The sequence below is a fragment of the Artibeus jamaicensis genome, unplaced genomic scaffold, assembly GCF_021234435.1.
Source record: "Artibeus jamaicensis isolate MK-2021 breed Jamaican fruit bat unplaced genomic scaffold, CSHL_Jam_final contig_373, whole genome shotgun sequence".
NCBI classification, from domain to species: domain Eukaryota; kingdom Metazoa; phylum Chordata; class Mammalia; order Chiroptera; family Phyllostomidae; genus Artibeus; species Artibeus jamaicensis.
Window position 1 is genome coordinate 5580496 of NW_026521807.1, and position 232290 is coordinate 5812785.

Below are 232290 nucleotides of genomic sequence, written 5' to 3' on the forward strand. Positions count from 1 at the left end.
AAGTCTATATGGAAATAAGATTTACCTCTTCTGTATTACATACACCAAACAGCATAAATATTGAAAAGCATCAGCCCTGACAGGTGTGGCTCAGTTGGTTGAACATCCTCCTGCAAATGTTGCTGGTTCGATCTTCAGTCAGGGCACATGTCTGGGTTGTGGACCAGTCCCTAGTTGGGGCATATGCAAGAGGCAACTGATCAATGTTTCACACACTTTCTCCTTCCACTCCCCTCTAAAAATAAAATCTTAAAAAAAAATTTAAAAGCATCATAATACAAAGCAGTCAAACATTACATTAAAAGCAGTAGCAATACTACTCAACAGTGTCCTGTTTCACTTCACATTTAGCATTTTAACAACATTACAATTACAATGGAACTGGACATTTTTCATGGTGTCCTTTTTTTCCCCCATCACTACTTATGTTACATAATGTACCTTTTAATGTACCTTGAGTATATATGGAATAATGATGTCTCTACATTCTTTTACGATCTATGCCTACAAACTTACATTATCAGCCCTCTAATTTTGTAACTGAAAGCAGGTCAGGCTACCTGTCGCTACAAAAGCCAGTACTCAAGAGGCAGGTGCTGATGTAAAGGAAAGTGGTTTATTTGCAGGTGCTGGCCATCTGGAAGATGGGGGACTCATGTCTCAAAGCCCATCCCCTGGGAAGATGGGGGTCTCATATCTCAAAGCCCATCTCCACCTGTCAGTGGAGGCAGAGATTTTTATAAGGAGGAAGCAGGGAATAGAACAAAGAAATTAAGGGAGGGGGATGAAAAGTTCTCTACGTGCAGACAAGCACAGTCCATTCTGATAAAGCAAATGATGGTCCGGTGTGCGTCATCCCAGTGCAGTCATCCTGGCTTCACGTCATCCTGGCTCCATGGTTGACGGTCAGCAAATCTCCTGGAACTGAGATGCTTGAAGGTCAAAGTCTGTATCTTTGGAAATTATTCCCTAGGATACTTATACAAACATGCTGTTCATCGATAAGCTACACATTAATCAGAGTCAGCACTTACAGAAACACTGTCAAAAAAATGTTAGAGTGGGTTACAATTTCCACCATTACAATTTTCCACTGTTACAATGTGAAGAAGACTGAACCGTATAGGGGCATTCTCCATAGCCATCTCTGGGTTGCAGAAGGTAGGAAATCACACATTTGGAATGTCCTATAATCATCCTTTGATGACCATCACATTTTGGCTTTTCTTTGAAGTTGACCTCTTTACCTCCATTGTTATTCCATTTATAGAGCAACAGGATATAATCTGTATGAAGATAACATTCCTTTCTTTGTGTCAACTACATATTCAGTAATGTTAAGATCATAAATAATTTGCTCTCATTTAAAATCACAGATGGCAATGTTAATTTTTATTTATTTATTTTTCTCAATGTTTATTTGTTTTTAATTTTTATATTTATTTATTTATTTTTTTAAAAGATTTTATTTATTTATCTTTAGAGGGGAAGGGAAGGAGAGAGGGAGAGAAACATCAATGTATGGTTGCCTTTCGTGCGTCCCCTGCTGGGAACTGGCCTGCAGGGAACCTGCCTGCAACCCTGGCATGTGCCCTGACTGGGAATCGAACCGCGATTGTCTGGTTCGCAGGCCCGTGCTCAATCCACTGAGCTACACCAGCCAGGGCTAATTTTTATTTTTCTTAAATTTATTAATTATAGAGAGAGACATAGGAAGAGGGAAGGGAGTGGGGAAAGAGAAAGAGAGAGAAACATCAGTTTGTTGTTCTACTTATTTATGCATTCATTGGTTGCTTCTTGTATGTGTTCTGACAGGAGATTGAACCCACAACCTTGGTGTATCAGGACGATGCCCTAACTAACTACCCAGTCAGGGCCTCAATATTAATTTTTTAAATTGAGGATAGCATTCTTTATTTTTATTATAAAAAGTAATAAAAACAATAAAAGTAAAAAAATTGATACTAATTAAATCTGAAATATAAAAAATAAGTATGAAAAACAAAAGTAATTCATAATCCCTTTACTTAGGGATAACCATTATTAATTTTTGGTTATAAGCTTTACCGTTTTCCTATAGGAACATAAATGAGGTCATACTTTAACATGTTGTTCGTACTTGGCCATTTTTCCAGGTTAGGAAAACAGAGATTACATGATCATAATAATATTTGTATTATGCCATTGCCTCTGTGTATCAATCCAATAAATTTGAAAATATATATCTTTTTGTTCTCCACAGCTCTGCAAAACTGGGATTATTGCTAATTCTATTTTATAGAAATATAGATGCTAAGATTCAGATTAAGTGGCTATATGAAATCTACATACCAAGTAAGTGTCAGAAATAAAGCTTGCTCTATGTCTCCTTGGCTCCAAAGTGGTGCCCTCTTCACAGGGTGACTCCTGTCTCTCTAATGAGATAATGCAGATGAAGGGGCTGTGAGACTGTATGTTGTTATTTATTTTAAGAGAGAAGCTAAAGAGAGTCACTGCCTTAGGAGCAACATCTGATTTGGCCTAAATTTTGGGCAGTTTTCTGAATTAAATATGTACAAAGGCTCTCCAAGCTGCAAACTCAATTTATCTTAATGTAAACATCATTATAACACACCAATATCAATACACAGTGAATCCTACAATGAAAATTAATTCCCGATTCGTAAAGATAGCCATGCCACATTAAAGAACAAAATTTTCTCTACATTAGAATCATTAAATAAGACAAGCTCTAAGCTAAGAAATGTGATATATAATCATAGAACACAATTTTTATTTCCATATTGATCATAAAACATCTAATTTACATCCATAGCTACTGCAACATGTTAGGAAATTCATCTCTACCAGCAGTATATATTTAAAAATTGAATTTAAAACTATTTTACATGCAGTAAAATCTATCCTTTTTATGAGTTTTGGTAAACAAAACAGTGGTATAATGACTAACATAATGAAGATATAAAACAGTTCTACCACCCCGCCCCCACTCCAAATCCCCTCATGCTTCTCTTTGGTAGCCCTTTCCCCTAGTCACCATTGATCAGTGTCCCTTTTTAAGTCCTTTTTATTCTCAGTAACTACAGACTCACAGGAAATTGCAAACATAGTACATTAGAGTCCCACATACCTGTCACCTAATGTACCTTTCTCTAATGGTGACTTTTAACATAACTCTCATACGAGATAAAAACCATGCCCTGTACTTTTGAAGGCAGGTTTTCCTTTCATTCCTTGCCTGTGTTTACTCTTTACTTTTCACACTAGTTTGATTCTGCTGTGTTAAAAGAAGCAGATGCTAGTTTCCCCTCAAATGTCTGCTGTTGCATTTTCCGTATTTCAGTTAGATCGCCTTTAATTCTCCTACATCTTTCGCCAGCTTTTTCTTTATCCCACCGTTTCCCCCTAATTTAATTCTGCTGCTAGATTTTTTTTTCTTTCTGATATATGTGGCGTGGATTATCAATTCGATTTCTAATTTCTACGTCGGTGCTTCAGTTTGGTCCTTTCGTTTTAATAGCGGGGGACAGGAGGTGGGGACTGGTTAGTCCTGCTTGGGCCTTTGCAGTGTTCCTCTGTTAGCTGGCGTGGTTCTCCAAGCTCTTAGATGCTAGTGGCACTGCATAGTTCAGTCCTGTTCTAGCTCTACTCTATCTCCACTGGTCATCCTTTCATTTTTCGGCTATTTTGCTAATGTCGATAGTTTGCAGACGCCCCCCTGGTTTCAGCTTGAATCCCCCACCTCCGTCAGTGGGCCGCCTTTGTGCTTCCCAGAGCGTACAGACTTCCGTTCCGGGGACTGCCGGAGACGTGAGGGGCGGGGACTGGCCAACTTGGAGGTCACACCTCCAGGCCCTCGCTTAGCGCGCGGGGACTAGAGTGTCAGCCTTCAGCTCTAGCCCAGCATCCTGGTGCGCGGGAGGCGCTGCGCGCATGCTCCAACTGGGTTGCGCGCGGCGGCGGCAGCTGGGGGAGGGGCTGACGGAGGGGCTGGGCAGCTCCACTGCTGTACCTCCCTCCACCGTGGCTCTATTCCTACGCCACCACCCTGTGGTTCCCTGGGGTCGTCCCACTCCTCCCTGAGGCCGCAGGCGGGGCGGTAGCCTGTGCAGTTAAGGGTACCTCGCCCTGGCTCCCCTCCCCCAGCCCTGTCGCCCCGCCCTCCCGGGGCTGGGCGGCTGGGCCGGGCCGAGCGGAGCGGGGTGAGTATTCCCAGAGTCTTTACGGGCCGCCTCTTCCCAGACCGGCTCCCCGCACGGCCTTCTACACTCGGAGACTCGGGGAAGGGGCGGGGGTGGGTGGGCGGGGACGAGCCCAGCCCCGAACAAAAGGCCGGGGAAGGGGCGTCCGCTGGAGAAATGCAGGCACTGTACCCGTTGTTGCGGCAGAGCTGCATTTCGGAGTGATCCGTGGTCCGGGGTGGGGAGTGGGGGGAGGAGCCCCCTTTCCCGGGGATTGGGCTGGGCCGGGCCGTGCGCGCTCTGGGGCCGCTGCTTGGGCCTCCCCGTCGACTTTGGTAGTTAATGCCTTGTGGTTAAAGCTTGCTAGGGAATAGTAAGTCTTTATCCTTGTAACCTTGAAACAAAGGGCATTAAATTACTGGAAAGTACAGTGGGCAAGCCCCACTTAGCTTGAAGGGGTTTCAGGTGGATTGTCAGAAGGAATAACCTAACATGTATAAACTACCCCTCCCCCCCCTCCCCCAAGTAACCTGTGTACTCATAGCATCTGAAATCACGAGAGGGTGGGGCGTGCAGGAATAGTTAACTGATTTATAGAAACACTGTGGTTAAAATAAAAAGACATTTCGGAAAGGCAAAAGGATAGCTACATATCTTTTCAAAGTCAAAATGGAGTCTGGTCTCTAACACGCCCACCTGCGGACGAATTCGTTATTTAGGGGACTGTACTTTGCTTGACATAATATTGATTACAGCCCCAGCTGTGTAGTTACTTTTTTGTTTTTCTTGTTTGAGATGCAAATTATTTCTCAGTGGGAGAACAAAATACAGAAGGTTGTGGTTTTATTGCCCTATTTCCAAGATTTTTATAATTTTTACCATTCAGCTTGTTCCTTCACTGTAAGTTCAATAAATCTTTGGTACAGGTTCACTTTGTTTTTATGAATCATGTTTCTAAGTTTTAAAACATTACAATCTGACAGTGGCTTCCACTTAGTGGCAAGGGCTTACATTTGTACTTTTCAGGACTGGAAAACACAGCCCTGTTTCATACTCAGCTACGTCGTGGGACCTTTCCTTCTTGCTTCTGAAGGGTCGAATGTGGACAAGAAGAAACATTTACAAAATGAAAACTTGACACCCAACTCCCCCCCCCCCAATGTTGAGTACTGGGAAATTCGAATGAAAGTCTTGCAGTTACAAGGTTTAAGTTTGTTACTGATACTTTAATGGAGGAAACTAGTGGAAGCAGTTTCCACCAGTTCTCAAATGGCTTCATTTGGAGGTGGAAGTTACCAGATTATTTCCCCACCCACTTTTCTCTCCTCCCCACTTCCTTTCCCCCTTTATTTAGGATAAGGTTAACTGAGATTTTACTATATGATGAAGCCATTGAGTTGGGCAAACATGTTTTGTGACAAATTATAAAGTGGTAGCTGTTCCTAATGCTTACATATCTACGAGACAAGATACCCAACCCCTTAGGAAAAGCAAGAGGGTAAAGTTTATGTACGTAGATTATTTAAGACTGGGCTTGATTTTATTAATATCATTGAACTCCAGAAATGTGTTTTGGGAGTCTAGAAGCATGGTTTGAATCATACACTTAGGGAATCATAACAACAAAGCACCATAGAGATTATTTGGTGATTATCCCTTGAAAACAGATGTCTTCAAGTGTCAAGCAGGCTGAGTATAAAATGATTGGAAAGTAGGGGAATAGAGAATAAACCCTACCTAAAAGCATCCAGATTAGGGAAAGGTTGCTAAAAACTGCAGAATCAGAGTCTCCGCTAATGTACGAGGCACCCCAAACCTTAAGGGCTTGACCTCCTTCCTAGGTTTGTGGGACCCAGGAAGAGACTTCACTAAAGTGAATTTATCACTGTCATATAATAGCTTTCAGAGAAAAACTTTTTAGTCATCTCTTTTGAGCTCAGCCATTGACCTGCAATGGTTTCCTGTTGGTCACTGCTTAAATGGAATATTTTTACAGAGTTTTAAGAGTATTTGTAAACTGCCCCCCTTTTTTCTTGTATTTTATAATCTGTATGCCCCAGTTAGACTCTTTTCCTGTCTACCCTGCCTCATTTCAAACTCATTCTACCACCTCTACCCACGAATAATCCTTGTCATCCAATTATTTATTGTACTTCTTCCTTTCAGTATCTTCTTATAATTCTTAAAATTAATTCAAGAATTATCTGAAGTATAACTTCAGACTGACTTAGGTCAAATCGCCACATTTAACAGCTGTGTTACCTTGGACAAATTACATAACCTCTCTGTCCCAATTTCCTCATCTGTAAAATGGAGAAAATCATAGTAAGTACCTCAGGGTTTCAATGAAGTTTCAACAAGTTGGTACAGTTTTTGACATGTTGTAAGAGCTCAATACATGCTACTAGAATTATTATTTTAATCCATATTCTTTAAACAGTGGTTAAACAATTTATCACTAGATTTTGCTGTCTTTTATTTCTAATGGTCTTTTCAGTTTGAATCTTTTCTTACAAATTCGATTACAAATTGTCGAGGCAAAGACCGTACATTATATTCATCTTGAAAAGTTGCTGAAAGTTCTTCCAGGATGATTTTAAGGACTCAATACATTTTTTCCTATTGTACTATCTAATATTCTTTTCTTCCTGTTCTCCATTTTAGTTTGTTGCTTATATTTTAAAATTTATCACTATTTGTTTCTAAAAGTATTTGAGTTAGCTTATAATCTATATATAACATAATAACATACAAAATAAAGATAAATCAGGGTCTTGAAAATAGAAAGCTTGAATAGAAAGACTGGAGTGTAGTATACTGAAATACATACCATGAAAAGTTGTATAATTGTTAAAGATGGACCACAACTAAGTTCTCAGGTTCATGATGGTCAGAGGAAAGAACACAGCATTCTACTTGTTCAGGAAAAAACACAGCTTCTTTGGAAGTAAATGTTTTGTGAGTGAAATGTAGCTTGTGATAGATTTCAAAACTAGGCTAAGAAACCCTAGAGTTAATTTCTCTGGACTTCGCTAAACCCTAGCCTACTTCCCAATGTTTTTTCAAAGGGGTCTTAAGTGGCATTTTTATGGGACTGTCTCATACCTTGTAGGATGCTTATTGTACCTCATTCCCAAACATTAACCAGCGATAACAAAAATGTAGCCCCTGCTTTCTGTCATAGCCAAGTATGATCCCACTCATTTCCAAACAGCTCCTTTAAAACTGGTCCCTCCTTATGCTGGGAACCATTGAACCTCATCTGCTCATATTTTACCAGCCTATGCTCCATCTACCACCACTTTTAAAATTTTTTAAAATTTAGCACACTCTTTTTAGGCCTTGTCTTACAGGAGCTGTTCCATCTTTTGGGCGTGCCTTTCTTTGTCTCCACTTTTTAGGCCCTTATTCAGATTCAAAATTCACTTCTTCAGAAATGGAACTCAGGCCTTCCAGACTCCCTTTTTTGGGGGGTCTTTTCTGATTTCACCAGGAAAAGTTTGATATTCCTTTCTATAAGGACACACATAGAAAGCACTAGGATATTATAGATGCTGAGTGAATGAATAAAAAGCTTGTGGAGATAAAAAGGCACATTAATCTAGTCTTCAGCGAAAACTTTGCAAAAAGAAAAAACTAAAGGAATTGTCGATTCTGTTACAAAAATATCCAACCACTTATTTTCTTTTCAAAAAATGTAACGGTACTTGGTGGTATATTTGAAAAACAGCTCTATTATCTACATTTAGACTAACACCGAGTCTGTAGCTTATAAAACAGTGTTAATCATCTTCTTTACCTTTTTGCTTGTTGAATATAGCATTATTCTTGGCCATTCTTGGTTCTGACTAAAGTTAAGTCCCTCTATTCAAAGACAGCAAGAGAGTTTGAGCTAGTGGATCAGCTCAAACTAGTGGTGGAACAACTTTTCATGTATTTTCAGAGAAATCTCGTTTTATATTAAGAGATGATAACCTTCTGGTACAAGTAATGACATGGGTATCAGAAAGCTTGGATGTCATAAATGTGTTGGTTAAATGGGAAGAGATACAACTTGTCTATGGGCTTGAAAGTTGATTAGGATAAAGATACTATAAAGAGGTAGGGATATGTACTGATAGAATAAATTCATTAAAATTTTTCAGTTTTTCTTGGACTTATTACAACTTTTATTTAATGTTTACAGTGTGCCTAGCTCTGTTATAAGCATTAAGGTACAGAAGGTTAAGTCAGAAGCCCTCAGATGTTTAGACATTTTATTGCTCTTTGCTGTCGAGCAGATGGGTGAGGCTACCCTTGATTTTGTTTCTTTGTAGGTTAACTGATTTTTCTGCATGCATTTTTGTTTTTACTTTAAATTTTTATTTTTGAGATATTCCACTGGTCTATCTCTGGACTTAGGTTTCTTTCCAACTGTTTTCTCAGAAACATAGTGAATTCTTTCAACTAATGGGAATAAATCTTGTTTGTTTGTTTTTTTATTCCTTTTTGTTGGAAGTAAATCTTTTTAATCCCTTTTTTTTCTAGCTCAGGAGTAATTTTTCAATTTTATGTTTGCTTATACGATTTCAGTTCAGCAAGGCCAGTTGTTTGTAGGTTAGATCTGTGTTCTTTGTACTTCTGTCAATCAATACGTGTTGTTTTCATCTTGGTCCTTTCCCTTCTGTGTGTTTTGAGATCTCACATGTGTGTGCTAAAATACTAATTAGATTTTTTTCCAGCTTTTAGACTGTCATCTGTTGCCTCTAATAATTTATCTGTATTGTGAAGACATGCTTGCGTTCCTTCCAGTTTTCCTTTATCCAGTTTTCTTTTTAATCTCAGCTGTTGTTCCCTCCAACACACGATCCTCTCCTCCACCATCTCTTGCTTTTGGAAGGTGGGTTTTTCTTTTTCCTTTTTATTTGGGTGCATAAAGTAGATATTCGAAGTTTTTCTTCTGATTCCCAGTGTAAGGCTACTTCAGCAGCAGGCTTTCCATCTTCCTCTTTATCATGGTGCTCATCTTTCTTAGGGGGCAAGAGCTTCTTATTGGCCCAGTACTGTTACTGATGTTTTTGGTTTTGTGTTGACAGCACAGGGACTTGTATAGGGATGGTGCTGACCTGGCCAGAGTGTGCGAGCTCCCTTCATCCCTTCCACCACACCTGGATGTTGGAACATTCTTGTGCTCCATGTTGGGTTGGAGAACAGGGTGACAGGTGTAACCAAATATATGAAGGATAGATCTTTTCTGTACTCAGAAAAGTTCCTTCCTTTCTTATTGTTTAATCTTTTGCTCCTGTGTTTATAATGAGGGAAGTGATTTCAAATAATTTATGTTTTTTTGCGGGAAAGGGTGGTGATGCAATTATTCTGAGGCTCATCCTATTCCCACAGCTTCCTGTTGCTGACTTTCTATCACAGTGTGCAGTGCTCCAGTTGACTTCACCTTCCACTTCTGGCCATGAACATTATATTTTTGGGTGACAGCTGCCTTGAAAGAGAATGAATGTGCATTGGAAGCCAGTAGGGGAGGGGGCAGCTCAGGTTCTTTTTTCGGAAGGAAATATAGAATGTGGACAGTGAGATGTTCTCTTATCTTCTTTTTAACTGGAACTCAGACTGCAAAGGTCATAGCAAGTGCAGTTACCACTGAAGATCCCTCAATTCCAGTCCAGGTACAGTGTTGTATCTCATTTAAACTTTGATTTGGGAATGTTTCAGTGGGAACCGAAGGGGGACACTGAGCCTACTGTCCAGGTGCTGTCCTGACTGAACACACATCCTCCCTTTTGCTGCTTTCCTGTTTACTGGGTTACCTGGGCCATGTCCTCTGTGCCCCACCTCAGCTGCCAAATGCTTTGACGTCCAGGCCCTTCACTATCCCCATCAAAATGATCCTTTATTATTTTTTTTTGGTCTCAATTTTCTAGCATTATTCCTCCTCAAAAGTATTTCTGGTGCTAATTATAAATGCTTACTTGGGGCCTTCAAAATCAGGTAATCCTTCTGGTCTGGGCCTAGGATTGCACAATTACATTTGTACTCTGGGTGCTTCTTTGCATTCTAAAATTTGAGGACCATTGTGCGAGAACCCTGCTAGGTAAGTGATTAACTCATTAAATGAATTTAAGCCAAATTCTCATAAAGGTAATGGGTTGAGTTTACCTGTCTAGCAAGTAATTGCATGCTTTGTTAGGAAAGAGTCTAAATCTAAAGTTACAATAATGTAAAACTGTTGCAGGGAGGGACAAGTACAGAGGAAGTTGCTTACTTTTATTAGCTAAAAATAATCTTTAATGTATAACGGTATCCATAGTATGTTCTGTGATAATCACATTTTTATAAATGATCTTAAGTTCTGCAGAAATTTAGTTATATTTCTTAAGGTGTTTTAGTTTCCTTATAACTGATACACGTTGATTTATAGATTCATCAAAAGAAATGTCTCTGACCCCCCCCAAAAGTCTGAGTTCTCCACACATTAGATTGAAAACCACGTAAAAAATGTGGAGCATAGTAGTGAAAAAATGTTTTTAATTAAAAAGGGTCATTTGAACAATGATTATACATGGTGTTAGAATGCACTGGGGCTGCTTTTCTGAAAGGATACATTTCATAACATCAGGATAAGCTTCTTCACACTGTCCGGTCATAGGGCTGACCTGTAGTTTAGAAAGACTGCTTTCAGTTGGTGGGCAAAAAGGTTTCCTGCCTTTCCAATCCGTAGGCTCTGCTGAAGCAGCCAAAGAAAGGTTTTGATTGAGTTAAAAAAAAATCAGACAGCTGTTTGGCGAGAGTGAGACTCTAACAAAATAGATGTATTAACTTATTCTTTATGACACAAAACAGCTCTTTTTTCTAACTTTTCCTTGTAAGAACGGAGAGGCTCATTGTTTAGGATGCGATGAGAATGAGAATTCGCCTTTTTACTGAGAATTCACCTGTGTTCTGTCTAAGATGTCTCAAGACGGGAAACAGGCAGTTCACATCTAAGGTTTTTCATTTGCAAATTAAGGATTATTTTTGCCATTATTACTTAATAAGCTACAGTTGTGGTTGTCATCGTCTCTATCATAATTTAAGCCATTTCATAATAGGAAGTTATAAGATTCTAATTCCTGCCTCTGTTAGTCTGTGAACTTAGAAGAGGACCAGACAGTATTACAACTTGAAAAGTACATATAAAAATGTTGTATTATATTTTTACTTTTAACAAGGTGAAATATTCTTACTTGAGCGAAGACACAATGATTGTTCAGTACAATTTCATTAAGGCACATTACAATGATTTGAATTGAAATGGATATCACTTCAATATAGTACAGTTTTTAATTTTGTAATCAAGGCCTAACTGTTTGTATTACTGTATATAACATCCTTCAGCAAAGTCCAGCCCTTAGATAATTTTAAAAGTATTCAACCAAATATTAATTAGTGCTTTGATGTTCACTCATCTTGCTAGTGGCACAGTGTGTTAATTAGATAAACTGTGGCTACTGAGTGAAATATTATGTTTCAACTAACATTCTGAATAGTTCAGTGAACCTCGAGTAACTGGAGGGCTTAGGGCATGGAGTGTTTTTACTTAGTTCAATTTTGTTATTAAGTGAGGGTTTGTTTGAAATTTATGAACTGTTCCAAGATATATTGGTATTCTTTGTGAATTAAATTCAGGGTTTTTTTATTGAATATCTTTCAATATATATCAGGGTCATCACATAGTTGGCAAACTGTTTCTCTGGCTGTACCATTTCGTTTTTCAGATTCCAGTGCGGCATCCTCTACTGCGTAATTGAATGTGTTCTGTTGTCAGTTGTGTAATGTTGATTTACAATCCGTGTTTCCAGCCCAGATGTCCATATTTCTTTCTTTTTTTTCTGAGTTCCAGATCCATGCCAAAATGCCTGCTAGCTATCATCACTTGGGTATTCCACAGGCATTTATTTATTTATCTTTTTATCTATTTATTTTTGGGATGAAATCTTTTTTTTCAAAAATTTTTTTCAGTTACAGTTGACATTCAGTATTATTTTACATTAGTTTCAGGTGCACAGGATACAATGCACCTGAACAGGTGCACAATTGTACAATTATATAATTTACAAAGTGATTCCCCTGATAACCTGGCATCTACACAGTTATTACAATATCATTGACTATATTCTTTATGCTAAACTTTACATTCTGTGACTATTTTGTAGCCATCAATTTGTACTTCTTAATTCTATCACTTTTTCTTCCCATCTCACTAACTCCCTTCCCCTCCCTCCGGCAATCATCAATTCTCTGTATCTATGAGTTTGTTTCTATTTTGTCTGTTTGTTTATTTGTTCTTTAGATTCCCCTATAAGTGAAATCATATGGTATTTGTCTTTCTCTGTCTGACTTATTTCACTCAGCATAATACCCTCTAGGACCATCCATGTTGTTGCACATGGTAAGATTTTATTTTATTTTTTATGGCCAAGTAACATTCCATTGTATAAATGTACCACAGTTTTTTATCCACTTATCTGTTGATGGGCACTTGGGTTGCTTCCATATCTTGGCTATTGTAAATAATGCTGCAGTGAACATAGGGGTGCATATAGTCTTTCAAATTAGTGTTTTGGGTTTCTTTGGATATACACTCAGAGTGGAATCACTGGGTCATAAGGCAGTTCCATCTTTCCTGTTTTTTGAAGAACCTTCATACTGTTTTCCATAGTGGCTGCACCAGTCTGCATTCCCACCAGGGATGCACCAGGATGCTTTTCTCCACTTCCTAACTAACACTCATTTATTGATTTAGTTATGACAGCCATTCTAACAGGTATGAGGTGATATCTCATTGTGGTTTTAATTTGGACTTCTGTGATGATTAGTGATGTTAAGTAACTTTTCATATGTCTATTGGTCATCAGTATGTCCTCTTTGGAGAAGTGTCTATTCAGGTCCTCTGCCTATTTTTAGATTAGATATCTTTTTGTGTGTGTGTGTTGAATAGTATGAGTGCTTTATAAATATTGGATATTAACCCCTTATTAGCTGTATCATTTGTGAATATTTTCTCCCATAGTTTGTCTTTTCATTTTCCTGAGGATTTCCTTTGCTGTGTGTAAACTTTTTAGTTTGATTTAGTCTCATTTCTTTAATGTTTTTCTCATGTTTCCTTCATCCAAGGAGATATATAAAAAAAAATATTCCTAAGAGAAATGTCAGAGACTTTACTGCCTTTGTTTTCTTCTAGGGTTTTTATGGTTTTGAGTTTTACTTTTGTCTCTAATCCATTTGGTTTCATGCTTGTGTGTAGTGTGAGAAGGTGGTCTAGTTTCATTTTTTTCCCATGTATCCAATTTTCCCAACACCATTTATTGAATAGACTGCTTTTACCCTATTGTATGTTCAACTGGTCATATAGATGTGGGTTTATTTCTGGGCTCTCTATCCTGTTCCATTGATCTATATGTCTGTTTTAATTCCAGTACTGTGCTGTTTTGATTGCTCTGGCTTTGCAGTATAGTTTGATATCAACTAGGATAATACCTCCTAATTTGTTCTTCTTTCTCAAGATTGTTGTGGCTGTTTTGGTCCTTTATGGTTCTATATAAAGTTTGGGATTATTTGTTCTAGTTCTGTGAAAAATAGCATTGGTATTTTGATGGAGATTTTGTTGAATCTATAGATTGGTTTGGGCAGTATGGACATTTTAACAATGCTAATTCTTCTTATCCATGAGCACAGCATATACTGTCAGTTATTTGTATCTTCTTCAAATTCTTTCTTCAGTGTCATACGTTTTTGAGTATAGATCTTTTACAACCTTGTTTAGATTTCTAGGTGTTTTTTTTTTATCCAATTGTAAATGGGATTGTTTTCTTAGTTTCAGTTTCTGATAATTCATTATGGGTGTATAAAATTTAACCAATTTCTGAATATTTAATTTGTAACTTGCTATTGTACTGAATTTATTTACGATTTTAGTAGATTTTTGGTGGAATCTTCAGGATTCTCTATATGTAGTATTATGTCATCTGTAAATAATGACAGTTTTACTTATTTCTTTCCAATTTGGATGCCTTTTATTTCTTCTTCATGTCTGATTGCTGTGGCTAACACTTCCAATACTGTGTTGAATAAGAATAGTGAAAGTGGTCATTTATGCTTTGTTATTGATGTAAGGAAAACACTTTTAGCTTCTATTTATCAAGTATAATGTTAGTCATAGGTTTGTCATACATGGCCTTTATTATGTTGTATGTTCCCTCTATTCCCACTTTGTTATGAGTTTATTTTAAATCATAAATGGGTGTCAGATACTTTTTCTGTATCAATTAATATGATCATATGATTTTTTATCTTTCATTTTGTTCAATCTGACCAGCCATTCATGCGGAAAAGTCTCTGTTAACAGCTTGGGTGAGCCTGTAATTTGGGTTGAATGGAGTCTCAGGAGATCTCCATGGCGGAGTAAACCATGTTAGCCAGGTTAATGAAATTTCAGATGTGGCACCCACCTGCTGGATCTTTGACTCTGTCGGGTGGGGGGTGGTTCGGATAGGATATAATGGCCTCTGCCTACCTCTGTGTCTGTCAGAAAGCTGTCTCCCAGCTCTCACCTTGATGCCAGACACTTTACTTCCTCTCCACTTCCAGCCTTTCAAGCTGCTACCCCAGTTCTAGAACTCAGAGGGAGTGAGTCTGAGTAAGTCCATGTGTGGGTTCTTCAAGTGGAACTGCTTGGGACTCTAGAAGTTTCTCCCAGCACTCATTTCCCGCTGGTTTTTTGCCAGAAGTTATGAAGACTTATCTTCCTGGTACTGGAACCCTGTGCTTGGGGACCTGGTGTGGGGCTCTGACTTCTAGCTCCTGAGATAGCCCTTCCAAATTTTTATCCACCAGGTATGTCCTTTCCTCCCACTAGTCAAGATGGATGTGGTCTCTCCAATTCTGCAGCTGTCAGACTTCCATTCATCTCTATCTCTGGTGGCTCCAGTGATGGTTGTTCTGTAGTTTAGTTGCAATTTTGATGTGGTTGTGAAAGGAATCGAGCCTTGTTTACCTATACCTTCATCTTTCCAATGGTTTTTTTATTCTGATCTTTTCAACTCTAAGTGCCTATTCCCTATTGTCTGTGAAAGAGTCCAAACTTTTGCATTACATACACACCATCCCTCCTTTGTGAGGGATCCGTCTTGTGCCTACTGTAATCTGTGTATAACTTCATTATTGTATAGACTTTAAATAGGAATCCTCCTTTGCAATGCTGTCAGAATTGAGACTTGAGCAGCTAATTGAAGATGTTGATTAAAGGTAAAGTTAAAAGTGATACATGCCAAACAAAGAGTTATGGATAAGCAAGGAGTTTGATATGAAGGAAAATGGTGAAGAATATTTAAGATACTTTCTGCTTAAGGTTTATAAGTTACAGAAAAGTAGAGTCTATAAACCCCTGTAAACACTTATGCCAATAATGTTTGATTTTCTTTATTCTAATGATTCTTTTATTAAATTAAAAAAGAATATGTTAAAAAAAGAATATGTTACTTTTATGTTAAAATGCATACTTGGAACATTTTGTTTCAACTCAAAACACAGAAATACATTTATTTGCCAATTTTTTATGTATAACCAAGGCATTTTTAAAAGTGTGGGTACTTAATTGAAATTTACTTGTTTATTCTTGATTAAACTGAACCTAGAATGTATCCTCTAGATGTTCTGTTTAAACGAAAGAGCTTCCGCCTCATTGCAGCAGTCCGAGTGCAGAATTCCAGGTGTGATGCCCCAGCACCACCAGTTTCCGTTGCTTCATCCACGTCTAGTTCAATAATAGTGTGTTTTTCTAATGGAAACTTACTTTCATAAAGTATTTCCAAGGCCTTAAATCTTAGAAATAAATAGTTGTCTGTGTTTTAAAATGACATCTTATTGGTTTGGTTAGTGTAATATTTCATTAAAGTATACTTATATTATAATGCAAGAGTGTGGTTTGTGAACGTACCCTTAACTGAGGCGGGTAGAGGTTGCTTCCTAATCAGAATGCTGTAGATATGAGTTATTTTATAGTGGGAATGGACAGTGTGTTGATTAATATGGCAAAGTTGGTTGAATGGAGGTTGATTAAGAGAGTTTATACTGTAATTATTATTGTTATTATTTTTGCTTATCTCCTTTATTACAATGTAAATTCTTATAAGGTGAGGGCTATACTTATTTTTCATTTTTATATATCTAACCTTTACCTATGCACAGTGACTACCACTTAGTAGATACTGTATTTGTTGGATGAATGAACAAATTCTTATATGGATCATACTACATTTGAATAACCAGAAAGGACAGTGGACTGGGAATCAGCTAGTATAGACAGACCATTGGCCCAGGAGCCAAACTGAGGTTTGCATCCTTTCTCATTTATATTCTTGAGCAGTTTACATTGACTTTTTCATTTTAAAAGATTTTATTTATTTTTTAGCAGGAGGAAGGGAGGGAGATAGAGAGGGAGAGATACATCAATGTTCAAGAAACGTCAGTCAGTTGCCTTATGTATGCCCCCAACTGGGGACCTGGCCTGCAACCCGGGCATGTACTCTGACTGGGAATTGAACCGCAACCTTTTGGTTTGCAGAAGTGTCCAACCCACTGAGTCACACCAGCCTTTTTCATTTGACAAATGAGGATAACAGCAACTTCTGGACTGTGTGAGGATTAAATGGGAATGTGCAGTATCTAGTATAGTGCTTGACAAAGTAAGCAGTCAACAGTCAACCACATTGCCCTGAAGATGCCTGTTACTAAGGAGAACAAGGGAATTCACTTGGTCAATCTTTTCTCATTGAGAAATTTGAACTACGTATTCTGAGTTTTCTTCCAGCTCTAAAATTCTCTTTTAATAAGCAATGTTTTATGTTTTAGACAGATTTACATAACAAATGTACAGGTACTCCTTGATTTGTTACATTTTTAGACACAATTTATAAAGTAGGACCTTGAACAAATATTTTCAGACTTAAGAGCATCATTTGTTAGTGAGTTAATTCTCTAATAAAATGTAAAGAACAGCTCAGCTCTGCCTGTCACTGTCATACCATCTACATAAGAGCTGAAGTAGGGGCAGAAAAGGAAGTTCTGAGACGCATTAGCTTAGAAGAAGTGAGGTAAAAGGAAGCTCTTGAAACTAAATTCATGGACTTGTATTTTCTGATTAAAAAGTGGAGATAGGATGAGAAAGATGGAAAGAAAAAACAATTTTTGGAATGGCTCTGAGGTCGTTTTCCATTTACATTCCAATTTTGGTTTGTTGACATAAATAAGTGAATTAGCAGCATTCCTTTCAGTATTCATTCTACAGCTGATGCTGATACTTAGTTTTTATGTTGCAGTTATCATTTAGTATGGAAGAAGATGAGTTTTTTGGAGAAAAAACATTCCAGAATTATTGTGCCGAATTTATCAAACATTCACAGCAGATAGGTGATGGCTGGGAATGGAGAACTTCAAAGGTAAGAATAGAAAATTTTATTTTTCTATTTTGGTGAGGTTTTCTTTTTCTTTCTCTTTTTTGGTCATGTAAACCCTTAGTAATTGAAACTAATGTATGAAAGCTAGCTTGATTTAGTAAAAGGCTTAAATTGAGAAATGTTTTAAAACAGATGTTCATTTTATTACTTCAACTATATGTACTCATTATAATTAGGCTAATGAAGTATTATCTAGAAAAGTCTTTAGGTGACCTGCTTTAATTTAATAGATAAGGATGCTTAGCATATTAATTATCTGAATATAAATAGATGCTTCTGTGGTGCCTCCAACCATTTGTTTACGCTATTAATTTTCTTAGGAAACTATCTTCATCCAGAGAGTGAAAAAGATAGTCCTGAAATCAAGCCACAGTCAAACAATCACAAATTCTGAAATACTGAGGACTGTGTTAATTGAGAATTTTTTAGTACTGTAAACACGTTTCAGAACATTCTTTTGGTTTTATTTAGTAACAATAGTTAAAAGGCCTATGCACTCATTTATTTTTCACACATGTATTTAGTAAGGTTCTTTGCCAAAAGCTTTTAAAGAATTCCTTGAAATCCCTTCCTCAGAGAGTAAATTTTCTCTACTTGACATCTTATCTGATTCATGAAAAAGTGATGAATCTTGAGTCTCTGCTGATTGACTCTGTTTCCCATATGTACTCTGAGAAACATGAACAGTTTTGAGCTGATTCCTGTTATTCAGGACTGGGTCAGGGAGGTGTAGGTCTTGATCAGATCTGGAGTGTCACTGGTGAGAGAAGCCATAATTTCTTCTTGGGTCGGATGTCGTCTAGTCTTTGACAGGGTGACTCATGGGATGGTTGGGGGTTGGAGGATTCCAGCCCAGTCACTCCGTGACTGGACAGCCCATAAGCCCGCCCTTAGGGCATTCCTGCTCCAGAGTAACATGACCTTACTGACACCTTTTCTTAATTTTTGTTTCTGAGAATTTTATAATCTTATTTGCTATGGAGTTTGAGGTTTTGTTCATATTATTTCACCTGTGATTATTATGTGCCAACATATAAAAGAAGTGCTAAATTTTGTATATTAATTTGGTAACTATTCAATCACTAATTTATCCTTTTAGTTTTCATAAATTTTCATTGGTTTCCCTGTAATCTTCTAGGTAGAGTGAGGTCATCTGGCAGTGCAGAATTTTTTGTTGCTTTATTTGTAATATTTTTCTCTATTAGTTTATGAACACTTTGAGAAATGAGAAATGGTGATACAAGTTCTCTTTGTCTTCCTCTTTATCTTGATATTAATACTTCTGATATATAATAATTAAATAAAATAATTGGTTGTTGGTTGGTTATTTATTTTATTTTTTAAAAGATTTTATTTATTTATTTTTAGAGAGGGGAAGGGAAGGAAAAAGAGAGGGAGAGAAACATTAATGTGTGGTTGCCTCTCGTGTGCCCCAAACCAGGGACCTGGCCTGCAACCCAGGCATGTGCCCTGACTAGGCATGTGCCCTGTGCCCTTTGGTTCACAGGCCTGCTCTCAATCCACTGAGCTATATCAGCCAGGCTGTTGTTTATTTATTGAATGAGTAAAGGTTCCTGCCCCCTTTTGACCTGCAATAATTTGTGTGGTTATTCCTAAGAAATTTTCCCTTTTCACCAGGTTTTGTTAAAAAAAAAAGAATTTATCTTTTATCTTAAGCTTGAGGCAGAATGATATAGATTCCTGTTACCATTTCTGTGACCTAGCAGAATGGAGGAGGAGAAGGTTAGGGAGGGAACTTGGAGTAGACTATGTGCGTGCACATGTGTGTGTGTGTGTGTGTGTGTGTGTGTGTGTGTTTGTTGTGGGAGTGGTGGGGCACTGGGGAAGATCTCCAGGAGGGAATTATACCTGTTAGAAGTTTCTTCACTAAATTTGTTGAAACTAGTTCCAGGACTTGTTTATATTCTTGTTCTGGCCTGGGCTTCAGGTATGGGTATGGCTAACTCTAACTTCTTGTTTGCTGCCACTGTCTGCTGAGTTAAGAAAGTTTCCTACCTTTTGGAGTGAGAATTGCATCTTTAATTAAGGATAGTTCTTTTTAATGTGGGAGTGAGCCCAAAGATAGTATCAAAACAAAACAAAACACTGTTGAGAGAAAATTTCTACTGCCTGAGGGCAAGGCCTGCAGACTCACAGCTCTGTGGAGACTAGGTCTGGTTGTGTGAATGGGCAGAGCTGCCAGAGACACCGCAGCCTGTGGTCAGTGCTGACCACTGTGGTAGGCCTGCTGCCAGGTTGGAAACATGGGCCCAAGGGTTACCAGATCTTTCAAGGAAAGTCTAAAGGATTTTGGCAGATAAATATCTAAAATTTTAAATGTTGGCAAGTAACAGATGTTTTTTAAACATGGTGAGGAACAAAGACAATATGCCAGCGGTGCATAATAAAGGGGGACGTATGTGGCCAGCTGATGACTTATGGAATAGGGGGAGCAAGTCTGGGGGAGAAACTGGGAAGAGGCCCCACCTCAGCTTTTCTAGGGGAATGAGCACATCAATGGCTGCTTGCAACTCTTTGGCTACCATTTCTACATGGCTCATGGTTTTGCTTCCAAGCTACTTTTTCTACTGTCTTTATTCACGTTCTTAAAAAATACCACAAACTCATTACCTTTTACAAATCATCAAAGAAGATGCCACTCTTTTCTACAATGCTTGCAATGCAAAAATTAAGCCTTCTACCCTCTGTCTCAATAGTCTAGTGTGAAACTTGAAGAAAAGTTTTATTTTCAGTCTCCTTATTTGTATGTCTCAGTTCTTCAGAGGAAAGCCTCTGGGAGTGAGGAGTGGTCAAGAGAAATGGAAAGAAGAAGCCAGATCAAATCCAGATGGGCTGAGTTTCCAGTGGAGAGACACTTTTACTTTGAAAACCTTGGAAGTAATATTCAAGTGTGCGATCTACATGAATTTGTGCAACTATCTTTTTTTCAATATTATTGAAATTATTGAATTAGTGACCTAATTTTTTATCTGGTTGCTCTTGCTAGAGAATAAACTTAACAAAAACTAAATACACACACACACAATTGAGTGCACACGGAACTGATGAAATATGAATAAACTGTGTATTTTGCCAATTTCCTGGTTATATTATCATATGTCAGTTATGCAAGAGGTTGTTGTTGAAGGAAACTGAATGCAGTATAGAATATCTCTGTGTTATTTCTTACCACTGTATATAAATCAACAATTATCTCAAATTTATTTTTAAAACATGAATGTTTCTCATTAAGACCCCATATCCAATGAGTTTGGCCAAAATATCGTTGTGCTTCCTTTCTCTGTATGTATATAATTAGGGCATAGATGCTTGGCTTAATAATGTCCAAAGTAACAGCTATTATTTTTGACTGTTAGAGCACTTTGTTTTTAGGCTCCTTGTATGTAGTAACTCATTGAATCCTCACAACCAACCTAGAAACTAGATATTTTATAAGAAAACCGAGGCACAAAGAAGGTCAGCAGCTTCTCCAAAGTTATTCAGTTGGTACTTCAAGAAGTTGAGATTCAAACCCAGCTCCTGAACCTATACTCAAAGCGATGCTTTGTACTTTCTCTCAATAAATACTGTTATGTTTTCATTGTTTTATCTGTTATCTTAATGTACTGTCCATGTTATATCTAGAGAGGCTTTAGATTTTTATTTATATGATTTGTAATTTCTAGTACTATTTCCAAAGTAAAATGATATAATTGGATAGAATTAGGACTAGGTTATCTTTGTTCAGTGTCATCCTAATATTTTTGAACTTATGTAGGGCTTGTCCAATCTTCAGCTGCAGCTGAGTCTTCCCACAATAATGCTTTAGATAAGAACTTTAGCTTTTGGAGGGCCCTAAACCTTCAGTGAAAACACTTACCTAGGCTTCCTTTGGATATGGAAAAGCAAGCGGATTCTTCACATCTGAAATTCAAACTGGTTGTCAATCATTGGTTGTATTAGAATGATTGGAAAGATGAGGGTAATTATACGAGATAAAAAGAACAATGTGTCTGGAACTCAAATAAATTTGCTAATTGGACTCCTCTGTTATGAACCTCATTCAGGCCTGGTCATTTTAAGGAAAAAAACGTGTTTATGGGTAATTTTCTTATACAGCTCATTTAAAGTTCATTTCTTATACAGCTCTTAAAAGTTCATTTTACTTTTAGATTGTTTTTCTGTGTGAAGTGTAACCATTTACAAAGTCTTAATAGTTAATCAGACAGAAAATATGCTAATTTGGAAGTAACATACTTAATGCTGTTTTACTCACAATTGGATTATCATTAATGGTGACATTAAATATTAAAATAAAGAGACTTCAATCATTAAAAAAAACAAAAACAAATTCCTGCTTTGCTATTTACTAGCTGGATATTGGAAAAATTACTTAATGTCTCCAAACCTCATTTTTTTCAACTATAAAATAGGGGTAACAATACTACCAACCTAATATGGTTATTGTGTAAATTAAATGAGATTTGCACTCAGAATTTGGCATACTTTATGGCACATGTAAAGCCATATTATGGTTATAATTTTTAGTTGGTTGAAATATTCAGTGGAATATTTACAGAAGAGTGCTATAAATGAAAATGTAGTTATGTTTTTAGAAAACTCTAGGAAAGTCTGTTTAGCACCAAATATACTGTACTGGTCTGTAATATATTATTCTTTAAGATAAGAAGGGGGGACAGAAGATGGCAAATAACACTGAATGCAGTTGTTTGAAACACATTAAATATTTTAAAAATCCATGAGTTTATAATGAGAGAGAGAGAGAGGGAGAGGGAGAGAGAGAGAACATGAGAAAGAGTGGAGCAGAACAGTCTCCAAACCTAATTCATTGAATATCATTGGAGTATCTAGGATATCAACTCCTTGCTCTGAAAATTGTTAGAAAGAAAGATGTGTTTATCCTATCTTTCCTTTATGAGCTATATTTCATGATAACCACATAGCCTAATTTGATAAAGGAAAATGTTTTCTTTTAGAATTTTGTCTGGTAAACATGGAAAAGATGACAGAATTAAAAAAAATCACTATTCAGTCCCTAATGAAATGAATTAGGCAATAGTAATCAGTGGATGAACAGTTAGATGAAGGGTTGATGGGGCATTTACAGAGGAAGGACTGAGCTATCATCACCTGAACCTAATGATCAATCTTGGCATTACTAAAAAGAGGACATCCAGGTATTATATATATACTTTCTGAAATTTTATAACATAAATCACAGAGCATAATCTATGAAATATTCTTGTCCCAAAAGTTGAACCTGAATAGAATCAATTAAGGAGCTCAAGTGATGCAGGACCAAATTAATTGACACCACAGGAAGAAGATAGAAAAATCCAGAAATCTAAAGGACAACTGACCCAACTTCCTTTAAAGTTAATGGTATGATAAGGAAGTGTGGAGGACTGTATCTCTAACTGTCTAGGATTGAAGACCAGGCTTTTGTTTTTTTGTTTTTGTTTTTTCAGTATTCTTTGGGACAGTAACCAGTAAGTGGTCCCAGGGCTCAAGACTTGTGTGCAGCTCAGGTTCTGTGCAAGGCACCCCAGAAGGGTGACGACTGTCATCAGTGTGGTTCAGGGAGATGGGTCCGCTGACCATGATGTTGAGTATTTTTACAGTGTCAACTTGCTATGAAAGTTTCTAAGTCCTCACTTTCTTTTTTTGAGTTTATCTATTGACCTGTAACAAGGAGTTTTTGGACTAGTAACAACTAGTTCTCACACCGATACCAGTTTACCTCACACTTTGAATAGCACTACTCTAGATTAAAAAAAATTTAAACACATAACCTAATGTAATGTGTGAAACTTATCTGGATCTTGACTCAAACACATCAACTGTAAAAGGAACTATTTCAGATAACTTGGGATATTTGATTGCCAACTAAAATATAAAATTATACCAAGGAGTATAGCAAAGAAAAAACAAACCAGGGATGGAGGAAGCAATGTGACAAAATCTCGGTATGTGTCGAATATGGGTAATGTGTATACACTGATTTTGGAATTATTTTCTCTACTTTTATCTATGTTATATAATATGCTCCCCATTCTTCTGTCTTGTCACAATTTACTCTCTACTCTAAATTTTATTCATAATTACAAATGTTCTTAGCTTTACCTTATCTTAGATTCAAATGCCTTTTGGGAATTTGTATAAAGCTTAAAACTTCAACTTGTCTAAATTTGTTTTTTGAAAAATGTATTTTTAGATTTTATTGTATTTTTTTCCATTACTATTTCCTTATACCCCTTATATTTCCTTATACCCCTTATGCCCCTTATTTCCTTATACCCCTTTACCTCTTGTGATCATGACATTCTTGTCTATGTCCATCAGTCCTTTTTCCTATTTGCTCAATCCCTCCACCCCCTATCTTCCCTCTCCAGTTTTTTTTCTGTGTGTGTGTGTGTGAGAGAGAGAAAGAGAGAGATTACTTACTAGCCGTGGGTACATTAGTTTAGGACCACACTTATATGATTTGACCAATAGGTGTTCAACTCTCTTCCCTCACTTTCATATAGCAGAAATAGGAAGAGAACACAAAACAAAATATTATACTAACACTGAGATTAGATTTTATGCAATTAATACTAGATCACTTTGCGTGTTATTGTTAAAGGAGAAATAAAGCCCTCACCACTAATCCCTGTCTTTTCAGTTAAGCTGATTTGATTATATTTTGAAACTTATATAGCAACACAGAAATATTTTAATTACTTCCTTGGCAGCTAGGAACTACTGATTGAAAGAGCTTACTTTCTAATTTTTATAGAATACAATTAAAAATTTTTGCTTATTCTTAAATTCAAATTGATTTTTCGAAATTATATTTTATTGATTATAAAGTTGTCCCAATTTTCCCCCTTTGCCACTCTCTACTTACCACCCCCACTCACTCAGGCAATCCCCACACCTTTGTTCATGTCCATGGGTCATTTGTATAAGTTCTCTGGCTACTCCATTTCCTATATTGTACTTTACATCCCCGTAGCTATTCTGTACCTACTTTTGTACTTCTTAATCCCCTCACCTCTTCACCCATTCCCCCATACTCTCCTCCCCTCTGGCAAACATCAAAGTACTCTCCTTATCTATGATTCTGTCTTTCTTCTTGTTTGCTTAGCTGGTTTTTTAGATTCAATTGTTGATAGATGTGTATTTTTTTTCTATTTTATTGTTCATAGTTTTGATTTTCTTATTTTTCTTAAATAAGTCCCTTTAACATTTCATATAATGATGGTTTGGTGATGATGAACTCCTTTAGTTTTTTCTTGTCTGGGAAGCTTTTTAACTGCCCTTTGATTCTAAATGATAGCTTCCCTGGGTAGAACAATCTTGGATGCAGGTCTCTGCTTTTCATGATTTTGAATATTTCTTGCCAGTCCCTTCTAGACTGCAAAGCTTCTTTTGAGAAATCAGCTGACAGTCTTATGGGAAATTCTCTGTAGGTAACTAACTTCTTTTCTCCTGCTGCTTTTAAACTTCTTTCTTTATCTTTAACCTTTGGCATTTTAATTAGGATTATCTTGATGTGGTCCTCTTTGGGTCCATCTTGTTTGAGACTCTCTCTGGTTCCTGGGCTTGTATGTCTTTTTCCTCCACCAAATTATTGAAGTTTTCTTTCAATTTTTTTCAGATAGTTTTCCAATTTCTTGCTCTTTGTCTTCTCCTTCTGGCACCCCTATGATGGCAATGTTGGAACACTTGAAGTTGTCCCAGAGGTTGCTTACACTATTCTTATTTTCTTGGATTCATTTTTCTCCTTGTTCAGATTGGTTGTTTTTGCTTCCTTATATTCCAAATCACTTATTTGATTCTTGGCTTTATTCATTCTACTTTGTATTCCAGTAAATTGTTCTTTATTTCAGTTTGTGTATCGTTTGTTTCTGACTGGATCTTTTTTACACTGTTGAAATCCTTACTTAAGTTCCTTGAGCATCCTTATAACCAGTGCTTTGAACTCTGCATCTGATAAGATTGGTTCTCTCCATTTTGTTGAGCTCCTTTTCTAGAGTTTCGGTCTGTTCTTTCATTTGGGCCATATTTCTTTGTCTCCTCATTTTGGCAGCCTCTGTGTACTTGCTTCTATGTATTAGGTAGAGCTGCCATGACTCCCTGTCTTGGAGCATATCCTAATGTAGAAGGCGTTCTATAGGATTCAATGGCACAGCCTTCCTGGGTGTGTACCCAAGCTGGGTACCCAAGGTGTGCCCTCCATTTGGGCTGAGTTCACCCTCTTCTTGTAGTTGGGCCTTGGTTGCTGTTGGCAGTTCAGTGGGAGGGAATTACCTAGGCCAGTCAGTTGCAAGGATTAGCTGTGACCACTTGTCACCACCAACCTCCACCCTCTGTGGAGAATAAGCTGTGCAGTGCTTCAACATGGTCTATAGCTATCTAGTGGATATGCAGGCCTGGGGTTTCCTGGGTGGTGCAGGCCAAGGTCAACCCCCACCTATGTTTTGCCCAGGGCTACCCTGACTGAGCAGTAGAGCAATTTGAAGTGATTGCTGCTTGTGCTGGGCTTGGAGATTCCCAAGTGAAACAAAGCTGTGAATCTAGGCTGGCTCCTGCTAGTGCCCTTTCTGGGGTTACTTAGAAAGTGGGACCTGGGCTGTCAATTCACTGATGTTAGCAGTTGCTTCTTTGAAAAGATTTGGGAAGTTGTGAAGCTTGAGTCAAGACCAGCCATTCATATGGAAAATCTATTGTTAACAGCTATAAGTTGGGTGGGGCAGAATCAGGGGATTTCCAGGATAGAGTATACTGTATTAGCCAAGGTGATGGGATCTCAGATATGGCAGCTGCCTTCAAGCTCTGTGGCTCTGCCTGCCTTTCTGTCTGGGAGAAAGCTATCTCCCAGCTCTCACCTTGATGCCAGACACTTCAGTTTCTCCCTGTATGCCACTGGTGCCATTTAAACTGCTATCCCAGTGCTGGAACCTTAGGGGGAGTGAGTCTGAGTAAGTTCCTCTGTGGGTTTTTGAAGCAGAACTGCTTGGGATTCCAGTCATTTCTTCCACTGACTCAATGGCTTTTGTAGCTAAAAGTTGTGGAGACTTATCTTCCTGGTACCCTGGGCTGGGGAGCTTCATGTGAGTCTGAGACTCTTTGCTCCTGAGATATCCCTCCCAAATTTTTACCAACCACACGTGTATGTGGGAGCAGCCTGTTCCACATCTCTGTCCCTGCTACCAGTCTGGATGGTTGTGGTTTCTTTAATTCTGTAGTTGTCAGCCTTCTATTCAACTTGCTTCTTGATGTTTCTGAGTGATGATTGTTCTATAATTTAGTTGTAATTTTGATGTTGTTGTGCAAGGAGGCGAGCCATGTTTACCTATGCTGCGACCTTGACCAGAAGTTCAAACTGATTTTTTAAAGCCTTCCTTCCAGTGGTCTTTCTCTTTGTTTAATTCACATTTTTTAAAATGCTTCACCATTATGTTAATTATATCAAATTCATATTTTAAAACTAGGTTCTAAAGTATTTCTATATTTTATTTTATTCCATCTTTTAACACCATCTTGGTAGAAAATTCATCCTACCCTTGCCATCAGTCTTGTTGCCTTGCTGAATTTCATATGCTGTTTATTTGGGGAACTATCTTTTTTTGTAATGTCTTATTATGAAAAATTTCAAGCATACAAAAGTAAAGAGACTGATATAATAAATTTCCATGTACCTATCCCCTATCTCCCACAATTATCAACTCACAACCAGGAGCTCAGTGTTTTATAGAACCTGTGGCAAATATGAAGTAATGTAATATATCTCAATTTAATTAACTTGGCTTTTTTTCCCCTCCATATGTCTTAAAATTATGCATTCTTCAAGTTACTTTAAATTTATTTATCACTATATATTAAAGTTAATGAATAAATTTCAAAAAAGACCTTACCCCTTGCTCATGTGGTTAAGTGGATTGAGCACAGACCTGCAAACCATACAGTCTCTGGTTCGATTCCCAGTCAGGGCACTTGCTTGGGTTGTGGGCCAGGTCTCCAATGGATGGTGTGCCAGAGGCAACTAACTGATGTATCTCTCACATACTGATGTTTCTCTCCCTTTCTTTCTTTCTCCCTTCCCATCTCTCTAAAACTAAATAAATAAAATCTTAAAAAAAAGAAAGGACCCTAGAAGTATAATATATCATTTCCATAATTTTTAATTTATTTTAAAAATTGTGGTAAACTATAAGTAACATAAAATTTACCATCTTAACCATTTTTAAGTGTTACAGTTTAGTGGAGGTGAGTAGTATATTCACACTGTTGTGACACCAAGTTCCTCAACATTTTTTATCTTGCAGAATTGAAACTTTGCACCATTCAACAATAACTCCTCATCGCCCTCCCTGCAGCTCCTGGCAGCCCCCATTCTATTTTCCATCGCTATGAATTCGACTGCTCTAGGAGTCTCGTATAAGTGGACTCATACAGAATTCATCTTTTAGTGACTGACTTATTTCACTCAGCATAATGCCTTCAAAATTCATCCATTATTTTTACTAGTTTTGAATTAGGATTTTATGAAGTAGGGAGCTATACAGAAAATTGGGAATGAATTTCTGTTAGATGACAACATCTTGAATTACATAGCTTCATTCTGTTAAGAGATTTCATTTATTTCTGAAACACAATATTATTAAAGAGGATTGAGTTTTATACATATACATATCTGCACATATATGCGTGTGTGTATATGTGTGTGTGGATACACACACACACACATATCCATATCCATGTACCAACACACAGATCCTTTAAGAGGGGTGGAAATGTTACTGGCTCAGGATGTTTGAGCATAAGTTTGACCAATCATTGACCACAAAATTATGCATAAATGTAATGTTGAGAGAAACAAACCATACTCAAAAGCATACTTCTTTTTTAGTCATGAGCTGTGTATGCTTAGTTAAGGAACCTGAACTATATTCTGAAATAATGGAGATGCACTAAAGGATTTAACCAGGGAGTAATGGATTGGAATTGCATTTTATAAGATCACTTTGGTAAGGTGGAAGGCAGGTTGGTAGACGCCTAGATTAGAGACAGAAAGCAGAAATAATGTCTGGAACCAAGACTGTGGCAGTGGGAAAAGAGGTTAGAGGATGCAGAGGTATGCCAGTCTGAGAGATTATTGAAGGTGAAATAAACTGATATAATAATCCATTAGGTCTGCATATTGAGGAGACAGGAGTAAAAGCCTCCAGGTTTATGACCTGAGCTAGAAGGATGTTGGAACCCTCTACTAAAACAAAGAATTAAATCATTGGGAGGTTGAAAGATGATGAGCTTAGTTTTGACCATGTGGAGTTCGAGGTGAACAGAACTCTAATCTATGAGACTGCTTATATAATTAGACTTTGTGTACAATCTATTGTTTAGGAAAAGATAAGGAGTATAGGGAAATATGGGACTATACTGGTCCCATATGGGACTATACTGGTTAGTGCTCAGTCCTAGCTCAAACTTAGCCAAGTCAATTGTTATCTTGGCGCCTGTGTTTATTCATTTATTCTAATTATCTTGATACAGATGAAGACAAGACTGCCATATATATTTATAAGAGTGTTGTGAGCTTAAAAAGATGCTGTAAAACATGAAAATATTTGATTGCTGCTATAGCACACAATTTGTTCTGGAAATTATAACTAATGAAATATGACCAAAATGAAGCCATGCATTTTTTTTTTAATCTTCACCCATGGATGTGCTGATTGACATTAGATTGAGAGGAAGGAGGGAGAGAAAGGGAGAGAAACATGGGTGTGAGAGAGAAACATTGATCAGTTGCCTCTTGTCATGTGCCCCAACCAGGGACCCAACCTGCAACCCAGGCATGTGCCCTGACTGGGAATTGAACCTGCGATCTTTTGATTTATGAGATGATGCTTCAACCAACTGAGCCAACTGGCCAGGGCAATGAAGCCATAAATATTGAAAAAGAAACCATATTTTCATTATGTAAGGTGACATGGAAAGCACCAAAGAATTATTTTTAAAAAGTAATCAGTTAGAAAATATACCTACAAAATCAAGTTTTAAAATAAACAGCTGTGGTATTGCTAAAAGGAAAGATAATGTTGTAGATAGGTAATTTCCCTCCAAATTTATAAATTTAAAAGAACAACCATTAAAGTCATAATTGGGAAATATAGCAACACTTGTTTTTCTAATTAAGAGTACCTAAAAATAAAAGCCTACATGAAAGCCTACAAAATGACCACATTTGTATTAGGTTTGTGTGATTTTTTTTAAATGATTTTTTTCTAGTTTTACAAACATGCATGATTATAATAATGTCTGTAGTTGGAAGCCATCTTTTAGGCTTTGGAAATAAGCATTTTCTAAGTTCAAGGATTGAACTTAGAAATAATTGATCAGAACAGATAGGCAAATCACCTGAGAGGAAACAGTGCCTTCCCAAGCTACAGATTTGATTCTAACCCAATGGCAACCAAAAGAGAGACTAGGTCAGTCATTAAAACTTAAAAAAAAAAAAAAAAAAAAAAAAAGAGTGAAAGAGACATTGGCAGTGTCCGTTACACTATGTGAAGAGAAAGATTCTTACCCTACAAATTTTAAACAACTTTGCCTCAATGGTAAGACTACCTCTACTGCAGAGCAAGATGTATGATGCCACTATTAGATTGTGCCATTAAATATTTCATTCATCCAACTACTCAGGAGACTTTGTACTCATTCTGTGCTCACACTGTTGCGATTTGCCCATCTACAAAACAAAAATGAATAATCATGATGATGGCCACATTCTAGTTCATTTGAGAATTGTATTTACATATACTCAATGGGCAAAACCTAGAAGCTTTCCCACTATGATCAGGAACAAGACAAGGATGTCCACTTTCACCTCTTCTATTCAACATAGTACTGGAAGTCCTAGCCACAGCAATCAGACAAGAAGAAGAAATAAAAGGCATGCAAATTGGAAAGGAGGAAGTAAAACTGTCATTGTTTGCAGATGACATGATAGTGTACATAGAAAACCCTACAAAATCCACCAAAAACTACTCAACCTAATAAATGAATTTGGCAAAACAGCAGGATAGAAAGTCAATGTTCAGAAATCAAAGGCATGTTTGTACACCAAAAATAAAATATCAAAGACAGAAATCACACACAAAAAAATCCCATTTGCTATAGCAACAAGAAAAATGAAGTACCTAGAAATAAACCTAACCAAAGAGGCAAAAGACCTGTACTCAAGAAACTCTACAACATTGAAGAAAGAAATTAAGGAAGACACAAATAAATGGAAGCATATACCATGTTCATGAATTGAAATAATTAGCATAATCAAAATGTCCAAACTACCCAAAGCAATGTATAGATTCAATGCAATCCTTATGAAAATACCAATGACATATTTCACAGACATATTTGTTCTATAGAACAAACATTTCAAAAAATTATATGGAACTATAAATGATCCCAAATTATTTTGAGCTGCAGCAATTTTGAGAAAGAAGAACAAAGTAGGTGGGATTACCATACCTGACATCAAACTATATTACAAGACCACGATAATCAAAACAGTTTGGTACTGGCATAAGAACAGACACATAGATCAATGGAACATAATAGAGAGCCCAGGAATAAACCCAAGTCTCTATGGTCAATTAATATTCGACAAGGGGGCAGAAGCATAAAATGGAATAAAAATAGTCTCTTCAACAAATGGTGTTGGGAGAACTGGACAGCCAGATGCAAAAATATGCAATTTGACCACCAACTTACACCATACACAAAAATAAACTCGAGATGGATAAAAGTCTTAAATGTAAGTCATGATACCATAAAAGTCCTGGAGGAAAAAATAGGCAGGAAAATTTCAGATATTCCATGCAGCAATATTTTCACTGATATGGCCCTTTAGAGCAAGGGACATAAAGGAAAGAATAAACAAATGGGACTTCATCAAAACAGAAAGCTTCTGGACAGCTAAAGAAAACATTAGTGAAATGAAATGGGAACCAAGTGTATGGGAAAATATATTTGCCAATGATATCTCGGACAAGGGTTTGATCTCCAAAATACATAAAGAACTCACATGACTCCACACCAGGAAGACAAGTAGTCCAATTAAAAAATGGGTAGAGGACCTGAATTCTTTAAGGATGACATACAGAGAGGGTCCAGAGACATATGAAAGGATGCTCAGCATTACTAGCCAGCAGAGAGATGCAAATTAAAACCACAATGAGATACAACTTCACACTGGTCAGAATGGCCATCATAAACAAATCAACAAGCAACAAGTGTTGGAGAGGTTGTGGAGAAAAGGGAACCCTAGTGCACTGGTGGTGGGAATGCAGACTGATGCAGCCACTATGGAAAACGGTATGGAATTTCCTCAAGAAACTAAAAATGGAACTACCTTTTGACCCAGCAATTCTACTGCTGGGATTATTCCCTAAGAATCATAAAACACTAACCCAAAAGGACCTATCACCCCAATGTTCATAGCAGCACAATTTATAATAGCCAAGTATTGGAAGCAGCCTAGTTGCTCATTAGTACATGAGTGGATCAATAAACTGGCACATTTACAGAATGGAATGCTATGCAGCAGAAAGAAAGAAGGAGCTCCAACCCTTTGTGACAGCATGGATGAAACTGGAGAGCATTATGCTAAGTGAAATAAGCCAGGTGGTGAAAGACAAATACCATATTATCTCACCTATAAGTGGAACCTAATTAACAAAACAAACAACAAACCAAATATAACCAGAGACATTGAAATTAAGAACAAACTGACAGGAACCAGAGGGGAGTGGGGAGGGAAATAATGTGGGAAAGAAGGAAAAGGTTTGTAAATAGACATGTATAATAAGGACCCATGGACAAAGCCAAAGGGGGGTAGGATTGAGAGTGGGAGGTGGAGGTGGGTAGGGCAGGGGAAAGTGGTGGTGGGAAAATGGAGATGAGTGTATTCAAACATTAATAAAAAATATATGTATAAAATAAATAAGTGAAAAAAAGAAAATTGTATTTACAGTTATAAATTCATAATTGGATAATTAGATTCTATATAGATATCTAGATATTTATATAGATATATCCTTTGACATTGCTTGATGTGGATCTTTCTTTGAGAGACAGTTCCATTCCAATCTATCCAAACCCGAGGGTCAAATCTTGGGCTTGATACTCTCACCAGTAGAAAGACAACTTCCTACAAGGCTTTTTGAAATATAGCCTACCAGCCTGTCCAGTGAACCCAAATTTCATGGTTAGGCAGGCATGTACTTTTAATTATTAAAAGTACACAGTTGCTATCGTTATTTAAATTTTAATTTATAAATTTATAAAGTATTATAGCTCTCCTTTTTCTGATACTCTTGATAATCTTTAAAAATGACATTAAAAATATTTAATTCACAAGTAACACACCTGTTTTTCTGTACTGATTGCTTAAGTTTGCATATGCTTAAGTGACAAATCATATCATAACATGCACTAAATTATGAATGAAAAATTTAATGTAACTGAATATGGTTCAGTGTTTATTACAAAAACATAGCATGTTACTCGAAGTACATTTTTCTTCTAATCTCTGAGGATAAACTAAAAAAAAAAACTACTTTAGTCTAATCAAGATACTATATGAATGCAATATATTTAATTTTTATCCAGTGGCATTTGGCCCAAGAAATGATATTTCATTAACTCACAGTAGATGGTTTAAACAAATGCAGTATTACACAAAAACTAATAGCAGTAACATGCTCACAGCCTCCATAAAAAGGATGATTAATTCAGGGATATGTAATTTTTTTTACATAAGTTAAAGGAAAAAGAATAAAAGTTTAGGAAAAATTAAGTATTTCCAACCAACAGATGATTTACTTGTTACTCATGTAAAGCAACATTATGCCTAAGAAACTTGTGAGAAATGTCTATGCTGTAAGTAAATCTTAAAATTGTCACTAAATCGTCAGATAGCAAAGAATCTATCTAGCATGTTGTGTATATAGAGATAAAAAATTTAAGAAAATATTTAATATTTTTGCCTTTGAAATAATTTACTTCCAACAACTCAGTGTATAAATACTGCCAAAGACAATATCGAATGGATACAATAATGTAACTGTATTTAACATTAATTCCATATTTTACTTTCAATTCCATTATTTATGTTAAAAGTTCAGGCAGGTTTCTTTTAGCCTGCCCTGCCTTCTCTCTGCCATGTCCTCTGTGCCTGCGTTTAGCTGCACCATCAGCCCGGGACATGAGGACAGCGTTGTTTCCCCTAAGCATTGTGAGTGGAAGGCAGCCAGGGTTGTTTGCGCAGTTCAAACCTCTGTGGATTCCTCGCTTCCAGGATCTCCCTACTACCTTTCTGGTTTTGTTGCTGCCCCGTTGCTTGGCCCAACAGAGATGGCTTCCTCAAACTGCTACTGGTGATGCTGCTGGACAGCATATTTTCCCCTTGGGCTTCAGATCAATTGAGCCTCTCTGGCCAAGAAGCTGTCCCAGCCTGTGGTCCAGGGAGAGTACCCTCCCTGACCACCAAGGTGCAATGGCAGCAGCCCCAGACAGGAGAGCCACAGACTACCACTGTTCTTACCCTGATTTCAACAGCGTTTCATGAATAAGTGTTTCTTAATATGTTATTTGTCTTTGGTAGATTTCCAGATCCCTGAAATGGTGGTTTTTTTGGAGAGGAACATTTATAGTCCTCCCTATTGAGGCCACTTGATGATTTTAATTTGCATTTTCCTGAAAACTAGTTCATTTGTACAACTTTTAGTATATTTATTAGTTAGTTGGAACCTTCTTTGGCGATTTGTATGGTTAAGTCTTTTGTCCATAATCACTACATAATTTTTCAAGATTAAATTTAAGCATCACATCTTTCAGATAGGCAACCCTGACTCCAAGTTTGGCCAAAATGCTCATCCTCTGTGTGTCCGAAAACTTGACTGCACAGTTCTATGTGGTGATTATCTGTGTACTGGCCTGATTTCCCATAGTGGTCTGAAAGCTCCTCGACTGCAGGGATTTTTGCTCCTATGTTCTTGTTTCTATATCTTGGCATTTAGCATAGTAAACCCTTTATATGTGCTAGCTTAATTGAATTAAAATCATATAAACTTCAAGGAGTTTTCCCAGGTTTTTTATTTATGTAAACACATTTTATTATATTTCATTTCATTGTATAATATATTGTTTGAAATAAGTGGGTCATTGAGTAGTACTTAAAATCCTATTTGTTTTAGAAGAATTTTCATTAAATAGGAAAATTTCTTTTTAGTGGATTGAGCCACCGGGTACAATATTATTATGTAATACCATCAGTAACCTCTAAGTTCATTGCTACCAAGTTCATTAGGAACTTCTTTGATCTTTCAGTAGCATTTTATGGGATTAACCATTTTTTTCCTAGTTGATATACTTCTTTCACTTGGTGTCTTCCTTCTCTTGGTTTACCTCCTGTTTTTCTCTTCTTCATTCCTTTTTAGTCTCCTTTGCTTTATTTCTTTTCATAAACTCGTAATATTCATGCCCAGATCTCCTATGTCTTATTCTCTTCTATAGCTGTTCTCAGGGCCATGGATGTAATCCATTTAAATTCCATCAAACGCCAATTACTCCCAATTGTATATCCCCTGCCCAGACTTCTCTCTTGAATTCCACATTCATAAGGTCAAGTTCTCACTTGACATTTCTACTTTGATGTCCCCACTTAGATCCTTAAGTCAACAAATCCAAAATTAAACTAATCTTCCTCCTCCCAAAGTTTCTCACCCAACTTTATACAAATTAACCTTCTCCTCTCAATAGACTGCAACTCCATTTTTCCAGTTGTTGTCCTTAACTTCTCTATTTCCCTTACTTCCCTTTACCCAGTCTTTTCAGATGTCCTGTTTCCTCCACATTATAATATCCAGAATCAGACCATTTCTCATCATTTTCCTTGCTACCACCCTGATGCAAACCACCATCAGCCCTTACTTCACTTTCAATTTTCCTTCCTTTCATTCATAACTGACTGGGCACACTGACTTCCTTACTATTCCTTAAGCATACCAGATAAACACTCCTGCTGGAGGTAGGGGAGAAGTCTGAATTAGCTGGCCTCTCTGCTGTCTAGAACAGTCTTGTTCTAGATATGACTAACTCTTCTTCCTTCCACATCCTTCGTGTGTTTGCCCTTATGTCATCTTCTTATTGCGGTCTTCCTGACCACCCTATGCAGTAGTTCAAACAACCTGGTCCCTCTATGTATTAGTCTTATTCCTGGTACTTCTGATTCCCCTAATCCCACTCTACTTTTTATTTTCCTCATTCTATTAGTCATCTTTAAGATTCTCTGTAATTTACTTATTGTGTTTATTTCTTAATGTCTCTTTTTTCCTGCTCAGTCTATGAAGGCAGGTATTTTTGTTTTGTTTGTTGATATGCCCAAGAATATCAGTGGGTATAAAGTAGGTACATAAATATTTGTTACATGAATAATTGACTATGTGATTCTTTAGAAAAAATTCATAACTTATCTGGAGAATTTTATTGGACAAAAAGTTTTATTTGAAAAATATGAGAAAATACAAACAAAACCAATATTCATTTTCTATCCCTTAATTAATGAGGTAGGATTTTTGAAAACAACATAAATTTACATGAAAGGTTAATAAGTATCATTCAAATAACCTCTTCAGGGCAGTCTTTTAAATAAAACTGGTGTTTCTGTAAAAATGGAATTTTTCTATAATGATATGCAGTATAGTAGAATTTAATGCATACTTTAGATTTTAAAATAACCATGTAACAGGGTGTTGAGTGGGACCTTTTTATCTTGTTCCAGAATTTCAGCTAAAGCCCCAAGCTGGAGACAAAGACTCTAAGGAACCAATTTTCTATATTTGGATTGCTATGAATAATCTAGTAGCCACTAGGGCCAGAAACCTGTCTGCAGAGAGACTGTTCTGAGGAACCATTCTCGAAGAACTGGGATCCTCCATCCCACCCCAAAATGAAAAGAAAATTCAACAGAGAAATGCAGAGTTAGTCATGGTAAATGATTCTCTCCCCTCCAAAAGCCCCCCTTCTTTCTCCAAAGAACCAATTGTAAAGAGTATGGGGTGCTTTCAAGTAAGCAGGTAGGTCATTTCATTGCCTAATCGGACATTTGCTTAGCCATAGACTTGCTGACCTGCCCTTTTCTGCTGGAGCAGGGCTAGACAAAATTGAGAGTGATACTGTGGGGAAGAGGACACCATTTAATCTGTATAATATGATCACTTCTGAGAGTAGCCAGGCTTGACATATTTTTCCACTGTCCTGTTCAAGGAGAGCTGTCAGCCAAGAGGTAATGGGACCTCAGTAGTGGTAGAGGGTGGATGGTGACTGTGTAGACCAGGGAAGTATTCCAGGGGGTGGTCTCACTTGCAGGATCCTCTGAAGAACCCATGAGATCACCCCATGAGGGAGCTAACAGCTGCATGCCTGCCAGATGCAGGGACATTGATGCCTAATCAGTGTCAGCCAGATAAGCAGCAGCAGACGAGAAGACTGTAGCTACATCCTGTTAAGCAAGGGGATGACACTCCTTCCTACTTTGAATTCTCAAGCCGTGGCTCCTGGGAGAAGTAGTGAGGGATAGGAGGTTTCTCTGAGCAGGACTATGCTTCATTTCTCCATTCAAACTTCAGAACCCGTGGGTTGACTTAGGGGAGAAAAGAATTTCAAGTTGATTTTGAGTCTGAAGTCTTCAAAATAACAAAAATAATAATGAGTCTTAATTTTCTGAACGATAAAGTTATAATAACTGGCAGCATCTGAAAGTTATAGCCTGGAATCAAATTGCTGTTTAAGGTGCGGTTCGGTATTGCTGCGTAATAAACCATTACAAACCTTCATGGTTTGAAACAACCATTTATTATTTCTCAGAAGCCAACAAATTGGCTGGACCCATTCTGCTGATCTGTGACAGGTTCAGTTGACGTCTGTGGTACTTGCTTGTGCACCTGCAGTCACCTCAAGAATGCTGGGGGAGCTGGCTGGACTGAGCTTCTTCTCGTGGTGGTAAGGGTCCAAGAGAAGGAAGTAGAAACATTCAAGCACTTTTTTAGACCTCTACTTGAGTTTTTTTGGGGGGGACAAGCTCAGAGTCAGTGTGGGAAGATACTACCAAAGGGTAAAGATACAGAGAAGTGTGAAAAATTGGGGTCGTTAGTGCAATCAGTCTGCCACATTTACTGGGTGGGAAAGGAGATTCCACATAGGAGAGTTAAGTGCAGGTATTGGAGAAAATAAAGTCATTTCCTCTTTATACACTGAGGAGTAGAGACCCCAGAATCAACAGGCCGGCCAGAGTATGGAAAGGGGTAAGAAAGGGACTGCTGATTTTTGGTATATATATCTGTTTTAGGGCTATTTGGCTTTTTAAGCTGTGTGCTATATTACTGTGATTAAAATAAGTAATAACTTTTTCAAAAAGGCAAGACCAAATGAAAGTACTATCACTGTGCTGTTATTTACATATAATATTTCATTTAATCTAGTCTACACAGTAACCCTATGAGTTTGCTGTTTTCACTTCTACTTCAGATGAGGCATATAAGCTTAGAGAAATAAAGCAACTTGTTCAAAGTTATAGTCTTTATGTAAGAGGCAGGGTCAAGACTGAAATCAAGGTGTGTCTGCTTCTAAAAACTATCATCTTAAATCCTAACCTGTAGTTTAATTCTGAATTCATCCACTTAGAAGCTGAAATTTAATCTGCTTCATTCCAGAGACTCACACTATTATGTAGTCAACACAACGGAACTGGAACATATGTATTTCTTCCCCACTAATAAACTTTAGTTGCTTCTTATCAACATCTAGCCTTGAAATGGAAAAATTGCAGTTGAGTAAATTCTTCCAGTGGGTGTATGATGAATATCCAGCATGTCTCAGTTTGCTCTAAGCAAAAAAAACCTTTACCTTTATTTAATACTTTGCGTAGTATGTTCTATGCTTATATTTCAGATATGGGGTTATAATAGTGCACATATTTAGACTTTTCTAAAAATGTATACTTGTAGTGTAAAGAAAACATTTACATTTAGGCGTTTCATTAAGAAGAACTGAGCCGTTTTTATTAGTTTTCCAAGTTGTCAATATCCAGCTGTATTATCTTACTATATTAGGTGTTAAATTTGATACAAACTTCATATACTAATTGCCTTTAACAGCTGCTATAGATATTTATTGCAAAATGCCATTGAAAAGACAGATTTAATGTATTAGTTTAGTATACATGGTGATTTAAAGATTAGAATATGTTAAACAAACTGTGTCAGAAATTATAAATAAACTGAGTAAAATTATCCTTAAATTGCTAGACAAGTCTTCACATTTAATGTTACATTAATGAGTTTTGTACAAAGACTGTTTAGAATAAAATCCTTTTTCATCAGATGTTGCACATATGTTTTCACTGTTTGTTTTTCTTCAAAGCAAAACTTAATGAAACAGCTAATAAAACCCAATTTTACTCCTGATTCTTGAAAGAAACAAGCCCTTGAAGTGCACACACTGTTTATTCTTTTGCACTGGTTTTTGCTACTTTTCAGCATGTAAATTTTCCAGTAATGAAAAACAGTCAAAGCCATAAACCTTTTCTTCCAAGTCTTATAAACCTAGTGTTTATTTCTTATTTGTAAAGCGATTGCACAAGAAAGACGTGCTTTGCACACATACAGAGAAGTTTGTTCTCAGATCTTCGTGTTCACCTCCTGCTGGCTTTAGGAGGGTGTAGTTTGTGTGCATTTAAATGGACCTTTATTATGTAAATAATCAAGAACCAGAATAGGGGTTTTAACTACCTTACAAAAAAAATGAGAGGTTTCAAAGTGAAGGGCATATATGAGACTCCTGGATCCTGTTACTCTCATAAACCTGTATTAGATTGGTGAATAGCTTATGAAAAAGGATCAGACTTAGAAATCTATAGATGGCAGATGTGTATATACTCCAAGTGACTTTTTCACTAACCAGAGCATATGCCATTCTCTGTCTTCCTGCTTCTTTATGGAGAGGTCTGACTCCAGTGACAGGGTGGAGATGGATATTTGTGTTGAAATGAGAGAGGCAGTACTACTCAAAGTGTGGTCTGGTCCTAGATTGGAACCAGTGCAAGGAAATAAGTACAGAAATTGGAAACGAATGCTAAGAAACTTGTTAGTAATTTTACATCTGTCAGAGTAATTAAAAAAATTGATACTGATACGGGAAGAAGTCTGTGCATATTGGAAGGAAGGTGGTATATGGGAAATCTCTGTACCTTCCTTTCAACTTCACCGTGAACCTAAAACTGCTCCAAAAAAAAAAGTTTTCTTAGCTTTTTTAAGTTGGGGACTAGTGTTTTATATGCTTTGAATTTTTTATTTCATTTTTTCTAGTAATTCATTTTTAGTGTTTTTTTTTCCACAAAAGTATGTGTATAACAGATTGGAAATAAAAATCCTGCTCTTTCACCACAGATGGTTGGAAAAGCATTTGGTCTAGGATGAGATTTTCAAATGTTGATTTATGTCCCTTTGCCCCAATATATAACATTAGATATTAAAATTTGAATAGAGAGAAAAGATCATTACATATAATGAACTAAGGATTTGGATCGTAGAGCCTGAAGTGGAGATATTCTGTGTTTCCCATTAAAGGCGGTCCCATATGCTCAAGTGACCACCAAGTGGGAGTTGACATACTCATAAGAAAACCAGAAAGTATGACCAAAATTTGTAGCCAAGTGGAGGTGGGCCATTGCCAAATTGAGATTTTTAAAAATTAGTGCAGGTTTTAGGTGGAGGAAAGGGAGGAAAAGAGAGAGCTAAGTTATGTACACTGTGGCAATTTGGAAGGGTTATTTTAGGAACTTGAACCACAACGGGACATTATATATGGGCCCTGTCAATAAAGCAGAGGTAGAAAGGAGAGTGCAGGGATGACAAGTTCCATTCACTGCTCAGTTGTACCTAGGTGTCTTAGTGCTACTGAAAACTACTGCAAGGCATGCCTCTTTGGTATGCATTTTATTCATTGCTGATACTTAGACCAGCAATCAGAATATGAAGTTGAGATGTATTATATAACCTTGAGCCCTAAAACAGTTCATGAGTCATAGAAATAGAGGTAGAAGTTAGAAGAAATGGAGTTAGAAGGTCATATATTCACCTTGTTCAGGATACTGCTCCTGTTATGGCCACTTATGATGCATTAGCTTTTTTGTAGCCATGCTACAGGTTCTGCTCATGAGGGTAGAGTGTGGTGAAAGGGAGAGACATTGTGGGTAACATTCAAGAAGCAGAGGTCCCAAGCCTGTGTTGAGCTAGGATGAGATTGTCCAAGAACATTCTAATCTTGAGAGAGAGAAAGAAACTTATCAGGGAGAAAGCTGGAAGTTGAATACTGTATCAGAGCTTCCTGATTGCTATGCCATGTCACTTTGCTGTGCCATGCACAGCCTATAGGTGAGTTCAAGACCCTAATGGTCATGCTTCATTACCAGCGTTCTGAACAGCCATTGAGGAATGTGTAGTAATGGACATGCTATGTTAGCAATATTTTAATTGCTCCCTATGTAAACTCCTTAAATTTACTATTTATTTTGGTCCAAAAAGTGTTAGGTGTGGCACCTGTGGCCAGGAAGTTCTCTGTAGTAGCCATATCACTTAGCATCTACACTTGACTTTGGACCTTGAACTATCCCAGCATGTCTGATTACACACTTGTGTTATCTTGTCATCAGTAAGTTTCCTTTTAAATTTTAAAATTGTGTAAAAATATAAATAACATAAAATGTACCATTTAACCATTTGAATTAAAGTTAAAATAATGATGAAAAGCACATGAGAAAGTTTACCATATTAGTTAATTTTTAAGTGGTTCAGTTCAGCAGTACAGTTCAGTAGTATTAAGTATATTCACATTATTATGCAAACATCACTACCATATTTCTCTAGAATATTATCTTAGTAAGCTGAAACTCTTTAACCATGAAACAACTTCTTCACTCCCTTATCCCAAGCCCCAGGCAACCACCAATTCACTTTTTGTTTCTATGAACTTGACTACTCTAGGTATCTCATGTAAGTAGAATCATATAATATTTATCTTTTTCTAACTGGCATATTTCACTCAGCATAATGTCTTCAAGGTTTATCCATGTTGTAGTGTGGGTCATAATTTCCTTTTTAAGGGTAAATAATATTCTAGTATGTGTGTGTGTGTGTGTGTGCATTTTTTATTTATCCATGTGTTGATGGATATTTGCGTTGCTTTTAGCTTTGAAACTTTTGTTTTTTAATGCATGTAAAATATTTGTATTTTAATTTCAATTTTGTTTGCTATTTTTATTATCATCATTTTATCATTTTCCTGACTTAGAACTTATGTGTGATTATTTTTATTACTTTCATTACCATTTTCTGGTATTAAGTTTTGTGAAACAAAAATTGATTTTTGTTACTTCTTGATTTATGTACTTAGTTTTTGCTTTCGTATCAACAATTAGCCAAAGTCATATGATTAATAGAATTCTATAGTTATTTGTTTTTGAAAATTAAAAAATATATATTTCAGACATCAAGTAATAATTGAAAATAATTAATGAAGTTGACTCATTAAAAGGCTTTCTAGCTTCAGAAAATAAATTTGTCAAAATATTTTAATCATATACTAGTTTATACATTATATATATTTTGTGGCTATTTCAAAGTTTTACTTTTTTGAATAAACATGAAAATCAATAATTATTTTAATTTTCATGAAATTTATTTTTAAAATATTTCAGTGACCACAGAAGATTTCCCATTTCTGTAAATAGATTTTATGTAGTTTTAAAAAAATATTTAATTAATTTATTTTTTAGGGAGTGGGGAAGGGAGGGAAAAAGAGAGGGAGAAAAACATCGATGTGTAATTGCCTCTCACATGCCTGCTACTGGGGACCTGGCCCGCAATCCAGAGATATGCCCAGACTGGGAAGTGAACTGGTGACCCTTTGGTTCTCAGGTTGGTGCTCAATCCACTGAGACACACCAGCTGGGGCAGATTTTATGTATTTTTAAATCTTACAGGCTCCACTAGTTATTTCTATTTTTTTTAAATTTAAACTTTATAGTTATCATACTCCATTTTTTATCTTAATGGGTAACTTTTTGTTAAAGCTGGAAAGCCATCAGTTTTACACACTAACACTGATATTTTTACAGTATAACAAAAAATTGACGTGACTAGTTAGGTAATGAAATGAGAATCACTTCAAACTTGGAAGTATGTCCTCAGTAACTGTTTTTCTCTTAGCCTAAAATAGCCTTACTGGCAGGAAGAGTTATCAGATGAAGACAAGGTACTGAGCAAAGTACACTGGCACTTCCCCACAAAAGCTCCTCCTGTGCAGGAAAGGACTGGAGCATTTTCAAAGTTTTGCAAAAGCAACAGGAAAAAAAAAAGCTATTTTTGAGATTGGTTCCAACAATGAGCTTTTTTAGTTTATTTAGATTAAGTTAAATAGACAGTTACAAGGTCACAGCATTAAAAACTGAAGCCAAACTGCCTCACATAAGGACAGAAGCCTTCATTTTACCAGCCAATCTAGGAACTGAGACCAGTAAAGCAAAAGAGATGGAAAAAAGATGGCACTCCCAAATAATCCTAGTAAGTATATTGATATAATAACAATCCAGATTGTTTTGTTATTGTATCAAACAGGAATTTATTTCAGATTGATGAATCTACTCACATCAGAAACTGCCAAATTACAGCGCAGTTAGAATTCCTAAAAAGAAATGCTGGGGAGAATATCAGTTCACTGTAGAGAAGTATCAAAAAAAGTGACTGGGGTGAAATATTGAAGGTGGTGCCTTCAAACTTCGAAGCAAAGAGGTTCATGCTTGGATTTGCGTGCTGATGGAGTGGCTGCAGTGACAAGGGCATGTAACGGCTGCATGTCAGGAGTCACGGAAACACTGAGATTCAGGGAATATGCTGTTTTATTCACAGAGGAATTCTGTTGGGTAAAACTTTGCTTATATGTGAGTTATACATAGTCTAATGTGTCTAAATGGAGAATCTAATATAACCAAGGCTGTTTCTCTCACATCTGTTTTTCAGCTTTGGGTGTAGAATTGGGGTTAGAATACAACTTCATACTCTTTCACCCTGAAGGGCCATAGAGGTCTGTCAAAATTTTATGATCTAGAAAGAGAATTAGAACCTTTTTTGGTAAACAGTTCTTGCCTTGAAGATTTGGTAAAAGGTAGTGGTTGGCTTGAAAACATGGCATAATGAGCTGAATGAATGAACCTAATAGAAAATTACCAGGACCTCATGATAATGTATTCACGTACACTGATAAAATATATGGATTCGAGGCAAAAATTGGAACTTGGAAATGTGGGGTTAAAAAATATTCACTTGAGGTATTTAGTCTATGTCACCATTTGAGTAGCAAAGAATTATTATTAAGACAAGTAGAGCAACGATGTGAATACTTAAGAAAAGCTGCATTGTATTTTGAGATGCATGATTTCGGTTGTATTCACAATTTATTTGTGCTCTCAAAAGAAATTTTCACATGATATTTGTCAATGAAAGTACTAAAGTAATATCTATTTGATTTACTAAATGATGGGACTTTTGAGATACAAATTTAAATTATCCATATTCCGATTAGTGATGAGAAAGGAGTTTCTATCATTTGGATAAAAGTAATAAATATTCTTCTGTATATAAACAGAAACATTAGTCTTGGCCTGGGGGTAGGAATGAGGATTAATTGAAAAGATTATATAATACTAAGAAAATGTACTTAAGATTTTTTTTGAAAGTTACATGGAAATACCACCAAATCCCCTCCACTTTACTCCATTATGCTGTTCAACTATGCATTATTATGTGTGGTGTGATGTGAAAAGAATTAAGAAACAGTGGATTGACAATTTGGAAAGCTGAGGCAAGAATGTTAGCTGTGACAGGCTCCAAATTCACTAAGAAATTTAAGCCAAATAGCTGTTCAGGTGTCATGTAAATGTTATGTAGAGGAATAAAGTCCTGGGAGGAAAAGTAGACTATCATAGTCTTCTCTCACTCACTCATGGGGATTGATCAAAGTAAGTTTACTCATGGAGGAGAAACCTATTTTTGGGGGAAAAAAAAACACTCGTTAACAATTAGTTAGTGTCAGGTTCTATCCTAAGTGTTTTGTATGTTTTACCAACCAGTCTGAGTTTATGTTCACACTGGTTGGTAATTGTCACACTGGTTCTATACTAAGTGTTTTGTATGTTTTACCAACCAGTCTGAGTTTATGTTCACACTGGTTGGTAATTGTTATTATTATCCCTACTTTACAGACGAGGTACCTAAGGTAGACTTATTATTTATGGCAGAGCTGAAATATGAATTTAGGCAGTCTGTACACCTAACTATGCCATACTGCTTTTCAAATCCCTAATAATACCAACCACCCATCTCCTTCTCAACTCCCACCCCTGGTCCCAGGGCCTTCTCCTCTGCAGGGTGTGGCCTCCAAAAAGGCTACACACAGTAGGGCCTACTCCTGGACTGTGACTTGGATGTCGCTGGGCCTCACTTCAGTTGCTGTTTTGGGGGGAAGCTAAAGAATATAGTCTGATCTTAAAATGTTTTAAGAACCTTTTACTCTGTAGCAGCAAACCATTTAGATAACTGTGCTTTTAGAGTATGGTGGCCACTAGCCACATATGGCTTATTCAAATTGAAATTTAAATTAAGTAAAATTAAATAAAATAAAAAAATTTCTCCCTAATTGCACTAGCCCTATTTCAAGCGGCTACAGACCACTTGTTTTGGACACTGCAAAGAACACTCTCATCATTGTAGCTGATTTCATTGTCCAGTAGCATTCTTACCCGTCTTCTCTACGCCCACTACATCAGAAATGAGCACTTATTTCCTCTTGGCTTCTAACTCTTTAGTATCCTTACTTTAGTTGTTGCCCCACTGATTCTGCCTTTCCTCATCTTGTAAGTGACAGCTGTACCAGAACATAACAGATTTTTGTGGTCATTAGTTGTTTTCTTAAACAGTTCTGTAGTACCTTGTTCTTCTTACCTTATCCTGCAAGTACAACAGTTACAAACTGAGTTCTAAGAAATCCCTATTTGGCAACCTGTCACACTTTGGCTCCTATTGAACTTGAAGGCATCTGGTGCTCTTGTGGGTTAAACGTGTGTATTACTGTTAAGCAAGAACTCCAGTACTGGTATGCTTGGATTTTTAAGCCTAATTTTAGGGTTTTATTTTTATTCATGCTGAATATGATCTTATTTTTGACTGTTGTTACTGAGGGTTTTTTTAATTAAATCTTAATTGGATCACCTGATAGATCATCATTATTATTGTACCCAACTTTGATAAGCATATCTTTGTAGGTTGGCTAAAAAGAAGTCCTGTCAAACTGATCTCTTAATTCCTTTGAGAAGGTTATCAGATTGTCATGATGGTGTAGGAGCAGTGAGTTTGATCTCAGCCAAATCATTTTGAATGTTTTCAGGGGCAGGCAATTAGATTAGTAAGGACTACATAAATCGTATCAAATTTGAAAAAGCTGAGAATATTTAATCTAGAGAAAAATAGACTATTTTAGACATTCATAGGACTGTGCTGAGTGAGTAGTGTTGGTCAGAAGGAGAATTTGTTGTTATCAAAGGAAATGATGAAGGTTAGTATGAAAAATACAAAGTGTTTTGAGTGTTCAGGGGAACACACGTAGGTTCTCAAGACCTTGGAGCAGCACCATGTAAGAAGAGGTAACTGCAGGATATTTCCATTCTTATGACCATGCAAGTGAAGTGAGCCAAAAAACGCAGTGGGAAATAAATGAAGTAGGGTTAAGTTTTCATTAAAGGCTATGCCTTGCATTCACCACTCCTGTTGCCCTGGCAACTGGGCTCCCTCGAATACTAATGACATTATAATGAGAACAAAACACATGCAAATACAGTAAATAGTAATTAGAGGCAGAGAGCCATATATGGAGTAGTGAGCTCCACCTTGGGAAGGTCTGGGGAGGAGCTGGTGAAGGATTTGTCCTGAAGACAAAGAAAGAAAGGAAGAAAGAGGTGATGAAAGAAAGACTTGGGGTTAAGCATAAAAGAGTTAAATTGAGTCTGCCTACAGCACACAGTAGCATTGGTCTCCTACAAACGCCTGTTGTTTCTTCAAGCAGAGTTTAGTCAATGTCAGAAGCCACGCAGTTGTACAACCACATTGTGTTAAACATTCTACCTGTTAGCATCTCTGTATATAAAGAATCTTAGCTGTGCTTGCATAAGGTTTGGAGTAGTGGAGCAGCCGGCTCCTCGGAATGCCCTCTCTGCCCACGCGGGCCAGGGCTGGGCCGGGCCTGCTCAGACAAGGCACTAGGGCTAGGATGTGTAGCCCAAAGTCAGTCTTGGTGGAGAGACTTAATTCTGTGTTGCATCAGATGGGACAGGTAGGAACAAAGAAGGACTGTATTTGGTTAATGCAAGATGGAACTGACTACTAATGCATGCTGTCTGTGTCACTGAAAATGTGTCAGGAGATGCTGGGTGACTGCTTCTTCAGAGGTGACAAAAAATTTTAAAAATTTTATTTATTTTTAGAGAGAGAGGAAGGGAGGGAAAAAGAGAGGGAGAGAAAAAACTATGGGTGAGGGAAACATCAGTTCGTTGCCTCCCACATGCACCCCAACTGGGGACCTGGCCTATAACCTAGGCATGTGTCCTGACTGGGAATCGAACCGGTGACCTTCTGCTTTGCTGGCTGATGCTCAACCCACTGGTCAGGGTGGCAGATAGGATTTTTGATTTGCCCAAATGATTAGACTCAAAGTCTATGAATTTGTTCTCAATTTTATTCTTTTCTCTTTATTTCATTTTATTCAGGCCCCTCTGTTTTTTCTATTCTTATTGTCACATGTTTGTGTAACTTTTTTGGAAATGGTTAGGAAATATTATATGGTCTGTTTCACATTTTCCTAATTCTTTGATTAATTCTCTTGGTGTCAGCTAAACCACAGATTATTGATTTGAAATCTCTAGAAATAGCCTTCAAGATTCGTAAACTTGATCTTTGGACTGCTTTTTTTTTTTTTTTTTTTTTTTGCTAATTAGATTCACTCCCTAGGAGATCTTATCCAGCTCCTTGGCTGTAAATACTATACATTCACTGATGATTCTTGACTTAATAATTTCAGCACCTATCACGTCCCTAACTGTAGGCTTTTATATCCAGGAACTTAATTGACATTCCATTTGAATGTCCATGAGGCATATTTAACTCATTTTTACTTAACCCTCAACCTGCCACTTTCATATCTCAGGACAAGAACCTGGAGTTCCCCTTGACTCTTCTCTTCTATTCTTTTTTCCTTTCTCGGTTAAAAAAATGTTTAAAAATTTTACAAAAAATGCATATATACTTTTGTAAAATTCGCACTAGTTTGTAATTAAAAATCCAAGTGTTACAGATGTGTATATACGGTAAAATGTTTATATCCCATTCAGGTGCCTCTCACCCTCTGCCAGCTCTCTGTCCAAAGTTCTCCTCTGAAAAACCAGTGGTAACAGTTTGGGGAATAAACTTCAAAATTTCTTGTTATGCACTTATATGTACAGTTGTCCTATATTATAATCCACACTATTAAGACATTACTAATATCTCACACTTGAGTGATTGCTATCTGCCAGCAAGAAGAAACTGACTTTTTTGTATATTAATTCATTTACTCCTTAGAACCTGCCTTCGAGGGCTTTATGGAAGGGGAAAGAAGGCCAGGAGAAGTTAAGAAACTTGTCCAAGGTGACAAGCCAAATTTATACCCCAGGAAGTCTGATTTGGAGCTCATGCTTTCTCTCACACATGAGCCTGCCTGCTCTGCAGGTAACATATAGTACATACATTTTCTTTTTCTGTATATCTGGAATCGGTCATTCCATATGATTATTCTCCAAGTAGTTTTTTAAACATAATATTCAAAGGTCATTTTTATATCAATAACTTACCTCTTCCAGGTCTTTTGCTTTGTTTTTGTTTAAGATTTTATTTATTTATCTTTAGAGGGAAAGGGAAGGAGAGAGGGAAAGAAACATCAATGTATGGTTGCTTCTTGTGAGTCCCCTGCTGGGAACTGGCCTGCAACCCAGGTATGTGCCCTGACTGGGAATTGTACCTCGATCCTTTGGTTCACAGGTCTGCGCTTAATCCACTGAGCTGCATCAGCCAGGGCCCAGGTTTTTTTTAATCGTTGCATTTTATTCCCTTGTTCAAATGCATAATTTGAAGCATTGCTCTATTGATAGGCATTTAATTTGCTATTACAAATACTTTAATAAATATTCATGCAATATAATTTTTTATGTGTACTTATATATCTCTGCAGAATAGGTAGTTCAAAATAGAATTGCTGAATGAGAGAGCATGTTTACTTTACATTTTGACAGATATTGCAAAATTGGCACATCATCACTCCCTTCTTGAAATATTCTTTGCTTGGTATTCGGAACACTGACTTCTTGGTTTCCTTCTACCTTATTATTACTCCTTCTTGGCTTCCTCTGCTGGTTCCTTCTCATTTCCCAACAGCTCAACACTGGAGTGCCCCAGGCCTTGATCTTTGGACTGCTTTTTTTTTGCTAATTAGATTCACTCCCTAGGAGATCTTATCCAGCTCCTTGGCTGTAAATACTATACATTCACTGATGATTCTTGACTTTATAATTTCAGCACCTATCATGTCCCTAACTGTAGGCTTTTGTATCCAGGAACTTAATTGACATTCCATTTGAATGTCTATGAGGCATATTTAACTCATTTTTACTTAACCCTCAACCTGCCACTTTCATATCTCAGGACAAGAACCTGGAGTTCCCCTTGACTCTTCTTCCTCTTGCATCCTATGTTTAAACCTTTAGTATATCCATTTTCTTTACCTTCAAAATATAGTCATAATTAACCACTCTCACCATCTCTATTCCACCATGTTAGCCCAAGCTGCCATCATTTTTTGTCTGGCTTGTTGCTATAGTTTTCGAATTAATGCTCACTTAGAATCTCGTCTCTGAACTGCAGCTAAAGTTATCTTCTAAAAATGTGAGGGAGCCTTCCAGGCGAGATGGCAGAGTAGACAAACGTGGCTTGCCTTCTTGAACAATCACATCAAAATTACAAAATAGAACAACCGCCACTCAGAGCTGTCAGAAATTAGGCTGACTGGAAATCCTACAAGTATGGAATTAAAGAAGAGACTATATTGAGACTGGTAGGAAGGGTAGAGGCTAGTCCCACACTCACATGTAGTGGATAAAAATTGGGAGGGATATCTCAGGAGCTAGGGGTCCTAGTCCCACCCTGGAACCCCCAGTCCAGAGCTCCAGTGCTAGGAGATAAGTCTTTATAACACCTGGCTGTAAAAACCAGTGGGGATTGAGGCTGTGGAAGACAGAAACTTCTAGTCATAAGCAGTTCCTCTTAAAGAGTCTGTGCATGGATTACTTGGACTCACTCCCTTTGATCTCCAATGTGGAGGCAGCAGATTGAAAGGCCTCAGAGATGTACAAGGAGGAAACTGAATTGTCAGGCCTCAGGGTAAGAGCTGTGGGCATCTTTCGCTCAGACAGAAGTGCTGGCAGAGGCCATTGTTCCTTTTCTGAACCCTCCCCCGACAGAGCCACAGACCTGGCAGGCTGATGCCCTTTCTGAAACTCCACTAAACTGGCTATCATTGTTTGCCCCACTCTGATGATTCCCCGAGGCCCTGCCCTACCCAACTTTTGGACTCACCCAAGATGTTTCCAGTGGCTGATCATGTGATTGGCTTGTATTGGCCTATGCTTCAGATTTCTCTAAATTCTCTCAAATAGGCATCATCTGGCTTCAGCAAGCCCTGTGCCTCTTAATAAGTTGCCCCTTGAATAAAATGCAAAGCTTTGACCAAGGCAGTTAGTGCCCCTGGCCCTGCACTAGCAGCAGCTCACCTTGGTTCAAAGCTTAGCCTTGCCCAGGCACCTCCAAGCCAAGTACAAGTAGCAACAATCTACAGATTGCTTTGTAGATTATGTGACCCTGCACAGAACATAGGAGGTGGCTGACTTTAGATGTGCCAACAGCAATCAAGGCTCAACTACAAGAGGAGGATGTATACAGTGCATGTGGTGGGCACATGTTGAGTAGCCAGGGTAATAGGGAGGTTGTGTCCCTGGACCCTACAAGAGACCTACTACATTAGGCCACTCTACCCAGCCTGGGAGACACAGCAGTTCTGCATAATACATATAAACAAACACAGGGATACTGCCAAGATGAGGAGACAAACGAGCATGGCCCAAATTAAAGAACACATCAAAACTCCAGAAAAAGGGCTAAATGAAATGGAGAGAAGCAATCTGTCAGATGCAGAGTTCAAAACACTGGTTATAAGGATGCTCAAGGAACTTGGTGAGGACCTCAACAGCATAAAAAAGATCCAATCAGAAATGAAGCATACACTAATTGAAATAAAAATTTATAAGGAATCAACAGTAGAGTAGATAAACGCAAGAATGAAATAAGCAATTTGGAATATAAGGAAGCAAAAAACAACCAATGAGAACAGCAAGAAGAAAAAAATTTAAAAAATGAGGATAGTGTAAGTGGTCTCTGGGACAAATTCAGGTATACCAACACTTGTATCATGGGGGTGCCAGAAGGAGAAGAGAGAGCAAGAAATCAAAAACCTATTTGAAAAAAATGATAGAAACCTTCCCTAACTTGGTGAAGGAAATAGACATTCAAGTGCAGGAAGTACAGAAAGTCCCACGCAAGATGAACCTGAAGAGGCCCACACCAAGACATATCATAATTAAAATACCAAAGGTTAAAGACAAAGAAGAATCTTAACAGCAGCAAGAGAAAGGCAGTTAGTTACCTACAGGTTAGTTCCCATAAGACAGTCAGCTGTTTTCTTAAAATCTGTAGGCTAGAAGGGAATGGCAAAAAATAGTCAGTATGATGAAAAGCAAGGACCTACAACCAAGGCTACTTTACCCAGCAAAGCTATCATATAATTTAGAATCAAGGAACAGATAAAGAGCTTCCCAGACAAGAAAAAGCTAAAGGAGTTCATCACCACAAAACCAGTACTATGTGAAATGTTAAAGGGTCTTCTTTAAGAAGAAGATCAAAAATATAAACAACAAAATTGCCATAAATACATATCTATCAAAAATTGAATCTAAAAAAAAATAAATGAACAAGCAGAACAGAAACAGAATCATATATACAGAGAATGTTTTGATGGTTGCCACATAGGATGGGAGTCAAGGGGATGGGCAGAAAAGGTGAGGGGATTAAGAAGTACAAATTGGTAGTTACAGAAGAGTCCTCGGATATAAAGTACAGCATAGGGAATAGTGTAGCCAAAGAACTTGCACACCCATGGGCATGGACAATGGTGTCATGGACTCCCTGAGGGAGTGGGGGAACTAGTTGGAAGGGGACAAAGGGTGAAAAATTAGGACAACTGTAATAGCATAAAGAAAATATAATTTAAAGAATGTGAGTACAGTCATATAATTCTGTGGCTGATAACCCTCCAATGGCTTCCAGTTTTAGCCTGAGTAAAATGCAAAGCTTTAACCCTGACTTCCAGAACTAAACAATTTTGTCCCCTTTTCTCTCTAATCTCATCTTAATATTGTTCTTCAGCTCCTTCAACTCAGCTTCAACTGTACTAATATCCCTGCTGTTTCTGCCATGGGACCTTGGCACTTCCCATTTTTCCCCTAGCTTTCTGACTTGTTCCCTCACTTCTTTCAGATCTTTACTCACCTTATCAGAGAAGCCCTATCTGCCCCTCTACCCATGTAAAATAGCATCTTCCTAACCCTGTCACTTCCAATGCCCCTTACCTTAATTTATTTTTATTTCATTTAAAACTGCCTGCTCTACAGGATCTGGCAGAAGTAAGGCCTGCCTGAGTGTGGTTGGTAGGGTAATAATATGGGTGTAAAAATTGGCCATTTTAATTTGAACATTTCACCTAAAATGCCATAGGACGTGCTTGAATGTGATTATGTTATGTTACAAAATTACATGCTTATGATTTTATAATAAAAGCTTTTGTAATAAAAAAGACATTATTTGTGCTGGACCTGGTAGTTACTTGTTATCTTCTCTGCCCTGCCTGGGTCCTCCAGAAGGCAAGCTCCAGGAGGGTGAGAACTTTTGTATGTTTTGGTCACTGCTGTATTCCTAGGGGATCATATGACACATTGCAGGAAATAGGTGCTAATAATATTTATTGAATGAATGAATGAGAACATGGGCAAAATTTCTCTCCATACTGTAGCAATTTATACTCTTATCAAAAAGTATATGAGTATGCCCATTTTCTCATACTCTCTATAAAACTGGATATTACTGATCTTTAAAACTTTTTTCATTCTAAAAGAAGAAAATGATATATTATTTTGATTTTCCTTATTACACTGATGTTGAGCATATTTTCATGATTATAGGTCACTGGTAATTCTTCTAGGAATTTCCTGTTTATGCCCTTTGTCTGTTTTACTGTAGGGTTGTTTATCTTTGTAGTATTGATTTGTAGGGGTATGTTATATATTGTGACTATCAGTCCTTCATTTCCTTCCTATACATACTGCGAATGTTTTTTCCCAGATGGTCACTTCTCTGTTAACTTTGTTAATAGTATCATTTGTCATACATGAGTTTTAATTTTTAATAAATAGATCTGCCAATATTTTGCTTTATGGCTTTTGGGTTGGTTTTGCTCAGGAAATCCTTCTTAATTTCAAATTATGAAAATGTTTTTATATATTTTTCTCAGTACCTTTATCATTTTATTTTTCATGTTTTAGGGTTTTAGTCCACCTGCAGTTTATTTTGGTGATTGTGTAATGTGGTAATGTAGTTTATTTTATTTAATGTTGAGCTAGTTGACTTTATATTTATTATTGACTCATCTTTTCTTCCATCAATAATCCTGTGTTTTCTTTTTATCATATATTGTTTCAATATATAAGTGAATCTATTTCTAGACTCCATATTCTAATCCCTGATCTATTTTTCCTTTTTGTTACAGTTAATGATTTTAGTTATTACTAGTGCTCTTTAGTTGATTTTGATATCCATTCATTACTCTTTTTTAAAAATTAACTACCTCTCTGCATTTATTTAAGATAAACTTGAGAATCACTTTATACATTTTATTAAAAATATGGATTTTTTTCATGTCCTACAGTAAAGTTGTAGAGTTTTCTTGACATAATGATAGGTATTTTCTTAGATTTTTGACAATCATTGACAAAAATATACCAAGAATGATATATTTTATTTTTATGACTTTAATGGATTACTGCTACATTTGTAAAGTTACTGATTTTTACAACTCAATAACACTCTAAAACACTTAATATTTTTTCTATCAATTCTTACATTAAGCAACAATGAAACCATCTGCCATCTTATTTTTTCTTTTACAAAAAATTGCTCTAAGCAATGAGCTGGGACATTTATAAAACTCACTTTGTTACTTCTCTTAGAGATCATGGTTTTTCACTGCCTGTGACCAATATCTGAAAAACCCTGATTTTATATATTTTTGTTTTGTTTTCTAGCTGTTTAAAATGGGAGGGTAAATCTAGTCTCTGTTATTTCTACATGGCTAGAAAACCAAAGAAACACAAGAATGAAAAAAATATTGGAGGGTGCTAGTATGTCCCCCCATTATGTGAAGTGAAATTAAATAAATACTGATTTTAGGCTAACACATTATTAGATGTATGATCATAAATCTAGGTGGTCTGTTTCCAATCCTAAGGTTGGGTACACAGCAGTGAGAGAATGTGATTTTCTCATAGAAATAAAGGACAAGAGGTGCTAAAGGAAGAGGCCCTAAGATTTGTAGCGTAAGTGTAGGGTGAGATGCTGTGCTTCAGCTTCTGCTTCTGCCTCTGCTATTTCTTTGTGTCTGCCCAGCTTTCATACAGCCCCTACCTGATGCAAAGGCAGCCACTTCTTCTTCTGAGACTTGCTGATGTCGAGCTGTGGAAAGCATGAGTTCTGATGGATGGATGATACAGAAGAAGAGGGCATTTATTACAAGAGCTTCAAACATGCACAGACTTGGAGTGGTGATGACAATGAGGGCAGAGATTGTGACTCATTCTGGGAAATATGTCAGGAAACTTTTGTTACATTAAGAACAAAGGTTGAGTGGATAACACCCTCCCTCTCTCCCTCCTCCTTTTTCCTCTTGTCTGCCAGCAGTGTGGGTTTGCCATGTGTCGGGTATCAAACCAAGCTGTGGATATTGGATGCTCTTTTTTGCAAGTAGAATGACCAGTAAAGTCTTCAGTCTCACATCTAGTTCCCATGATAAAAAGCTGACTGTACTACCATGCGGCCTTCTCTAAAAGCTGTAGTGCCACCATTCCCATTTTTGGTCAAAGTCCTTTTGGTTTCCACCAGCAGCCACGAGAATATGTCAGTGTTTTCAGGCTGGAACAGCTTCTGAAACATTGGCCGTCAACCCAGCCCTACTTCAGCTGTCCCTCTGGGCAAGCTGATTTTGGACTTCTAGCTTCTAGATCCAGAACCGGGAGAGAATGAATTTCTCACTTCCTCTTTCTTTCTTCCCACCCTCATAGCTGAGTCCTTCTCTGAGTAGGACTGCTGAAGCTCAGGAATCCTTTATTTCACAAAAAGTGGTAAAGTTAATAAATTACTTGTACTGCTTTGCAAGAATAGTGCTTTGATATCAAAGTGACAGCTTACTACCCTAATAATTTTCTACTGTCAGACTATCAAATTTCTTTCAATTTACTTTATTAAGTACAAATTACTTTAATACTCTTAAGTCTCTTGAATAATTCTCTTATAACAGATAATATTATAAAAAGAAATAATTTATTTAGGAGAGGAATAAGACTTGGAGTAACTTTCAATCCAGAAATCAAGATGGGAAAGTTCAGAACTTGAATCATTTATATGTTTTCTTCCTTATTTTCACGATGATATTGGAAGGGCAATGATAAACCTTTGAGAACATTTCCACTAGAGCAGAAAAGGATGGTCAAATGTCTACAAACTTAAGTTGGAAGTAGAAAGGAAGGTAGCTGGCTCCCCACACTTCCTCCAATCAGTTATACCATCCATTGGCCATTCCTTGGGCACAAAAAGCAGCAGTGCTCTGGGAAGCAAAGCCGCGTTGTTTAAGATAATGAAAAGTATGAGACGCACACAGAGGCCCAACATCTGTGAACTGAAAACTGGAAAATCAAAATGGGCAAGCTGGAAAACCTGAAAACAAAACTTTATTAAAAATTGAAGGAGGGAAAAGAGAATGAAATCCTACAAATGCTTACCAGTGACACCTGCCATTGTAGAGCTGTCTGTTGAAAGTGTTAACAAAGAAAATGGAACCAGTATGATCTAAATTACCTTTGATGCTTTGGTTCCAAGAAAGAGAAGGAATTTAGCATCATTTAAACTATAACCATTTCTAAAAACATGTGTGAAATAAGCAGACTGTTTAAGTACATGTGTTTACATATGCATGCGTGTTTCTCCTCAAATAAAGTCTCTGCAAGGCCCAGTAACCTTTTCTGGCCTCATATGTAGCTGATTTTCTTCTGCTCCATATTCCTTAGGGCCACTGGCTTTGTTGTGCTTTGACCTGTTCATAGAAGGGGAGAGGGGTGTGTTCTACTGCTCATCTAGGAAGTGGAGAGGGGCTGGAGGTGGTCCTGCCAGGAAAAGAGAACAGGACTGTAGTAAGAAAACTAACTTTTTATACAAAGGAGCACAGTACTGGGATTCTCAGCGTGTCTTTATTGAACAGGATTGAAAATTGAGGCCTTAAATGGCATTAAAAAATGTCCACTTAAAAAAAACAAAGTGAAGGTATGCTATAATTAGGTTGCAACTTAGGAAAGAAGTATTGGCCTTGTTTTGGCTTAACAACTGGATGGTTAGTTTAAAAAGGAGAGGAAATAAAAAACAAAAAGTAACATTGTATGTAAGAATGTTTTATGGTTCCTAGAATAAGTTAGCCTTGGCCAGGATTCACACAAGCACTTAGAAGGTATAATAGTATCAGAAATTGAAACCAGAATTAGTGAGATTGGGTGGGTACTAGGAATGGGCATGAGGTGGAGATACAGTACCATATTCAGAATTGTGTTCTGCGGGATCTCTACATCCTTAATAATTACTTTCCTACACCAGCTAATGTTGGCATTTTAAAAATTGGACAGAGATTAGTTTAATATCTGACCTATTCAGTGTAACCTTTGCTTTTCAGCAGCAGTTTTTCCTTTTTTTTTGTACTCAAGATTAATCAGCTTTGGGCAGCTACTGGTAGTTTTGGTTTGATTGTTCACCAAGGGAAAAAGACAACTACTTGAGATCTGTGGCCTAGGTTTGGCCTGTTCCTCAGGTTCCATTACCCCTGAAGGTCGTGTTGCTCGGTGCCAGCAGTGATTTAGAAACTTCCACTTGTCTTAATTCCTCCCCAGTGGCCTTGCCAAGCCCATCCTGCAGCTGATGATTCTGGGCAGTTAACTTGAGTTTAAGTCCCATATGCAATAATTAATTACAAGGCAGAGCTGAGGCCCTTAGACAATCACCCAATTATTTTAGATAAGAGTGCTTTTCTAGAGAAGATTGTTGAAAACCTAATAAAATCCAACAACGGAAGTCCTACAGTTATTTGGGTAGTTGGGTTCCAACAGGCATAACAGAACTTCCTGGGTGGCATGGCCCATGGCAGCTTGTAAGAAAGCAGACTCCAACATGTTTGTGTGGAAGTCCTTAGGTCTTCATCCATTCCACAGTCACCACTAGCTAGAAAACTTGGTTATCTCTCTGGGGTTCTTTCTATAAAGGCTTCAGGACATTTTCTCCCTGGAAGTTCAAGATTGGAATGTATTACAGCAATGTGATGTCCTGGAGGCCTTTGTTCGGAGAGCAGCAAATGAAGTATTTGTTTAACATAAAACATTACTTATTTTTAGGCACAAAAGGGGTTTGTACACTAAGAAAGTAAGTTTCCTTCCTAACCCTCCCATCCTCTTCACTCAAATCTCAGAGGTAACCACCAGTATCAATGTTTTGAATATCCTTTCAGATATATTCTGTGCACATATAAGCATATGTATTTATGTTTAAATAAATAACATAATATACATACATACATATGGTTCTGCACATCTTTTTCTTTACTTAATGACCTATCTTGATTATTATTTCATATCAGTAGTTATAGAACTTATTTTTATGCCTGCACAGCATTCCATTATTTGATATACCATAATCTATTTAACCAACCCTCACTGATAGGCATTTAGGTTATTTCCAATATTGCGTTATAAAAATAATACTTTAAAACATATCATTGCATGAATTCTATTTCCTGATATTCAACCGTATCTGTAAGATAAATTCTTAGAAGTAGTATTTCTGGGTGGAAGATATGTGGTCTTTTTTTCTGTACCTTAAATTTATATAATCTAACCTTAGGATACGGATAAAAACTGTAAAAGAAATCAACAAAAGCAATGCAAATGGTACATGAAAGTGTCACTACTATAAACTAGCAGTCTGCCCTATATCTGTAATTTATGCAGCTTGGACAACTTTGCAATTTGGAAGGTGGCCTCCTGCAGAATGTCTGATTTCGTGGCACTCGGCTGTTCCGCGGGCGCACGAACTCCAGACCAGTACTCCTGAACGTGTGTGTGGGAGTAGAACTGTCACCAGCTTTGCCTGATTACATCCGCTCTCATGAAGTTCATTCTCAGACCTTGAATGAACATATTTTGGGATGGTGCATTTTTAATTTGGATACTTTTTGCCAACTTGCTCTTCAGGGAGGTGATACTAATTTAAAGTACCCTACCCCTGGCAATGTATGAGAGCACCTGCCTGTTTTTCCCACATCTTCGTCTACACAGTATATTTCATGCTTTTTGAGCTTTGCCAATCTGATAAGTAAAAAAGTTACCTGGTATCAGGTAACTTTAATTTGCATTTTTATGGGTAACATTGAACATATTTTTATGTGATTAATATCCATGCGTACTTCCTCTTTAGTTACCTGTTTACGTTCTTCGCTCATTTTCTTATTGAGCCTTTTTCTTATTGATTTGTTGGTACTGTTAATATATAGAGGAAATTAAAGCTATTTATATATTGATAAAATTAGTCCTTTTCTATAATATGAGCTACACATGATTTTTTCACACTTTGATGTTTGTCTTTTGATTATATGGTATTAAGAATTTTTTCATAAAGTAGAACTTCTCAATATTTTATCATAACTGAGGTTTTTATTAACTTTTAAAATATCTTTCTAATACTATATATGTATATATATATGTTTCCAGTGTTTTAATTCCAGTGTTTTAAATGATACATTTATGGTATATTTTTTCTCATTTAAATCTTTATTTCTTATTTTGGTATAAGGTGAGAGGGGTGTTCTATGTAGATAACAAGGAGTTTTGACTGTGAGGAAGTATTCTTTTTGTTAGTGGTGTTTGGATTATAGCATTTCCTATTAGTTTCTCTTCTAATAGATGCTATTAGAAGCATCATGGTCTGTGGTGGAGGGCAGCAAGAAGTCCTGATGGTTGACATTTAGTTGGACATGGGACAGTGACAGTTTTAAGTTATGAGATTGGGGGAGTTCCAGAAGACTGGGTCAAGGCTGGGCAAGCTGCCAGAAAGTATGGTGTGAGGTGGTAGAGAAGACCACTTACAAAGCGGTCTCAGCACATCACAGCTCCAAGATGGGCATCCACAGAGGTGAGCACATGGAGAATTCCAAGTGAGCTACCTTATTTCTGCAGGTCGGGAGTCGTTTGTGGCCTCTTCTCCTGAGGCAGCTGCAGAGTGCTGGGTTGACTTTGTTCTCAGAGTTCAAAAGGAGAATTCCAGTGAATTTAGTGCATGGTTCTATACTCTGGCTGCTGCACTAGCATCTACTGGGCAGATTCTGACTTCACTGGTCTGAGGGGGAACTTCAGCAACAGCAGTTTGCAAACTCCCCTGGTTCTTCTGATGTGTAGCTAGGGTTGAGAAGCACTGTTTTATGCTTTCAGTTTGCAATCCCTTTGAGTCAGGGACTGCCAAGCAAGCTGCCTTCATGCTTCCAAACGTGTACAGGAATCACCTGGCATCCTGTTAAATACAGGTTCCAATTCAGCAGGTTTGGGGTGGGGCTTGAGATTTTGCCTGCCTAAAGGTCCTACCCAGGTGGCGCTGAGGCTGCTTGTCCCCAGAGCATACTTAAGTGACTTGAGCATTCTACTCTATGTGCAAAGCGCTGGTTTACACCAGCCCATGAGGTCTATAGTAAGGATTTTTCTGCCATGATCCTGGTGTCTGGCAGAATTTGCTTAGTGTAGTCAAAGAACACTGGGGTCAACACGCCTGCTTTCCACTTCCAGCTCTGCCCCAAACTGGTGGTAAGACAAGGCTCTTAAAAGTGCTTCAATCCTTCACCCTCTAATCTCTGAACTGGGAGGGTGGGGCTAGATAAACCGTCAGGGTCTTTTTGTTCCTGCTTCCTCCCTGCAGGTCCAGGGTGTTTTTATGGGAAATGGCAGTCTGGACTCTGTATGAAGGACCCTGACTTGCCTTAGTGGCCTTTCTATCCCAGGGGCTGGGCTGAGACCCTGAATGTAGTATTGAGCAGAGGAAATAAAACTAACCAATGTTAAAAAAAATAAAGAAGATTTTATGTTAAATTGTAAGGTATAGTAAGTATAAAACGAATTCAGGGAAGCAAGAGTGGTACGTTGACTGGAAGAGTCAAAGGAGGTACGAGTTAAGCTTTGTTTACTGTCCTTGGTGGCCTGTAATGCTGATTCAGGGTGGTGGTTCTCCTGTTTTCACGTCTTTTGTCTTTTAAAAACATTCTTCAACGATGAAGAAAAAACTATATTTTTCTGTCTTAAACATATGTAGGGGAAAGACCTACTTTTGTGGAAGTAAATGTTTGAAGAGAAACGAAAATGCTATAAACTCTTCTTTTTCTTTTTTTTTAATAGTCTTCTTCTCTTCTCTTCTCTTCCTTTTTTTCTTTTTTTTTCTTTTCTTTCTTGGAGGGAGAAAGAAAGGGAGAGAAACCTCAATGGGTGAGAGATACATGGATGTGTTGCCTCTTAGCAGGCCCCCAACTGGGAACCCGGCCTGCAACCCAGGCTTGTGCCCTGACCGGGAATTGAACTGGTGACCTTTTTGTGACCTTTCAGTTCATAGGTGACCTGCTCAATCCACTGAGCCACACCAGCTGGGGTTCTTTTTCTATATTTAATTTTTCAAGGCCAATCTTGACTTATAAGAGATTGATACTGAAAAGAAAAATCACTACAACCAAATATAGGTGGAAACGAAAACCTTTGTGCACCTCCTTGTAGAACTAATAAACAGTATCAGAAATTACCTAAAACAAAATTAAATTTTTAAAGATTATAAGTAATGTTAAAAATGACATATCAGTCTACCTTAACTCATTGAAAAGAGACCAGATAACTTGCTTAGATTTTATAGCTTAGGTATACAGGAACTTTTGACTCAACTCTTTTGATTTCAAAGGAGATGTGTTTTGCATTGTAAGTAGAGTTTTACCAAATTATGGCTTCCCTTAAGAAAAGGTTGTATGACCAGTGCTTAGGTATGAAAAAATATGAAATAATACAGTTACCCTCACTTGATGAATTATATTCATTGTACACAATTTAGCTCTAACTAGTGTCTGAATATCTCAAAGAGTTTTGTTTTTTTCCTGTATTATTTATTTTTAACTTGCTGACTGTCAGCCCTTTTTCTCAGAAACACATAGCATTTTAGTTGTATTGTATTTGCTAAATCTTTATATAATCTGCTATTGATTTTCTGTCATAACAAGAGTGATAATGTATTAGAGTAACAAATTGTCTAGTTTTAAACTAACAAACACAATATATGTCATTTTATAGAAAGAATATTTTGGTTGCAAGTGACAGAAAACCCAACCCAAACTGGGTGAAGCAAAGAAGAGAGTTTTGGGGGTCATGTAATTGAAAAATTGAGAGTAGAGCTAGCCTCAGATATGGTTGGTTTAAATGGTCTCTCTGCATCTCATGCCCTTGTTTGCCTTTGTGTTGGCTTCATTCTCAGGCTCCATTTAGTTACATGGTGGCTGCCAGCACTGCCACGGTTTTATATTTCTGGTTCAAATTCCGTAGAAATGAGAACAGCCTTCTCCTTCTCCCCTGCCCCTCAAAGTCTTGAGTCACATCTCATTGGTTCTGATGGGATCCTTTGCCCTCCTCAGTCTCTGAGGCCAGCAGGACTGGTGCCCTGATTGGCCAGATCAGAGTCCTTTGGCCGTTCCTGGAGCTGGGGGCATGTCCACACTGATGGAAGAAGGGAATGATTCCTTAGAGGAAAAGTGGCCACTGTTCCAAGAGAATAGATACTTGATGTAAAAAACATCAACAGCAGAAACTACATATCTCTTTCACTGTTTAAGCCAATAATCAAAGTCATTTATACGTGTAAATACAAGGATCTTAGTGGTAGAAGACAATCAGGAATATGCTTTGTGGTTGGATCATATAGAACTGGAATTTAAAATAACATTTTTTTAAATTTAATGTTTGATGAGTAATTATTAAAAAATATTTATTCAGAATATAATAAGAACCATGTTAAGTTGGACCCTGAGGACACAACAGTAAAGAAGATACAGTCGTTTTCCTTTAAAGAACTTATATACAAATGGAGGATCCAGGCTGGCAAGCATAAAACAATATTTTCATCTATAAAAGGCAGAACCTAATGAAATAATAAAAGATTGTATAGTATTGGATACCTGATTGCTTACCTTACAGGCAGGAAGGATACTCAGAATGTTTAAGAACCTGTGGCAGTGGCATCCACCAGTCAGAACAAGTTGGGTCCAGTCTATCAGAGCTGGTGCTGGTCACCACCAGCCACAGGACCCAGCTATCTGGGAGGCATTGTAAAGGTCTTGCCATATTTTTCAAAACATGCAGTATCTGTATTATTTTCCTGGGGCTACCATAACAAAGTATCATAAACAGGGTGGCCTAAGCCTCAGAAATTAATTTTCTTATAGTTCTGGAGGTCAGAAATCAGGGAGTCTTCAGGGCTGTGCTCTCTCCAAAGGCTCTAGAGAAGAACCCTTTCCTGCCGCTTCTAGCTTCTGTTGGTTGACGGCGATGCGTGTCATTCTCTGGCTTGTAGATGGACAACTCTAGGCTCTGGCTGTCTTCCCGTGGCCTTCTCCCCTGCGTGCCTGTGTCTCTGTAACCAAATTTCTCTATTCTTATAAAGACATCAGTCATAGTGGATTTGAAATCTACCCTATTCCAACATGATCTTAATCTTGTCCTGATTACATCTGCACAGACCCTATTTCCAAATAAGGTCACATTCATAGGTTCTGGGGAAACGTGAATTTTGGTGGGACACTATTCAATATAGTATAGTTACCTAAAATCAAATGCCCTTGCATAGTTGGCATGACACAAATTTTTAGCATAGACGGTAGGTAGAAAATAGACAGAGGGAGGGCAAGAATAGTATAGGCAATGTAGAAGCTAAAGAACTTGTGACACATGGACATGAACTAAAGGGGAGAATGCGGGGGAGGGGGTGTGCAGGGTGGAGGGGAATGAAGGGGGGAAATGGGACAAGTGTAATGGCATAATCAATAAAATGTATTTTTTTAATTTAAAATATTCATTATTAAACTACTCACAAACACTATAATTTTTCTTTCTATTCTATAAATAAAAACTGGATATTTGAATCTTAGTATAAGTATTTAAGTGAATTATGAATTTTTTAGTTGAAATGCTATTCTGTAGTTTTTTACTGGGTCAGATTAAGTAACCACATCTTTCTTAATTAGAGTTATTTTAATCTTTAGTTACTTTAATCTGTGAAAATGTGAATCTTACTACATCAATTTGGTGAAAAATTTATAATTTTCATTAATATGTGAGTATGTTTGTGCAGGAGGAGGTATTACAGTTTTATATATGACTTTATTGAATTCAGACAAGTGTAGCTTTAAAAAAATAGAACTGACAACAATTTGGTGAATATCATCCCATTAGTATATTTGAGAGCAAATATAAGAAAGAGAGCAAATATAGGAAAGAAATGCAACTGATGAAGGGCTTGGGTATTATGTCTTTCAAAGAACATTCTAAAGTGGCGGTAATTGTCTTCAACCCTTTGAACAATGGCTCTGTGGAAAAGAGCTTAGATTTTAGAGGGAGGAACTAGGACCAGCAAGTTAAGGTTAAAGGGAAACAATCCAATGCAATGTAAGACAAAACTTCCCCAATGAACAGTGTGCTGTGTACCAGAATTGAGGTGGCAGTGGTGAAGGGAGTGAAATGTAAGTTTCCAGGAGTGCCCAGGGAGGTGCTATGTGATGACCTCCTTGGGACGTTTTAGTGGTGATTTTGCTTGATCAAGAAATACAATAGCCAAGGGTGGAAGCAACCTAGGTGCCCTTCAGTAAATAAATGGATCAAAAAATTATGGTACATATACACAATGGAATTCTGTGCAGTAGAAAGAAAGAAGGAGCTCCTACCCTTTGCAACAGCTTGGATGGAACTGGAAAGCATTATGCTGAGTGACATAAGCCAGGCATTGAAATTGAAAGACAAATACCATATGATCTCACCTTTAACAGGAGGCTAAACAACAAAACAAACAAGTGAGCAAAATAAAAACAGTGACACTGAAATAGAGAACAGGGGGACAGCCACCAGAGGGGAGAGGGGAGGGAATTTCAGGGGGAAAAGGGGAAGGATTTACAGGAACTAGTATATAGGACACATGGACAACAGCTAAGGGGGTGGAAATGGGAGGGAGGTGGGGAGCGCTGGTGGGGGGGTGTGGGCTGGGATGGGAGTAAAAGACAGAAAACTGTACTTGAAAAATAATTAAATAAAAAAATAATGAAAAAAAAAAAAGAAATTGAAATGGAAGGTCTCTCATTTCAAGATCTGTTGCAAGGTGTCCAAAAATTTTTCTTTTTATATATGCTATGAAAAGCAATATTACTTATGTGACGAGGTATTTCTATAAGTTTATATGCTTTTTAACAGCTGTGAACCTAAAGCATTGTGCTATGACTTCTATGCTAAGTGGTGTTTAGGAAAAAATGGGGGAGGGGCGTGGATTTGATCTAAGTATCAGTAAGTGAGAAAGGTGGAGAATTAAAATTTCTATTTATTGGATGAGTTTATCCATATTGTCTCATTTCATTTAATATACTTGGTTTTTCATTGCTTGGCTTGGAACTTATGAGTAGCGATAAGTCTTAGAATGATGAATTCTTAAAATAACTGGCATTTTCTTATGTATTTTTTGGTGATGGAATACAGGACTGTTCTGATGGATACATGTGCAAAACACATTTTCAAATTAAAAATGGGACAATGGTATCACATCCAGGGGCATCTGCCCATGGACAGACGTGTCTTCCCATGGAGGTGAGTCATTTAACGCGCCATGTTCTCCTTTTCAGTTTGTGAAGTATAAACTTAAAAATTTAAGTCTGTTAAATATAAATATATGCTTAAGTAATTAACTGCCACTGGGTCTCAGGCCTGCTGTTCAGGGAAAGTGAACATCATTTGTCAGGAGGTATTTTCTTCTATAATATTTTTATTTTACTTTGTTTTATTTTGCTTTTTATTGAATTTATTGGAGTGGCATTAATTAATAAAATTATATAGGTTTCAGGTGTACAGTTCTAATTACATCACCTTTATATTGCCTCTCTCCCCTCTGATAGTGGTCAGTCTGTTCTCTGTATCTATGACTCTGTTTCTGTTTTATTTGTTAGTTTATTTTGTTCATTAGATTCCACATATCAGTGGTTCCTATGATACTTGCCTTTCTCTGACTGGCTTATGTCACTTAGCATAATATTCCGCAGGTCTATCCGTGCTGTTGCAAAAGGTAAGAGTTCCTTCTTTTTTACTTCTATAATATTGAAAGCAGGAATTGTGGTAAAGTTGAGATCCACTCAGTCTGTACAGACTGTAGTGATCCTTCACCCTTTTGGTTCCACAGATGCCTTCCCTCCATTGCCTCTTGCTTTTTTTCCCAGGAAATCCCCCAGGATAATGCAGACCCATCCCTCTGCTATTAAATACCCGGCTGCAGACCTCTTTGCCTACTTTGCCTTTAACTCTTTTCCCCTAGGTTCTTTAAAATATGCTAGATCTAGGTCTCATTCTGTAGGGGGCTTTAACCTTGACTTGAAAATCTTGCTAAATTAAATTTTAATATGGCTATAAAGGCTGAGTGGTTTTCTCGAATATGTTCAATTTAATTTTTATCAAAATGTAAATAACCTTATTATACTGGTTGTTATTAATAAAAATTTTATATATCAATTGTAAAGATAAACAATAGAGAAATATATAAAAAGAGTAAAAAAACTCTGATATATCCTTCAACTGGAGGTAACCACCATTAATATTTTAACAAATATCTATCCACACATTTCTGTCATGTACACACATACCTACTTTTGTTTTGCAGTGGCCGTTTATATCATGGACATCTTCCTGTGTCAGTAGATGTCGAATTCCATAGTTCTGTTTTTATGGCTCCATTTCACCCATCCTGTGGATGTGCCATAATTATGTGGAGTCCATACTGAAGTGAGATACTTGAATTTGAAAATGGAATTTTTGAGCTCCAGTTGTTTCAACACAAAGGAAGAAATCACTTAGAATTATTTAGCATTCTGAGTATCCTGGTAAAAATGGGTGAGGGGACTTGTTTTGTGAAGGAAAATCTTCTCAGGATCTATTAAATGAGATCCATTTGGCAATCTGGCACTAACCCGTTCTGCCTGGGTACGACCCTGGCCTGGAGATGACTGTCACCAATATAATTTGGTTCGCACGTTATTCTTGAGGGCGTTGTACTTGGTCATATATTAAGTGCTCCCGGTGGGTGCTCAAATCTTGATTGCTGCTTTGTAGTTTGAATAACCAACGTCAAGTTTGAAGCCAAGCATGTTAGGGAGCTTTTTAGTTCATTATATAATAATTTTAAAAATGCACATGGAAATGATGATTTAAAAGATGAATTATCAGCTTTTGCCTAACAAGTTGGCAGATATTTGCAAAGCACTAAATTAAAAAGTGGTGTTGACAGTGTGAGGGAATCGACACTTTCTGGCTGACGTTTTAATTTCACAGAGTTTAAAGATGTGCACATACTATGAACAATCTACTCCAAGTCTAGGAATTTAGTTCCATAAAATATAAATTTCCCCAACATTTTTCATTTTTGACACTTCCCAATGAATTTCAAATATAGGAAAAAAATTGAAAGAATTTTGCAGTGAAAATTCATGTACTTATCCACCTAAACTCTACCATTAACATTTTGCTCTGCTTGCTTTGTCGTGTATCAGTCCCTCTATTCATTTATCAATATACCTTTTCTGATGCAAAACTTTTACAACAAAGTAAATTGCAGATGACTACTTACAAAATAATCAGAAATGAACACAGAGATTCACCTGCAAGTATGTTCATGTCACGATTACTTATAATAGGATATAATGGAAATAACTGAAATGTACAACAGCAATGGATTAGTTAACTGTGGCACATCTCTATGATGGAGTTCTTTATTCTCTAGCTCTGGACCGGGGCCTGGGAGTTTGCATTTCTAACAAGTCTTCAGGGAATACCGATGCTGCTGACTCAGGGACCACACTTTGGGAACCACTGCACCGCTCTATGCTTAAGTACATATCAGATGCTGAACAGCTGAGATGGTTAGTTAATATGATGTATGATAGAGTCGATATTGTAATAATCTTGATGCAATGAAAGATGTTTTAGGTTGAGCCTGAGATGGAGATTTCTGTTCAAGTGATTTGTTAGAGATGTGCCCTTAGGAGAATGATGGAAGCAACATAGAACAAGGAATAGACACTGAGAAAGAACGTGATCTCAGCTAGAGATTAACTTCAGTCTGATCCCCTGGGAAGCTCTGGAGCACAAAATACAACCAGAATTAGCCCCACTTTGTGCCCCGAGGCCAGCCTTTTGTGTTCTGTGACAATTATTGATTTGTCAGTCAGCCATTGGCTGAAGTGAAGGGGGATATAGCTTCCCAAGAAAGGTGGTTCCAGTTTTACAGAGAAATTCTTCAGAGAAGGGGGCTGCTGTGTGTTGTCAGTCAACAGTCACAACTGCTGAATGGGGACAGGCACACCATCTTTAAGGGAACCTGGGCCTGGCACCAGTGGCATTTACTGCTGAAGAGCAACCTGAAGCCAACAAAATTGGATCTACAGAGAGAAATACATGTTTGAGGTTTGCATTTAGATGAAAAGGAAGAGGCTTGGCAGTCTGACAGCAATTTGTTTGAGAAACAGCTGGTGATTTTAGTTGACTACAAGCTCAACATATGTGAAAAGAATGCCATGGATGTTGGGAAAAGTAATTGGAGCTCAAGCTATGTTAATTAAAGCATAAGTGGATCCCAAATATGGTCTGTGGGGACACTGGTGGGGTATCCCAGAAATACTTTCAGGGAGCCTACAACATCTATTTGTATAGTAGTGATATGTTATTTACATTTTTTACTCTCATTCTCCTTGAATTTTCTAACCTACCTGTTATATTGTAATAGAATGAATGCAAAAATAGTTACCAGAATCCAGCAATCTTCTATGAAACCACACATGAAAAAGATTTACACAATGGAATTCTACTCAGCTGTAAAAAAGGAAAATTTTACCCTTTGTGACAGTATAGATGGACCTGGAGAACATTATGTTAGGTGAAATAAGCCAGTCAGAGAAAGTCAAATACCATGTGATTTCATTCACGTGTGGAATCTAATGAACTAACTGCACTAACAATCAAAACAGAGACAGACTCATAGATGGAGAACAGGCTGACAGCTAGTGGGTCGCGGGAGGGCAGGGGGTAGAGGGACTGAGCAAAAAGGAAAAAGGCCTCAGACACACATGGACAACAGTGTGGTGATTGCTGGGTGGGGGAGGGAGTAAGGGGACTAAACAGTAACAAACAAAATCTAACAAAGGTTAACTAAAAAAAAATGGAAAAAAATAAATCACACACATAAAAATCAAATGTTAGGAGGTTGTACATTTCCACTGGGAAGTAAAAATATTATTTTATAAATAGTTTCTTTTCACATATCAACTTCTACCTGAATAAATGCAATATGTAAATTAGAAGCAGGATCTTTGACAAATCATACAATTATTAAAATAGTTATAAAACTAAAAAAATATTTGCAAAACTGTGAAACAATGTGACTTTTCTTACTAATTTATGTTGTTTTAGAAATGTAAATTGACACATATTTTAAATAAATTAACATATTTAAACATTTTTGATTTTTATTTCTAGTACAGTGACTATCAGTACATATGTCTTAAATAAAAGCCCACTGGAATCCTCAGTGAGTTTAAAAAATGTAAAGGAGTTCTGAGACCAAAAGTTTGAGAACCACTGATCTAGATCAACTAAATATTGCATTATTACATATTAAGAACATTGATAAATAGAATGTATAATAAATAAGTACATAAATAATAGCTTAAAAATGAATTATAAATAGAATTCATCCATACAGAGGAGCGTGCCGGGGGCCATTCTGGGCTTGGAAACATATTATTATGAGGAATATATGAGGGCTCTGGGGATGTTTAACTAGAACAAAAGACCTAGGAAAGTTAGTTGTCTACAGATATGTTTCTTGTGGAAGAGAGAGTAGACTTAATTTGTTTCCAAGGATAGAACTAGTTTGTGTCTGGAAATTATTCTAGCCAAATCTCTCTAATGCTTAGAGTTGCCTACAGTGAAAGTGGTCTATTGCAAAGTTGTGAGCTCACTCTCTTTCATGGGGACATTTAGCTACAGGGTAGATAACCCTCTCTCCAAAACAGTGGTCACCAACTGAAACACTTGGATGTTTGAAAGCCTGAGGCAGATGACGTGTGAGTGAAGTGGGTCAGTGGGAAGGGGTGGGAGCTGTGGAGAAGCGGAGAGGGCACGACTCCTTCAGAGGGGCACCGGGCGTGCAGCTCTGGGTGGATTTTCAAGAAAGGGCAATGATCTAGATTTTTGTGTGTTGGCTTAATTAAAAAAAAAATCTGTACAGACCAAATAGACTATGTTTATGGGCTTTGAGTGGTCCTCAGGCCACCAGTTTATAACCTAGCTTCTAATACTATGGAGAGGAGTCCTATATTATATAGAAGACTGAACTAGGGGACCTCTGAGTTACCTGTAGAATTTAAAGACTGGTAGTTCTATTCTGTTCCCTGTCTGTACATCAGATTTCTTATATAAAGAGAGATATTCAGAGGAATGCCTCTGCTAATAGTAATTTCAAAAAGTTTTTTACTTTGGTCATATATGTTGTGGAAAATCAGCTCACTTCTTTGTTCTAACTAGATGTGGCAGTCTTGACTGTAGAAAGATAGCTGGATTCATGATTTTTATGCCTATAGTATATAATCATAGAATGTAAAATATCAGAGTGAAATAAAATGGAATATATACATGAAATGATTTATGAAAATCATAATCTACACATTCTTTGACATTTTTCAATATAACTTAAAATGATAGTTAAAAGAATGAGATGGTATTTGGAAATCTACTAAATATATTGGGGTATCTTTTAGTGCTAGGGAACAAGGGTTCTTAGAGGTTAATCATGTTAGATAAGGCATTTATTATTGAGAACAATTAAAATGATTTGCTTGTGACATTTCTGAGTTTATGAAGTGACAAGCAGGACTATGGCAATTTTTGAACAAGGTCCTTTCTTTACCGGCAATCAAAAGAAATTCATAGCCTCAATTTAAAATCTAAATACAAATGAGTATTTTTAACAAGAGCCAACATAATCAACACTGGGCCTTAGCATATCTTATTATATGTAAGTCTCATTTCCATAAATTGATGTTGGTGCTAACACGTCACTTTATCAACTGATATTTTTTTTAAAAAAATTTTTAGTGAAATTAAGGTATAATAATTTAACAGTAATGAAAAATATGATCTGACAATTGGTTGGCTTTAACCAATATGAGCTTATTATCCATATTAAAGTTCTATTTATATAAATAAAATTATAACTTGAGGATGGAAGTGGGAACACTAGCTCTCTATGCCAATTAGACAATTTTTGATGAAAATTAGTCAATACTAACCTTTAAAACTCATATTTGCACCTAATTTCAAAACAACTAGAAATTTAAAAAATATTGTTTAAGATTCTAAATTAACTTACCAGCTAATAACGAGTGCAAATGACTGGAGTCGGGAGACGAGGCATGTGTTTCCCGCCATGTTTAGCATTAAACCACTATTAATAAAAGGAAATGGTGAGATGAATAATTAACATGGATATTGATTGTTAATAATCAGTAGCAGAAATTACTAATAAATGCTTAGAAGAGGAAAGTACCTGAAAATGTGTAGAACTAGTTTTCTGTCTGATGTTGCTCTGCTTTTTCTTTTGTTATCTCTAACCTCTTCATTTATGAAATTCTGAATTATTTTCATGGAATAATGATAGCTCAGATTTTGCCCTTTAGGTTAATTCGATTCAGATACCCATACATATTTATTTTAAGTTGGTCAATGGTATTTTTTATGTTATCGAAGTGTAGATTCTCCTGTCCAAAGTTAGATTACTAAACTTCCATTTCTTCCTTTTGAAGAGGTATCACAGACAGGTATTGAGCACATGTTGTTTATTCAGCATGCTATCTTCACTACTTTAGACCCTCAGGTTGCACCTTTAGATTATATTTTTTAAAACTATGAAAATGATAGAGTCATAAAAATAGCAATAGTATGCTACTGGGGAAAAAGGATTTTTGTCCTAGGGCCTTGTAGAACACTAACTGGGACTTTCCTTGGTCCAGGGCAGGTAGAATATTATCGAGAGCCCTCAACAAAAAAGCAACCTGTCATAAATTCCCCGAAGCAGAAGCTGAGACACAGGAACAGGAGATGATCTCAGTTGCCAAAAGAACATATTCAGAGAATGATGAGCTTCTGAGGTAAACACGTCTTCGAATATAGGCATTTGCCCTAAGGACTTTATTAAGTGGCTTCTAGGAGGAGTTCTATTTTGTATGTCCAAAATAGACTCATATGTCAGCATCTGGTGTGTTTTTATAATAATGGAATAAACAGCAAGCCACAGTTCTCAGTTAGTGTTAACGATTTCTTTGTAAAGCAACTATTTTTAGACTGAAGTATAGATGTGTTGATAAATGTAAATGATGAGTAATAAGCATGATTACCCCTAATATTTGAAAATGTACTTATTAAAGCAATGTTAAAGCACAAGAAAACCTGTTGTGTGTAATGTGCATAGGTATAAACAGAAGCATGTATAGTCATCACTCAGTGTTTGTTTATTGATATGATGAATCTCATGCTGACAAATGTATTTTTAAAGACAATAATTATAGCCCTAATTCCACTTTTGTGGTCTTCTTGAGGTATTATGAAAAAGTTCAAAGACAAAGTAAAATTCAATTCTATTTAATTTGGAGTATAAATATGTACCATAGAACGATGTGGGGTTTTAGAGGGGAGAGTATAGGATATTTTAAAAGCAATTCGGGTCTGATTAGAATTTGCAATTCGAGTAAAATTGTGAATTATTGCACTAGATATAGTATTATGCAAATCATGTTTCTTTACTATATGTCAGAAGTATTTGTTTACTTATTCTTAGAATGCATCGGAAACCACATGTGGAAGTGTGGCACTAAAGCTATTTGAACTGTCCAGTAAAGTCTTAGGGGCCTGAAAGCAGCGTAGTGTTCTGCTACGAAGCCAAGAAATCTTATATAGAGGAAGGTCATGTTCCATATTCTCCTGAATCTTCTTTCTTTTCTAGCCCCTTGGTCTCTATCACTTTGCAAAATTCACATAGTGTATTAGGCTTATTGAGAACTTATAACCTACATGGCTTTTTAAGGTTTACTTCTACCTTTGAAATTTTCTGTGCTCTGTTCTCCTTGGCAGAGCAAAAAGAGAATCTTTTTTTTTTTTTTTAAGAGAAATCAAGTTGAATCAACCGAGATAGGTAACTAATTCTCTTTCTATTTATCAAGCTAGTAGAAGAGCCTTTTTGTAAAGGCATTTGCCATAGCTATTATATTTTAATTCAGCCATGAGTTACATCAGAATGTTTCCTTTATGTGCAATTCTAATAGTGAGATGTTTTTAAACATCAAAAGTAAGATAATTTCTAGCAGCAGATATGGACTTGAGAGAATACTGAGCTGATATTTCTATATGAAAATTGGACTTTCAATATGAAATGCTTATGTGCAGTTGTAAATGTCTGACAGGACCCGATTGTTTCTGAGAAAGGACACAGTGCCTTATTTTAATTGTTCTAATTTTATATTTTTTCCTATTTCTTTTAATGAGTTTAAGATGCTTTCCATGATATAGCTTTAAAAAAATTTAGTGGATTGATTGAAGGCTTCAAACTTTATGTGGGAGAATTGCTGAGCCTGCTGGGTTTTATAATCAAATCTACAATAAGTGAAAGTGAAACCACTGTATAGTACTTCTTTCTCTCTTTGAATTATTTTTTAAGCCAGTGGAAACTCCATGTATTGGGAAGGATGCGTTCCTTGGAATATCTTGCAATGAGATTTGGTCTAACAAGTATTTGAGTTTTCAAAATTATTTTATTAATTATATCTAAAATTCTTTTTCTTCCATAGTTAAATGAAAAAGGTTAATTAAAAATATTTTCTGACATGAAAGAAATTTCCATTAGTATAATTTTCGATGCAAGGCTGAAATCAGTCTTTTTCATATAGTCTGAAAAAATTGAATGTTAAATTGGAAACGTGGAGTCTTGTGGTAAACTGAAATCTTCAAATAGTAAAGGATTGTTAAATTTTTGTTGTTGTTGTTACTTGAATGAAATTAGCTCCTTGTCAGGATTTTTTAAACTGTCAGATAAAGACTATTATATAGAATATTATTTTACTATAGAACCATTGCTCAGAACTAGGGACAGCTGTACATGTAGCTTGTTACTTTTATGAGGGGGCCCATACAGCCCCCACCCATATTTACTTCAGTAATACTTGAAATGCTCATAATAAATAGCCTTTAGTAAAAATGCAGATGGGTTATTTTGTGGGGAGAGAAGAAAACATTTTCAAATTGGAATAGTAGTTCAGAACCCAACTAATAGACTCCAAGCACTGATCTGATTAGATCACTTCAGTCACCACTGTGTCCTTAACATTTATCTCAGTGCCTGGCACACAAATGCCAGAAACTAATACAGCCTGTGTCTTGGTTTCTCTGGATTAGAACTACCGAGGACCTACCATCTCTTCAATATACATTAACTAAAAGTCAGCAATGTTAGAATAAATATTTTGTCCTTATTAAGTTATAGTCTATTTAGTAAATGGTGCTCATTAAATGAAATAGCCAAGAATATTTGTTAAATTTCATTTCTTTTTTTAAGCTTTTATTTATTTCTAGAGAGAAGGGGAGGGACAAAGAGAGGAAGAGAAGCATCATTATGTGGTTGCCTCTCACACCCCTGCCCCTCCACTGGGGACCCAGCCTGCAACCCAGACATGTGCCCCGACTGGGAACTGAACCAGTGACCCCTTGGTTTGCAGGTGGGCACACAATCCACTGAACCACGCCAGCCAGGGCTAAATTTGATTTCTAATTTATGTGCCCAGAGGTGAATAATATTTAATTTTATCTTCAGTTAAATGAAAATAACCAAGTGTTAGACTGAGTTAAAGGTTTTCGAAGTGAAAAGCTAAGGGGAAAAACTGTAAGGGGGTGGCATCAAGATGTTTTTAACAGTGTTGTCTTTGATTGCAGAAGCCAACATAATGGGAACTTCAGTAATGCTCTTCCATACAGTACTTGCAAATTTGCTGTGTTAGAGGTGCTCTTCATTCTTAGCAAACTGTTAGTCTTGTGTATTTGTGAGAGAAGATTTAATGTGTATGCACTGAGAAGAGTTCGATCTAGTTCTAGCGGACCTCAAAGGAGCCTTCGGATAGGATCATAGGTTCGTCTCAGCTATCCTTTAGAATGACTTGAAAAGAGTAGAAAGGCTGTCAAGCTGGCAGTATTACTTACATAAAGAACATCTGGATGGATCGCCTGAAAGAATGCCCTGTTGGGCCAGTCAGTGAGACAGTACAGCAGCCTGGTCAGTTAAACTGGTCTCGGTGCTCTGGTTGCTCAACCCTACCTGATTTTGAAGAGAAAGAAAAGTAGTTGTAATCTGAAAGTGACAAGACAGTTTAGATAGGACTATTAAAATGATTATTGACTAATTTGAAGTGATATTATTAAGTGTTGTTTTTCCAATAATGATTTGTGAAATAGTCTAATCTTGGTTTCCCTTTAGGGAAAAAATACCATGATGACCTCAAATTCTAAAATCTTCCTCTTTGTCTATAATCTCATTTTATCCATATTTACATCTCTCTCTGAACATGCTCTGTACACTCTTTTTGTCTCAAGACCCTCAGTGACACCAGTCCTTTTTGTCTTCTTACTTAGTATTGACTTTAGCCTTCGCAGTAATGCCCATAACCCCAAAGTTCCATGGCTCCGGGCCCTATTTGTTCCTGCCAGCCTATACTGACACCTCTCAGTTCTCTTCTACAATTCTCTCTTCTTCCTTTCACTACCTGATTTCTTGAATAAGTAATCTTTATTCTCTTGTCATTCATTGCAACTTCAGCTCTTTGTTTTGACTTTTACAAAAATCCAGCTATGAAAATTGCTTCCAAAAACAATCAGTGAGAACAACGAGAAGAAAAGAGAAATCCCCAAAATGAGGATAGCATAAGCAGCCTGTGGGACAACTTTAAGCAATCCAATATTCACTTCACAGGGTTGCCAAAAGGAGAAGAGAAAGAGCAAGAAATTGGAAATCTATTTGAAAAATTAATGAAAGAAAACTTTCCTAATTTGGTGAAGGAAATAGACATGCAAGTCCAGGAAGCACAGAGAGTTCCAACAAGATGGATGAAAAGAGGCCCACTCCAAGACACATCATAATAATTAAAATGACAAAGGTTAAAGATAAAGAGATTGGAGGGTGGGTGTGGGAGAATGGGTGAAGAGGTGAGGGAATTGAGAAGTTCAAATTGGCAGTCACATCTATGGAGATGTAAAGTACAGTATAGGAAAGGGAGTAGCCAAAGAACTCACACACGTGACACGCGGACATGAACACGGGTGGGGGGATTGCCTGAGGGAGTGGGGGGTGTTGGGTGGAGGAAGGCAAAGGGGGAAAATCAGGGCAACTGTAATAGCAGAATCGATAAAATATAATTTTTAAAAAGAATAAAGGAAATTGCTTCCAACTTACTAGTTACCTTATAATCACCACATTTATTGTCTTTGTCCCTTTTGACCACACTGCAACATTTGGCACTATTGACTAAGGCCTTTCTTATTGAAATTCTTCTTTTTGTCTGTGTAATACTGGTGACAGTGATTCTCCCTTTCTAACAGGTTATTTTCACTACTCTTCAGTGGCAGTAGTTCCAACATCTTCCCTAAGTCAGAGTCTTGGGGAATACTGAAGGTCAACCCATGCAAACCAGGGTGAATCCAGAGGCAGGAGTGGGAGAGTTGGAAATGAGAAACCAAGTCAATAGTCATGAATGTGGTGCTAATCGGAGGACGTTGCATAGTTACCTCAAGTAAAGTTGAAGTGCCCTAGCTTTCCAGTTTGGCAGCTAGCATCTTAAGTTAGACTGATTTAAAACCAGGGATGGAATCTGGCAACAAGAGACTTGAGAGCCAAGGAAGGATTCCATCTGCACATTTGACTGCCTTATGAACCTATCACTCAATCTTAGTCTCTACAGTTGCTCTCAGTACTTAGGAGAGGCTATAACACATTCTGGGCATTCTTTAGGTGGGAAACCAACTTCTAAACATGTTTCTCTAGATCCTACTCATTTGGTGGCATGGGGTGTTGGAATTAACCTGCCAGAAGGAGTCTAGTACCTTTCCCACCATATATTACACTTTGGGTTCTTGGGTATGGCTGTAGGGGATATACATGGTAGTGAGTACAGAAGGTAGGGGAGAGAAGCAAGAAGGGCTCTGCGCTAAAACAAGGAGTTGGTGGTGGAATGTGAGAGTGTTAAGTTATGACTTTAGATTGCTCTGAGAAGTTGGAATTTTTAGCCTGGATTCTCTAAATCTACTGTTCTGGGGGTAATGGGCTGGTTGTGCTGGGGCATTAGCCTGATTGATGTTGTGTTATTAGGTCCCTGATTCTGGGACTTCCATTCAGTTTGGTAGGGAGTACACAGAGTCAGAGAGACAGACCGAGTTGGAGTCCATTAAGGAAAGCTGAGATTTAAACACCAGGAATTCCAGTATAAAACACTAACCCAAAGTGTTAGAGGGAATGATGGTGTCATGGATTTGAAGCTGCACAGAGAAAAGACTACAGAGTTAAGTTAGGTAGGGAAAAAGGGAGGATGATTCTGAGTGATTTATTGAGCCAGTTTGGGGTGTGCTGGATCTTCTTTGCCATTAATGGATGAATGGTGTTCAACTGTGTCAGACAGGTTTAAAGGGTTAGGCAGAGCAGATAGATAGTGTGAGTATGTGCTAGGAGAACCAGATGGAGTCTACAACTTACATGCTTTTTCCTGACCCCTGTCCTTGTCTGTGTATTCCTTGTTTTAGTCTCTTGCCTGTGAGAGGGTATCTCGTGAGTCTTTCTGGATAGTCTGCATCAACTACAGGTACTGGCTTATAGCTTAGGTTATTTGTAGCTTTGCTCAGAGGTGCTGCACAGAACTGAGTGGAAGCCCATAGTGTCTAGTGTAATGTCTCTTCTCATAAACTGCTGATTCCTTGAGTGTAAGATCCATAGTTTACTTACCTTTGTAGCACTTTCTTAGGGAATTATTTTGAATGAATGACATGACAAAAGAAATATTATAAAGAACAATTTAGTTTTATTCTGTAGGAATGCTTTTTTTGTGAAAATAACCAGTGTGGCATTAATGCTCTATGATAGGCATTTCATGAAATAATGAAGAAAAAAAATGAGAACATACTTGTCAGAAATCTGTTGTTTGTAGAAGCTCTGAGGTATGTTAAAATGAAAATGCAATTCCCATTATCCCAAAGGACCAAAAGTGTCATACTTGACAGAAGGTCTTTTTCAAGAAGACTTTACCAGTTTCTACACTGGAACTTTTACATATAAGACGATTGGTAGTTTAGTGTTTTTTAAAAAAGTGATAAACAAATGAATGTTTTACGGAACCTGTGATAGACTGAATCAGGTGGAACTGATTTAATGTTATGGATAATTATATAATTAGTGCTGTAAGAAATAAACCATACTATCTACCCGATGGACTGGAGCTACTGAGAAAGGTGTGTAATTATACAATCAGCATCCCCCTCTTCTGCTGATTCTAGATAATCCTTCTTCTGCTTCGACTAAGAAGGGGCTTCTGCCTTGTGTTTTCTGGTGTCATTTAAGGAACAGAGCTGACTATTGAGCAGTTTCCAGACCTTGATAAGTCTCTCCATGATCCGGGTCTGTGTGAGAACATCCTCTGAGACCAGTGGCTTTAAAGCTTTTTTTGATATAAACCAACCATAAGAAATACATTTTACATCAGGGTCCAAGTACACTTCGCATGTGCATATCTGAAACCAATTCTTATTCTTTCTGATCTACTTACTGTATTCATCTATTCTGCTCTATTTTATTTTTTTTAAATGTTGGTTGAAGCCCACCAATTGATTTCAGAACCTACTAATGGTGATTTGGAAAATATTACTTAGACCTTTGGTGATTGCTAATGTCCATGACAGGGCTCAGAGAGTAATATAATGGGGCTGCTCTGGGCTTTGGGTAGCAGCTGGCCCTGGTTGAAATAGCAAATTCGGTTCCATATCTCTGCTTTTCCTCATTTTAACTGTGTACTTTGAACTTCTTTGAGCCTCAAATCTCTCATCTGTAAAGCTGGGTCCCAAATACTTAAAAGGGGAATTGGGGGGAATTGGGGGGCCGTCAAGAAGGGGGGTGATGTGTGCATTCAATGATCTCGTGGAAGAAAACACCTGGTCAATAGAAAGGTGTGGTAACAATCTTGCCTCACAGGGTGGTTATAGGACCAAAGAGGACAATGGGAGCCAAGGATTAACAAATGTCAGTTTTTATTAGTGCAACCTGAAGGCAGCTTTATCGTTTTAGAATAAATCTTTGCACAAGTGGGATAGAATCCTACAACGGTAGAGTGACAATCCTAGAGAACAAAACTAGTTCTGAAAGTTCTTACAATGACCGTTAGTAGCAAGGATTGTTTTGAGATACAGTGGAGTTGCATGCTGTAGACCTGCTATACAAACTGCCGAAGGATGATTTATAGTGCCTATTATAAATTACAAATTGTTCCATATGTATAGAATTTAAGGAAACTTTAAAATTATTCAGCAACAGCTTTTGCTTCATCAAGACCTGGAAAATGAACATCAGAAGACAATTAATTACCTAGTGTATAATAATTTTGCTGTTTCCTTCACCTTAACTGGAATGTAGTATAATAATTTAATTGTGAGACTTCCAAAAATGTAACCTCTACCTCACAGCTTGAAATCTTTGGAGGGAGAGGAATTTTCATTGTATATTTTTGTAAAACCACTTTCTTTTCTTCGAGTGTGTCATAGTTTTTACTACTTCTGAACCAGTCCATGACTTTGAAATGTTATTTTCTTTCTTGATTCAAAGGAAATTCCTTGGGTTTGATACTGTCCATGGGTCTCCCATTCATCTTTTCTCTGGGATTCTGCTGATATTATGATTATTTAGTGGTAACTTGGGCTTTGTTGGTCATGGGGAAGGGACATAAATCAGCCAAGGCGAGCGTGAAGCATTGACAGCTGCCGAGCATCTTTTCCATATCTCCTAATCTTTGCACTAGCCAGTCTCTGGTTGCTTTAAAATGTTTCAGTCTCCCATTAGGCCTATATTGGTTGATTGCACTTAATTTCTATGCTATTTCTATGTTTCCAGTCCCTCACATAGAGTTTAGGAAATCACCCAACACTTTATGCTAAGTTCAAATCACACTTACATTTGGGGGAAAGGCCTGGCTCCTTTAAGACAGAAACACCTTTTTCTCTGCCAGAAAGCTCATTGTAAAACTGAAGTGCTTAACCAAAAAGGGCTTCAGTGTAAATTGAATATTGATAGAGAAGGGAGGTTAATTGGCCTTAGTAACTTGGTTGCTAAGGAAGCATTTTCCTGATTGGGAGGAAACTCTCCTGGGTGTTCTGCAGCTTCTTGTGGGCCGAAGATGCTTTGTTTTATCTCTTGCTTTCTGTATCTGAGTTGGAAGAGGAAAGAGCAGAAAGCTATCATAGGACTGAAAAGCTGTGGGAAGCAGATGGTTGCTCTCTCTCTTAGCTACAGAAAGAGAGAGCTAAATTCTGACTAGCAACAAGCCATTGCCAGCAAGGACTCTTTGTTTAAGGCAGACGGTTAGAAAATACCATGAGGGCAAGATATAAAGAGCTTGTGTAGGAGCATGTAGAGAGGTTACACACTAGTATTTTTTCAGTGCCTGCAACATGTAGATGAGAGAAATTAAGGATATTTAGAGTGGACATCTAACATCCATGTCAACTAATGGGGTTACATGTTTTCAATATGCTATGGCTTATCAAAAGGAAATATTTAGTTTGTATTTAATTGCTTGCACTTTGAAGGTGTTATACTGTATTGTATATTAAATTTAGTAGATTTAGAATTTGTTAATCTATAGTTATTTTAATAAATAATGTTTAGTTACAAACATTTACTTATGTTATTTATAGCTCATTACTTAGCAGTGATAAAAGTAACTTTGGTGTAAGTAAATTATAAATTTTTCATCAAAATATTTTTTATAAACAAAAATATCTTTGAATATTGACTACCCATATATGCTAAGCTCTCTACTTATGCTTTAAGTAATTTGTGAAGTACTATTTTTGCATACTAAATGATACTGCACTGACCTCAGGGCGTTAATGCCTATATTTTGCTTAATTTCATTTTTTTTAACTCAGCACTTCATTCAGCAAATATCTCTTGGGTTTCTATTGAGCATCTGGCACTGTGTTAAAGCTTACCAATAGGAATGAAAACACCCCCCTGTCACTACAGGAAGTAGTGACATAATTCTTAGAAGAGTTTGGAAAATGAAAATATTTTTGCTGATATTTTGTGGTCTGCTTTAGGTTTCCAAGGTTCTCTTCATAATTAGTATTGAATCTTATCAGTACTTTGTACTGAGTATTATTATTTAGTTTTTTGTAGCACTTTTAGTTATAAAATTCTTTTTTTAAATAATTTTTTTACTTTTTACTCACAGTTGACATACAATATTAATTTCAGGTGTACAACATAGGGATTAGACATTTATATAACTTATGAAATGATCACCCTGATAAGTCCAATATCATCTGACACCATCACAGCTTTTACAGTATTACTGTTTTTATAACTGGTAATTTGAACACTTAATCCTTTCACTTGTCTTACTCATGCCCCCCAAACCCTATCCCATCTACAACTATCAGTTTGTTCTCTGTATCTATGACTTTGTTTCTGCTTCTTGTTTGTTCAGTTATTTTGCTTCTCAGGCTCCACATGTAAGTGAAATTATATGGTATTTATCTTTCTTTGACTATTTCACTTAGCATATAACTCTCTAGGTCCATCCATGTTGTTGCAAATGGCAAAATTTCACTCTGTTTTTATGGCTGAGTAACACTCCATTGAATACTTGTACCACAACTTCTTTACTCATTTGTCTATCATTGGACACTAGGCAGCTTCTATATCTTCACTATTATAAATAATGCTGCAGTGAATATAGGGATATATATATATCTTTTTGAATTAGTGTTTTCAGTTTCTTTGGATAAAATTCCAACTGGAATCACTGGGTCCTTTTTTTGTCTCTTGTTATAGCCTTTTTTTAAAAGTCTAATTTATCTGGTACAAGTATTGCTACCCCAGCTGTTTATTTTTATTTCCATTTCCATGAAATTTCTATTTCCATTCCTTTTCTCTTTTTTCCTAAACTTTCTTAATTTTATCTATTTATTTTTAAAGAGAGGGGAAGGGAGGGAGAAAGAGAGGGAAAGAAATATCAACATGTGGTTGCCTCTTGTCCATCCCCTGCTGGGGACCTGGCTTGCAACCCAGGCACGTGCCCTGACTAGGAATCGAATGGGGACCCCTAGGTTCACACACTGGCACTCAGTCCACTGAGCCACACCAGCCAGGAGTCCATCCCTTTTCTTTAGTCTGTGGGTTTGTGAAATTTTTTTAAATGGTATTATTTGGATCACTTTTATGGATATATATTTAAAAGAGACACCTAGAATTTCTTGGCTCCTACTATAGTGCTAATGTATCATAGGCAGAGGCTCAGGTCTTCCTTGGTAACCTTTTTGGGATTTACCTTTTGTTTTCATAGACACATAGTTCTTGTCTTTGAGTGTGGCTGGAGAATCTTATAGAAAAAGCAAAATCTGATACATTTGAGGATCTCTGATTATAATATTGGGTTTGCCAAAAAGTTTGTTTTCTTCATAAGATGGCTCTAGTAGCGTGTAGTTGTTTGAATTCATTAGAAACAATTTAGTTACATTGTACTGTGACAGCTGTCATATTAGTGTGCATTTAAAAATATCAAAATTGGTGAATTTTTGTGTGGCCATTTTAATATTGAAGATAGAAGAGAATATGCAACATTTTTGGCATATTATTATGCTTTATCATAATAACTGTAAAGGTAAAAACACAACGGAAAGAAAGGTAAAAACACAACTGAAATACAAAAAAAGATTTGTGCAGTGTATGGAGAACATGCTGTGACTGACTGAATGTGTTAAAAGTGGTTTGTGACGTTTTGTGCTGGAGACTTCTCTCTGGACAATGCTCTACAGTCAGGTAGGCTGGTTGAAGTTGATAACGATCAAGTTGAGACATTAATTGAGAATAGTCAGTGTTATATCCTGTAGAAGAGAGACGACATACTCAAAATATCCAAATCAATAAAGCTATTGGTGAAAATGAAAAGTATGTCTTTTGTTTTACAGAAAAAATTATACAGACTTTTTGGCCAATCCAATAATATTCTCAGAGAAGGTAGTTTAACATGGAAGTATTTAAGTATAACCAGAGGGCTTAGTAAACATGTGGGTTATCATCAGTGATGACTCTTATGCTAGAAGGCCAGACAAGATTATCAAGTAAAAAAATTGATAAAATAATGAACTAAATTGAATTTCCACAATAGTATAGTAACATATAAGTATATCAAGTATATGAAAAATACTCAATGGTCTTCTGTCCTTTTTAATGCAAAGGTGCAGGCACATTCTGATCATTAAAAAAAATTGTTTGCTATGTTTACATTTTTCCTAGTTATTTGCTACTTAATTCTAATCTTGCTAGACAATCCATTGGTTTAGGCTTTTTATAGCCTTTGTAACTTGGACTATCTTTCAAAGGTCTGAGGTTTAGTAAATGAAAGGTATCTTCAGGTAGAAAGGAGAGCAACAAATATAAGGTTCAGTGTTAAAAGGTAAATATTTTATAGCTTTTGAGCAGAATGATGAACAAATTTGAAAAACTGGAGTTTGTAATAATAATATTTAGTGACTCTTTGGATGTCACATTTATTTTAACTCAGTATTCATTACTTTAGAATAAGTGTATTGCTTATTTTTTGTAGCTGTGAAAGAGACTGCACTGATTTGAGATTTAAAAAAAAATCTTTTAGAACTCAACTACTTCTATTAAGATGAAGCTCAGCTAGTAAACTCATTAAGTAAGGACCCTAGGCAGTTCTCTAGGGCTGAGACTGAAAGCACAGTATTGCAGACATTTTTGTATCACCATCATGAATGACCTTGAAGGAAGCCAGCACTTCATAAAGCAAAATCCTCTCTGTGCCACTTGGTTCTGATTTGATTGATGCTTTAGAAAAAGCTGTAAGATTTTCTTTTCTTTATAGTGTGGAGCATATACTACTTACACCTCATAGATTTTGCACTTGTCTGGAGTATTTTGTTGGCAGGTTCTTATAGGTTCTGATCTTTCACTGGCTGCAGTACAAGTAAGCAGTGAAATCTCTCTCTTTTGATCAATTATTATTAGGGAAGAAGGTCTTGTGCATTGGGATCATGGTTTTTAAGAATGGAAAAATACTGACTCTAACTTGAGAGTAATACAATAGTTTTTCTTCCTTTGTAATCTTTCTATATCTCAGTGGGTTGAAGGGCCTTTAATACTGAGGTTTTATGAAGGGCCTTTAATACTGAGGTTTTATGATTTATATTATTCAAAGGGTATACCTTCTTGTCTAGCCACTATCCACTGTGCTTCCTTAGATTGATAGTACCCCGCCCCCCTCTTTCTTTCTTTTTTTTTTTTTTTTTAGTTTTCCACTTTAACGTGCAGTGAAGGTTTTTGGTATACATTTTTATATTCAAAGTAGAAGACACCAGAAATCTTAGAAGATAAAATGATTACCATATTTTTTGGACCATAAGATGCACCAGGTTTTAGAGGAGGAAAATAGGAAAAAAAATTTTGAAGCAAAAAATGTGATAATATTTAATAACATAAGTAACATAACACTTCACCAATATAAATGTAAAGCTACATTCAGACTATAAGATGCACCCCCCTTTTCACCCCAAATTTGGTGGGGGAAGTGAGTCTTATAGCCTGAAAAGTATGGTACTTTATCTCTTGGGCCTTACTTGGTCACTTCCTACATAAGAAAGACAAATACCATATGATCTTACCATTAACAGAAGCCTAATCAACAAAAACAAACAAGCAAAATATAACCCAAAACACTGAAATTGAGAACAGGCTGACAGTGTCCAGAGGGGAGAGGGGAGGGAATTTCAGGGGAAAAAAGGAAAGGTTTGCAGGAACAAGTATAAAGGACACTTGGACAAAAAACTAACAGGGGGGGGTGGAAATGGGAGGGAGGTGAGGAGGGCTCAGGGGGGGTGGGCTGGGAGGGGGTAAAAGGCAGAAAACAATTAAAATTAAAAAAGAGAAGTTATAAGTAAGGATCATATAAAGGTGCAACCATTATAAAAATGTTTAAAAGCTATGTCTGTTAATAAAGAATTAAGTGATTCTACAGAGAAAATGTTAATAAGCCTATTATAATTTATCATAAAATAATGGAATTAAAAAAGAGTACCAATAGAATTAACAATATAAAACCATGAAAAACAACAATAGGTAAATAAAATTTTAATAACATCAGGGATATGACCGGAATAAAAAATGTATATTTTAATCCTGTTCTACCTGTGCCTGAGTGATTATGTTTTAAGTATACATTTTAGTTATATATCACCTTAAAAACCACTGCAAAATGTAGTGGCTTTAAACAACAGTATGGGATTAGAGTCTCATGAAGGCTCACCTGGGCTGGACATCCAAGGTGGCTTTTTCATTCAAGTGTTTGGCACTGCAATTGGAATAGTTGGGGCTCACAGGGCATCTCCATTTCTACATGTCTTTTCCACATGGCTACCTAGGGCTTCCCCAAACATGGGCGTTTCGAGCAAGCTGGGCTTCTTAGCTGGTGACCTTCTCCCCTAGAGCACATAGTCCAAGAGACTCGGATGGCAGCTGTAGGACTTCTTATGACACAGCCTTGGAAATTGTGCAGCATCACTTCTTTCACATTTTCTTGGTCAAGGGTGAGTCTCAGGACCAATCCAGATTCAAAGGCAGGAAACCACGCAGGGGCATGTATACACTCAGAGGCATAGCTTATTGTGGGGGTAGGAGAGGCAAGGAGAAGGAGAGATATCTTTAGAAATTATCTACCATACTGTATGATATTTATTCATAATATATAACAATCATTTCACTGTATATTTGATAAACTTTATATCAGCATACTTCCAAAATTAAAATTTGCATTAATTTTATAGGTAGCAATATTTTATAGCACAAAATACTTTTATATGTAGGTTAGTAAGAGTGTTAGTTGCAATGAGACAAACAAAACTAAGTGCTTTCATTTCAATTTCATTTCAGGGTCATTAGGGGAAACTACTGGGAATTATAAGACCCTGCCTTACAAGACCTGGCATTCAATCAAATGTTAGTTTTTGAGACAAGGTTTACACATCAAGAGTAAAATAGAAATTGACAGCAGTAACACAGAATTTCAAGGAAGGGAGAAATAAACATAGTCTGAAATTACTCAGTAAGTTTTCATAATAGAATTGAAACTAAGCTAAGGACTGAAGAATGAGTGAAATTTGGGGTAAGTGAAAGGCCCAAGGATGATGCAACTTGAATATGTGGAAACTCTTAGTATATTGAAAAGTATTCTGTAATAATGAAAATTATTATGAATGGGGCTTAGGATCCATCCCCTGATGAATAAAACAGAACCATGTAAGTAAGGTACGGCTAGAGTGTGTAGAGCTTTTGTGGATGGCATCTGTTCTTTTCCCCTGTTCAAACACACTCCTTTTCTGCTTTTCTGATTAGGAACTTGTATTTTCTCTCAACTCATTCATTAGGTGAGTATTTATTCAGCTGGTACTATGCTTGAGACTGGTCTATATGCCGGAGATGAAGTGGCAAATCTCACTGTCAAAGCCCTGCCCTCAGCAGTCTTCCCCTGTGGGAACTGTGTTGGTGCAACAGTTAATCAAAGTACTTTGGCCTGCTGTGGCCGAGGTGAGCACAGGACTAACCTGACTGGCTCAGGGATGGAAAATGATTAGAGTCCACTCATTCCAATGGTGGTGCTCTGCAGAGTCTACTAGTTTCTTTCATTCACATCCTCAGAGCTAACATGTTTCTGTCTTTCCTCAGGCATGGTTGTTAAGTTTTTCCTTAAGTTTTAGCAACCACCACTAATCCTTTTAATAAATTCCCTTTTGCTTAACTTAGTGCCAGAGTCTCAGAGTTTTATTGCTTGCAGCCAGTGAGCCTTAAGACAGTATTACATGTCTGTCTCTTCCTAGAGATTTGAACTGTGTCATGTAATCAGTAAGATACTCTTGGCAGTTTTTAAACAGAGAGAGGGTTATTTTAAAGCAGATTTGGTGACATCTTGATAGGTTAAAAGAGGGAATGATTGTAACTAAACTGACCAATCAGAAGGCTCTTAAATCCTGATATATAGAAATGAAGGGGTGAATTAGGGTGATTGCAGGTAAAGAATGAAGTGACAGGCAGGCACAGGCTTGGAACTATCCAAAGTGTGTACTTTACATTTTGTGCCTCAGGTACCTCTCTTACATCATCCTAGCTCTGGTCCTGGGCATGACATTTGAAGGCATTAAAAGGCATACATATTAGATAGAAAGGAAAAAAATAAAACTGCTTCTATTTGCAGATGATATGGCATGATTTTTATGAAGAAAATTCTAAGAAATCTACTATAAAAATCCTTGAATTAATAAGTGAGTTTATAGAGGTCAAAGGACACAAGGTAAACATACAGAAATCACTTTTATTTCCTATACTAGCAATGAACACATGGACAACGACATTAAAATTATCACTTACAGTTGCGCAAAAGAAACTGAAAATATTTAGCTGTCAGTCTAATAAAATGTTCATAGGACTTGTATGCTGAGAATTATAAAACCCTGATGACAAAACTTGAAGAAAATCTAAATAAATGGAGAGCTTTATTCCCTTCATTTGTTCATGGATAACAAGATTCAACATAGCAATGATTTCAGTTCTCTCTAAATTGATATATAGATTTACACAATTCTTGACAAAATTCTAGCAAGATTTATTATAGATATAGACAATATTGTCCTAGGGTTTATATGAAAAGGCAAAGCAACCAGAATAGCTAGAACAATTTGTAAAAAAGAAGAATAAAGTGGGAGGAATCAGTCTACCTAGTTTCAAGGCTTGTTATGCCATCATAGTAACCAAGCCTGTGTGGCATTAATGGAAGATAGACATAGAATGGAGAATGTTAATGGAGCAATGACATAGATGGAGAATCCCGAAGTAGACCCACATAAAGAAGACCAACTTATTTTTGACAAAAGCACAAAACAATTCAGTTGAGGAAAGATGACCACTTCAGTAAATGGTGCTGAGCAATTAGACATCCATAGGCAAAAAAATGAACCCTGATCTAAGACTCATACCTCATATAAAAATTAACTCAGAATGGGTCTTGGACTTGAGGGTAAAATATAAAACTATAAAGCTTTTAGGAAGAAAGCAAGAGAGAGTCTTTGGGATGTGGGAATAGGCAAAGAATACTTTGACTTGAGACCAAAAGAATGAGGCATAAAAATTAAAATTTATAACTTGGACTTTCTCAAACTTAAAAAAACTTTTGCTCTGCAGAAGATTTGGTTAAGAGGATGGGGAAAAAAGTCATACAGTGGGAGAAAATATTTATAAACCACACATTGGACAAAGGACTTCTATTGAGAATGTATAAAGAAGTCTCAAATCTTAACAGTTCAGTAAAAATAGGCAAAAGACATATAGTCACCAATGAGGATAAACAGATGACAATCACACGAAAGATGTTCAATATTATTAGTTTTTAGAAACTAAATAAATAAACATACATTAAAATCACAGTGAGATATCACTACATACTTGTCAAAATGGCTAAAATAACAATAATTTAAAAAGGTTTTAATACCAAATGCTGGCAAGGAATTAGAGAAGTGAAGTCACTCATAGGTTTCTGGTTGGGATATAAAATGGTATAACCACTCTGGGAAAAGGTTGGCAGTTTTTAAAAAACTAAACATGCAACTACCATATGACCCAGAAATTATACTCAGGCATTTATCCCAGAGAAATTAAAACTTATGTTCTTACAAAAACATATATGCAAATTTTAGAGAAGTTTTATTTATAATAACCCCAAACTGGAAACACACAGGTACCCTTTAATGGATGAATGGCTAAACAAATGGTGGTATGTTCATGCTATGGAATACTATTCGGCAATAAAAATAAACAAAGTAATGATACAACAACCTGAATGAATTACTAGAGAACTGTGCTGAGTGAGTAAAGCCAATTCCAAAAGGTTGCATAATGTATGATTTCATTTATATAACATTCTTAAAGTGATAAAGTTGTAGACTGGAAAATAGGTTACTTGTTGCCAGGGTTAAGAAGAAGGTGGGGGTAGCTATAAAAGGGATCTTGACTGTATTGATGTCAATATCCTTGTTTTAGTTTTGCACTGTAGTTTTGTAAGATGTAGTCATTAGGGAAAATTAGGTAAAGGTATGCTTGCTATATTAGGCTTCTTCTAACACATATATCTTACATGTGTGTCTATAATTACCTCAAGAGTAAAAGTTTAATTAAACATGATCTTAGATATCAAAGCCAATGACCAAGAGAATGAAGGTGTTTTTTAATATAATTAGGAAAATCCCACATTTTCTATGAAGGTGATTTCCACAATCTATTAGAAAAATCTAGGGAAAGAACTAATTAACGCAAATGTGATCCTCAATAAGCTCTTAAACACCTAGAGATTTTTGTATATTTTAGAAAGAGAAAACCTTGTTTGAAATGAATCTCCAATGGATGCGCTTTCAGACAACATGACCACATCAAGTGGAGCCGTCCTGTCAGTCAGTGGGGGACATGGTTTTGGAAAGGGAGGAACGTGTGGGCGGGCTGTCCTTCCTGGGGATTCCAGTTAGAAGTAAGTTCGTTTTGCTCTTTCTGCCTTTTTAAGTTTTTTTTTCTTCCTCCGATTCAATGGCTTCCATGACACTCATAAGGGAAAAAACTTCACACTGGAGTAGTGCTAAAAGGAGGCAACTCAAGAGTGATCATTTGAATGCGGACTTGTACTTGTCAGGGTTGGATTTCTCCTTTAACATGGCTAGCATGCTTTTTTGGTAGAGATATATGGTTTAATCTTGTTATTACAATAATTTCCATAAAATGTCTTCTTACAGATTTCACTTTACGGGACTGAGAAACTCCTAGGAGACCTGCATGTTGACAGTGTCCTACCTAGAATTTAATGAGATCTATTTTTCACATATTTTTGCAGTGCAGAAAAAATTGATTTGAATTTTATCACATATTTGTTAAATTACAATGAAGCCTTCTCAGCTTCTCAATTTTCAGTTGTATTTGTGCTGACTTAAGGTCATTTGGTTAATACATAGTCAGGGAGCTGTAAAAAACACATTACAAGACCAGGGTTAATTAGTACCAGTAAAATCATATTACAGTGAATATAATACTAAAAAGCTTTCTGAATAAGACTATTTCCATGACAAAATGTTGGAAAACACGTGTTTCTGATTTTCATCTTGAAATGTAAAAATGTTATAATAAAGTATGTAAATATATACATAAATGGAAATATGGATTTTTTATAAAAGCACTGCTAATTTGGTTTAATAGCTTCTGTACTTGAAGGAGGATTTGAATATTTTCTTTTGGATTTATTTCATTAAAATGTTCTCAAAATTTAGTATACAGTAAAAGTAGCATTTAGAACAATGCGGGGAAAGCGTGGATATTTATTAAATGTTATTTGGATAACCAGATAACTATTTGGAAAAACAAGATTAGATGCCATTTTCATATTATATGCTAAAAAAAACTTGAACTGCTAATTGTACAAATTCAAGTATAAAAGCATTAGAAGAAAATATAGGTTTCTATTTTTAAAATGTGAAGTGGCAAGGGCTTCCTACACATGACACAAATTACCAAAAAAGTATGTTTCCGAAATGCATTGCCATGTAAAAAATCATCTCAAATTTTAGTGATTTAAAACAACAGTGATTTATTGTTTTTCAAGACTTTGTAAATTGGTTAAGCAGTTCTCCTTGGGTCTCATCTGGACTCATTTATGAGGCTGTTTTCTTCTGCCAAGGATCTAAGTGCTGAAGGATCTAAGAGCCTGCCACTCCCCCCTCCCTGCTGTGTCTCATTCAGTTGTCTAGCCCAAGCTTCTTTAGTTTTTACATGGTGGCTGGTCCCGAGAGGGTAAAGGCAGAACCTAAGAGGCTGTTGGAGGCCTAGGCTCCAGAACTCATATTCACTTCTGCCACATTTTACCGATGAAAATAAGTTGCAAGGTCAACCGGATATAAGGGGTAAATGGACTCTACTTCTCGAGCAGCAATAGCACATAGTAGGGCATGCAGGCATAGCAAGACATAATTTGTTGGGAAGTATTATTATAATGATCCTCCTCAGTATCTCTTGCTGTCTGGACAGTCTGCTTGAAAACGGGAACCAAGTAGCTTTGGATAAAGTTTTAGATAAATCCCTTATTCTCTGGACCTTTGCTGCTCACTATCTGAAACTGAAGATCTGAGTAGATAGATATGTGCTACCCTTCATCTCCAAACTTGCCAGCTGTATTTGCACTCTCCTAACTCACAAACCAAATAGGTTTCTCACTGGTTTTAAGCAATTTGATCATGATGTGCCTATATGTAGTTTTCTTCATGTTTCTTGTCCTTGGGCTTTATTAAGCTTCTTGTATATATTGGTTTGTAGCTTTCTAAATATTTATTTGTCTACCCCTCCCCTATTCCTCTCATTTGGGGACCCCAATTACACTTACATTAGGTTCCCTGTGGTGGCCCTATGGCTCACTGATGTCTCTTCATGTCTGTTTTTAGTCTTTCTTCTCTCCATGCTGTTTTGTATCATTTGATTGCTACGTGTTCAAGTTTACTCATTTTTTCTTCTGCAATGTCCAATCTTTCTCAGACACTGTAGTTTTCTTCTTTATAAAGTTTGGTTTGGGTCTTTTTTTAATATCATCAGTGTCTCTACTTAACATAGTGAATCTTTCCTGGAGCTCAGGAGATGACACATGATAGCCTATGGGCCAAACCTGGCCCACCAGATTTGTTCTGTAAATAAGTTGTATTGGAACACAGCCAGCCTCATTTGTTTACAGCCATAAACCATTCTTTTTCGTATTACAATGGCTAAATTGAGTACAGTAGTCGTTACAGAGACTGTATGCTAGAAAACCTAAATTATTTACTGTCTGGCCCTTTACAGAAAAAAAATGCTGACCTTGGGCTTCTTGAACATATGAAAACCTTTATAATACTTGTTTTCCTACGTTTATCTGCTAATTTTATCATTGGTGTCATTTCTAGGTGAGTTTTAAATTGATTGATTTTTCGCTGCACTGTGCCATATTTTTCTGCTTCTTTCCATTCCTTCTTATCCTTTACGTTTTATTAGATGCCAGACACTGGTGGATTTTACCTTGTCGGGTATTGGACAGCTTGTATTCCTATAAATATTTTGAACTTTGTTCTGGGAATCTGAGCTAGGTTATCTAGAAACACTTTTATCCTTTCAGTCTTACTGATAAGCTTTGTTCAGTGGTACCAGAGCAGCCTTTTATCTAGGCCTAATTTTGCCCATTAATGAGGTAAATATTCTCTAAAGACTTCATTCATTGCCCCATGAATTATGACTGGTAGGAACTCAAACTATTATGAGCCTTATTCAAGTGTCAGCTATTATTTCCTCAAATTCTTTTGGATGATTTTTTTTGGACATGCATTCTTTTCTCATACAAATTAGCTAATCCATACACAGCTGAAGGTGTGAGGGACTGCTTTTTCTGCCTGGCTTTCTCCTGTCTAATTCATAGCCCAGCAAACTCTTAACTCGTGGCCTCCCTGGATTCCAGGTTTCATCTCCTCAACCTAATAGGCTTTGCCTATGTTATACTTCTGTGTACGGGGGCCTGAAACTCTCCCTGGGCAGTAAGCTGGACAATCTGAGGGCTTACTTTGTTTCTTTCCCATAGTTCAGGGATCACTATCTTTTGTTGCCTGATGTTCACTGTCTAGAAAAATCATTTTTCACACAGTATTTTTTTCATTGCTTTAGTCTTTTCAGGTGGTAGGATAAATCTCTTCACTGTTACTGCCTCTTGGCCCAATGTGCAGTTCTTCAGAAACCTAACTTCAGATGGCAAGTGATATTTGTATTTTACTATATTAAAAATAGATGATAATACTATAAAAATCCTGTAAAGAAAGTTGAAAGACAGATGACAAACTAGGAAAAGTATTTGTAATTAATTGTGCCCTACTACCATGGGTTAGTAGTTCTAGTTTATAAGTAGCTCTTATAAATCAATAAGAAAAAAATCAACAATTCCAATAGAATAGGAAAAAAGGTAATTTTTTTTGTTTTGAGATAATTGGCAGTGGGCAAAAGAAGAAATGGAAATGACAATAAATACATGAAAATATATTCTGTCTCATTGCTAATCAAGAGTTACTAATTGAAATGACTAAGAAACACTACTTTTCACCTATCACATTGTCAAGGAAAAACATGATGCCATGCTTGGGGCAGAACGGTACTAACAGCTTTAGGTGAGAATGTAAATTGTCACAGTCTTTCTGGAATGCAATATGGTAATATGTCTGAAAATTTTAAAAAGCTACCTGTCTTAGCAATTCTAAATCTAGAAACTTATTCTAGCAAATAATTCCATAAGTTTGTAAAAAAAAAAGTAGAATTATTGATAGAAACTGGAAATACTAGAATGTCAATTTTTAGTTAAACAGTTAATCTTTTATATGTAATTTTTATTATTTTTAAACTCTACAATAATTATCTTTTCAATTTTTGCAATTATTTTCTCAATTGTTAAGTATACATATATACATTTAAGATAACACTATTTTATTATAAACAAGGAGGTAGATATATATTTATTGACACAAAAAGAGATCTTCAATACATTAACTAAAAAGGGAAGGTATAATCTAATATATATATATATACATACATATATATGTGTGTGTGTGTGCATGATTCCATAGAAAATGTACACTCATACACACATACACTATTTCTCTGGAAGAGAGAATTACAGGTGAGTTTTGTAGTCCAGGTTTTGTTCCTACATTTAAAATTTTTTCAAACTAATGGGCATAGACAGCTTTTACAGTCAGAAACAATCAAACACAGCCGACAGGACACCCCACAGAGAAGCCTAGGCAGTTCCGAGACACTAGGCTGTAAATTGGAGGTGAGGCCTGTGATTTGCCTGTGGAAAGATATGGGAGGTAGAAAAATCAGGCCCCCAGTTTGAACCCTTTTATGTGTGGGGTGATCTTGGGCAAGTTATTGAACATCTTTGTTTTTAATAGTTTTTTAAAGTCATTATTTCAAATTGCAATATATCATACAATTGTATTAGTCACAGGTAAAATACTCAGCAAAGTATAGTTTACTCTTTAAAATTATAGTTTTAAAAAGTAAAATAAGAGATAAAAATAGTTTTTATCAGGCATAAAATATACTTGGATGATGGGACGAGGTTTATTATTATCATGGTGCAATTAGCAATTATTGATTATCTCTATGAGAGCTGCCATCTTTGATTTCAGTTAAGCTCAATTTTTGTCTAAAATGTGGAGAAAATCAGAGTATTTTGTTTCATTTTTTTTAGCCAGTAGTGGTGCCTCTACTTGCAGTCAGTATTTTCTCGTCTCCTCTTCCCTCGGTGTGCGTCGGCTCCTGCTTGGCTCCTTCTGGCTGGGGAGGGATGGCTTTAGGCAGGAGGTGCGAGGCTTGTATCACCGCTGAAGAAGTCGGCCAGTGCCTTGGTGCCCTTCCTCGTGAGGACCCGCCAGCCTGTCTCTCAGTTTCGAACCACTCCTTCATTCCTAGAGATAGGTTGGCTCTTTGTGTTTTGAAAACAAGGTATATTTCTTTAGCAGGAAAGTTAATAGACAGTAATGATCTTGAACTTTAAAAATAAAATCATTTCTTTGCCCCTGTGTACCCTTATGACAGCCTAACTCTTGAGACTTCACAGAGGCAGTCTCCCAGGTTCTTTCCTTTGCCTTAATATAGTTTCTTGCCGGTAATGTTGTACAATGGGCACCAGGGTTTACCACCAGAGATGTTACTAATCTTTCAAATGAAAACACGGCACACCAGCTATCATGCGGGTATCATTTCACAGTCAAATAAAGACTCATACAGCATCAGTTCTACCGTCTGTCTGGGTTTGGAATATGTTTATGCACTGCTGCGAGAAAGCCAGGTGCACTCACACATCTATTTGTAAGATTTGTCTGTTTTGTCAGATGATTTGGGTTTAGCATTTTTGCAGATGTCAATTTTAGCCTTTTTTTTTGGATATTAGTAGAGCAGCTTAAAAGTTAGCTCTTAGAAGTGTAACTTTATATTTACTTCAGAACAACTTAAACCTCACAACGTATTTTATCTCTCAGATGTGTTTCCTGCAGAATCACACAATGTGGAACCTCTCCCTGTTCGAATATTTCTGCTTCAGTACCTCACAGCCTTTTCCAGTCTGTGGGATCAACACCGCTTTGCAATTTCTCTTGCTGCTCTCCCTCTCCTTGGCTTCCCCATTGTTATGTTTCCCTGATGAGTGTCTGTGCCAGGCTACTGGGAGGAAGGGTCCCCAGGCTGTGAACTAACTAGGCCAGCTGTGTTATTGAAGACTTGAGAGCTTGTAATGGGGCCTGTCTATCCAAAATATTACAAAGTTTGCTGATATTAGCAATCTAGTGGGAAGTGTGAGCTGGCCTGGTAACTTAGCCTTGTATCCTAAAATAAAAGTTCTATAAACTTATTACATAGGCTAATGTTCTTACTTAAAGGCAGTCACTAGTAATTTCATATACTGTCATATAGTGCTCTGCCACATCCCACTGCTATTTTTTTCTGTAAAATCATCTGATCAAATAATATCTTCTGTCTTTTAAGTACTATGTTTCATGTGCATATTTTTATATATATTTTTCTTAAACTACCTTTAAAGAAATACAAAGGTATACCTATGAATTACCCATGAAGAAATATTTCTGAGTTACCTCAAGGTGAATGTAAAGTAGTTCTACTTACTTAGTAGTTGTGTATGCTTTTTGAAGAAATAATGCATTTTATTTTTAAATTTAGCAAAAGTAAATCCTTTGCAAAATTACATCTTCCCTAAATTCACTGCTAGTTTATATCCAAAATATCTTAGACCGAGGACTTCTTAGACCAAGGTCAAGATGGTGTCATAGGCAAACTAGGCTCACCTCCTCACTCAACCACATCAGAATTACAACTAAAATACAGAGCAACCAGTACTCACAACTGTTAGAAATCAAGATGAATAGAAGTCTGACAACTATGGAATTAAAGAAACCATATCCATTCAGACTGGTAGGGGGGTGCAGATGTAGAACTGGCTGGTCCCATACACACATGTGTTGAATAAATTTTGGGGAGGGATACCTTGGGAGTGAGGAGGTCCAGCCCCACACCAGGCCTCCAGCCTGGGGTTCCAGTGCCAGAAGATAAGTCCCCACAACTTCTGGCTGCAAAATCCAGTGAGGATTGAGTCAGTTGAAGAACTTCTGGAGCTTCAAGCAGTTCCTCTTAAAGAACCCACACATGGACTCACGTAACTCAGACTCACTCCCCCTGAGCTCCAGCACCAGGGTAGCAGCTAGAAAGGCACCAGTAGTATATAGGAGTAAATGGAAGTGTCTAGCATCAAGGCAAGCAGAGGCCATTGTCTCTTTTCTAAACCCTCCCCCTACATAGTCACAGAGCCACAGAACCGGCAAGCCGGTGCCATATCTGAGACTCTATTGACCTAGTTAACACTGTTTGACCTGCCTTGGAGATCCCCACAGACTCTGCACCACCCAACTTACGTGCTTAACCAAGCTGCTTTTCTATATGAATGAGTGGTCTTGGCTCATGTTTTCCAACTTCCTAAATCATATCAAACAACCAACAGCTGGCTGACCCAACAGTAGCAGCAGCCAGCCTAGATTCACAGTGTGGCTTCACCTGGGAATCTCTAAGCCCACCATAAGTAGCAGCCATCTCAGATTGCTTTATAGATCAGGGAGGGTGACCCTAGGCAAACACAGGTGGGAGCTGACCTTGGCCTGCACCACCTTGGCCTGCACCACCCAGGAAACCCCAGGGCCAGCATATGCAGTGGACAGCTACAGACAATGTTGGAGCACCACCACCCTGCCCCTGCACAGCTGATCCTCCATGGATGATGGAAATTGTTGGTAAGTGGTCACAGCAAATCCTTACAGCTGACTGGCCTGGGTGAATCTCTTCCATTCATCTGCCAACAGCAACCAAGGCTCTGTACACAGCCCACACAAAGGGCGTACCTCAAGTGCCCAGCTTGGGCGATAGGGGAGGCTGTGCCACTGGACCCTACAGGACACCTACTGCATTAGGCCACATTACCAAGACGTGGAGTCAAAGCAGCTCTATCTAATACATAGAAAGGGACTCAGGGAGTCTGCCAAAACAAGGAGACAAAGAAGCATGACCCAAATGAAAGAACAGATAAAAACTCCAGAAAGAAAGCTAAATGAAATGGAGATAAGCAGTCTATCAGATGCAGAGGTCAAATACTGGTTTTAGGGATGCTCAAGGAACTTAGTGAGGACTTCAACAGCATAAAAAAGATCCAGTCAGAAACAAAGGATACACAGATTGAAATAAAGAACAATTTATAGGAAAGCAACAGCAGAGTGGATAAAGCTGAGAATCAAATCAATGATTTGGAACTTAAGGAAGCAAAAAACAACCAAAAAAGAATTAAAAAAAAATGAGGATAGTGTGAACAGTCTCTGGGACAATTTCAAGCACTCCAACATTCACATCAGAGGGCACAAGAAGGAGAAGAGAAAAAGCAAGAAATTGGAAATCTGTTTGAAAAAAATAATGAAAGACAATTTTCATAATTTAGTGAAGGAAATAGACGTACAAGTCCTGGAAACACAGAGTCTCAAACAAGATGGATGCCAACAGGCCCACTCCAAGACACATCCTAATTAAAATGCCAGAGGTTAAAGACAAAGAGAGAATCTTAAATGCAGCAAGAGAAAAGAAGTTAGTAACCTACAGGGGAGTTCTCCTACAAACCGCTCTCAAAGATATCATTTAGAATCATAAGATAAAGATAAGATAAAGAGCTTCCCAGACAAGAAAAAATAAAGGAGTTCGTCACCACCAAATCATTATTATATGAAACATTAAAGAGGCTTATTTAAGGAAAAAAAGATAAAAACTGTGAACAATAAAATGGCAAAAAATACAAATCTACCAACAATCGAATCTAAAAAATGAACTAAGCAAACAAGAAGAGCAGAGACAGAGTCATGGATACAGAGAGCCCTTTGATGGTTGCCAGATGGGAGGGGGTGTGTGAGAGAATGGGCGAAGAGATGAGGGGATTAAGAAGTAGAAATAGGTAGTTACAGAATAGCTATGAGGATGTATACTATAGGGAATGGAGTAGCCAAAGACCTTATACATATGACCCATGGACATGAACCGTGGTGGGTGGATTGCCAGAGGGAATGGAGGGTGCTAGGTGGAGGGGAGCAAAGGGGGGAAATCAGGACAACTGCAATAACATAATCAATAAAATATAATTAAAAAATAAAGTATCTTAAACTTTGTGTTTTGTTAAACAGAATTTTGACCTTTGGTTAAGAGGGAATTCTTTTTTTTGTTGAGAAAGAATACTATATAAATACAAAGTATTACTATTGTTATTATGGACACTAATGACCTTTATCCTTACAGATATTAGTATTGAAATTTAAAAACACCTTCTTTTTGCTAAGCCCAAATATTCCTGGATAAAGATCAAAGGTCAGAGAGCTATGATGATTCAGTAGTAAAATATCAAAGTATTTGGAAAGTCTTTTTCACAATTGCTTAAAATTTGTGAAAAGGTTTATCAAAAGGTCTCAGACCATGTTAAATTATAGTATAATATTTCTCCAAAGAAGTCGCAAGAGAAATTACAACCAATTCATGTGGTGAAAATTTCAACCTAAGCAACAAAATAGCCATGCTTAAAAACAACCCAAACTAGAAACATGAATCATTTAATTTAAAAATACATTTATAGACATTTCCCATTATATTACCTTTATTTTAATAATAGATGATGCCAGATTACAGTGTGCAAAGTAATGGGCATATTTGTACTTAAAGAAAATTTTGTTTTACTACTATTCCTGTTGCTCACAAAACCAGTGCAATCTTGTAAAACTTGGGTGTTGTTTATCATCTCCTGTTTTCAGTGGTGGAGACCAAGGAGAGAATTGGAAGTTAGAGTACTAGAGAGAAGAGAATGACATCTTAACAACAATAATAGCTACAAAAATAACAATAAAGGTACCTTATAGAAAAGGGGGAATTGTTGCTCTAAGGAAATCTTATTTCCCACTGTGACATTTAGTCTGTATTCTACTGCTGTCTTACTCAACATGGTCTAGAAAGTTATCTTTCTGTCAGACTTTCAAAGGCTAAATCCAGGTAAAGGTATTGAATGAAATTAATTTAGATAAATTAATTAATGTTGAAACACAGAATAAAACATTTAAGTTTTTCCTTAAGTTTAGTATTTTAATACCTAAAGAAATAGACTATATGGTAACAGTGAACTTATTTTTTTTTATGTAGCTCAGTTTGTTCTTTGTAATTATTTGCTAATATTGGTTTTAATTAACACTGCGAAAAAGGCAGATTATTGTTTCTAGACTTTCATACTTGATTTGACCTAAAGACAAAGCTGTTAGCTATTAGGACCAATAAAACCAATGAAACATTTCAGGTCGTTTATTATTGAATAAGATTTACTGACACAGCCCTAGTCAGCTGCGGCAACAAGTCTACGAGTACTGAATAGCTAGTTCCCATTCACATGGTCCCCAGCAAGTCAGCCTGACCAGACTGCACAGAGCTCAGTCCAGCTCAGCCACAACACAGAGACTTGTCGACAGCATTGAAGTGAGATAGAAAAATGAACCTTAGAAGAGCAATAAAACAGCATTGCATCTTAAATTTAATTTAATTTAGATCTAAGTAGGGACTTGAACTGACATGAACCATGAACCAAAAACTAGACAAAATCATGTTAATTGAAGATCTTTTGTCCTTCGCCAAAAAGGAATAGAAAAAGCTATTAAAGTGGTTCAAACCATAACCTCACCTAGATTTTTAAGTCCCCAAAGACAAAAAATGGATTCAGTATGTCCACTACTTCATGGTAGTTTAATAAATTTAAAAAGTACATTGATTGATAAACAATTTAACAATTAATTTTAAAGCAACACTGTTTATATATGGAATAATTTCATTTAAGATGTAACTTATTTAAGGGATTTTAGTATAATTATTAATTGATAAATTATTATTATTTACTTTGTATATTCATCTTTTAACAAAGAATTATAAATGCATATTTAAATATTTCCGTACATTCTTTTTATCAATGGAATAACATTTATAGGTCTAGAGAACCCTTAGTTTACAGTGAGAGAGCCCTACATCAAATTAACAGTGACATTCTAGTCAATACCCAAATGTTTTGCATTGTGTATGATAGACTGTGCTTCTTGTTCAGAAAATAGTGATATAGCTCTTTTAAAATTAATAACTATAAACAAGATAATCCCATCAGCACAAGTCAGTCCTACTCTGCATAAATTAATTTAGCACAGCACTACACTTAATAAGTTATCATTAATCATTAATACATCTTCAGATGTGCATATTTAAGTTCTTTAACATTTGCTGTCTTGGTTTTTCTGTAGAGCTAAGGTATAAGATACTCATTTCAAATCTGAAAAGCAGCATCATCAATCTTTTGAAGCCCAGTTGCAATCAATATCTATGCAAATTGGGTGGTTTTGGAATTTACATGGCTTTGTCAGTCAATCACTGATTGAGTCCCCCTTCCACCCTCCACTCAATGTACCAATAGATTTTTTTCTATTTAAAGAGATAATGAATTCCTTCTATCTAAGTATTTGCTATACAAGTGAGTGCTATTACTCTGATCACCTCTTTCCCCCCACCATGTTTTCTCCGTACACTTACCCACCTGCACAATAGGTGAAGGTTGGCTGGGCCATGCTGCCAGGCTGTCACTAGCTGGTAGTAGTTAGGGATGGGGGCTTCCTTAGCACCACCTGTGGATGTGCTATGGCCCTGCCCTTGGCCCTGAGTTCTTGAAAGAAGGAACTCCTCGGAACTGAAAACTGGTTGGACTAGCCCTAGAGTGTTGGTTGGACTAGCCCTAGAGTGTTGGTTGTGTGCTTCCCACCACTAAGAGAGAGGTCTTGAGTGGATCACTAAAAGGCTCTGTTTCTTGTCTTGATCATGTCAAATTTTTACCGGGGACGTGGTAGGGACTCACACTTGCTTTCCAAATAAGGAGAAAATAGACTCAAGGAAGGATAATTAATTAGGTTGGTTACCAGAATGGGACTTCTAAGTTTCTTTCCATTGTATAGAGTAATAAACTATGACTAAGAATAAATGTAATAGGGAGAAATATGAACTACTACACATAGATTAAAGAGAAAAAACCAAGTGACAATCTATACAAGGCAGGGAAAGCCTGGCTTAAGAGCGCTTCTAGTGGAAAACAAGACAAGGTAAAAAACTAGATGTTTTGACTGCTTATAACCACATACGAATCTTAATCTTGAGGACTGCTGAAGGAGCTAATGCATAAAGCTGTTTTGGAATGGGGAAAAAAGTAAATTAATAATTCTTCTGTTCTCTACTGGTCAGATCACATCTGGTAGATTAACATTGAGTTTCACTTTGAAACTTTTTTTGGAGGAAATTTTCCAAATATTTTACTTTATTTTCTTTTTTTATTGTTGTTCAAGTACAGTTATCTTTGTTTTCTCCCCACCACGTGATCCACCCCAGCCATCTCTACCTCCCACCCTTGATCCTACCTGCCTTTTGCTTTGTCCATGTGTCCTTTATAAAGCTTGACTCTATAGAGAAGAGGCCAAATTAGATGATGAAGAAGCTGAAAATGTTAAGTTTAATGTAGAGAGGATTTAGGTAGAATGTAATGTTCCTCTTCAAATATTGAAAATGTATCTGCAGACTCACTATATGTGGTAGGAATTAAGTTCCTAACTGAGTTATGGAAAACAAGAGTGTGTACCCAGGGTTATTCTCTTGTGAAAATTAAGTCTGGGGATGATTAGTCCAGGTCTAGAGAAGCAGCTTTGTAAAGTCATTGAGGACTCTCTGATATCTTCAATGAGGGATTGTTTACACATTCAAGAGCACCTCATGTTAAGTTGCTGGAGCTCCTGCAATCACATCCTTGTGCCAGACAGAAAGAAGAAAAGTCGTTATGGTGTGGGGGACACCTTCACCCTTTTAAGAAACCTTCCCAAAATTCCCACAAACACTTCCACTTACATTTTGGGGTCACAACTTAGTTTCATGGTCACATCTGGCTACTATAGATGCAGAATGGAACCACTAGGTAGAATATTTTGAAAACAAAATTTTCTAAATACAGAGAAGAATTTCCTGATAGCATTATCTGCCCCAAATTAAATGGGATTTTTAGAGGTACTGATGTCATTGTTATTGAACATTCAAAAACAACTAGGAAATTGCTTATTAGCAAAGTTTTAGGGGGAGACCTGATATATATAGTTTCTCTCATACTGTATTATGTATCACAATACATAGTACAGTATTATATGCTGACTGTTTCGGAACATGTGTGCACAGGCCATGCCAAGTTTTAGTTTGATTGAATTTTCTAACCAGGGGGACTCCCAAAAAACTGAATTATCTTCTGGAGGGCCGGCCTCTTATAGGCTTTCCCCACGAGGTGTGTGTTCTAGGAACCCATCTATATCAGTGTACCATCTGGTCTTGTTATGACAGGTTGTATTTGGCTTCAGTGAATTTTTTTGAAGACTCTCTCAACCTGTTTGCCCATTGCATGATGGATGATTTACAAGTACACCTGCTCACACATCTGAGCGTTCAGTGGTTTTGACCAAAAACAGCATGATCCCCACGCCCACCTACCTTATTTACCTGATCTTGCCCCCCCCAAATTTTTTTGTTTGTTTCTCCAGAAGAAAAAGTCCTCAAAGGGAAATTTTTCCCATGTGCAAGAGGTAAAACAAAAAATGACAGAGGCACTAAAAAGCATCAAAATCAATGAATTCACAAACTGTTTTTAGCAGTGGAAAAAAATGTCTCAATAGGTGTGTTGCATCCAATGGAGAGTGCTTTGAAGGTGACTAAAGTTTAAACACGTAAGAATAAATACACAGTTTTTATAAATAAATTCTCTGTTTTGGGGGTCCGCTCTTGTAAAAGTGATTTTAATAAAATTAGATATCTATCTGCTACATATTAATAATGACAAATGCTCCTTAAAGTGAACACTTAGTACATGAGTCTTATTTTTATGTTGTTCAGAAGCCAGCACATTCTTGTGATGGAAGCCACCAGTGAAATAGTGAAACAGGATTCTGTGGATGTACATTGCCTTCACACACTTAGTCATAGTTCTGACACATGAAGCTCTGGCCTTATGAATTTTGTTATTGATTAATTTGCTACAGGAAGTATTGATCAATTGACCCACATTTCCTTCACTGTAGCTATAAGAGATGTATTTTAATATTTGTGGTATATGAAGTATATAGCTTGTCTTATTTTGTGATAGATTTTTAATTTTACTTTGGTATTTGAATTATGCAAGTTTCTTCAGAAACTAGTTGATGTGTGTATTTTTTTAAAAACCATGATCCTCTGGTTCGCAGGCCCACGCTCAATCCACTGACCTACACCAGCCAGGGTGATGAGTGTATTTTGAATTTGTATTCACAACCTTCTAACTAAGAGATCTAACATATTACAGTTACGGGTTTTGTAATTTTAGACTGCAGTACCCTGCCTGCACTGTAAGTCTATAGAAAGTAACCTGAAAACACTCTGCTACTCCTAGGCCTGTTCTTCTTACTGAAACCGATAACGATAAGTTAGACACAGTTGTTATTGCATACCTACTGCATTAGTAACAGGAGAAAATCTATCACTTGTCAAATTAGAAAAATATCATATAAAAAAGAAAGTTTGTTTTTAAGATTTCAAATAGGAAAATCAAATGTCAGTAAGAATGCATTGGTAAACACTGCTAGATTTTACTTGTTCAGAGACATGAATTTTACATGTAAAAATATAGGTCACAAGCAACTTGACCTACTCATTTTCAAGGATTACGTTTGATTATATATCTTTGTTTTAGTTACTCCCAGAGAACAATTCTGGAAAGTATTTTTGTTTTAACCTGGTACAAAGCATAAAAGAACTGGGTTGTGGGGAGGTCTGGGGAGACCATTCTTCCCACCAGCATGTGGCCAGTGCCCTAACGTGGTACATGTTAGACTGTGGACAGCTCGGCTCTGCTTTGTGGAAGCAACTGTTTGGAACCCAGCTGTTCGGTTCTCCTCTTCCTTGGCATCTAAGCCATATTTCACACTCAATTTGAATACTTTTACTTTGAGGAATTCTAACTTGATCCTCAGAGGAAATCCTCAACTAATGTGACATGCACTGTGTTAAACTAAATTGAGCTTTGCTTTCTAAAGATTACAATTTATTTTGCAGGGAAAGGATTAAACAAAAATGGAGGAATTGATGACCTTGGTCTCTTCTTTCTTCCCAAATCCTCCCCAAGAAAGAAAGGACCAAATGCCTTTCACCACTTGTTATTCCAAAACTTTGTGCAAATAACTCATTTAGGCTTTTAGGTTCTTTTTCTGCAGACAACAATGATAATAATTAATATCTATTATGTAAGAATTATGGCAATTAAGTTAAATTCAATAAAAATCTTCTGAGCTTTTTCTGTACTCTTGTTCTAGTAAAATGTAAAACATATGTCTTTTTAATGTCTTTATCACAGCACTTGGCATACAGAGATCAACAATTTGACCCCTTTGTATTTTAAAAGGTATTCCTAATATAACAGGGACCCCACTGAGCTCATCCTCCCCGGCCTTCCCTTATCCATTTACCTCTCATTTAGCTGCTCCCAGTTGTGCTTGTGGGGTTACAGCTCATTCTTACATAAACCTGCCTATCTTGTCTTATTCTACCCCAGGTCTGCAGCTTGTTAGTGGGTCCATTCCTAAACTTCCCTCCCTCATCCTGCTTCCTGCTTGTCTCCCTCCCCGCAGCAGGTATATCTATGCCCCTGGTGAGCTTCAGTGGTTCTTCCACTGCTTATGCCAGCAGTTTTTTAAAACTCAGTGAGTGTTCAAAAATCAATCACACTCACGTGTCCAATGCCAAGGGGAAGAAACAGAGCATCGCCAGGACCTGGGACCTCCACTTGACTCTTGACACTTTCAGTGGCCACCTGCCCCTCAGGGGTTACCCCTAATCTGATTTCTAACACTTAGGTTCATTTTGCCTCTTTTTTCTTGATTTTGTATAAAAATATCATGCACTATATATCTTTTGTGTCTGTCTTTATGTTTGTAAAATTCATCCATGTTGTGTGTAGTTATTTGTTTATTCTACTTGTTGTATACTGTTCCATTGTGTGAATATGCCACATTTGTTTATATATTCTTCAGAATGATGGGAATTTGGGTTCTTTCCAATTCTGGCTATTAGAAAGACTTCTGCTGTGAATATTCTTATGTATCTCCTTTGGTGAATACCTGGACATATTTCTGCTGGGCTATACCTGGGAATGGAATTAATGGACCATAGAGTATATATATGTTCATCATTAGTGGATTTTAGCAGTCTTCCTAGCTAATTGTGATAATTGACACTCCCAGTACCCGAGTAGTTTTGAATGAGCCTATTCTCTGTCTACAAGGTGATGTAGATTATTTCTGTTTTGATATTTTCTCCTCTCTTCTCCTCTCCTCAGAATTAATTAATTTGTAGATAATGATAATACATTTTCTATCAGTTTTAGATCAAACTGTGCAATTACAAAATATAAAATTTAAATACAAGTAATATTTTTCTGTATAATATTCAAGAAACAACTTAACATATGATTTTGCAGCCAAACTAAGTAATAATGTTAACTAACTAGATTCTACTAGTTTTGGCTGCCATGTTGGAAGTAGCTGAAGACAATAAATAGAATATGGTCATAACAACTTAAAACTATTTTTTTCTTAAGCACCATTATTTTACTAAATTAACTTTTAAGCAAGGGTCTAAGAAAGCATATCTTTAGAGACCTGCTGTTCTAAAGGGGAAATAGAACTTAAGCTTTTGTTATTATTTTCTAAGGGAAAGACCTCTAGAATATAAAGTTATGCTCATTTCAATGCAAAGTGTCTTGTATTTATTTATGTTAGGTGTTTTGAAATAAACGTGACATCGATGAGTGGGTTTGTTCAGTTTAAACTGAGCTGTAGAGTCTGCACAGGACTTCATATGGTGAACACTTAATAATGTCAGTGCCTGATGTCAACTTGCACAGAGTGATACCAGCACCGCTGGAGCCTGGTGAATGGCCTTCCCTGATACTTTGCCTGTGGAAAATGATCAGTAATTTCATTCAAACATGACATTTTCTCTACAGAAATGTTCAAAAATTGTTCAGTAGTTCACTGCAATGATTTTGGCTAATAGGGTCAATGGATTACTATAAGGAATGTGAGAAGCATAACTTTTATTAACTACTTCTGTTTCCATTTTGCAACAAACCACATCATAAGTTTCCTGTATTCATTCAGCGATGGATATATATTAGGTTAAATGGAAATGAATCACATAATTTAAGTATTCTTCCTCCACACTTCAAAATGTCTTTTTTAGATATCGCTTAACTACCAGCTAATTTACAGTTCTGAAATCTTGTATCATTTAAGAATGGAGCATTCAGCCCTGGCTGGTGTAGCTCAGTGGATTGAGAACAGGCCTGTGAAGCAAAGGGTCGCCAGTTTGATTCCCAGTCAGAGCACATGCCTGGGTTGTAGGCCAGGTCCCCAGTAGGGGACACATGAGAGGCAACCACACATTGATGTTTCTCTCCCACTCTTTCTCTTTCCCTTCCCCTCTTTCTAAAAATAAATAAATAAAATATTTTAAAAAGCATAGAACATTCAATAATTTAATGTGAAATGAATTGCTAAATGATGAAGAATTTCTGTTAAATCAGGATGTAAGGATTTCTTTGCTATAGTCATATATGTAATTGTGCATTTCAGTGAATTTGCCCTCTGAACACTAGAGGACACATTCATGAGCTGAGATTCCAAAAGCAAGTCTAATGACTTGACAGCCCTGCTCCAAAGACAGAAGTGCAGCACTTTAGAGATTGCCATGTCCTGGCTCACAGACTCAGGGTGAGCCTGGGACTGTCACTTTGTGCTCTGATCTTCTGCCTCCTCCCCTGTGCCTGGCTGCCATTGTCTCATGGCACTAACAGGGAGTCACCCTCTCACCAACCTGTCTCTCATCCCAATAGTCCCAGTGTGTGGGTTGGGGAGTGGGGAGGGGTGGGGATGGAGAGGGGTAGCCTGTACTCGTCCTGAATCCTGGCACTGGAATGCCAGTAGTAGTGCACTGTAGTGGCCAAAGCCTTGTTCTTGTTCATATATATGGTGATATCTTAAGGAAAAGTAATTTCCAAGCTCTGCAGAATAAATCAAAAATACTATTTTGATATTCCCATAGCTGATTTTAACCAAATTATTAGTACCTCAATGTTAAGAATAGAATACACATTTTCATAAATTCTTTGAAGGTATCCATAAGCAGATCCAAATATATTGACTTTTTCTTTGGTTTCTTCCAACTAGACTACTACTTTTAATATTGTTGAACTTCCTTTTCATGGATAATCAAGAAGGTGCATGAAATCTTAATTTCCAGCACAGAAGGATAATTGCTCAGTGATCATTTACCTTCTTTAAAACATAACTGAATATAAACTAAGACAGGAACTGAAAAAGCTATTTTTAAACATGACATTGAAATGGTATGTGAAATCAAATGGCATATGAAAAACACACTCACCTTGATGGATTTTTTTCCTATCTTGCTTCTGTAACTTAAAGTGGACCTAGAATCCAGTTCACCCATGTAGTTGCAGGATCATAGGTTACATCTTACTGGTCATTAGTAGTCTGAACTCTGACCTGAAGTGTTGAGAAATGGAGCTGACCATCTTAAGTGATTTGCTCAGTAACAGGTAGCTCTACCATCTATACCACGTACTTACATGAATCCATGGCTCACTCCCTTTGTCTGCGGATTACTATTGTTCTTTGTTTTACTGACAAGGGTGGGAGCTCATGTAACATGTTTTAGATTAAAAAGATTTTATAGTGCAGTTAAAAGCATGGAGAAGGTGAATTTATTAGAAAGGACACTGATTTTTTTTAACAGTCTTTGCTGGTCTTGAGTTATTCTTTCTATGGTATCAGTTTTAAACCATTAAAAATTAATTGCCATAAGCCATATCATAGTTCTCGTGCACAATATGCAAAAACAACTGAACTAGTGTGTGAATAAATATTCCCTGACCCCATCCTGATTTTCTTACCATTTTTTTCTATGAGCAATCAGAGGGCCATTTAAAGTAAGAAAAGCAGAGGAAAGTAGAGAAGTGATAAAGGGCAATTTGAGCAGTGAGTGCAGGGCGGTATCCGTGGGACCCTTCTCCGACTCCCTGTGATAGCGTGCAGTATAGAAAAGGTTCTTTCAGTGAGTGTTTAGGAAAATGCGTTCCAAAAGATCTGCATAACATTAGTGTAACCAAGTGTTCCTCTCTGTGGCTTCCTGTTTTGGAATTAAATGCCTTCAGGGTACTCAGAATAACTCTGTTTAAAAACACAAGAATTTAACCTCTTATGTTCCTATCATTTTTAAAAAAAACTATAGGCTATTAGAAAATAAAAATCATATTGTACTTTGTCTCTCAATAGTTTTTAACTAATATATACAGTTGTTTATACATAAAGTATGAGGTTTAGTTAGAAAACAAAGGTATAAACAGAAATTGTGATCAGTTTTGTCTCTTTAGAAACCATTTTTATAGACCAACCTTTTTTGCAAATAGTCTTGTTTCCAAATGAGCTCAATGAAAAGCCTGTACTCTGGTCATTTGCAGGAGGTACATACAAGGGAGCATATAAACTAATTCTGTGTTTACTTCTCTTGGCTGTTATTGTTCAACAGTTTTAAATTGTTGCTATAAAGCTATCAGAGGGAGCACCACACAGTATTTGCTTAGTGCAAAACTTAATAATGTATTTTTAAAATGTCTCCATTTTCATTAGAAAAGATATCTACAACTAATCATTTATTGATTATACATTTTCATTATATAGCTTTAACTTTCTGTGTTTCTAATTCTTCTTTGAAATTAAGTCTTAAAGGGAACTTGTTTATGCAGTTCAGTTCTGTGTACATCCATGAAATGCCTAATGAATACAAGACTTAGTAAGTGATGGAGAGTTGAAGGTGAATACTACGCAGTCTCTGTCTTTCAGGAATTTATAATCTAGTTGAAGAGAGAAAATCTGAAAGGTAGAACACGGACCACTTATCTTGATGATGCATCAACGGAGCTATTATGGATAAGGTGATATTTGAATTGGACCTTGAAGGAGAGGTTTTCTAAAATGGAAATTCTAGGCTGGAGGGAGCAGCATAAATGCAGGGTATATGTGAGCAAAGGAAATTGTGGGGTTGTGGTTTGATGGAACATGGGTGATAGAGGGGAGGTGCTGGGAAGGGAGGTTAGAAAGCTCAAGTGGAGTCAGGTAATGGAGCACATTGAAATCCATGCCAGAGAGCTTGGTTTTATTCTTTGGGCAAAATATAGCAAATTGTCGACCATTAAGATGGTCTAAATAATGTTTTAATAAAATAGTCATTCAGAGTAAATAGTCGTGTGGAGAACTAAGGGATTAAATTTAGACAATTTTGTACCAGGTCAGATGAGGCATAACAGCCTGGATAATGATGATACCTTTATCTAGGTACTTACCATACATATGTGTGTGTGTGCATGTGTATGTATAGACACCTGTAATATGTGTATGTATATATATTTTCACACACATACAGTATATACAATAATAGTAGTCTTATATCATATATACACATACAAGTTCCGGCACAAATAACACCTTTTTTATTATAAAATCTCTTATTACAAAAGCATAAGCATGTAGTTTTGTAACATAACAATATCACACTCAAGCACACCATTTAGGTGAATTGTTCAAAGTAAAACTATAAATGATTGTACCCATATTATTACCCTACCAACCACACTCGAGCAGGTATTACTTCTGCTGGACCCTGTATATTATACAATATATATAGAAAATATATATGTAATATATATAATATACTATATTATATTATATATTTTATATATTATATAATTTACATTATATAAATATAAATATACAATATAAATTATATTATATAAATTATATTATAGTATATGTAGTATACTATATTGTGTATTATATAATATGTAATAATATATAAAATACACATATATTATATATAATACACACATACATATTGTTAACTGTTATTTTGTGATTTAATATTTATACTAAAAATATGTTAGGTACTATTTACAAGGTCTCAAAGCAAAGTCAGAGCAAAGCTGGTACTCAAATCCTACATTTTTGAGTCCAAACCTTTTCATTACACTGTGCTGCTGTGGCATTAGATGCTGTCAGTGCAGACGGCAAGGATGGAATGTGCACGAGAGATATTATGGAGGTACAGAAGATGTGGACACAAGGGAGAGGAAGGAGTCAAAGGCAGTGCCCAGGTTTTCATTCTCTGTGATCAGGAAGCAGGTTGTGTTTTTGCCCCCGATGGAGATGTAAAGGGGATGCAGGTTGGCCAGTGTGATGACAGAGGAGGGAGGTAAGGTAGGGGAGGGAGAAGATAATTTAACTCTGGAATGTCAGACTTGAGATGCTGGAGTGCATCTTTGCGGAGATGTCCAGCATATGCTTCCAATTTTAGATTTGGAGTTCACACAGAAGCCAGAGTTCGAATTTGGGAGTGGATGAGATGATTCAGGGAAATTAGACTGAGAGCAGAGTGAAGTGAGAACCAAACCTCGGGGGATGCCTGCGTGTGGGAGGGTGAGGAAAGGAAGAAGCATGGGAAGGAGGCTGCACAGATACTGAAGGAGATGCGAGTGGTCAGGAGAACGCCCCTTGGATGCTCAGTGATACTCGCTCTGCTGCTGTGTGCCAGGCACCGAAGCCTCGGTCCAGAGTGTGAAGAAGGTGCCTCAGGAGTCCGCTGTACCAGGGGACAGTTAGGATGAGTGCTGAGGGGAGGATATTGGGTTGTTTACTCGGAGATCAGACTTCCTAAACATGCACAGAGCTTAGTTGTGTACTAAAATACAAAGTAGACTTCCACCTCAGAGTCCTGGTTATGAGAAGTTAAAGGGTCCCAGAGGAGCAGCTGTTGGCTCAGAATCTCTGAGCTATAACAGTGATATCCAGGTGAGCTGTTTGTGGGTCAAACTCACTGGTATAGTTTCCAAAAGATGTACAGTGCCCCGTAAACTTGATTGTTTATCTTTATTTTATGGCTACTTTTTATTTGACTTTTATAACAAAAAATCTCTGTTCATAATATGTTTATTATGAAAACCTAAAGTACAAAGAAGAAATTTAAAAGTCACCCTTCAAATAACCATAGGTCACCAGAAGTACAACTTCTTTCCCTTTCTACTTCCTCCTCCCTCCTTTCTTTCCTTTGTATTGATCTGTTGATCACACTGTGCCTATTATTGAAATAAAAAAAAACCTTAATTTTGCTTGAAGTTATAAAAAGGAAAAGAAACCTAAAAGAATTGTACAACTTCTAAATATGTACTTCACTACAAGAAGTAGCATATATTTTGGAAAAATTGCCTAAAGTAGAGAAATGAAGTACATAATGAGGTTAGAGTTATGGTTTTAGTCATGTTTCTATTTCTGCCATCTATGCTGCTCTGCTTTGAAAAATGCACATATATACTCTAGCTTCCTGTCCCTCCCTATTTTTGTTTGTTACATTATTTTTACTTATTTGAGCTTTATAACATTTGCATTCTGTTTTGTAAATAAGGTGTATACTTGTTCACCTAGTTCTAAATATTTCACTGGAATATAACTAACTAGAATTCAGTACTCACTATGATTTTTTTACCTTGACTTTTTCATCCTTGAATTTTAATTTTGATTTATATTTTAGTTGGCTAGTTTTCATTATTAAGGAGAATTCTTCAGGAAGATCTCATGGGGGGCTGTTTTATGTTGAGAAAGCCTTTTGTTCTGTTAATCCTGTGCAGACAGCCTGGTTAGGCGGACTTCTCTCGGGACACGGCCCCTCTCTTCAGAGCGCTGAGGACCAACCGGTCAGCTGTCCTCTGGTGCTGGAAGTTGCTGTGGGTAAATCTCAGGCTGGCTTAATTGTTCTCAGTGTTATGCGTAGTTTACTTTTCTTCTCTTCTCTTTTTAAACATTTTTGGGCTTTGGTATCCTTTATTCAACTTTAATGTCATAAGCATGTGGAAATGAATTAAATTGAAACTTTATTTCACAGCATGCCCTAGAATAAACTCCCAGATGGACTGAATAATAAAATTTTTAAAGTGAACCCATACAACTAGTAGATGAAAACACTAGTAACCCTCTAATTTTTCGAAGAATGCCCTCAAGACAGAATCTGTGAAGAAATGATCTGTAGTTTTTTCTGCATCAACATTTTTTCAAAACCCAGAAAATAACATTCAACAACAAAATATGAATACCGTTAAAGAAAAAATTACAACAGGTAAAATATTCACAACCAAGGGTAGATGATAGAAGTGTGTTGTGTGTGTACGTATTTTATTCACATTAAAATCAACCCTACAGAAGAAAAGTGGGTAATGGGCATACAGAGGCATTTCACAAGTGGACAAATTCAAGAGAAGAGAAAATTCCTAATCATTTCATATAGGCATATAAGTGAACAGTTAAGAAATCAGAAAGAAATCTTTCTCTTTTGAACACAGGATTTCTCGTGAGTAGTTACGCATATTGGATTAAATAAACTTGAACATCCCATTCAACCTGTGGAATTCCATGGTTCTTAAAATGTGTGTCTTATCCTTGCTGTTCTATTGTTTTCCCTGGTTACACCCAAGAAAGATGTCTTATGCATCTTTCTGCCCCACACAGTGCATAGCCAGAACTTTGCATGTACTTGTCCTGAAATAAATATTTATTGAATAAGAGTTGTAACAAATTTTTTAAATGAAATATATTTCAGGGGGCTTAGAATATTTTTATAGATACTGTAATGAAGAGGAATTTATTTTAGATTTTTAAATTTATGATGATTAATTTTGTGCTTAGAATTTTTACTTTATTACATGAATAGAAAGATATATTTTATACAGTAATTATATACCTAAATCTTACTTTGCAGAACTTGATGTTTGTCTATTTTATTAAATGATCATATACTGAATTGTATTCTGAGACCCTGATTCTTGTGAGCCACAAAGAATTTTGTTTACTGTGTACATGGTTTATTGGATATCTATGGTATAATTATTTTTAAAAAACATTTAAAAACAATTTTAATGTTAAAATGACAAAACTGTGGCATCTAAATGCACATTATGTGTATGATTAGAAGTTAGTGATAATTGGCTATTTTTCTTAAGTTGATTTAAATAGGGAACCTGAAGCTTCTCTTAAATGAACGGGTATATTCAAAATGATAGAATGATTTTATAGGCTATTGAACAGCAAACTTTCTTTAGAGACCAATATTGTGTAAGTAGTTAGTGACATTAAAATTGGTATCAACCTTGGGATATTCAATGTATTTATTTTTAACTTTTATATAGATACAGTTATTAAAATGTACATTTCATGTATATTTGTAGCATCTTTCAAAGAATTTTTATATGATTTCTACTTGAAAAGTAAGGAGCTAAGTTTGTTAGTTATTAATTCAAATATAGTACTATAGCTTATTTTATTGATCATTCTATGATTTAAAAAATTAAGATTGAGAAAAGTCACAGACTCAGTTTGTTGACATATTGCAATCCATATGCGTGCTTTTCCGACAAGGAAGGTATAGTATATACCATCCTTCCAGAACATTTAGCACCAGGTTTATGATTTTGCTAATTTGGTTTGTAGCTTGCCAAAGAGCAGCATGTGAGTACATATTTGATCAGAAGCATATTTTGCCTTGAATCAGATGGAGAATACTTAATGAGTCCCTGCCAGCAAGCAATGTAGAGAAGATACAGACTGGCAGGTGTAAAAGGCTTTAAAATGCCTTAATGTGAAATATAATAGAGATAAAGTAATATTACATAAAAAGTCAAGTTTTCATGCCCATCCCTTTAATAAAATTATCTATTATTGTTACTGGAAATGATATTTTATATGTATGTGGTGCATTTTGCATATCCACTGTGATGCTGACCCATTTCAGGTATATTACACTCACTCTTTCTTGGGGGCCCGAGAAGGATATGAGTCGTACCTTAGAGGTGCCAACAGGAATGAATGCTAGAGGTTACAAATTAGTTTTTTTTTTCTTGTTGCTTGTTTGATAGAAAAAAGTGATCTCTTTGTTTCGATTTGTATTTGTTTTACCAGTGAAGGTGCAAAAATGTCTCAGTTTTTGTCCATTTTTTAAATAAAGATACTCTCATTTATAAGATTGTTTATTTGTCAAGGTTGGGCTTTGATGTGTATGTTAAAAATATTTTGCCTAGTTTATTGTGTTTTAAATTTGCAGTGTTTTCTGCTATACATAATTTAAAAAATAATTATAGTCAAATCCAGTGATCTTTTAGTCTATGGTTTCCTTCTTTGTTAAGATTTGAAAGACCTGCACCAACCCTACATTACATAAAATTTTCTTTTTTTTGAGACCGTGACATAGGGGAGAATCATCAGGGAAAGCCTTTCTGTTGCTTAGCTTAAATAAGTTATAAGGGATTATCTTTGTTGGACTGTAATTTTTATTTATAATGGCTCTTTTATAAATAAATATATATATGATCTGACCAGAAGGTGCCCAGCGATGTAATATGAAAAATAGAGACATTTATTAAAGAAGATACAAGATACAAGAAACGTTGTACATAGACAATGATGACTCAGTTCCCTTCAAAGTAGTAGGTACCTTGGAACCTCACACAATTGCAGTTGCCATCAGCTGCCCCATTGTATTTTCCTGAATCTCATCATCAGATCTGACATCTCTTACCTTTCAAAGGTGATTTTAGTTTTGTGGGAAAACCAGAAGTTGCAGAGCACCAAATCTGGGCAATAGGGGGGCTGAGTCACCTGGGCAATTTGATGTTTGGCCAAAATACTCTGCAGGAGACATGATGCATGAGCAGGCATATTATCATGATAAAGCTGCCAATCACCAGTTGCCCAGAGCTATGGACTTCTAAATTGTCCAAGTTGTTTCCATGGAGGAATATTCAAGGTTAATGCAAAATTCAATTCAGATTCGTTGTTCTACTTGCTAAGTGATTTTGAATGCAGTAGCCACACAGTACACATGCTCACTCAACAGCATCTACTGCCCCCACTGACTACTCCAATGAAGTTGTCATTATTCATGCATGTGTGTTCTAGTCCACTCTCTTTGGCTGCCAGGTTACATCAATGTTGCACAAACCATTCTCATTATGTTAACAATGGCTGGAGTTTTTCCAGAGAGACCTGGCTGTTTAACCTCAGGTTGTGGGGAGGGCTCTTCCCAAGTGAAGTGTCCTGAATATTTTGCTTTCGTCGTTGCTATTTCTTCCCCATTGTGAAAGAAGTGGAGAAAGAAGAGTGAGGGATGAGACATGCTTCCATTGACACTCTCTTCTCCACCCTGAAGAACACTTTACATATGAAAATTATACCATGCATAATTATTTGGTTTCTAGGCTAACTCACAATAGCAATGATAGTAACCACCCCCCGCCCCCACTCTGTTCACTGTATAACATTCCAGCCATGTTTTGAATTGATTGGGGTTTTATGGATAGGCTGGAACTTGAACAAAGTGGTTTCAAGTTCAAAACAGCTTACAGATAAGCTTTGGAAACAGCTCATTTGTAGATTGTGGCCTTCTGGTCAGTTTTCTTGAGCAACCATATCTGAGGACCAGGAGTGACCTAGCTGGTTTCAGATGACTGTAATGGGCCTTCAGTGAGTGATGCTGCATGTTAGATTTTCAGTGAGACTTCTTTTCTAAGTCCTCTGAGGTGAGATGCAGTCTGAGTGGGGCATAGGCATATCTTTTCCTTAGGATCTAGAGCAACGTTGCCCAACAGAACTTCCTGCAGAGATGTGAACTGTACACCATATGAGTGTTCACATGCTGATGGGAGAAATACTCTGTACCTTTGCTGTTTAGAATGGCAGTCACTAGCCACATGTGGCTATGGAACACTTGAAATGTGGCCACTCTGAGCAACTGAATTTTTAATATTACTTAATTTTAATTCATTTAAATTTCAGTTTCATGACCACATGAGGCTAGTGGCTATTATATTGAAAGCTGTAGCTCCAGAGGCTTGTGATGAGTGGAATAAAGGCCTCAATTTCATACCAAACTTGAGAATTAAGAAGTCAAGTTAATGCCCATTATAGACTTTCTTCCTTATTATCTGATACAAAATGTCATAGACTATGTAGTTCTTAGTTGAATCCTGTTTAGAAGAAATGAAACTATGAAAATTTGAAAGGGCAACTTTGAGACAGTCTGGAAAATTTGAACATGGATGGGGCATTAGGTGATTTTAAGGAATTAGTGTTATTGGTATCATAATAGCAGTGGGTTTGTATTATTAAAATGCAGCAGCGAAGTTTTCAGATGAAATAATGTGATGGGTGCCTAGGGTTTGCTTTAGGGAAAGATATGTTGGCAGAAGAGTGGATGAGATAACATTGGCCCAAGTTCACAGTTCTGGAGCTGGCTGAAGGGCACATGGGGTTCATCATACTGGTTTTATACTTTTCTATGTGATGGAAAGTTTTCGTCATAAACAGTTTTGCATTGTAAGAGCTTCTTGTACATCATGCAGTTCAGCCATTACTCCAAGATCATTTACTCAGCCATTAAATGTCAGAGTTAGGATTCAAATCTGTCATTCAGCTCTAAGTCTTATTAATTTTTTCTATGACATCACACTGTAATGTATTTTAGATACATGGTTCTCTATTCCACCTCTCAATGACCCTTGACACATGGTCTCACACATTTCCCTCTTGTGTGGGGAAGGCCAAATTTGCTCCAGAGCTGGCTCCATAGGTCAGCAGAGGCTAGAGTCTCCCATAGCAAGCTGGAAGAGGCTGGGATGTTACAGGATCCAGATCTGAGGGCTGAATATAAGCAGTAGTTTGGGAGGGAAACCAGAAGCAATAGTAGAAGTTGCAGATTCAAGAGGAGAGGAAGAAACCAGGTCAAATTCCTAAGAGACCTACAATGCATACAAGATGGGGCCAGGTGAAGCTGAGAGCGTATTTGTACAGAAAGGAAGGGTGTTGACTGCTACCTTTTATTGGGAAGTACTTGCATTTTTCAAGGGCAAGCTAGCTGCCTTGGCATATAGCCAGATTGACATTCCTCACTGTGAAATGCATGTACCACTACATCTGATTGTTTTTATGTACTTAATCTAAAATAATTGTAATAAGATAGAATTTTTATCTAGAAGGAGCTGTTGAGGTCATCTGATTCAACCCATTTATTTCTAAGTGTTATCAAATTCATATTGCATTTCCAAAGGGTAGTTGGTATTGAATTATGTGCCATAAGGTTTATAAACTTTCAGTTATGAAAGGGGGACATGTGTAATAGTGTCAACAACAAAAATGAAGTTAAAAATTTGTTACATTTAAGTAATATTTCTTCTCAAATTTACTCAGATATCCAGATATTTGGTTCAATTGATTATTGGTTAAAGTAGAAGAAGAAGAATTTTATTTATATAATACATTGATTTTATGAAACACTATTTATTAGTTGTATTTGCACTTATGATTCTGGTCTCAGGGCTGTTGTTAAGCAAAGATCCCATCAATAAGTGAACAGCCACATACTGAACATTTTATAGGAATGTTACAGGTGTTCATGTTTTGTATTTCATGCCAGGATTGGGGGGTAGTTTCAGCAGGGAAGCCATTAATGCTGAAAAATAAACTAGTGAGTGGAATGTCTATCATAGCATTGCCCTACTAGGATGTAACTATTTAAAAGCTAAAATAACTTTTAACTTTTAAAAACAAAACATTTTAAAATAGCATAATGTTGGCACTGTGATAATTTTATAATTTTATTTATTTGCTTCCCTCTTGGGGTATTTGAATATTTCTTCTTGAGTCCTACTTCTGAATGTTTTAGTTAAAGCTAAGAAAAAGTATTGTTTCTTCTTCTATACCCTAACTGTTCTATAGTCAATGCAACAAGTTCCCAGAGTCAATTTCTACTACCAGATAATCAGTATTTATTAGGTATCATTAAGTTAGGACTACTATACTTGTGATTACTTGTAATTTTCTTATATTTATTCATTAATTTAAAAAGCTTGCTGTTATAATATTGAGGATAAAAGCATGAATAAAACACACCCCATAGCCTCATACTGCTCAGATTCTAGCTGAGTAAACAGACATGTAAGTGACTGTGACTGAGTGTTCGATTGTTGTAATGGTGGCATATGCAAAGGTCTATGGGAACATCATGAAACAATGAATAGCTAGGAGATGGAATGGGGGTGAGGTAAAGATAGTTTTCAGAGAAGAGCTTTGAAGAGTTAATTTAGGTTGATTAGATTTACTATTATATTAATATTGACATCTGTGAAAAACAGATTTAAACAAAATCTATAGATGCTGTCTGTTCTTGGCTTTGAAGTTACTTCTGGTTCCATTTCCCCAGTCTACTTTATATATATATATGAATATATATATACACACACATATGTGTGTGTGTGAGAGTATATATATATATATATATATATATATATATATATATATTCTGCAACCTTTGATCTTTGTCCTGTCTGCTGTCTGGTTTTATTCTTTGGATCCTGTTGACATCTCATTCATTTTAGGTGATTGACCTGACTTTGAGCTGTTACACTTAGTCTGATGTGGCACTCTCAAAGTACAATGCTTCTGGTAATGGCTTTTCTCCTTGACCTATTGCAGCTTTAAGCAAGAGGAGCTTCTGTCATATGATCTGACCGAGTCTCCAGAATCCTACTTCAGCCAATGTCTTCCATCCAATTTTATTTATTAATTTTTTGAGATGGAGTATGAGAAAAAGAAGGTCTGAGAGAATGTGTGTGTGATATGGCTAGAGGCGGGTGTTCAGGGAATTTGGAGGGATGCAATAAATTTGGAAAGGCAAGTGATGGCTGAATTGTGAATGAGAAATGTGAATATAATGGATTTGAGGCTATATTCTTCAGGCCACATCAGACCCATGATTGGTTTTCTGGGGGATTGTGACGTCATCACATATGTCCTGTAGAAATACAATAGTGTCATGGCTGGACCCTAAAGAAGAGAGATTGCAGTCAGAGAGACCAGTTAAAGAAAAGAGATAATGAAGCCCTGAATTAAACAAGACAGTAATGATGGAGAAGAAGAAATAAATCAGAAAAATTTCAGAACTGGAACTAATAAGAGTTGGGAACCAATTGGAAATGGAATGGGAAGAAAAGAAAAACTTTGAAGATATTTTTAAGTTTTCTGGTTTTGGTGATTTTTAGATTGGTTATTTTTTTCCTTTGTAATTACACTTATAATTAATGTAAAAAATCACACCTGTGAGTATTTATTTAGTGGCTGCCTTCTCCAGTGGACTGAGCTTCACGAAGGCAGGGACTTTGCCTTTCTTGCTTGTGTCTACAGTCCCTAGCACCTGGCAGAGTGTCTGGCTATACTAACATCCTCAATGAACAATTGTTGACCAATGAGTAGTTTCACTCATTCAATAAGTTTTTATTAGTGACCTGGCACTGTTCTAGATTCATTTTAATCCCTTTTACTAAGACATCATACTTTAGAATGAACAGCTTCAGTGAAAAGTAATGGATTATATTTTGGACACATTGAAATGAGATGCCATGGAATCTATCTAAACTTTAAATAGTGATCTTGGTAGAAGATTAAGGTTTGGGATATAAGTGAAACCTAAAGCTGTGGGATATTTGAGATTAATAAGAACGCGTGAGTAAGGTGAGGCATAATAATGGCTCCAGACAGAGTTCTGGGGAATACAAGTATTTAAGAGTTAAGTAGAGAAAGATGGCTTTATAGCAACTGAGAAGGATGTCCAGAATTTTAGGAGGAAAATCATGGTATAGTGTTGTCATCAAGAGAAATGGAGAGTTTCAAGGAGGGTTAAATCTTGGGATATAGTATTTATAAAATTTGAATCCCTGGTAGAGTCCTATGAAGATTGGGGATTCCTGAAGTATTCTTCTTGTTTTGCCTTACAATTTATGCCTGAACTCTTTAATTAATGGTCAAATTACTTCAGACTGTGGTGATTTTTCCACTACCTTATGCCTATAAAATCCAAATAAAATTCCTTCAGTGCTGGTGTTATTCATGTAATAAAGCTTTGTTGCCTGACTATAAACAGCAGGAGGAAAAGACCAAAATTTGGAAAGAAGTGTTTACTTTTGATGAAGTGTATGTCCTAAACTAATTTTCCCTTCAAATGTTCATGGTCTATTGATTTTTTTCCACCTGAAGAAATTTACTTTTCAATTGTGATAACACTTTTAAAGCAATTAAAGGACAAATGAGTTTCTAGCCATTATAGATGATTGTTAACACATGAGGTATTATTATAACATTTGTGCATGTACTAGTATGTGTGGTAGAGCAAGGGTGCTGTAATTCTTTGATTTGTAAGTCTTTTTGAATTGCTGTGAATTTTTTCAAACCACAATGAATATTGCGATCTCACTTTTATTCCCCTGGTTTTCTTTGGAAAAACCAGTTATTTTAGCAGCAGACTAGGTTCTTTAACATTTAATCACTAAGAGAACTAAAAGCGGGGTGGGGGGGGGACTCCTCTGGAAATAGAAACACTTGAAGCACTATTTGGCGGCAGGAATCCATGGCTTATTGTCTATGTGTGGGCGCAGCCATGGAGATCTGTTCTGTAGCTCTGAATTTATAAATTGTATGGGTTGCTACTCATTGAGCATGAGGTATTTTCTTGTAAATAGATACACCCCATCAGTATTGCACTGTGTTCCCACTAGATGACCAATAAATTTGCACTGAAAGATTGATAGTTGACAAGATTTAGAAACTGCCTGATGTTTCAGAATACCTGATTCCTTGCAATTATATACAAAATCTGGAGCCTTGAAGGGTTTCTTGAAATGATATACTTGATTTGAATACAATCATTGCTAATTAAGCTAATTAAGAAAATTGCTTTTGAGGGTTCAACTTCTAAGTGCCCTTTACTTAAAATATCTGTAGACTGCAAAAAAAAAAATGTGTTTACTGCCTAACACCCTCTTTCAGTCTCAGGAATAATTCCAGTTTGGAAAGGGGCATAAAAATGAAGAGGTCATGCTAAATTATTATTTGAAAGTATCAGTCACAATATACGCAGAAAAGACTAAAGGATGAAAAAAAAATTAAGCTAAATGGAGCAAAAAAGAGCCCAGAGAGCCTGACAAATGTAGCTAGTTTTAGACTAAAAAAGGAAAATAATAACGAATATATTAAACTTACCTGTAAGAGTCAAGGATTTCCTTCCTTTGTTTCAAGTAGTCCCTTCTGTCTTAAGGACCATTGTTATATTTTTTAATAATCCAACCTTCTAATTCAGGGGTATAATTACACACACACACACACACACACACACACAAACACACTAAAGCCATTAAAGAACAGTGTGGAAGATCCCAGTTTCCCACAGGAGCTCATGTTATACTGACAGTTTCTCTGTGGCGCAGGTTCTGCCTTCCCTGCCCCATCATGTTAGCATTTCCTCTCTGTATACTGTTGAATTTTCTCCCTTAAAAGACACCAGTGATAATGGAAACATCAGTTCAAATTGCCTTTTCAGACTATCCTTCGTTTCTCTGTCACGTCCAAGGCTGGTGACCATGATGTGCTAGAAGGTTTTCCTTCTGTGACTTCTCTGTCATTTTCATCTCTTTATTTTTCTTCTTTATCTGTGGATTTCTCCTTGCTAGCTTCCCTTCTCCTAGCTCTGAGATATGATATTCCTCAAGATTGTTCCTTGGCCTTGTCTTTTTCTCTTTTAGAAATTTTATCTATTATAGTTGTTCCAGTTAGTTTTTCCTTGCTGATAATTCAAATCTACAATATCTCCAAGCTTTAATGTTATATGTGTGGGCAGAATTCTTTCCCTATCTTTTACTGATTGTGGTTTTAGGCAAGTTTTGTAGCTAAGATCCTCAGGATCCAGTTTGGATAAAGTAATAATGGCTTATCAGGTTGCTTTTGACACTGACATACATAGTTTATAGAAGTCATGTAGCAGATAGTACCGTTATTTGAGCATTAATTCATGTACCATTAATGCTCAAATAGTGGTAACTATTATTACAGCCATTTCTGTGGCCTCATCTCTCATTAGACTTTTGCCCTACAAATTCAGTGCCTGTAAGATCCAGATGTCTTAAATCAGAATCTCCAAAATAGAACCTGCTACTAATGCTCCTTTTACTGTTAAGGACACCATCTTTTTGGTTATCTAGGCTCAAAACCTTGCAGTTGTCTGACAAACAGGGGTTTGTTTGGGGCCCCTTATATTCAACAGTAATTTGCTCAGGCAAATAAATACTCTAGGAGCACCTCTGTCATTTGTCCTTTCTTTCCCAATACCATTAAAAAAAATCTCTCATGACCTCTCTTGAGCATCATTCTATTTAAATAGGCTTCTAATTTATCTCAGCACGTCTTTTCTAATTTTCCATTCATCCTTCAGCTCATTTCCAGATTATTCTTTTTGAAACAAAGCTCTAATCACATTACTCTGCCACATTAATAATCATCATAATCACACTCTAACATTGTTTTCTTACATGCTAAGCAATGTCCTAAATGTCTTACATGGATTATTTTATTTAGTCCTACCAACAGCTTCATAAACCATCTCCTGTACAACTAAGAAACCTGAGCCTTAGAGAGCTTGGTTAGCCTGTGATGCCACCCAGCCAGCATCAAGGAGACCAGGGAGTGGGGCAGTCAAGTTCCACACCCAGGCAGAGTGACTCCGAAGTCCGCCCTCCTCCTTTGTTACACTGTCTCAGAAGTGCTTCCTTATGATCCCCTGCACATGCCAAGCATAGTCTAAGTTCTGTACTTCAGTCCTCTACAGTCTGTTGTCGGATTAACAATTCTATCCCATGTCAAATCTCTTACACGCCACTCCTTTCCAGACAGGGTGAATGCTAAATTGGCCATGAGCTTCATTATCTTACACCTTAGATCATGCCGTTATTTCTGCCTGGAATAAACTATTCTTCGTTTCTAACTGTTGGAATAATTATTTATTTAGGCCAAATGACACCTTCAGTTTTTTTAAATCCTCACTTGAGGATATATTTATTGATATTAGAGAGAGGAGGGAGGGAGAGGGAGAAACAGATGTGAGGGAGAAACATCAATCAATTGCCTCTTGCACATACCCTGACTGGTTATTGAACCCGAAACCTAGGTATGTGCCCAGACCATAGATTGAACCTGCACATCTTTGGTGCACAGGACATGCTCCAACCAAACCACCCAGCCAGGGCTGAATGACACCTTTTAAACTGAGCCTTTTTGCATCACCTCAGCATACAGTTAAAATTGAGGTCTTTATCTGCAGTTCATGAATATCGTACACTGCTCATGCAGTCATTATCACAGTTTGCAGTGGGTTATAGTCCCGGTGGATATAATTTATACAACCTGGCTCCCTTGCCTAATTGCACAACCTCTGTGTAACAAGTCATGGGGTTTATTTGTCATGTTTTTAAAAATCTAGTCAGCACACTGTCTTAGGCATATTAGATGCTCAGTTAATGTTTATTGAATGCAGAAAGGTTTGTGATTGTGGATCTCAATAATTAGGATAATTAGTTTTTCAAGGATATAAGCTTGAGAAACTGATATGGAAATTATGTAAATGATAATTTAACAAGATCACCTTTTTAAAAAGACTGAGACCTTTGCTGATATTCATACTTTAAACTCTCTAATTTTAGTTGGATTTTGACTTTCTTGATGGAGTTTTTGAAGGTGTAGGGTTCTGATATTTTAAATGGGAATCTTAAGACTATTAAACATGATGGACCATGGTAAAGAGAGGGCTCTGAGAATCCTGGTGAATAAAAATACTCATATAGCTAAAAAGTTTTACCAGGAACCATAGCTGCCATTCCATAATAAGCCTAGTGCACAGACACTTGAACATACAAATATAATAATTGCAACATTTTATTGGTAAGGAGATTTGGTCAAACATTAGACCGATATGGTTGATTAGGAAGATGTTCTAGGACAGAGGAACTCTAGGGCAAAATTGAATCAAGAGGAAGGCTTGTGTTCTAATGGCGAAGGAAGACTATTCTTGCACAGGGATGGGTGAGGCAAAGATTTGGAAGTCAGATACAGCTGATGAGTGTGATGGTGGTTATAGAGCAGGGGTGATTGATTCCTACGGGATGTGTGTTGTGATCCCCGTTTGAGTATCCCTTACTGTCTATTATCGGATTCCTCAATCAGTTCTTACATGCTCTATCTGTATGCCTAGCCTTGGTCTTCTTCCTTTCTTCTCTTTACCTTTCTATGGCAAAGTTTGGGGGACTAGATTTTGGCAACAATGCAATTGGAGCATAGCAGTATAAAACCTGTTTGTGTTGTTATTTCGCTCAGTCTTCATTTAGCGCTCACTTTTTACTGACGCTTTTAGCTTTTTATTGTAGTATTGTCGCCTCTCTCTCTCTTCTTTTCCTTTATCCTCATTTCTCCTAGTCTTTATTTGTCTTCTTTTCCCGTTCATCTGCTTTTCTCCTTTCCCCAGATTTCTTAATCTGGTAATTGCTTAGAAATTTATTCAGTGCCTTTTTTTCAGGGAGGTCAATACAATTCTATCTATATTATTATGCTCAAGACAAATCTCACAGAAGGGTGGAAGTCACCAAAAAATGGCATTCTCACAATCCTTGCGCCACATTGTGTTATGGAATTCAGAATAATGGGCATTTTAGATAAGTAATGTAATCTTGTGAAAGAAAATTCTGTATTGCATTACATTCCTAGTGGTGTCTGGGCAGCATCCCTGTTCTCAAAGATATTAATATTTTTAGTGAAACAAAATTCATCAAAAGTAGAATAAATAAAGACTAAAAGGTTTTACATACAGACCTGGCTGGTATAGCTCAGTGGATTGAGTGCGGGCCTGCGAACCAGAGTATCGCGGTTCGATTCCCAATCAGGGCACATGCCTGGGTTGCAGGCCAGTTCCCAGCAGGGGATGCATGAGAGGCAACCATACGTTGATATTTCTCTCCCTCTCTCCTTCCCTTCCCCTCTAAAGATAAATAAATAAAATATTTTTTAAAAAAAGTTTTACATACAAATTGCTACGAAACGAGTTCTGGTGCCAGACATATGAAAAGATAAATTTTCAAAAAAAACTTCAGGGTGTCTTGGATTCCAGAGTCGAGATTGAGACTAAGCTGTTAGGCTTGTCCCAGGTCAGCACCAGTGTTCTCTAGCCCCGCCCACGTCCCCAGGCACCTCCCCTTCCTGTGGGATCTTGGGTTTGGTGCAGTGAGTTTGAAGGCCTGAAGGCACTCTACGGCAGCAAGTGCGCAGTGTGAGGTAGCCCTGCAATTCGGGGAGGTAGCTTCCTGAAGGAAGCAGTCCTCAACCAGTTACAGGTGTGAGTTGGTGGCTACACACTTCAACTTCCCATCTGCTCAGGTGGGACCACTCTGAAGTGGTCCCCCATAGTGTCTTTGATGTTCTCAGTGGGAATCAGCTCTGGCTGCCTACAGTGGTGGTCTGCCCACTGATGTCCCCGGCCTGCTTTCTTTCCCACCCCTACAGCCTCACTTCCCCACACCTAATGGGCGCTCCTGAAATTAGCACGGAGGTGCTGCATTCGCACCCTCCTCAGGAGGTTTTCTCTGGGACGAAGCCACCGGGAGACATGGGCCCTGAATAGACCCTAGATCTTCGTTTAAAAGAACATTATTTTTGCAGACTTTCATGTGGTTGTTAACCACCATAATTCATGTTTTTAAATTGCTTAGAGTTAGGGGATTTTATTAGACTAGGAACGTGCTACCCATTTGTAACTGCTGCGCTTGTGTTGGTTGATAGACATTTCCCGCTTTTTCGATGCGGCTGCCGGTTCCCGTTCCCCTTCCCATACTGTGAGCCCACTGTCAGCTTGAAAATCTTGGCTGAGACTTTAAAAATCTTAGTAGTTTAATTATTTGCCCCTAGTCTCAGAGCAAATGCTTACCCTCCTGGCTCCGAGGCACAAAGAAGTTGAGCTCCGGTGGCTAACCCTCCGGCTGGCCTATGGCGAGGTGGCCGAGGGATTTGGTCTGCAGAGGCCTTTTCTGCACCCTCAGACTTGATCATGCTGGTGTGGGGCTGAGTCTGACCCTTTGTTTTTATTGCTGTACATTATTTTGTGTTCAATTTTTTTGCAAGTGAATTACTTGAGTTAAAAGTTGAAGTTTTTTCAAACATCTGTACTTGCTTTGTTGGCCTTATGACACAATACCATAAATATTTATCCACATTCCCCATTAAACTATGAGCTCCTTAAATTTTTTTTTAATTTAATTTATTGAGATGACATCGGTTAATAAACTTGTATTGGTTTCAAGGATACAATTCTGTAATACATCATCTGTATGTCGTATCGTGTGTCCACCACCCCGAGTCTCCTTCCATAACCACGTGTCCCTCTGACCCCTCTTCGATTTTCCCAGCCCCCTTTCCCTCTGGTCATCACCTTACTGTTGTCTGTGAGGGTTTTTTTAAGTTCCTTCACAAAAGTTGAAGTTCATGACACAACTTTAAATCCATTAGAAAACAAGTGAAATTCATTTATAGAGGAACTGAAGCCATTAGTTATGTTGCAGCTCCTTATCGGTGGGGATAGTGCTCGCAAACATCTGCTCAGTGGTCCCTGATAGCCGGCACAAGAATGCTTTCACAGGCACGCGATAAGGGAGCAGATGCTTCTTAACGACAACTTCCCAATTCATGTAGGAAACAAGTCAGTGCTGGATTGGGTTTTTCCTTCAAGTGTGGCAACTGTGCAGGCAAATGACTCCAAAGAGGTTAGAACTGACAAATCAAGTCATTCTGCATAATTTTTTAGGATGCTGCAAGTTAGTCTAAAAGCCTTATCTAATAGCACTTTAATAAAATTAGCATTTTTCTTACTATGCAAATAATTCTTTACCATTATAAGTAACCAGGAAAATATATTAATTCACTACTACCAGCAGAAGCTCCTTTTATTTTCTTTGGAAACTTATGTTGAATGTTGATTTGTCATTAGCATTACAAATAGAAAAAGTGGTTGAATGCCCAGGCTTAGTAACAGGGAGACATGGGGATACAGCCAGGGGAAGTCAAACATAGTCGCTTCCCTCCAGGAGCAATTTCTGTCACTTCAGAGACAAATCGTGAGGCTCTGGTGCTGTCCACATGCCCTTCGAGCTGGCCTTGGCAGGGCAGGCTTTTCCTCGTACAGCAGGCAGTCACCCGTACTGTGTTCTGACAGTCGGGAGGGTGCCAGAGAAGCCACTGCGGCCCTCCCCGCATACTGGCCCTGTCCCCTTTGCCATTTCAGGGTCTCTGTAACAGAAACCGCATGGTCCTTGGTTCATTAAGATTTGCTGTTGAGGAAAGCTTCTCCTCAGTGCAGAGGCTCTAGGCTCGAGTAACGTGCCCGACCTGTAACATTACCCTTGATCCATGTATCGGGTCCCTTTCCTCTGGAGATCAGATCTGAAGGGTTGAATTTGGGAGCTTTGTGTGAAAGAGGAAAGCAAGATCATGCAAAGTTAGGTGTAGGGGATGCCAGAGATCAATTCTACCTTCTTCATTACTTTGTTCAACGATGGTCGGGGTCACCAGCACCATCTTTAAAGCCAATTGATGCATGTGCCCAGAGGGCTTGCAGATCAATCCACTGAGATATGGGAAATAACATTAGAAAAATTGTATTTATATTTACTTCATTGTAAATGAAGATTTACTAGTATTTAAGCATGAACTCATGCCGGGTTGTCGCGGAGTTCGTTTGTGTAAAGACCAGGTGTCCGAAAGGTTACTCGAGGCACCCAGAAGCAAACAGAGGGAGCCAGACCACAGGAAGGACCTGACAGTGGTACTCTCACCCCTGCCAGTGCTTGTTATGAAATGTAGTTACTGTGCTGCGCTTACCAGGATGACGTGTCCAGTTCGAGCTAGCACGACTCTTTACTGGTCAGATTATAGGCTTTTCAAGATGCCTGATAAAAACTCTAGTGAAGAAAAATGTGGCAGTATGCAAAAGCAACAGTAAAGCAAATCTTTTAAAAAAATGGCTCTCCAGATTTGAAATGAAGATTACATGAGACAGAATTATATTTCCCATTGTTAGTAATGACTCCTGACCTGTGTGTATGCTGTGCCTGATGATAGTATGAAGCTGTGTTGGTTAAGAACTCACTGGAAATCATCCAGAACATGAAGACAAATCTTTTGCACCTGGAGAAGGGAACCGGAATGTGCGTGTCATGATTAGCTAAGCACAGCCCATAACAGACTTCTTCCACATGGGTCTGTGGATCTTTCTTGGCTATGGCAGCCATTAAAATTACCTATCAGAAAAATGGAAAAGGAACTGAAACTAGACCTTTGAACTGCTGTATCACAATTAAGGTTTAAAAGAAAACGAAAAAGGGCAGCGTATGTCATCAAATTGCTCTCATCAAGATATTACTGGCAAAAAACATGTTTTCACAATTAATAAATAAAATAACTGCAACTTTCTGTAACACTTTATTTGCTGTGTTGACTTACACATTAGAATGGGATTCTTCATCAAGAGGAAGGAAGTCACCTCCTGGATCTGAATTAAAGCTGCTGCCCTGAGGGCTAGACAGGGAAGCAGGCTGGCCGGGCAGGCAGGATCTGGGTGTCTGCCTTCCTGGTGTCTGGTCATCCAGGGCCAGGACCAGGCCTGGCTGCTCAGCAGCTGTGGTTCTAAAGCCGGGCGTTCCGTGTAAGGCAGGCGGCAGTGTGCTTGTTTGCATGCTGTTTACATGTGTGACCATTTTTAGGTGTTAACTTTTTCAACACATACCTTAAAATCAACATTTTTGCAACTTTATTCAGCCACAACCACTAGACCAGAAAGCTGAGTACCACATGGGCAAGACATCCACAGGGGACAGGAGGGCGGGCGAAGGCCCTCGGGTGGGTAGAGCAAAGAGCAGGGTGGGATCGGTGCCCCGGTTATCACCCAACTAAAGTAATTCCTTGTGAAATGTTTTCCCTCTTCTTTGTCTTATTCTTTAGGTTTTAAATTTTAATGTGTTTTACACATTACATATTATATTATAGAGAAATACTGTTCATAATTCTAGTGAAGAAAACCTGTGTATTTACCTGTTCATAATTGATGAACAGGTAAATACACATTTTAAGCTGAGTGCTGAAATTTTTTGACTCCTAGAATTACAATCAGCGAAGACTAGAGACCTCTGATTTATAGGATGGAAATGGGAACAGTTTATACTCATTTCATTCATTTATTTTATTTAACAAATGCTGATAGGATGCTTACTGTGTGACAGACACTGTTCAAGATATGTGGGATACCTGAGCGTATAAGATAAGTGTCTGAGGGGGACCCCAAAACCCAGAATTTATTTATAAAAATTGTGTATTTATTTTTACATGTTTAAACTTTAGTCACCTTCATAGTATTCTCTATTTGATGCAATGTACCTAGGAGATGTTTTTTCCACTGCTCAAAACAGTTTTTGAGCTCCTTGATTTTGATGCCTTTTTGTGATTCTGCTGTTTTTTGTTTCACCTCTTCCACATGGGCAAAATGTTTCCCTTTGAGGACTTTTTTCATGGGGAAACAAAAAGTCACTTGGGGTAAGACTGAGTGAATAGGGAGAGAGGGGCATAGGAGTCATGCTGGTTTTGGTCAAAAACTGCTGAACACTCAGAATGGTGTGTTCACTTGTAAATCACCCATCATGAAACAGGAAACACGTTGAAAAGAGTCTTCAAAAAAAAATTCACTGAAGCCGAATTCAGCCTCTCACAACAACACCAGCTGGTACACTGATATAGATGGGTTCCTAGAACACTCACTTATCAGAGGAAGCCATCTATATCAGTGTACCAGCTGGTGTTGTTGTGAGAGGCTGTTTCATGTTTCATGTTTAATGTTTCATGACGTTAACATTATATGAAATTTAAATTTTGTGTCCATAAATAACATTTGATTGAAACAAAGCCACACTCATTAATTTACATGTTGTCTAGGCTGCTTTCATGCTACAATGGCAACGTTAAGTGGTTTTGACAGACACATAACCGAGCTTGAAGCTTAAAATATTTACTGTCTGGCCCTTTAAGAAAATGTTTGCCAACCTCTGGCCTAGAATGCAAAAGATAACCTGTAACATTTAATGAGTTAATGAATAAGTTAATAAGTACACCTATTATGTGACAGTTTTACACTTTATCTTGTTTAATACACTTTAAACAAGGGAAACGTGGGAGGAACCTGTTATCATCATTTAGCAAGTAAGGAAACTGAGGCTCAAAGCGTTTCGGGCTCTGCCCAAGCAGCGAGTGGCAGAGCCAGGAACTGAACTCAGGTCGAGCTCTAAATTGCATGCCCTTTGCCCCTGCTGAGTCTACATTTTCGACTGTTTCTCTAATGTCTGGAGGTTCTTAGCTGAGATTTTGAGTGTGTCCTTGCACCCCAGTAGAAAGATGGGAACCTTCATTATGCTTTTATCACTGCTGGGATGTTCATTTGAAAGCAGCGCGCATCGCTGTCCTGGCACAGGCGCGGTGCCTGCCTGGCGTGTGGTAGGTACTGGTGGAAGTCTCAAGGATTCTCCTGGTTAAAAAAAGAAAAAGCCGACAAGCAAACCAGTAAATCTCCATTCACATCTGCATAGTCCAGAGACAGTTTGGGGGAAGGGGAGGGAGCTGATGGCTGACTGGATCCTTGAGGACGGTTCTGCACTCACTCCTAAGACCCTGAGGTTTCCTAAGCACACGGGGGCGGTCGCAGGGAGCTCAGCTGCCCTCTGAATTAGTGCAGGGCTTGCCTTTCGGCCTATTCATCAAGACCTTATCATTTCAAATGTTGGCAGAGAAATTTATTCATTTGTGGATTTGAGTGCAGAAGTTTATTCATATGCTAAAGGAATTTGCAGTTTATTCATCAAGACATTTAAAAATCTCACTTGTTTAAATTAGGGTAGTGCTATCTCTTACTTTAGAAAATGACTGCAGCCAAACTTCAGCCTATTGGATTCAATTATCATCATTCTATTAAGGCTCAGAATTTATCATCCCTTCAGGAAATCTAATGTGACATCTGAAGACAGAAAAAAAAACAGAAAAGGGGGAAAGTTCACCAAATGGAGATGCAGGTCCATTAATAAGGTTCTGTTTACTACTTATAAAATTACAATGAAATGATGCTCGAGAAAAGCCTGAAGATGGACTTGAAGGGGTGGGCGAAGTAAGGTCAACAGGCCGTAGCTTGTTTGTAAATGAGTTTTCCTGGGAGCATGGCCACAGCCATTTGTTCACAGTGACCAATGGCTGTGCCCAGGCTACAGCGGCAGAGACCCACCGGCCCACACAGCCTCAGATATTTACTCTCTGGTCCTTTAAGAAAACCTTTGCAGACCTCTGGAACTAGGCATGTAAAAAAAATCAGAAGAACTAGAATTTTTTAATATGGAAAAGAGAAATCTGAAGAAAATAAATTGATTCATACTTTTGAGAGGATATTATAATAAAGATGATTCTTGTTTCTGAATTTTCTGCAAAGAAAAATCCAGTGGAAACTGATTTACCCTGCAGCACAAGGAAGTTTTTTGGTTGTGGGGTTCAAAAGTAGAGTGGTGTATAAAGTGTTACACATGCATGGTGCAAAATATACCCCTTTGGGCCACCCAAATTTCCCTTTACAGATTTTTTTGCTTAGGGTTATTACTACAAACCTACGGCTGATTGTCATAATTGATAAAGGAGTAATAACATACTAAGGCATTAAAGGCCACTGATACCTTATCAAGAATTAATCAGCCCTGGCTGGTGTAGCTCAGTGGATTGAGCACAGGCCTGTGAACCAGAGGCTGTTCGTTTCCCAGCCAGGGCACATGCCTGGGTTGCAGGCTGCTTCTCTGCAGGCCAGTTCCCAGCAGGGGACACACGAAAGGCAAACCATACATAGATGTTTCTCTCCCTCTCTCCTTCCCCTCTAAAGATAAATAAATAAATAAAATCTTTTAAAAAGTCTTTAAAAAAGAATTAATAAATTAAAAGGAAAAGGAGAACATGAAGAATTGGTTTTGGATAGAAGGAGGAAGGGCAGGGCCAGCCAAAAAGCCCGCGTCCCCGGGAGTAGGGATGAGGAGCTGATGGCTTAGGTTAGTGGAGGTGCATTAGGCTCTCACCCTGGGGAAACCAGGTGAGACAGCGATACTCCTGAAGCTGTAGCTGAGCAGCCAGTGAGGGCAAAGGAGTTTGGGGCCTAATTTTGAGTCTTGGGAATTGGGCTTCCCTGAGGCTACAATCCTGTAGGTGTTATCTTAGTGAAGAAGGCCGAAGAAATAGACCCCCTGTGTGTGTGAGGCAAGGCTTCCTGGATTGGTCTGCTGACCACCTGCGTCAGCATCATCTGGAAGGTAGTGAACAAGGTGGATTCTTAAGTTCCATCCCAGAACTACTCAGTTCAAAAGCAGAAGTCTGAGGGCGAGTCCTGAGAGGACATAGGTTTTACATTCCCTAACTGCCCCCAAACTGAATGTCTCTGCAGAGTGAAGGCGCTCTAGGCTTGGAGCCTAGAGGCTTGGGTTTACACCACGGCAGTTTCTTACTTGCTGAATGACCTTGGGCCTTCCTCCTAGAGTAAGGGAGCAAATGATATAACATGCATAAATGTGTCTAGAAGAATTGTAAACCCTTGTGCACTGATGCCGGTCTCGTATGTAACACGCAAAAAGAAGCTCTGACTGGAAATACATTTGACTAATTTTGAAGCTCAGACTACCAGGTCTTCCCTTCTTCCTTTAGTTAGTCATGCTTTCCATAAGGAATTTCTGATTTTCAAATTTCTTATCCTGCTAATTCTTTGGCTTTAGCTGCTCAGGAATCTTAAAAGTAGATAAGAAGAATCTAACTTTTTTAAGAAAGTCCTTCTTAGCTCTTCTGATTTCTTTTCTAGAACATATTGCTTTTTAATCTATTGTTCTGATTTATGGACTTATTGGCATTGGCATATGATAGGTGCTCTTAAGCGTTGTTCTGATTTCCTCCTGCCAGGGGACCTGCCTCTCTGGCATGGAATCTAAGAGACAGCCTCCTCTGCAGTCCACTTTGTACTCAGCCTATTTGCCAGCTGCCCAGCTTCGAGCTTGAGCAGTCTTACTGGCTCCTGTGCAGCCCTGAAGGAAGCAGGGCCTGAGAAGCACAATGGAGCCAGACACCGACTTCCAGAAAACTGCCAGATGTGCTTCGGCAGATTTCTGGGTCTCCTCCCTCCTGCCTTCTCCCGGAGCATGCCAGGCTGCAGAGAAGGGCTTGATCCCACAGGAGACAGATTCTCTCTCAGTGGGCACCTGCACTGGCCATGCCGATGCTGATTCACCCCCCTCTGATGGACCTGGGACAGCAAAGAAAGGCACCTCTTTTTTTCCCTTAAAAAGTCGGGAGTAGTACTGATAGTCTGACTGGGAAAGGGGACCCTCACTGAGTTGCCATTCTCGGGACCGTCCTGTTGACCGCTGCTCGTTTCATGGTCACCCCAGATGCTGTCAGTCCCATGGCTGCCTGATGTTGAACCCCCCTTATGATCTAGATACTACGTTTATAGTTGCTCAGAGTACCATCACTTGCAGAGGCTCTTGTGACAGTCACTTGCTCAAAAGCCACAGAGATCATGATAAAAGAGTCATTCTAGGAGTAAAGATGGTGAAAAGACCTCCCTGATGTAAAACGATAAGCACGTGAAACAAAAAGTCTGCTTACCAAAAGTTTCAGGTAGATGATTTTTCTAATTCACCTTAGGTTTTAATAATTAAATTTTTTAAGGAATTGCTGTTTTAGTGGTTTGTCAAAAGACTTTGACAGTCCTTATCCTTTCTGAGAAAAGTGAAAGGGCTGTTGGTTCGGGAAAATCAGAGGAAGTCTGTGACGTAGCCCATTTTCCCTGGTGATCAGATGGCTGTGTGCCCTCGGAGCCTCTGCGTTGCTCCGCTGGCCCTCTGGCTTCTTGGCTATGAGTCCGGCCCATTCAGATCAGGTTGGAATGGAAGACCTCACTGACAGAAGACAAACAAATAGATGCTGTTCCCCTCAAGGAGTGTTGTGAATAAAGCCTCTTACTTAATGTTTTCTCAGTAACAGTAATAGAGATTTTTAGCGATAGAAGAAAAGTTTCTCTTGCGTCAATTACTTTTCCCTGCAGGCTGAATAGAGATACAGATCTCATTTCCTAAGCCCAATATACCATTGGGTTTGCTTTCAATAAAATATCTATCAAGTATCTCTAGCAATGATCCCTATTTAATGGGATTTAGTTGTGAAGCTTAGTTCATATCAGATTTTCTAAATGAGAGATCACTGTCAACCTATTGTTAATTGAATTAAGTAAAATCAAGGTTTCTATAATTAATGTGAGCCATTTAATCTTTTAGCTCCTTGAATGAATGTAATTTTCTCAACACAGGTATTTTCTCATTTAATGAATTAGCAACATTTTGAGGGAAATAAATGTAAACATGACTTCTTTTTCTAATGACTAATAATATCACAAGTCCTTTTAAAAACATAATAACAGAATATAACTTATAGAATGTTATCAGACTTGCCCCCAAAGTTGATATTATGTTGTTGAGAACGTAAGTCTAAATCAGCTACAGTAATGGTTACGCTGTAGTGGAAAGAGAAATGGCTTCAGTGTCTGCGGGCATGGCTCATAGGCCCCCTGTGCCTCTACCTACCTGGGTGACGTTGGGGGAACCGCCAGCCTTTTCGGGCCTTCGGTGTATCTGCAAGGCGAGTGTGTTGCACTAGATGAAATGATTCAAGTTTCTTTCTCTATTAAGAGTTCTGTGATTCTGTATACTGTAAGAAGGTATGAGAAACTTTTGTCTTAAATTGTTTTTTATTTTGGAGAATTTACGATATTCACAAAAGTAGACAGAATGATACAGTAATGGTAAAATACCCAGGGACTCATGGAGCAGCTTCAGCAGCGTCACTCTGTGGCCAGTCACACCTCTCCCGCATCTCCGCCCTCCGACCCTCCTTTTTTGTTGCTGCAAAACAAATCCTATTTGTCAATGGAATCCCTCTGCCATCGGTTTCGTTAGCACCTGAGGTCTTAGAAAATTTATTTTGTTTATAAAAGGCCTCAAATTGATTCACGATTTCTTTCTTTTTCATTTTTAATTGAAAATGTTGAGATAACTGTAGATTTGTTTGCCTTAAGAAGAAATGATCTGAAAGAACCCATGTACTTTTTGTCCAATTTCTTCCAATGGCAACGTCTTGAAAAACTGTAGATAACATCACATTCAGGATCTTGTCACTGATACAATCCACTGATCTGATTTAGATTTCGCCAGTTTTACTCGTGCCCATTTGTGTTCCTGGGCATTGCGTTCTATGTAATTTTGCCACACGTGTAGGCTCACATGTCCACGCCGACAGTCGAGATACACGGCAGCTGCGTAGCCACAGGGATTCTTCATGTCGCCCTGGTGTAGCGATGCCCCGCTCTCCTCCGCCTCACCCACCCAAACATTAGCCCCCCCTGTTCTTCATTTCTAAAATTGTATCATTTCAAAAATGTGACAGAAATGGAACCATACAGTCTGTAACCTTTTGTTCTGTTTTATTTCAAGGGGATTTATTTTAATTTATTTTTCAGTTGCAGTTGACTTACAATATTGTATTAGTTTCAGGTATGCAACATAATGATGAGACATTTATATATTTTAGGAAGTGACCACTATCGGACATTTTTGGAAATTAAAGCAGAAAATAGGTAAAAGTCTATGATTTCCAAATTTCATGATTTCAAGGGGTGATATTTGCACAGGAATCCTAAAACTGAACACAAATGATGGAAAGAGCTCAGGCCGAGGATTCAGATTCGTTTAATGGGAGCTAAGCACGCCGACGCGCCTTTGCGCATCGCTGCTTCGCAGAGCAGGGCGCTGGCTGCCACAGCAGCGCCTCTGCGGGAGGACGGGCGCTCCAGCCTTCAAGTCCCAGCAGAGGACTTGGCTGCCAGTGAGAACGGCGACTGGAGGGGGACTACTCACAGGCTCTTCCAGAAGCTTCCTCTGTCCCTTCTCTCTTCGTCCTTGGGCCTCCTAACTCTTCCAGAGAAGGGAGATCTATGTCTGACTGATCACGTGGTGACCTCCTCAGCACGTGCCTGAGTGCCTGATTTGAGTCCTGGTCATTCTTTCCAGGAGTTTTATCCTCCCTAGTAGAACTGAGTCTCAGGCAGTGTGTTTCTGTAGTTTTCTGCAGAAATTAAGGAGCCAATTCAGTATTTACTTAAGAATTAGACAGTGGTGGTCTAAAAAGATAAATAGCTCAGTAGAAGAGAATTGGGAATAAATATACACAAAGATCTAATTTACAGTGAAGGTACATTAAAAATCAATCAGAAAAAGGGACTATTAGAAATCACCTGGGAAAAACTCCCTCACACTGTACACAAAAACGAAACTTAAATGGATCAATGACCTAAATGCAAATTTAAAAACGTGTGTGTGTATGTGTGTGTAGAATAAAGGAGTTTACAGGTTCAGGATTTTTAGGGAGGAGGTGGGACGTGGCAGGGGGCAGACAGGAAACTGAGAAGCTGCAAACAGGAAACGTGCAGGTTTAATGACATAAAGTATTTCTGCGCATGCACACACATATACATATCACATATTCTTGCACACCTGTTTTTCCTATGATGACAGATATATAGATATATCTAATAATGTTATTATATCTAATATACAAAGAACTTATATAAGACAACAAGAAAAATGCAAACTTAATATCAGAAAATAAGCAAAGGGTAAGAACAGGCAAATCACAGAACAATACAAATTAGCAATAAAGAGATGAATAGATGTTCACTATTAATCAAAAAAATAGAAATTAAAGCAATGACATTTAAAAATTCATCAAATAGGAAAGAACTTAAAACACAAATAATGTTCAGTATTTTGGGGGTATGGGAAAGAGCATTGTCATACATTTTTCCTAGGAATACATTTTGCTGAGGACAGATTGGCACTATCGAAATTTTAAAGTGCGCATGCCCTTTTGTACAGTGATACCTCCTTCAGGAATCTACACCCTAAAAAACAGAGGTATAATAGAGGATACATGTGCTAAGATATCTATCATCACAGCATTAGTTGTAGTAGCAGAAAATTATAATCAACCTGAAATGCCTAGCAATATAGAACTGTTTAAAAAACCTAGCCATGGCATAGTCATAGAGTGGACTACATTGAAACCATTAGGAGAAGGAGCGAGATCTGGAGGACCAACATGGCAGCACATGGTAGGGTGTCCAGAAGCGAAAAATCAAACCAACCATTCCAACCAAAACAGGGTTTTCCTTAAAAAAAAAAATAAAAAAAAAAAAGAAGGCCAAAAAAAAAAAAATTGCTTTAAGAGAAGGTATAGATAACTTTGCCTAATGCAAATTTAAGTAAACAAAGAAAAACCTCTTTCTTGCTACTGTATTAATTTTCTGTGTCTGGAATATTTATTTAAGTGATTTCTCTCTGGGTGTTAATTCTCTGTGTTTAACTGATAGTGTTTATGGGAGTTTAGTGAAAACTATTTTGTAACTATCTTCAGTTGTGATTTATCTCCCCCAGTGAATAGACGGTGAGTGGGGAATTAGTATAGCAGATACAGATCTGGAGAGCCGTCTTTGGCTTTATTTATCTCCACAAGAATCCTCATTTCGTAGTGATAAAGTTTGAAATCTTTTCTATAGCTCTTTCCAATTGTTTATTGTTGTTGTTACTGCTGTAATGAGAGGTAGAAATGAGCCAAGCCAACCTGCTCTTTCTTCCTTCTAAATTAATTTCAAAGGAAATTCTCTAATCCAAATAAATAAATGAATGTGGGTGGAATCAGATTCTGACTCAACATGTCCATTTAATTGCTTCTAAACAGTAAGATACATTCTTAAGAAACCTTCACATATGATTAAAAAAAATCAGCCAGTAAAGAATGATTAGGTGAGATGTGGACTGGCTGTAACCATCTTCACTCACAAATCCCTATTTTAGTTGACATTGATATTTGTCTTCTACTCTATTATTATAAATCAAGATTTGTTATAGAAATATACCAAAGACAGCACAATAATAAAACAGATTCAGTTCAGGTTTTGAAATGTACCTAACAAACTCAACCTCTTGCAAATAACTTTCTTATTCAAAATGGAATTGGGAATTGTTCAGCACACAATGAATCATCTTTTGGCAAGTACAATAGAATCTTTAGGGACATTTCACAGTCTCTTGTTCAATTGTTAGCATGTTTTTTAGCTTTCACAGGTAGGAAAGAAGGAGCTTGTATGGCCATCATCTTGTTGCTAAAATTGAACAGTAAAGATTTTTCAGAGTTGCTGTTGTAATACATATTTTTTCTTTTCTCTCTTTTTTTTGTTTCTTTACATTTCTTTCCTCAGAGCTGCTTTGTCTCTCAAAAACAATCTGGAATTACTTAATGCTAATGTTTTCTGGTTTTACTGTTTATCCAGGACTTGAATGGTAAACATTAATGTGGGAGACTCCCTTTTCCTTACCTCATAGTTCTATATTTATTTAACTGCTGTTCTGTGAGAAGAAAACAGCGTCTTTCTCTCTCCATGTCAGTGAACTTCTTCCTGTATTTTAATTGACAAACATTTTGATTCTGCTTTTTTTTTTTCAGGAGGCTTTCGAGTTACCCCTGGATGATGCTGAAGTCACTGAGACTGCAGCAGCAACTGAAGTGATTAAATATGAGTATCATGTCTTATATTCCTGTAGCTACCAAGTGCCTGTGCTTTACTTTAGGGCAAGCTTTTTAGGTAAGACCATGTTGGAAGCTAAATGTAAATTCATAACATTTACATATTAAGGCAGAAAGCAGATTTGGAAAATTATTCTTGAGAGAAAAAAATAGAGTTAAAAATACGAAAACTGTGGGTGAGGTAAGGTTTTACCAGTAAATTTTCTCATGCTTTAGAGAGAGTATTAAGACTTGGGAGTGAATGATATCATCCCAGCCATAAGTCTGATCTTCAGATTCTTGGCCTCCTGCCCAACGTTGACTAAGCCCCCTGGCCCTTTTTTCTTTACTTTAAACAAGTAGGAACAACTTAAAGCTACAATGTTTATTTATTTCTAACTTTATAGTAAAAATTCCTCTCAATCTCAAGTGATCCCATTAACACAAAGCCCCCATGCCTTTTCCCCTAAATGCTAATAATTGCTTGAAGAACCACTTATCAATCCGTTTAAGCTATACTTAAATATAGCACTAATATTTCCTTTGGCCATCTATACATCTCCAGTGCCTCTGCTCCCTGCAGTGCTGTTACTCAACTCATTTCCCTTGCCAAGAAGGTGGAACACCCTGTCTCCTCTGAGGCCTTTGCTAATAAAACTTATTTAATCAGCAACCACGTCCAGTGCTCACCCTGCAGTGCAGCCATGACTGTCCCCTTCATGCCCTCCAACTAAACCGGGTCAGCGTTTGAGGCCCTGCTGTCCCCAGGCTCAGGGACCAGGGGAGTCACCTCTGCAGCACCCCCCCTACTCCAGTACTTCTCCTTCCCTATCTGGCCTTATCAACAGCATTTTGCATTTTGAATAGACTTCTAACTTTCTCTGGGTAGCTAAGACATCTGAATTTAGCCAGTGATATTTTATTTTTAATTAAAAAGTAGCTTAAGCTGCTTTGAATGTGTATTTGGTAGATTTAATCACTTGCTGCCTTATATTGTTTAACGGTCTCTAATTTTGCAGTGTTGGCGGTTTAACAAAGCATTTAGGATTTAAAACACAAGAACAAATTCTCATAGGCTCCCCGGTGAGAAGATTTTAATCTGAGGTGCAGTCCCTAAGAACTGACAATTTGGGGTAAATTTTCAACATGGGACATGGGGAATTGAAGACACTGAGAGTTCACTAATCATAAATCCTTGCTGCAGATTTATCCCTATGATTATGACAGGACTTTAAAAACACTTGTTTTTCACAATTCTGTTTTGTTTGAGCCCAGAGGTTAAAGTAGGTTTCTTGTGAGCAAGCTGTGTTGTACTACAAAGTAGAAGGAGATCCATTATTTACCAGGGCAAGGAAGAAAATACCTTTCTTGGTTTGGGTTTGCAATGGCTCTTACCTAGTACCTTCCAGATTCTAAGACATGTCAAGGCTGCAGAGAGAGGAAACAGGGCACTACTTCTTCAATACTGTACTTTCATATAATTAGTATTCACCATAAGCAGTTAATCACCAGAGAAGAGCTCCCAGAGACAAAACAAGTTGTTTAGCTTGTCAGCATTAGGGAATTGGAGGTGCTGAAACATGACTGCTTCTCGCTGGAAGTGGGTCTTGCCGCGGCTGCTGGCTGAGCTCACACGTGTGCTCTGCTCCAACGTGCCAACAGCTCCCCTCACAGTGCAGCCCGGTAATTGTTCCTGCAAGTCCAATTACATTTTAATGAAATTTGTATACTTCCTAAGATCTCTTCTTCATGATGGTTTTCTATTTCTTAAAAAAAAAAACCTAGCATCTTTGGATTCTATTTATATACTTTTCAAAGATTCCCTTTATCATGCTTCACAAAGGAAACTAAACGAGTCATTGATTTTGTGTGGAAGCATTCCTCCTCCGCCCCCCTCCCCATTCTGTGTCGTATAGAACGAGTATGAGAAATTTTTTAATTCCAGAGTTCATTTAGTGCTTGTTCAGACACATTAAAATATCAAATTTAATCTTTGTAGAGCACACTGAATGTTTTCTTGGGGAGAAATAGGAACAAAAATTCTTTCCTTTATCATGTTCTAATAATTTTTTTCACCTAACTTAATAGGTGTTCTAAAAATGTATCCCTCTTTACTCTGGAGTCATAATTTTTCATTTTCCCCCCTTAATCCATTCCCTTTTCCTGTGATATCTGATTTCTCTGTTTTTGCATCTGTTCTTTAAACAAACCTCTGCCAGTGTGGCGCACGGATTCCTAACATCTTCCTATTATTCCAGGTCCAGATTTTTCTTTGTCTCATTCTAAGAGTTCGACCTAGAAAGGAGGATGGCTATAAAATGTCTCGCCCAGGGGTCTTTTATTGTTGCTTCAAAAACAGTTCAGTTAGCCTTGTTTTTGACAGATATTTAGAATTTTTTTTGCATTTGATTGCTAGTAAAAATTAGTTTCTCTGACTTGCTCAATACCTTTTTTTTTGAAAAGCAAGTAGTAAATATTCTCCTTTACATTTATATTACTTTAAAAAAATCATCTGGTTTATATTCCAGAAGAAATCTTTATTCTGTTTCTTGAAATGCAAACCCACTGTACTATAATTATTCTTTATTCCTTTATATTGTAATGTCCATTAGGCCAACTATTGCCCAAGACTCAGCCTACATGCCACTTGCTTTTGTCACTCCCATGTCATTTTGCATCCTGTATCAGGTCACATATCATATTATATTACATATCATATCACACATATCATATCATATATCATATCACAAGTTGCACTGTAACAGAATTATTTCTTTACTTGTTCCCTATGAAATGGTAAGCTAGAAGTTAGGGCTTCAAGTTAAAAGAAGAGAAGAAGAAAATTAATATAAGTACCTACAAACCTCCAAAGCTATCAGCCTCACTCATGGCTGTATGTGTGTATTATTTATCTTACCCATTTTGATATCCATAGTATGAATTGTGGTATAGCATCAACAGGTATTCGTTGAATGAACCACCGAGGAGTTGCTAACGCTTTCTGAACACATCCGGCCCCAGTGGAAACGTGATGGCGCCCTCTTCTGAACTGCTCCCGTAGGGTGCATGGAAGGATGGAATGCTGTTGTCTCCAGGAGACGCAGAACCAGAACCCACACCATCTAAATATCTTTACTCTTTAGTGGGGTGCTTCTCGGAGACAGCAGGATTAGCTGTCTAAGGAGAATAGAAAGTCTTGAAGACTCGAAGGTGGGCATCTAAACCAACAGAGCAGCTCCCTCCTCACATAGACACGTTTTCATTTGATGTTTTAAGGCAGGCAGCCTTCTGGGTGCCTCTCATTTCTATTAGTTGAGCTTATCGGAGCTCAGGTTCATAGCAGGTAACATGGATTTAGGGGAAGACATGCATCCTTTCTGTCGTTCCTTTCCCCCCAACCAGTCTTGCCATGGTAGGTGTGGGAGAGGTGATGGAACATGGTTAGCACCAGTTGCTGCCTGGCAGTGGACTGCACTTCTGTCAAGTAATAATAAATAGCCTATATTTAAATAGTGCTTTGTAGTTTATGAAGTTCATTCTCACAAAGCATTGATGTCAAGCACCCACTGTTTTTTTTTTCTCTCCTATTTTTGAAACATACCGTGTCAAAGAATTATTTGTACCATGCCAGAGGCTTCTGTCTACACCCCATCATTCTCTCACCTTTTTAAGTCCCATCTTCCCCTTTGGGGCCTTGGCTTTGGTCAAAAGCTGATGGAAAACAGAAATGTGGTAAATATCTCAGGCATATAACAGTGGCTTTGGCTCACCACAGTCCTAAGCTTATATATTTTCTCCTTTCACTGATATAACTAGGGATTTATATATTTCAGCTTGAATTCTGATTTATTGCTCCTCTGTTCCTCTTCCTTTGTTCTCAGTCTCTATTGAAAAATAGACCAAGTGGTTCTTCTCATTTTCAAAATATTTAATTCTTTGGCTGACATATGGGTTCTTCTTGGGAACCGTTTTGACATATTTCTTTAATTAGTCAGATGGGCCGCTTTTGAATAAGGAAGGAAGCATTTCTTCCATTCAGCAACTGAATGTCTGTTCTTTCTGTAGATCCATTCTATTATTGGCCCAGAGAGTAAGGGGACAGAATTAAAAAATGTAACCCAGATACTTTACGTGGAAGATTTGTCCTCTTGTTATATGCCTGAAGGTTGCTCATGGACAAATAGGGCAAAAGAAATAGCCAAAGAATAATTTCTTCTCAAAGGCAGCATGAACCTAACCAAGAGAAAGGCCAGCACAAAGAACAAATAATGGAAAATTTGGGACTAGAACAGTGTATGAATCATTGAGGAGGAGGAAGAGGTTTTCCGTGCTCCGGAACAAGAGGAAACCTTTGGAGTAGAAAAGAAGAAAGACAGAAACAAGGGAATGATGGGGGTTGGGGGGAATTAGAGAAGAAAAGTAAAATATCTGTAGCCCAGTCCAACAATCTGCAAGGGAAGGCAACACGTTGGCTTTTCGGAAGAGGCTGGGAAAAGTACTGGCAAAGGGGAAGAGGGCAAGTGCCCTTCTGTGGGCGGAAGAGAACACGGCATATCGGGGGAACAGAGAGAGGGCCAGTTTGGAGTAGGGTTTTCTTAAGATGAATTGTGGAAGAAATGGTCGAAAAGAGATTCGAGATTGAATTGTGGAAGAGACATAGATGGGGAGGAATTGGATATAAAGAAAAAGTGAAAGAGATTGAGCAGAGGTGAATGGGACTAGTGAAGGAATTTTCTAGAGCAGAAATTCTGACTGAATAGAACAGAGAAATATATCAAAGATGGTAAGAAATTATGAAGAATGAAATTTAAGTAAAAGGAACTTGGTTCTTTTTGTATTATTGTTAGCATTGTTAAAAAATAACCTCAGGGAAAATGAGCTGGGAAGAACACATTTTCAGGGAGAAATTATTATGGCCAGTAGAGTAAGAGTTAAAGCAGCTGTTGAACAAGGAAAAAAAGTGGATTAGAGAAGCACTTAAAGACTGGGGCAAAAATGATCTAGTTAATTATTACAATGAGCAGAAAATAAAAAATGGCTTGATAGATTATTTAATTTAGAGTCTAATTTGATTGTAGAGTCTCTAAGAAGTTCATATATGTCACTTGTACTTATATAAACAGTTAGTAAATCTAGCCAGTCATAATAATGAAATGGAACATGAGTTTGGGGAGATTAAAAAGAGATTCCAGGGGTTGAAGTGAAATTTAAAGAGCAAACAATGAAAGATATTAAAAAAATAATGAAAAATTATTTAACTAATACAAATATATTCAAACTAAAAAGTCCAAATAATAGAGGAAATTTAATGAGAATTATTTGTTGCATTATGTAAATGTTTGAAACATTATGGGAAATTAGGGTACAAGTAGAATGCTGGATTAGGACATATGATGGGAAAAGAATCTCATTGGAAAAAATCAAGCCCTGATTTAAAAGTGTGCTAGAGAAATATGAAACAAAACTACAGGGACCTGTGTTAGTACAGAACAACACATACATAAAAAGCAACAGGTTTTAAAATGGATCTAGAGGCCAGCAAGTGGACATTAAAGGCACATGATTTATTCTCTTAGTTGCAAGAGACTATACTTTAGCTTTCCTGGACATATGAATGTCTGTTTTGTGGTCCAAAAAAAAAAAAAGAAACATTTCTTTCTTACCCTTGGCAGAATCAGTCCCATTTGAAACATCCATTAAAATATACATAAATGCTTACTGTGTACTTAGCACAAAACCTCATTAGCCCATTTTTAAAGTATGTTAAAAAATTATTGCACAACTTGAAACTAGTTTATTGCTTTTCTCCTCCTTTTCAGTCACAGAATTCTATGCTAGCTGTCATGCTGAGGAAGGTGGAGACTGCATTCTCGATGGGAAGGAGAGCATGTTAGGTGGTGGAATAAGGATAGTCAAGATGCTGCTACAGGCATAAGAGGTCCATGTTATGGGAGTAAAGAAGTTTGAACAGAGCCAGAAATCAGAGGGTGAAGTAGAAGAGGGTGAAGGAGGGATAAATGGTGATGGAAGGAGACTTGACCTGCGATGGTGAACACACAATATAATATACAGAGGGTGTATAATAAAATCGTACACCTGAAACCTGTATAGTTTTATTAACCAATATTATCCCTATAAATTCGATAAATAAAAAACAATACATTGCTATTAAAACAATGGTTTTAAAAAAGACTGAGAAGCAGTTACCAGACACCCTTCCAAACATGTTTGTGTATCTACTTCAATCCAATGGACATGCTATGAATGACTCTCCCTTTTAAAATGACTTTTGAAAAACTTGTTTGAACACATATATGTGTAGTTTTGTATCTGTGTCGCACGAAGAAGATCCATCATTCTCACTTCCTTTGAGTGATCCCAGATATTGTCGGGCACTCCTTCCTCCGTCGGTCATCCCAACCTGTGGGAGGACTGGAGGAATCTGGGGTAGGGGAGACAGTTATTTCCTTACCGAGGAAAACAGACATTAATCAATCTGAACATGGCTCATCTCTTAAAGTATTCATTCATTCATTCATTCATTCATTCATTCATTCATTTATATTGCTGTTTAATTAAGTTGTCCCTATTTTTCCCCTATTACTCTCCTCTGCCCTACTCACCCCCACCTCCTACATTCAGCCTTCCCCCTCTGCCATTGTCATTTCCGATGGGTGCTTTATACCTTCTCCTTTTTTGCTCCATTATCCCCCTCTGGTTACTGTCAGTTTGTTCCTTATTTCCATGTCTGTGGCTATATTTTGTCGCTTGTTTGTTTGGTTGTTTAGGTACCACTTACAGGTGAGATCATGTGGTATTTGTCTTTTACCATCTGGCTTATTTCAGTTAGCATAATCCTCTCCAGTTCCATCCATGCTGTCGTGAGGGATAGAAGTTCTTTCTTTCTGCTGCATAGTATTCCATGTGTAAATGTGCCACAGTTTTTTGATCATTCATTTACTGATGGGCATTTAGGCTGTTTCCAGCACTTGGCTATTGTAAGTTGTGCTGCTATGAGCTTTGGGGTGCATAGGCTCTCGTGAATTGGTGTTTCAGGATTCTTAGGTTATAATCCTAGCTTCATCAAATTAAAAAGCTTTTGCACGGCTAAAGAAAACATAAGCAAATGAAAAGGGAGCCAACTGTATGGGAAAATATATTTGCCAATAATCCTTTGGGCAAGGGTTTGATTTCCAAAATATATAAAGAGCTCACATGACTCCACACTAGAAAGACAAAAATGCAATTAAAAAATGGGCAAAGGACCTGAACAGACACTTCTCCCAGGAGGACATATAGTGGCCCAGAGACATATGGAAGGACGCTCAGCATCACTAGCCATCAGAGAGATGCAGATTAAAACCACAGTGAGCTACCACTTCACACTGGTAAGAATGACCATCCTTAATAAATCAACAGACAAGTGCTGATGAGGCTGTGGAGAAATGGGTACCTAGTGCACTATTGGTGGGAATGCAGACTGGTGCAGCCACTGTGGAAAACAGCATGGAATTTCCTCAGAAAACTAAAAGTGAAATTATCTTTTGATACGGCAGTTCCACTGCTGGCATTATACCCTAAGACTCCTTAACTCTTAGAGTTTTGATTTGAGAAGCCAAGGAAGGTTTCCTTCCACTAACTCCCACCACGTTCCACAGAGGTACAAGGCCTTACCAGAGTGCTGTTTGGGGGAGAACTTATATTCACCAAGCCCCGAAGGTCTTCACTACGAATTTCATACAGCACAGGAGTTAGAGCCACAAAATTTGTTTTGACTGAGAACGAGAAGTGGCAAAGCTGAGTAAAGTGAATGAAGGATGGTGATTGGTTGAGGAACTACATTGCAAATTCAAATGGAACTCACACAAAACAGTGTGTGATAGACTCATGAAAGGACCTTACATGCCGATGAGCACAAGATAAACATACTGTCATAACTGTATGGCCAGGAAAACCCTGTTCCCAGCCCTTCTAAAACTAACCACTTGGCCTTGGGAAAGCCACTTCCTCTCAAGTGCGGTTTCTCCTTGTTCCAGCATTGAAAGCACTCTGGATAAATTTTCCAGTTTCGCCCAGGAGTGAATTCTGCATTTTCCCAGAATGGTGCTGAGGAAAGACAGTGGGTCCGGGACGCCTAGGCACGTGTTTCCAGCCGTGGCTCTGCCTCCCTCTGCTGTGCGCACATCATCTGACCCTGTGGGGCCTCCTGCTTCTCACCTGTGAAGTGCCAAAGTGGACTAGAGGGTCCCAGGATCCCAGTCAGCTCAAAGATTCTGTGGCTGGATCTGTTCTATTCATAGAGGAGCTACATATTTCTCCCCTTCAAACACTTCAGGTATCAACAAGCCATGATTATCAGCCCAAGGAGATAGGAAAGGCAGAAAGTGAACAACAAGGGTGAACCCCATGCCACTGACTAAGTTTTAGAATAAAATCCACCCACAAACAGAAACAGATGAATAAAACAAAATGTGAGTGGTGAGTGTCAGGCCAGCAGGCTGGAATCAAACCTCAGAGTACTTTGCAGAGGACTGAACGTGGAATGTCTTGTGCTTTGGAACCAGCCGACCCAGCACGGCATTGGTCTGGCGGTGTGGTCCTCAGAGTCCTGGTGAATGTGGTATCTCAAAGTTGGTATCTCCGGTATCTGGAGAACCTAATGCTGTTCCCCTGGGGACATTTTCTGATTTCTTGAGAAGTCTTACTCGTCCTTTTGGTTGAGTGTTTAATTTTATTTTAAATGAGAGACTGGAGCATCAAGCATTATTATAAGTTGCTTAACACAGTGTGTGAACCGTTTAAGGTAACTCAAAATTATCGCTGTTTGTGCAGTTTGTTGGGCATTTTTTCTCATAAAAGCAGATTGTAACATTCATAAACTTTGTTGTGTAATTAAGAGACATCTTACATTTATTTTCTACTCAAAATTACTAAGCAGATACATAACATTTAAAAAATTGGGGCTGTTAATTTGGAAAATAGATAATTAATAAACCAGGGGTTTAAACCATTTATTTGTGCTATATTAATTAGGTATGCTTGGTTGCAAGCAATTTACCACGACATGAGAGGCAGGAAAAGGATGTACTGAAGGGTGGATCACAGAGTCAACGAAAGGCATCAGAATGACGAGATGAGGGGATGCCTCTTTTGGACTTTAGGAGTGCAAGATGGCTCTGTCTCCTGCTGATTTTGGAATTTGTCTCCTAAATTGGAAGTGTGTCTGGATACTGAAAAATGAAATATCCATAGTATCTTCATCTACTTAATACTATGGATTTATGTATGAGTTTTTAAAAATATAAAAATGAAACAACCAATGGATTTATCATGATTGTTCAGTCTTTATTCTCAGGAATATTGTGCTAATTGCTCTATATTAATGTTTAATATTCATCTATCCATGAGATGAACATTAAAGTGTCTATGCATGAGACATGAAGATGCTCCTGGACTGCGGAGATGAGTAAAGGAAGTCCGAGGTGGACCATGCCCTCAAGGAGCTTACCGTCTAGTAGGGGAGCCAGGTCTGAAATTCAGCGCAACAAGAAAGGATATGTTAAGGGGCATAAGAGAGGTCAAAATTGCCAGCAGGCAGAGAGTAGATTGGTGTTTGCCAGGGGCTGGGGAGTGGGATCAATGGGCAAATATTGTTCAAAGGGTATAGATTTGGGGGTATGAGATGAGTACGTTCTGGGGATCTAAAGTGTAGCATGGTGACGATTGTTAACAATATTGTATTATGTACTTGAAAGTTATCAAGAGAGTAGATTTTAAAAGTTCTCACCACACACATACCACAAAAGGTAACTAAGTGAAGTGACGTATGCATTAACTAACCGCATCGAGGTAGTAGTTTCTCAGCACATATGTATATCAAATCCTCATGTTGTACACCTTACCTTACACAATGTTATGTGTTCATTATATCCCAGTAAGGCTGGGTAAAAAGAATTGTCACCAGGGCTTGGAGGGCAGAGATTACCTTGAGCTGGAGAAATGAAGAGAGGCCATTGATGTGGACCCTGGCTCGTGGGGTCCTTGGCATTATGGATAAGATGAGACAAATTCACAGGGACTACCAAGTCCTGTGGAGGAAAAGGGATGACATGGCCACTCTCTCAAGGGGAGAGCACCTCGGCCCTTGCCTTGACAAGCTTTTGTTGATTTCCTGGGTGCATCGCATTGAGGATGGTCCTCATTTACTATGCACACGTTCGTTTGCTTTAGGTGGTTACCTTTTACAGAAAACAAAGGAGAAGATGTTGCTAATTACATCAAAAAAGAAGGATGTTTGCAAATGCAAAGGGAAAGTGGTTGAACTGGTTACACTGGCCCTTGGAAGGTTTAGCATAGATTTTAGGAAGTTACTTTAAAGATATGTGCTAAAAATTTGCTGCCTGAATTCAGGGTGAGAGGGATTTAGCAAAAAGCAAGTCTTAAAGCAGCCCAGGTACAACGCAGGCCTGATTCCCCACAGGAGAACCTATTCGTGGGTATTGGTCCTGTGCACCAGACCTTGCTTTCCACTGGCCTCTCTGAGTGGGAGCTGGGCCCACGCCACACAGAACAGTCTCCTATAGGCCATGGCTGCTGGACCTGGGATTTGTCCATGTTGTGATGAGGAAAAGGGTAGACCAAACCTGTTAAGAAAACTAGGGAAGGCAAAAGTCTGGATATTCCTAGTTTAGGCAGTGTTGGTAGAGACTACTAGTGATGACAACAGCAGCAACAACTACTGTGTGTGTGTGTGTGTGTGTGTGTGTGTGTGTGTGTGTGTGTGCATGCACGCGCGCTCATTTACGGTTTATAGAAAGCTCCTGGGTACAGAGATACACAGCATGGTGTTAAGTGCAGGGTCTGGAGCTGGAAAGCCTCGGTTCCGATTCCTAGTCTGCTACTAACTCACTGTATGACCTTGGGAAAGATATTGAACTTTCTTTCCCTTCTTTCATCATCTGAAAAAAATTGAGATAATAATGATAAGACCAACTTCATAGAGTTTTGAAGATTGTGAGCTAATATGTGAAATGGGGCTTGGAGCAGAGTACTTTTCAACAATGCTAGCTGAGTTGTATTTCTTGGTGCTCACAATAGCATTAGGAGGCAGGAACTGTTGTATCCCATGCACAGGCAGGAGAACTGAGTGCTCAGAGGAGCGAAATGATTTACTCAAGGCTACATGGAAAACTAAGGAGTTGAGGCCTTTTCTCCCATATGACTCTGTATTCAAGCCACAACTGAAATTTAAGAAACACGAGTCAATTAATTGATGTCATACATAAGTATAAAGAGTCTGTATTTGGGGGATTTTCATTCAGATTTCCTGAAAGTAAGAGACACACAAAATGCAAAAAAAAAAAAAAAAAGTGTGTGCAGGAATAATAAAAACTGCAGAATTAGTCAGCATAGTAGCTGATATGAATGCACATGAACAATGAGCACTCATTATATATCACAATGTAATTTTCTCACTGAAGCAAAACTGAACTTCCCCCTTTGGTGGAGCACCATCTCTGCCTTACTGTGGAGTATGGCATCGATTTTTATATCCTTCAAGCTCTCATGAAGACAATATATTGAATAATGGCATTTTCATTATGAAAAATCCACTCTTTCCTTTTTATTTCTAGTGACCACCCTGAGAACATCATTCTTAAACTTACTCTAAATAATTTACATTCTCTCTAATTTTCATTTTAGGAGTTATAAAACATTAGTGAAAGCATGTGCAATAAGATAAAGGTGACTTCAGCATGCTTGCACTCGAGTTAGGTACTGCTAGTGAACTACCTCATGCTGTTATTTGGTTCATGAAAACTAATAGCCTTGAGAAATTTAATTTAGAAAGCTGCACATTTTGAGTAATATATAGGTTGCTTGACATGTAGGTTATTATTCAATCGAGAGATTTTATATGAAAATTTTAAATTAAATGCTACTGGCAGTTGCTAAAGATTGTATTTTTAATTATTCTATTTTTCACCCAGTGTCTCTTCTTTTGCCATTGACATTTTAGGTTGCTGACAGAATATTCCTTTAGCTCAAATTTGTATTAGGATTCTAGGTGATAGAGACACACAGTAGGCACTCGGTAAAGGCTTGTTGTTAAGGAAATGACCTTCTGTACCATGCTCACTTTGTGGGTTGCTGCTGAAATTATTTTTTCTCCTAGTTTGCTTTTTCAAGTATACGAGGGATTTCAGTGCGCTTCTCAGCCTCAATGTGATTAATGAGATTTTTAACCATGTTCCAGTTGGTGCTATTGAGTATCTAGGGTCTGAAACTAGAGAGTTGTTGACTGAATATGCTTATGTCCCCTCTGACTGAGGCCAGACAGAGAAAATGGACCCTCTTAACGGGGCTTAAAGTTTCCGATTAAAGATACTTTGTACTGAACATGAAGGCACAGGATGTGTTCCATGGGTTTAAGCAAGTACTTGTTTATGCCTACGTTTTAACTTAAATTAAAGGTTTGTATCGAGATAGAGAGATAGACATAACATCGCAAAATCCTTCAAGTGTCTGCCATATTTTAAGCTCTCTTTGTAATGTGGGTATTTTTTATGTATTTGACTTTCTCAGTACAACTATTTTATTGGGATTTGTGAAGGTTCAATTTTGTTTTGGGAATAATTAGCCACAATCATATTTGAATTTATTTTATGTGTTAGTAGTATATGGCATAGATGAAAATATTGCTGATTAGGTCAAACATTTTGTGTTTTGTGTAAAAAATGTAAAACCAACTTTTAAAAATTATTTATTTTTATTGTTTATGCTATTGCATTTCCCACTTTTTCTCCCTTTCCCCTCATCCACCCCTCCCTAAGTCAGTCCCCAGAAGTCAATGTCCATGGGTTGTGCATACATGTTCTCTTGGTAATCACTTCACTATCTTTCTCCTTTTCAGCAGCTTTCAGTCTGTCTCATGTAGTTAAGCTTCTGTTACTCTTTCATTCATTAGTTTATTGTGTTCCTTAGATTGCACATATAAGTGAGATCATGTGGTATTTGTTTTTCACTGACTGGCCTAATTCACTTAGCATATTATTATTTTCCAGGTCCATCCATACTGTTGCAAAATGTAAGAGTTTCTTCTCTTTTTACTGCTACGCGGGATTCCATTCTGTAAATGTACCACAGGTTTTTTTATCCACTCATCTGATGGCCACTTAGGCTGTTCCCAAATCATGGCTATTGTAAATAGCACTGGGGTTATAAACGGGGGTGCATATATTTTTTTGTATTGGTATGTTGAGATCCTTAGGATATATTCCCAGAAGTGGAATTGCTGGGTTGAAAGGGAGTTCCATTTTTAATTTTTAAAGGATACTTTGTATTTTCCACAGTGGCTGCACCAGTCTGCACTCCCACCCACAGTGCACTAGGGTTCCCTTTTCTCCACATCCTCACCAACACTTGTTTGTTAATTTATTGATGGTAGCCATTCTTCTGGTATAGGGTGATATCTCATGGAAGTTTTAATTTGCATTTCTGTGATGATTGTAGGTTTTGAGCATGAAGGTGTGAACTGTGACTAGGCAAACCAATGATGAAGTCTTAGGAAAAGAATCTACCTTGTACTTTATTGAATCATTTTTGTCATATCTCTGTGTGAGAGAGAAAGCTATATCCCTCAGCTATTCTGTGGTGAAAATGGTCAGCAGAAACTGGAGAGACAGACACACTTACCGAGGTAGCGTGCACAAGCACTCATTTAACTGTCATCAATACATGTGTTTTTAAACGGTGCTCTAAATGCAGTAGAGAATGAAGTCACTTCCACTCACTTAAAACTCACCGTTCTCTTTATAGCAAGTAGTAGCACTCTTGCTAATGTGCATACAGGAGTGTCATGCATATTTTTATGTGTTGAAATTATTTTTAACTCCTTGTGACTGTCTGCTATTCTAAGTTGACCAGATTATTTTTTTCATTTCTATATTTGAAGGTGTTAATTTTTTCCCTTAATTTTGTGTTGTTTGAGAACTTATGGCAGATAACCTTGATTCTAGCATCAAATCTGATGAAACTATTCTGTAACATTTGTTGTAGGTCTCTCCCAATTGTTGCTGTGCTGCTGATTATTGCTTTTGTACATTGTTCCTGGAAGAGTATGCAGGGTGTTGACAAGGGTGTATCCAAACCATTTACTCCACCCTTAGATTGTTGACAGAAATATTTTCAGTAATAACATTAAAATCATTACTGATTACCACATAGTAAACCAGGATTCTTCTCTAGGTCTCCAGTGCCTTTCTCTGTCTTAGAGGAAATAAAATTAGGGAAGGCATTCTTTCACTTATCAGTTATTCAGTGAATATTTATGAATGTGTGAATGCAGCTGAGAACCACAGAGCAGTGGAAGGGCAGATGTGGTCTTTGCCTTCAGAGGCAGTGTGGGGTAGCAGGAAAAGTGCTGAATTGTGAGTCCTGGCACTTGAATTCCAGGTCTAGTGCAGGTCTATTGCATGAACTAGCTTCATAATTTTGGTAGATGTATATTTCCCAAGACTTTGGTTGCTTTATTTATAAAATTAGTAATCACACCAGCTCTAGCATTTTGTTATCTTGCAACTTGGTTTCTTCTGATTTTCACCTCTGAAAATTATTGTAAAAGCATGTAATCATTTTATAATTTGATTATTTCATTTACTATTTGACACTGAAGTACTTAAGATCCCATTGTTCTCTTTCAACACCATACACACTCACGCATGCACACACGTGCACACACATGCACACGTGCCTATTTTGAAGATGTGTGGTGCTTACCTTAAGGGCAAAATTTGGCCCCACTCTGTAAATGTGTTCAGAAAACCATATAACACAGATACTGAAGGCAGCTTGTTTTTAACTTGTAGCTAAACATGACATTCAAATGTTAATTGGATGAATAAATCTTGTTCATTTTACAGACATGGAAATGTCAATGGAATAAAACTATTTATCACAAGATAATGGTCGCCTGCCACCAGATAAATGCCAAGATGAAGATACTTATTGAAAATGTATCAAAATATTCTATTGCTATTTATTGAAAATAAAGGTTGAGGAAAAGTTCAGCTTTTCAGGTCAAACATGAGAAACGCTCTGCCTATGGTATTAGTGTATTACTATATCAGACTCAATATGCGTGGTGTGGAAACACGGGCAACTGTTAAGGAATAATGATCTACAAAGGAACCTTTCAGCTTTGCACTATGAGCATTTCTGGAATGGTGCAGTGGGGGTGGGGGGGGATTCCTGATATTTGTTTAGCTCTCGTTAGGTGTCTGACACAGTCCTGAGTGTGTTTGCTAATGTAAGCCTCATGAGAAGGAAATTTGGAAAGAATTACTGCCCTCATTTTACAGGGACAGTTAAAAGCGAAATAACTTGCACTCACATAGAGAATAAGTGCGCACACTAGGGTGCAAATTCAGCCCAGACTCCAAATCTTCCTCCTGCCCACCACATCTCTAATTATACGCTGTAAGTCTGAATGCAGTGCATTTTAGTTTTAAGGTTTTCTGGTAGATTATTTCCCCAAGTTTTGTTGCATTTGGTAACCAAATATTTCTTTATATGTAATGATTTAATACACTAATGAATTTCCTTTAAATGGTATTGTCCCCTTGCCTGAGAAAAACAGCACACCCCCACACATAAGTCTTGAGAACCTGATGGCTCCGATAGTGTCGGCACAGAAGTCTAGCAGTTAGACTACTGCACACGTCCTTCTGGTGCGCAGTGTGCAGTTACAGGTCTAGGCGAACTTCCTGCTTTCTTTTCTGAACTTAGATATCATGTTTTCTATTTTACTTATCATCTGCCATAGTGACCTTCATAAAATACATTCGAGTGGTTAAGAATATTGACGAATAATTGAAGCTGTTTAAACAAAGAAAAGAGGAACCACTGTTCACTAGAGCTTTTACTAATCTCTTCACGCCAGTCCCTTCTCAGGTCCCTTCACCCCTAACTTCACTCTGTCCACCTGCCACCAACACTGGGTGTTTATGTCCCCCTCCTCTGGACTGTCAGAGAACTGCAGTTTTCCTCCGGCAGCAACCACTTGCAATATTTTAGTTATTGACATAGTATTGATACACTTGTTGTAGTTGCCCTAGTAATAAGGCAGGCTTCTTGCTAGGATAAATTGTGTGTTTTCCTTTTCTCTATTCCCTATGATATCCAACAGAGCGATGAGAACATTACAGATACTCAGCCAATGTGAGTGAAAGAAGCATGCTCATGGTCTCTAATTTTAAGGACTGCAGGAAGTAGTAAGACTTCAGAGGCATCCATAGTGCACTCTTCTGAATTGGGGAGCCTGTCTACCTGGTCTTTTACCTATGCTTGTAGCTATTGGTTCTCTCGAAAACACTTTCGGATTTTACTGGCTTTGTAAAGTTCATAGAGGCACTGAATGAGCTGATAACTATTAGATGGTTACAAAGGAGAGAGACTTGAATGTTTAAATGTCCCTCAGGAACAAAATAGTAATTCATGTAGCATTCTTTTGATATGTAGACAGTATGTGGACAAGTACGGGTTTTTTTAGGTCATAATACTCTTCCGATAGGTTTAGCTAGACCCCAAGCACCACTGCATCACAGATTCCTAACCGACAGTCTTTACCATGCGCTTTTGCAGATGGACGACCTTTATCTCTGAAGGACATATGGGAAGGAGTCGGTGAGTGCTACAGGACGCGGCTGCAGCAGGGGCCCTGGGACACCATTACCCAGCAGGTCGGACAGTATTTTCATTTTACTACATGTGGTCTTTTCCCTCTGCTCATTTTTCCATCTAGTTCTCTTTTGCCTATCTCACTCTTCTACATACTTACAAATTTTGATTCAAAGAGTTTCCTTAAAACAAACAAACAAAAAACACCTTCTCAGACCCAGGCTTGGGTTAGCCTCCCTGCTATCAACTCTCATAACAATCTGTACTTTTTTCATAGTGCTTATCACATTTTGAATTATATTGAAAGATATTGAAAAAATGAATGTCTGTGCTCTACACCGTACTATGTGCTGTCACATGGACAGACCCTGTCTGGTTTACTCTTCATTGTACACCCAGCGTGGGCACCGTTCTTCAAATGTAGTAGATGCTCAATAAAAGTGTATTAAATAAATGAGAATAGAGACTAAGTTGGCATATATACTAAAAGTGGGTGATTTAGCTAGTGTCACCTCTGATGTTTCAAAGTTTTACTTGTAGGAGTATTCACAAAAAATTTAACTTTTGATTAATAATAGCTTTGCATTAGTGATCTAAAAAAGCAGAGAAAATAGATCTTCAAGAGTAAATATAAAAAGTAGATTTGCAAAAGTAGAGGAAATAGATCTGTCAATCATATATATCATTATTACTGCCTTGCTAAAATCAGCAGTTAATTATTTTAGAAATTTAAAAATACTCATCACCTTGCAACCAATTATGGTTTCCTTAAATATAATTTTTACTCATATCAAAATCTTATTTTTCCAAAGCTCTGTTAAGCTTAATCAAAGCTTCCTTTAAAAATGACTTTATCAACCATTAGCATTTTTATGCCTCTTATGTGTTTGATCATAATAGTGACAGTTTATCTCCCAATCAGCCTAAGAATCCTCAGCCTTTTGTAAGTAGTTCTTTGACAGTGATTACAAATGACCATTTTCTAGATTTTAATTGAGGACAAACTAGATTTAAGTGTATGTGTCCTTCACGTTGCCCCTCAAATTGATTTTTTCCTTCTCCATTCCGCCTTGACTCTCCTCGATTAAACCATGCGGCCTCACCTGAAACCGTCAAGCAAGGCCTCCTGCCTCTGGTCCTCTGCTCCTTTCCCCTCTGCCTCTTACCATTTGTCACATCTTTACTATTGCTGCTTTTCTCTTACTCCTGTGCAAACCTGCCTAAGATCCCCCAGGGCCTGTGGCATGTGGTCGAGATTCCTCAGCTGGCTTTCGGTGGCTGTCACTGCCTGGGCGCCAAACGTGGCCATTCATGTCCCCGAGCCTATCTTGTGCATTTTGCTTTTGGAATTCTTTCCAGGTTTAATACCGTCCCTGTTGCCTTTGTTTTGTCTTTATATTTTCTCCTCTTGTTCTCTGCCACGTTTCTTTCTCTGAAATGCACTCAGCTCACAAGAGCGCCCCCCTTTGAAATCCTAATTATGTAGAATAAGCATGGCGTAGTCGCTATGGTAAAGGATAATGAGATATATAAGAAAATCATCTGTAAAAGATTTTTGGCAAGAGCATTTTATTTTATACAAAATGTTTTAGATTGTCCTTTAAGTGTGTCAAAGTGAGTGCTAAGAGTTTCAATTTCCAATGTCTTGTTATTAACCACGAGCCATCCAAAAATGTACACTACAACGTCAGAACCCACCGGACCCAGAAAATGTGTGGTTGTAAGAGCGAAGGAGAATGGCAAAGGACAGAAGGAGACAGCATCCAAAAGTACAAGCTTTTAACTTCAGTGCCTTTCTTCTCAGTTCCTTCTCAGTTATGTTGGCCGTTGAGTGCCTGAGCCTAATTCTTATCCTTTTCCTTTTTTGTCTCTAGCAGATCTATTATTAATCTCCTCACTGCAAGCCTATAGCATAATTGCTGGTGGTCTATGTCATTCCAGTTTTAATTCCACATGTCTCTCTTCATGTCATATGAACAAGAGTTTGAACTCAACTCTGTTTTCTTAGTTTTCTAATATGATGTTATGAGTAGATTTAATTCAATTAATAGGACTCCAGAGTTGCTAAACCAACCAAATGCACCAGTTTGTATCTTACTTGTTCTTAATGGAATTGATTATTATCCTTCAATTTATAGGCATTTAAGTGTCGTATTGATATACTATTAGCATAACATTTTTCCTGCCTATTATAGCATAAGAATAATTATCAAATCTGATCACCATAAACATTACTATTCCGAACACCAATTGTAGACCCACTTAATAGGGGAGATATTTGATATAACCAAATTGCAACACAACTATAACATTTAGATGTTTCTTTGGGAGTTGCCTTACAGGGATTGGTTTGTGAACAGCTCTCTCACTTTGGATAACAAACTTTATTTAAGCGTTAGAATTGCTTGTCACAGTGTGTGTACAGGCACTAAAGACCTAGCAAGAGAAACACACTTGTTGTCCTTGTGCTACTTGGCATTTGAAAGTCATCATGAATATTTCCTTTGAGGTCTTGGCTTTTAATCCCAGAGTGGCTAATGGGTTGGTATTTATGTGCTTTTCTCTGCTTGAGATCTTTGAGACGATGGGTCTCAATTTTTGTACGGCTGCATGTGAGGAGAAAACAGTGGGATGAAGCGGGAGGTAGGGTGCAGCACAAGGGAAGAATGAGCTGATGGAATACAGGGGGGGCAGAAGGAGGTTGACAATTGCAAGTACACAAAACACAGTATATTCTTGTGCTACTATTTATTAACTATTGTATTATTTTTTGTATGAACAACTGTAAACCTACTTTTGCCCCACCCTGGATTGGTGGCACCAAATATTAATAGATAACCGTATTGCAGAATTATACTAAAGAACCATCAGTATACAGACTGAACATGGTAATGATGTCTTGTCCTCGAGAGAGGCTTAAAAACAAAAGCAGCCTTCGCATAATAAAAAATGCATTTCAGTTCATTTTCAAGCTTGATTGTGCTTTTATAGCTTTTTTGCTCTTCGTCTTTAGTAATCACACTTCTGTTCTCTCAGCATTTGTCTTGATGATAAGGACTTGCTCATGTCAGACATGAACCCTCTCCTTTGAAGGCAAGCCACTCATGAATCTCATACATTTGATTATGGTGATTACTTATCTGCTTTTGTCCAACATTACAGACTACCTAATATCTTAACCCTGCAGCCTGATAAAGAACTTCCAAAAGAAAGTTAACTGATACCTAGCGGGATCTGCCTAAATTGGTAGAGTGAACATTTCTATAATGATCACTGGAAGGTGTGGGCTCTAACGCTGAGGTAGAGTTCCTGTGATCCTGGCACCGTCTACAGTCATTAAACTAAAAATGCATACTTGCAATTTTACTTGAAGATATGTGTGGTTATGTATGTGGGTGTGTAGTGGTCAGATAACTATTTTTTCTTACTATTCTCTTTTTATGAACATATACAAGAGTAGAGATGATAGTGTAGTGTACTTACAAACTCATGGCTGGTAGTATTATTATTATTATCAGTGGCAGTAGTAGTAGTAGTACTTTACCTAATGTGGAATTTTTTGGAAGCAGATCCTAGACATAATGTTATCTCACCCACAAATATTTAAGGAGAGACCTTTAAGAGGTAAGTGTCTACACAAATATTTGTAGTGGCTCAGACGACCTCGTGAGGGTGGACGGTTAAACTGTCACAGATCCTTACAATGGAATATTACTTAGCTCTGCAAAGGAACCAACTATGGATACACTCAACGACCTCGATGAATCTCTGGGTTATTATGCTGAGTGTGAAAGGCCAGTCCCAAAAGATTGCCCAGTATATGATTCCACTTATTTAACACTTTTGAAAAGGACAACTATAGATTGGAGAACAGATGTGTGGTTGCTAGTGTATCAGAGAGAGAAGTGGGCATGGAGGACAGTGCTGTGTCTGACTGTAGCACTGTCAGAACCTTGGCTGGAGCACTGAGCTCTAGATTTGCAAGATGTTACCATTGGGGGAATTGGGGGAAGGGCAGGAGGGATCTCTTTGGATTATTATTTTAAAAAAATTAAGTTATTGTTCAAGTACAGTCTTCTGCGTTTTACTCCCATCCCAGCCCACCCACCCAGTCCTCCCCACCTCCCTCCCATTTCCACCCCCCCCCCTACTTTTTGTCCATGTGACCTTTATACTAACTAGTTACTGTAAACCCTTCCTCTTTTCCCTTGAAATTCCCTCCCTTCTCCCCTCTGGTCACTGTCCACCTGTTCTCTATTTCAGTGTCTTTGGTAATATTTTGCTTGCCTGTTTATTTTGTTGTTTACGTTCCTGTTAAAGGTGAGATCATACGGTATTTGTCTTTTACCACCTGGCTTATTTTGCTTAGCATAATGCTTTCCAGTTTCACCCATGCTGTCCCAAAGGGTAGTATTTTTTTTTTACAACTGCATGTGAATTTACTGTTATCTAAACATAAAAAATTTAATTTTTAAAAAATGTAAGGACTCAAAACTATAACTGCAATTCTATTATCACAACTAAAATTTTAAATTTCTTAACACTTTTAAATAGCAATTGATATTTAAATTTTCCCAAGTGTTTCATTTTTTAATACTTTCTTTGTATAAGGACCCAAATAATTTTTATACATTAAAATGATTAACATCTCTTAAGACATTTTGAATCTAAGATTCTCATTTCTCTCTCTCCCTTTTTTTTTTTTTTTGTATGCATTTTCTTGTTGAGAAACAAGGTCGTTTGTTCTGAAGTAACTCATTCTGGATTTTTTTCTAATTATATCTCTGTGGTGTTGTTTAGTGTCTCTCCTGGTATTTTGTATAAACTGTAGTTAGATCTTGAGGCTTGACCAGATTCAGGTTTGGCTTTTTAGGAAAGAATACTCTCTAGGTTCCGGATACTTCCATCAGGAGGCACATGAAGTGTGGTTATTGCTCTTTTTTGGGACGTTAGCAGCCATTAATGATTACTACCCAGATTCATTAGTTCATTAGGGGGTGCAAAATGGCAATTTTCTAATTCTATCATTCATTATTTATCAGCTGGACTACTTCTATAACGACACATTTTCCCTCACAGCTTAGTTACCTGAGGCAATGCTTTACATAGAAAAGGCAGAATAAGTACTTGATTCTTTTTCTTTATAGTCTAGCTTTCAAGACGAGCTGATTTTCAGCATCCTCCAATGGTGACCAAGAACTTTTTTTTAATGTATCTTTATGAAGTCATGGATATATTGTAAATGTTTTATGCAGTTGAAGTCATTGTAGTGATTATCTTCACTGATGTTTGATTTGCCTTGTCTTCAGCCAGTGAAAGTCTCTTGAACTTGGTGCCTGAGCTATTTCGATACTTCTCAAGTAGCTTTGCTGGCTTGTTGCTCTTTGGTGTGACTGTTGCACATTCCTGCCCAGACTTGGGCATCAACCGTTGTCCAAGGAGGCTCGCTTCCTGTCAGAGCCTTTGCCTGGGTGCGGGAGCCAGAGAGAGTGGATTAAACTCTGAGGCCACTTACTAGCTGTGTGACCTTGGACAAGTTATGAAGACTCTCTTATCCGTTCATTAAAGATAATGGTAGAATCTACAGAGCCTCGGTGGAAGACTTAGAAAAGAGGATTTTACATAAAATTCAACCTGCATCACACCTCCTTTCAAATATATTCAAATACCTGAACTGTGCGCTTTAAATTTGGAAACCAAGGCTTTTGAGAACACCGTTTTCTCACTGCACATGCCTAGGGAAGTTTGCCTAAACACAGGTAAACGATCGACATTGGGCGGGTAAAAGTGGAAAGGAAGTCGTTGATTATTTTTTCTCCGATGACCCTAAGTAAGCTCTGTGAGAATTGGGTTAGGTATCTGTAGGGGGTGGACAGAGAGGGGCCCATGCAGCACACAGTGTGCATATTCCAAAGACTACGGATTTCCTTTCGTAGACTTTAGCATGTCTGAAACAGGCAAACAATGATCATTGCTTTCGGTGAGTTTCACTATGTTTCCATGTTTAATCTCTCAAGGCAAAAAAAATCAAAACAACAAAAAAACAAAACTCTTTAGGTGCTGTTTGGCGAGTAGATTGCTTTTGACTCACAGTGATACAGGAAGTTGCTGGTTAAGGATTCTTAAATAATGAAGCTTGATATGTTGCCTGGTGATTTATAATGATGGTTGATAAGCTGATGATTTAATTGAGCTTCCTCTAGTAATAATCTTCGGTGCTCAAGTGAAGTTCCAGTGATTGGCTTTCTTCTGAACTCACTCTCCCTGGAGTCCTTAGGCATCTCTTTTACACAACATCCGATAACTGACTTTTAACTGTTCCTATTTTAAATAATACAAATCAATTAAAACACACAGCTGTTTAACAAAACTTCTTGGTGTTGGTATAGGTCTCAGTGGGTATTTCCTGATGGCTCATAATGACATCAATTTAGTGCACCTGGTAGGATCTGTGTGAACTGGAAGTGGCTTAATTCTTAAATGACAGGAAAATTAAGAAGCCTTTACGGATTGCTGCTGCTGCTTCAGAATCACTGCCAGTTCCATTGCTGGCTCTTTCATGGTCCAGTTTTATTTAAATGGGATTGCGGATCTCACGCAATTGTTTTCTCTGTAATTTGCTGCTAATTTGTTGATTCCGAGTTTCTAGGTACTCATTTTGGACATTAATTAGTCACTTAGTGGATCAGTATATAAATGTCAATGGATCTGTGTAGCTTATGTATAAACATTTGTGTGTCATCTTACAGACTTCTGTAGAAACCTTCCAATGTTTTAGAGATACTCAGGGATTCCACCACACCGGTCTTAAGGGAGTGAAATATGCTTTCATTGTGGTGTCTCACCTTCTTTGGTATCTTAGGGTAACACTGGCAGTGTTATTTTTCTCTGTTTTTCTTTGTAATTATTTCTAGATCGTCATTCTGCACATGCTGTGGGTACCTTGCATTATCAAAGTACTTCACTTTCCACATTCATTTTTATAAAATTGATTCAGAGATACCTACTTTCAGATGCTCCATTGTGCTTTTCTTGTTTGGGGGCAAAAACACATTTTTATAAATTTGTTTGATCCTTGGACTTTCCTTGCATTAAGAAATATATGGAACTTCTTTTTCACTATCTCTAAGTAATTTTTCTCAAAAATTTTTTGGCTTTATACCCTGGAGTGCTTTTGGAAAGTCTTAACTTCACACTAAATGCTGTTTAGAGATTAATATGGTATTACTTTCTTATCCAGCTTTTGCTTTCAAAAGTTTTCTGACCACTAATCACTAATTAAGTTGTTCAAATTAATCTAAATAAAAGAGGGCATGATTTATTATTTAAGACCCATGTCTTACTAAGTTAATTTCTAAGGTGTTTTGTTTTATTCCATTTTAATGAGAATTCAAGTTACCGAGTTAAACAAGAAATTGATATGGAGAGTGTTTTGATGATTGCTCCAAGTGAGGGGGCTGTGGGAGAATGGTTGAAGAGGTGAGGGGATTAAGAGGTACAAATAGGTATTTACAAAATAGCCACGGGGATGGGAAATGGAGTAGCCAGAGAACTTACACGCGTGACCCATGGACACGAACAGTGGTGGGGGGGCTGCCTGAGGGAGTGGGGGATGCTGGATAGAGGAGGGCACAGAGTGAAAAATCAGAACAACTATAATAGCAGAATCAATAAAATGTAACTACAACTAAAAAAATGTATTTCTTATAACTAACCAGATTATAGTAACATATTTTGATTTTACTTCTTTAAATTTAAGTTTATTTCCGGAGATAATATAAACAAGAGACTGGTAATGTTCTGTTATATGTATATCTGGTTGAGCAGAATATTGCTTTTTCTGATAGCTTTTTACTATAAAAAATTATACATGTGCCTTAAATTTATCCAAGGTTTTCCTTTAAAGAATTTCCCAGCATTTCATTGATCCTTGGAATTTCTATTCCGAAAAAAGGAGCAGCTTGTAAATGTGAAAATCAAATACCATTTAAAATATTTAATAATTAATTTTGATATCACTCATCTTAGCACATTTCATTTTGATAATTACCTACCATCAATTTTTAATTTTTAATAAACATCAAGTTTGAAGAATATTTATATTCTCATTTCCAGTTTTTGAGGAAGAGGTTATTGGTGGGCGGTGGCAGCAGTTGGCTGCGGGTAGAGCAGCCGGGGTAGGGGGGGCAGGGAGAGGGACTTTCAGGTTCACTGGCCCGCGTGGGATGTGAGTCCCGTGTATGGGTAAAAGCTTCTGAAGAAAGATGCCATTGTTTCATCCTGCTTTGGCACGGTAGTTGCTGCACATACATATTCTTTTTTTTTTAATAATTTTATTTAGTTATTTTTCAAGTACAGTTTTTTGTGTATAGTGCACTTACTGCATCATGTTTTCATTTCACTTCCAACCCCCTTCTGCTTCTCATTTCACCTGTTGTTCTCCTAATTCATTCTCACGTCAGCTGCTACATGTCCTGTATTGCATTTGCGGTCTATGCTTTATTGTTTAACATTTAGCCAATAGAGATATTACCAAAGTATACAAAGTATTTGTGCAAGTAATTACAATTACTTTATTGCATGCTAATATTATTTTTGAGTATATTAATTTATTTCTATTTCCCTCTGTCCAATCTGAATTTCAAAAATATTTCAAGTGCTGTATATGCATACACTATAACATAATACATATACTGTAGCCACCAAAGCAAGTAAAAAGAACTGAATGATGGAGGGAAAAGACAGTTGTAACAGTAAACCTGGGCTAAGAAAGTTCCTGAGCTTTCTAGAACAAATAAGAGAAAGGGAAAGCTAATTAAAAACAAAGACGCTGAAATAGAGAACAAGGGGACAGTGACCAGAGGGGAGAGGGGAGGGAATTTAAGGGGAAAAAAGGGGAGGGATTTGGAAGAACAAGTATAAAGGACACAAGGACAAGAACTAAGGGGGGTGGAATGGGAGAAAGGTGGGGAGCATGGGGCGGGGTGGGCTGGGATGGGAGAAATAGAAAACTGTACTTGAAAAATAACTAAATTAAAATTTTTTTAAAAATTAAAAAAATTCATTGCTTTCATTTTTTATGGAGGGAGGCAAATAAGTTTATCAGGAGAGATGAACTTTTTTTCTTGTATTATATTTTAGAAAGATAATTTTACAGATACAAAAAAATTGTCTCCTTTTTAGACACCACTTAACTTTAGCAGGTGGTGAGGGAGGGATGTTCAGTTGTCCTTGTGTGAGAGAGTTATAGTAATGTACTGTTTGTGTAGGTTTATACCCAAAAAAGGCCTAACTTGCAAATTAATGCTCAAACTGAGCCTGCAGATGTATTTTGTGTACTTGGAAATTTTTCTGAATTTAAATGCCTTTAGCCTGGGATGTGCTCTGCAGTTCATTGTGGTCCCTTTCCCTCCCTGTTGCCTCGTATCCTGTCTAATTCAGTTACTTTGCCTGCCTGTCTTCTAAAGGCACTAGAGTTTGCCTCCTCCTGTATTGATACAACATAGAAAGAAAGAGCTTAGAGACTCTGTGTGATTCTGAATGTGTGAATCTCAGTATGTATCTTGGACTATCCTCAAATGAAAGTGTTACCTGAGCTTAAATTTTTTTCAAATATTTTATTTATTTGTTTGTTTATTTATTTATTTATTTATTTATAAAGAGGAGGGAAGGGAGGGAGAGCGGGAGTGTAGTTCCCTTTTGCATACCTCTTACTGGGGGCCTGGCCCACACCCCAGGCATGTGCCCTGACTGGGAATTGACCCAGCGACCCTTTGGTTCACAGGCCAGCACTCATCCACTGAACAACATCAGCCAGGGCTAATTTCTTTAATAACTTATTTTTTCTTATGAAAAAAGTAATACATAATAATATTTTTAAATAAGGTACAGAATGGCATAAATAAAAAAAGCTACTCAAACATTAAAATTTATCACTTAACATTTCAGTGCATAGCTATCTATAATTATTAAAAATTCATATAATTATATGTATGCAATACATATGTCCACATATATATATGTTATATATAAATATACACAAATACAAAGGAGATCATACTATGAATCTGGTTTAAAAAATTTACATCTTAGACAACTTTTTGTACCAGTACTTAAATATATCTAAATTTTCCTTTTGATGACTGCATAGAATTCTATTCTGAGGCCATCCCATAACTGCTTTAACCAATTTTATGTTGTGAACATTGAATTCTTTTCCAATTGTTTGTGTTTTAAACAGTTCCTAAATGAACATTCTTTTTGAAATAAAGATTTTATTTATATACTTTTAGAGAGAGGGGAAGGGAGAGAAAAAAAGAGGGAGAGAAACATCACTGTGTGGTTGCCTCTCATGCGCACCCTACTGGGGATCAAACTGGTGACCCTTTGCTTTGTAGTCCAGCACTCAATCCACTGAGCTGCACCAGCCAGGGCTTAAATGAACATTCTTATACACATAATTAATGCAATTGTCAGACTAGTCCTTCGGAATAAATTCTTAGAAGTAGAATTGGTGAGTCAATGAATATTCACTGTCTTTTTTAAAGTGTTTTTATTGCTTATGCTATTAGAGTTGTCCCAAATTTATGCCTCTTTGCCCCCTTCCCCAGCCTCCCCAGTCTACAGGTAATCTCCACATTGATGTACAAGTGATGCATAATCATGGGTGTGTCTAATCCCCTCACCTTCTTTCAACCACTCCCAACCTCTCCCCTGCTCTCTTACAGCTATCAGTTTATTCCTTGTTTCTGTGCCTCTGATTCTATTTTGCCTGTTAGTTTATTTTGTTCCTTAGATTCCAATTATAAGTGTGGTCATACGGTATTTGTCTTTCACCAACTAGCTTATTTTCCCGTAGCATAATCGTCTCTAGTTCTATCCATGCTATCGCAAAAGAGAAGAATTCCTTCTTTTTTTACTGCTGTTTAGTATTCCATTGTGTAAGTGTACCACAACTTATATATCTACTCCTCTACTGATGGGCACTTAGGCTGTTTTTAAATCTCGGCTATTGTAAATAACGCTGCAATGAACATAGAAGTGCATAGAGTCTTTTGAATTGGTGTTTTGTGATTCTTTGGATATATTCTTGGAAGTGGGATCACAGGGTCAAAAGGCAGTTTTATTTTTAATTTTGTGATGAAAGTCCATACTGCTTTCCAATCGTTATACTAGTCTGCCTTCCCACCAACAGTGCTCTAGGGTTCCCTATTCTCCACGTCCTCGCTGGCACTTATTATTTGTTGATTTATTAATGACAGCCATTTGGCCAGGTGTGAGGTGGTATCTCATTGTGGTTTGAATTTGCATTTCTCTGATTGCTAGTGCTGTTGAGCATTTTTCATGTCTGTGGGCTATCTGTGTATCTTCCTTGGAGAAATGTTTATGCAGGTCCTTTGCCCATTTTTTAATTGGATTGTTTATCTTGCTGGTGTTGAGCCATATGAGTTCTTTATATGTTTTGGAGATCAGGCCCTTGTCCAGTGTATCATTGGCAAATATGTTCTCCCATATGACTGGTTCCCTTTTCATTTTGGTGATGGTTTCTTTAGCTTTGTAGGAGCCCTTTAATTTGATGTAGTTTAATTTGTTCATTTTTTCCTTTGTTTCCCTTGCTTTAGGAGACATATCAGCAAAAATATTTCTACTCAAGATATCTGAAATTTTACTGCCTACATTTTCCTTTAATTTTTAACTTACACTTAAATCTTTTCTCCATTTTGACTTTACTCTAGTGTATGGTGTAAATTGGTGGTCTGGTTTCATTTTTGCAAGTATTAGTCTAGTTCTCACAACAGCATTTATTGAAGAGACTGTCTTTTATTTTTAGAGATTTCATTTATTTACTTAGAGAAAGAGGAAGGGAGAGAGAAGGAGAGGATGAGGAGCATTGGTGTGTGAGAGAAACAAGAGAAACATTAATAGGTTGCCTCTCCCACGCCCCCAACCGGGTACCTGGCCCACAACCTAGTATGTGCCCTCACTGGAAATAGAAGTGGTGACCTTTTGGTTCACAGGCCAATGCTTAATCCACTGAACCATACCAACCAGGGCTGAAGAGACTGTCTTTACTCCTTTGTATATTCTTGTCTCCTTTGTCAAATATTAATTGACCATAAAGGTGTGGTTTATTTCCAGGCTCTCTATTCTGTTCTGTTGATCTATGTCTGTTCTTAGGTCAGTACCAGACTGTTTTGATGACAGTGGCCATATAGTATAATTTGATATCAGGTATTGTGAACCTTCCAACTTTGCCCTTCTTTCTCAAGATTGCTGAAGCTATTTGGGGTCTTTTTTGGTTTCACATAAATTTTTGGAATATTTGTTCCAGATCTGTGAAATATGCTGTTGATATTTTAATGGGAATTGCATTGAACCTGTAGATTGCTGTGGGTAGTATGCACATTTTATTATATTAATTCTTCTAATCCATAAACATGGTATATTTTTCTACCTATTTTTATCTTCTTCAGTTTCTTTCTTCAGTATACTGTAATTTTCCAAATGCAAGTTTTTTATCTCCTTGGTTAAACTTATTCCTAGGTACCTCATTTTCTTGTAATAGTACAGTAAATGGGATTGTTTTCTTATTTGCTCTTTCTGATAGTTCATTAATGGTGTATGGAAATGCCATCAGGTATTGATTTTGTATCCTGCTGCATTGCCAAATTCATTTATTAAATCAAGTAATTTTTCCGTGGACACTATAGGGTTTTCTGTTACAATATCATGTCATCTGCAAATAATGACAACTTTACTTCCTCCTTTCCAATCTGGATGCTTTTTATTTATTTTTCTTGTCTGATCACATAGTACCTCCTGGTATATGTTGAGTAGGAGTGGTGAAAGTAGACATGCCCGTCTTGTTCCTGATTTAAAGGAAACAATTTTAATTTTTGCCCATTGAGTATGATGTCTATAGGTTTTTTGTACATGGCCATTATTATGTTGAGGTGTGATCTCTTTATTTCCACTTTGCTGAGTGTTTTTATTATAAATTGGTGCTGGATTTTATCAAATGCTTTTTCAGCATCTATTAATGTGATCATGTGATTTTTATTTTTCATTTTGTTTATGTGATGTGTCACATTTGTTGATTTGCAAATATTGTACCAACCTTGCTTCCCAGGGATAAATCCCACTTGATCATGGTATATAATTTTTTAATGTATTGCTGGATTTGGCATGTTAGTGTTTTGTTGAGGATTTTAGCATCAGTGTTCATCAGTGATATTGGCCTATAGTTTTCATTCTGTACTGTGTTTACCTGGGTTTGAGATTAGGATGACACTGGCCTTGTAAAAATAGCTTGGAAGTTCTTCTTTAAATGATTGATAAAATTTGCCTGTGCTGGGAGTTTTTTGATTACTGCTTTGATTTCATTAGTTGTTATTGGTCTAGTCAGGTGTTTTTCTTCCCGATTTAGTCTTGGAAAATTGTATGATTCTAAAAATTTATCCATTTCACTCAGGTTGTCCAAATTCTTGACATATGATTGTTTATAGTATTTTCTTACAATCCTTTGTATTTCTCTGGTTACCTGTACTATTTCTCCTCTTTCATTTCTGATTTCATTAATTTGGATCCTCTCTTTTTTTTCTTAATGAGTCTGGTTAAAGGTTCATCAATTTTGTTTATATTTTCAAAGAACCACCTCTTGTATTCATTGATATTTTGAATTGTTTGTTTTTTAGTTTCTATGTCATTTATTTCTGCTCTGATCTTGAATATTTCCTTCCTTCTACTCCCTTTGGACTTTGTTTATTGTTGTTTTTATTGTTCTTTTAAGTGTGGGATTAGATTGTTTAAGATCTTTCTATCTTCTTGAGGTATGCCTGTAATGCTATAAACTTCTGTCTCAGGATTATTTTCATTGTGTCTCATAGGTTTTGGGTTGTTGTGTGATCATTTTTACTTGTTTCCAGGTACTTTGTGATTTCTTTCTTGATCTCCTTGGTGGCCCATTCATTATTTCATAACATATTATTTAATTTCCATGTATTTGTATGATTTTGAGGTTTTTTTTTATTGAGGTTAATTTCTAGTTTCATCTGAGAAAATGTTTAATATGATTTCAGTTTTCTTGAATTTCTTAAGGCTTTTTTGTTTCCTACCATGTGGTCTGTCTTTGGCAATTATCCATGGGCTAATGAGAAGAATGTATATTCTGATACTTTGGTATAGTTCTGTAAATATCAATTAAATCCATTTGATCTAGTGTGTTGTTTAAGGTCACTGTTTCCTTGTTGATTTTTTTGTCTGGAAAATCTACCCATTGGTGACAGTGGGGTGTTAAAATCCCCTATAATGACTATATTGTTGTCAATCTCTTTCTTAAAGTCCACCAAGTTTTTAAAAATATATTTAGGTGTTCCTATATTGGGCACAAATATATTTATAAAGGTTATATCCATTTGTTGGGTTGACTGCTTTAGTATTATGTAGTGACCTTGTTTGTCTTTTTTATGGCCTTTGTTTAGAAGTCCATCTTGTCAGATATAAGTATTGCTACCCCAGCTTTTTTCTTTTGTCTCCATTTGCATGGAATGTTTTTTCCATCCCTTCACTTTCAGCATGTGTAAATCTTTTGTTCTTCACTGAATCTCTTGTAGACATTGTATATACAGGTCATTTTTTTTCTTATCCATTTAGCTACTTTATGTCTTTTGAGTCAAGCAATTAATCCATCTACATTTAGGGTTATTATTGATAGGTACTTGTTCATTGCCATTTTATTTTTGTTATACCTATGTCCCTGTCTCTCTTTATTCTTCTTCTTATTAAAGCAGTCTTTTTTAATATCTCTTGCAGTGCTGGTTTGGTGTTAATGAACTCCTGTAGCCATTTTTTCCCCTTGGAAGCTCTTTATTTCACCTTCACATTTAAATTATAGCCTTGCTGGATAGAGTAGTCTTGATTGCAGATTGTAGATTTTCATTACTTTGGTACTTTGTGCCAGTCCCTTCAGATCTGAAGTGTTACTTTTGAGAAATCAGCTGACAATCTTATTGGAGCTCCCTCATAGGTAACTATCTGTTTCTCTCTTGCTGCCTTTAAAGATTCTTTCTTTGTTTTTAATTTTTGCCATTTTAATTATGATGTGGGTTTCCATGGGTTCCTCTTGATTGGGACTCTCTGTGCTTCTTTAACTCATGTGACTTTTTTCTTCACCAGGCTAGGGAAGTTTTCTGTCATTATTTCTTCCATCATTTATTCTGTCATTATTTCTATTCCTTGCTCACTTTCTACTTCTTTTGGTATCCCTATGATATGAATATTGTTATGCTTTATGTTGTCCCTAAGTTTTCTTAAACCATTTTTGTTCTTTTTAAGTCTTTTTTTTGCCTTAATGGGGTGTTTTTCCTACCTTTTCTTCCAAATTGCTGATTTGATCCTCTGCTTCATCTTTTAGTTCCTTCTAGTGTACTCTTCATTTAAGATATTGCATTCTTCATTTCCAACTGGTTGTTATTCAAGTTTCTAAGTCCTTTTTCATGCTGCTGTAGATCTCGCTAAACTCCTTATATTTCTCACTAAGTTCCTGGAGCATCCTTCTAACCATTACTTTGAATTCTATGTCTGATAGTTGCTTGCCTCAATTTCAATTAGCTCTTTTGGGGGGGATTCCTCCTTTTCTTTTGTTTTATGGTTGTTTCTTTGTCTCCCCACTTTAGCTGACTCTTTTTGTTTGTGTCAATATATATTATATAGATCTAGTTTGATTCCCTGTCTTGATGGGGTGGACTTATATGGTAGAAGCCCTGTGGGATTCAGTGGTGCATCCTCCTTCATCTCCTGAGCTGGATGCTCTGGGAATGCCCCTTGTGCAGTTTATATGGGCTCTTCTGTTGCATTTGGGTCTTGATTATTGTTGGCCTGTCCGTTGGTGCCTTCTCCCTCTGGCTGACTGATTAAGAGGCTCAACCCTCACCACATCTTGTACACTGTTGTACCAGTGCTGACAGAACAAGGCAAAACAACACAGAAAATAAAACTTACACAAGCCAAGAAAAAAAAGAAAAGCAAAATCAGTGATAAAGAGCAAAGAATAATAAAAATGGAAAGAGAAATAGTTGTTTATTTTGGGTGGATGTTTCCCTCTTTATTTTCAGCTTGCTTCTGGGAAGCAGTGTGAAATAAATTCTTCTGCTGCTATCTCTGAGTATTCACTTTCAAAGATTTTGTTAGATATATTCATGTCAATCTCAGGAAAAGTATAGTCCCACCAGCAATATAATAGAGAACACATTTGAACCCTAAGTGTTGGCTGACACTGGTCATAATTGTTCTTTTTAATGTGTTACAATATGATGTCAACCAGACTCCTAATTGGAACCATGTATCAAGAAATTTAACATGGAAGTTACTAACAAATAGATGAAATGTAGGTTGTCCTTGCTGTTGATTGGCACATACATTTTAGACACCGGGGAGCTGTTGCATGGCCAGCATTAAAGGGTCTGATTTCTATTCTTGCCAATACTAAGGATCATTTCTGCTGTCCAGTGGAGCCTCTGGAGTACCTGCCACAGGGCCAGGGCTTTTCTTTTAAGCTTCTTTACATTTGTGCAAATGATTGAACAGAATCCATGGAAGCTCCTAAATCCTGCTCCTTTAAGCATGAAGGTAGGATCTGGGGTTGCAAGAGTTTTGTCAGCCGGGGATATCTATCGTCTACCTCCCCCAGAGAACAAGACTTGTGTGGAATATTTGATCGAGTGAAATTTGATCGGAGTGGGCCTGCCAGAATGAGGTGACTATAAATACACTCCCCTCCAAATAATTAAAGAGTTGGAACTTTGAATACTTTCAAATATTATCCATTTCAGCCCTCACCATCTTTAGAACTGACAAATTTGGTTAGGGCACAGTTGTGCTGGAGCTGTTCCTCCTGGCAGTAATTGGCTGCTGGATTCATGTGTTCTTTAAGTAAAACCAGGTCATCACCATAAAGAGGAGGGCTTGTCTTTCTGTTTTCTGTCACAGGAAATCAAGTTCTTACTCTTAAAAGCTCTGTGAAATTGGAAATACACTTAAAAGTGTGGGGCTTGACTGCAACTCTATTATATAACCTTTTAAGATTAGAACTTATCTTCTCTAAAGATTATCCCAGTAACAATATTTCGGCAGCATTTCCCAAGTACCAGGCATTCTTCTAGGTACTTTACACATATTATTTCACTTAATCTTCTGCACACCTTTATTAGGTTGATACTACTTTCCACTTTTTAGACAAGCGGACACTGAAGACCAGAGAAGTTAGGTAACATGCTAAGGGTCAAACACTTGCTAAGTTACAGAAGCAGGATTGCAATTTAGATAGCTATACTTGAAAGCTCACATCCTTGAGCACTGTTTTAGCTTCTCCCATAATGTTAATCTTATTTTCAAGGTGGTATCATATGAATGGTATTACATAAAATTGGGTCTGATCCATTTGGGGTCATGGAGCCCTTGAGACTCTGATGAAAACTCGGGAAACACAAACTTCTGCAGCTCTAATCAAGAAACCACTCCAGAGGACATCCAAATCCTTGGAGCTTGTAGTCACTATAGTGGATTAGAACTCAACATCCAGTTCACCCTCCTTATCTTCTGCTGCTCCTCCACTGCAGATGCTGGAAAGCCAAAACACAATTCTCTCTTTCCCTTGGGGAGAGAGGTCTGAACTTGAGTTAGACTCATCATATCAGGTGCATTTGTGCAGCATTTGGAAAGCAGAGATGTGTAGAGATTGCACGCGGTGGAAGCACTGTGAGTCATGGAGGTTGTCTGCGTGGCTCCAGTGTCCATCACTCACTTTGGGGGTGTCACGTGGCTGAGGATGGGGCAATCATTTTGCTGGTATGAATTGCAGTAGGTGTGGCATGGCCTTGGAGGTGGCTGCAGCAGAGGCCGTCTTCTGGTCATGGAATGGGGGTGTAATTCTAGAGTGGCAGATTACTGAACTGAGAAGACTCAGTAGGTCCGGTAGTGTTCAGTTCTCCAGTGGGACTTTGGGAGTTATCCCTGGGAAGTCATCTAGAATGTGTTTGGTCAGCCATTCCAATGAGAGCTTTAACTGGTCAGAGCAGATTCTATTTTTTTTTTTTTTTTTGCAGCTGAATCTTGACTGGCACAGTAATATATGCTGCATTCAAGGACAGTTTTTTCAACAGGCCGGGAGTTTGGGGATGAAGTCAGAAACACTCAGGTTCTTACTCATGTTGTTTCCCTTATTAGCAGTGTGCCCAAAGATGAGTTATTGGACCTTTCACCATCCTCATTTGCAAAATGGGAAATTATTTCTGTACAGGGACTATGTTAAAGACTACCTCACTGTGTTGTTGAGGGAATTATGGGTTAATGCATGCGATGTGTTTCGTGTAATGCCTGGCACATAGACATAGTTGATGGTAAGAATGTGTGCTATTATTATCATTAATCCATAAATACTATGAAAAGGAGAAGCATAAGATCTAATTTTTTCTGTATGAAATATACAACTGCAGTGGTCAATAAAAGAATGGTTGAACCCCAAGTTTCCTAGAGCAGTATATTCACAGACCAAGACTTCTACTTCCCGTAGAAGGGAGCTGGCATAGAGTACTTGACCAGTTCAGAGTACTATAGCTGCCCTATGTACTCTATGTTTTTACTTACGTAACTACACAAGAGTTTTTGTAGTTCTCATTAAAAAGAAGATTCAGAAATTTCTGGTAGCAATTACCTTTCTGGAGGAGAGATATTCTATTTTAAAAGACTGTTTGGATGTGCTGGGGGGTTTTGTTTTTGTTTGTTTGTTTTGTGGGATGTGGTCTGTAAATCCTGGGAGAAATGTCCCAAGGCTGCACTTGGGCCTCAGTGAGAGTCCAGCTCCACATGCTTCCCCCTAAGCCATGCCACAAGCAGTTAGTTGCATTCTACAATCCATGGTTGTTGTTGGGCTTGTGGCTGAACCTGTAGCCCCCCATGAAGGTATAGATATGTCCTAACCCTACAGCACACCTAAAATTGAATACTATAGATATGATAGTCAGTTTTTCAAACCACTTGTTGGTGAAAGGAGTTAAGTTGAATACATGTCTAAGTAGCTTCCTCTAATCAATGTGCTCCTTTATGCCAGGTTTTCTCCCCACTCGCACCTGATCAATAGTCATAGTCTTGAGAAACCAAGAATGCAATGACCTGTCCCTTTTCCCCTCACTTCACTCCAGGCAGGTTTTTAAAACTCAGACTTGTCAACACACAGCCAGCAGGGGACCCGCACGAGAGGACAGCCGGGGCAGTCCGTACCTCAGACCTGCGCAGGTTCTTCTGTAACCCATTTAAGGCTGTCCTCTCCCACCTTGACTTGCAGGTCACCACGTAATCAAATTAATTGCAAACAGTTGTTAAACGAGACCATACAGTAAGAATCCTATAAAATGATCACTTTTGATCCTCTTAAGTCCATCTCATAGGTAGAAATAATCAGCAAAATGCAATTAGTTTTCACATTTTATTCAAATTCCTCACAGGCGCATTTGACATCAGGGCCTTTTTCAGCACCAGGAAAGGCTAAATGATCAGTAGAACTAGTCTCTTGAAAATGCGCATGATGTTTCCTCTTGGACTTGGATTTGGGAGAATTACATTATAACTTTACACAAGTGTGGCCGTTGTTTCCCCATTCCCGCCCTTCCCAGAGTGCGGACTACAGGGCAACAATCTTCCTCTGAGAGAACAAGTCTTCTGGGAGCTTTTCCGTGTGCACGTTGGGATGTGTGTGAGGGTGTGGGGAAAGAGGGCCATATTTGGAAGAGTCCAAAATAAAGAAGTAGGTGGGTCTTCGGAGCCCTCCAGCTTACTTCAGTCCAAGTTCCTCTACTTCCATCTGTTCGTTGGTTCCTTGTAAGATGCACTTGCAAAGTGTTCTGCTGCTTTTACATGGTTGAAAACATCTGAATTGGAGGTTGTGTTGCTGATATAATTAAAAAGACTGTCAGGTTAAAGCCAGGCAACTAACATTGCCTTCCTCTTTGTTTTAGTATTGAGACATGCCTGGTGTGTCTTTTGAGGGAGTTGAATCAGGAATATATAAGTCTGTCTTGTTTCTAGCAGGTTGCTCAGAAAAACATCCCTTTTGGACCTAACAGAGATCACTGTGCTCAGGCCTCCCTTTGTATCTGCTAAAGTTATTTTGTCAAGAGATTGAATAATGCTCCTTAGAGTCCACAGCCCTGGATATTCTTTCAGACTGAGGCAACTTTAACAACTAATGATATGACCCAGGGGAAGGTGATCAGGTTGTTTGAATTTCCACATAGGGACTATTATACAAACTATTGCATCGGGTTGTTGAGAGAATTAGTTGAGTTAATGCATGTTTAGCATACCATTTGGCCCATAGCTGATGCTAAGAATGTGAGCTATTATAATCATTAATCCATAACCACTGTGAAAAGGAGAAGCAGGGGATGTGATTGGCAGTTCATGGGAGGAATGTCCCAAAGGCTGCATGAGCAGTAGGCCGGCCCTTTGGATATGTTCTGTAAGCTCCCTTAGAATCAGGAAATGTAGCTCGTTAACTTTGGGAACTAAAGATCTTAAGTTTCTACAGCTGCCAATAGTGTCTGCCTTGCTCTTTAAGCCAGCTCAGCTCACTTGTCCCTCAGATAAAGATGGCCAGCCTGCACTTACACCAAGGTAGCTCAGGAAAACCACCCAGGACGCCCCCTCTTCTTCACTTGTGTGCAATCTGCTTTCACTTGTCTCATTCCTGCCTGGCCTGAAGCACTGGGCTGAGTGACACTATGTTGACGCCTTGTGATCCCATAACCTTGTATTTTTTAAAGTATGTTCGGTTGGTTATGCTATTACAGTTGTCCCAATTGTTTCCTCCCCTTTGTCCCTCTCCACCCTGCACTCCCCCTGCATCCCACAGTATGTGCTCCCCCTCCCCCATACACACACACTGGCCCGCTCCTTAGTTCCTGAGAAAGGTCTTACAGATGCACAAACCTCAGCTCTCCCTAGCCAACATTGGCTTTGGTTTTTCCCCTGTGCTACTCAAAGAAAACTTCCTCTCTTGTTCTGGCCTCTAACAATACTCTATTCCCAAACTTGGCAGGATCTACCCTAACATCCCAATCACTGTCCAGCCAGGACTGGACAGAGATTGAAGAAATCTGAAGCACAGAATAACCAACCAGTCACTCTGAGGTGGGTGGGGGGTGGTGGTGAGGGGATTGAAACCAGTCTGTCTAAGGGTTAGCAGTGACTTTTCAGGTAATGGATTGGAAATCTTAAGTGCTCCTTATTTTATGTCCGCTGTTTGTCTCTATAAATAAAATGATCTGTGCATTCATATCAAGGTCACACTCAGGTGTTTCGGTGACTGACCTCAGCTGAGCCCGAGTGCCCTGAGGATACTGCTAAGGGTTGGAGTTTAGCAGGAAATAAAGTCCTTTCCGTAACTTGTGAATGTTCTCCCCGATCCTGGTTAAATCCTGATGTCCCACCCTGTCCATGGGAAAGAGAACCCCCTGCACAGTTCAGAGTGACAACATGAGGAAATTTGGGAGGCGGGGAGAGACTGGACCTGAGGAAGTTTGAATCAGGGGATTCAGCTAGTAATGCAGTACATTTCCCTTGGGGTTTTTATTTAATTCACCTGCCTAATTCTAGATTTTATTCATAGACATTCTAAGTAATATTAGACTGCATATAGGTGAACAGAAGAAACCAAATTTGCACTTAATAAATAAAATAGAGGGCTAGGCTGAAGATGCACATTTTCAATATGTTTTCTGCAGTTTTGGCCTTAACTTTATACTCCATCCTACAAGCAGAGATTTTGCAACCTGAATCCACGGTCCAAGAGGTTATTGCTCTCATTTTGCACCATTCTAAGGATAGGCAGCTATTGCATTTCAACTGAAAAAAAAATTCCTAGAAGGGAGCAGTACTATAATAGTTTCTTGGTATTTGGGGACTTGCTTGAAACTTTAATTGCTATGTTGCCTGACTTTTCACATTGGCTTTTCTGAAGACGTAACATTCTAATTTTGTCAGTAGAAGTATTACATAATGGTTAATGTGATCGTTTACCTTTAACTTCCGTTAAGGAGCAAGATGTGCCTGAAGTATTTCCGGGTACAGTACGTGTGCACATTGAGCTCTTACAGTGATACTTTATGTGGCTCATTTTCCTCTAGGTTTTCCTGAAAACACGTTGGTTAAAAGCAGGCAGGCTCCTCTGCTTATTTATTTTTGCCCCAGGGATTTGTCAATTCTAAATGCTAATATTGATTTCTTTTTACAAGGAGGTCTCAAAAATTTTTGAAAATTTGAGTGGAAGTAATGAATGATATCCATTAATATTAATGGAATTAATAAAAGTAAGAAATCTTTAAGTCAAGCAAAAAGTTTCACCATATTAATTAAAGAAACATGAAAACTGTATTTATGTCATGGTGGAGTTCGTATGCTTGCTGGGGATTTTCTCAAACTTTCTTTTAATCAATAAATTCCATAAGTCTTAATAACTAGAATGTGAGCCACTAAGATATATAATTAAAAAGAGCATAGACTTTTGCAAGAAAGGGGCATCTTGAATCCTGACCTGACCTTATGAGCCATCTCCCACGGGGCAAGTTCCGTAAAAGTCATTCTGCCTGACATGAATACAGACAGCTACACCAGTTTTCTTTGGGATACATTTATCTGACAACTCTTTCTCTACCTCATTATTCATCTCTCTCTACTTTTTTTCCTACTAAGTAGTACATTATCTTTAAAAATTTTTATATAGTAAAATCCACCTTTTTTGGCATACAGTGCTGTGAGTTTTGACAAATTCATAGAGGTGGGCTCTCACCACAATTAAGACATGAACCGATCAATGCCACCCCGATTCCCTGGTGCACCCCCTTATCGACCCTTTTCCCATCCCAACCCTTGTTCTCCACACAGGGAGAGCATATGTGGACTTATGCTCATATGTCATATGTGGACTTATACAATAGAGGGTTTTGATTCTGGTTTCTTTCACTCAGCACACTGCATTTGAAGTTCATTCATGTTGCGGTATATATCAATAGTTTGTAACTTTTGTTGCTAAGCAGTATAGTATTCCATTGTATGAATGTACTACATTTTGCTTATTCATTTACTGGCTGAAAAACCTTTGGGTTATTTCCACATTTTGTTAATTAAGACTAACACTATTATAAACATTTATTAACATTTTTTGTTGATATAAGTTTTCATTTCTCCTGGGTAAATATTTAGGAGTAAGATTACTAGTCCATCTGGTAACTTTTTGTAAGAAAAACTGTTTTCCAAAGTATCTGAACCATTTGCAAACGCACCAGCAACTTCTGAGACTTCAGTTGCTCTACATCCTGTCTTGTACTTGCTCTGATCAGTTTAAAACTTTATTTTAGCCATATCAATTAGGATATAGTAATATTGCAGTGTGGCTTTATTTTGCATTTACTTAATGAATAATCCTTTGGGTCTCTTTTTATGTGCTTGTTTGCCAGTCTATATTTTCTTCAATGAAGTGTCTTTTTAAATATCTTGCCTATTTTTTAATTGGTTGTTCTATATTCTTATTGTTTAGTTTTGAGAGTTTTTAAAAAAATATTCTAGATACAAGTTCTTTACCAGACATGTGATGTGTACCAATACTTTCTTCTAGTATATGACCTGTCTGTTAACAGTGTTTTCACAGAGAAAAAGTTTGAAAAGTATATGAAGTCCAATTTATAATTTTTTTTAATGTACGGTAATTTTAGTATTTTATTTTTGCCTAACTTAAGGTCACAAAAATGTTTCATAGACATTTTATGGTTTCATTTTGTATACTTATGTCTGTCATCCACTTTGAGTTGATTTTTGTGTAAAGCGTGAGGTGTGGGTTCAGGCTTATTTATTTACTTATTTTCCATATGAATGTTGAGTTGGTTCAACAAATTTGTTGCAAAGACTGTCATTTCTTAATGGAGTTGCCTTGCACCTGTGTCAAAAATCAATTGAATATATATATATGTATATGTATATGTATATGTACACATATATATATATATATATGTATATGTATATACATATATATATTTGTGGACTCTCTTTTCTGTTTCCTTGATGTATTTTTCTATACTTTCACCAATAGCACACTGTCATGCTTATTTTAGCATTATAGTAAGTCTTAAAATCAGAGTATAAAACTTTTAACTTTGTTCTTTTTTTTAAAAAGAAAAGCATTTAATTTTTTCTGTGAGATATAATTAATTCTATTTTTTGTGCAGTATAATGTTAGCTGCAGGTGGCCCTTTCTAGATCCTCTTCAGAAAGGACATTCCTTTTTTCCCTAACTTGATGAGAGTTTTTAAAAATCATGAATGGATATTTACTTTTGTCAAATGCTTTTTATGTCACGTGGTCATATGATTATTCTTTTTTAGTCCATTAACATGGAGGGTTACAGTGGTTAATTTTTTGCATATTGGAGCAGGCTTACATTTCATGGATAAATTTCACTTCATCATGATATACTGTCTTTTTAAAAATATATTTTTGGCTCTGATTTGTTGATGTTTTGTTGAGGATTTTTGCATTAATTTTTGAGAGATATTAGTCTATAGTTTGTGAAGTTCTTTTTCTTCATGTTCTTTTGGAGACATGAATAGTCTTAGACCATTTTATGTATTTCCACAAGTTTATTTAAAAATTATTTTCTCTCTCTAGTTTGGTAATTTCTTTTGTTATATATTCAGGGTTTCTACTTTCATCTTCCTTCTACTACAGAGCTTATCCAGTGAGTTTATAATTTCAGATAGTGTACTTTTTAAAGTTTCAATTTGGTTCATTTCTATATTTATCTATGGAGAACCTCTATTGTGTTTTTGTTTATTTCAAGAGAGCTTTGCTTCACCTCATAAGCATGTTTACCGTAACTGCTTCAGTGTTTTGTCTAATAGTTCCAGTGTTTGGGACTTTCTGAGACTGGCATTTGTCTCCTCCCTTAAGAACTGGTCAGATTTTTCTGATTCTTTGTTTATTAAATAATTTGGAATTACATTCTGGTCATTTTACTATTGGGTTGTGAGATTCAGGATCTTGTTAAAAGTCCTGAAAAGAATGTCGATCTTGTTTGTTTGTTTGTTTGTTTGTTTGTTTTAGTAGGCCATCAGCACAGTGAGGGTCAGACTTTGAGTTCTGCCTTATCTTCTGGGAGTGGTGTTTCCAAGGTCAACTTAATATTCCAAGCATTTGCTAGACTCCTTTCCATATCTTCTCATGGTTTGCTCTGAGACTTGGGTAACAGTTTAAGTTGTTGTAGTTCAGTGCTCAAAGCCTCTGCTTGGCTGGTTTGGATCTGTCCTGATAAGCACAGCTTGGGGTGAGCCTGGGACATTTCTCTGGTTGTGTACGGAGACAGTTGGGGTTCCTGTGTCCCTAGCCCTCTACATGCTGGGGTTGCTCCCACACTCCAGATCCCAGAGGCTCCTTTTCCAGGTCTTCGGACTAGAAAGCATGAGGCCACCCTTGGGGTAGGACTGTGAGTAAAGAAAAGGGGAAAGTAAAGAAAAACAAGAGATCTTCCCCACCCTGTCCAACTTGCAAGGACCCCTTGCCCTGGTTGAGTGTCCAGAGAAGGGTTCCTCCCAGTGCTTTTGTTGTCTGCCCTCCTCGCACAATTCCACAGTGGAGCAGCCCTTTGGTCAAAGCTAGGAGGTGAAACAGTTAAAATAAAGGAACTCACTCCCATAGAAGTTGTTTTTAAAGTTTTGGCTATTCTCTCCAATCTACTACTATTTTTAACTTTTCAGAGTCCTAGGGTAATTGCTTTTTAAATTCTGTCTTATTTTTTGGTTTAAATCAATGGGAGAGAAAGGCTGTAGTGAGCTCACTCCATCTTGGCTGGCACGTGAAGTGCGGTGTCCTTATGTTTAAGTGCTATATATAGTTTTTCTCTCGTGTTGCTGTACTTTTAAAAATCCAGTCTATAATTTTTGTTTTTAAACTGGAGCGTTTAATCTGTTTACTTTTATTTCGATGATGGGTATATGCCAGTTTTCTCCTACGTCTTATTCATGCTTCTGTCTGTCTGACCTTTTTGGTTTCCTTCTGTGACATTCCTCTACGTCTTAAGGAGGGATGTAACTTTTACGAGACTACTTTTTAAAAATTTCTAAAATGGAGATAAAGAGGCCTGGCTAGAGTGCTATTTTAAAGATTAAGATAATGTATTTTACATCTTTAGCACAGTCCCAGGTATAGTCAATTTAATTCAATAATATTCAGGGAGTACCTATTTCGTATCAATTACTGCTCTAATGGAGCTTACATTTCTAATGGGGGAAACACCAATACCCAAAATAATAAGTAAATTATAGAGTCCAGTGGAAGATGAAACTGCTGTGGGAGCAATAACCCAGGGCAGGGACTGAGGAGGACGGTGGCTGCAGTTGTCCTCCTGACAGCAGAGGTGGCAGCTGTAACCTGACAAGTTAGTTCTCTCCTGTATGAGAAACGGAGCTGCTTTCGTCTTTGCATGTTCCATTCATAGAACTTTATATGCCATTTTGCGAAGCATGTTAATATCTCGTTTTTTATATTTATTCTCATTTGTTAGTATGACAGATGCAGACCAGACGCAGGGGTACGAAGGAAAGCAGAAAGAGACACGTCATCCATGCAGTCTGTAGGGGCTATTCCAACATTATTTCTGTATTAGATGATGTCAGTGTTGCCAATTTATCTATCTCTTCGAAAAGTATTTCTTTTATTTTACAGTGTACCAGTCCCTATAGTAATTGATAGGTTAGCAAGATAGACATGACACCCATTCTCATGAATCTTGTCATTTAATGAGAAGACAAACATTTCAACAATGTGATCTTCCTCTGGCTATAGGATGGAGGCGATTGGAAGGGAGGACTGGAGGCAAGAGACCAGTTAAGAGCAAGAAAAAGTAGTGCGAGCAGAATACGGTGTGTAGGAATAAGGGATGTTACTAGAGATGAAGAGGAACTGTATTTTAGGAGGCAGAATTGACAGTGTTGCAGAAATTGGGTGATGGAAAATGTCATTCGTAGAGGAAGGAAGGCTAGTTCAAGATCCTGTTTAGATAGCAAGGCCTTCAAGTGTCATGTCTCTGAACTTCATGGTACGAGTCAGGAATGGAAATGTGGATTTGGAAAGTTATCAGCAATAAATAGTAATTGAAACCATGGAAATAGGTGAGGGCACCCAAGCATATGTAAAATGAAAAGAGAAAATGGCCTAACAGAGAACTCGGAAGCATACCATCGCTTAAGAGATCAGCAGACGGCTGCCTGCAGAATGCACTAAGGAAGGGTGGCCAGAGGGTGGGAGGAAACTCCAGGAGCCACCTGGAGCCTAGGGAGGGGTGCACTGTGAACACATCCAGTGTTCAGAACAGCCCTGTAAGGAAAGCCTGGAAAGGCCTTGGGTTCAGCAACAATGAGGTCATTTGCATACCAGTGATGAGTAAATAGATTGTGTGGTTTGATACCTGAGTGGGGACATGACAAGTAGACAGAGTTAATATTTTTTTCATTAATTGGGAAAGACAGGATGTTTCTTGGAAAGGAAAATAGAGGGGGAGTTTTATTTTCATTGTAATTGATTTGTTTGCTTTTAAGATGAAAAGGGCTTTAGTATTTTAAAAACTGATGGGTAAGAGCCAATACAGAAAGAGGATACTGGAGGAAGAGAATTGAAAAAGCAAAGGCCCAGAAAAGGTGGGGCTGATGGAGAGACAAGAGATGTCTCTTCTGTTTTAACAGAAGTTATAGAGACAAGATATGGTTATGGATTCGGATGTATTTTTAGTTTAGCAAGAAAATTATGTTTTATAGTTCTATATTTTCTGTGAAGTTGGAAGCAAACTCATCTGCTGACGGAGAAGGGTTTCAGAGCTTCAGAAAGAATGGAGATTTTTCTTCTGTGGGGGATGGAACAACAGACTAGAGAAATAGGTCAGGAAAGGGGAGTCATGAAGGGTCCACCTGAGGTATGTGAAGCCATGTGATCTTCTCAGGCAGTGCTTGGCAACCTGGCGTAAGTGCAGAATACAGTGAGCAGAACTGAAATTTGGCCAGGTGTCAAAATGGAGAGACAGTAAGCAAGGAAGTTGAGGATATTGATAAGAAAGTGACTGAGATGACAAAGAATAGAAATTAATTTTAATAAAAGAAGAGAGGAGGTGAACTCATAGGAAATGTGGATTAGAAGGTCAAAGAACTGAAATCTTGGAGATCTTCTGAGAGAGCTGAAAAGATGGGATATTTTGGTCTGAGAATAGATTTAGGAGTGACCTTTGGTGTTGACCAATTCCTCAGTGTGACTGTTGTAGTATAGTGTTGTAGTGTACAGGGTCATCCGCATGGATGTAAAGTCACCCTGGGTGATAGTGGCACTTGAGAGGGAAGGAAAGACTATGGACCAAGTGCTAAAATCTTAGAGCGGCTAGATCAATATACCATCAATAAGGAAGAGGTAGAAAATTTTAGAATCCAGCAGTGTATTCATCAAAGGAACTGATTTTAAAAGCATTTTATTATTGAAATAAACCACACATTCACAAAAGTACACAAATCAGATGCATACTAATCAGTAATTACCATGCAGTGATTCTACCTGTGTAGCCCCCATTCAGTTACAGCATTTGTAGAAGCACAGAAGCTCCCGTCTCACACCTGCTCCCTCTTTCTCCCACTTCCCCATCAATGAAACCATTGTTTGACTTCTCGAACCTTATATGATTTTCCCTGTTTTTGAACTTTATGTAAATTCTAGTTACTTAAACACAATGTTTGTGAGATTCATCTGTGTTGTTGCACATGTCAGGAGTTTAACTGTTATTGTTGGATAGTACAGTATTTCATGGTATGAGTACAGCACAATTTATCTTCCTACTGTTGATGGACATATAGGTCCTCCTTCCATCCCAAGTTTTAACTATGATCAGTCTGTGCATATATGTATGCATTTCTCCTGGGTATATACCAAGAACAGAATTGCTGGGTTATGCATATGCTCCACTTACAGTAGTTTAATACCAGTTTTCCAAAACTATCACATCAGTAGATGCTCCCATCAGCAACATAGGCGTTTCAGTTACTCCATATTCTGACTACTGTTTGATATTTTCCATTGTTTTAAATTTAACTGTTCTGGTGGAAGTGTTTTTGGTATTTCATTGTGGTTTAAATTTGATTTCCCTTATGATTAATGGGGTTGTTACATTCTTTTATGAAGTACCTGTTCAGTTTTATTACCACTTATTCTATTGAATTGCCTGTCTTTTTCTTATTGACTTGTATGAATTTTTAATATATTTAAGTATGAGTTCATTGGTGGGTAAATATATAGCAAACAGCTTTTCCTGACTTTTGATTTTCTCTTTTTTTTGAACATTTAATGTTTATTTAATTGAAATTATCAACTTATTTTTGCAACCCCAAATTTTTTAGATGCAGGTATTTGGCAACTTGGAAGGCAAATATTTTAGTTACCCTATGAAGGCCAGCGGATTTTGATTACTAATCTTGATTAGCTCAGAGACAACTAAAAGCCCACAACTATAATTTTACCTGTACCTATCACGTGGAACCCATGCTATATGGCAATGCTTCTCAATCTATACTGTGCATGAAAATCGCAGGTGGATTTTGCTCATATGCAGGTTTTGATTTATTATGTCTGGAACGGGTCAGGGATTCTTTATTTATAACAAGCCTCCTGGAGATGCTGGGTGTGTATCTCTGGGCACACACTTTCAGTAATGGTATAGTAGGAGGTACAAGTTTTAAGCAGATTTTTTTTTTGTTAAGAATTCCATAGCCCTGGCCAGTGTGGCTCAGTTGGTTGGAGCATGCTCCTGTAAAAACTGAAGGTTTGCTGGTTTGATTCCCCGTCAAGACATAGGCGTAGGTTGAGGATTCAGTCCCTGGTTGGGGTGCATAAGAGAGGCAGCTGAATAATGTCTCTCTCTCTCTCTTACATCAGTGTTTCTCTCCCTCTCTCTAAAATTAATAAGAGTGTCCTCAAGTGAGGATAAAAAAATGTCCTGAGGACATACTTGGGGAGACAAGACATGAAAACACACACAAAATATTTTGTTAGAGCTGAATGTCTCAGTAGATTAATCTGTTGACTTTTGATTTTCTTTTGATAACCAGATGTTTTTAGTTCTAATGTAATCCAATTTATTTACCTAATTTGTATTTTTTGTAGTCTGTCTGATATAATTTTCTACCTGAAGCTCATGAAGATAGTCTGTGTTCAGCTCTGTACAATGGAACTCTTTGCAAAGACACAGATATAGCCTACTGTCGAACATAGTCGTCACCAGTCATGGATGGCTGTCAAGCCCTGGAGATGAGGCTAGTGTGACTGAGGAACCGAATTTTAATTTTATTTAATTTTAATAAATTTAAATAGCCATATGTGGCTGTTAATTGTGCTATTGGGCAGCTTTATTTCTAGATACTTTATTATTTTACTTTCAGATTATGTCTGTGAGCCACTGGGAAGTGGGTTTTGTTATGGTATGAGGTATGGTGTAAATTGTATTTTTTATCATGTTGGCACAGCACCACTTATCGAGAAGATCACCCCTTCGACCCTGCTCCGTCGCCTTTGCCACATACTAAGTTCCCACTCACGCAGAGGTCTGCGTCCCGTCCCCTTTTCGTTTCCTTGTCTGTCTTTGTGTCAACACCGCACCGCCCTCCTAACCGAAGGCAGAGGAAGGCTTGGTATCCAGGAGAGGAAGTGGACTCATCTCATGCTTCTTTTTCTTAGTTACTCTTGACCGTTCTAATTTTCATTTAAATTTTATAAGCATCCTGTCACTTTCCACAAAACCATCCTGGGACTTTGGTATTGAATTGTATCTAGAGATCAATGTGGAAAGAGGGGGAGTTTTTACAGTGTTGTCTTCTTCACTCTATTAATATGGTATATCCTTTCATTAGTTTAAACTTTTTTCCTTTAAGCCCTGGCTGGGTCACTGAATGGCTGGAGTGTCATCCCGATACTCCAAGATCTGTAGGTTCAGTGCCCCAGCAGGGCACGTACAAGAATCAACCAATGACTGCATAAACAAGTGGAACAACAAATCAATGTTTCTCTCTCTCCCTCTCTCTCCACTTCCTCTCTCTAAATCAATAAATTAAAAATATTAAAGTTTTTTCTTGAATATTATTTTGTAGTATACTAGTTGTAGATCTGGCATATCTTTTGCAGAATTTTTTAGTTTCTTGCTTTGTTTAGGGCATCTACTACATGGTCACATAGAAGTGGTGATATGGGCATCTCATTCCAATTTCAGAGGGAAAACTTCTAGTATTTAAGTGAGGTTTGCCCTAGGGTTTTTTGTAGGTGTTATTTATCTGATTAAGGAAGTTTTCTCCTATTTCTTCTTTACACATTGTTGTTGAGATGCTGATTTTTAAATCAAATGATCTATCTGCATCTTTTGAGATGATCAAATGATATTTCTCTTTTACTCTTTAATATGGCAATTTGCATTGATTGATTTTCAAATGTTCCATCAACCTTACATTCCTGAGACAGACTCCAACTTGTTTTTTTTTAATGTTTATTTATTGATTTAAGAGAGAGAAAGAAAGGGGGAGAGAAAGAGAGAGGGACAGATAGACATCTATTTATTTTCCCACCGATTTCTCACAAACTGAGCTATTTAGCCCAACTTGGTTTTAATACACTATTCTTTTAATGTATTGCTAGATTTAGTTTGCTGATATTTTGCTTAGGATAGTTTCATCCACATTCATAAAAGAAATTGGCCTGTAATTTTTCTTTCTTATAATATCCTTGCCAATTCAGGTCAAGCGTATGTTACCTTCATAAAATTGGTTGGGAAGGAAACTTTTTTCTATTCTGTGGAGGAGTTTATGTTATGATGGTGTTATTTCTTCTTTATATGTTTGGGAAATTAATTGGCAAAGCTATATGGCCCTGGAGTTTCCTTCATGTAGTTTCTAGATTTGGTTTCTTCCATGCACATGTATGGCACTACTATCCCGCTCCCTATCAGTCCAGTTGTGGCTTCCCTGAAGATACTCTTTCTTTTTTCTCTGGCTGATTTCAGGATTGACTTCTTGGTTTTCTAACTATTATATATCCATGTGTTTTAAGTCTTTATGTGTATCCTCCTTGAGATTTACAGTTCTCTTCAAATCTGTGGCTTGATGTATTTCATTCATTTTTGAAACTTCTTGGTCATTTCATTTTTAAATGCATTGCTTCTGTCCCAGCCTTGCTGTCCTTTCTTTTGGTGACTCCAGTTATGGATATTTAGACCTCCTCACTGTATTTCATGTTTCTGCTAAACTCCCTCCCCCACCCCTACCTCCACTTTTGTTTCTCTGTACTTCATTCTGGATTTTTCTTCATTGTTTTTATTTTTTAACTTTTTATTTTTATTATTGACACTATTACAGATGTCCCCATTTCCCATCCCCCCTTTGCTCGGCCCCCTGGAGCCCCCACCCCACTTCCCTCTGGTCATCACTACAGCGTCACCTACGTCTGTGTGTTATGGATATGTGTTCTTTGGATTTTTTCCTAACCTATCTTCCAGTTTCATCTATGAAAATCTGCTGTGAAAGGCTTTCATTGAGCTCTAAATTTGAGTGATAGTATTTTTGGTTTTAGCATTTTAATTTAGTTCATTTGAAGATTTCCAGTTTTCTACCAAAATGCTTAAGCTTGTGTTGAAAACATTAATAGAAATTTGAAGTTCATGTCTGCTAACTCCTTTATCTGAATCATCTGGGGTTTTTCTATTGTCTGTTTTTCTCCTGGGTTTTCATCGTCTTTTTATATATATATTTAGCTTATTATTAGGAACCAGATGTTGTGCATATAAAATTTACAAAGATAATTTAAGACTCTGAGATGTTTCTTTTCTCCAGAAAGGATTTATTTCTGCTTTAGGTAGGCAGCTCACTTAGGGCCCTAGCAATTTCTGGTCACATCGATCCAGCTAAGGATTGAGATGTTTGGAAGCTGGTCTTCAGTCACTATAAGGGCTGATCTGTTTCTAAGGCCCTTAGTGTTGAAGTGTAGTCCTTCCAAATCGCACCCAAAATCCTCCTGTGGTTATCTGCTCCCCTCTTCTTTGGTAGACCCTGAACTTCCAGAGTCAGCAGTCCCAGAGGAAAGGCAGCTGCAAATGCAGGGCCAATGTTGCTGGGCTCCTTTCTCCTGATTCTTTGTCCCACGATGCCATGTCTTTGTAACTCTCTCATGCCTTCAAACAGAATATTAAATTTTTTCCAGCTAGTGGGAGCCATGCTAGACATGGAACTCACTGGAGCTGGGGCTTTTGAAGAAGGCTGGGGTGGGGGCCGCTGTTCCATCCTGCCAGTGGGGAGGGGTCACACCTGCCCCACCTCCAGGCGCTGAGCTTCCACTTGACAGGCTGGGAGAGAAAGATACTTGGGGGCGCTCAGATTTTAGTCAGGACAGGAGTTAAAGGACATATGCCAAGAAAGTTAGAAAGTTCGGAGAACAGGAGGGTTAATATAAAAGGTGTTTTTTCTTTTCTTTTTTTGATAGGTTGGTCGAACTAGATGACATCTAAGTTTCCAGGTAATTTGAAATTCTAGAATCCTATTAAGTGAGCTGGGCTTCCATTCAGGTTAATTTAGAAGTTTAATTAGAACTTAAAATTTCTCCTATAGAGATAAGGTGGCTTATCATCATGAAGAAAACTTCCGGGTTTTAATTTTAGCACAATAGCTCCCAGTTGTAAAATACTGAGCAGCTTCTTCCCACAGTGCACAATGGAATTCTAAAATCTTAAGTCCAAAGGGAACCAGTTGCAATATTATCTGCTCGGAATTTACTATTCTGTGGATCATTGTGTAGTATATATTTATGGAAACTGCCTCATTTCCTCATATCTTATACTGTATGATTTTATTATTTCTCATATAGATTATCTACAGATTCTGGTTTTCCTCTGCTCGTGATGTAAGTGCCTCTGCTCATCTAACCTTCCTAGGTCTTCACACTCCTTCTTTTCTGCCCTTTCTCTCCCCAACCCTGCTTCCCACTCCTCGCCCCATGCTGCACTTTTCACTGTGCTCTCTAGAATTCCTCTTCTTTGGGGGAAAGAGCTTCCAACATTCTCAACCTTTCCACTGAATGTTTCTTTCAGCTTTTTAAAAAAAAATATTCCTTTCAGTTTTTGTCCTCAACTGAATCTTGGCTCTCTCAAGAGGATCCTGTTTCTCCTGCAGCCTCCCCCCTGCACATCTCCAACCGCTATTTTAGGCTCATGACTCCTTCATCTTTGCATGAAATCTTCGGCTCCTTTAGGCCTGGGCTGTCTCCTGCCAGCTCTGCTGATTGCTGTCAGGTGCTGCCTCCTCGGACTCTGCCTATGCACGGAGTCATGTATTCCTAGCAGCCCCCCCCACTTACACTGAGTCCTCCCGTCCATCCCCTGCCCTCTGTTTACTGTTAGCACCTCTGCACTTCGCTGTTCTCACATCTCTCCATGCTCAGGGCAGGTCCAGTGGGCCAGGTCAATAATCATTCTCTTTCAAACCCTTTAATATCTTGTCTCTCTCTGAGGTTGCACCCATACCCAAGCGATCGAACTTCTCTGGAGAAAGATCACACGGCCACATTGTCAAAGCTCACTTCACATTCCTGACCACAGATCTCCAAAGGACATGTTGAACTGTCAGGTCATTTTATGCAACAGTTCTAGTAAATTCACTTTCCCGCTCCTCAGAGGACTCGTTCACTCTTGTTCCTCTGGTGGCTACGGCTCCTCCCCTCCTCTCACCCCCCAGTCAGAACAGGTACGAGTGGGAGAGAGCCGCCTCATCCTCTCAGCACCAGTGCTCCAGCCTCCTGACGTCTGTGCCCGCACACTCTGCCTCCCCCTCTGTCACCGTGGGAAAGTGCACCTGCCCCCTTCCTAACGCTCACCCCCACCCTGTGCCCTGGATCCTGACCCTCTTTTTCCTCAACGATGTGGCTCCCACAGCAATGCCCTTTCTTGTGTCATCATGTCTCCCTGCGGCCCGGCCACGGGACCTTCCCACTGCTATTCAAGCACCTCTACTTTCTCCTGTCTTGAGAAACCTTCCCTTCAGAGACTATGAACAGCCAGTTCATGGGTGAGTACAAACAAACATCTTGAATATTTGAAAAGATGTTCAAGCTCACTCGTAAAAAGAGTAAAGCACATTAAAACTACACTGAAATACCATTTTTAACTTGTCATGTTAGCAAAGATAGAGAAGTTTGAAGCCCTGACCGGTGTGGCTTGTTGTTTGGGTGTCGTTCCACAAAGCAAAATGTGGCCAGTTCGATTCCTGGTCAGGGCACACGCCTGGGTTACAGGTTTGGTCCCCAGCTGGGGCATGTGCAAGAAGCAACCACTGTTTCTTTCTCACATTGATGTTTCTCTCCCTTCCACTCCCTCTAAAAAGAAACAGATAAAATCTTAAAAAAAGAGAAACGTTTGAAAACATCATGTTGAGACGGGTGTGGGAGAAAGAGTGTTTTCACATGGTGCTATTGGGAACGAATTGGTACAGTCTCCGCAGAGGCCCGTTGGATGGGCTGTGGAAAAATGGGCAGATGCGTGTGCACTTCTTGGGATTCTCCTGTATCGGAACTCTAAGTGCGAGGGTGCCCCCAGCCCTTTGTAGGCCTTCTGTCTATCTTTTCCTCCTAAATGGTCTGTCCAGTTCCACGTCTTCAAGTACCTTTTATATGTCAGTAACTCTAAAGTTAAACCTTCATCTCAGAGACTCCTGTGCACTCCTGACTAGTTTGTCTAAACAATCTATGTGACCGTTCAACCATATCTCAAATTCAGGTGGCCCATATAGGACTGATTTTCCTCCCACCTGAATTGTCTTCTCTTCTCACCATGCCTTCTGCATTTCAGTAAGTGATTCTGCTATCCTCCTGCCCTCTCAGGCCAAAAAAACTAGCAACAATGTCTTTCACTTAGTTCTGAACTTTTTGCCTCTATTTATTCCTTGACTTTATTCCATTTTTAACTTAACTTGAAGATACTGACGTTGCTCCTCACTCTCCAATTTCAATTTTAAACTTCGCCCTTGGACTTAAGACAAGTGACTGTTTTCCAGGCTAGGAGCTGGGCTCCTGCTGGCCATGACCATGGCTGTCATCTCTCCCTGTCCTGGCTGCTTCCAACTACTTCTCCCTCGTCTTGTCTGGTGGTGACTTTCCTCCCTTTGGCCACCACTTTGTCTCAGCTTTTGGGGATAAACTCAGACAGAATCACTAAACTCTTAAGTGATTGATATAGAAAACTTAGAATATCGGTGTATTAGTTGATAATTATGAATTATAACTGTCAAGTGAATAGGAAAGCTTTTGTCAACTGACTAGTACTTATAACAAGAATATTATCTGGTAAGCCTGGAAACAAGCAAGAAGAGTTAGATGATCTTAAAGGTAACATCTAGCCTGGTGTGGCCAATCCACTATGTGTATTCCTGCCACTTAGACTAGTTACTCTGTCATCTGGTCTACCAGAATGTAGGGGTCATGAGAGCATGGTCTGTATCCTTTGTGCACACCACGTAATTCAGTGCTTAACACATGGATGAATATTTCCAGAGTTCTCTGTCCCAGATTGTACTAGCTGAGTAGTGCCAGTGTCTGCTCTCTGACTCCCATTTTGCCATGATCTCTGCTAATTCTCTCCTTTCTGTGGACACATTCTTTCTAAGTTATTCAAATCAGAGTTGTGCTCTCTCCACATTGGGACTTAGTGTTTTTTCAAGTAACTTAACAAATTTGGTCCCCAACATTTGGGGTTGATTCTACCAGTGTAATTACAAAGTTCTTCCTGCCTCACTGTCACCTCTGTGTACCACCTCAGCTACTCCTTGGTCTGATTGTGTGTCCAGAAGGTGGAAGAGTAAGACGTCTACTTCTACCCATGAACTTCCACATAGTAATATTTGATCCCTGCTGCATAATCCACAGATATTTAAATATTAATGACAAGATCTTTTTTAAAATGTAACTGGTCTTCAAGAATAAGATTTACCATCAAAAGAATGTGCCACAAAATCTGAAGAAAATGGACTTTTGTAATAGGTAAATGAACATAAAAATAGGCATGATAATGAACTAAATATATGATGTCTTGCAATACTAGGAATAATTTAGTAGAAGTAGATGAAGACTACTAATTCACAGAAGATTTGCAGTCGCATTGTTGTTGCAACGATTATACTTAGGTTCTAATTATAATTACTATTATGATTAGACTAATGGGATAAGCTTTCCGAATATGAGAAAAAATTGTTTAAGGCTAGTTCTTATCCCTCTTGTGTCCAAGAATCTGGGTAATAGTGTCAGTACCTACATATGCCAGGGCGCTCGTCCCTGAGAAGAGCACCGTCAGCCCCTAGAAGCCGGGGATCAGTGTTCCAGCCAGGCTGTGGCTTCCCAAAGGCCTTCTGTGGAGGACCATATCTCTCAGGTGGAGGGGCTTTCTCGTTAAATGGCAGTGAGCATGCATCAAAGTCCCTTTGGGGAACCGAACAAAAATTGACAGCCAGGGCACAGTGCACAGGGTGATCACCTCCCGGGCCCAGAGGACAAGGGCCACGTGTGTTTCATCCTCCACAGCATTCCCAGGGCCTTGCCACCTGCCAGACATATAAGAAACTCTTGTGAAATACTAACTAAATGGCATGAATGATGACATTGTATATTTTAGAGCTTTTCTTCTTATTTATTGCTGTATAACAAATTATCCCAAAGTTTAGTGGCCTAAAACATTTATTGTATTCCACTTCCTGTGTGGCCAGGACAATAGGCACGACTTCCCTGGGTTGCAGTCACCTCGAGGCTTGACTGGGAGGGGCCCGCTTCCCAGCTCAGGCGCATGGTGTTGGCAGGACTCGGTTCCTCACAGGCTGAAGGATTGAGGCCTCTCCATAGAGCATGCACCGCGTGTCAGCTCGCGCCGTCAGCGAGGAAGTGGGAAGGCAAGACCGTGAAGTCATAGCCTTCTGTTGCCTAATCGTGGAAGTGACGCCCCATCACTCTGGCCACATTCCGCTCATGAGAAGCAAGTCACTAGGTCCAGTCCACACGCAGGGAGAGGGGACTGCACAAGGGAGTGAATACCAGGAGGTGAGGACTGCTGAGATTTTAGAAAGCTGCCTACCAGATCTTGAGGTTTTTAAAAAATTATATTTTCAGAAAAATAATATAAATTTATATGTATATTTAAAAACATTTAAATCAAATGTGCCATATTTGTTAAGAAACATCAGTTCATTTTTTTCTGAAATAAAAAACCAAACGTTAACACTCGTAAGTACAGCACCTATACTGACCACATTTTAAAAATATTTCCAGATTGTTAAATTGTAACAAATAATGACCTTCTGGGAATTCAAAGACCCAACTACAAGAGAATGTATCGCAGCAGGCATAATCAATGTTTAGTGATAATGGAATGTAAAATCGAAAAGCCAAGGATAGAAATCAAATTGCCTTTCTGCAGAAAGATCCTCAACAATTGAAAAACTGCTCTATAAAACTAAAGAACAGCTTGATGATTTAGAAAATAGAAACTGCAGAAATATTCTGTAGATCCAAGATATGTCCCAACTGCTTATTAGCTTGTCTGTTTGAGAGCAAAGAGGAAGGGCAAGGAAAAGAGATTCAAATTAGTGAAGTCTGCTCTGGCCCTGAGCCACACTGCTGTGGGACTATTAACTCCGAGTATGTCCTGGGATAAAAATAAATCTCTGCCCTTTCATTGTCAAGTAACTTTCCTTCTTCATCTGCAAACCGGAACATGGGCACATATTATTAAGTTATATCTGTACTTACTTGATGGATAAAATAAATGTGAGTGGATTTTGATGTTCTGATATGGAAAAATTATTCATTATATCATCAGTGGTAGTATTGTTTTAAAACAACATAATCAAGTTAGTCACCTCAGCAACTTGTGTGACTTCAGGCATGCTGATTGGACGTGCGTAGAACAGGAGATCAGTGACAGACTGGCGATACTTCGGCAGAAGACACTTCTAGATACTTAACCTATGACCAGGAAATGTCTTAGTCTAGCGATAGATTATTCTAATATGCCTAGCCAATAAAACTCACACTATTAGTAGTTTTAATTAGATTTATTTGAGTTTACAACTCTTAAGAATGGAGATGGTAGCAGCAACAATATTCTTTTTACTTAAAACCCATTTCATAGAAGCAAAATGTTTAACCCTTCCATAAGAAAGCTTAGACCTCATGAACTTGGAAAGGTCATAGAGCTTGCAATTAGAAAGACTTCAGTCTCTGCTTACTCCCTTGATGGCTGTGTGACTTTGAGTAAGTTACCTAACCTCCCTGGAAACTCAATGTCTTTGTGTATAAAATGGGAGAAGTGATGGTGTTGATGGTGGTGATGGTGGTGATGGTGATCACAGGTAACATTCATCAAGCACTTGCTATATACCGGGCACTGTGTCATTTTATGTGTATTTCTTCGCTTATTCCTCATAATAACTGCATAACATGTAAATACAATTATATGTCCATGTCCTATTACACAAACATACAGGAATTCTTTCCATCCATTCATGACATGGTGATTTCACCATTTTTGATGTTATCTACCTCTATCCTAGAACCATAATCACCGATTTTGGCCAGATTTCTGCTTCTCTTCTTCTATTGAAAGAGGCATGTGTCTTGGGGAAGCTTATATCCCCACAGATTATTAGGGGTCATGTCTGCTTTCTGCACCATGTGATTCTTCCCTCCTACATGTTCTAAATGCTGTTTTCTCCATTCTTAATGCTCATCAATATGCTGACTGCTTTGGGGTGAATGACCTTGAATTCATGTGTCTTATTTTCATCTTTGAGTTATTTGTGTATGTATGCAAAGTGATCATTACTATGAATGCTTGCTTTTATTAATCAAGTTTAGTTGTTTTGGGTACCACAGCCAGGATGGAGTGATGGAGATAGACCCATCATCACTGGAACATGTCAGTCTCCATCCTTATTTACTCTCCAGATCGGGGGCTATTTTTACATGAATCCAGAGGCTGTGCTTTTTCTAAGATGTAGTTAACAATCTGAATGACACGTTCTTTATAGTGCCACAATAATTCCGTCCATTACATCACTTAATTTATGGGAGTGCTAACACCAAAATCGATAAACATTATTTCTAAAATGTCATGAGTGTTAATGGTGTGATTAAAAAAGAACAGGATCCTAAAATCTGTCCACACAGAACCCTGTGATATACTGTTGTCAGGCGCACCTACCCAAAGCTGTGATATGGAAGACTTAAATCATTAAGACTCCGTCAACTTTTAGAATGTATGTCGGCAGCTATTTTTAGCCACATGAATCTTTTGTGCCATATTGTGGGATTCTGTTAGCAGAGAGAGGGAGAGACTACATGTCTTAGAGTAGATCGTCTCAGGTTGTTTTGAGACTTATCAACAGTTGCTAAGGAACCGTCGCTAATGCTTCTGGGAAATTTTATAACATTTCACTTAGAAATTGGGAGAAATTTTACAGAGCAAAGCTCCTTAGACACGGAAAGCATATGAAGGATGATATTAGGGAACAGTTTCAAACTGGAAAAAGTATTTTAAAGTTTCCTAGAAGATGGAGCTATAAAATGGGGTTTCTTGGTGCCATATAATTGCCTCTTACAGGATCCTGGGAGCTTTCATTTACATATGATTTTAGAACAAGTGGCATTTTAAAATCTGGTCACATTTCAGTTTATTTTCCATGATTGATGCTTTAAAATGGAGATTAGTACTTCTTTTCACACAGAGAGTTAATTAGCATGCTAGGATGGCGATCCCACTGAATGTCTTCTCTTTCAGTGAAAAGGCTATATTAATGGTAAACATTTAATAGGCACTGACTGTTTAGTAGATGCTGCAGAGACATAACCTTAATGTGTAGTGGTTGCATGCTCAAATAGTCCTCGTGATTCGTTGTGTCGTTGTGCATAGTAGAGGGACTTTCACCAGCTCCTTTCTCCGAGGCTTCCCTTGCTGGGGGAGTTGACCAAGCAGCCTACATGGCACCAGCTCAGTTAACCGTCCCAGGGAGCACTGTTGGGCTAATCACTTATACCTCCACATCCTATTAGCCAAAGTCCACCTGGCCATGGAGAGAAGGCTTGCCCCACATGAAAACATTACTTTCAGACAAACTGATTTTAACTGTACCCTCTGATCTATGTGCTTCATTACTTCTGGGCTTTTTATTAGAATCTGGGGAGAGAGTAGCAATTATACATTTTTTTCTCTCTCAATCACCAGCATTAAATGAGCACCTACTATGAGCAAGGAACTGTGGTTAGTGATGGGGCCAGGACACACAGTTAACACACAGTCAGTCATTGCCCTCAAAGAATTTATATTCTAGTGAGGAAACAGCTCTGCAAACAGGTAAATGCAAAACACCAAGATAAGAGCCACTGTGAAAGGGCGAACGAGGTAGGGAAGGATCAAGTACAGTTTTCCTGCCTGGGAGAACAAGCAAAGGCGGATTACACCGCCTTCAGCTGGTGTAATCCTCCAGCTGAGTAGGAGTTGGTTGGTAATACACATGGGAATGGGGTTAAGGCCAAGCAAGCAGTGTGTGCAAGGTCCCAAATGCATGGCCAGGGAACAGGCTCCAGTCAGCCTTGAATGCTGGCACCTGAGAGCACAGGAGAGCATCAGAGATAGAGCAGATGGGTGAACAGGGGTCCTATCGTGGAAGCTTGTTTTTTCCATTTAGAAGCAATGATTCTCCAACTGCTTTTGAAACAGTAGACCCTTTTGTCCTCCTCCTCCTCCTTCCTCCTATTGTTTATGCTGTCACATTTGTTTCTGCTTTCTCTCCCCGTCCCCACCTTCACCCAGCCCCTCCTTCTCCCCTCCCTCAGTCAATCTCCATATCGTTGTTTGTGTTCATTGCAATGGACCTTAATATGGATGGAGAGGCAGGACTAATATTAGGAGGGAAATAATAATGGAGAGAAATGTTAGGAGGGGAAATACATGAGACTTGTATACAGAAGAGCTGGGAGTGGGTGCAAGTTGAGGAATAAATATAATCCAACCCTGCCCCAACACACATGCCTTCTTCCTCTTGTGTTCTCCGTCTCCACAGGGCCCCTCTGTAACCAAACTGCTTCATGACTCTAGGCCTCTGTTTTGGTGGTTCTCCTTGCCTGGAACGCTTTTCCCAGCCAGCATAGTGAACTGAGCTCACGTGGCTCGCCCTTGTGATGTCTCTGCATTTCTCTATATAGGAAACCAACTGAAAGTTCAAGGCTATATCTCTCTTGCTTAAGGGCACCCTTCTCCATGATAGGGGCTATATTTCATTTTGTTTTATGTAACATGCATAAGCAGTTTGTAACTTTTGCATAAGTAAGGGCTAATAAATATTCACTGACATGAACTGACCTGATAGTTTTTGAAAAAACTACATAGGTGCATTTTTAAAGTTTTTTATTGAATGATTTTAGAAAGAGGAGGGGGGAGAGAGAGGAATGAGGGTGAGGGGAGAGAGAGAGAAAGAAATATTGCTCTTTACTGTTCTACTTATTTATGCATTCATTTGTTGATTCTTGTATATGCCATGAACAGGAATCACACCCACAGCTTTGGCATGTTGGGACAATACTCTAACCAACTGAGCTACCTGTCCAGGGACATACATGCATTTTTTGCCTTCAGGTTGCAGATTGGATACCCAGATATCATATAAACACAAGGATAGTGTAACCCAGGCAACATGTCTTGGTTTTGCCACCTTTCTTGGTGTCTGTTCACACTGAGGCTTTTCCAACATCCAGAGAAGCCAATCACCAAAGTAGCATCAGGCTATTTGACAGGATTCAGAATCCACACTGTGGAGATGATTCCAGGACCTGATGCTGGCTATGTAAGATGTGACATGCAAAAATGTAGATACAAATAAATAAAAACTAATGATAGCAGCAAAGGAATGCTAAGAACCAAGTGAATGATTTAGATTGTTATGTATTAGTAGAATACAGAGGAGATAGAGAAGGCCAATAGACCTGGAGTATATAGTTAGCAGACTCAGTATTTATTCCAAGACTGAAGCCCTGACTTTGCATCCAATCAAAAGGAAACAGTTTGCTAGGCTTTTACTGGTATGTTAACAGAGAAGCTTGTATCAGAGTTGTATTGAAGGTCATGCTGGAAGTAGGCCACAGTGTGAAATCGACTAGTGCCTTTCTTCCTAAGCTGGAGAAGCAGGAGCTACTGGGGAAAATGTTTATGGTGGTTTGACTAGTACCCTCTCCTCAGTGTTACTAAAAGAGCAGAAGAATTGCTGGTGATGTTGTTTGTTTTAGCTGAAACCGTCTAGTCAGACAAATTGCTGGTCATCACAAAATCCATAATACAAACAATGGCATAAAGCCTGTTTCATGATATCTGAAGGAAAAATCAGAATGACTAATACTAGACAACTGCCCAGAGGTCATCCCACTGACATCAATATTTGGAGTTACAGTAAGTGCCTGACACCATCTTTGCTGGGATACATCAGGGCAGGGTAGAGCTAGTGATACCCAAACTTCCCGATTTAAGAATGGAACTAAATAGAGTTCTCATCACAAGGGAAACATAACCACGTTTTTTCTTTTTCTTTTTCTTTTTTGCTTTAACTATTTGAGATAATGGATGTTAAGTCAATTTGTTGTGGTAATTATTTCACAACATACGTAAGTCAAATAAATCATCATGCTATACACCTTAAACTTCCACACTGTGGTACGGCAGTAAAACTGGCAAAAGGGGTGGAATTAAATAAATGAGAAGTAATACAGCAGAGTGGTTAAGAAAATCTGACTTAGCGCCAAACCGCTCGGATTCGAGTGCTGGCTTTTCCAAGCCAGTTGTGAAACCTGGAGCAAGGTGCCAAGCTTTTCTGTGCCTCAGTTTCCTCCTGTGTAAAGTGGTCATAACAGAAGTACATATTTCATGGAGCTGGCACATGGATAAAATAAAATAGAACATGTAAAATATTTAGGATAGGCTCTAGTACATAGTCACAGCACACACGGAATATTAGCCATTGCCGTTATTAATGACCTGATCTCAAGTTGATGATGCACATGCCCTTCATTATGTGTTCACCAGACTCAAAATTAACACTAGTATGTGGCTAGTACAGGGCATAAGCTCAAATAACAAACAACATTAAACTTTTTTAGAAATAAATTTATATTTTCCCACCAAACAGTCATTTGGTAGACCATCTGGTAGTGATTATAGCTTTATGGAAGTCTGCCACTGGGGTAAACAGCACCCCGCGCGGTGACTGCCCCAGGCTCTGGGAGGTGGAAGACATTCCTCAGGAGTTCAAAGGCACACGGCTGTGCGGTTGCACAGACATGAGGGGAACTGTGCATGCCAGGGGAACAGTCAGGACATATTGTTCTTTCACGTTTCAAAGAAGACAAGTACCGTGCTTAAGAAGCTTAGTCACCCCGTCTCAGATATAGCCCTAAGAATAACATTGTAATCTGTGTGCTGTATACTTGGTTTTAACGAGGCATTTTATTTGATTTGACTCTGTTAAGCACGTTGGTAAGGTTAGGAAGTCTTGCAAAGGCAGGCTGTGCAGGGAAGTTTATAAGCAGTGTTTGTTTACTCTGCAAGGAAATGCTGGTGAGAGTCGGAGATGCAGACAGAGATAGCGAATGCGCTTACAGTGACTAATAGCACCAAACGAGGCTGCATTCAATACACATTATCATCTCCTATCTGATGTTTGTTTGTTTGTTTGTTTGTTTGTTTTAAAATGCCCTTGTTTGTCTTCGAAGATTGCCGTTCAGGTACTAACACGAAGGTTAGGTCAGATAAGAATGCATCCAATCTCTACTGTGTGTAGATGGCAGAAGCAAATTATTATTTAGAATATAAACAGCCTTATTACATATTGTGCGCATGTCCGTGCCTGCGCACAGGTGGCTTGCAGCCAGGATGATGGATGGCGGTGGTCGGGCTGGTGCGCTCTGTTGTGCATCACTTTAGTCATATTATCAATCCTCAAACAGAGAAAGGTTCTTTAAAATTTCCCTGGATCACCCCTGAAAGCTAGAGATAAGTTTCATCATCTCAGTGGCATCATCTCTCACAATAACAAATCAGCAATAACAAACAGACAGTTTAGGGGTGGCGTGGGTAAAAGGCTCCGTGATGGGCCACGGTGCCCTAGAAACAGAGTTATATAGCATGGTCTCCTTTTCCAAAGACTGGGTGATAATGCACGGGTCACATAACGGAAATAATCAATAACACAAGTTACGTAGTAAGCCAACTCTAAAGAAGTGCCACAGGCAGTATGTGAAAACATGCCAGATCACTGATAGAGATTATAAGAAGAGAGAGTTTATTTATTGTGAGCTTAAATGGTTCTAGAAGGACTTCCTGGAGAGAGACACACACAAGCTTGAGATTGTCTGGCAGGTAGAGAGACATATGAAAGCTTATTCCAGTTAGGGGCCCAGGACAGAGATGAAGAAACATAAGGTATACTAGCAACAGACAGCAAACCCAATTAACAAGAGTATAAAAATGTGAAGAGCAGGTTTCGAAAACTAGGAATTGTACACTTTTGAAGATATGCAGTAGTAGGTTAGGATATAATAAGGCACAGAATAACAATGGGTCTGTAGAATATGAGCAACAGAAGAACCTTTGGTATTTTGTTTGCGGCTATGTATTTAGGCTTGGAATAGTCTCTGGTGTGTGGTGGGTCTCAAATTAGCCTTCACTCCTGTCTGCGATTAAGGGTGCTCTAATAGGAAATAAGACTAGAAATATTGTTTGAGTCAAGCTTGCAGAGAAACTGAATATAGAGAGGGCTATGTGGTTCAGACTTGACTCCCTGTGTATTTAGAGTTTTGTTTTTTTTACCCAAGTGTCACAAATTGCCATGCTTCAGCACATATGTAGGCAAAAACCTGTGTGCAGTATGCACTGTTTGAAGGGCCATAGTTCTTGTTGGATATTGAAAGGGAGCCATGCCCCCATAAGCCTTGCTTGATAAGCAGTGGGAAATAAGGAATGATTCTGAGCAAGAGAGTGGCATACAGTTAGTAATTGGGATGGTGAATCAGGTATCCATGCAGAGTGAGGAGGAGAGTGAGGAGGCTGAAGCGAAGGAGACCAGGCAGGAGGCTGTGCAGGCTGGAAGGAAAGCCACGTCTGCGATAGCCCGTGTGTGGGAACAGCTGTCTTCAGGGAGATAGAGGAAAAGGGGAGTGTTTAAAGGAAAGCTACACTTGGAGGGATACTGACAAATGTTTATGGAGAAATGGGAGGCACCGAAATTAGAATCAGTTTCCAAAGAAATCAGTCAGTCAACATCTATTTATTCAAGCCTCTCCAGTCTTCACTTTGTGGTAAGGCTTTCACGTCAGGACTCTATTCCAGTCACAAGGAGAACTTAGACCTTCCTTACAAGGCCTGATTCGAAGGATTGAGGTGCTCCCCCATGTATTAAAAATAAGGACATCAGTGAATTATAAGCTGCAAAATCACATGAATGCCAAGATTCACATAGTTTCAGAATTATCTGGATTCAAATTTCTGGTTAAATTCATGGAAGTTGTATTATCTTCAAATATTCGGGGTGCCTCTGTTGTTGCGGCTGTTTAGAAGAGCAGCTGAATAATTAAGTCCTTTCCCTTTTGCAATGACACATATTTCCAAGTCAAGAGATTTCAAATTCTGTAGATATTTCAGAAATAGAGTTCCTCACTGTCTCAGTGCAAATTAGTTTGGATTGATCATACGTTCTGAGAAAGTATTAAAATCCTGAAAAATAACATTTCATCGGACTGAACAGTAAAAAAAAAAAAAAATCCTTTACCTTCCCTTCAGGTAATACAAACATTCTGGGACCATCACATAAAAGGAATGTGCCCATTTACCCTTGATCACCTGAGTCAGTAGGGACAATGAACCTTCTGGGGTCTAAGGTAACCCCACCCAACTTGTTTGCAGTTCATCTCATCTGGGAGGCAGAGGTCAAGGATACGCCGACTTCGAAGGTAAAAGTACTTTGCTTTCCAAGCAGATTTCTAGTCATTCTAGCTGCCACAAGTGGTTTCAAAAACTAAATGGCCTTGGCCCCATTCCCTGATGCCAAATAAGGCTGCGCCAGAGCCTCCTGCTGTAGCTTATGCTGAATGCCTTTTCAGCCGGGTGCCTTCCTTGCACCAGCAGGTATATTAAGGAGCATTACGTGCCTATGGGTGTTTGGATGGCTCTCTGGCGGTCTCTGGTGGTCAATATTATATATGCTTCTAGAGAGCACAACGTAATACTTACTATTTGAGCAAATGCAAAAACAAGTATTTGAACACATATGCTAAAATTTTTCTGGTGTGAACCCAAGTTCAATACTAACTTCTAGCTATACCTCTGAAGGATCACCTTATCATTGCCTATGATATAGAGTAGCATCTTCGAGTGGGTTATTCATATAGTATTTAAAGCATTTCCCTTCTCTCTCCCCCCCACACATACATTGCCTCCCCTCCCCCCGCCAAAACCTGGCATTTCTCAGATAGTTCTTCTAACAAGTAATTTCCAACACGTGTCTGTGTGCATGTCTGTGGGTGTACATAATTGTGTTGTTAACTTTCTGATTTCCAGCTCTCCATAGAACTGACTATTAAACCTCTTAATTATCACAGTTGCAATGTCCATTTAAGCAACTTGCTATGTTGTGCCAGCAAATGAATTGGATGTAGTGAGTTATTACATCAAAGAGAGCTAAGATGTATGCCTCAACACACGCATGTCCCCACTGCGTGCTCCTAGGTGCATGAGGGTGCCTTTCACGTCTTTTCTATTTAATTCTTGGTAGAATGTGTATAGTCAGTGACATAAACATCATCCATTAGTCAGTTCGGCCTTCCCTGAAGTGTTAGTATTCTAAACAATCCTATTACCAAAGCATTATTTTGACACTTTATTAAAAATCCTACAGCTCAAGTATTGCTATCCACAAACACAGTTTTATGCAATTAGGATTATAATGGAAGCTTTATTACAATGATATATAACTTGTATCATCCTAATAAAAGTTCCTGTACATAGCGATGCTTTAATAATGTTGCTTCTGTTACAGTGATTCCTTAGTAATGGAGCTTCTCTCATGGCAACTTCATTATTAGGAAATGATTTCAGTAATAGAAATGCAAATAAAGATTTTTAGAGGAGCACTTTATGCACGGCTCTATTACTGACCTGCAAGCTTTTCATGCATTACATCTAATCATTGTAAACCTACCATGCAGATTATAGTTATGCTTATTACTATCCTGTTACAGTTTAGCACTGTCCTTCCAAATTATTGAAATTAACTGCCATTTCAAAATAAAATTCGAGGGTTAAAATAATTTAATTTTTAATTAAATTTTGTTTCTAAAGCATTAAAAATGTTTCAGAAACCTTTTATAAAAACTTCTTTATTGTATCAGTGATTGAATGCACTAATAATAGCATCCAAACTGGAGTATGTGTATGTATGTTTTTGCTCTTGAGTGCATATGAAGACTTCCAAAGGAAATGTGGGTATGGAGAGTTTTAAAACAGTTAGTTCCCTGGTTTTCTACTTCCATGTGTACCCTCTCATAAAATCTATCCACCTGGAAAGGCACTGTGGCCGAGGTTTTCCTTTCCCATCTCCCATTTTTGCCTTTCTCCACTGGACAAAACAAAGGCATACCTTACACCCATCCTACCCTTTACCATGATATCTCATTTGGCCAGGGCATCAGACAAAGGAGCAATTTGACAGCCGGCCCCTTTATTTACCCCACTCCCACCCGACCCATAATTCTAAGAGTCAGGAAGTATAGGATGGTGGTTAAGGGCCTGGACTCTGGAGCCAGAGGGTCTGTGTGTGGATATGCAAACTTGAGGTGCCCTTTAAGCTTTCTTGGCCTCAGTTTCTGCATCTCTAAAATGGGGATAATAATCATAGGGCATTATGAAGAATAAATGGATTCATACACATGTAAGAAAGTATGGTATAGTATATAATGATGCTATTAACTCGTGATTTCCAATTTTATAATATATTTATTGTTTTGATTAACCAAGTACCAGTAACAATTATAATGATAGCTCAAACATCTTAGTTAACACTTAGAGCAAAACGATCACAAGAAATTTTGGAAAATAAATTCCTTTGTATTTTTTGTTGACAAGAGTAAGATCAATGAAAAGCTTTTAAGTATAAAATATACATTAGGATAGAGTTCTTTGAGAAAAGTGGAATGGGGATGAATTCAAGGAAGAAAATATAGACTATCCAATTGCTTGGACTTTTAAAAATGAGTGATGGTGGGTATTACAGCACTGTGATATTTATTTTCAATTGAGTACATTTAAGACAGTGACATGATAGTGTTATTTTAAATTGTAGGTATATATAAAAGAGTATGTGTATTTAAAATTGTCAGTATTTACAATACACTGGAAAATTACATTCTTTACAACTATTTAATAAAAAATTTAGAGGTCAACTTATGTGCTTAGGGATATATATAGGTATGTACAAACAAATATGCTCAAAAACATTGGAATAAGACACTGATTTATAGGAGTAAAGGTGTTAGCAAAATTCTAAAATTACCTTTATAATTTGTTTCCTGAGTACTGTGCGTTAAGACTATTATCTTCTTTACCAAGTTATAAAACTACACAAAATCCTAGAATTCTTCAGCTCCCCTGGCAGAAAGTCAGTCTGACTCTGTGCAGATGACTTGGCTGAATGGAGAAGTGCTTCACAGAGAAGGTCGGTCTGTGACAGCAGATTGTTCCCAAGTTGCTCAGTAACGCCTGGGAGAGAGCCCTTGCCTTTCAGCGGGGAGTTGACTTTGTCCTTTGGTCTGTCTGTGGGGGGGATTGTGCCCTGAGCAAGAAGTGGGGAGGCCGTCCAGCTGGACACATGCCCTGGAGGTTTACTCCCTGCTGGAACAGGCAGCTGTACTGCACTCCTGGGGGAGCAGCAGCTAGGACCAGAAAGAATGAATGGGCCTCTTAGGAGGAACATGCTAGAAATGGACTATTTTCTACATTAAAAAAAATGTAAGAAGTGTTGAAGAAAATGTACATGCCTTTGGGTGTGTTTTACTGCCAATTATATATTTATATCAGTTTGACTGCACAATTTTAGTTTTCATTCTTAATTCATGCAGTGCCTCAAGATGAAAGTTTGGATGCCATTTGCGTGCTGGGCAGTTTTCATGTCAGCATATCCCTACTTGTAACCATAATGAATATATGATTTTATGTGCTAGTTTTTACACTTCACGTTATTTTCCAGACCCTTGCCAAGGAACATAGAGCTTTTTAGAGGAGTGATATGATAACACTGTAGCCATATTTACACCAGCTGGCCCAGAAGCTGGTGAGAGCATGAATGTTAGTTAATGTGATTTGTTGTAGCCTATATTCATGGCACTTTGAGACGTAGGGACCAGCTTGTGGGAGACTTGGGTGGGATAATGCAGGCCTGCTCCGAGAGATCGGCGCCGTGGCACGTCATTTCCTAGAAGTTGTTGACCCTGCCCCAGCCAATCTGGAAGAGCAGCCTCCAGGGACATAATGTGTTTATAAGCATTTGAGAGTCCCCCAGGCCCACCCGAGCCCCAGCCCTTCTCCATCTGTTCTCCCGCATCCAGTCAGGAATTCACAAGGGCTGCATCCTGTGGCCAAGTCACAAGTGCCATAAAAGCCTCAGCTGGTTGTTTAGAGCCTTTATAGAGTCTGTGTGATGTTTTTGTGAAATAGTTCTTAGAAGGGTCTACATCTAACATGAAGACAGTGCTACTTAAAACAGGGAGGGTGGCAGGCAGTTTTTATTGGTGGCCATATAAGTTTCATTAATTGTTGTGGAGGGAAGCACTAATACAGACCAACAGCCATATAAATGTTCCTTCTATTTTACTCATCCCTGAAATTTTATTCTAAGGGAATAATCCATAATCCATAGTACATGTATATGCACACAATTTATAATAGTATAAAACTAGAAAATCACCTAAATGTTTAACAGTGGAAAAATGGTAAAAATCTATTATGATATATGAACCAGGTGGAATATTATGTAGCTAAAAAGAAAGTCATAAGGATTATGCAAAATTAGGGAAGTAAATATAAATTAATGTTAAGAGGTAAGAGGAAAAACTGAATTATATACTCACTATGAAAGATAAGATGGTAGGTGGGAACCAAAAACAATGGGAAGAAATCAGCCTTTAAGAGGAAGGGAGAAAAGAGCTTGAAGATGACCTAGTCTGAAGCAGTCATGAGATACATTGTATTTGCTGGCCTGATGGGCCGTGGGGAGCAAGCAGTGGGGGCCCAGACTCAGCCCTTAATCAGGGTTCATCTCCTGAGTTCTTGTGGAAAGACTATTTCCTGGTACTGACTTTCTTTTTTTGCTTTTAGACTCTTTTGGGGGACCTAGACTTTCTTGTCTAGAAAATACTGAGATAGAGCCAAACTATAAAAAGCAGTTCTTAAAATTCCAACAGAATTTACTATGGAGGGGGAAAAAATGACTTGTTCAGGAAATGGGATTAGAGTATACAGTTTTTAACCTGACATAATAGGTTGCTTACATTTTAAATAAAAAATTTAAAATAAGAAACTGCCATTTTTGCCCATATATATATCAGTTTATTTCTCTTTCTAATACTTGCTTGCAAAATACCAAGATACCATTACTGTCTTTAGAAATCTACAATTACATTTTATATAGAAGAATATGATTTCTTAATACTGTAGCCTGTGAGTAGTATTGTGTTTGTCACCTCATTTTAAATTATTAGTAGTCTAAAAAGTGGGAGAAATATTTCATAATAGCTAAATTTTTATAGGTCAGATCTTTACCTAATATTTTTTATTATTAGATGAATAATAACAGATCTTGTAAAGATTTATCACATCCTTAGGAAATTTCTTCATGGAGTCTCTTTTGAGAACTTGTTTAAAAAAAGAAACTAATGAAATCACTGGGAAATCTGCTTTTAGGAATAAAAAGAACCTTTCTATCATCAAAGTTGGATAGAAAGCACGGAGGAAATATACAACTATTAGCTGTAAACTGGGATGTGTTTATTAGAAATTTACATTGATTATAAATATATCTAAACAGAAGCATTGTGTATTTTAAAAAACCATCTTGAAGATTTATCTGTATGGTTTTTGATTGATTTAAAATTCTATTCAGTGCCATTCTAAAAAGAAAATGCTGTTCTATTTTGTGTTACTCATAATATATGTTTCTGTGTGATAAATGTCAGTCATTAATATCGGATTATCAATAAATTAGGCTGTTTTGTGTGTTTGTTCCTGAAAATCCTTGAACTTTCTGATTGCTGATGTATTACTCTATTGTGCCCCAACATATCTAGCTCTAAAGTGATGTCACTGTTTTAGTAAGTATCTCAGAAATAGACTTGCTAAGCCCAAATTATCACCATTATATAATGTCGTGGAAGGAAAAGATAATTAATGCTTGAAAAGCACAGGCTCCCAATTGTTTTCCCTTAAGACAAAGATGGAGTAAATGTAATGCCTGCGAGTTGTTTTTGCAGAGTCAGGCTGAGGTGCTGCATAATCTGCACACGATCTCGGCTCCATCATTTGGGAGTGGCAGGAGCTTGGATACACCAACTCTCTGAGCCAAAAAGCGGGCGGGGCCTGGCTAAAGGTTCTTCTGTCTGGCCCTCCTAACACCCGGGTTAGACTTGCAGAGAGTGTCCTCTGCTGACGGATCCTCCCATTGGGTATTTTTTTTGTAATGCATATTTCCCCAGAACAGAACATTTTAATAAAAACACTGATATGGAACATAACAAGGCTTTTCAATAGAGACTTAGAGTCCTTTTTCTTAATTTAAATCTATTTTATTTTCCTTTCTGTGACGCTATATAAAAATCTCATCAATATACAAAATCATTCTGAGTCTCAGATTTTCTCATTTTCTCTGGATGAGAGCTTTGATTAGCTTTTTACAAGTTCTTCATTAGTAATTGGCTTGCTTTTTTTTTTTTTTTGGCTGTTGTCTCTAATAGGTTTATGTTCTATCAAAGAATTCTTTGAGGATGGTCTGAAATGTGCTACTCTGTGTTATGTTACAGAATATTACAATTCAGTGTTCTTTATAAAATGCAACCAACAAGTGCTATTAAGGATTAAGTGTTCATTTCTTCTGTTTGAAGCTGGCGGCTGGGGTGGGTGGTTCAGTCTTATCATCATGCCTGACCTAGTTGTGCAGCCATTTCTGTTTAATTAATACACATTTACATAAGCTCTTTTTCCCTCCAGCAAGCTTTATAATGGTCTCATTGGTTATCTCCTTTCACCTTGTGAAGTATCAGCAGTGCTATTTCCATTCTGCATATCAAAATTCAGAGAGATTAAATTATGTACAATAAATTGATAACTGAATAAGTTTGGGAACTCAGAGTGTTGGTATGTTAATGGTGTTGCTTAAAGCAACAACCCATATAGACTCTATAAATATATTCAAACTCTCTTCTCGAATCCAGGAGGTACAGTTGGGATTGTCAGCAGCCCAGGGAGGGAGCCCTTTGCAGGTCTAAGCAGGTGTGGGGGGAACTAGTTTTAGTGACTCCATCTGGATCCATGAAAGGAAAGTTCTGATATCAGAGAAGATGGTGTATGAAAACTATTGCTGTGATGTCTGCAATTTACAATAAAAATTTAGGAAGCCGGGTGGCTTCTGTGTAGCATATGAATTTAAAGAACTGTGCTATTTTTTAATCCACCTTCACCCAAACCTGTAGAATTTTATTTTTAATTAACTGGCCACAAAGTGCCAACAGGTGCCCATAGAGTAGAGCACAGCTTTCCTCGGCTCCCCTGTCCATCCCAGGAACGAGGAGAAACTTCCTGACCTTTCTGGGTATTTGGACGAGATTTTTATGTCCTTCCCAGACTTTTTTTTCTTAAATATTTTCTCACTGTTTCTCCCTCTGTATCCTCACTCACCTCTCAGGGACAGAAATCTGAACTGGGGTACTTCTTCTTTCCACCTTTTCCTCTGCTGTTTTTTAAAACCGGAGAGGATTTCTGGTGCTTCCCAACTTGAATCTTCTAGGGATGGCCTCAGTCATTTAACACTACCAACAACCACACAAACAAAAATAAACATTGGTTTCTTCTCCAAACTTACCAAACTTAAAAGATGAAATTCTTACTTAACATGTGAATCTTTACCATCTTACTTAAAAGACAGAATTCTGTGAGTCTCTCCTGTTAAACTTGGAGTAGCCTCTTCCAGTCTTAAGTTCTACTGCCACACTCTTCTCTTCCCCCGCCCAAGTCCTGCCCATGCTTTAACTGACCAGATTAAACACCACATCCTCAGGAAGTCTTTGCTGCCCTTCCTTCCGCCAGTCACAAGTGACCTTTCCTTTCTCCGAATTCCCATTTTCCTGGATTTGCCCTGTTGAGGGATCTGTCGTGTATTACAGTGATTTCGGTAACCCTTGAATTACAGAGCATGGGCAGAGATGAGGGAGAGGAGATGAGATGTCTTATTTCATCCGATTCAAGGTCCCTGTCAGCTCATGAAAACAGAGCACTCTGTGTACAGTCTGATGTTTCTAACTGCAGGATACTTAGCACAGCACTACAGAAACTGCACAAGTACAACAAGTGTTAGATTTGTAGGATGAAAACAGTAGCTCGGGAACAGTCCCGAGTTCCAGGCCTCAGGACCTTACTATGAGTGTTATTCTAGGAGTAGTCTTCCCACCCATTGGGTCTCAGGCCCAGGCCACAACTCCACTGTGATTTTCCCACAGTTTGCCAGTGAGTTTCTCTCTGGCCTCAGGCACTTGTGGGCTTTCCCCAGGTCACTCTCCACCCAGATCACCCTCCATCACAGGACAGAAAATATCTCATTTTTTCCTCATGCCACCTGATCCTACCCAGTCTTCTTTCCAGGGAAGCCTCCCCTTGCCTCCTCTCCAAATGATGAAAAAACAAATCCCTTCCATGAAGGCATCTCTCTTGCCAGCTTTTCTTGTCCCTGGTCACAAGTTTTCTTCCTAACCCTCCCCTCACCACCCCTCCAACATCAGGCCAAGTAAAACTGCCGTTCTCCCTAGGAACCTGCTTTCCCCTTTTCTTTACAAATCCTAAGGGGAAGAAAGTTACTGGTGGCAAACGTACTTGACCTTTGGAACTCTCTTTCTCAGAGATGCAACCAGGGACTTTCAGTGCTGGGGGTGAAACTGGACTATAAACCCCAGGAGTTGAGGCAATAGGGTGCTGCTTTTATATCTTTTTAGTACCAAACACTAAAATGTAAACTCTATGAGAGTAGTTTTTGCTCATATCGCCAATGCTTAAAACAGAGCCTGGCACACAGAACTTGCTCCATAAATATTTGTTGAACAAATGAATCAATTGGGTGGATGGATGGACAGATGGGTGAGTGCACGAGTAAAAAGCACATGCAGTAATAAGGAGTGAGCTAATTTAAAAAGCACGAACATATGATATATTTTAGTAGCATTTGACTTGCTTCTTAGTCTAAGTAACACACCTCAGAGGGAGGCTGTGCTGTGGCAGAGGGTGGGCTACCTCAGAGCATTAAACTGTGCATCTTGGTGCATCAGCTTCTTTGATGATAATATAGGATGTTATTTTTATGTGAAGACCTATAGATTTTATAATACATTTCATAATTGATGTAAGTTTTTATGTGGAGAGTTATTCCTAATCATGCTTTCAAACCCTGTCCTTTGCTCGTAAATATTTGGAAGAAATATTTGTGAAAACATATTAAAGTTTTTATCTTATCTGGGGACTCCTATAAATATACAGGAACTACATTCCCTTGTTTTTGACAAAGAGAATGTTTCTGTCCCTCTCATGTTCCCATGGTAGCAAAGGGGGACACTAGTACTTTATGCACAAATATTCTCCATGGAACAGGCTGCATGTGCCAATAACAACTTACTTTGGCACAGTAGGGTATCTCTGTTTATGCAGTAATTCTACAAATATTTACTGAGTGCCTACTAAACGAAAGGCGCTGTCCTGGGTGCTGAGACTAAAGCAGTAATCAGAATACTTCCCTTTCCCTCAAGGAATTGTAATATGGTAGAGGAAGACTCTTGTAAACCGTCAGTCACCCATAGAGAGCAGTGTGGAGTTGAGCAGTAGGGTTAAGCCTGGGGAGCATGAGAGCAGAGCAGGAGGGCACCTGATGCAGTGTTGGGGTGAAAGAAGACTGAGATCCAGTACCCTCCTCACGGCATACGTAGTTTTGACAATATTATTGACTGGACCCCCTGTGTTGGACTTTACATCCCTGCGACTGTTTTGTAATTGCCAATTGGATACTAGATTTATTGGGGGACCATTTTGTAAGTCATGTAAACGTCTAACCACTGTTCTGTGCACCTGAATTTAATATTGAATGTCCACTATAATTGAACAATAAACAAATAAAAAAGAAAGCTGAGAGCTGTAGTAGAAAAGTGGGCATTAGGTGAAGAGGGAGGGAGGGATGGCTTCCCAGGCAGAGGGAATCACAGGTACAGAGGCCCGCAGATGGGGAAAAGCAGTGCGTCTGGAGAACAGTGAACAGTGTATGGTGAACTGAACACAAATGTAGGTAAATTCTAGCATTCTAACACTGAATAAGGATATCTTAAACACGAAAGTGATAAAATAAATTATAAAGGAGGAAAGAATAGATTTAACTATAAAATATTATATTCCATATCTAAATCATCACAAATTTAAAGGCAAGTAAGAATCTGGAAATAAAAGCATTTTGAATATTTCAGCAACTTTTATGAGAGCAGGGATTATCTGTTTATGTACCATTATATTAATAATGTTTGACCTAGAGCATGGTTCACAGTGATGGTGGAATGAATGAAAAGAATCAGTACCCTCAAAAGGTACTAAAGAGCTAATATAAATTAATAAGAAAACCCTTGGAAAACCTCAACAGGCAAATAGTCAAGAAAACATGAGCAGGCAGATGTTTCACCTTGGACTCATCCATGGCCCTTTTTGGTTCCCCTCACAGAGCACATCAACCCCTTAGCAAAGCCTGTTGTTTCTACTTTTGTCATAAATCCCAAACCTGACTATTCTCCCCCTAGCCCCTACTATCAGCTAGTACGAGGCGCCATCATATATTGATCTTGTCTGGACTACGTGGGTGCCTCCTAGCTGCTCCGCCTGCCTCTTCTCTCGCCATTTTATAATATCAGGAGTAGTATTTTAAAATGTAGATCAGAATATGTTACTTCATAGTTCAAAATCTTCCAACATCTCTCGATCGCACTATTCTCTTTCATTTCACCGTACCTCACTGGCTGTCTTGCCATTATTTGAATACTTCAAGCAGTTTCCCTTGGTAGGGTCAAAGGGTTGGCCCTTGCCATTCCCAAGCTGAAAAGACTCATTACCCAAAGAGGACCTGTTTCGCTCTTCCCTTGGTCAGCCAGCTCTCGGCTTAAATGTTCCCTATGTAAAGAGGCCCTCCTTCACCAACTTACTTAAAATAGCACTTGCCATCATTCTTTATATATTTAAAATGTTTTTCTCTTTTTCCCATTTGACCCTCAGAGCCTTATTCTGTATAGAACAGAATCCTTTTATGGATAAACAGAATATTAAAAAAGAACATAGAACTTGTAGATGAAACACAAGTCTACTTCCACGTGAGTATGACGTTAGAATCCCTCTTCTCTCCTCTCACTCCTAGGCAGCAGATAAAAGCATATGTAAACTTCTTTGGAGGGATGCATTTTTAATCCTAGGCCTCAAAGAATTATGTTTACAGTCAGTCACAATTTAAAAAGTACACAATTCATAATAAGCTAAGCATGAAGGCCAGCAGGAACAGTAAACTGAGGTATGAGATCCTCAAATTCATATATTGAATTTTTTGTACAAAAGTACAAAATAGATATGTTGACTATATTTTTGAATGGAAGAAAATACTGAAAGTATGATATAAGAAGAAATAACTATAAAAATGAAGTAGAATGTGAAGAATTTATATACATTGTAGCATAAATTGAGAAAAAGATGGTCAATATATCAGGGTAAGATGTACAAGGGAGAGGAGAGGACAAACACATGTGTAACAGGAGTTCCAGAAGAAGGAACTGCAGAACCTGATATTCAGATTCAGAAAGCTCAATGAATCCCAAGTAGGATAAATCAAAAGAAGCCCACACCTAGACATATTATAGTGAAACACCCAAGGGAAAAAGATCTTCAAAGAAATGGCAATTAGCTTGATAGTTGACTTCTACACAGAAAAAATGGAGAACAAGAGAAAATGGGATTATATAATCAATGTACTGAAAGAACATATTTAAAACTTAAAATTTTATACCCACAAAATTTATTTTTCAAAAGTGAGGGCAAGATAAAGCATTCGTAATATGGGGCCATTTTCTATCTACAGATCTTCACTAAAAAGGTGTTCCGAAGTACATATTTCAATGATAAAAAAAAAACAGAATAAATATCTGACATGTAGAAAAAATGGCAAGCAAAAATAATAAAGTATAAGCAAATCTGAACAAACAATGAGTTACAAGACACTGATAATATCTAATTTATGGGGATAAAAAATGAAAGATATAATTGAAGTGCTGGACAATAACAGTACAGAAATCGGGAAGGGTGATCATCAGAGTAAAACACCCTAAAGTGCTTATTTAGGAAAAAGGCAAAGACATTGAGTGACTATGGATTTTAGTGAGTAAAACACTTAAAAATTGTGGGATAACTAGTAAAAGTTTAGAAATATGACATGTACTTTTCAAAATAACTAAAAGTGTATAAGCAATCAGAAAAAAAATTTTTGAGCCTATACTCAATTAATCCAAAAAAAAGCACTGAGCAGGAAAAGAAAGGAAACCAAAAGAAGAAAAAATCTAAAATAAGGTGGAAGAAAATTAAGTCGAATTACATCAGTAATCACAAAGCCTGTACATGAACTAAATACTTCATTTAAGAGACCGATTGTAAAGATGGATTTCTTTTAAAAATCCATCTATGTTCTTTTTTACATGAAATGCCTCAAACATAAGGACACAGAAAGATTAAAAGGCAAATAATTTTTTCACATGCTTAAGGTAAACAGAAGTTGGTGTGGCTATATTCATATCAGATAAAAGTCCTTTTTTGGCAGAAAGTATAATCAGAGTTAAGTGTGACCACTTCATATTACAGCTCTGGGAAGATATACTTCTATGCATTTAAATAACACAGCTTCAGGATATATAAAGCAACCACTGACAAACTACAAGCAGAAATGGACAAATCAACTATCATGGGGGCTATTTGAACTTCTCTTAGCAATTGGCAAGTCAGAAAGCTAAGAGTGTGGAAGATGTGGACAGCGTGGTACCCCACTTGATCCAATGACACATGGACAGCACTGTGGCCGACAACTGGGTGTTACGTATTCTTTTTGCCTGTTCTTTCAATCACCCATGGAATGTTAAAAATTAACAAAATAAATACAAATAAAATACATGGAGGGGAAAATAAAAATAAGTATAGAAATGAGTAAAATAGAAGACGAAGATACTTAGAGAAGATCAACGAAACACACACAGCAGGGAGCGGAACATACTGGGCCCTCGATAACTATCTGTTCAGTGAGTCAAAAGCAACAAAACTACAAATGTGTGTGTGTGTGCATAAAAAAAGTCTGAAAGGAAATGCACCAAGTAGTGATTTCATGCTAGTTGGGCATTTTAAAGTTATCCTGCTTTTATTCTTTTTTTTTCTGTATGTGTTAAATTCTCTGTATGGATTGCTCTTATAATTTCAAGAAAATACATTACTTTTAAATTTAAAACATAGATTTTTGAAGATGTTGGTTAGAGAGGATTGAAGCCAGGGGACGTCCTTGACACCAGCTCTGGGGTGAGGAGGTGCAGGGTGAGAGCTGGGCCCCTGGCCGTGCTCTGCCCCGCACTGCGTGGCCATCGTGAAGCAGAACCTCTTTGACCCTGTTGTCCACGGAGGCAATAATAGAGCCTCCCTCAAAGGATCATTCGAATAGGTGGCCCTGTACAAAGCACTCGATAGCCATTTCTTCCCTGTGGGGGTGGGGGGGCAGGATGTGGAAGAGACCCCTCTCCATTTCTAAGGAAGGTGCCCAGAGTGGATGGCGCATTTGATCCATCTGGAATATGAAACTGGATGAAAACTTTGTATGTGAAATTATATTTGTGCCCTCCTGGAGAGCCAAGAATATTAAGAAACGAATGAAGTAACTCATATTTATTAGATGTAAGGATGAAGGTGCAGTATTATCATTTCCTTGTGATAGTCATAGCTAATAGTTCTGAAACCAATTCCCAGTGTTCACGTCAGACTTATTTTATGAGACATTTAACCATTGCTAAATTAAATTTCATAAAAGAATGTGCCTATATAACTTCTTTGGAGTTATGGAGATAGAAATCTGACCCATCATTTCTATTTTTGTGGAAAACCATTTAGCAGAACTTTGTTCCAGTAGAAGTGTTTATTGAGTTGTAAGCCTAACACAGTTCATTGGCTGCGTGTATTTCCACACTGACATTTTTCTCAGCGCAGATTTGCATCAGTTCATTAGTACTGACAGCAGATGGTAGCACTTTCACACAAATTTACCTTCTGAATTGATCTAAGAAATGTCACCAAAAAGATCCTGACAGCTTTGATGTTCTTCCATTTCTGAAAATGGTATGTTAAACAAATAAGGTGTAGGATTTCAGATTTTTTTGAACACCAGAACATAATTCCTAAACCAACAAAAGACAGCTTTTCATCACTGATTCCGGCTGTCTGAGGCAGAAAGCAGAAAATACGGATAATCTTGCCTGATAGCATAAGCCTTCACAAATCTCCATTGCAGAAAAACAGCTTTTGGAGAATACTATCCAGATTGATTGTCTACACTGATCAAATGCTTCAAGTTATTTTCAAATTCTCTACCCTACTTTGAATACAAACCGTTTGACTTACAAGATCAGGGGATCGAAAATGACCCAAAGGTGGTGGCTCAGGTTGCAAAGCTAATTCTGTCACTGCTGCAGCATTAAGGATGTATCCACGAGGTGAAACACATTTACAATTACAGATCCTTTGCCTTTGGCAAGAGTGAAATCACTGTCGAATTATAGGACAAGAAGGCCTGATATATTTGGTAAGCAGGTGAATGAAGGAATATATGCATTCTAATCACACCAGGAAAACTTCGTATTTTTCCATATTGTATAACCATTGTTATAGCTCAAGGCCCATGTCCAGTGATCTTATACATTTGGAAACAGGATTTGTTTTGAGTATTTAGGCAATAACTTTCCATCGGTATTTGAAGACTAGCTAGTTATGTGGTTAGTTTGCCACAGCTCAGAGAAGCTGACGCACTGAAGAAAAAGCACTGAGTGCTGACTGTACACAGTTTAATGATCGTTAATTACAGATGCAATTGACATGTTGCCAAAAGAGTGGTCTTGATTAACAACCTATTTAAAGGGTTTATTTAATGACAAGGAGAAGCTTTTGGGTTCCTGATCTCTTAAAAACAGCACCCTTACTAATGTTCCAACAACAGGAACACAAGTTAATACTGACTTAAGTTAACTGAAATAGAGCAACTTTATCCATATATTTCTGTTATTCTGTTATGTGACCCTTGTCATGTGTATTACATGTGCGTGGATGTTACAAATCCAACACTACAGTGTTATGATTTTTGCTTATATGATCTTATGTCCATTAAAGTGATTAAGAAGAAACATTTAACTTTTCTTCTGTATTACCAATTAAGATGCGGTTTCATTTTTTTCCTGTGGATTTCAATTACCCTCTGGAATTATTGCCTGAAGGATTTCCTTTACTATACCTTATAAGGAAAGTCTACTAGCAAGGAATTCTCAGTCTGTTGCCCTGAGCATGTGTTTATATTATCTTTATTTTTTTGAGATATAGTTTCGCTGGATAAGCAATTCTTGGTTGACAGGTCCGGGCTCCCCACACACCCGCTGTGAGGACTTTGACCAAGTCCCCCTGCCGCCCTCAGACCCAGGGGAAGCCAGCCATTACTGCATTGTTCTTTCCCTTTATGGGATGAGTCCTCCCCCTCCTGGTGTTTTTCAGATACTTCCAGCCTTTAATAAGCTGTAATGTATCCGCCTGTGGCTTTCTTTGTGTTTCTGCTTGGGGCGTTTTGTGCTTCTTGTATCTGTAGATTAAATTTTTTAAGTCAAAGTTCAGAAGTTTCCAGCTAGTATTTTTTCAAATACTTCGCCTCCCCTTTCTCTCCTCTTCTCCCAGACTCCTATCATGTGTATGCTGGCATGTTCGGTATTGTCCCACAGGTCTCTGGGACTCCTTTATTTTCCTTCATTTTTCTCTCTTCTTCAGATTGAATAATTTATATTAACATATCTTCAAATCCCCTACTTCTTTTTATCGGCATCTCCTATCTACGTCGAACCCATCTGGTGAATTTTCTGTTTGGGTTTTACTTCTCAGGTGTACAATTTCCATTTGGTTCTTTTCATAGTTTGTGCTCACTGACCAAGATGACCTATTTGCAGGGTCATTGTCCTCATTTTCATCTTTTAACTCTTTAAACAGTTTTCTTTAGTTTTTCAAACATTGATAACAGCTGCTTTGTCACTCCAGTATCTGGGCGCACTCAGAGTCAGTTGGTTTGTTTTTGTGCACGGGGCGGCCAGCTGGTGCTTAGACACTCACCTGCTTTACACAGGGGGCCCCTTGGGTATTTCCAGCATCTCAGCTGGCACCACACGTGCTTATCACAGTATTAGTGACCATGTTTCCTGTGCTCGCTTCCTTCCCTGTGAGTATTTTGTATCTACCAATGTTATTCGTGCCTTCTTTCCCATGGTATGTATGCTTCACATATTTCTGTTTCTTTGCATGGCTCAAATTTCTTTGAAAGCTGGACACTTTAGATAATATATTGTAGCAATTCTGGATTGCAACATTTTTTCCTGAGGGTTTTCTTTTAGTTGTTGCTCTTGTTTTTGTTTGCTTGTTTTAGTAACTTCCCTAAGATTTACCTGCGGAAGCGGACTCTTCTGTACGTGTGATCATTGATGTCTTTGCTCTGTTGGTTTTCATTCTTCTCTTCATATTTTATCCCGGCTTCCTTGGGGTCACCCAGCTATGTCTGCATAGCGTGCTGGTGGGCTAGTGATTGGACAGAGATTGTGCTCAGGTACCTAAACTAAAGGAGGTACGTCTTCCATCCTTTGCTGATGGACGTGTGTGGATGTTGGAACACATTCAGAAATCAGTTAATGTTCACATTCGCATCAGCTTCTACTTCCCATCAGGTCTTCTCCTCTCTCCCTGTTCACGGGAGTGGTTCCGTCAGCCGGGGTCGCCTGGAGAACTTCCCTAGCCCTCCTACAACTGTCCGCTCTCCAAAATCTCACCATTCCGTTTCTGGCTGGTCTGCTGCTTGCCTCAGCTAGGACTGCAACATCCGGCTTGCGGAGCTGTGTTTTTTCCCTTTTCATTTAATACTGTTTTGCTATTTTTACTGCCAGCACCACTGGGCAGGAGCTGTTGCTATCCGTTGGAAATCGGGTCAGCCCAGGGGCGGCACAGCCCCTGGTTGTCACGGCCAGCTCCATCTGGAAAAACTCACCTGTTGGTGGAGCTGGTGGAGGCGGGAGGGGATGCGGGGTATTTCTGGGCCAGAAGGCTGCAGGCTCTCTCTGTGTCTAGCTTGAAGTGCTAGCAGCTTTTCATGAATTAAACACATTTCAGATTTTCTTATTTGCCTTTGGTGGATTTTCACAGCCTGGAAATTTTTTTGGCAGTTTTTTCAGTTTTATACTTGTTTTTGAGGCAGAAGCTTTGCTGACCTCTACATTCTGCCGCACTTGGAATTCTACTTCTATTATGTATATATAAAACTATTCTTAAAAGATTATACGAATATGCCTTCTTATAATTCCTATTGTAAGTGGATCAACATATCATAGCTTGGCTTTTTAAAAGCAACAGCATCTTTCCAAAATAATATAACTTAAAATCCAATTTAAACTTTTGATTTTTAAAGGCAGTTGTTTGTGTTAATATTTTCTGTCTAATTACATAGATATAAGTTCTCAATATAGTAAAAGGCTAAAAAATTAAGTTATTTTTCCCAGGTGACCAACTATGCATTAAAGAAATGTCCAGTCTATTCTAAATGCTTTTCTGAAGCATGAAAGTCTCTATTAGTTAAAAAGGTGTTTCATATGAGCATTACTGTGTGCATTTTATTTTGTTAGCACATAACCTGAAATGCTAGTATTACCATTTTATGTTGTTTCAGGAAAAATGAGTATTAAAATATTGTAGATTACTGAAGTGTTTTTGAAGTGCCTGAGCTTTTAGTTAAACCTAAATTCATTTAAATGATTTCCCATTAATTTCTTCCTGAATACCAATATATTGATAGTTCTAGTCACCATAAATGTAAACCTAGATTTTTTGTTTTAACTAAGACCCCTCTTGTCTTTGGTTAGAATCAGTTGTCAAATGTTTCCAAAGGAAACGTTTCCTTCCAAGGACGCCCAGCAGAGAGTGAGCCTGAGGAGCAGGGCAGGCCTCGGGACTGAGCTGGCTCCCCACCGGGGCCACGTCCAGCCGGTGCTGTCCCTGGACGTCTAGGGTTCATTTTGTTAGAGAAGGTAACGTGCCTTCTCATCAATAAGATTTGCTTACAGCTCTTTATTGCCTTAATCCAAAAAGAATTTGGATTGAACTTGCTTTTTAAATCTCTACCCTCCAACAGTAAGTATTTAGTCCAGAGTAACCCTAAAATTCTCTTGCATTTTCTGTGCACGTGTCCTTTGACAGCCTCCTGCCACGGTGCCCTGTCCCCAGGCCTCCGTGTGCTTGTTTCTGCCTTGTCACTCTGATCTCTGTTTAAAGATGACTTCTTCAGTAAGGCCTTGCCTTCCCCCGGATCTAAGCATCACCGAAGTCCCTCCAGAATCATGCTACCCTATTTTCTTTCTCTCATAGCACTTATTACTATCTGGGTTATCTTGGTTTTTATTTGTTCTTTGCATTTATTGTCTGTCTCCTGCAATGGAACGTAAGTTCGTGGGACCGGGACTTTGTTTATCTTTGGGATACAGTAATCTCTGTAACTGTATGCAGGACTGTTCCTGGCAGGCATCTAGGAAATGACTAGTAGATACGTGTTGAATTAATAAATACTCGTTAAGGCAGGTGAGGGAAGCCAGAATCAAGCTGGACGGGAGGGCTTGCTGTCGGCCTGCCACCTCTGGGCTGTGACCCCGGAGTCTCGTTAGGGGTGGGAATAGGATAAAGGCAGAGCTGGGGAGGGGGAGCTTGGGCTCTGCTCTGAGAATCAGGCCACTGTGCAGAGACACCTGGAGGTGACTTTTGAGGAGACATAACAGCAACCCATGCCCCGTGGATCACTTCACCCTCCCCACACATGTATATTCCCAAATCCCCACGCCCTGTGTCTCCAATACTAGAGGAGCTGTCCCTCCCATTTCTTATGAGTGGGTGTGAGCACATACACGCAGGCATGAAAGTTGTGAGGTTGGTGAGCGGAGGCCGTAGGGACGACCACAAACAAGTCTCCCATGGACATCTCTGAGTTCCGCTTCTCCCTGGACTGGCCGAGAAGAAGGGAAGCCGGACGTTGGGCAACCTCTAGTCCAAATCTAGCCTGCAGGCTTGTTTCGTTCGGCCCACACTATGCTTTTTAAAAAATTGTGCCAACATTTAAATTTAGGAGGTTTTACATAAAGATCTGGATCTCTAGGCTATTTTGACGAGCGGGAAGTCCCGCACACTGAACCTGCACTGTCACGCATCATGCTCGGCTGGAGCAGAGGAGCAAGCCCAGCCTGGGCGGGCGCGCTCTCGGTGCCCCGTGGTGCCTGCGGCGGTGCTGCCCTGGCCTCGTCCGTCCCATCACCTGCCTGGTCTGCGTGGGTATCTGTCATAGTCTCTTTGGGCTGCTGTAACAAAAATACCACAGACTGGGTAGTTTGTAAACAACAGAAATTTGTCGCTCCCAGGTCTGGAGGCTGGACATCTGAGTGAGAGGGGGGTGCCTGCCCTTCTCCTGGGGGCCCTCTGCTGGCTCACTGGCTTCTCAGTGTGTCTTCATGCAGTGGGTCGGGGCACATTTGCTCTCTGGGGCCTCTATAGTGACCATGGACTATGAATTAGTTTCAGGTGTGCAACATAGTGATTTGACATTTATATTCCATACAATGCGATCACCCCGGTAAGTCTAGTAACCAACCATCTGTCACCATACAAAGATATTTTACCATTATACTGTATACTTATTTTATAACCGAAAGTTTTTACCTGATATTCCCCTTCACCTTTTTTCATACGGCTCCCCCCTCCCTACCACGTCCCCTGTGGCAACCATCAACTTGCTTTCTGTATTTATGAATCTGTTTCTGGATTTTTTAATTTGTTCATTTATTTTTTAGATTGCACATATAAACGAAATCATACCCCTACGTGTAGTACAGCATTATTTCCAGTAGCCAAGTTATATGAGCAACCTAGGTGCCCATTGAATGGGTAAAGAGGTGGTGCATATAATGGAATATGACGTGTCCATAAAAAAGAATGGAATATTACCATTTGGGACAACACGAGTGGCTCCAGATGGTATTAAGTGAGATAAGTAAGACAAAGACAAGTACTGAGCGGAGCCTCTTCCATAAATTCCTCAACCTCGTTCCAGAGGGCTCCACAACCCTCACCAATCACCTCCCGAAGGCCCTACCTCCTAAGGCCACCACACTGGGTTTGGGGGTTTCAGCTCAGGAATGTGGGGACACAAACATTCACAGCACCGCAGTATTTGAATTTGCAGTCTCTGGCATAGTGTCTAATCCACAATGCAAATGCTCAACTGGTTTTGTGTTGGTAGAATTTGTGCATAGATCATTCACTACCTGGAAGCCTTCCAAGACCCCACATTGCTTGGCAAATGTTGTCTGCATCCCTGACCTGGCAGCAGTCGGAACTGTGTCTTATATACAGTCGGAACTGTGTCTTATATACAGTCATTCTCTTATAAAGGCAGAGGAGCCCCACTCTGTGGACTTCTCACTTGTAGAAACAGCCCTGTGAGCTCGGGAGAGAGAGAAGTGAGAGAAACAGGAAACAGAAACTCAGGAGAGACAGAGAAGTGTGAATGATCCTGAACTTGAATGATCGAGGCACCCTCCCCCCCATGCCCGCCCTGCCCACTTAACATGTGCCCAATGGCACTGAGTGTGTTGAGCCTGAAACAAGTAACGTGTTTACAAAACTTAGTAAAACAAAGTGTACATGATTTTAGTTCCCTTACCACCAACAGTGGATGAAATACATTGTTGAGATGGTCAGGCTAACTGGGCTTCACAGATGTCCTTGAGGAAAGACTAAATAATTAAAGAGCAAAGGGAAGCACTAGGTGACAAGGAGTTGGAGGGAACTGGTAAAACATATGGACGGCGTGTGCAGTGCACACGGACTCTTGGGCCCTGCTGTAATTGACTGTGCTGTAATTGACTGCGTTCCCTCGTCTGGGTATGACCCAGATGCGTCACAGCCGCTTCTTCTTCTGTTTGAATTTGAACTACATGTCAACACTGAAATCTATCTGTATCTTAATCTAATCACTTGGCTTTTAAAACAAACCTTCATTTGGAAGACATGAACCTGAGCGTGTATTTTAGCATTTCCAGAGTAACCCCGCTGACGATCTGGGACCCTCTCTGCCTCCTGCAGGAACACCCCATCCTGGGGCAGCCCTTCTTCGTCCTTCACCCCTGCAGAACCAGTGAACTCATGAGTCCTGTGGTAAAGAAGTCTCAGAAAATCAATAGGTAAGAAACACCATCAAGATACATTGGCTTTAACTCTTAGTTTAAAATTGTAAATCTTTTTTGTGTGACTCTGGAAGCTAAGCTAAAAAAGAAATATTCTTCGTAATAATAATAATGGCTAACATTTATTGATTTTTTACTGTGTGCTAGACGCAGTTCTATTTTAGATGTATTAATGCATTGGGTTTTTATAACGCCCTTATGAGCTGAATTCTATTATTTTACCCAGTTTATGAAGGAGCAAGCTAAAGCAAAGAAGGGTTAAATGATTCAGCCAAGGTCACAAAACTAGTTAAGTGGTGGAACTGGGATTTGCAAACTGGAAAGCCAGGCATTTAGCCTTGGAGCCGGGCCCTTCATCACTGCATTCTAGCACCTTAGCAAATGCTGTAAATTTTAAGTGTAAAATTGGAATCATGAAGCGGAGTCTGGAGTCCCAGTGCCTCCAACCACCTCAGTGAGGGAGCCTCACAGGTTTTTTGGAGCTTGAGTCCTTGTCAATGAACAGGACTGGTGTTTGGAAATGCCGGGATCTCCATTGCTGGGCACACGTCTTTGAAGAAAACCTTGTTTCTTTTGTTGCTGGTAACTGATTTTTTTTTTAATCATTCGCTCAGACTACACTGGAAACATTAGAAGTGCTTGCATTTTCACTTGTTTCCCAGGAAGGTCAACTACATCACGTCTTGGCTGAGCACTGTCGGGCCGGTTGTTGGGCTGACTCTACCTCTGAGCTACGCCGGAGCTTCCTCTCAGGATGAGTGAAACGTCGGTCTTCGAGGTACAAGGGAAAGGCTGGACCCAGTGTGTCCTCATTACAAAGACCCCAGGGCTCTGCTACACTTGGATACGTAGCCCTTGCCGGCCCCACAATATATTCAGTTTGCCTGTATGTTTAATAGGCTGACCACTGACTTGTTAAAATTTTCCAACCAACCAGCACCTGGTCGTTTAGGAGGCTTGTTCCTTTGCTATGAGTGACACTCGTGCAACAAAGAATTGGGTGGTTTCGTTTTAGAACTGATATTCTTGAAATAAGTCTTTACTGCTCAGTAAATCTTCTTTTATTCTCCTGGCTTTTATTTTGTTCCTGTTTTTCAGAGTCTTCTGTTGAGTCAGAGAGCTTAGAAATGGCAGCAGGAAGAACACTGAGAGTTTATGTGCCCGACCCTTGTTTTAATAGCACTGGTGCCGCGAGTTTCCAGCTCACCAAGATTTTGACGTGGATTTTTTCCCTTGGAAGCAAATGTCTGCAGCAACTGATAAACCGTGTATTTAGGAGGAGTCACGGGAAGTCACAAATCAATATAAATAGCAAAAAAAAATGACTCTAACTCAATAAAGGACATACTGACACCATTAGGCCATTTTCAAGTCATTCTTTTATGTTTCTGAGACTTGGTTTCTTCATCTTTAGTGTAGGAATAACAAGCTACATTAATAGGGTTGCTGTGAGAACCACAGGAGATCATTAATACATGAAAAAATACTGTAAAGTTTATCCTTTCTATAAATATTCATTAAATGGTCACCTCTCTTAATATTTGATTGTTATTCACCCAGTCTGTCGATAAGTTTACTAGCCAGTAAGGTATTAAGATGAACCTGATCTTGGAAGAACCTTTGGTTGCGAGTCGCTTCTTTTGTCTTTCATTGTAACTTGCTAGGGGCTGAAACTAAGAGAAAAATGCAACTGGCCCTTTAGAGCATCTAGTTTAGTGTCTCTTAGTGGGGGACACACAGTAGAATCCCCTGAGGCTCTTTTACAAATGATGACCACCACCTTCTGAAACAGCCCCTCTGAGGTGAGTCTGATGCACAGGCTCTGGATGTGCTTTGAGTACGGCATTTATTTTACTGTTTTGATCTCCCAACAGGCCTTTTCAGGTTCTTTGTATAGCTCTGCCAGGTTGGGCTGACTTCCCAATGTGTGTTGGCCCAGAGGTACACATCACTGTGTTCTAGTACCTTAGCAAATGCTGCAAATTTTAAGGGTAAAATTGGAATCATGAAGGGGAGTCTGGAGTCCCAATGCTTCCAACCACTTCAGTGAGGGGTCCTCACAGTGTTTTGGAGCCTGAGTCCAGGAGGCGTTGATTCACCAGGTGGGCCCCTGGGTCAAGCGCTCGGGCTGAGGGCTTGTCTGCTGGTGGATGGAGAGAGCAGAGACGCTTCTCCCATCTGTCGGCTGAGGGCTGAACACTCACCGAGGGAGTGGAAGTAGAGAAAGGGTTAATTTGAATTGCTAGAAAAGCTAAAAGTAAAATTTAAAACGCTGAGCTACACATATTCTTGCTGGGAGGGGAGCCTGCTTACATGCTTGCTGGGCATTTTGGTATTTACCACTTCCCGGCTCTTCAACTTCTGCAGGGGGTTGCCCCGCCCCCACTCTCCTCCATGTGAACACAGATTCTCAGCAAGTTATTTCTCAAGCCATGTCATTTCTGGGGTAAAATGTATGTGTGTGTACATAATATATACATATATAAACACACACACGCAAAAAACACTGTGTCATCTGGATTATGTACTTGTCTGGGAATATTAGTTATCCTTTGCTAACAGATTCTGAGATAATAGCAGTCTGTCAGTTTGGGGCAGTGTGTAGTTTTTTGTTCACGTTAAAAATTGTTCTTCTCTTATCCATGGAGACCTGAAAATTGGTGAGCGGCAGAAGCAAGTTCCGAAGCGCTCCTGTAAGTTGTGGGGACCTCCCATCCCAGACAGATCCCGCTCCTCAGGCAACTGAGGTTTTTTTTTCAGATTATTTTTCACTAAAAAAAATCTTAATTTTTTATTGATAAAAATTTTCATTTTTAATAATGCAGCTATATAACATGGGAAAGAACTTTGTTTTGTCAAAGTAACAGTCCTTTCTCTGTAATATGAGGGTTCTTTTCCTCTGGTTTTCCTCTCCACCTAACATAATGCAAAGCCCCTTCAGTCTGGAATAAGGTGTTAAAGCTGCTACCAGCTAGTCTCCTGAACTCCCTTTGAACATGGCCATGGAAAGACTGCGTCACCTCTTCGGGACTCAGTTTCCTCATTAGCAAAGTGAGGACGTTTATTAGCAGTGTGACTTGTGAGCCAACTCCAGTCCTTGGGTCTGTGAAATGGGAAGAAATCTAGAGATCTACACCGTGAGTCTGGTTAGCTGCTAGCTGTGTGACTTAGGCCAGTTTTCTTAATCTCTTTTGGTCTTTTACCATTTCTATCAAAAAAAATTTTTTTAAAGAGCCCACACTATCTATCCCACCTACCACAAAAAACTGTACTTGAAAAATAACTAAATAAAACTAATTAAAAAAAAAAAACAGCAGGTAAATCTGAAGGAGCTTCCCAACCAACAGAGCGCAACGTGGCGTAGGGGGATAAGGCGGGGCTGGCGCCCTCTCCTTCCCACCTCACTTCCTGCCCGACTGCTGCCCTTCGCGAACTGCTCGGATCAGGCGAGTCTCTGCCCACATGCTTACCCGCCCCCTGCCCATGCTGGTTCCCACCTGGAAAGGCTGCCTTTCCCATCCGTCTCCCCAGTTCCCAGCCTCCCCTCTGTGGTTCCCTCCCTCACACGGCCATTGCGGACCAGCACAGGCCCCCTGGGTGACCTCTCCCTGTGTTACTGTGCTTATTCGCGTTTAATTGTCTCCCTTTCACTCTGATTTCTTTTCCATCTTAATTACGGGTAGTAAGTAACTTAAAGTGATGACCCACTTTGGGGGGCATGTTCTAAGGTGTCACGTATGGAAGAGTTGCTGTTCACAGCCATGAGTGACTGAGAGAAGCCTGGGTCTGCAGACTCCTGAGGGGGCAGTTGGTGAGCAACCAGTGGAAGGGCCAGAGTTGTTATTGGTCATCAGGTCTTAGCCTACAAGGTGGAAGTTAAAAATACAAGACTAACCACCCCTCCAAAGAAAATGTATTAAAATAAAGGAAAAAAGGAAGTCAAAACTTCCAGGACTGGTGTAGTTTTTACTTCTACTCTGGAGACAGTAGGGAGTGGAGATCTATATGGTCCAAGCCAGCCCTTTTCATAATTCAGGGAGCTGATATTCCAGGGAGTAGGAGTTTACATAGAATTTAAAAAATTGGAGCATAAGAATATGCACATATTCACTTCAGCAGAAACTTACTGACTTCTTCTTATGTGCTGAGCCCTAAGCTGGGTTCCATGGATGGCAAACAGAAAGGTGTAACCCTAGCTCGAAAGAATGCCCCAGTCCACTGGAGAAGGAGATGGGCCAGAGGAAGATTCAGGGACAGCGAGACCTGTACCGTGGCACGGGGGTGGAAGGCAGGTACAATTTGCAGCAGAGGAATGTGTTGGGGCCACACCGAGAACAGAGGAACCTTGAAGGTGCACGTGGGGGAGTGGTGAAGGGTGGGGCTGGCTGGCCGGACTGGGGCCAGGTCTGGGGGAGCCTTCATTGCCACACTGAAAATTTATATTTGGCCTAAAAACCACAAAGAGCTGCTGAGGGAGTATTCAAGTAAAGGAGTTAAAGTGGTCATATTTGCAAATGAGAAAGAGCCTGTATTTTTTAAATGATGACTGTGTATAGCTAAGGACACATACAGTGTCAGTTTTTCCACCAACAGGTACTAGCCCATTGTCTTTAGAAGGCACAACAGTGCAGAAAGCCCTGGGAGCAGGCCAGGAGGCTCCTCGGCTTCGCCTGGAGCTGCCGGGGAAGAAACCTGCGGGTGGCCCTAGGGGCCCAAACCCTGGCTTCCTGATTTATCCGGGCAAGTCACTGTACTGTCTGAGCCCCTGTTTCTTAATGTGTTAAATGGAAGGAAGTGTGTTAGATGCAGTAAAATCAATTTATGAGTTTATGACCAATATTTTTTTATGAAATAGAGTATGCCTAGGAAAAATTACTCCTTATGTTTCTCCTTCACTCCCACACTACTACCAAATTCACAACACTTCTGACACCAGATGTGTGGGTTTTCCAAACCTCAGCCAATTTGGTAACACCAACTTGGTGTCCTACAGTACAATTCTGATAGAGTCAGTTCTGATACTATGTACCTGGAGTTAGCATCAGATCTTGTACATCAACCATTCAATTACACAGGGTCAAGACTCCAGTTTCAAGTCCCAGGTTGTCACCTGTATTTTTAACCAGCCAGGACTCCCTCCTTGGGTTCAATCATTTGCTGGAATGGCTCATAGTACTCAGGGAAACACTTATGTCTACCAGTTTAATATATAATAAAGAATATGATAAATAGGGAGATAAAGAATATATATACATGGCAAGGCCCAGAAGGGTTCCAAGTGCAGGAGCTTCCATGCCTACGGGGTTGGGGTGTGTCACCCTCCCGGAGTGCAGAGGTGTTCGCCCTCCTGGAAGCTCCTGAGCCCTGTGCTTTGGGGATTTTATGGAGGCTTCCTTCCGTGGCATGGTTGATTGTTTATTCCACTTCTATTCCCTGACCCCTCCCCAAATGATGGGGAATGGGACTGTAAGTTCCAAGCTTCTCATCAGAGCTTGGTCTTTCTGGTGACCAGCCCCCATCCTGAAGCCATTCAGGGGCCCACCCAGAGTCGCCTCATTAGAGCAAATGACACTCTGGTGACCCAGGAAATTCCAGGGGTCGGGGGGGCTAAGACCAAAATATGTATTTTCTGTTATTTTACAAATACATAGGAAAAATGTATTGCACATATATAAGAATATTATTGTTTTGTGAAGCTTTGGTTTCAACTACATTCATATGTGTGTGTATGCATATATATATGGATATATATATATGGGTATATATGGATATATATGTATGTATGCTAGGTTGTGATTAAATTGTATTTTTAACTGCAGAGAGCATTCATAGATTTGAAAACAGATAGATAGATAAGCTTTCTTCCAATTCTAAGCCCCCCTGATTTCCTCCTTATATTGCTGACCAATAGGCTACTGAAGGTTGTGCTAGAAGGATATAAGAAGCACTTAACTATTATTGTGCACATTGCACTTGGCTACTTTAATATGTGCCGAGGTTCCCGTAGCAACCCCACTGGATATTTATGGGTTTTGTCTGTGGAAGTGCTTTCACATTTTTATTCTTGAATTTGGTATCAAGCGGTGCGGTGCGTGCTTTTATGCAACTTTTGTGTTGTCAATAGCGCCATCTAGTGGCAATATAGCTCTATTGCAGGTATCTTGTATTCTAGAGCATTAGAGCTGAAAGTGATTTTAGAGATCAGTCCCATTTTATAAATTGTTTTTTAAAAAAAACCTCGAAACTCACATGTATTCATTTATTCCTTCATTGATTAATTTTACATGAGAGTAAATAAAACCTATGAGTTTTTGATAATTTCTTGGATTATTTTGAAGATTTTTCAAATACCCAGAAATCCCTGTCATAAAGAGGGAGAAATTTAACAAAGCATATTTTGATAGGTTAATGGGAAATCATAGTCCAGTATATCTACAGCCTTTGGTGTATTTTTATTTACACATGTATGCCTGATCTTTAGGGCTTAGCATGGAGTCTGGCGCTTGGTAGTACTCCCTAAATCTCTGGGAGTTCCTGTGTATGTGGGTGATCGCTGAGCCTGGGGAAGGCTGCCATGAGCTCCTTTCTGCAGGTGCCAGGACCAGATCTGCTTTTCTTTTTCAGGAACTGCCACCTACTCCATCCTTTGAGGTTTCTCTCCCCGACACCAGCAGCAGAATGGTTTCCTCAGCCCCCTCCTTCAACAGGTGCAGAAAGAGACAATGTGCAGGCTTTTTCTGCTTATTAATAGAGAACTGACTAAATAAAATGTGGTTCTGTATAGCAATTAAAGGGAATGAATTCAATCCCGTGTATCAAAATATGCAGTTGTCATAAAGAGATTGTTGACTTAAAATGGAAAAATAACTAGATGCTAATGATGCACTCAACACTCTTTTATGTCAAAAGTGCACCAATGCCACACATGCTCTACAGTGCATATGCAACATATGTACAAACATGGATGGTCTGGAAAGACACCTGGCAAACTTGTAGGGGAGGTTGGTTACCTAGGAGGGTGGAGAGTGGGAACTTGAACTGCAAGTGATCAAAGACAACTTTGGCTCTTTTTAAAATGCTCCACTCATCTATAGACAGTGAAACTGAAAGTTCATTTTTGAAAAGGAGTATAGTCCTCATTGGTAATTTGGAAACCACAGAAACATTTGAAGGAGAAAATTTTAAAAGTGCTTAAGTATACATCACCCAAGGAAAAGCTGCAGCTAAGATGGCAATGGACGTCCTGGCTCTGGCTTCAACATAGTTAATTAGGATGCCTCTGTCTTTGCTTTTACACCTGGGTTTTTCCCACCGAACATTTTATTTGGAACATTTTCCCATGTCATTTAGTGTTCTTTGAAAAATAACTTTAAATGACTAGTGTTTCTTTGATAAAAATATAGCAAATCACTCTACTATCATGGGGGTTTTAGGTGATTTCTAATTCTTCACTGTTCACTTAACATGCATTCATTGAGCACGTCCCGCCTTGTCGGAACCTGTGCTGGGGACACAGCTAGTGGTCAGCGAGGCAGACAAAGCCCCTTTCTCAAGAGATCTCAGAATGGAATGCAGCGAAAAATGTGTGCAGAAGCAGTTGCTACCTTTTGTTTCTTTTAAGTTATACTGTTATTAAGGGATTGAACAAATCAAAAGATAGCCAGTGTCTTAAGGCTTTTGGTGTTGCTAAATTGTGCACCAGTAAGACTATCAATTGCATTCCCACTAACTGTCTGTTTTACCATTTCCTACAATATTTGAAACTAATTTTCTTGTAGTTTGCTTTTATTATTAAATCAAACATTTTTCTCTTCTTGTCTTGCTAACACACACATGTATTCTTAACTTCATTTCTTCCCAACACTGTACATTTCCCCTTTGTGCTGGGTTAGCTCCCCGGCTTCCCGGTCGCCCACTGGATCCCCCGCACCTGTTTTGCTCCAGTCAGAGCCGACTGAGTGCTGGTTCTGGTATAAGCAGAGGCATGGAGTTAAATAATTAGGATCTGTATGTAATTTCAGAGAATCATTGTGGAAAATTTCAAACATACCCAAAAGTTAAGCGTAAAATGATCCTCACATACTTAAAATCAGAATCAGCAACTACCACAATTATTGCCATGTTGCTTCATTTCACAACCGCCTTTTTTTTTCACTTTATATGTATTTGTTCAAACATTTTAAAATTGCAGCCATTATGTCATTTGTTTTTATGGGTGCATTTTGAACACTTTTTATTGGGTGTATTCTGTCCTTTTATGCCATTCTTAGATTTTTTTAATTTATTTTTTTTAATTTTTTATTGATTATGCTGTTACAGTTGTTCTATTCCCCCCTTCATTCCCCTCCACCCTACCCCCTGTCCCCACCATTACCCCCCTTTAGTTTATGTCCATGTGTCTCAAGTTCTTTAGATTCTATATTTCCCATGCTATTCTTGCCCCCCCCATCTATTTTCTATCTACTGTCTGTGCTACTTATTCTCTGTACCTTCCCCCCCTTCTCCTCCTCCCATT

The 232290-nt window shown here is 38.2% G+C and overlaps 1 protein-coding gene and 1 long non-coding RNA gene across 4 annotated transcripts; one reads left to right on the top strand and one right to left on the bottom strand.

Moving 5' to 3' along the window:
- Positions 1-597: 597 nt before the first annotated feature.
- Positions 598-3806, bottom strand: LOC128627295 (uncharacterized). The gene is made up of 2 exons (XR_008391465.1): positions 3743-3806; positions 598-924 (listed from the first exon to the last, which is right to left on the bottom strand). It is a non-coding gene; the product is annotated as an uncharacterized LOC128627295 (long non-coding RNA).
- Positions 3807-4094: 288 nt separating this feature from the next.
- On the top strand, positions 4095-225131 carry ATG10 (autophagy related 10). 3 transcript variants are annotated; one of them, XM_037142957.2, is made up of 9 exons: positions 4150-4202; positions 9561-9841; positions 17531-17650; positions 65151-65258; positions 139011-139149; positions 155712-155809; positions 223675-223772; positions 224438-224553; positions 224874-225131. In XM_037142957.2, exons 2-8 carry the CDS (start codon positions 9737-9739, stop codon positions 224535-224537), a joined length of 768 nt encoding a protein of 255 aa, XP_036998852.2. In that variant the 5' UTR covers positions 4150-4202; positions 9561-9736; the 3' UTR covers positions 224538-224553; positions 224874-225131. The 3 variants fall into 3 exon arrangements, with proteins under 3 accessions (XP_036998853.2, XP_036998852.2, XP_036998855.2); XM_037142958.2 differs by lacking the exon at positions 9561-9841 and having other exon boundaries at positions 4095-4202; XM_037142960.2 differs by lacking the exons at positions 4150-4202; positions 9561-9841 and adding an exon at positions 37653-37744 and having other exon boundaries at positions 17551-17650.
- Positions 225132-232290: the final 7159 nt, after the last annotated feature.

Excerpts from the sequence above, each read along its gene's own strand:
- ATG10 (XM_037142957.2), top strand. The coding sequence starts at position 9,737 with ATGTGGACAGTGAGATGTTCTCTTATCTTCTTTTTAACTGGAACTCAG. Across the intron at positions 65,259-139,010 it reads AGACGTGTCTTCCCATGGAG|GAGGCTTTCGAGTTACCCCT; the intron begins GTGAGTCATTTA and ends TTTTTTTTTCAG. Across the intron at positions 139,150-155,711 it reads CTTTAGGGCAAGCTTTTTAG|ATGGACGACCTTTATCTCTG; the intron begins GTAAGACCATGT and ends GCGCTTTTGCAG.